Source organism: Haliotis asinina, chromosome 9 (assembly GCF_037392515.1).
Source record: "Haliotis asinina isolate JCU_RB_2024 chromosome 9, JCU_Hal_asi_v2, whole genome shotgun sequence".
NCBI classification, from domain to species: Eukaryota; Metazoa; Mollusca; class Gastropoda; order Lepetellida; family Haliotidae; genus Haliotis; species Haliotis asinina.
Window position 1 is genome coordinate 9,698,302 of NC_090288.1, and position 288,358 is coordinate 9,986,659.

Here is a 288,358-nt window from a genome sequence, read left to right on the forward strand (position 1 = left end):
GCATTTTATTGAACATTGAGTCACCTCCTTTACTCTCCTCATGCAATCATCCGCGTACTGACTTTCATTAGCTCGCTTTACCAGATCTAGTATTCTAATACTTTTCTACTGTGAGGAATTTCACGATTGTATACCATAACATTTATGACAAATTTTTATTAAAGAATATTCGAAAGAAAATCCCTGTGGATCCCTATAGCATGAATAAGATGTCGACCTGTTACTAGTCATGCAAACTGAACGAAGTGGACGTCAAATCATCTCACTGCATACAGTCACGCAAGTGGACATTGAACAAACAATTATCTTTACGTAGTTTACCATGACATGGAATAAACCACCAACTAGCTGGGGGTACTAAATGCTTTTTGCATGCATGTTTCTTGTGGGATGTGTGCGAGGGTTTGGGTGCCAGACACGAAGAGGATTAGATGGTGTAATATGAAGGGACCTGGACCTGTGCAGGAGATGAAACGTACGTAAAATAAAGAACAGGTGCGGGGTGACCGGTTGTGCCTTTACGAGAGAAGTCGAATTCCGGTGAATGTTATTTATTCACAAACACAACAAACGAATAGAAAGTACAGTTACTAAAAACATATATTTATGAAAACAAGCAAATTAAAACGCTTCGACAGTTTTGAGCATAATTATGTACAATACGTTTCTCATTCACTCTTTGTTTGTCCCGCATATAAACGCACGCACGCACGCACACCTACTTACCTACCTACCATACATACATACATACATACATACATGCATACATACATACATACATACATACATACATACGCACGGACGCACGCACGCACACACCCACCCACCCACACACACACACACACACCCATCCACCCACCCACCCACACACACACACACACACACACACACACACACACACACACACACACACACACACACACACACACACACACACACATACATACATACATACAGAGTCGGTCAGCAAACACAAGTTTTAAAACATGTTGATCCATCTGTTGTAGTTTTCAGACCTCCAGCCCATGTAATCACAGTCCTTAATTTACAGATAGCTTTTATGGGAGTGACTTCACTTTGTCCTCTAAAAAGTCTTTTCCATTCCTGAAACCGTTTCCAAGGTGAATTAATAGCCGCTGTTGATGAACCATTTCGTAGCTTGACTTGTTGCCATTCCAGCCATTTCGTGTTGAAGAGGACCATCATGTATGGTACATGTATATGACTGTTGGCAATCCACTGTATGAGATCGATATATGCTGTGTATAGTTCATATACATAAATATTAATAACACTAACTGAGTTTCCACGTGCGCAGCAAGGGCATCTTGACCTGTATTATGCAAAGCTATATTTGGACAATTGATTTTAGCTGTGTGTGGCTTTGCAGTTCGTCCCGTTACTTATGAAGGGAGTGACCTAAAGTCCGAACATGATTAGATATTAGGAATTACATGGTTCGTAAGTATCAAACATCAGTCAGCAACATCGAATGGAATAATATATTATCCATCAATGCAAATCAGTGTATAGAATTAATAAGGCTATCCAAATAAAACGTTTTATGAAAAACCTAACGTTGCCCATGTAACCGTTTTCAGTGCAAAAGCCGTCACTGTAATCACTATAAATATATATACTGTCAAGATAAAAGCTATCAATGTAAGGAAAACTATCAATAAAAGTCCTATATATATGGAAGATGTCAAGATATTAAATCTCCCTGTAAAAGTTATCAATATAAAATAATGTTTTAGTTCTAAATCATATTGGACGTTTAACAAATGTTGTCTGTTATTTCTTACAGATTAAGACAAAAATGCAGTAGAGAGGGTTCAGGTGATCCCGGAACAGTCAGGCTGGTAAGGCTCATCATCAGCTCAGGATGCTTGCCCTCTCTACACGCAGCTCAGACGGCGAATGGGACTACTTCCAGGAAACGCTGCCCAGTAGAACCATCTTGAATTTTCCGGCGAGTATGTAGACCTCCCAACACTGCAACACTTCTGCGTCAAGAGATCAGGAGGTACCAAACCAAGGGCACAGAGAACAATGGAGAGAAATTTCAAAGGTGACCTCCACTTGTTCAGCATCCTTGTCCTGAATATTGCCAATCACACTGCTGACAAAATGGACTGACAATTCAATGATAAAAATGTTAAGATGTATAATTTGAAGTTTATAGCACTGTATCACTATCAAACATAAGCCATGTGAAGTGTAATCTGTAATTTTCTGGAATGACGTTAGACTAATCCAGCCTGAAACAGAACGATCCAGAAGGTATTAAACTACATACAATAGCAACCACATGTCTCAATCACGTCCAGGTCAGCGGTTGTGTCAAGATCCTGGAAAAAGCTTGACCTGTCTTGTACGCTTCACAACTGTTGAAAGTTTACAAATGTACGCTTCACCAAGATAAATACTATCCCCATTGTCTATTAAAAGCACAACTACTGTAATTTATACTGCCATTGTAATTATGCTGTCACTCCACCGCTACTTCAACTGAACTTCCTTTACAGTGATTTGTATTGATTTGTAAACGTAGTTAAATGTATGTATTGCACTTTTTGTATGTTATTTCTCTGTCATTTGTTGGCAGTACTACGAATTCATTTGCATATTGATATCTTGGTTGATTTAAAGTTTTAATTTGAAATAAACACGTAACACTATCGATATATAACTTTTTAATATACAGGCTATCACTGTATATGACAATATAGGACTCTGGAATGTAACAGCTAGAAATCTCAAATGCATCAATTATATAAAATTGATCTGAACAAAATCTGTCGATGTGGAAGCTATCGTCGGTCACGCTTGGACAGATGCGGTCAAGTTACAAGCCACCATACACCGTTAGAAACTATATATACTGAGAGGACAGTCCATGACTACAATAAGTGTTCCCATGTTTATCCAGCTGAACACTAAACAATTTCTATACTCTTCAACACGGAGAAACGCAAATATGGTTTTCAGACGTGTACTTTATGTATGGTATTAAGAATCTACAGAACATAATACATGCTTCAAATTTGTCACAAATCATTGTCATTGAGCTGTGATGATATATGAAATATAATCAAAGTTAAAGTCATCAGATCTCAATATCTTGGTGCCACATGAAATTTCCAGACATGACTGGTATCGCCATTATACGGAACCTGTCAGATTTCGAACAGTTGGCTGGGAACTGTTGATCTACTCTTCATGCAGTGCCTGGCGTAATCTCAGGCGTTGATCAAGGTCATTCCATAAATGCTCAGTGGAGTGTTTAGATATCTAGACATGTGCCGGAGGAATGTTATATGTATAACATTAACTTGTCCGGGACGTGTATCCAGGTTGTTCAATCTGTATAAGCGATGACCGCCAACAACATTACACTACCTATGGAAACTGTCCACTTGATGAATGCAGTTTCTAGCATAACGTTCCCCTCGACGGTTATAAACACGACGTCTTCCTAAAATAAAAAAAACGTGAATAATCACTGAACCAAACACAACTATATCCCTGTTGAGGCCATACTGCTTAACATCACTAATGTCGCTTCTGACGATGCCGATCACTCAAAATGATCAAACTGGCCGTCTCGTGCGAGTAAATGACGGCCCGTCACTGTTCGGGCTGTAATCCTTCGCAACTCTAGTATTTTTGTGGATGTGGTGATGGCCGTGTTGAATCTATCACGTAAGTTGAATCTATCACATTAGTTACTAACTCGTATGAACCTGCAGTCGTGACACGTGGTCCACTGGATCTGATTATAAGTTTTGGTCCTTCCGTTTGAAAAAGCTTCCATAGTCTTGCAATGATGCTTGGCGATGTACGGAAAGAAATTGGTTGCGGCAGAAGGCGATTTCTCAGTTTGCAATCCTACAGTGACGTTGTTGCTTTGAGCTCCTGTTTTCATTGCTTTACTTGTGGTAACAGAAAAATGATAGCCCAACAATGCATGTTGCACGTTCATTCCATGTTGACCTGTTACATTTTGGCGTTTCCCATACTTTTCGGAATTCTCTCTGTATGAATATCAGATATTTCCAGTTTTTTCTACTTTTGCGTTTCTACTTTTGAAGAGTATATAATCTGAAAATGTATTGTCAGGTTTGGATACACAGTAGATGCCGACGAGAACGAGAAATGCCCTGAAAGTGAAAATATGTAGCTGTTTGTTTTATACAGATTCCATAGTGATATGAGTGGATCACGAGACAGTGGAGACCAAGTTTTCGAGGACAGGTAGTAGCAAGAATATTGTGAATAACACGACGTTCCTAATAGTGTGCTTCTGATGAAAGAGCATACGCTCAGAAGCATCGTGTTATTTATAATAAAGAGACTTTACATCAATAGTATTACTTTCCCTATGTATTCCCTATCTAAATGCAGTTAAAAGAGGTAATACATACCCGTCAGCTCTAAATTCTTTGGCTCGAGACTCAAGAGAGAGAGGGAAAAAAGAACACCCTCAGACTTTGTCAGCGAATCCATCAAACCAGTTCAAAGGTTAGTTTCGGAGGTAATGGCAGCAAAGAGCAGAAAGTAGGAATTGGGCATTGACCTCATAACCAGGCATTCGCTGCTTAAATTCGAAATACTGATAATATTCATAGTTTTCCGCTGTAAGAAGCTTTGAGAAATCCTCTTCAGATGGGAGGGTTACCAAAACGTGACATGTATTTAGGAAGGGCTATAAACCTTGACACTCTTCAGAGGAGGTAAATGCTGGTCAATCTGTTCAGGAATAGCCTGTTCAACTGTCCTCTCTTAAATTATCGTTCACTAAACCTGAGTATATTTACAGGAAGACCTCTTAGGGTTTATGGCTTCTCGCTGATATTCCCGCTTTTTGCCGTTTGAGGTCTTCTGTAAAATTACAAATCATTCTGCCAACGGTGATGCCTTGCAGTCACTCTGGGGAGATGTTCCAATAACTGAATTACTGGACGACGTATTTGCATTTGAGTGACAGGGAGAGAAATGCCGATATGTCGTAAATTAGTCCATAAGAGCATCACGGGTTCCATGTCCGATCCCTCATTGGCTCAACAGCTCGGTTGATTAATCTTGAAGTTGCCATTTGGTTCTTTTCACTGCTGAGATGACCTCAAATCTTCATGAATCACAGGAGACCAACGCTGTCCTGACGTTCTTGTAGTTTCGCTTTCAAATTCCTTTTGCTTAAAGAGCGTTGATGCACTGGACTCGGCGACAGCGGGGACCAGCACTTGCATACAGATGGACATGCTGTTGAAACAATGACGGTGGATTACTGTAAAGCAGTTCAAACATACAGAGTCTTCTTAGGCATTGGACATCCACAAAACGGTCACTCTGACAGTGGACTGCTTCACAATTCTCACGCAGCCAGTAGACGTCTTCACAATTGTCATACAAAAAGCAGACTGTTTCACATTACAGAAGACTGCTTCACAAATTCCACTTTCATTGGAGAATTACGGAAGCGCAGAAGGGTCACGGTGAAAAACGTTTTTGGTGTCACTATCTCCTAAGTAACCCTCGTTGTAACCTTGTATACATATACATAGTGTATACATAGTATAACATATTATGAGTGTTTAAAGTGAGTCTAGACTTTTGATGGGTAGTATAATCATGCATATTACTTTCATGTGTTTGTCCTATTGTTACAGCTGCAGTTAGTTCACTGTTACATGTTACACTTGTTGCATGCTACATTTCTCCATTATGCGCTGGATATTTCAGAGGTCGTTGCACGTTAGTCATACTCTGAGTGGAGTCTTTGTACATACTACCAGCAATGTCCACTCGACTTGTTACACGCCGCTTGTTACACTTTTACCACTCCCTGGCTTCCCTTGTCCATTACGCCCCACCCCATCTGACTTCCTATTGTTTATCTTACCAATCATACCTGGGTTAACACCCCCTGGCTTCCACTTCTGTCCATCCACCAATTTACTACTGGCTTCCTTTGTCATACTGTTGTTGTTTCTACATGTACATAAATGTTGTTGTACTCCATTGCTTCATTCGTCTGATGAAGAAGTAAGAATATACTTCGAAACGTCGTGACTCTTCACAATAAAGACGTTGCCATCCATAGAAAAACTCGTGCCTTTATACTCTGAGTGCCGCAGATGTGTCTTAGACTATTGGCTTTCAGTCTGTGCGTACTTATTCCCTTATACTTATACAAACGACTATAATGACAGTCTCCTGCCTTTTTAAATTTCGTATTGCTTTACGCCGCATTCAACACTTTTCCATCCAAGTCAGGTCAGTTTGTAAACAATCGGGAAAAAAAACAGCACACGAGCGTTATATCTGATCCAACCTAGCCTCATATGAAGACAAGCAAAACTTTCCGAGGACGTGTCAAAACGGGAATTTCATATCAAAAACTTCTCCCCCTCCTCTGTCTGTGTGTGTGCTTGCGTGAGTGCACGCGCGCGCACGTGTGTGTGTGAGAGAGAGAGAGAGAGAAAGAGAGAGAGAGAGAGAGAGAGAGAGAGAGAGAGAGAGAGAGAGAATATCCATAACTGCAGTTAGATCAAGGTAATGTAAGGTAAGGTCCAAATCACCAACACACACACACTAACACTAACACTAACACTAACACTGTGTAGTAATACTGCGTTAATGGCATGAATATTCACTGACTTGCATTGCTACTAACGTCCTGCATAACCAAACATTTCTCAATTTAATAACCACACTTCATAATACGGACCTTTAAAAGGATTTAAGGATTACGTCCTACGTAGGAGATAGTGACACCCAAAATATTTTAGGAGTACTTCACAATTCTCAGTCAAAACAACAGAAAACCTGATAACATTGAGTCAGTTGTCTGTCCGATAAAACAAAGTAGCATCTGATTAAGTGGACAACACAGAACTAGTTATTTGCACATTTCAACCATTACCAATATGCACACAGCATCCATCTGACTGACGATCACGAAAACGATCACCCGATCAGTCCTTCAACTTGACAGAAAAGTAACACATACATGTACATGCACATGTATTGCTGCAAGTTTTGTTTTGCGGACTTATATTCATTTGAAATATATCTAGAATCTGAAATCTGGCCCAGGTATTTCCTCTGCCGGGTACATATCCCACCCAAAACGATGCTACTTGCACCACCAAACAGTGCATTCACTTGAATACATACAACGAAATATTGTCCTTTCACCCACACGTCGGTGAGTAAAGTGAAACTAATGATGCCTAGTCAACGTCATTCCTCTGAATGAACGACAGTTGATGGTGTAGCAGGCAATACAAATACTGATGACGTCACAATGAGGAATTTGTTACGTAGGTGTCACGTGCAAAGACACCGTGGCAGTTATGTCACGGCTTTGTTGTAGGATCTTCTCTTCGTGACCTGTCTGCCATTGTCCCAGTTGGGCTGTTGGGTAGCCCAGTGGTTAAAGCGTTCGCACGTATCGCTGAAGGTCCAGGTTCGATTCGATACATCGGTACAATGTGTGAAGCCCATTAATGGTGTCCCCTGTCGAGATACTCACTCACCTAACCCTACTCACTTTGTCCAAGCCATGGCGTACATTATCCCTTCCCCTCTCTCTCTTTCTTTCTTTCTTTCATTCTTTCTTTCTCTCTCTCTCCTGCAAATAACAACTATGGTTTGGAAGCCGCAGCTGAACTAACTGTACGCTTCAGAAGACGTCAACTAACCGAGGTAAAGAAACGCTTTCTTTCAGTATGCAAGGCATAAATAGTAGCACCGCGTTGTCTGTGATCCTGAGTAAGTATGTTCCTAAAACACTCACACCAGTGTGTACCAGTGTCGCATTAGCTAGGGTAAATGGCTCTCTAAATATCCTGTTCTGACTAAACTCCGACAAGATGCATCTGCCTTGGTTCAGGTTACTGCTGGACAGACATCAACGACCATAAGCCAACCTGTATGGTTCTGTGTGTTACGAGTGTCTCGGTATCTCAATGTGGATGGTGAAGTGGTTAAGGCGTTGGCTGGACCAAAACTCCCGGTTTGGATTCCTTATAAATCTGTGGACAAATAAAATCAACACCAGAGACCAGTCTTCTGATTCTAAAATCTAAAACAGGTGGTAACAACATATCAATGAATTACTGAAAATTGGTGCTGACACCAGATGTTCACGACAAGGGTAAGTATGTCTTGCCCTGTTGGCAACGGCCATTGCAGCGGCAAAGCATCGCCCATTTTCAGCTGAGTGTATGCTTTTAAATAACAAATCTAAATAAGACTGCAAAAACTTTTTACGCGGTATCTCACTCATTATTAACTAAAATGTCATGGAATAATCACAGAATGAATGTTGGTGTGTTTGATATCGCTTCCTTTGCGTACGGAGCAGTGGGGCAGGTGGTTAAAAACCAGCTCGTCAAGCCGAAGACGAAGGTTCGATTCCCCATATGGGTACAATGTGTGAAGCCCATTTCTCATGTCTCCTGTTGTGATATTTCTGGAATATGGCTAAAAGCTGCTCACGCACTCATTTTCATAGCAACAAATCTGTCCATTGCTAGATTCAGAACAGATAACCTCCTGCTGAAGGCGTGCATTCTTTGGGCGAAACCAAAAAGTGAGTGCCTGGTGCCAAAGGATCAAAATCCGTCTTGAACGAATCCGTGAATCAAAACAACCACAGACTCTGACAGCCGAGGAATGCATCAGTGGAAAACAGCACCTGGGCCATGTGGCATGTTTTAATAAATATTAGTATTATCTATTTTCTTACGTTACCCAAAAACGTGCAGGATGTTCAAGGCCATTGATTAGAAGGAGGTAATCTAATCTTCAAACCACGACCACTAATATCCTTTAAGAGAATTTTACAAAAATCTATTCCCGTTCTTTTGAAGAGTCTCGCATTCTTTTAATTAAATCCTGCAGTAAACGGGCAAGCAAGCCGAAGACACGGGTGTTTTTCTTAATGTAATTATTTTCAGGATGTAACACACATACTCCTGTCAATTCTGACTACACATCAAACCAACTTAAACATGCGCCAACGTGTTTATTTTCAGTTAAACAACCTGTAGCTGAGAGAAGAGGCTTCGACTAACAGGGGGATCTCTTGCACTGACGATTCCTGTAAGACAGCAAGGCGGGGTGATGTGGGATGTTTACTTGTAAGACTCCAGGAACGGTATTGAGATATCTACGAACCAAACACACCCCTGGACACCACAGAAAACCTTCAGTGAACTCAGGGTGATCCTAAAATCACAGTGCCTGGATTACGTCAGCCGCTGAAGAACATGTCCAAGGACAAAGGGTCTACACTTGTGTTGATGGCAGTGGATAACAGTACCCACAGTGAATATGCATTTAATTGTAAGTATTAAACATGGATATATTTCCACACGGAAAATTTATGCAAAACAGGAACTGATCTTTGGCTTGTATGTTTTGAAGGCTTGGTGGTATTATCGCTGAACTTGCTCACAGCAATTTCGTCCCTATCCTGCGAAGGCAGAAATTAGGATGCCGATATTGATTTCGCCATCTCAATATTCTTAACATAAACCTGGCAAAAGCCGGAGCCCTGGCTCTCTGGACAAGGGCGTTGACAAGATTCCCAGGTTAGCCTGACACATACAGCTGGATCCTTATGTCAAGACCTGGCGGACTAGTTCTATCCTATGCTCACCCTCTCGGCGAATAAAGTGTCGGTACGGACCACTGATCCTTTGGTCTGATTGTAGTTTAACTGCGCATTCCACAATATTCCAGCTATATGGCGGTTATCTTTTAGAGAATATCTTAATTATTGACAGTGCTTCTCTTTTCAGTGTACATCTTGAGTAGCGTCATTCTTATCCGTTGCGAACTTTTTTGAGAATACCATTCTTATACTTCGGAGTATAGTTGGTGTGTTAATATCCTAATCCCTTTTCTCAAAAATATATGCTTACCATGATAGGTTTACCATTTAGGGTATCCTAATAATGAATATTTACCTGGCGGTTTTTTTTCTGCTGGCAAATACCTTATCCTACCCACATCTGTTGCTGTAAAGCTTATTTCCGGAGAACATGTTTTTCACAACATGTTTAGTGCAATTACATAAACATCACAGAACGCACCGTCAGTATCATTATAACGTGAGCACACACCATTTGTTACCGTTGCATAAAACCTTGCACGTGAAGACACTGCCGGCATTGTTCCCACCTACGTGGAGTTCTGAGGAACTTCATTTAGAGTTGTGTGCATAGCGTTTGTCTGTATCAATCCGATGAGACAAACATATAGAATACACAATGGCATTTATTTGATGATTTACATATCATTACAAACTTGAATTATATGTGTTGCATGCTTCAAATCCTGCATATAAATAGCTTTGTGGATTTTGTTTCTGGAAGGGATTTGTTTTCAAGCACATGTGTTTGTTTTAGGATGTGATAAGCTTAAGGCATTTCCTCAATGCAGGTCAATGAATGTCATCATTAGATAAATCACGAACGATTTATATAATTACTGATTTTGTATTGATACCTTGTGTTGATGGGTTGTTACGTATAGTCACCAAAGAGGAGTCGGATAAAATGTTGTATTGCTACAAATCTTACGCGTACTCAAAGTCACTTGTGTCATTGTTGTTAGCTAGAGGTATATAAGTAATTGTTGATAAAGTCAGATATATTATTCGGGTGTCTGAGTGAAAACGTAATAAACGTTTTTGCCTTCTTTTATCTTTTGACTTCTTTAAAAGTGACAAATGGCCGCTGTGACAGTAGTCATACAATTAGGCACCGTGTAAAGTACTTGGAAGCACTGTTGGATACCGGATACACACTGGGCATTAAAGTGCCTGTTGGCACGAAGGTATAATTTGATCAAATTGAGATATCCTACTTATTCACTAATGTAGCCTGTTATACAGACCCTGAAACAAATATATCCAGGAAATCCCATGCAAGTCTATAATTTGTGACAAGTCTAGATTTCCATTTACTGGCTCTCTTATATCATATTCTATGATTATTTCTGTATGTACGGTTTTCTGTTAATATGTTTATTTCTCACTCTAGTTGTTAGCTTATCACTAATGCAGCTTGTTTAATAGCCCCAAGGCACAAGAAAACTCGCCCACCGCCAGCTATTCATATATGTAAATAAACTCTAAATATACCCTCCCAGTTTATGCATTTAACAGCATTCTATGATTTCATTATAATCCATGGCGCCATCTGAGAACATCGGGCCTATCTTGCAATGATCTCATTAAGAACAGACATAAACCAGAGGGTATATTTTAGAGGCTGTTCCTGAAAAGCGATGTTCGTTTGTCAGGAGAGATTCACGGGAACCCTTGTATATTGCAGTTGTATGTGAAGTCATGTATTCTCTCTGGTGCCAGTCGTGCCAGATACAAAACATTCTTGGACATTGTAATGGAATAATATATGCCACGGTTCCTGAAAGTCGCTATTCCTCTGTGTGATTGGAATAATTGGCACACTTGTAAAGAGTTTTGTAGTGTTGGAGAAAGCAATTGTTGTTGACTGAAACATAGCATAAATCAAATAATCAGATGGTAATGACCGATTCACAAGGGCGTGTTTTTTTATGATTATAATCTGAAATCATTTTTCAAAATCTTCCACGTACTCAATCACAAAGATATTCAATCACTAAGACAGGCCGAGTACAATAATACTAACAATAAAGGGTTATGACCTTTCCAATGATGTCGAGTGGAGAGCTTTTTCACGTCATTGTCAAACCACGTGAGGATTATTAATATGAGGGAAATATGAACGGAAAAAATTCTATAAGTGTCACATTTCGGTGATTATCTACCTTAGGTTCGTAACGTATGGAGTTCATGTTGTTTTGTCCTGTGACCCACACTGTTGTTTCAAACATTTTCAACATTGTGGCTTCATTTCAGCCTGGTATAGGAGCCAAATACTCACGAATGTCGTTAGGTGTAACTTTTGGGAATCTCATGGTCTACTTTGTAGATTGTCTGATGTGTATCGTACACTGGGAGAGTGTGTTGTCGCTTTCTGTCGTTTGTCAGCTCAAGAGCGCAGCACCATCTCATCAACAACATGGGCAGCGATCTACGCAAATGCGATACGATGAAATGTGTAAACCAAGTCAATGAGTCTGACCACCCGATTAATCGACAAGCATTGGTTATTGAAGAGCACTTCTAAGCCTGGTCTTCACTGGTCAGTTCCGGATATGAAATGCACCCGAAACGTTACAGAAACCCAACAGATTCGCTCGATGACGATCATGGTCAGAATCCATCTTCATTGTCTTGATCGATATTCCACCAGTGCTGATAATCTACACATTGACCTGACCAGAAATACATTAACACCACAACACTTCTAGTTCTTTTTTTGGAGGATTAGATTTAATCAGGCTTAAATCTATCCAGTCAGCCATGATATTATGCTTGAATCTAGCATTATCATATCACATAGGTTCATGTCAGGGCGTCTTAGTACTTCCTGTATATAATACTAACATGACCATGACACTTGTTTACATGACTGCTCATTCCTTCCGTTCAGCAAGTGGTGTATTTATTTATGGAACGGGCCTTTTTGTTTTGGGGTTAATGTAAATTCTTTGCCGTTCACCGTATTCAGCGTGTATAGTTGTTGAGGTTATGAGGTTACCGCGAGGAGTCGAACCCGGTTCCATCAAACATAAATCTATTCAGAAAGAACAATAATACAGTTACATCAAATTATGTGTCCTTGACATGGAAACTCACGCATTACCTAGATGTTTGGTGAAACCTACGGGTACAGACAGGATTCTGAAGCAACAAAGGCCTCAACTCTGCACAGCAAATTGCAGGACCTTTGGCGACTGGCAAAATTGGGGACTGCAATTCAGGAGTTTATACAGTTGTCTTTGTTTTATAACGCTGCATTCAGTAATATTCTACCTATATGACGTCAGTAAATAATAGAGTCTTGATCAGACAATCCAGTGATCAACATCATGAGCATCGCCCTATTGGTGTACGATAACACTTGTCAACCAAATTAGCGAACCTGACCACCCGATCGCGTTGGTGGCATCTTAACCGGCCATTCACCAACTCCAAACCGGACCTTCACGGGTACGTTCATACAAAGCTTAACGCGTCTTACACTAAGGGTTCGAACCCACGATCATAGGATCCAGGTACAACTAAGAGCTGTAACTGTTTGGGTTTTTTTATTGGATCCCCAAATCAAATTAATACAGATATACAAGTAGGGCTGCAACTTATAACCTGTCGAGGGGTGTACACGTTGTTTAACATTTCTCACAACAGACCAACTCATGGCTCCTATGCTATATACCACCAACTGATGTGTATGAGGCTCAACGGTCGAAGCACTGGAGTTCAAAGCTTTTGTGGAGACTTACAGTAATCTCATCACTTAAGATGTTCAGCGGCACTGCTGGTTTTTATGAGGAAACCGCTCATTATTTCACAGGAGACTTTGGGTTCTAATGTGTATGCATGGGGTTTCATCTCTTGAGCATGTAAACAGGGATGTACGTTCTGCCCACGTCATCTCTTGTGTCACTGATATCATTGAAGTGTGTAAGTATGAAACATCAAAGCACGAGAATCACCACTCTTGATTTTCAGATTCCGTTCAGCATAATGGATTACGAAAGAGTAAAATATGACGTATATGGACCGCACAAAAAATCAGTAATGCTTGTCATAAGATTCTACTAACGGGATCGGGTGGTCTGGCTCACTGACTTGATTGACCCGTTTGTATAGATCGATGCTCCTGATGTTGATCACTGGAATATCTAGTCCAGACTGTCGCCATATAGCGGGAATATTATTCAATGTAGCGTCAAACAACAAACAAACAAAAGGTAATAACGCCCTGTGTTTGCAACTATGGTCAGTATGTACTGCCCTGTAGCAGTCGTCTCTCAAAGCTACAGTCTGTAGGAACGTCGAGTTCATGACGCCGTAATGATCCAGCCCACATGCCAAGAACAAAACTCATCGGATATCAAGAACGCTTTCGACTGCAAAGATTAAAACCTACAATTTACTTTTAATCCGACCCTATAAAGTGGATGGAATGTTTCGCTGGATATCGGTCAGATAAATGGAGCAATCGGTACTTAACTTCCTGGTTTGAATCACCGAGCGAGATCCAAACATGTGTTTCACTTACGTAATCACTTCCAGACTAGTTCGTTAGGCATGTTTACGATATCCGGTTCCATGGCTGAAACAAACCATACCATGTTTGTAGACCATTTTGTGGAGTGACAGTTCTGTACAACTAATTAGCACTTTATATGTGGAGACCATGGAGTAGATTTGATATTGCAGTTTTGTGTGCATTCGAAAATATTTTGATATTGATGTATATCTGGTGATCAAGTTGTTATAACGAAGATTTCAGAACTGGATTTCAGTGATAATGATGATTCTGTTGATAAATACGCTCTTAATGATGTTATTAACGGCTATATATGTGGACAGGACACGTCATGTGGTAGGACACGTCATGGGGTAGGACACGTCATGGGGTAGGACACGTCATGGGGTAGGACACGTCATGTGGTAGGACACGTCATGTGGTAGGACATGTCATGTGGATGAATGGATCTGCCAGTATTTAAGTCTGTGGTGTGAACAAGGCTATCTGATTATTGATGTTTGTTAGATCACAAAGCAATGATGTACAATGGACCTGGAAATACAGGTCATAGCTCAAGCCGCGTTCCTGACCTGGAGGAGGGAGCTGTCAGGTTGGGATCGACACATGTGCTTGATGTAGAATTTCGTTTCAAACCTACTTATTCAGACATGCTTATGATACTAAATCCAAGGCCAAAACACAGTCCACCATGTTCCTAAATACACTTCCTGGCACAAAATGTACGCAGGGTAATTAATACTATTAATTAGCATAAACTGGAATTAATTCAATAATACGCTTCCCATGCCCTCTAGTAAATCTCAATAATTCAATAGGTCTCCAGTTCATGAACATTCAAATTATGGTAATGAAGCCTGTACGAAGAGGATTTGGACTATAATTAAATTGATTATTTCGATGATAATGGTGATATTAACGGTGATTGTGATATTTATGAAACTAGTCATGCTTATTTTGAATGTTATGATTTTTGTGACATGGATTTAAGGAAAATAGTGGCGTAATCATGCGTTATGATGTCGAATGTGCTTTGTCTGTTTTGTAGTCCACCGCGCATGCGTCCTGACCTTTCTTTTCCATTTTTCATATATGTTTTTTCTCACAACCCATTCTTCTGCCTGAGTCTACTTAAATGTTTTATCTGATCTTTTACGGACAACATTGATAGGGAAAATGAAAAAGCTATGTGCCAGAGAACTGCCAACATAAGCTGGTTGATTGTACCGAATGATGGTTATTATCTGATCATTATGTATAGCACAGGACAAAGCCGCTATAATATCCGTAACGAGATTCCGGGTCTCATTTTGCGCTATTAGCCGAAGCCCTAATTTGGGAGATAAGGAGACAAAGATGACTATGACACAGGGGCCTCCAGTCCTGCTATGGACATGGGGTAGAGTGCTGGACAATGGCTCTCCAAGGCGTCCTGCTGTCACCTGCCTAGTCTGATCATTGCGGACATAGTAGAACGGAACTATACTTTATGGTCACTTAACGGAAAAGAGGGACCATTATATCAGCTGAAAGGCGAGATTATATTGATTGCATAGAGTGAGTGGAGTTTTACGCCGCATTCAGCAACGTTCCAGTGACGTCCCGGCCGTCTTTAGCAGTATTCGAGCAATGTCAAAATCGTTTCCAGCAACGTACCCATGGAGGGATTCGAACATGAGCCTTCGGCGTGGCGAACGCTTTAACCACTGGCTTACCCCCACCGCTCCCACAAGCAGTAGACCACACACAGTCCCCATATAAGGATTCGAACTACTGAATCCTTCAACTAAAAGCTTCAGACAACGTTCATCTGGGAAATAATAGGGAATATTTAGTAGGATTTCAACAAGCATAAATGAATATGGTGGAAGACTGGTCTATCGTGTCCAAAGGAAGAGATAGCTGAGAAGACACAATGGTATATAAACATACTTCACAGTAAACTTGAAAAGTGGATGATTTCAAAGATTCCTGATGAGTTGATACATGTTTGTAACAATTAACGGTACGGAACAGATTTGAACTGAGAACGTTGTTTTGTTTGAGGTAATGGCATGCTTCGTACTAATTTCTGTGAGATCTCATTCAAATCTTCAATTGTCAAATCAATACCACGCCGTGATAACGCTACATGACGCTGAAGGCGGCGTTACACAATATTCACTCACTCTCTATAGCTATTGATTTCATATCGTATTGATTTTATATAGTTCTGGTATTAGTGATGTAGAAGTTATATAATATCCACTCAGTTAATCGGATGAATCGGCAGTTAAGCATATTATGTAGCACTCTGTCTCTGTTACTAATGACGTTTTGGATCGCAGCACTCCTGGTGACCGCGAGGGCTGTTATTTGAGCCGTACAATTGGATGTTTTCCTTTGTAGACATCCTTCGTACACATGATGCTGTATACATTTGGGGAGACGAATTTTATTGAACAGATTTGTTTCCAACATATGTCATATTTGGGATTTCACTTTCTTAGTAAAGTACAAATTCTAGTACTTGTTTTCGGTTGAGTCCCATCCGCGATTGGAACCAGTTGTCCGACTTTCATTTTTGTGGAAGTCGCGGTGTGCTGGCGATTCGGTGCCTGACTCTGAGGGTGCGGGTTCGAATCCCGGATGGGACTCAACCGAAAAAAAGTACTAGAATTTGTACTTGAAATCCCAAATATGACATATGTTGCATTTGACCACTTTCTAAATGGCATCGTGTAATCATAGCTTTCGGCCGTGGGAGCCGTGCCAATTTACACTCATCAAAGGGGTACACAAAGTACGCAGTCTAGACTACCAGTTGTCCGACTTTCATTTTTGTGGAAGTCGCAGTGGCTGAGCGAGCTACTTTACTAAGAATGTGAAATCCCAAATATGACATATGTTGCATTTGACCACTTTCTAAATGGCATCGTGTAATCACAGATTTGTTTCCAGTCTGCACTAAATAGATGGTAGGGTGGGTGACATTCTTAGTTCTTCACGTCAGTTGGTTTCGTTCTCTAGCAGCTGGTGTCTAGAGGAATTCAGTCTCGTTACTGGAGCCTTAAAGTTAGGTTTTTTTATATTTAAAGCTTTTGATACGTTTTCCCAAGACCGTCAAGATGACGTATCCTTACAACTCGAGTTAATGGTTGAACGTAAACTGTGTTTGGCATTTCAGGGGAAATGGGTGTTTCTGTATTCGAACAGACTCTTTACTGAAGACATTGTTAGAGACGTCTTTAAAGGAGTTATTGCAGAAGTCAGGTCTTGTCAATAACTCTTTCACCAGATGCTTGGTTTCAGTCATTGGGAGATATTTGATATTGGTAATGCTAACTTAAAATGAATTGATCATTTTTACGGAGCACGTTCCAATTACCAACAGCTCAACTGCGCTTTTCGACCTCGTTTGATTTAGTTATGAATTCCTTTGAAGAGACAGGTCGTAAATGCTGTTTTCACGGTTTGTCAGAAGTTCTTTTACCCTTTTTCTGTGGGAGAATGTTCCGTTGTGATTTAAACGAATGTTCAAACTACCTGCCGCCACACATTCTGTTTGGATTCTTCTGTACCATGACCAGATGTCGATGGTTTGATTAAACGACTAGTTTACGGACTAGTTTAATACAATCGGTTCAGTATGCAGGAGCCAAAAGATGCATTGTTTTGTCAGACAGAGTGAGTGGAATAAATTGTACTCGTTGTTGAAATGACAGTCAATAGAACTCAGTCAATACTGGAGTAATCATATCTTGTTGGGTGTTCTTGACAGAAGTCTTCCATCTGTATTCTGAACACGCTAAACCCCCATGCTGCTTGACTGGCAGGCTGTAGAGGAGGGTATTACAATAAACCAGCCGGAGAGCTGAAAGATTTGGATAAACTTTTTAGTATCCTAAACGTTGCGATATCTTTTGATTTGTCTGATGTTGTCAGTGCTGGGTACAACTGCATATGACTGTGTGTGAACTGATGCTGATGTGAAAGAGAGGTCAGGTTGCAAGTCGGAACAGGTGACCAATACCTATTTTGACCTATTTTGCCTTTCGTTCAGGGAGGCGTGCCGATAGCCATGCCCTAATGCTATCTACGGAAGTCATTGTAGAGTCTGGGGTATTTCCTTTAGTATAGCCCTGTGGCATCTGCGTATAGATACCCTAGGCTTGGCAGGGCATCCACAGTAAAAAACATAGGCTCCAACACCGATTCGGGTGTTACTTCACCTTTTGACGTTCGCTGATCTCTTGATATCTTTGAGCACATGAACTATTTGAGGGCATTCCCTGTAGGGAATAAGCGAAAATTCTCGGTGCGTGTTGAACATGACATCATGAACTATGGTGATATATAGAATACTGCACAGTCAGTGTTTACAACATTGAGCAAAACGTTCTGAACTTTCACAAAGGAAGCTTCTCTTTTGGCTTGTTTTATAAGCTGATTACCTACTGTCACAGTGGTAAACCTATGTTCTCTGGATTGTTCCTAAAGGACGCTCAGAGAGGAAGGGTCGATACAACCCTGGTGTGTAGTTTTTGTGTTCATTTTAAGTTTGAGTTTTGAGTTTGTAATGTCGAAGTTTGGTCTTACTAGAATAAGATTGATGAATGCCTCAATCTTGTGCTGCAGAATGTTAGGGTTTGAAACAGAATATTTCTCGTATATTTGTGACTGTTGAGAGTAAGGTTTCTAGGCAGTAGTAATGCCGAGGGTACCCGTGGTGTTGCATCTATTATATATTCAGAGTTCTCAGAGTGTCTCCATGACACCTTGCTGGAGTGAAAATGGCATGACAATACCTGTGCTTTCAACGGAGTGTCTGTCACATTCACCATTTGAGGGTGAAACTAGTTATTTAGTATACTAACCTACTGGGCTTGTTTTCATAATTTCCTTTTAGGGCTATTTAGAATTTAGAAATATATTTTAGTGTTAAATAGACTTCTTACAATTCATTTGGAAGCGATGTCGCAAGCTTAAAATAATGTCCTCTTCGTCTCAGGTCAATAATGACGATATAATTCTTTCATAATGTTATGACATGTAAAACGTTGTGTTGCGGTGTCATTTATGCCGTATTGGTTTTATAGAACACCGGACGTATCTGAAAATTTGAAGTAGGCAAACTGATTTGACCGTGCACTGATCCATACTGACACATATGGTAATGACTTTAGTCCTGTTCCCACAATGAGGCGCGTGTGATGCATGCGGTCTCATATTAGGTTCAACACTGCATCTGTTGATCCAGATGAAAATGGGTACCCGGTGGGATAGGTCATGTGACTATTAACCTCTTAACGCCTTACAGGCATGTTGAACAAGGCATCATTGGGAATAAGCGCTATGCACATGATTAACTGAATAATGATGTCACATTGTACTGTTTTGCTAGAACAATGAGACGTATTTGAGACACAAGTGAAAGAAGATTGATTTTCTTTATGTTATATGGAATAGTACAGGTTAGTGCAACAGCTAAATCAATGACGTAAACAAACAATGCAGACTGGAGGGAAGAACAGCTTCGTGTGGACCATCTTGTCGGCGTCAACTGTCTAGGAGTTGTAACGTGATATGTATAGCTAACACGTCGTGCAACTCATGTTTCAACACAGCAAAAGACCACGATGTTGTAGCTGAGGAATGTTGTAGCAGACCACAGTGACCTAATCTAATTATGGTAAGTGGAACCCAGGAACTAATATCACCTTTGTGCAATATGAACCCCAGGGATCTCTTGTTGAAAACTGGATAGGAGTAAATATTCACCACGTACAGTAATTTCATATCCCAATAGGGCCAAATCTCAACTTCAACAAACAATTCTCTAGCACCTCTAGTACCGTATCTATAGATCTATGTGCTTTAGTCATCGATCAGCCTCAGACAAACATTCCTTAATTTGGTGTTGAAAGACTGGTTTCTGATGATCAATAGTTCTACCGTTATCCGTTAGGAATCCAAGCCGTTTTTGTGTTGCCACTTGTCGGACATCAATCCTGAAACTTTACTGTGATTACGAAGAATGGATTTCATTATCATGAAGTCAAAGAAACGGAATCCATATTGTCTGAATTAGATTTTTCAATGGCTACCAAGGAACAGTCATTCTGGCAGATATTTCTGAGAGCTGAACAGATGTAGATGTTTGAGTTAGATTACTGTAAGCAAACTTCATTCTCCTCACCCCCCACTCCACCGTCCTTTCATGCCGTAATGTGAATGTCTTGTCGCAATTCCAAAATGATTTAAACTGCATAGCAACAGCTGTAGTTGAAGCGCAGTAGTTGTTTTCATAGAAAACCTTCCGGCGATGTGTCTCAGAAGAAGCCGTGATCTGTTATCATGTTAATATCGGCGGTTTCTTATTACGAACCAGTGTAACGTTACGCGTATTTTTCTTCTCCAAATGGGATTGATGGGTTGTTGTGAAGTCTGTATCACATGCCAGGAATCAGGACAGTGTGTTGGTTTTGTTCTTACACTTTGTTGTTGCTGTTCGTATTACCGAATTATTTCAGAATAAATGGCTAAATTTAGCCACCAGTGGGAGAGGATACGTTCATTTCCACTCAAACATCTGGTATCATCGCTCACATGTTTTGTCATCGTATCGCATGGTGCCAATCATTGGATTGTCCGGTTGAGACCCGATTTGCTTACAAACAACATCATATAACTGTAATGCTGCTAAAACAAATACATGCATCTGCTTTTGAAATATTAACAATTGTTCAACCGAATCTGCTCTGGGCAGAGATTTGTTATGAATGTGAAAAGGGTTTTATCGTTTCTACTGTTTAGGATCATAATAAGTTTCATTTATTTTTCCCCCTTTCTTGTCTGTGTTGTACATGTAGTGATCCGTATCTGAGACTAAAACTTCTAGGAGACTAGGAGAAGCTTCGTTTATCACATACCTCACCACATGGAACGTTCCTGCATTACTGAGCATTTACATGAACAGAAAAAGCGAATGCTATCTCTTGAACTGATGGTTGTAAAGTTGGAATGTACTATAATATTTTTTACAACCAGTTATAATGTTAGACGCCGTGATTTTGATGGGATATTGGTGAAAGCGGCGTAAAACAAGCATCTTCGACATAATGACGATAACATCTGCCCATTATAATGAGATCTTTAAGTATACTAACACATACAGAAACTGTGCATTGTGAAAATATTATCCCAGTTGATAAGTACGGTAACAGTGTCAAAGGTAAACTTTAATGGAGAGATCATGAGACCATAACAAGTCGAGAGAATTTGAAATGAAATGTCAATCACAATGACGGGACAGGGGCCAAACGACCATGTCACAAGCTCACTAATGGGTGTGTCCACCATCAACATTGAGAACAGCAGTGCATCGACGACGCATAGAGCCTATCAAACGTGCAAGGAAGGGTTGTGGGATCTCACGCCAGATTATTCTAACTTCTGTTGCAAGGTTAAGGACGTTATCTGGCGGATGATAAAGGCGGTGTAGACGTCGATCCATCCTCTATCGGGGAGCGATCCAGTGAATTTGCAAGCCAAGGCAGTAAGACAACGTTATGATGTTGCAAGAAATCCATAGCAACCCTTGCCGTATGAGGGCGGGCATTGTCCTGTTGGAATGTTAACTCATGGCCATGACCTTGCAGAAAAGGAATTGCCACGGGTCGAAGAATCCGATCCCTGTTGCCCACACCAGTTAAGTTGCCCCTAACAAGGAGTTCTTTGACGTCCTGCTAATCCACCCTAAATCAACACGGAACCACCACCACCGAAGCGATTCCTCTCCAAGACACAGGCTTGTGCATAACGTTCTCACACGCGTTTATAGACACGTCAATCACTATGGAAAATGTTAAAATTGGACCTGTGTAAACAACATTTCTCCACCTAAACAAGGATCTGCGGACATGAGGTCATCACTACATTCGACGAGCCTGTCGATGACGTTTTGGCGAAACGTCGTGACGTAAACGTTACGATGACGTAAACGTTGTCGAACGTTGGGTGAATACGGCGACGTCATGGGATGATGAGGGCAGCCATCACTGCAGTCTGGTGGGTCACCCTATCCATCTGTCCTGTCTCTGCGTTGTTACACGTGCACGTTCAGAACGTGGTCGATCGATGGCGTCATTTGTGTTCAGGTAGCGTCTCACAAGTGTAGAAATGGTGTTCCGGTGGCAGTGGAAATGTGCAGCCACTTGTCGTTGAGACATTCCCCCCACAGACCATCCGAATGGCCTGTTGACGTTGTGCAGATTATAGCCTTGGCATGCTATGCGTTTTCATAGCCTTTTAATTTTTTGAACGATCGCAAGGGCAACTGCTGAGCTTTCCAAAGTGATCGTATTGTGTGGCATTCATTTGTTCTGTTTCTCTCTCCCGGAATGCACGTACAACAACGTATTGTCTCAAGGACGAAACCACTGACGTCGGAACGTGGCACGTGCATGCAGGTTTGATAAATTTAGATTTTAAATTTTTGTATGCGCACTTATGTGCCTAGTATATTAATTTTCAATCATTCGTCCAAACATTTCCAAACAGTTTGATTAGAGATGGATTATCTGATACACAATCTTTTAAATGTGTTTCATGTCTTGAGGGATGGATCTGCCTTTGATATACAATATCTGTGTTGTGTAAACAAATGCAACAAAACATTTCCGTGGCTGTCGGAGTTCTCAGATAAAAGGAGAGTCCATTCTGACTATATCATTTATTCGTGAACCGTTATCAAATCGAGATGACACCGTGTGTGAAGGAAAAAGTAGTTGTATCCTTGTCCGGTGGTTAACCTCTCTAAACACCCAAACAAACGGTACAGAACTAATATGCCTGGGGTAAACCTCCAGACTGTCTAGACCAGATTCCACAAGTTCAAAATAGATATGGACCCGTGAACAGGCCTTCAGCAACCCATGCTTGCCATGAAAGGCGACTATGCTTGTCGTAAGAGACGACTAACGGGATCGGGTGGTCAGGCTCGCTGACCTGGTTGACACATGTCATCGGTTCCTAATTGTGCAAATTGATGCTCATGTTGTTGGTCACTGGATTGTCTGGTCCAGACTGGATTATTTACAGACCGCCGCCATATAGCCTGAATATTGCTGAGTGCGGGGTAAAAGTAAACTCACTCACTCTCTCAAAATAGATATGGAAACCACGTATGCCAAGTACAGCAGTTTTGTCTGCAGAAAGCGATGTGTGCCCCATATCAGTTTTTGTTTTGTAAAAAATCCGAAAAGGTGCGAACTGCGTACCTCAGCGACATCAACCACCACAGTTATACAGGCACCCAACCTGATGCAGGATGATACAGAAGAGAGCCACCAATGCTCACTGTTGGAACGTCTTGTTGCTCCTGTGGTTATGTGTCATCACAAACAGACTCGGCATACATCAGACGGGTCAAGAACGGGAAGACCCAGTGAAACTGGAAGAAGATTGATACTTGCCTCTTTGGAATCTACCTGTGGCATTGACGTCATCAGCGACGCATGACTTGGACTGTATCATTAATCCACAGACAGCAGCCAAACAAGGAATATGGACTTGCAGGTCTTACTGAAGAACGTGGTCACAGATTAAAATTGGCCCGAACTGTATGTCGTCTTCAGTGACGTAAAAGGCAGAGGGTCTTCTTCCTGTTCTGTCACTTCAGGATGATGAACACCCAGTACTGCTGCTGAAATTTATACTCCAGATGACAACAGGTCACGGTGCCTATGTAGATTTCGTATTCATGTTACAACATTCGGATGCTGATTAACGATGATTGTGCCTGCTTACAATTGCATCTTTGGAGAACAATTGTCCATCAAACTATCATTGCAAACGACCACTCTTTGTTACTAATACAAGCATGTATATATACACCTGGAAATTAATCAAGCAACACCCCACTTTTTTCTATTGGAGCAACTTTGAAGTGTTCTGACAATCAAAATATGCCGGGTTGATATAGTTTGACACTTTTTTATTCAACAGACGATCTCTGACAAACAACTTAAAGGGAAAAAGTATCAAGACTTTGCTTTATTGCAACGAAATCCAAATTCTTAAAACTGTCTTAAATTCATGAAAAAATGGACACAATTTACTATTCATCCACAGACGTTGTTGTCAGGTGTATTAACACAAATGTCACATGGAAAGAAAGAACAGTCATCTGAGAGTCTGCACACCGACTTTCATCAATATCTAGTGTGTCCTCCCTGCGCACGCACCACCGATTCCAGACGCCTCCTCATTCCTTGGATGAGTCTCCGGATCTGATTCTGGGGGATCCTGTTCCACTCCTCATGCAGGGCAGCCGTCAATTCGTTGAGATTATGGACTGGTGGGTCTCTCTGCCTCACACGACGGCCAATAAAGTCCCACAAATGTTCAATGGGGTTGAGGTCAGGGCTCATGGCAGGCCATGGAATTCTGTCAATTGCATTTTGCCGCAAAAAATCATTTACAGCATGCGCCCTGTGAGGTCTAGCATTGTCGTCCATAAATATGGGTCTCGTTGCCAGAGGATGGTTCTCAAAATGAGGTACCACAGCCCTGTCAAGAACCTCCTGTTGGTAACGAACACCGTTAAGGTTGCCACGGATGGTAATGATATCCAACTTGCAGTTCATGGAAATGCACCCCCATACCATAACGGAACCTCCCCCAAAGGCCACAGTCTCCTGGATGTTCCGTGGAGCCATTGCTGTGTTCCTCTGCCTCCAGACCCGAGTACGACCGTCCACCATGTGCAGCAAGAACCGGCTCTCATCTGAGAAATGGACCTTCCTCCAAGAGGCAATGTTCCAGTGCAAACGGTCATTACACCAGGCCAGTCGGGCTGCCTTATGGGCTGGAGACAGTCTGGGTCGCTTGATTGGCCTCCTTGCCCGGTATCCTGCAGCTTTCAGACGATTCCGAACAGTCCTGTTCGAGATGGGTCTCCCTGGAAGCCACTCCTGTCTCAACCGAGAGCTCGAGTCGAAGGACCTGCGCCGTACAAGTCTCAGTAAAGCTCTGTCCTCCCGGACTGTGGTCTTCCTGGGTCTTCCTGGTCTAGGCAGGTCTTTAACTTCATTAGTGGCCCGGTATTTTTTCAAAAGTTTTGAAATTATGGAATGATGTCGTCCGATTTGAGTCCCGATTTGTCTTAGAGACATACCAGCATTCCTCATGCCGATTATTTGCCAACGAGTGGCCTCTGATAATTTCCTACGTGCCATGACATTGAAATGAATGAAAAACCGAATGCAATCGACAACCTGCGCTTGTAAACACCCCAGGGAAAAAGTGCATTTTTCGAAAGTTGAGGTTAAAGCAATGCACGTGCGCTGTGCAAGCTTCACGCGCGTCATATCAACCCATGAAAAGCTCATGCTGTATGTCAATACATCAAAATTGAATAATCAATCATCAAAATTACTTCGTTAAACTTTGTTAAGTTTTTATGTGTCTTTGAATTTGGTGTTGCTTAATTAATTTCCATATGTATATATAAGACAGAGAAGTGGAAAGCGATGAAATAAACGGAATTGATTGCACAAATAATAATAGTAATTATTGTACATGTTCGTTATGAAAAAGAGAGAGTGTGTATGTGTGTGTGTGTGTGTGTGTGTGTGTGTGTGTGCGAGCATGCGTCTGTGCTTACGCATGTGTGCACGTATGTAGGTGCAGATATACATGATGTATGATGTGTGTATACCCAGAAATGATGGATTATATGAATATATTGATCTTCAATATACCAGAGGTGTACCATGACACATTTACATTGAGATGGTTTTATGCATTACGTGTGCACGTGTAACACCATGGGACCAATCTATGAGGGCACCTGTCACGCAATAACCGAACACATTAATACTAAATGTTTAATAACACGTGCTGGAACCACTGGGAGAACGTGCGGCTGTGAACGTGTGTTGCCTGGAGTATGAACATCTGCTTCACTTGGTTCAGATAACCGCTTGGAGGTCACATCAGCCTAAAATGTAGTTATCGGTGTCTCAACCCATGAATATATGGGTTAGGGTCTGTCTGTAGTACACCATGCTTGTCGCAAGAGGTGACTAACGGGATCAGCTGCTCAGACTCGCTGACTTGGTTGATGTAACATAATGTGATCATTGCGTAGGTCGATATTCATGATGCCCGTGAAAATCCGAATAGGCCTTCAGTAACCCGTGGTTGTCGCAAGCTGCGACTAACGGGATTGGGTGGTCAGGCTCGCTGACTTAATTAACTAATGCCACCCATTGCATTGGTCGATGTTCATGCTGTTGATCACTGATTGTCTGGCTCATACTCGATTTTAGAAAACACCATCGCCAAAAAGCTTGAATATTGCTATGCTAATTTGTTGACAATTACAACAACTGGATCGTAGGGTAAAGATCTACCGATATTGCTGAGAACGGGGTTAACAATAAATACCCAAACAAATCGCTGACTGTCACAGCGACCTAGCGTTTTCGTTACCAGAAAGGCTACGACACCGGGAACCCCAACTTCCTTTACAGCTAGGGGGATCAATGCAATCCCAAACACGCCGATAGTCAGATCCAAAACCACCTTAAGTAACGGTAATATTCTTGGTCTAGACGCAGTTCGCTACAGAACGCCTACAACGGGCTGGCCGTCACTCTCCGATTGACCATCAATTAACTTACACTAAAGGGTTCTCCAGATGTCAGAACAATTCCAGACAACAGTCGCTGTAAACATTCACAGAATCTGAGAGCATTCTCGGGTTTATCCTTGCCATCCTCGATGTAAAGTATCATTCTCGCACTTTACACCAGTGTTAATGTCAATCACTTCCACGTGAAGATTACGCTGTGATAAAGCTGAAACACTGATGAAATCGAGTTAGAGTCGGACGTTCGACGCACACTTTAATGAGTATATAAAATTCGACACTCACACACTCACACACTCACACGCATTTAAACGTGTGTGTAATGTTATTCACCTCGTGTCACAAGAGCAAAATTCTCTTTGTACTTGACTATGCTCGAATATAATAAATAAATGATTGAATTGTGCCAGGGTACTGAAAGAAACACCCCAAAACAACGATATCGTTTGTATACGCCGTGAAGATGATGTCCTCTAGCATGTACCGATATAGTCTGTCATTGTACTCCAGCATGTATCGAAACAGACCGACATTGTTCTCTAGCCTGTACCGATATATTCCGTCATTGTACTCTAGCATGTATCGAAGCAGACTGACATTGTGCACTAGCATGTATCGAAGCAGACCGACATTGAACTCTAGCATGTATCGATGTCGACGTATAGAATCTATGACTCTTTAGGATCTTGTACTCTACCATGAATTCTTCTCTAATGTATTCCGACATCGTACACTTCAATGAACTAGTGTTGCACGACATTGTACTATCATGTCTTTTTATGTTGGACCCATGCTCTACCATGTATCAGAGTACTCTGGTATTGTACTCTACTAGACATTAATGTCGTACTCGACACTATATTGTATACGACGACACTGTACTGTACAATATATTGTATTGGACAGTATTGTACTGTATGTGTGTAAGACGGCATTGTATTGTGCAACATATTGTGTAGGACGGTATTGTAATGTACATTATATACGTGCAGGACGATATTGTATTGTACAGTATATGTGTGTAGGACGGTGTGTTATTGTACAGTTTATTGTGTTGGACGACATTGTATTGTAAGTACACGTTTATATGACGTCATTGTATTCTACAGTAAATATGTGCATGACGATATTGTATTGCACAGTATATGTGTGTAGGACGGTGTTGTACTGTACTGTATATTGTGTAGGGCGGTGTTGAACTGTATAGTATATTTCTGGAGAACTGTTCATAATACAGAATAAATTTATGCACTAAGACACTTCACTGAACCGCATTGCACTGCACTATGTATAAATAATTTATTCACAAGTGTAATTGCCTGTGGAACCTTCATCGGCCACTCTACACGGTCAATACACACATTACAGCAGCCATACATCTTTCTCTGCAACACTTGCTCCCCTAAAAAACGTCACCGTGACAACCTTGAGAAAAAAGCAGACTCTACGTTTATCCTGGCCTCAACGCAAACAGTTTGTCGTGTATCCCACAATAAAAATTCCCTATTCCCTGACAACCGAAATGTAATTCCCATCGTCACCGTACGCCACCCAGCAACCCCTCCTCATACTCTCATCCCCCTCCTCCACATCGTCGCCATCCGCCAACAGCGCGTTTCACTGTATCGATCAGGGCGATCACTCTAACCAGTGTTCGGCGCCTCGGCAAGATGGCTTCCTCTGAACCTCTCGTTCTCTTAGCCGTGGATGGAAGTGAATTCTCGGAATATGCCTTCAACTGTAAGTACAGCCTCACACATTCTACCTACATGTAATAACACCGTCTGCATTTCAAAGAACGTTGTGAAATGTCCGGCGAGGAAACACGCCTTCAGTGGTTGATGAGTCCCATGGATAGGTAATGGTGGTGGATGAATGAATCTGTACCTGCATTAGCTCTGTGTAATTTATGAAATGGAAGTGTGTTATACTTGCGTCACCTTTCCTCCTTGAAATACCGCCTAACTATTCCCATTCTGATTTGCACATTGATTAATATCCAGGATGTTTATTTGGATTGTAAACATTGTTTTACCTGTGTCACAGCTCTACCTTTATCAAGTAATTAAATGACATTTATTTACATACTCGGCATATTAAATGTACATGTATATCTGATTGGTTTAACTTAGATGACTGTATAATGTATTTCTAAAACCTTTGAAGACGGGATGTTATAACGATATGAATTAATATTATCGTACGTGCACTCGGGAACACACGCTGGTCGCCAGTTCATGTTCTACAGATAACGCAAGACCGTTATTAGTTATACTGATACCGTCTGACTTGCATGAGACGGACTAAACACTCCAGAATGACACTCCTCTGTCATTCGCCCGTCAGCCCCCTACTGTTACACGAAAGGTCTGTTGACAATAGCATGATGCAACATGTGCCGCATTTGTATACTGTACGGCAGTGAAATGTACAACGGTGAAATGCACAACGTGCATGATGACATGTACGCACAATAAGCACGGATGTTACCGGGAAGTGTAAATGTTCGTAGTGGTGAGGTTGAGGTGTAATCTCGTCAGTGGCTAAAGGTAGGCGTGTATAACATAAAATGGGTTGCCATCTATACTTATCTTGTATTGCTCTATCAAGAAATAAGATAATGCGATAAGTCTACAAAATCTCCCTCTCAACCAGTCATTGTGTGACTTTGTTTGACACAGGTATTCAGTGAGCTCGTATTTGTTTAGTGGACTAGTGGTCAATAATATGAGCACCGACCCTAGCTGGATTATTGATACAACGATAACCAATATTGCTAAAAGCGGCGTAAAATCATACTCACTGGCGACCTTGGTCCAGCAGATATCTCAAGTGCCCAGGAAATGCAAGGTTAAAGCCGTAAAAATGGGACATATTGTTACCCTACCTGACGCTCAGTATAATGGGGGTTTTCGTGTCGGATCGAGTCTGAGTGGGACATTCATTTTTAATTGCAGCATGGTATTTCACGGTTTTTCACAATATCAATCACTGGATTGTCTGGCCAAGATTGATTATTTACAGATCGTCGTCCCATTGTTACATAAACAGTAACACATATACATGATCATGCTGTATATTGCATGCGCTCATATCTGCTCGAAACACCCATAGCGGGGCTAGGAAGGAGTAGGTGTTCTCGCTAATGTGGTGAGATATATTTAGCTCAGCATGAAAATAGTACAAATTGATCGGAATATCGATGAGACCATGTTGCCCTTCAGCAAGATCCAACAAAACGCTACATTTCGTTATATTTACTCCTGGTGTTGGACGTACAGGTAATTGTAAAGTCAAAGCAGAATTTAAAACGGAATATGTACATGGATGTTGGAAGGTGCCTCTTGTCGTAAACTTACAATCCGATGAAATCAACCAGGTATCAAATGGGAGGTTAATAAATTGATGAAATCCTACACGGGGGGCTGGTTAGGCAAGATGCGAAAGATGCGAGATGCTTTCATGTTAGCACGTTGCAATAAATTGATAAAATCTTACAAGGAGTCTGGTTAGGCAAGGTGTATTAAGATGTGATAAGATTTTATGTTAGGAAGTTGCAATAAATTGGTTTAATCCTACAAGGAGGTTGCCTAGACTTGGAGCGAAAAGTGATTGTGAAGTGATTTCATATGAAAGTAAGAATGTACTGATTACATCCTCCAGAGAGGTGGGTTAGCCTGGCTGTAGACAGATGTGATCAGAGTTCATGATGGCAAGTAGCAATAAATTAATGAAATCCTACAGGGAGGCTGGTTGGCCTTGGTGTTGAAAGATGTGAAATAATTTTCATGTTAGCAAGAACCAAACTGACCATGTGTTAGTTTGGTGTCCTTGTTTTTATAAATATTCAGCCAAAGTTAACTGTCCCAATATCTGTAAACTGAGTGAAACTGGTGGGAGTGGCGGTGGTGTGCGGGTAAATGTGTGTACGTGTGCATGTGTCGGAGGAGCGGGTGAGGGGAGACAAGCAGGGGAGACACGCAGGGTGGAGGCCAGTCAACAGTACTGATTTGTAATTATCGCCATCTCACAAAATTTATGTAAATACACTTCTACATTCTTTGTAAGTTCCTTTTGAGAACTGCACTAAAATACACCCAGTTGGACCATTATTCAGATGAGCGCAAATCGAAACGTAATTGGGAATATCCAGGTTACTTTTTCTCTGACGATCCACAGACTTGGCATTGTCAAGAACTGTTAAGCTTGAGAGCAAGCAACGTTATCAGAATCATGTCTGCATGTCTTCATAATATAATTCGCAGATGAGAACCTGTTTTCAAGTCGGTTGGGTATTTTATGACAAGCTTTCAGACTGGTAATAAACTGACTGAATGCACATGTTTCAAACTCGGGGACAGTTCTTGACCAGTTCTTGACCAGTTCAAGCTGTTCCCGCCTACAAGTCCTTGGAATAATGCTAAAACGGCGTAAAGCCAAATGACCCTAGTCACGTTTAGTGTTATGCCTCTACGATGGACCATGGTGTTCCTGCTAAATCACTTAGATGTTACAATTTGCCTTAGAGGCCCTTTGGTCCTGTGCCTGACATCACGCAGAGAGATCCGATATTGTTCCATTAAAGGTGTCTCGTTGTCACTACATTTTTTGTTCCATTTGCCTCCTGTGCCGGGCAATTTAACGATTATGCTGCAAACCATATTAAATGTAATTTTCGGGCTGTATCTGAGGTTGCCTTGCAAGAAGCAATTCTGGTCTGGAAGCCTTGGCGCCTCTTTTATCTCGGCCATGTGTTTGATGGTGTTAACACACACGACATGCAATTTGGACTGCACCGTGTAAAGCCATTAACTGAAAGGATGTATATTTGTGACTGAAAACACGCACACATACACACACATGCGCACACATGCGCATCATTACTGCGCTTACACCAAAGCCTAAACAGATATGGATTCTTCGCTGCGCTGAAAATAGTCTTCTTCAAAGAATATCTAGACTGTGTGATTGAGATATTTTTTCGCCGCTTTTAGCAACATTCCAGTTATATCACGTCAGGGGGCACCAGAAATGGGCTTAACACATTATACCCATGTGGGAATTGAACCTGGGGTCGTGACAAGCGAACGCTTCAACCACCAGCCTACCCCACCGCTCCTAAATCAGTGTCCGTGTTCGGATGTAAGCTTCAGTTTCACGACTTTCAATCTTCAGAAACAAAAGACCCCAAATCTCTCGGTTGGCGTGAGATTGCTTCCTGACAGGCGTCTACACTAACCCTAATCAATACAAAACATGAAGCTGGAACCTAATTTGACCCGTGGGCCATCGATTGTCGATCATCGTTACTTATTTACGGCATCGTGATAACGTCGGATGAGGCATAAATAGCATCCACACATCTGTAGACTCACATTGCGACGATCTCGTAAAAATGGAGGTTCAGAGGCTGGTTAAACTGGGCTCCGACTTAGAAATCGAAATGCGCTCCGACTAAGTTCCTGTACAGTTCGTGTCGTGTAATCAATCATCGATGTCCTTCAAGGAATTTTAATCTCTATAAAAGTATCTCACTAAAACTGATTTCCTTTTAATCACCCAAAAGCACGTCATTCTGAATTGAAGCTGAATGCATCACATACAATTCTATTTCTAGATCAAAAGTTGACGTTGAGATTATATATTTCAACTGCGGTCGTGATATCATTCGATTTAATGTCAACTGGCTCGAGATGAATAAAAATATGCACTGCATATGTAAAGGATTGTATTTGTACACTCCCGTAAATTATTAGATTGAAATCTTTTGTCAAGGGTCATGTGTGGCCATAGCGTACGAAGCGAGCTGCATGCTATGCCTATGGGCCTGAGCACTTAAAAGGGGATTTGCGATCTCAGACGGAAGAAACGTGACCCTGGTCTGTAGTATAATAATGACACAGTCACGGTAAAACTGGATCCTATCAATCAAATCGGGCATTACGATGCCACATGGATCGAAACTCGACCAATATTATCTTTACGAGAACCTTTCCCTTATACTTAAATACACGCGGGTCTGCCACGACAAGAATGCTGATCCGAGGTTATCAAATCAGGGGGTATCTATGTGAATTGTACCAGAAGGAGAATGTGATTTTAAATATCAGACGTTGAACACTCTAACGAAGATTTCGCGTTCTCCGGATCCCTAGCTTTGGAAATCAGGTCGAAATGGAGGCTATTCCGATTCCAAATACGACCGGCAGATTCAAAGTAAAGGTTATTCGATAGTTGTTGTTGTCGATATATTTCTCAATGTCATTGGAGCATTACTCATCATTCTCGAGGCGGGCGCTCAATTGCCGAGTCTCTGCCATACAGTCAGTGGCTCTCCATTCCTGAAGGCTTTGTGATTGTCGGACAAGCGTTGGTGTCATTATTCGCATAGAATGGTGAAGAAACTGGAGATTTGTGCTGTTTATTTTCACATACAGTTTGTGGAACCATGTATACATAATTGATATTCGCTCTTTATTATTCGAACTCCGTAACGTGTTATGTTCACATAGAACTCCAACGAAGCTATTCGACTCATATTGATTATATTATGTTTAGTTTACTTTTCAAACAATGCAAACATTTGCGAACTCAATTTGTGAATGGGCGCAAATTAATCTGGACACAAAGACGTCAAATTGGAATGCAGGGTGGCCTTGTTGGTGGCAGGTTATCCTGACCAGAAAGTGTAGAGCGTCAGTCGTAATAAACTGAAGTACAAAAGAAAGTATATGCTTCAATACTGGATCTGACTGAAACATCATACATGTGTATGAAAGCGTATCTCATCAGAGGCCATTTGTTAAAAGATTGTAAATTCAAAACACAACTATGATTTATGTATACCATCCACTGCCATTTCATGTCCGTTTGATGTTAGCCAAACATCAAACATATACGTATAAAGGCGTTTTAGCCTGGACGTTAAGTCAAGCATTGGTGAGTCTCGATTTTGATAACGTACATCTCGGAATATAGATAGAGAATTTCGTTCAGCGTGATCCCAAACAATGAAGTTAAACTATACGGATTATCAGGTGACGCTTGTGGGAATTCCCCGAACATCTTTAGTAAACACTGAATGATTCTATTAACATGGGGAGAATCAACGAAGTTTAGAAATAATTTTTATGTTATAATTATGTAATTACTGGCCACTTTCCACTATCATAGACCTGCGAAGGGCCACACTGAAGGGCATCGGACATAATCCGAGACCAGTATCTCGTCTTGTACTGTTTCCTAAAGATAAGGTAATCTAATTAACAGTCAACGTCACTTATCAAAATGTTTATACAATACTTTCAAGATACAATAACTTAAGTTCGAAATAACAACTTATTGGCTTTATCTCGATTTCACTGCCTAACTGGACTGACAATAGGTTCTTCTGCTAAGTTCTGATATCAACGGTTCCATGGAATTGCCACTCAGCGTTCGGTAGACATGGTATGAAATATACAACACATGGGCACCATACCCCGCAAAGTAACATCACTGATAACAATCTACTTAACCATTCTGGGCGATGGTGGCACCAGTACTTCCCAGGCAAGCAAACAGCCTTGAGGAACTAGGAAATGGAAAATCACAGAATTGTCTGTGATGGCAACGACATGATAGAACGCTTCGAGGAAGATGAGAAATACTCATTTCGCGCGAAATTGACAACTGGGACCTTGAGTCCTTGACTATCGCCTTTGCTTGGAATGCAATCTCATATCTGAAATGGGTATATTCCTTGGTCATTCTTAATGTATGAGGCGAATTCTAAAGGTCGGGATCGGGAAAAACGGCTTAATGTCCATCAGTGCAGTTCGGATCAAACAGACCGGAAGAGTCCGCACAGCCAGCGAAGCAGTGATCTCATGATCTCATCCTTCTGTTCAGGCGCATGCATAAATAGGAACTGTCATCTCACGCTGGGATGTGTTTCCAGAAACACCACCATCTTCAGTAATACATTGACATCACGTGACAGTATCCGCTCAGCATCACAGAGGATGGTAGCTAGGGTAACGTTGCCAGTGTTACTTCTACTGGCTCCTGACTTTGTCTTGAGTCAAGTAATGTTTAGGTATATTTCCAGCTAGATACTAGACGATATATACGACATCAATAATCTTGAAATGCTAAAGTCCCTTTTCTGTATCATTGACAAGGCACGTGAAGATCCGAGTCCGAATTGATCTTCAGTGAACCACGGTTGTCGTTAGAGGTGACTAACGGGATCGGCTGGTCAGGCTCGATGGCGTAGTTGTCATCGTATCACAACTGCATAGCTCGATGCTCATGATGTTGATCACAGGATTGTCTGGTACAGACTCTAACATTTACAGCTTCCATATAGTTGGAATATTGCTGAGTGCGAATTAAAACTAAACTCACTCATTCACTCACTCACTACCATTAACTAACTCCAAGAAATAAGACTTGTAAGATTCTGACCAAAACATTTCGACACTGACGCTGTCAATAAAACTGCTGCATGTTGACTTGTGTGGGTTCTGTGTATAACTCTCGGTTAAGTCAAGTTGACTTGTGTGGGTTCGGTGTATAACTCTCGGTTAAGTCAAGTTGACTTGTGTGGGTTCGGTGTATAACTCTCGGTTAAGTCAAGTTGACTTGTGTGGGTTCGGTGTATAACTCTCGGTTAAGTCAAGTTGACTTGTGTGGGTTCGGTGTATAACTCTCGGTTAAGTCAAGTTGACTTGTGTGGGTTCGGTGTATAACTCTCGGTTAAGTCAAGTTGACTTGTGTGGGTTCGGTGTATAACTCTCGGTTAAGACAAGTTTGCATTATTAGAGGTTAAGATGTCTGTGTTATACAAGTAGGATCTTCATGGTCAGCGCGATATTAGTGGATACTGTGCTGCCCATGAGCACTCACCCACTCCAGCTGTACTTTATCCTCTCTTGAGTATCGTAACTTGAAGCAAGGTCAAGGTCATCTGCGATGGATTAGGTCATAGCTGCGTGCAACAGTACGTAATGAGTGTCAAACCTGGTGGACTGACAGTCAGTACAGTGGGGGTAACTGTTTACAAATAATTGCAGTTATGTGATGGAAACATACACGTGCCATAGCTCCATGGCAATTGGCATTTGGGACTAATGATAATTCAGAAAAGGTAATTCCTAATCACTCGCTATGATATGTTTATGAAGTAAAAACAGCAGGTGCTCTAGTAAATGTGAGCATATCCTGCCTCACAGGTATTCCTATCAAAGATCAAATTAATGAAAATTAAAGTCGGATATACATGCGATTATAAATTGCATATCAAAATAAGAAACTAGGTTGGTGGGTAGTCTAGTGGTTAAAGCGGTCGATGGTCACGCCGAAGGTCTGGGTTCGATTCCGCACATGGGCACAATTTGTGTAGCCCATTTCTCGAGTACCCGGCCGTGATATTGCTAGAATATAGCTGAGTGCAGCGTAAAACTAAACCCACTCACTTAGATGTCCTCCATGAAACACTGTAAAGCATGACGGAGGTCCCGGATGTAATAAGCCCCCAAAAAACTAGTTCTGAGCATGAGGCGTCAGTCTTCCGACGCTCTGAGAAATCTTCAGAAAGAAAATATTGAATAGCTTAAGTCAACAGTCTCGTTAGTATTTGCGAGTAGCTGTTTGCCACTCTGAATCTTCATGTATGTATGTATGTATGTATGTATGTATGTATGTATGTATGTATGTATGTATGTATGTATGTATGTATGTATGTATGTATGTATGTGTGTGTGTGTGTGTGTGTGTGTGTGTGTGTGTGTGTATGTATGTATGTATGTATGCATGCATGCATGCATGCATGCATGCATGCATGCATGTATGTATGTATGTATGTATGTATGTATGTACCTCACCGGTCCGGTTTCAAATATATATGTATATATATATATATACATATATATTTGAAACTGGTGAGGCGTTATTACTGCTCTTTTTAATAACCAGTGGAAGAAAAATTGGATGTATGGTTAGTTTTGAATGATATCAGAAAATGATCTGTATGAGTGGTGCTAAAAGATGTATATGGAGATGTCTTCTTGAATAATTGCCATTTTCACATTGACGTCCGTCATTGTAGATCTCAATGGTCACCGGCTGACATTCGCATTCAATTTTCATCTAAAGAAAACAGTGTCCTGTAGGTAGAAATATAGCTATATTTATTGTCCCCACGCTTACATGCAAATACTCCAGGAATCAAGGAACGAAATATTTGATCACGTTGAGGTGTGAGCCGCCTCTGGGGACGTTGCTGTCATCATGTAGCTTGAAATGTTTGGTAAGGTGTTACAAAAATAAACCAAGTTTGAAACTATTGTAATCGCATACCCATTGCATGCGCTGGAACAATAGGCTTTCCATTACAAGACTAATGGTATTTTGATTGGAATCTATTTGATAGAAGAATTCTGTGCAACAGCCGATGTTCGGTGTGCAAGCTACGGTTTAAAATTACGATCAGTGTAAACAGTCCCTTGTGTGCCAACACTGTGCATAATTATTCTGACAATGAGATGCTGGCACTGCCTGTGGTCCTCTATGAATTACGACAATAGTTGATGAGCTTCTGTTTTCACAGCATCAGTTTCGCCTAGGCTAAATTTCAGTTGGTTAGGAAACATTGGACTGAAAATCAATATTCATAACTTTGTTATTTAAATGTAGAAATTTCATAAGCGACAGTTTCAAATACGTCGATGATTGGATAACTTCATCATTTAACCCACGTCAACTGTAAACAGTATCAATATGTATTGTAGGGATATGAAACAGGCGTGAATAACAACTAAATGAAATAATTTGTTTAATGATTACAAAGAAAAGACATGTTTTACTGCGTTTTTTCTTTGGCGACAACGCGGACGTCGTGAACGTGGTTGCAACGTTGTTAGAGTCTCACATCTACTGAAGTAGCGGAAATATGTTACAAATGTTTGGAACAAATTGTTGAACAAGATCAAGTGTCACGCAAGTGCACTCTTTGGTTAATTCACTTGCAAGTTCAAATAAAGTGGTGACGCAAAATTGAGTGACAATTCACTTGAATCAACCCTGACTCTTTTGTTCCATGTTTGTTATTCACCTGTATTTCCCGTGCTTTGATAAGCGATTTGTGTATGCTCAGACATACAAAATAAGTCATAAGCCGTCATGACGGAACCAGAGCATTGCCTCAATTTCAAATCTAAAACATTAACTTTCCCCAGATGTCTGTCAAAAGAAGCCTCTGTGACACTAACAGACATAGAATGTCATACAAATAACAGTTTCGTTAGGAAGTGTTAGCTATATTTACAAACAATAGTTATTGCAAAACACCCATAATAGCAGAACATAACATAAAAGCAGTCACGTGTAGGTAGTAGGACAATTAGAAGGAAAATGTAACACAGAACAGTCATATCAGGTAATATCAATAATGTCGGTGAAAATATGATTCACCTTCGTCATGCTTTCAAAACAGCCTTAGGCAAGATATTCTGGATGAAACAATATCGTTAAATAGCTGCTGGTCTTGACATGTAATATGTAATGCGGAAGATTGGTTGAATCAGTTATGGAACGGTCAGATTTAACTAAGGAAAATGAGTACATACAGATTATTAAAATGCTATAGAAACCTATGTTTAATATCTCATCGACGTCGGCGTAGTATAATAGCAAAAGTGAGGTGGGGTACTCTCCCTCTAGAAATCGAATAATCAACCGTCCCCTATCCCTCTCCAGTAACGAATTTACAAACGTTGTGATCTTGGCGAGACTTAAGATGAATTTCGCTTTCTGATGAAATGTAACCTCAGATGTCCGTGCTGATATGATTACGAACTTTTACATTACGTCACTGTCACCATCATCAGTCTCAGACTTCTTCAGTGCTGTAATGCATGATAATATCAACTATAACGCCTTAGCCAAGGTTGTTTTCAATATGTGTGAACGACGTCTTAAACTCCCTGCGTAATATCATTGATTCAAGGTAATAACAGTAATAACAATATTTATATAATAGCAGTTTATCTATCCACAAGGTGCAATTCTTCCGTACAATTGTTTGCACTCCATGTATCATAATCTTGTGTTTTACCATTTTTAATGCAGTTTTAATGTACAATTGTGTCTCGTAGTCCTGAAAAACAGGATAGTTCCTTCAGCTGGTCGGCGAAATGAATACTTCAGGAAAATATGGTATACGCTAATAAACCCTTAATCTTCTTCCTCTAAGATGCCAATATGTTTGGACCAGCCATGATTGTAGTGTTACAGTCACTTTTATCAGCTAAGTGTCTTCTTCATAACGTTGGTTATTACTGAAAGCCAATTTTTAAACACCAAGTTCAGCTGTAAATGGCACCTAAGAAAGAATTTCTGAAGCAGGTTTTGGTGACGAATGCCTAGGACCGGATATAACGAAGCTCTCCGCGAACACCTGATCATCACTCTTTGATTCAGAAACACGTGCTCATGGTATTGTCGAAATCCTCCAATCGACTCTGCTCCTGAGAGAGATGTTTTTTTGGATGTCGAAAGGGCTTAGTCGCGTTTATTTGATTACCGAAAAGATTGTGAACTTATATTGTACTACTGTGATACATGGAATCGATACCGTTGGAGGAAGTACAACGGTTTATGTTTTGTAGGCAAGAATGCAAACAGGCTTTGAGGCAATTACATTCCCTGTATTACGGGCTCCACTGATCAATACCAATGTTTCAGTCAAGACACCTCTTAAGATGTTCTGTGAATATTCCAAGAAAGGTTTCGATTTTTTTGCGCAAATCGGCCAGAACACGTTGAAGCATGAAATGCTCTTGCGTTCGAGAGAACCAAATCTTCTCATTAGCGGCAGTCGTTTACTTGATCTTCCAGGGTTTAATGTTTGGGTTACAGAATGAACCGTTGTTATCCTTGTTCAGTATGATCGGCCAAAGTCCAGGATTTCATTAGAACAAATAACATGAACGCAAACGCTATTTGAAAGGCAGCTTTTGCTGTTGAAAGATCGAAATGGCCATAAGCTCTAAATGGAAATGTCATTTCCTGAATCAATTTAATTCTAATATGAGATTAGGCTGAGATATTTAAAATTCAATGTTTTTCACGTCACCAGTTGCCTATTAAGTCGACTATAGCACCATCTACTGTCTATTACTTTAAACATTCCTTTCATTCTCTTCCCGGTTTGTTGATTAAATGGAAACGGCAAATCCCTGGTCACCAGATTCATGTAGTATGCCAAAAGAAGAGTTCATCGTAGCTCCGACTATAGTATATCATATTCCTGTGTTTATTATCAGTTATAAAAAAAAGAGCGCATCCTGAACCATCGGTGTCGCCCGTCTTAAACACATGCAAGGGCACGTCAATTGTCATCGGAAAACGAAAACATATTTCTATGGGCTGAGTCAAATCATGAATGTGTAGCAAACACCTGTCGGGTAAACTTTGGAAATATCTAACACCTGTCTCGCGTATGTAATTTATTATTATTAGAATAATTGTCATCCGAATCCACATCCACCCAGCGCTGCAAATTGCAGTGAGGAATCGTCTCCCTTTACTATGCAAGAATTCGTAGCATTTCGAATCCAATATTCGCAGGGCTCGTGATGTTAATATGCCTCTGCTGACTAATGCCCCTAAACATCTGTACTATGATATGCCTCACACTGTCTCTCCCCACAGCACCAGCTGGTGGACGGTAATGTAACTTGCTGGCTGCTGAAAGCAACAATGACCAAACCCATAATTGAATCAACAGCGCTAAAGGTCTGGAATGTGACACTGTGATATATGTTAGAGAGTAATCTTTTTGGCTACTCGTACTGACAATTTAAGTTCTGGTGTACAGCGAACGATGTTTCCTGACATTGGTGATGTATGTTAAATATTCCTATCTACGGCAACATACGTATTCCGTATGTGTGCCATCGGTCGTTACAAATAGGATAGATAACAGAATCGCGTGAAACATTAAGGAGTGAAGATTGAATCAAACGTACGTTATTGACGGAGATTACAGTAATCAGTCTCAATACACTAGAGCCGAGCACATAAAACCTGTGGTAATCCCCTGTCAATAAGGTTGACCTCTGGAATCTCAACGTCTTTTACCATTTCAGAGGCGCCTCGTGGCGGCGGTTCTGGTACGTGTATTGTGGCACTGAGGCAGTCTTAAGATATGTTCTGTACAATATGAAATTTTACCTTACGATTTGTCAGTTCTGTATGCAACTGGCTGACATTTACGACCTTGTTCACAACCTTTCGTCTGTTAATTGTCTGTTTGTCAGACTTCCACTGATGGCATTTGATCTTTTCGTCTGCCTGTCGAACGGATATTGGCCAGAGTTGGGCAGAGGTTCTGATTTCGTCAGAGGCATCCGTATATGAGTGGCACGTTTGTTAAGAGCAGTTTGAGCAAGGATTTGGTGCTGGAATATGTAACCCGCTTAATACGCATGTGTTTATTTGGTGATTTGCGGATAGAAGCACTCACTCAGTATCACGGCGGTGAGTGGAAGTGTTGACAGAAATCTGGTCACTGTTGGGTGAAAGTTTGACATGCCTTAAGACATTTACCGTGAAATTGTTTGAACAGATTTGCTGATGCATTGTTAAGTTGTAGCCTTGGTTAAAAAAACTTATCCCGGACCTATACGCACACTTTCAAAGCATCATCAATTGTTTGGCCCAGCACTCCTCACAACTGCCCATACCCGGGTTCTCCGGTAGCTGTAACACTGGTAGTCTGACTGATATAGCATGTACGCACGCACGCACACATGCACACACACGCACACACGCACACACGTACACACACAATGAGAAGGTGCGAGCTGACAAATAAACCAAAATGCTACCTTATGCCCAAAATGGTACGATAATACTTGACTCAGTGATCTATATAGATGTGCGTTATGATCCCCGTGTATTGAATCCTCGTTCGCCCAAATAATGTTGTCACATTTGTCAACATTTGTCAACATTTGTCAACATATGTCAACATTTGTCAACACCACACCCATACTCTTGGATTTAAACTGTGTGACAAACATCTGAGATTTGCTAGGTGACACATTGTGGTACAGTTGAAATACTGTTGAAAACAGCGTTTGACCCAACTAACTCACCCATGAAATGTCTATATGCTGGTTCCTCTTTCCATACACTATTTCCAATTGAGTGAGTGAGTGAGTGAGTATAATCTAGTTTTACGCCACACTCAGCAATATTCCAGCTATATGTCGGCTGTCTTTAAATAATCAAATCTGAACCAGACAATGCAGTGATCAACAGCATGAGCATTGATCTTCGTAATTGGGAACCTACGACATGTGTCAACCATGTTATCGATTCTGACCACCCTATCCCGTTAGTCGCTGTATTCGCTTCCCCTTGGGTTATTGAAGATCAGCTGAAACCCAGATCATCACCGGTCAGGTCCATTACTAACGTGGTAATGGGTTTTTGGGGTTTTTTTTGTTGTTTCCCTCGCGCATCTGATTAATCTACCTACTGTGCAAGGTGAGCGACGAATACATCGTTCCCACTATATACTATCATGTTTTAACGTATTAATACACCGTTCAAGTTATCTTGATGCAACATTGTAAAAAAAAACAAAACGTAAAATTGAAAACGAATCTGTTTTTCATCCTGTACCATAAATGTGTTTTCAGTATAAATTGTAACTGATAAATCGCTAATGTCAAGTTTTCATAAAAAGTTTGACAGATGAAAGTAGTGAATGTCCGATATCCTCATTTCGTCATATTTCCTCCTAATTGCATGTTTCTGATGATGCTAAGCTATAACTCACAGGTATCACTCACTGTCTGTGTAAACTAGTCCATCTATCCAGAAACCTTTTGCTTTTCACAGCATATGAAATACTCGCGGGTCGAGAGGATTATTAAACACCTTTATTATTTATCAGTGTGGATGATCATGAATTTTCCTAAATCGATCCTCTGCCAGTCTTTCTAAAGGACCTCGTATCGAGCGGTTAGCGGAATGTTGGGCAGTTCTTGCTCAGATAGAGCTTTCAGCTTTAATAAAGTTATTCTGATGTTAACTTGAAAGGGAAAACACGTTACAATATTTTGAAATGGTTAAGATCCCGAGGAATGAATAAATAATAAAAAATAAATTTGATCACACCCAAAGTGGTCATAAAATATCACCCAGTGTTTTGTAGCTTCCATGCACAGTGAGGTTTGTCCTAAGATTGAGTGAAAACGGCCTCAACCAGTTCTTGAGATTTCCGTGCAACCAATAGATGAAAGACAGCGCGCCTCTCTGTCTCTGCGAATCCCGAATCTCATGGAATACCTTATCAATGAGGAATTCTTTTTCCAGGACTGCAAAATTCAAGCAACGCCAACGCGAATTCTGATCTGAAAATTGAGAAAAAAATAATTGAAGGTTTTATTTATGTTAATTCAGGATGTAAAGACTTAATGACTTTATCCCCCATGCCTGCATTTGATCCCGTTTATCCGCTGTTCGTTTCAAGGAATAACACGGAGTTGTTTTCAATGCCCGTTATCTGATACACATTTCATCATTCTCAGGTTTTTAACACAGTAATTATTATGGTTGAAAATTGCTTCGCTTCTGACACAGCTATCAGTCATCTCTCAATGTAGTTCAGCTCAACAATAGGTTGCTAGGGGAGCATTAGTTCCCTCATTCGTGTTAAGGCCGAACATAGAAACAATCAAACTCTATGACGGCGGTTTAGAAACAACCGAGTCAGGATAAGACAATCAAGTGATCGATATTCTGAGCAACGATCGACATCGAGATGTGACGATGGCATGCATTCAATCAGGTCATCAACCCTGATAAGTGATCGATTCGGTGTCCTCTTAACACCATTATTTGTGGGGACCTATTTTAACCAACAGCCTTCATGAGGCAAAATGCAATTCTCTGATTGATTCAACTTAAATACATAAATCATAAACTCAAGCCTCTAGTCACTGCACCAATGTATCAGTAGCCATGATATCATGAAAAAGTGATAAATCGCTTGGAATAAATCATTGCTGTCATCGCCGGAACGACGTAAATGACTTCGTCACGCACAGACGTACTCAATACTGACGTTGAACAATATATTTTTCTATCAGTTACCATGCATTTATGATTGCTGTATGCTTGGTCTCATAAAGAGATGATGGTCAATGTGGAATGCCAGAAAGTTTGAAGGAGAGAGACCCGTGATGGTCCGGGGTAGAATAGGCCTTCAGCAACCCATGCTTGCCATAAAAGGAGACTTTTCTTGTCGTAAGAGGCGACTAACGGAATCAGGTGGTCAGGCTTGCTGACTTGGTTGACACATGTCATTGGTTCCCACATTGGTTCCCAGATCGATGCTCATGCTGTTGGTCACTGGATTGTCTTGTCCAGACTCGATTATTTACAGACTGTCGCCATGTAACTGGAATATTGCTGAGTGTGGCGTAAAACTCGTTCGCTCGATTGAAGAAGGAGGGTTTTTTGGGGGGTTGTATCGTTATAGGGCAAACGATTTCAGCTCTGACTTATTTGAACCGGTTGACCAATTGAATAGTTTATAGTTTATAACAAGTTGAGAAAGGGATGCATTTGTGTAACATAACGTTCTCGTATCTGATAATGAAAGAAGATAAAACAAAGAATACCGTTTCAAGAATAGAAGTGCTCCAGTTTATTCTAATAACCATGAAACTCCAAATGTATGAATAATACACGGGCCCGTCCCCGACACATGGTACATATCTCCTCTCCTCAGAGAGCACGCGTCATCGCAACTAAAATGACCCTGGACGTCAGACTGGCAATTTGAAATGAGTCCTGCACTTCTCAACGGGAGACGTGATAACGTCTAGGAGGTTCTCAGGAACAGTGAGTGTTTGCAGTACTAATGTATGTACATGTAGTGCCGAGCCATCCTCTCTCCGCCTAATCGTCTAGACAGCCCACTTAGAGCATGTTCTGAACCACTTTATTTGACCATTCTAGAGTGATATTTGTTTGCTAGATTTGGGGAATTGCGGCCATCATAGGCAAACATCCATTGTCCAGGACATACAGAGGATGTATACATGGACAGGCTCAGTTTGATTGGAAAAATTCCAACACTCGTCGTTTGCCTATTCAAAAACTACAAGAAGTATTCCATCCTGGTTTGGTAAGGATGAAGGTATCAAAGTCTTTTAACTCATTTCTCCTAGATCAGGATAAACGTTGTTATTTTGTTAAGACAAGTGGTGTCATGAGTACATCCGATTCAACGGATGTATAAGACATCGGGGACTAGACAAGGTTGGTCCTTGTTGGCTTATTTCTTGATGAAACGCTAGCCTCACAAGTTTGTCTGGGATAGAACTTGTAACCCCATCCTCATCCGCATCACTCGACATTGGGGTACCGTTCCACCAATCTACCCTTTAACTGCAATATGGCAATGTTGTGTAAAGACTAGTTTATAATAATGACGAGATGAAATATCAAATATAAATATCCTGATTTGTGTAGTTGTAATTGGGATTTGTAAGACTTTAAAACAGAAATATCCGGGAAAGAAGGAAACTGCTCACACTTGATATATTTAATTGAAATTATAAGACAATGGAAATTTTCACACCGTCAGATTGCCTCTTTGAAGAGATCAAAGCAGCAAAAAGGTTGGTGAACATTTTATTGAAAAAAGCCATACCTTTGAATTTGAATTTATAAGATTGCTTTCCTTTCCCTCCGTTACAAAGGAAGCAAAGCACATAATGTCATGCCTTCCTTTATTCAAAGCCACATGGTCTACTTTCGAACACAATACAAATGAAGTTGTTTCATGTTGACACGATAATGACAGTTTCGGGATGTTGTGCACCGCCAGCTTCACATAAAAATCCAATTTTAAAACGTTTTCAGAGGAAACACATTTATTTTATTTCAAAGTGGTAAAATTGTATTGAATACAGAAGTTGAAGTCTGCTGGCTTATGTTTGAAGTTCTCCATGGCAACGTCTCCGTCTACTCGTCTACTTCATGTCTACTCCCCGTCTACTCTCTGCCTTCTCGTCTACATCTCGTCCTGTCTCCGTTTACTCAACTTCTACTCTGACATCTTCTTTGTTGGCGTCCACCTGCAACATATATTTTCGAAAAACCGGTAATCCAAAATTGCGTTTTGTTAATCTTTATATTATTGAATCATCAGTGACCTCATTTTGTTGTTGAAGAGGTCCATTTATTCTGAAAAATGGATAGGTAGATGTCAACTATTCATGTCAACGTTACCTCGAGATAGGTGTTACTTTCAATGAATGTTGTTTTGAGATAGGCAGAATTGGTTCATTATACATTTTGGATGAAAAAGTATTTTCTAAAGTAAGTTGTACGGTTTGGGGCCATGTAAACATTACACGACATTGAATCATTGGTTTTGATTTATTCCCAACACTTAGGAAGAAAATATTCACATTGATGAGCAACGTTATGTTATATTAATAATGTGGTGTCGCGTTCATAGGTTGCCAATATGTTTTTTTCGTTCCAATAGTCTCCTGTTCCGGGCAATTCAACGATTATACTGCAAATCACATTAAATCTAATTTTGGTGCTGTGCGTCTGATGCTTGCAAGAAGCAAATTGCATTGGAAGCTTTGGTGTCGCTTTCATCGTGGCCATTGAGAGAGAGAGGGGGGAGGGGGGAGGGAAGGAGGGAGAAGGGTACAGACACATGTACACACACACGGGCGCTTGAGGAGATTAGGAAGCGGTGGAGTAGGTTTGTGGTTAAAGCTCTGGCTCATTACGATGCAGACCCGGGTTCGATTTCCAATATGGTTACAACGCGTGAATCCCATTTCTGGAATCCCATGTCCTCCGCCGCGATGTTGCTGGAATATTATTATTTACAAGCGGCGTAAAATCCAACTCACTCGTAAGACACTTCATAGCATCACACAGCGATGATAGCGTCGACAGGTACAAAGGCTGCTGGTCATATCGACACAGACCGGTTATAACGCGATGGTTAACGTGCTGATAATGCTCAATGTTGATCTCATCTCCTCACGGGGTGTAGACATTCTACACGAGGCTGGTTCACATTGCACGATGTGTTTGACACAATGAGTAGATAATGCATGGTGTTGTTTGCTGAAGACACCCTAGGGAGTTGCACAATGATTTTCCGATGAGAGTGATACATCACGAGGGCACCTCTGTGCTCCGAGCTGATGTTTAATCTGAAAATACACTTGGGCGGTTGACTCGGACGCCATAGTTTATGTATGTTATAGGGATGGTGAAACATTGTATATTTAGTCAGGACTCGCGGGATAACAATGGACATGTGTTTGTGGCAACAAGTCTCAGGTCAGAGGTCAATCAATTCACCGAGTCAATATAATTACTTTACACAAAACACACAAACTCTTTCACACAAAAATATTGCATCAACAACGAACTACATAAGCGACAACAAACTGCATCAGCAACTACAAACTGCATCAGCAAGTACAAACTGCATCAGCAACAAAGAATTTCATCAACAACATACGGCATCAACAACAGCAAATTACATCAGCAACAACAAGCTGCATCACAACAGCAAACTATTTCAAGAACAACAAATCAGCAAGAACGAACTACATTCGCAGCATCAAAAACAAAAGAAAAAAAACGAAAAGAAAAAGAAAAAAACTAGCAAATTTCCATATCAGTGGAAGGCGTACATCAAAGCACCTGACATGTAAAAACTGCAAAATTATGCTTAAAACTGCTTGAGTTTACAATTTAGTAAAGAAATAAAATATTCGTTAGCAGGGGTTTAGCAGGAACACGTCAGTGTCCATGAATATGGTATCTGTCTCTATAAAGCGTTTGCCAACTCTTCAACTGAACTGTTAAGCCAAATCTGAATGTTACGAGGTGCCTTGACATGAAACTTGTGCTTTGATGACAGCAAATCTCGTAATGTCGTCAACTGACTTCTAATGCCGTCATGTATTACTGAATTAGTTGCCCCTGAGAGACGGACGCTTCCACAGCTGATGCCGGCTTTATCAGAAACGATCGCCTATGTGAGTACACATGGGAGAGGTTCGAGGGTTTGTTTTACTGGGCATTGTGCAGACGCTGTTTACCAACACGTCACAAGGACGTGATATTCTCTACATCTGAGATCAGGACAAATCTGACATTCATCCCAAATCCCGACACTTGGTCATTGGAGGATAAGTCTAATATTTGCAGGGTTGTATGCGTGCTGTATTGGTTGATATTCAGCCGTAGTTGATGCAAGGAAGCGTTGGCCATTGGAGGATAATTCTAATATTTGAAGGGTTGTGTGCATGATGTATTGGTTGATATTCAGCCATAGGTTGCTGCAAGGAAGCGTTGACCATTGGCAAGAACTGTAGCTTGGGTATGATCAACCTTGGGGATGAAGAATGAGGACCATGACACTATTTCTTTGACAACGACATTAGTATGTATGTCGAAACGTCGCACTCACTGAATAAAGAAGTTGTGTATCCATAAATCATAGTCGTCATTCTTAATCCAACCCAAATGGTAAGCGTAGGTACAGCAGAGTCCTGTCAGGGCGATACTGACTTTTGTCCGCACATAACTGCGTCTGTTTACTATGAGTTTTAAGAGTGTCCGGACGATCGCATCAACGAATTTTGCGATATATTTAAATACGTATTAATGAGTACCGAGTTCTCTCGGTTTCATGAACGAGACATATACACCCACAGAAATGAATAATGGAACCCATGAAAGTACAAGTGTTTCTTTATTTATTTCCAGAATTTCACTCCAAGTGCAAAACATACCTTTTGAAAAAAACTGGAAACGTATAAAGGTACTTTCATGTGTTCCTGTATTTATTTCCATGAATATAATTTCATTTTGATAAACACCAGGACGCCAGTACAATTACCACTGTTTCTCGGCGCTGGAAAGCTGTCTAAATCTTGCATCTGAAACAGCATTTTTAACCAGTCCAGGTTCTTGCTTATTTGGTATTGGGGACGAATAAATGCGTTAAGTAAGTTTATAGTGATATTAACCATGCAGATATTGGAACTTAACGTATACGATCGTCTAGACCTAATTTACAATACGTTGCAGTTTCTTCTGCGTAGAATTAGCATCTTGAGTGAAATCACTATTTGCGATCCGAAATAAAACCTTTGTAGTTCCAGAAAATGAACTCGCTTCATCACGGTCCCTGTCCGCTTACAAATTAAGGACTTCATTTCCTTTCGGTCGAGCAATCTGTTTGACATACGTGTTTACCTTTGTCGTATTAGGGCTACAGCACACAAGTTGGTGAGGGATCAATGAGGCCTGTTCCTCAACAAAGATGTGAAGAACGATAGGCCTGTCCCCACCACAGTATTGATCTCGACTACGATTCGATATTTATTGGTGAATTGAATTACGTCGGTGGGCGCATTACGTCGCCTTCAGCCTTGTGGGGGTTGTGAGTAGGACCAGGAGGTCGTAATGCTCTGAAAAGTGTCTATATATTAGTTAAGCTCTGAAAAGCGTTCATATTTCAGACCTGGACGTTATCGCTTTACTATCTTAATGAACTACAATACTTGTACTTGTACTTCACAGTGTGCTTAAATAGGAAAGCCATTGTAAAGCATTATCATTCCCCGGCTGAATACAGAGCGCCTATTAACCACTTCGCTCCCTTGAGATAGTACAAATAAAATAAAAATGACGGCCAATGTTATTAGATGTTTCTTAAAGATAAATGGAAATACAGAGATTAAAATAGTGCCAACAATTTCAAGCGGTATTTTTCCGGACCAAAATTCAGTTACGTTCGTAAAGTAAAGACGTGCCTATTTCAATGAATAATTTGTGCGCTCGCGCTGAAATTGATTGACATTGATTTGTTAATACGTGGTTTTGGCATGTAGGAATTTTTATAAAGTTATATTTGCACTTTAGAATCAATTCTACCAGAACACTGAACCTCCATGTCTTAATAATCATGTCATGAAGAAGAGTGACACAATACTAACTTCAATACTTAATAACCTCATGTTCTGTGCTTTCCATTTTCATAAAACATAACTCTAGATTACAATACTCTGAAGCAACCGATATTACTGGTGTTGCTCCGAGTCTGTTCTAGACATTGCCGATGTAATTAGACTCCGGGAATGTGGAAAAGTTACGCCTAGAATTTTTGTAAACACTGACAAACAAGTTTATAAATACAAAAATCACAAATGTGGTTCTTGTCAAAATAAATAAGTGGTACATTTTCAATAAGTCATAATTATTTGCTCAAATATCACTCAAGGCACTGGTTGATTGGTTCTTGTGTAATGCCGCACAATATTCCAGATTATATGGCTGCTTGAACGAATAGTGGACATAACTTTAGTGTGTTTCCTATAGGAGAAATCTTTACCAGATTTAATTCCCAACACTGTGGTGGTATAATTGGGTCGAATACTTGCATGGGAATGATGATGCCGATAATGTTGATGTTTGACCGCTGCCGTTGTCATGCATCGCTGAAGACGCTGCCCAAGAGACACAAGTGTGCCTGCATCTGACGTGAGATAACAGATCACATCATACTACATACATATGGAAAGATTAGGGGATTTGGGGAGCATATGGACGTGACACTTGTCGACCTGAGAAAATTGCAAACTCGAATTTCTTATTCATTCCCGTGTCATGACAGAAGAAAGATGACGTCTGGGACGTGTGTTTGGTATTCAACCGACGGTTGACTCATGGAACTCTCGTCTGTCAGACCCTTCACGAGGGAATTGTTCCTGGATGAAATATCAAACATATACTGTAGACGCAGAGGTGTCCTAGTGAAGGTGGGCGCATGATGATGAAGGTGGTTGGGTGATGAAGATAGGGGAGGCATTATGAAGGAAGCGGTGAGGGGGTGGGTGAAGGTGGGTGAGCCGTCACGAAAGTAATGTGGTGTGCTAGGTGTGGTGTGGGTAGATGTCGTTCGTGCTGAAGGTGGAAGGGGTTGATATCGGCTCCACGTAACAGCGTCAGCACCCGATAAAAGTCTTAAAGAAACAAAGTAGAGCATGAGCTCCCCCACATTCTACAGCCAACATACCTACAAATGTGGAAGTGAAAGGCACTAATAAGAACGTCCAGAAACCGAATGAACATGGGAGTCCTTTCTGACTTTGTTCCATGGGAGGCACTGTCACGGTAATTTGGATAACAAGAAGTGATAAAAGGACTACTCTTAAACTTCAAAGGGCTGCTAGATTGATAGAACTCTGACCCCCTTTAAGATACAGTAAGCTACATGTATTCCCTGAAGATGGCACCAGTATGCGTCCGCACAGCCTCAGCTCATCAGTGTCCAGCTCTCCAGTGATGACTGGTTTCAGATGTCAGGTGGTCTATTGACTCAAGACGTTTTTCCACTCTGAAGACGTTCACTTCATAGAAGACGTGCGTGATCCGCTGAACGAGCAGGCTGGGACTATTAGATGTAACTTGGCAGGTGATGGTAGGTTTCAGGTCCCTTGTACTTGAAATGATAGGTGGCTCGATTGCAGATGCAGTTGATTATTGGCTGAGCTGGAGAGCGAATAGTCAGTTGCGTCTTTGTAAAGATTTGTATGGAGGACTGTTACTTATGGGTGTATTTGGTAGTGCGGATGACTTTTGTTTGGGTCCATTCAGGTTTGAGCCTTGTGGATTAACGGGATGACCGCTATAGGGTTTGAATGGGCATGCAAACAAATTTAGTATCAGTCATCTGAGGTATGAAATAGGCATCATTACATTGATTAGCCTCCCGGCTAATTGAACAATTTGAAGTGTGTCTCATTTTTGATTCAACGGTATCCCCACGAACTGACGCGCTAACATAGACCCGTGAAGATCTGGGTTAGAATTGAACTTCAGCAACCCATGCTTGTCGTAAGAGGAGATTAACGTTATAAGATAGCCAGACTCGCTGACTTGGTTGACACATATCATCGGTTTCCATTGCTCCGATCGATGCTCATGCTGTTGTATGCATTATTGTATGATCCAGATTCGATTTATAGACCTCCCCTGTATAGATGGAATATTGCTCACTCGTTAACGTGGGGCCGCAATATTGATGTGACATTGTCACTCACTCACCCTGGTCCTGCTGACTCGGCTATTATCACAGTAGCCTTTGTAGATCTGTATATCAACATCTTCTGAAAGTGTGGTTCGATGTTCTTTCTATTGGCCACCATGCTGACTTCGAGGATTCATAACACTGTTGAGAGTGGTGTACCAGTTAATATAATGTGAATAGGTGGATAGAGATTTATACGTACACTACTCAATGCAAAGCAATAACCACATTTTTCTTTCTTATTGCCATTGTCAGTAGGCCATGTCATGATAGCTCACTGTCTCGATTATGTTCATTATGGCATAGCTCGGTATGTCTGGCGTAAAACAATATTTACTCATATACTCAGTCACCTAACCACCCACACCAACGTTCAGTCAACCGAAATGGGCATATACACAAATGAAGAGAATCCATAGTATCCGAAACTCCGATTAATCTGCTTACATTATAAAACCTTTAACCATCAAACAACCTTTTGTCTATTTTTATCATAATTTGCCGAAACCGACCATCAGTCATCTCAGGGAACTTAACTGAGATGTCCTACTCATGAACACATGTAGATCAAGATGCACTTTAGGTTACAGTGTACTCCAAGAAGCTGTGGAGATGCTGTCTCGCCTTGGGTTTACCATGACTTTTACATTAAAAAAATCAATGTTCTGGTCGCCTTTCTCCATCGATAAGACCCCCGACAGTTAATTGAATCTCCACTGGTTTATCGCCCTGTCCTGTCCATTACAAGCCTGTGTGAGCATTTGGCACATGGGTCATTGGATCGTGTCAAGAAGCTCGTCCACTGTAGAATAAGTGTTAGCGATGGGACATTTACTCTCAGTCATTACCCGAGAAATGAAAACAACCGATCTTAGGAGATTGAAAATTTGGGGAGTATATTAGGTCGTTCATTAGGCCGGGGTCCGTAGGGAATCTGCCTGATATGGAGATGGTGGATGGTGGAGTTTGTGAGACCCCTGCACACATTTGTGTGTATGGAAGCATATTCATTGAGTTTGTTTGTGTTTCAGGGTATGTTCAACACTTCCACAAGCCCGGGAACAGATTACTGCTGGTGCACTGCCCAGAGACCTTCGCTAATGTCACCATGATGAGTAAGTCCTTATTTGGAGAAATGTGCCCCTGGTAACACAATATGCATGTGACAGCCCCATGACAGTCTAATGTGCATATGGTAATACAGTACACATGAGAGCCCACTGACAGCGCAATATGACCATAATCCAAATGTTCATGATAATCCAGCAATCGGATAACCCAACATACTCATGATAAGCCAGTATCATCCTGATAACCAAACATACTCATGACAACCCAGTATCATCCTGATAACCCAACATGATAACCTTATACTCTCATGGTAACCCAATATGTTCATGATAACCCAACATGCTCATGATAACCCAGTACCATCAATATGTTCATGACAACCCAATATGACCATGGTAAGCCAGAGGCATCTCAGGGATAACACCAAACAATAACACCTCCATTATGCCAAGTGAAACCATCCTTGGAACAAATATGAAGGCATCCGTGGACTAAATGGGTAACCACTCTTTGAATAAATATGAAATCATCTTTGAACTAAATGTGAAACCATCCCGAGACACCAAATGCACTTAGGCCCATGGACAAAAGACGTAGGTCATCTTGCCCTAATTCAACAATGAGTGCATTCATTGTCAATTTTAGATGATAAACTCTAGGGAGCTATGGACGGGTACGTGCAGAGGTGTGTCCTTCAGGTAAACCAGACTGTAGGATAAGCATATCCTTGTCACTCTGTGGGTCATACCAAAGGCGTTTATCACTTTGATCTTGAATGTGTTATTTTTTCTTATCATTAAAGGTAACTTAGGCATGATATGACGCTTTATGTAACATGGCGGCAACTTCGAACATCATTTGTATTAAATATCATTTTCTTATTATTGAATCAACGTGCTGAAGCTGTTATTTACTATGATATCGTCTTTTTCTGAGTTGATAGCGATATTACATGACATTAATTACATCAAATAATGTTCTTCAATGTTTCTACAACATTCCCATGTAATTTTGCGTTCTGTTGCCATCACTAACCGTGTTGGGAGTCAAATGATGCATCGGCGAAAGGATTTCTCTCAAAGAAAGATCACAAGGAGTCCATTCATGAGATTGTTGTAACTACTTTGATATGCCGTTTTCAGGAGAATTTCATATTCTTCAGTAAATTGCTTTTACAATTTCTAAATGGCTCCGGGGGTGTACACCAGACAGGAGGTAAGAAAGCCATGCTTAGACATGTTGCTTCCAAGGAACGAGGAGCCTGGTTTCCTGAGTCTGATGTCGGAGCGTCAGCGCAGGCGCATTAGACCCAAGGAACCAGGCTGATGAACGAGATGCATGCATCAAGCGGCCGCAACTATTCCCCTCTAAGCAGTTCATTGAAAAATAGTGTGAGTTGCGGTATTTAGATGGACGGTATTGCCTCATGCTGGTAATCAATTATGGAGGCCATGCGAGACGATCGAATGAGACTTAATCAAAGAGAGACGTAGCATTGGTCGTTACATTTTAGTCACGGAAGATTCTGGCGCCTTTGATACGTACATCCACGCATACTTCCACGACCGGAGTTCCCAGCAAAAGGACCTTGTCACCCAAAGCAGGACTTCTACACTTTCGTTATAATTATTACATTTCGCAGACAACATTCTGGCGCTTGCATATGAATATTGAGTGAGTTTTACGCCGCACCCATCAACAGCCCAGCTACATGGCGGAGGTCTTAAAATAATCTGGACCAGACAACCCAGTGATCAACAACATGAACATCGACCAACGAAATTGGGATACAATGATGTATGTCAACTAAGTCGGCGAGCCTGATCATCTTTGTCGTCTTTTGCGACAAGAGTGGGCTAGTGACGATCAGTTCTATGGATGTTTACGGGTTTTTATACAAATAAGTCGGTGTTCCATATATATGCCGTACTTTGACTATAACATGATCATAATGTTTCTACGCTAGAAGTCCCGGGAAAACCAAACGGTAACAAATGAAATTGCTTCAAACGCAACCAGCATTCTATTTTTACTGTAATTCTTGAATATACTACTTTATAGCCCCTTGTTTTAATGATTTCAGATAAAAATTATTGCAACAACTGCATCCGTTTTTTTTTATGTATTATGTTATTTATCGCCGGTGGATTGGGAGGAAAATGAGATTACAGCTGATTACTGTTTCGAACTCATTTCGCGAGAAAATACACCCGGTGATGATTATCTCGGCAGGTCATAAAAAAGGTTTCTAGTAATGTTCTATCTAAAATTACACATTTGTATTACCACGTTTGTTACCTTTCTGCGCATATTACCAGAATATTCTTAAGTGAAGGGGAATGAATCTTTTCCTGCATCCGCAAAATCTGAGTAGGGGTGGTAACTGACAAGAAATTCAAACATCCGCTTTGGAAGTCAGGTACCATTGCGTGCGAGTATGTGTATGTGTACATACAACATACAGGTGAATAATCAATAAATATACAAAACAATAGGGTCCAAATATAGTGTTGGTCAAAGCTTCTCTATGCACACAAAATCGTTCGACTCATCTGTATAATTGAAACCAAAAGCACGCTAAACATGCTTTCACACCTGATGAACCGTTGAATGGAGAAAAATCATCTTCATTTTGACTAGCACAAATATGTGGTCACACATATATACAACATGAACATATATATTTTGAGATTCACTATATCTATATTCTGCCCCACAGGCCCCAGCAAGGTACAAGAGCTGATCACCCAGTGCGAGGAGAAGATGCAGACACTGGAGAAGAAGTACACGGACAAGATGAACGAGCACGGCGTGAGTGACACTCTCCATAGTGGGCCTACGTCTTGTACCTGCCCTGAATGTGTAGTGTTTGGTCATTGTACAGCCATGGTCACCAACCCGAGACTGAACATTCTGTACTTTGTTTTATGTTAGGGAACGACCGTGTGGTATTCTTGGATGCGAAAAAGGGTCCAAGAGCACTCAAGACATTTATTTGAAGAACATCATCCCCCAAACCCCCAACCCCAATAATATGTACCGCGGGTAATATTTCTTTCACCAACACCATTATCAACATCCCCGCCTGATACATTCTCGTACATTCTCGTACATTCTCGTACATTCTCTATCAGGAGTGGTGAGGAATCCCAGTAGTTACAGCCTTCGTTCGTCACGCCGAAGACCGGGATTCAATTCCAGACATGTGTAGACTATTTGTTGTGTCTCCCACCATACTACCGAATTACTACTATAGCGGCGTAAAATCATATTCATTCACTCCTCTCCACCAGCACTGAAATCAAATTCTATCTATACCCCTTGAGGAACTGTAGGGTGGCCGAATAGTTAATGCGTTGACTCGTGAAGCCGATGGTCCACGTTCAATCTCATGTAAGTCCTCGGTCTGTAAATCCAATGCTTGGTGTGAAATGGCTGCAAACTTGCTGACAGCGGAATTAATTAAATCCTACCCATCAAGTCACACATCCATCCATATCCATTGTCAACCCACTGTGTTGGCAATGAAGACTCGATCGCAGCGCTAGTCGTGGAAAAGTTAGATATGTCTGCCATTGTTTGTACCGAATGACGTTACTGTAGCTCGCCTCCATGTAATGATAGTGTGTCATCCCCACACATCCATGTCTTGGATCTGATGTGTCTAAAAGGATTCATATGGCAATACAGGACAGTGATTGCAGAGTCTGGGGAAGCGTTCGGTGAGCTATTTTCACATTTATCCGGGTTATTACGGAGAAATGGATATATCTAAGAGGCTGATTACGGCACATATCCCTACAAATCAAGCTCAGAGCCAGACATGTTGGCACGACGATGTCTTTGACTGCGGGAGTCCAGACATCTATTGGCCAGGGACAGTTTGTTTTACGGTAAAGTTCTTCCAGCAGTTAGCGAGCACTGCTCACATTACGAAACAATAGTGTACTGTACAATTTATACAGCCCTGATCTCCAGATAATGGCACGACTTCTATGACTTCAGATTTCAAACTGTTATGGATGATTATTACATGGCCTAGCCTTTACCCCCAGTACGTGACACAATGTCTGTGCTTGTATTCACAAAGTTCACAGAAGCCAGTTTTTACTTCCCAGGGGATTACGTTATCGTAAAATTATGCGACAGACAAAGCCAAATTCAACACCTGAATTTCTGAGGCTTTACAATATTCTGCACCGTACATATATGCATTTTAACGCCACCTTAATGAGGTGTATATTCCCAAGGGAGTTGAAAATGCAGCTCTTATGCACGCAACACTGTGGACGTGGGGAATAAATTGTCATGAGTGAGGCCATACAATGGGCATTTCTATTCTAGTTACACTATTTCATTGACATTGTGTCATAGAAATATGGTGCGAAATATGAAATCTGCAATTCACATTTCTATAAAACAATTCCCAACATTAAACCCAAGCTAATGGAATGGTGTTATTTGCAAGTATTAAACATATTTCTGGCGAAAGATCAACTTATACATACAAGAAAACACGAAGGACAAATATGGATATGTATCCCATACTATGCAGAGGCGTATTACTCTGTGAGACGTATCAGCGTCCGAATGCCTGACCATCTGACCATTACATCCTTCAAAACCAAATTGTTGTGAGAACGTAGGTGTATAGACGAGACATTAATGAGGAAGACAAATGAGATCGCACATGTGTTTCATGTTTAGAGCTCGGCAGTGTGACGCTACAAAGCTGTATGACAAAAGGAATGATTTCAGTTGTCCTACAGTCAACTTACCCTTTACCACGAAACGTTTGTGTACAGTCCGCCACTTTTGGAATGATTTCAGTTGTCCTACAGTCAACTTACCCTTTACCACGAAACGTTTGTGTACAGTTCGCCACTTTTGGAATGATTTCAGTTGTCCTACAGTCAACTTCCCCTTTACCACGAAACATTTGTGTGTACAGTTCGCCACTTTTGGAATGATTTCAGTTGTCCTACAGTCAACTTACCCTTAACCACGAAACGTTTGTGTACAGTTCGCCACTTTTGGAATGATATCAGTTGTCCTACGGTCAACTTCCCCTTTACCACGAAACCTTTGTGTACAGTTCCCCACTTTTGGAATGATTTCAGTTGTCCTACAGTCAACTTCCCCTTTACCACGAAACGTTTGTGTACAGTTCGCCACTTTTGAGAAAAAAATCGAATAGGCACTAATTTCCAAGATATCAAACAGCGTCTTACCACTCTTGCACAGCGGTTCGAGCAAGGTTACATCGTCAGAAGGTAGACATGAAGAGAACGTTTCAAACTTTGATGCGTCAGTCACAAAATGATATCCCATGCAATACCCTAATTTGACGTATACCATACGTTTCCGAAGCCTTTTTCATGTGAACAAGTTTTTGTATCTGTTTGTGACGGGCGTCATTGGTGGACCAGGTACCATCAGTATTTTGATCGTGATTCATAAGCACATGATAACGATAGTTGGAAGCGTCCCAAAGGCGGTCACCTTCAGTGGCCATGGCGACAGTACCCATAGTGCCAGAAAGTACCCAAAAGTCAATACAAGAGAATAACCACTCTTAAAGCAGAATACAGTTGTAACAATGGACGACTGACAATGTCTGATGTCCCTAAGTAATGGCCTGTCTTACCATCCTAGGGACAGTGGGATAGTTTTATGTTTTAAGTGACTGCTCGTCATGCCGATGACCAGGTTCGATTCCCCATATAACGACAAGATGTGAAGCCCATTTCTGCTGTCCTCCGGTTTATATTGCTTGAATATAGCTAAACGGTGCGAAAAACAAAACTCACCCTTACTCCAAGACCAGTGTACACGATCTTATCGTAAGAATACGCAACAATTACGCTGTGTATTGACATTCCAGTGATCTGTGATTTGGGGCAACAAAACGTTTCATGGGGGTACGATCTGAATGTTAATAGAGACAGGAGAAATTATATGTCACTTCTGACGCGTGAAATTAACTGTCGTTACTGGGCAAATACAGACGGATTGGCGTTATCCTACAAATCTGTAGTAGTCAGTTTGACTGTACTGTTTAGGCAGTGCAGATAGGGTTAACGAAGGGTTGAAGTTGGTGTAATTACATAGACTATACTATTGGAATCAATCTGCAACCACCAATATTAATCAGAACCCAGCAAATTCCGGATGAATTGATGGATTTTCATCCTATCAAGTGTTTCGAACATGCCTTGTGTGTAATTGGGTAGATTAAATGCAGACATGTGACTGTGGTTCCATTAAACATACCGCTGCTTCGTTGCTAGAGTGTCCTGATAATCACTGTTTCACACAATAGTCCGTCGCAAACGCGGACATGCAGGAGTATGGATCTGTGAATGTTCTACCATGACGGCATTAATCGAGTCCATGTACAAATACCGAGGCTCCTAATGTAAACTGTAAAGGCTTTTAACACATGGATCCCTCAGCACAATGAGAGTCTCGTCGCTTTTAGTCGTAGATTCGCTGCAACAAATTACAATTATGAACTCACATAAAATTTGCATCTACTTCTTTGATGTTAAGCAGTAACTAAATGCAATATTGTCCCACAGTGAACTCACAAAGGTGCTCAAGTTTGGAAAATGAAACATTCTCGCAGACACAATTGAAAACAATTATGTTAGTACCAGCGAGGTGCGTCAGTGTAAATGCCATTGTCCGCTGTAAAATAATACGATGCAACTCGCAAACTTGCCAAAGAACACGATCCACATCGATTTTCCTATTTCTAAAATATAATATACATTTGGTATGTAGAATTCCTGTAAATATATGGAAGAAGTGACAAAAACTCATAAAGAGTGAGTATTTTTAAGATGTGACTTCTTTGCAGTAATCCTCACAAAGTAAACTCTAACGTGTTAAAATCCTAATGTTAATCGTGAATGATTAACACCTGAACCTTTCAGGCAATTCTTTCCTAGGCTTGTGTCAGTGTCTCAGAGAAGGGGTTAAAATGAATCTAAATTAAACTGAGATTGAATTTACAAGTGAAGGTTTTCTCCGCTTTGAATTAGACATTCGTCTTGGCTCCAGACGGGTATAATGTGTATTTCGTAGATAAATGGTTTTAGATATGAGACGTTTGCTTTTGGTGTTAGTCTGTTTGGTTTATTTAATATTTGTTTTCAGATCAAGGGCGACTTTGCTCGCCTTGACGGCGAGAAGCCAGGCCCGTCCATTGTAGAATGTGCAGCAGCTCGCAATGTCTCCTTCATCGTCACCGGAACCCGGGGACTCGGGAAGTTCCGACGTGCATTGATGGGCAGCGTCAGTGATTACGTAATACACCACTCCCCCGTGCCGGTGTTGGTATGCAGACACAAAGACAAAGACTAACTTGGGCGCCATCATGTAGGACACTTCCAAAGTTCACGTGACCATAGCATCGAGGCTATTAGATGCAATCGATGGACAAGGCCCATGCAAAGTGATTTTGGGGGATAACATCCATGTTGTTTAGGTGTGTATATCATTTGTATATAAGTGTTTGAGAAGGTGTAGATGGTATGCAGAGCCACTCACGGGTACAGTCGTCAAGCTCAGTTTGGTCACCCTGTTAAGTTAGCAACTTTATAAAATATGTAACTGGATTCATTTGTAGATGTTATTCCAAACTGCTGAAATGACAACCTTGTTTTTCTGAATGACAAATCCCGTCGATATTTACAGTAAATGCCACATATAAGATAAAACAGGCCTGTCAGCTTACATTGGTCAATATTGTATTGTAACCCTGTGCACATGCGTGACGAACATATATATCTCCTGGATGCAGAAATAAATGCGATATCACTGCGAGTTGTTGAGTGCTTTCCTTTCTCTATGGAGTCACTCAGGGTTATTATACAAGGCATGCTGTGACTTGCACTTGATCAAAACGTGACTGGTTTTGATAATACACCAATGGTAAGGTGGTAGATTCTTCTTGTATTTAACGTCCCGAGGTTAATGCAATGTCGTAAGGTTTATATCATTTCAGATAAATGCAGAATTTTCAAAAAATCATTTTATGGGAAAAAACAAACATTTTATGGTTTCAAGTTCTCAAGTAAAATTGTGACGTCATATGCACTCGTCCCATTTCGATGCATTACTCAGTTCACGCCACATAATTATATATCCTCGCCAAATTTGATGATGATTTCCCGTGCTGGGTTATGTGTATCTCTGAGGCGCTTAAGGAGACCATTTAAACGGGAGAGATGTTCTTCTCAGCCTACTGCGTGTGTAAGGCGTATTTGTCAAGAGCAAAACCACGAGTTGGACTTAATGCGGTGCTTTCGTGATATCGGAAATGCTTCCCAAATGAAGCCGATTTTCATTCTATAAGTAAGCATATGCATATTATTTATTAGCGAAACTGTTTGTGCATATATTTTTTTAACGACAATCGTACATCTGTGATTTCCAAGACAATGGTGCCTCTGTGAATTGTGCACGAAGCCTGTTATCTGCCGGGGTGTATTTTCATATTGATCGCCCAAGTCGTTCCGTTAGATAATTAACGTCTGTGGTAAGCATCATCCTGTTACAATGCTCTGCACAATGGAAGCTTGAGACAGATATCGAAGATGGTTTTCGATGTAATCTTCCTTATGAGATACTACTCGAAGTTTGTGAAGGATTGCTTCTGTGGAAGACCATGTGTTACACAATGCCAACATACAAACAATATTTCACAAATAATCAGTCAACGTTCAGTCTCGGCTGCAGCTGACTCGTTCCACGGTTGTCTTTGGTTGGTTTGTTTGTTGCACCTCACACGAATAATCGCCAATAGCGACTGTTAGTAATAATCGAGTCTGCACCAAACAATCTAGAGATCAACAACATGAACATCGATCTACGTAATTTGGATTCGGTGAGACGTGTCAACCAGGTCAGCGAGCCTTACCACATGATCCGTTTTGATTCGAAATATGAGATACGATCATGGTGCAGGATAACAAGAACCAAAGCTGTCATTGTTTAATAGCATGGAAAAATAACCACAATCTTTGTTACACTGAGTGAACAAAACTGCCATTTCATGACTAGAAAGAAATTATGGTACGAAAACCGAAAATACGGTTTTTATGGCATTATGGTATACCGAACCGGAGGCAAAATACAGTGGTTTTACTAATACCGGGGTGTACCGTTTCATCGCTAGTTACGATTTGACCATTACCTCACATGGCTTTGGTCGCTGAGCATGTTACGATCTGACCGTTACCTCACATGGCTTTGATCGTTGAGGATGTTACGATCTGATCATTACCTCACATGGCTATGATCGTTGAGCATGTTACGATCTGACCGTTTCCTCACATGGCTATGATCGTTGAGCATGTTACGATCTGACCGTTTCCTCACATGGCTATGATCGTTGAGGATGTTACGATCTGACCGTTACCTCACATGGCTTTGATCGTTGAGGATGTTACGATCTGATCATTACCTCACATGACTTTGATCGTTGAGCATGTTACGATCTGACCATTACCTCACATGGCTTTGATCGTTGAGCATGTTACGATCTGATCGTTACCTCACATGGCTTTGGTCGCTGAGCATGTTACGACCTGACCATTACCTCATACGGCTTTGATCATTGAGCATGTTACGACCTGATCATTACCTCACATGGCTTTGATCGTTGACATGATCCCGTCAGTCGCCTCCAGTGACAAACACTGGTTGGTAAAGACCAGTTCTAATTCGCATCATCAAGAGTAAATTATCCAATCATTGTGTACCAGAATATGTTGATTTATGTATTTTTGGATGGGTTTTTATATCATCAAAAGTATATCCCTAGCAATTATTTAGTAGTGTATGCAGTAATCGAGGAACAAGTAGGACATTGATGTCAACTAAAGAAAACAAACTCCGGGCACCCAGTCTCTCTGGATAGACGTGTCACTGTTAAGTGTACGAACAGGTTGTTATGTTAAACTGTTATTGATTTTTTTCTGCTGTGAAAGTGATACGTTAAGTGGCTTTAACAACTTAGCTGAAGTACAAACCTCATCAAATATTCAAAATGTTTTTAAAATCAAATTGGACAATATTGCTATAGTTGCTTCTGGTCATACATGTCACGTGATCGCCGAGTCTTTTCGTCACTCTCGGGGCTGTTGTCGGCGCAGTTCCGCACGTTTCAGATTGATGAAATAGTCAACTTTTTGTCCAAATTGATACATGGACTTTTCTACGTGAACGTTACACGCGTGGGATTCGGCAGTGTACGAAACAGCGTCTGCCTGGCTATTTACACAGCGGGCTTTATTTTATAGCCAGCCCTGTGGGCCAGTCCATTTTCTATAGGTATATATTTTTACCGTGTAATTGACTAGGGGTTATATTTTGCAAACAGTTTACAATTGTGGTACCTAGACGACGTCTGTATGTATAGTTCATGATCATTCAAACCGTAATTTCCACAGACCACCCTACCCTTTTATCTGCCTACCCTTTTATCTAATACTAAACGTGATTGGTCTAAAGAATGCTTTCAGTGACCAAGTCGCTTTTGTTAAATTTGCAGTTGGGCATGTTTACTTTTCACAAGGAGAGTTACAAATCCCCTGTGCTAATTGCATGAAGAACATATAGAGACAATTCTTGCCAAAGATACTGACCATTCTCACTAAATGGATCAACAGGGGCCACCAAATTATGCTTTGTAAAATTTGCTTTTACATATGTTTAAGGTTACCTCAGTATAAGTAATTGTTTATAACAGTATTTTAACCCCTTAGCTCTGTTTCCTGTTTTAATACAGGGCGGTTACATGTTCATTGGACCAACGATATTTTTAGTTATCAGCTCGGTGGGCTTCCTAGTTTTTAGCATTTCATACACCGGAGTCGGGGAATATTCATGATACGACAAGAGTCATTTGGGTGATAAACAGAATATCTATAAATGAAAATAATTCAGAAATGTGTTTTACTTACTGCTATCCTGTCATTCTGGGCTTTTTTTTCACTTCTGATTACGCCTGAACGTCGGTGTGTTTGACCTATAGGCTCTCTGATCTAATCGACACATGTCAATTTATTCCAGTTACGTTGATCGATGCTCATGATGTCACTCACTGGATTGTCTGGTCCAGACTGGATTATCAAAATTACAGCCGACAGTGTGCTGAGTGCGGCGTTTAACAATAAACACAACAAAAATAGACAAATTAAGGGCATCATGGATAATCACCAGATGCTGAAGAGTAATCTGACGGGTTTGGACTACGGCATCATTAACTAATGGGTAAAATGACCCCTTCTGTTTCACTAAAGTTAGAAACTTGCATTAGTTAACAGTCACATAAAGTTAGGTTGTACAACGCAGTCAAAGAATTACCGTAAATTATTGATATTGTAAATATGCTTTCATTACTTTACGATATTCCCCTGTAGTTTTCCAACAATTCACTGTCTGAAAACTATCTATTTTTAATTTCGCTTAATGTAATCTCTACATTGATTTCGTTGCATGTAAATAACAATAAAATTTCTATGGACTCGAAAGTTCAGTCATTAAGTGATTTGTTTTTCATGTTTTTGATTTTTCAATGCAAAACAGATGGTTTTTCTATCGGATCCCTCATCCTGTTACTACATGTATCTAGGCATGTTTCATTTAAGGGCAGGTAAAAAGCGTCTCATTTCTCCATTAATTTATGGTCCAGTAATGTAAAGCGAGTGTCAAAAGATTGTCACAACCGACCTTCATGCCCCATTAACGAATGGAGGTGTGATGACTCATTATTTCATCTGGAAAAAAAGCGGGTCCAGATTTGAACGATGTGTGAAATTCAATGACGGTAAGCTGGATACAATATCCGTGTCATTCACCATCCAACGGTCCCAAAGCCAGTCATTAGACAGTCTTTGAACCACTTCCATTTGATTGGTGCCTGATATCCCAAAGAGCCAATACGAGCCATTCTTAAGATGATGTTTAGTGTTTTATGTGGGCGAACTTGCTAGTCGATACCATGATGTATGGCACGTATTAAATTATCTTACAACTGTTTAAAACTCAAATCGTTAAAACCAAAGATCTGTGCAGTGAGGGCTGATAAATCCGCAAAGAATTATCTCCCCTCCGGAATTCCAAAATGCAACGGACATCCGCTCAGCAGTCCAAAAATGGCGGCCAGCAAACAAAACGAAAAAGAAGATGATAACAGTGCAGATATGAACACTTACAGTGAAAGGCTTCAATGGACGGACAAAGACACAATTTCAATTCCTTGGACAATGGAATTATTGACGTGGTAACAGCGACGACGAACTGATGATCACACAAGGATATAAATGTCACAATATAGTCAAACGTAATTAATGAAAGCGACGGCGTGGCACGAAGCGGCCATGGTGATTAAGAATGGAGATTAGCACCATATGAATGACTGCAAATTCTTGATGCAAGTCTTGGCTTCAGGGTATTTGGTCTTTGGAAGTAAATGTGTATTCAAACAATACCTGTCCTGGATTCTGTGACCAAGTCTGCCAAATTAACAACCCCTCTCTTAGGAACAACAAAAATTGTTTTTAAAAGTACATACAAAACGAAACAAATTATCTCCTCAGCAAAAACCTATACAATAACACTATACGAGTCGTCTGTTGATTTGGTGAAACCTCTCTAGCCTTATAAACTGTGTGACGTTCGGACTCGTCAGATCAAATTTCCAGTTCAGCAATGCAGGACTGTACACCGCAGACCCGTGCCCAATTCCGCAAAACCAGATGAACGTATCAATTATTTTATCACTATTATAAGACAAAGATTTTACATCGGTCATGGCTATTGTTATTCTTTTTAAGCCTTTGAAAGTCATTTAGAAGAGAAACACAGAAAGTCAAGAATTTATGGATGTAGATGTCTTGGATGTGACGACGTTTTGGAGTATATTCTTACTAATTCATCAGGTGAATGAAGATGGTTACGTCCATTGTTTCTTGTCATTATACGATCACATTGCATATGTTTTTCCTGCAGCTGCCTGGAGGAATTACTCGGTAATAGAATTTTGTAATATACTGTACCGCAAGAAAAGCGCAAATCTCGTAAACGTAAGCATGCATGTTTATGTCTTCTATTTCGAAATTGGGCTCCCTTGCCTCTCAAAAGACAGAGTTGTCTTTCTTTTGCTGTTCAGTGCATGCCTTGCTGTTAATAAGTTCTGACCAATGAGGATCACTGGTTACACATAGGGTGAAACAGTGCGCTCTTACCAAGATACGGTACGTACTGAGGTAGAAGGCCGTCGGTTAGGTCCGTTTGGATTCGAAATATGAGATACGATCATGGTGCAGGATAACAAGAACCAAAGCTGTCATTGTTTAATAGCATGGAAAAATAACCACAATCTTTGTTACACTGAGTGAAGAAAACTGTCATTTCATGACTAGAAAGAAATTATGGTACGAAAACCGAAAATACGATTTTTATTGAATTACGGTATACCAAACCGAAGGAAAAATACAGTGGTTTTACTAATACCGGGGTGTACCGTTTCCTCGCTAGTTACGATTTGACATTACCTCACGTGGCTTTGGTCGTTGAGCATGTTACGATCTGAACGTTACCTCACATGGCTTTGATCGTTGAGGATGTTACGATCTGACCGTTACCTCACATGGCTATGATCGTTGAGCATGTTACGATCTGACCGTTTCCTCACATGGCTATGATCGTTGAGCATGTTACGATCTGACCGTTTCCTCACATGGCTATGATCGTTGAGGATGTTACGATCTGACCGTTTCCTCACATGGCTTTGATCGTTGAGGATGTTACGATCTGACCGTTTCCTCACATGGCTTTGATCGTTGAGGATGTTACGATCTGATCATTACCTCACATGACTTTGGTCGCTGAGCATGTTACGATCTGACCATTACCTCATACGGCTTTGATCATTGAGCATGTTACGACCTGATCATTACCTCACATGGCTTTGATCGTTGACATGATCCCGTCAGTCGCCTCCAGTGACAAACAATGGTTGGTAAAGACCAGTTCTAATTCGCATCATCAAGAGTAAATTATCCAATCATTGTGTACCAGAATATGTTGATCTGTATTTTTTGGATGGGTTTTTATATCATCAAAAGTATATCCCTAGCAATTATTTAGTAGTGTATTCACTAATCGAGGAACAAGTAGGACATTGATGTCAACTAAAGAAAACAAACTCCGGGCATACAGGCTCTCTGGATAGACGTGTCACTGTTAAGTGTACGAACAGGTTGTTATGTTAAACTGTTATTGATTTTTTTCTGCTGTGAAAGTGATACGTTAAGTGGCTTTAACAACTTAGCTGAAGTACAAACCTCATCAAATATTCAAAATGTTTTTAAAATCAAATTGGACAATATTGCTATAGTTGCTTCTGGTCATACATGTCACGTGATCGCCGAGTCTTTTCGTCACTCTCGGGGCTGTTGTCGGCGCAGTTCCGCACGTTTCAGATTGATGAAATAGTCAACTTTTTGCCCAAATTGATACATGGACTTTTCTACGTGAACGTTACACGCGTGGGATTCGGCAGTGTACGAAACAGCGTCTGCATGGCTATTTACACGGCGGGCTTTATTTTATAGCCAGCCCTGTGGGACAGTCAATTTTCTATAGGTATATATTTTTACCGTGTAATTGACTAGGGGTTATATTTTGCAAACAGTTTACAGTTGTGGTACCTAGACGACGTCTGTATGTATAGTTCATGATCATTCAAACCGTAATTTCCACAGATCAGCCTACCCTTTTATCTGCCTACCCTTTTATCTAATACTAAACGTGATTGGTCTAAAGAATGCTTTCAGTGACCAAGTCGCTTTTGTTAAATTTGCAGTTGGGCATGTTTACTTTTCACAAGGAGAGTTACAAATCGCCTGTGCTAATTGCATGAAGAACATATAGAGACAATTCTTGCCAAAGATACTGACCATTCTCACTAAATGGATCAACCAAATTATGCTTTGTAAAATTTGCTTTTACATATGTTTAAGTTTACCTCAGTATAAGTAATTGTTTATAACAGTATTTTAACCCCTTAGCTCTGTTTCCTGTTCTAATACAGAGCGGTTACATGTTCATTGGACCAACGATATTTTTAGTTATCAGCTCGGTGGGCTTCCTAGTTTTTAGCATTTCATACACCGGAGTCTGGGAATATTCATGATACGACAAGAGTCATTTGGGTGATAAACAGAATATCTATAAATGAAAATAATTCAGAAATGTGTTTTACTTACTGCTATCCTGTCATTCTGGGCTTTTTTTTCACTTCTGATTACGCCTGAACGTCGGTGTGTTTGACCTATAGGCTCTCTGATCTAATCGACACAAGTCAATTTATTCCAGTTACGTTGATCGATGCTCATGATGTCACTTACTGGATTGTCTGGTCCAGACTGGATTATCAAAATTACAGCCGACAGTGTACTGAGTGCGGCGTTTAACAATAAACACAACAAAAATAGCCAAATTAAGGGCATCATGGATAATCACCAGATGCTGAAGAGTAATCTGACGGGTTTGGACTACGGCATCATTAACTAATGGGTAAAATGACCCCTTCTGTTTCACTAAAGTTAGAAACTTGCATTAGTTAACAGTCACATAAAGTTAGGTTGTACAACGCAGTCAAAGAATTACCGTAAATTATTGATATTGTAAATATGCTTTCATTACTTTACGATATTCCCCTGTAGTTTTCCAACAATTCACTGTCTGAAAACTATCTATTTTTAATTTCGCTTAATGTAATCTCTACAATGATTTCGTTGCATGTAAATAACAATAAAAATTTCTATGGACTCGAAAGTTCAGTCATTAAGTGATTTGTTTTTCATGTTTTTGCTTTTTTCAATGCAAAACAGATGGTTTTTCTATCGGATCCCTCATCCTGTTACTACATGTATCTAGGCATGTTTCATTTAAGGGCAGGTTACAAGCGTCTCATTTCTCCATTAATTTATGGTCCAGTAATGTAAAGCGAGTGTCAAAAGATTGTCACAACCGACCTTCATGCCCCATTAACGAATGGAGGTGCAATGACTCATTATTTCATCTGGAAAAAAATCGAGTCCAGATTTGTCCGGTGTCTGGGCTTGAGAAGAACGATGTGTGAAATTCAATGACGGTAAGCTGGATACAATATCCGTGTCATTCACCATCCAACGGTCCCAAAGCCAGTCATTAGACAATCTTTGAACCACTTCCATTTCATTGGTGCCTGAAATCCCAAAGAGCCAATACGAGCCATTCTTAAGATGATGTTTAGTGTTTTATGTGATAAGTCCTTGGGCGAACTTGCTAGTCGATACCATGATGTATGGCACGTATTAAATAATCTTACAACTGCTTAAAACTCAAATCGTTAAAACCAAAGATCTGTGCAGTGAGGGTTGATAAATCCGCAAAGAATTATCTCCCCTCCGGAATTCCAAAATGCAGCGGACATCCGCTCAGCAGTCCAAAAATGGCGGCCAGCAAACAAAACGAAAAAGAAGATGATAACAGTGCAGATATGAACACTTACAGTGAAAGGCTTCAATGGACGGACAAAGACACAATTTCAATTCCTTGGACAATGGAATTATTGACGTGGTAACAGCGACGACGAACTGATGATCACACAAGGATATAAATGTCACAATATAGTCAAACGTAATTAATGAAAGCGACGGCGTGGCACGAAGCGGCCATGGTGATTAAGAATAGAGATTAGCACCATATGAATGACTGCAAATTCTTGATGCAAGTCTTGGCTTCAGGGTATTTGGTCTTTGGAAGTAAATGTGTATTCAAACAATACCTGTCCTGGATTCTGTGACCAAGTCTGCCAAATTAACAACCCCTCTCTTAGGAACAACAAAAATTGTTTTTAAAAGTATATACAAAACGAAACAAATTATCTCCTCAGCAAAAACCTATACAATAACACTATAGGAGTCGTCTGTTGATTTGGTGAAACCTCTCTAGCCTTATAAACTGTGTGACGTTCAGACTCGTCAGATCAAATTTCCAGTTCAGCAATGCAGGACTGTACACCGCAGACCCGTGCCCAATTCCGCAAAACCAGATGAACGTATCAATTATTTTATCACTATTATAAGACAAAGATTTTACATCGGTCATGGCAACTGTTATTCTTTTTAAGCCTCTGAAAGTCATTTAGAAGAGAAACACAGAAAGTCAAGAATTTATGGATGTAGATGTCTTGGATGTGACGACGTTTTGGAGTATATTCTTACTAATTCATCAGGTGAATGAAGATGGTTACGTCCATTGTTTCTTGTCATTATACGATCACACTGCATACGTTTTTCCTGCAGCTGCCTGGAGGAATTACTCGGTAATAGAATTTTGTAATATACTGTACCGCAAGAAAAGCGCAAATCTCGTAAACGTAAGCATGCATGTTTATGTCTTCTATTTCGAAATTGGGCTCCCTTGCCTCTCAAAAGACAGAGTTGTCTTTCTTTTGCTGTTCAGTACATGCCTTGCTGTTAATAAGTTCTGACCAATGAGGATCACTGGTTACACATAGGGTGAAACAGTGCGCTCTTACCAAGATACGGTACGTACTGAGGTAGAAGGCCGTCGGTTAGGTCCGTTTGGATTCGAAATATGAGATACGATCATGGTGCAGGATAACAAGAACCAAAGCTGTCATTGTTTAATAGCATGGAAAAATAACCACAATCTTTGTTACACTGAGTGAAGAAAACTGTCATTTCATGACTAGAAAGAAATTATGGTACGAAAACCGAAAATACGATTTTTATTGAATTACGGTATACCGAACCGAAGGAAAAATACAGTGGTTTTACTAATACCGGGGTGTACCGTTTCCTCGCTAGTTACGATTTGACATTACCTCACGTGGCTTTGGTCGTTGAGCATGTTACGATCTGACCGTTACCTCACATGGCTTTGATCGTTGAGGATGTTACGATCTGACCGTTACCTCACATGGCTATGATCGTTGAGCATGTTACGATCTGACCGTTTCCTCACATGGCTATGATCGTTGAGCATGTTACGATCTGACCGTTTCCTCACATGGCTATGATCGTTGAGGATGTTACGATCTGACCGTTACCTCACATGGCTTTGATCGTTGAGGATGTTACGATCTGACCGTTACCTCACATGGCTTTGATCGTTGGGCATGACATCGACCACCACTGCGAGTGCCCCAGATAGATTTCTTGCAGGTTGACGTCATGTTGCCGGAATACTGCATCGTATGACGGCATGTCATTTCAACCTAATTCTATATTTCATTTTACAAAATGTTGTTTTGATCATAAGAAACTTAATGCCTCAATAAAACCGAGGTTTCTCAAGCCGCATCTATACAGAGAGACGTTCAATAAAAGTTCCAATCCAATCCCGGAGGGTACGTGTTTATGTGTGGTATTCAATCTAGTATAGAACATGTTCCTGTTTCCTTCTCCGTCACTTAGTCAGATCGATAGTGTCTAAATGCTTATCTCGAGAAGGTCACAGCAACCGGTGCGAGTTGAAAGCTTGAACCAGACCAGTATAATGATTCTATTTTTGTTCGTCTGTCTTTAAGTTTCAGTACATTAACACCTCTATACCGACCGTTACGCTACGAGGCATGGGGGCTATTATTGAAGCGTTTAAAGCGCGTGGTGCGAATAGTGCAACAAGAGTAGTCTCCCTTTGTCCTAATATTGTACCGGACTTTACGGAGGAATGTTATATTTATTTTTATTGTTTCAGAAATATGTCATGGGAAAGGCAGGCTTATATCTTATAGACACTGAAGTGGGCACGCTGACCAAATCCTAATTAACAAAGTATACGAAGTATAGGTGCCACCGAAACAACTAACGTACAATTGTTTGGAGGCTATTTGAACACCGATTATGTTTTACATCGTAAGAACTACATTGGCAAAATAATGTCACAATCAAGATAATGAAAAAGTGGACAATTATTTCATACGGTAAATTTGAACGGGATCTTTTGGAATGACTGAGAATTAGATCACGCCAGTTACAGCTGTAATTCAGCAATGTCTCAGAGGAATACAGCATAAATATGCTTCCGGCGTTTACTCGTGGAGAATCGAGTCCGGTTCTGTCCGTGATATTGCTCTCGTTTATGCCTCGCTCACTTTTTCATCGAGCCGAATAATTTTACAGATACTTTTGGGTAGGAAATCACTTCATATTCTAGTGCATGCTTATTTGAAAATTCAATTCCGCGTATATCTCTCTATCACGATGAAAACAAAACTGCAGGTGAGATGTGGTAAAATTTTATTTGCAATCTGAGATGGATATATTATAACGTGAACCCACAGTGGTGACACTGATAATCTCACATACTGTCAACCATTAGCTTGCCTGGATCAGACTGGACCATTGCTAAAATGACGTACCCTCACGTACATTCGTGCTGATCCCCTAAAATATATATAATCCACTGTGATCATCTAATAATTTTAATGCAGAGATACCCAATATGCGTTAAAAATGGTGTGCCTAACGGTGTGTTGAGGCCATTCGTTGTCAGAAAGTGCGCAGTTACCTCTTCATAAAGAAAACATAGATATATGATATTGTGTTGCAGATCGCGTACAAAACCATTCACCAAAACGATACTCAGTTAACGTTAATAATAAAACAGTAAAGAAGTATTATTTCTACTATCGATCCTCTGGTGATTGCTTCGGAAACATTTTCAGATCAATTATTGCGTCAGCTTGGAAAGAAATGTCAAGATGACCATTTACACTCAATAACTGGCCAGCTGTCGATATGTCTGAATATTTCAAAGGCTTAGCTGTATAACCGACGCGGCATTGGGTACAATGGGTGATGGATAGCTCGTGTTTCCTGGAGCGGTTTAGTCGAGGTCTCTAGATGCTCATGGTGAGGATGGGTTGGACGCGTAGTTTGGTTGTGATTAATTTCATCTTTAACACAATTATCGATTACTCGGAGTAAAATCAGTTGCATATTTGACTGGTGTTGTGAAACTGTCTGCGTTCTTTGGGTTTGAATATAACCCGTCAGAAACGGAAACGGAGGGTAACCGGCGTCAAGTCGGACCAAAGCAGTTTCTAATGGTGTTTGCATTTGTGTACAAAATACAGTAGAAGACGGTTTACGGTGGCATATGGAGGATAAAACATATATTATATATGTGCGGGAATGCGTAGTGCGTAGTTGAGTCAATCTGCATCGTCATATTACTCGTGCAGAAACTGATTGAATGATGTTGGTCACGCCTGGGGTAATCTTGTGGCTAAAGCGTTCGTTCGTCACGCCAAAGACCCGGGTTCGATTCTCCATATGGGCACTACGTGTGAGGTCCATTTCTGATGTGCCTCGTCATGATATTTTGTAAAACACGGCGTAGAGCCACACTAGTTTACTTGGTAGAGTTACCCCAACCCCCACCCAACCCCCACCCCTCCTTAAGAAAATGCCCTGGCTCGAACCACAGACCTGAATGTTCGACATGTTGCGGGAATGTAATCTTCTGACTACAGCAATCCAGGGTGCGGTTGTACACAGTGATATTACCATCTTACGACTGGCGTAGCGAGAAAGGTGCAACGAAACCCTATTCACTGATGATGAGTAATTGTTTGTAACTTGGAGACGACATCAGTGTCTTCCTTGGAGACGAGGTCGGTGTCTTGCATGGAGACGACATTGGTGTCTTCCTTGGAGACGAGGTCGGTGTCTTGCATGGAGACGACATCGGTGTCTTCCTTGGAGACGAGGTCGGTGTCTTGCATGGAGACGACATCGGTGTCTTCCATGGAGACGAGGTCGGTGTCTTCCTCCTGTTTCTTGGGTTTCTGTCTCAGTTTCGATCTCATTCTCTTCTTTGGAAATACATACGTGGAGCCGATAAACATCCCCGTGATGTCAAACATCAGCACGCTGGCTATGAGAACAACGATGAAGAGCACACTGACAGACCCCATACCTTGCGCAGATGGCCGACTGTCTCTCGCACCCTGCTTCTTCCGGATAGACGCAGACAGGCGCAGTCGCTCTACAGTCAGATTCTGTCGGATCCCTTCGGTGAGATTGGCGATAAGCTCAGGGGTTATCGTACGGTTGACAGTATCCTCCTCAAAACACAGCGTGCTGCACGTGCAGGGAGGCGGCTAGAGATGCAAAGAGAGACAGAGCAATAGTATTGCGAATAGATAAGATAGTACTTTATGTGTAATCTTTAAATGGCCAATTTTTCGTATTTTAATAGTGGTCCAGAATTAGCATCTTCAAGTACTTATTGTAAATCATGCTTACTCGTTTTTATGCATTTGCTAACGCGGCAGCCAGCTATATCAGTACAGCCCATGATTATTTCAGCCTGGACCAGACAAAATAGTGAATAATTAGAGTAGTCACTGTACATTTTATGGAGTATAGAGCACTCATTATAAGTCAGGCAAACTGTACCGCAAATGGGTTTGCGCAGCATAGAGAGTATGACAAGTCTTCTTATATGCGACCGAAACGAGCAAAGGTTGGCAGCTTACTTTCCTCGCTTCGGATCGAAAAATATTTTTCATGTTAAAATGAAATATCGCCACCATCTAAGGTACACTTCTTTTCCTCGCTTGGCTGTGCTCTCACTTTTCTTACCCCATGTTTAGTCATTACTCATTACTCATTACTTATGTTTTATTCAACATTTTAAGCGCCACTCGGGTATTCAGATCGTTCTTCGCCTCCATTACCCCTCCCAGCTTCCGGTTGAACGGAGTGACGGAACTAGAATAAGCAGAAATTAGAAAGAAATATCACATTGCCTAATTTTATCATCAACCTGTTGGAGTTAATTTGTCTTATCTGTCGTCGCTATTGGTAGAAGACTGGCCAAACAAGGGACCATCCCAGATCAGGGAGACCACGAATCGCAACCGCACAGGAAGACCGGTATATCCGTATTCTTCATCTACGTAACCGCTTCCTGACGGCAACGTCAACAGCAGCGACAGCGTTAGGTCGTCGCCTCAATCGACAGACCGTGGCTAGACGTCTTCGTTCGTTTGACATCAGGAACTACCGACCCTACAGAGGAAAGTTGCTAACCTTTGCACATCGGCAGCAGAGACAACGTTGGGCACGTCAAGTACGACGTTGGCAGATTCGTGACTGGCGGAGGGCACTCTTCTCGGACGAGAGCAGGTTCAATCTGTTCCAGAACGATGGCAGGAGACGAGTTTACCGCAGAGCGGGTGAAAGAATGGCTCCTTGCTGCATTTAGGAAACTGAACCTTTCGGCGGAGAAAGTGTTGTGATCTGGGGAAGCATAATGAGAGATCAGACCACTAGACTCGTTGTCTTTGATCAGAACCTGACTGGACAACGCTACATTGACCAGGTTTTGAGGCCAGTAGGTCTTCCTATCCTCCGTCAAAAGCAGCGAGACACTCTACTTCAACATGACAACGTCAGGCCCCATGTTGCTCGAGTTGTTCAGGACTTCCTAAATCGCAATAACGTCAACGTTCTGCCTTGGCCTCCACGTTCTCCTGACACGTCTCCGATCGAGCACCTGTGGGACCACCTGGATCGTCGTATCAGGCAGCGTCAAGCACCTCCACAAACCCGTCAACAGCTGATTCAAGCGCTCAGATAGGAGTGGCAGAGAATCCCTAACAACGTCATCAGACGGCTGACGTCATCAATGCGCAGGCGTGTGTTTGCATCCAGGCACAGGGAGGACACACCCATTACTGACATTCACTTAAACCAGTCTGAGAGCTTTTGTGTGATTGAAGTCTGTGTACATTTTACCATGTACATTTCGATTTTCACCCTCTCTTTAACGATTACGTCACATCATCATTAACTGTCGTTGCAACGCCATAAGAGTTTGTAATTTTTGGGTCAATAGATGCCGGTTCATGATACATAAGGTTTCAGTGGCATTGTGCCAATAATGCGCACACGATCAATAGTTTAGCGGGTATCAAGGTTTTTGGGGGACGTGAGTATAGTTTTCGAACCGAAGCGAGGAAAGTACGTTGCTAAACCTTTGCTCGCTTGGCTCGCATGTAAGAAGACTGGTCATTTTCTCTTTGTTGCGCAACCCATTTGCGCTATAGTTTGCCTGTGCCTCGAAGTATAAAGATTGCGACGATGTTATGCCTACATCCACAATAACGTACATTGTTTAGACCGTTTTACAATGCTATGTCTTCATGTAGGATAACCGATGTGGATGTCTTTAAGACCCTTTATTATTCTAAGAAGAGATATCTCGGATAGTGGCGGTATCCAGTTTACGTGTCCACCTAGCAAAACACGATTCTCGGACATATTTGTTTTCGCCACAAACGAGGTCTTTAGTTTAACCTTACTACTATATCAGTCATATCACTGTTGATCCGAACCAGGATTTTAACCAAAGGAAACCTCGTATATACTGTTTTACCAACTTACCCATCTACTGACAGAAAGGGCGATTCCTAGCGGCATGCATACGGTTGCGTTTGTGTTGATACTGACACCGTGCAGGTAGGCAGCAAACTTGACCCCAGGGGCACCTGCAGCGAGGGTATGACTGCCGTTACCCACATGCAACACCCCCAGGGTCATCTCGCGATCGTCGCTCAGTGTCCAGTTGGTCATACCAGGAAGCGGAATCCCGTCCAGAAGAAGTTCGTCTTTGTGGGTGACGTTAATGACGATGGAGACATGGTTGTTGTAGTCACTGTGTGAAAAGAAGGACGTGCTAGAAATATACTGATTCCCTGAGAGTACGAGAGACATGCACTCGTCTTGTCCTTGAGTGACACTGGTGTTCCTCTTGACGATCTTCATCACCATCAGGGGCTGGTTGCTGGTGATTTTAAGAAAGGCATCGGTTGGCAGGGTGGCGGTGGCGAAAGATCCAGGGTAAGGTAGGACAGCCTCATGACTACCGACTGAAACGGTGGTGTTGCCCTCGGAAGTTATAACCTTATAAATGCCATATTTTGACCGTTGGTTCGGTGTTGGGATGGTGTAGAAGGTCCGACCGTAGTGATCAGATGACGGAAGCTGCTCTACAATAGTGTCATAGTGGTCTCCCCTTAATCCAGCACTTCCGGAAAATACTGCGACAGGTTTATCGGACCACACGCGCGTACCGGAAATATCAGACACGCTGCTAACCTTAAAGCTTTCGTGTTTGTCGAGCTGAAAGGTAAATGTCTGATTAAGTGACGTCATTCCTGGTACATGCTCCCAGTTTGTGGTTATGCCCCCTAGGGTGAGGTACACCGTCGTGTTGTCTTCCGTTGCAGCAAAGGCGATGTGACAGTTGCCTGAACAGTCATCTGGCGTTAGAATGAAACAGACTTGACCTAGACTCTCAACAGGTAGGCCAAGGTAAGCTCCATCCGAGTAGGTAAACCTGCTGATTACAGAAACGTCAAGTTGATCCTGTGTCTGAATATGAACAGTGTTCCCTCTGGACGAGCTGCCCTGAAGAACCCCGTCCATTCCATAAGAAAACAAGTGTCCCTGGGACGCACTCACGCTGATGTTCTTAGACAAGGTGAGATCCCACGTGGTTGTCACTGACGCTGACGTCGAGTTTACTGAACGCGTAGTCACAGATATATCGAATGGTTTGATCGCAACGCCGTGACTCCCAAGGGACACAAGGACATATTCTTCCCCACCACTTGTCCAGACGGCTGAAACAGAGTTTCAAGTAGCACATAATCTGACCACACGATTTTCGAAGTATAAATATGAAGAGACATCACTGTGAATATTCAATTGGTTACCAGGCGGTCTTTCGGCCATTTCTGTTTTTCCAGCACAGTGGGCAGACATAGATTTATCTTCTGAACCAAAGGAAAGGGAAACGTTATACAGCAGTGGCTTTCCGTAATATTTCAACAGTAAAGGCCCCTTTCTGTACATATTTAGCTTTTGGTTGTGAACGCTCTAAGTTCAGGGTTGTGACATGCAAAGATCCATCTGACAGGGTGCATCTCATGTACTCGCCATGGTGCTGCTTGAATATTGCTAAAAGCGACTTACTCACTCATTCACGAGGAACAATATAGTCTGTCAATTTCACATCGTGAACAATATGCTTATATTCATTTTGTTGCATGTCATAATCAAGTATCACCTGGTACATGTATTTTCATAATGGAGCACAAGGTTTCGAAACCACAAAATCACAAGAACATTCATTTTCAGCAAGATGACAAATCTGCTTTTCAGTTTCTATTTGAAGCGATATTCCTGTATTTTTTAGTGTCGTTTCAACCACCATAAACCTTTTTGCGGATCAAAGCAACAAAAATGCCTAGTCTAAACTTAACCCCGTGTATGTTATTACTTACACTCTCATAGAACAGAAGCAGGTTCAAAGCGTTTAACTAAGCTCGGTTATAAAAATCTAAACAAGGCTTTACTGTTCACAGACTGTTCACGAAAACATTACAACGTATCGTTAAAGTAAGTGGAAATAATTGACAGCATGTCGTCATGGCTTTTAAAATAATTGTAGGCACAGAGGATATCATGACCACTAGACCTCCAAGTATAAGGGTACAACTGCTGAACAACTGAATGCTTCGTCGTCAAATCTACAGAAAACGTTGTTATTGTGTTCTTATTCATGTCCATCTATTTACAAAAGAACATTATTCGGACTATTGTAATAATGTAAAGTGAAAAACAATCATCTAATAAAACATACATCCACCTTAAAACAAGGAGCAAATAATTTGCCTAGTAGTAAAGAAAATATTTGTTAGTGTATACACATCGTATATCACGTTTAATGCAGAGTTAGTGATAATTACTTACGGCCATTGGCTCCTAGTATAACCCCTATTGCAATCACCGTCTGGCACAGCTCCATGCTACTTCTTCACGACTAGCTCTGATGCTTCTTAAATGTTAATGGCACTTGTGTCTCATTAGTTACATTGGGCAATTTCGAAAGTCAACTAAACAGTGCGTCCTAAGTAATTCATATTACGATGTATTTAAGACAGGTGCAGCCGTGCGTAAAACTAATATCTTACTAGTTAAAGAATATCGATACGCAAACCAGTCTAGGCAGTGTTCTTCGAAACTGTATATTCAAACTTATTGATTTTTGGTACTTATCGTTCCTTATTCGAAAACAGTCCAGTGATTCTTGTTAAAGAGCTTATCGAATAATTCCTCAGGGAAAATCAGTTTAATTTGATATGCATATTGGTTTAATTAGTTCCTTACTATTGCACGCCTCTGCAAACCCAGCGCCAATACCGTGTTAAATATATATTGAGGCTCCTGTCAAGTCTTATAATACACGCATGGGCATTAGTTAAGCACCACATGAATTTAAGTGAAAATTATAATTGTGTGGGCGATCATACCCCAGCATACTGGAATAAACATGTAAAGCACGTTCTTCACACAATATATCAAAAGCCATGGGTTGAAAAGGTGTCAAACATATTGGGGCATATATTTCATAATTGAAGTATGTAAGTATGTGCACTACATATTTCTGAACTGATTTAAATAATGTCAGCACTAAACATTATCCTTCCTGGACATGACAACACGCAGACCTTCACAAACTACACGATAGCAAGTTGATGCATGGTTGTCGCAACATCGTTCATAACATTAATCATTAATTTTAAATGCCATCCTAAATCACCTGCCAAAGTATCCGGTGATGTGCCAGCATTCACGTAGGTTGATCATCTTCCTCTTTGTGTATCAATAACTCCCTTGTGTGTATCAATAACTCAAGTGTGGTTTTCGTTTTGAACGGCATATCGAGTTGATGTTTTACCTGGGCGTCTCTCGCTTCACGCTAGTCTGCCGTACAGACCCCGAAGTATAAATATCCAAGAAAGCCCACGCAAGTATAGAAAGTGTGGCAAGTCTATATTTCCATAGCTTCTGAAAATGAAGAAAGTCTCAGGGCTCCATTTCATTATATTATTTTTTCACTATGAACGTTTTTTTCAGTAAAGTATGTTCATTTCAGAGACTAGCTGTTAGTCAAGCTTCACGCTTTCTCAGCACAAAGCGTGATGTGATTATTTACCATTCCGTTCTAGTTGAGATTAAAGCTCCATAGTGGCAAATACATTGTGAATCTCACCCAAGTGTCTACTGATATCAAATATCAACACGAGTTGATAAAGTAACAAATATCCGGGGATTGCCGAGGATATGTTTGCCCTTATCAACGAGTGTGAGACACAGTAACGTACACAATGGCTCATCTCGCTCATAACGCTCCGACCGCATGCCAAAAAGTCAACCCTCTTTTCTTCGAAAACTGCATTCATAGATCGAATAGATCAATTTTCAAATACTTACTATGCTTTGCTTATTCTATACTCTTCAGTCTAGACTTAGATTATCGCCTAAAAATTGACAGTTATTCAATGTACGTAACGTCTGCTTCCCTTCAATGAGTCTGTAAATAACGCGCTAGGAACTCCTGCAACGGAAGGGAGCTCTGATTGGTCGTGTTCGAAACTGCGATACACCACGTGACTATGCTAGTGAACACCTGCACCGTGTTTGACATTTGTTTATGTAAGTATTCCTCAACGATAAAGACAAAATATAAAGCATGTATTAAAGTTCTACAAGTAATTAACTTCCTCTGCGTAGGCCGACATGACACTGGCTAAACCAACGAAACTTGGTGTTTTGCTACAGGTTTTAGGCGAGACTGTATACTTTATACATGTGACAGAAAAACTGCAGTAATTTCATTTCACACAGTACACATGGCCACATTCAACCAATGGGTTATTTCACCATCAGTTTAATACTGTTAAACCATATGAACTACGCTTAATGTTTATTATATTTTTCTGAATTTGGTTTTGAAATTAATACAATCCAAGTTGACAAAAATATTGTTGAAACCTGTTGCATCTGTGACTATAGAAGACGTTTGATTGAAACGATCAGTTGTGTGACCGACTGAAATATTCCAGTAATCATGATATTGTTTAATGCCGCCTTTAGTATTTGTCCAGCAATATCCTGACGAGAGTCAGGAGAACATGCTTTACAAATACCCCCAGTGTTGTGATTCTAACCGGAGAGGTAGCAGCGTTTCAACTACATGTACGTACATGACATCGTAATGCTGCAACCTATCAGAATACGTTAACATCTCGAGTTAACTCCCTTTGACCATATAAACGCTCAAACGCTCAAAATAAGGAGGAAATACACTTCGTATGTATTAACACAGCAACACTATTTTTGAATTTCGTCATCCAAATCTTCTCGAGCTGCTATTTCTCCTTGAAATATGCCCGGTGGGTTTTCTTTCAATTCGATCGTATGGATGTAAATAAAATTCGACAAATTACGGTAATGAGATCCGACGAAGTCTGGCTATTCTTAAAATCATACTCTAAATAGTTATAAATTAGGAATGTATAAATTGAAAGATTGAGTTAATATAGAATATTAATTATGACAGCTTCAGCACTAAGCAGCATGAATCATCTGACAAAAACTCGTTATTATTGTTAACTATTTTTATTGCCAGTAATATTTATCATTTTCATATAAATTAATATAGCCATGTGTTTTTATCCTGTATAAATACGTTTGTTATTGTTAACAAATAATCAATAGATATAGTTTCGAGAACATTTATCAATGGGAGGTGGGGTGGTGTGTGTGGGTGGTGGTGGTATGCAGAGCAGGTATTATAACGTTGAATAAAAGCTGCACACGACAGATCCTTACGCGTGGATTAAGTGCGCGACACAATAACAGCGAGCAGCCGTAACCCTTGAACCCCGTAACTATGTACACGTTGCTAAGCACCGAGGTCAGCTGCACGAGAATTAACGCGAGCCCGGAGGTGTTTACGACAAAATTGGTAACGAAAGATCATTGTCCTTCGACCACACGACACAATGGCAGAGGAAGGTGGGTTTATAATGTAGAAATATGACATCGGAACGTCCAAACATATTTACACCCAAGGATAGAGAATTTATTTTTGCAAGGTATTTTATACAGGTAGGCCTAACAGAAAAAAAATCGCTGCTGACGTGCATGGAAACGCTACTGGTCTCTTGTGATATACGAGTGAAATACGTGTTGTCAACGTTGAAGTGTTGAAGACTTGATTTGTCAAGTTACCGGGCTAGGCCATATTGTTCTACTCCACTGGGATCTCGCTGTCAATTAGTTCACGGCAGCCCTATGTGATAATCGATTGCACTCTCATATCGATCCGGGTTTCCTCGATATGTGCGTGGACATTTCGAAGACGGGTTACAATGGTGTGTGTGCATATCGCTTGAGCTTGAAACGTAAACAGTTGTGTGTGAATACATGTAGATGGTATTAGTCGAAAATATCAAGGCATGTGTGTGTGTGTGTGTGTGTGTGTGTGTGTGTGTGTGTGTGTGTGTGTGTGTAGACAGACAGACAGACAGGTAGATAGATAGATAGATAGATAGATAGATAGATGGATGGATGGATGGATCCGTCAATTTCGGATTGTTTTTCTGTTTATTCGTTATGCTCATATAGATAGATTGCCATGATTCAGTAACCCAACAGTATGATGAACGCTGTGTATTCATTTGAAGAAATAGGCTATGAATATTCATGGTTTGTTTTGAACTGAAATTGAATGCCCTCGAACAGACTATGGGCTACAGACAATAACTATTCCTTTATTCAGGTGGTTGTTTGTTTCTATTGTTGAAATTGTGTCTTAACACAGAACTGACCAGTGTTATCTTCACCGTCAAAGGGATAAGGACAGGATCGAGTGGACTGATGGTTTCACTCTTTTCATATCAGATGAATTCACACTAGTTGTAACTGCGGTTCGGTGTCCCCAACAACCGGTTGTTTTGATAAATAAAGAGGTCAGGTCGGTGGCGCAGTAAATTGGTGTCATGCCATGTCATGCCATGTCTTCCCCGATGCTGATGATGTCAGTCAGCAGATTATCTGGTTTGATATTTTACAGACCCTTGCTAAAGAAACGGTCTAGATAACTCTTGATCAGCAGTCTTATATTAAATGGCCCCTTTACTGCAATAGGTCTAAACCTAAATACGAGTTAAAGGTTTGATTTTTAATGAGACTGTAGACCTTCCCTATGTTCATGAAACTTAATTAAAATCAGAGTGCTGATAAGCCATTAACCACAATTAGGGTGAAAATGAGATTCGAACTGACAACCCACAGATTCCGGAAACCATATTTAATCAATCTGCAAAGAGTTGCGAGATGCGAGTGGGTGAATATGGTTCTACTATTAGCAATACCCCAGCAATATCAAGGAGGAAAACGGTTGCCCATGTGAGGTATCGAACTCTGCGACGTAATTGGTGATCGCTTTGGCCACTGTGCACGGTTATTTCAAAATTTACACTGTCACTTGATATCAAAACATACTTTTCTTAAGAAAATAATTTAAGTGAGCATATCGTGATGTGCATCGAATCTTATCGTATCGTTCCAAGATATAGCGATACGCATCGTTACTAATAATTATTATTGTACCCCATGTATGGGGGTGGGTGGGGTGGGGGTGATGCTGTTCCTAACATCAATCACTGGGTGGTCTAACCCAGTCTAGGTTATACAGGCCACTGTTCTGGAGCATTGTAAAGTACGGCGTTAAAACGTGTCTAAGTGATAGACGCCCATATCCTGCACAACAGGCTTTGTTAGCTAAAATAATTGTTTCTTCGGGGCAGCCATGCCAAAAATATTTGAAAACATGGTACTTGTTTGGGGGGTTTCTTTCTATTGTTCGGCATTAATGGAATAAAACAAAGGTTTGCCTGTTTGGAGCCGGTGCCACGTGTCTTTGAGGGTATCAACAACATGGTGTTTCAACCCTCCTGCACAATAAAACAGGAATTAGCCCACACTAGTAAAGTCAGCCTTACACACACAAGTGCAATAATCTTGAACGTATCGCCTATCCCTCTGTAGTAGAATCTCTGGCGTCCCAGGTTACTGGTGCACTGTTTGACATATGCTCCATGGTAAAACTAACGGATCAACAAGAAACTAATGACAATTACATGTATTTGGGATGAAGTTCATGTGATCGGAAATAACCATAGATGCAGTCAGCTCGATCACCCCACCATGATTGTGGACTCTATTACCAGGCGTCCTTCCCACCTGTAATCAAGCCTTCGCTCGCTTACCTGGCCCGAAACGCGACCCTCTCTACCTGACTAAAAGCGTCAAGAGATACCCAAACACAACAATAGATCTGTATGTGTGGAGCTGGGCACATGACACTGTGATTTACAAACACGTTATGTATCGTTGTCACCCAATCGGCGAAGCACTGATTTATTTACCTTGCATTTTTACCTTGTAATAACCGATAACAAAAGCGCCGATTATATCCACTCAACCTTTAGAACGCTGCCCACAAGTCAATAGAGTTTATGGCTGAGAGGCCAATTAATCAACAACTGGCAGCAATAATGCTGATAATTGCACTTCTCTGCTTTTATGTGCGTGGTGAGATTATGGCAGAGGTAATAAAGACTGGACGAGTCCATTGTGGCAGGTCAACCAGTAATTATTTGTGATTCCGCGTTCGACTTTCAATAAGCTCTTAAACAAAACGTGTGGCACTTTAGTTGAAGAAGGTGGTCGAGACTGTTTCGATATTCAGTAAGGAGTACTTATAAGCTTTCCCTCTGCATTAAGAGGACAGACGTGTTGGGACTTTTGGATTTTTAATAAGGCGCCGCTGTTTGAACAGTGTTGTGTTTGGGGCAGACACGGTCTTGGAGTTCATTTTTGCGTTTGGATCAACGTTTACTCGGATACAATGGAAGCAAGGACCAAACCTGGGAAGCGTTCAGTAAGATGTAAGGTGTTTTCTTGATTTTTGTGTAAAACTGTAGGTGACGTGAAACCAGCACTGTGAGTTATGTAAAGCTAGACCTCATGGCTCCAGGTGACGTGAAACCAGTACTATAGGTGACGCAAAGCTAGATCTCAGGGCTCCAGGTGACGTGAAACCAGCACTATCAGTAACGTAAAGCTAAACCATTGGACTTCAGGTGACGTGAAACCAGAACTATAGGTGACGTAAAGCTAGACCTCATGGCTCCAGGTGACGTGAAACCAGCACGATAGGTGACGTAAAGCTAGACCAATGGACTCCAGGTGGCATGAAACCAGCACTATAGGTGACGTGACAAGTGACACATAGGTGACCTGAATGCCCAAGTGTCGGCGTAGAAGACTGCATGTACTCTGCCTCATGTACTTCCTTAAATACAAAGCTTAAAGTCTACTTTCGATTTTTACGTCGCACTCAGAAATATACCAGCTACTTTCAGATTTCTCTCAGCTACCGATTCTGCTCCAGAGAGATCGGTGATTGGCATGAGTGATGTCCTGTCCCACTGGTTACCATGATAAACCACCGGGTCACCCACTGTTACTCTCTCACCTCGAAGGGCAAACCTAGGTTACTTAGAGCATACTCTAGCCGGAAATAAGCAGCGATTAAATCGCAAGACGTCACAATGGCGCATGGATTCATCAAATGTGCAATCAATACACGATACGATCACTGCAAGTCGCGGGAGTAGCGTAGTAATTGGACTTTGTGATCTTGTGTAAATGAGTGAATGAGTGAGTTTAGTTTTACGCCGCATTCTACAATATTCCAGCTATATGGGGGCAGTCTGTAAATAGTCGAGTCTGGACCAGACAGTCCAGTAAGCGACAGCATGAGCATCGATCTTTGCAAATGGGAACCGATGACATGTCAGCCACGTCAGCGAACCTGACCACCCGATCCCTTTAGTCGCCTCTTACCACAAGCATAGTCGCCTTTTATGGCAAGCATGGGTTGCTGAAGGCCTATTCTACCTCGAACCTTCATGGGTCTGATGTAAATGAGGTGTATCAAGATACTCTGATTTGCTGGTAGCATTGACACCCGAACTGTTAAAGCCATAATGCATTATTTGTACATTATCTATTAGATATTCTCCGCCGACTCACCAGAAACATATGATTATGGTTTCAAATCCCGATTCTGGTTCAAAGTTTCGTCGGCACAATACCCGTGCGTTTTTTTTTTCACCAAATCGGGAAATGTCTAAGACATTCCACGCTTATCAAACACGTCACATTACAGCTGCAATACTGTTCAAAGCCATGTTAAGCCAAACTTTTCTCCCATGCACTCGGAGGGGTAATGGGTCGCCTAACCACAAATTGCTGTGTAGAGCTGCCTAAATATTGGGCATGAAAGGGCACCTGTTGTTGTGCGTTCTAATCCTTGCTCTTCAGGGGTTTTTTTGTTACTCAACCCCTGTACGTTTCACCAAATGAAAGTCTGAACTGAACCTCACTTTCCCCGCCGTATGAAATATCTGGAGTTTAGTTGAAAGCATTGTTAAACTTACTGCGTTCACTTATCCTCTCACAAACGGTGGGGCGATGTGGCAACCCAGTGGTTTCAGCATTAGCTTGTCACGCCGAAGACCCTGATCGATTCTCCACGTGGGTACAATGTGGGAAGCTCATTTCTGGTGTCCCCCATCGTAATATTGCTAGAAGCGGCGTAAAAAATTACTCACTCACAAACTGAATCGCATTAACTCATAAAGTATTTCTTCTCCATGTTTCAGTCAATACAACCCCGCCTAAGAAGGACGTTGAGGTTCTCACCGACTCAAGTCTGGTGACGTTGGCCCGCCATATTGGACAGGAGAACCTCAACGGCATCGTTCTGGCTATGATGCTCAACATCCCCACAACAACCATCGTCAACTGCATCTACGCCATCACCGACGACGGCGTATCCGAAGAGAACGAGAAGCTTCGCATATCTGTTGCGGAGAAATGTCTTCTGTTATGGAAGGAGCTGACGGCAGACGTGAAGACGAGGGACCGGGTGAAGTACATGGAACGAGCACTGCGTGACATGGGAAAGAATGACATTGCCGATGTGTTTGTTGACAGACATGCCAACAACCAGGAAATCACACAAGATGCTTTCCTTTAGAAAACCGAATCAGCTGTATTGACTTCCGGAAACATCATCCTCGATTACCAAATGATTTTTCATTTGTTCATCACGAAGTCATAAATTGGAATGAAGATGATCTCTCAAAAGTCATAAGACTGGTTTCGTGCCCATCAGCGAGAGAATTTAGGCTCCAATATGATTATATGGTGGAGACGTCGCTTCCCAAGCAACGCTCTGGACGTGAATGACGTTCGTCACCTATCGCGCTCTCCGTAACTAGTAAAATGGGATATACACACGTATTTCACTCGAAAATCAGGGACGAGAGTGAGTCGTGGTATTCACAGGCCCGAGACTTGTCTTGCTTTTCTTAAATGACAATGGATTGTGATCATATACGTAAATGTCGAGTATATATTTATTACTTCCCTTTGTTATTCCCAGCCATGCCTTTGTCTTACAACCAGTGTCATGTATGTAATCCTCTCTATTAACGTCCGTGGACGTGTCAGCTCAAGTCATGAAGTTCGATCACAAGGGATCAGCATTTGGCAGCAATGAATATATTGTGAACTGAATATAATGCTAAAGTGTTGAATTTCTTCGCAACCTGCATTCCAAAACAGAATAGGACATACAAGATGTGTCGAATGAGCTTTACACAAGTGATGCTAGCATTTGATTGGTTACTATGATACAAGGAAGTCAAGTGCATATTTCCTGCCAAAATGATCATGCCATTGTTATTGGATATTAATTATTCATAGATGTTCATTACTGACATTAATACATTTTAACACTCTCTAAGGATTACTACATGTGTATATATGTGCCTTTGTAGAAGTTGATATTAAATGTATATGGATATTTTGTAAAAATATTAATTCTTCTTTGACACTTTGGTTGGTTGGTGTTCAGCAATGGTCCTGTAGGAGCTCCTAAAAGGCGCACCTCATCTCAGCACATTTCGGCGCCTTTATCCTCAGCAATGCACACTTTTACTTACGTACATATACAAACATGAGTGAGTGCATTTGCTAAGGTTCAAGGAAAGTATGATTGTTCCTAAAAAGAATTAGCTGCAATACAAATATTGTCACGTCACAGCTGAGATCAACCAATAAACGTCTATTGTCATGTCGTCATTCAGGACCGCCTCTTAACATGTAAGCATGAATCAGTCGGACGAAGTGAGGAAACGTTCTTCATATCAAAACTGAGTTTCTTTCGTTTTTTTTTGTTTTTTTTTTTTTTTTGAAGCTACAGATCATAAAATGTTTCGATGTATGTGAACATGCCTGTGCCAGCAATTGTGTAGACCTCCGTGGATTCGCTTCAGCCTGGTTCCCTGGGTCTGGTGCGACTGCGTTAACGCTCTGTGTTGGAGCGTTAGCGCAGACGCAACAGACCCAGGGAACCAGGTTGTATAGAGCTTCTGCCCGGAGAGCGAAAACCACGACTTACCCTGTCTTGCTCTGGACGTTCGGATTCAGTACAGGCTGTCAGAGTCAGGGTATCTCAAGTAGCTGGCACTGTAAAACCGAGTCTTAATCCGGGTGGCTGGGTTATTGTTTCACTCAGGATTATCTCGCTACATGGCGTCGGTCCGTAAATGAACAAGTGTAGAGCAGACCATAGGGGCTTTACTGTAGTACCAATACCCTGCCAGTGACAGTATATACCTTGATGGCAGTTTTCAGCCCCTGTGGAGCAGATAATTCAGTGATCAAAAGTATTAGCAATTGGACAAGGAGAGCTGACCATCCGACCCTGTTAGTTGCCTTCAACGACAGGGAAGCGTTGCTGAAGACTTGTCCTTACCCGGATTTTCACGGGTGTGTTAATCGGGCTAGTACAACACACACACCAGGGCAGGCACTCTCACACAAATGCTCAAATATAGAGGCATGTCAGCTGAGCCTGCAGCAATCACGAGTCCTTTGCTAGATGATTCCAACAAAACGACCATCAGTCTCTTCCCATCTTCCAGCCCAGGACGTAACACGTTACCTGTGTGGGAAGAGTGAGTATAGCTTTACGCCGCACTCAGTCTGTGGGAAGAGGAGACACGACCTTTGTACGCAAACAATAATCATAAAACACCTCTTTGAAAACTGGGGGCGAAGATCACAAATGAACAGAAAATAAATATTTTATACTAATCCTCACGTGTATTTTTACACAATAAGCCAAAGTAATTGCGTATATGTGTACATGCGAAGTCTGGTCCAACCGAGCCCGCCTGACATAGTAACCAACCTTGGTCAGTATCTCCAGTCAGAACCTTGGACCAGCGCGAAGACCGTCACAGACTCTGGCAAGTCTACTGAATTCTTAGGGCTGGCCCCAGCGGTCGAATTAACCGCCTCTCCTGAGACCAGGCGCCTATTGTATAAGGACCAGCGTCCTAAATAATAGCAGGCCCTTGTGACATTCAGTAAATTATCTGTCTTCTTTTTAACTGGAATACTGACATTTTTCTTTAATAACGTTCGGGAATCATCCATGATCCTTTATTTTATCATAACAGTTTCACTCCTTGTTATTTCAGCACCTTGCACATAGGAATGTCAACACCAGTCTTTGACAAATATAAAAGTCTCTATGCGCAGGGTTCATTAATTGTGAACGTGTACAATGGAGTCAATTTTGTTTTTATTGGTTTGAATCTATCGAAATAGGCCTGCAGATTTCCTTCAGGGCCTGCAGATTTTAAAGCCTGCAGGCCAATTGGCAAATTAAGGTATTGCAGACACTGCCTGGGACGTTATGAGACAGCCATCCACTTCAGAGGAACTGAATTCTGTGGCGGATGATTAGACTAACATTCAGTATGTCATAGACACAATTAGTGTTAACGCAAATGTGTACACTGGCAGGCTGTGTGCGTGGAACTGGTAATCAATCTGGCTGGTCACACCTGGAAATAATCAGGACATAATTGTCTGCACTTATTTAAGCCACATATAGATGTACATTTGGACACAATAGTCAAATAAGGATACCAACACTGAAATTTGACACATGGTAACAGATAAATACACCGAACAGCGGAAGAAAAACAACTCTGATTTATTGTCAAGTGTTTAAATGGAGGATATAAACATGAAAGTTTAACTCTCATGAGAATTCCTTTTTTCCTAAATTAACGTTTCTTTTGATATTCAGTATGTTTCATGCTATCCACCCTCCAGAACACCTCCCAACAGGGCATGCATTCAACACAAACACAGTTTCAACCACTGATACCTCTCACACATTGTAAATAAGACATCAACACTTCATTGCACTCTTTTTCTGTGGATGATTGCACCCAGTAGAGTATAAATACTCTCAAAGACAAATGAAACAATACATGTTTATGATGTCTGCTCTATTGAAGTGAAAAGGAAGCCCTCGGAATTCCGAACTCCCAACAATACACACTAGGTTTCCAAGGATATGAGGTACTTTGTTAACAGGTATAGGATGGTCATATTTTAAAAAGACAGGAGGTCAAGGACAGGTACAAGGTCAAACAGCTGTTTAAGACATTACAACAGCAACAATGTTGGTTTCTTGGTTTGCTGTTTAGGACAGTAAACAATAATATTCTGCTTCATGGCAACAGTCTGTAAATATTCAAATCTGGACAAGATAATCCCGTGATCAACAGCATGAGCATCAATCTACACGACTTGGATACAATGACCTGATAACCAAAGTCACCTGGCCTGACCTGTTATTCGCCTGTTACGACAAGCATGGGTTGCTGAAGACCAATTCTTACCCATATCTTTACGAATCTGGTAACAATGACTGTCAAGTTTTTTTGTGACACCAGAATGCAACTTCTGCTCTCTTTATAAAAAATGACAGTTTGTTTTACTTGTGCCTAGTGACAAAGAAAATGTATATCTGTTGTTATTAGTTCCTTGTTTAGCTGTCTTTCAACAATATTTCAGCTGCATGGGTATTCCTGTACTAAAGAGGTCTGGCCATGACAAATCAGTCAAGGGCAGCCTGTAAATAGAGTCTGGCAGAGGAAAATCAGCCAATAGCAGCTTATAAATGAATAAGACCCGTGAAGGTCACGGGGTAGAATAGGCCTTCAGCAACCCACGCTTGCCATAAAAGGCGAATCAGCTTGTCGTAAGAGGTGACTAACGGGATCGGGTGGTCAGGCTCGCTGACTTGGTTGACACATGTCATCGGTTCCCAATTGCGCAGATCGATGCTCATGTTGTTGATCACTGGATTGTCTGGTCCAGACTTGATTATTTACAGACCGCCGCCATATAGCTGGAATATTGCTGAGTGCGGCGTAAAACTCAACTCACTCACTCACTCACTTATAAATGAACAAACCTGACCAAGACAAATTAAGTCAAATCATATTCATATTATAATCAATGTCAAGGTAAATATTTCTCGTAATTTTACCGCATGGTCTGAACGCTAGGACATGATTGTTTTAAGGCTGCAAAATAAACTATGTATATCTGTGAGGGAGAACAAATCCTTCATACACCGAAGCATGAACCTTCCTGTTGTCCAGCAGTCAATGAAAGACACATAAGGGACTCTTCATTATGTATGGCTTGAGGGGTGTGATGATTTTTAAGGAGCATGTACTATGTGAGTGACACTACCTCTTTCCCTCTTCCCTGTCCTCCTATTTAAGTACAAAGTAAGTGACCACTCCCGCACCTCAACCCCTGTGCATGTCATGTACACAATCACTGACCTCCACCCCAAATCATCATCAGCTGCCCTAGCCATAAATTATGAATGGTCCCTAAACACAGTACAAGCAAATTTCAGATCAATAAAACAGTTCCTTTCTGTCAGTTTTCACACTGATATAATTATCTGTCAGAGGCTAACTGAAACACATCACTAAGATAAATTCGTTGTAGTAGTATCACTCGAGGTATATGCGGTAACCAGAACAGGTGGTAAGGTAATAGTTGTAAGAGTAATTGTCAGGGTGAGGTGACTTTTACGGCTGAAATGGTACACTGTGGTATTAGCAGAAACATGGACTTTAGTCTTCGGTTGTAATGCAACAAAAAATGATTTTCTGTTTTCATACCGTCACTTCAATCTAGCCATAAAATAACAGTTTTGTTTTTCCACAGATGGTCACTATGACTTTTTTCCCATGTTATTAAACAATGTACAGTTTGACTCAATTATCTGCATTACAATCATATCTTATTTATTGAACCGAAACAGACCAAACCAAAGGTCCTTCACCACAATACCTACCGTACCATTTCACACCTAGTTTCTTTAACACTGTTTTGATCAGTATTCTATTTAAACCTTGGGTCAGTTCGACACAGGTACAAACGCTGACAATCCTTGAAACATAGTCTATGAAAACAGGGATGTGGACACAGTCATAGGTACACTGAATCTGGCACGACCAAGGGACATAACTCCACACTGACATGTGAGCCCCTCCCCTTTAGAACAGTGGATACAGAACTCAATCACTATAGATATATAGACAGGTAAATCCTGTCTACTATCTCCTTGAATCTTTGGCTACTTGACCAAAATGCTCAGTGGTTAGATCACAGACTTTGTGAGCTAATGATGAGATGAGGTGCTTGACTCTTGAGAGAGTGGATTCCCATCCCAGATGGGACTCAAGTACCCAGAGTTCTAGATCATGGCTGTACTATCATCTCTAGATTACGGCTTGTGTTTAGGATAAAGTTGTCTTCAATATGTTAGTGACATGTTTTACAACTGTCCATGCGAAAATCATAAAATCAGATGATGTACTTTAGCGTCTAAAAACTCATATTTGAACATCATGATTCCTTTGGTTTCAAAATGCCAGCAGGATTTTGGAGGAGAGCGATGCAGAAGCAGGACATCTATGAACATTCAGTGATCTAGTCATGTTTATAGATTAATATCTTCAACATAGTTACATATGTAAACAGTGTACAGTTGTATAATCACACCACTGAAAACAGTCTCTCACTAACTCCTTCCTTAGAGCGTGACAACCAAAACAAACATCTTCAATGGCACAAGGGGGAAATCATCATCAAAAACAAAAACAAATGAAAATAGAACAAACATTTCGTTTGTTTAATCCTGGATTGCTATTTCTTGAGGTAAGGGAATGAACTGCCTTTCAGCTGGGTTTCCACACTTGTAAAATAATTGTTGGTCAATAGTAATGCCATCAGTATTTATCATGAGTTACGTCCCTACATTGTCTGTCAGAGTCAAAACAGCCAATCATATTCCTCCTTTCATATTGCTTACATTTGTTTCAGATAAATTCCAGCCACATTAGGACACTTTGTAAAGAGTCTGGAGCAGACAATCCAGTGACTGACATTGTGATAATGATCAGTGCCATCTACCAAGTCAGTAAAACTAACCACCCTTTCCACTCTGTGACATTTCACAACCTATTCATACTACAGAGGTTATACAAACACAGCAAAAGTGCCAGTTGGTCATTAGACATTACTTGGAATATTTCAAACACAAATATGGATTAATCAGGATGCCAATATGCATACACAATCTTCATGATCATGATAATAAAAAATGTAAAAATAAGGTCAATGTCTTCAAAACACACAACAAACATAACCAACAGCCATGATAAATGATAAAACACTTTCAGGAACACACTGCAAACTTTCGGCACACGTTTCAATACAACTCATTCAGAAAATCCAAAATAATGCTACAATGTTTCCAGCATCGGCACCAGAATTTTTGTCTGTCCATGCTTTCAAAGTCACAGCTTTATGAGTGAGTGAGTGAGTTTAGTTTTACGCCGCACTCAGCAATATTACAGCTATATGGCGGCGGTCTGTAAATAATCGAGTCTGGACCAGACAATCCAGTGATCAACAACATGAGCATCGATCTCGCAGCTTTATGGATTCAGAAGCAAAATAGTCACTGGTCTGCCTGCCCTGGCGAGTAAAAAAATAGTTGGACCAGTAAATCTCCACTGTCACTGGCTCGACTGGTTAGTGAATTTTCATGGGATAATTTTTAAAATATATCTTTCTCTCTGACTTGTTAAGTTATAATGCACTTTTAAATCATGCAAGACTATTACCTGATAAATGTTATTTATACGGTATTTTACCTATTCGTAACCTTTTGTTTAGTTTCTACATTCAAACTTTCATGCTACTGAACTATTTCTGGACTAGTAACTTTCATGCATAGCAAGTCTGATTGGCTAGCAAAACCTGGAAACTATTTCGCAAATGTTCAGAAGAGATATTGTAAAAGCAAACATTTTTGACAAGCAGCTGGTGGGTGAGTAACAAAATATAAATAACATTTTCAGATCAAGTGAGCTTAAAATATCACTGAACATTATACATACAGTGGTACAAAAGTTTCAAAATGCTTTCAACAAGTAGTGAATACTTTGAGGTAAGATATCAATCATGTATGATGAGCGTTCTTATGAGTGCGCATATGACGGTCGAGACTGAATGAAAAGGGAAAACCCTTTCCACAAATGTCACATTTAAATGGCTTCAAACCAGAATGAACACGAGAGTGGTACTCCAGATTATGTGCAGTTGAGAAGTCCTTCCCACAATCCTTACACTTAAAATTACGTTCCCCTGTGTGGGACAGCATGTGACGTCGAAGATTGTTTGCAGATCCGTGGAACTTGCCACACAAATCACACATGAAAGGTTTCTCACCTGTGTGAATTCTCAGGTGTATTTTCAGTAGGCTGGGCTTACTATAACACTGTCCACACAACTCACACATATGCAGTTTCTGTTTGAGCTCTGCATGGGAACTCCTGTGCTTACAAAGGCTTATAGCCTGTTTGTATCTCTTCAAACAAATTTCACATTGATGGGGCTTGTTTTTCGAATGATCTTCATCATGATCTTCTAGATCTTCCCGAGACAAGAACACCTTCCCGCACTCCTTACACTTCAGGTCTTCATCTGCCCCACCACACTTTGGTTTGTGAATAATCAGGTTACCAGAGTGGAGAAAGCACTTTCCACACTTGTCACATTTATGTGGGCGTTCCTTTTTGTGGATTTTCATGTGGCGTTCCAGTAACAGTTCATCCGTGAAGCTTTTCTTACACAACTGGCACTTATGGGACTTTTCTTGATGGATGAGTGCATGTGACGACAGCTGTCCGGGCTGTGTGAATGTCTTGCCACACTCTTTGCATGTGAACGGCTTCTCTCCGGAGTGGATTCTCATGTGGTACTTCAGGGTACCCGACTGGGCAAAACACTTCTGGCATGTGGGACATCTGAATGGTTTCTCTCCTGTGTGGACTCGGACGTGTTCATTTAGTTTTGATGGCTTAGCAAAGCATTTCCCACACACATCACATCGATACTTGGACTTATGGGAAGTAGTCTTTGGTCTCACCTCCACTTGCTCTTGTGCCTCTGCAGGTTTTTGTGCAGCTAAAATTGAAAGAAAACATTCTTAAGCATGGGATCTATGCCACCCTTTGAATTTTTTTTTCAGTTACCCGTACTTCTCATAAGTGGGGACTAATGGGACTAGGTGGTCTGGCTTGCTGACTTGGTCGACATGTTATGGTATCCCAGTTGTGCTCATACTGTTCATCACTGGATTGACTGAACCAGGCTCAATTATTTACAGAAAAATATTGCCGAGAACAGTGTAAAACTAAACTCATTGACCCATTTCATCCATGCTACCTTTTGCAAGGTGTGGGAAATCAAATCTGATTCATTAGACTATGGCGTCAATGCTTTCAGCATTAGTACTCATAATGGTATCACAGGTAAACATATGACTATCTATGTTATCATTAAGGTGATTGACAAGACTTGTGAGAGCCCAGAGCCCAGAGCCACAGTTTGCTGATTCTGAGCAGGGCTTGACTTAAGTGACATGAACCTACTTGCACCAGGTGCATCAGTCAAATTTCAACTGCAATGCGTTAGCACAATGGAGGTTTTGGTGTGCATAAACATGTTTCCATTATGTAGTAGCTATTAAACAATGGCAACACAGAGACACAGCTGATCCATATTTAATGAGCTGTCATAGTGGAACCGTGTCTATAAATAGTAATGTTTCGGTGCCATAGCCACTCAAAGTTTAGAAGAAACATGAGCTGACATACTTATGCTTATAATGTTAGGTGTATTGTTAATTTATTTTCTCAAGAACTGACTTGCACCTGGTTCAACTTTGACTAATAACTAGGTTGCACTTTGTAATATTGGGTTGCACAAGTGCAAGTAACAAAGCACTTAATCGAGCCTTGCTGAGTGATGAATGTATGTCACAGGTACATCTTATGAGGATGTCTTGGCCACAGCAGAAATTAAGGAAACTGATATCAAATTAGTTTGGTGAGTATGGAGGATAGGCGTGTTGTATGGATAAGCATGTGCATATCACATCTCTCCAACAACGATTGCTGATCCTAAGTGGTGATTAAATATATCAGGTGACGGATTGATTTGGATGATTGCAAGTCATCTTAATTGTTGTATCTCAATTGCTAGAATCTGTTCATGCAAGACCTGATTATCTACAGACAGCATCACGCAGCTGGAATATTGCTTGCTGTGGTGCTAATATGTTTAAACGAAAAAAAACCCGAAAAAATCCCCCAAAACACACCCTACCTGGTAAATGCTGCACAGTGTTGTCCGCCACCTGTATTGGAATTACCGGAGGCTGCAGGTTGAAGATCTCAGAGCTCGACTCTGCAGGGGAAACAGGCGAAAAAGGGACATTGTCCACAAAATTTTGATATGCTAAATCAGTCAAATTATTCAACAAGTTTCCTGTTTCCGAACTCTGCCGATTGATGAATCGATTACTGTGGTCTGTATCATTCTGTGCTGTAGCCTCAGGGTAGTGATTGTTTGTGCTGACATACCTTCCCCCTGATTCCGATACGGTGGTATGTGGTCTGTCCCCACCCTCTCCATGTACATGCTGGGGTGGATACTCCTCGTTTACTCCATTGATGCTGACTCTGTTGAAATGGTTGGACTCTGGAAGACTAATGATCCCTTGAGGAACGTATTGTGATCCTGGATCTGATATTTCAGACCCGTTGGCATAGCTGTGTTCTGATTCAATGTTGGGTCTATCAGCAAAGTTTTCTGTGACATCATGTGTAGTTTGAGTTGGGAATGACCTATTGTCTGATACGGAGATAAAATGTGTGTCATCTTGATCATTCCTGTGATATGCCTCGTTAGGTTGTTGGTGAAGTCTATCATCTTGTTTAGCTCCCAGTTCAGCAGACAATGCTGTGAGAGCGGTCACTTGAGCCCAAGGTACAGCACTGTTCACTGGAGGGTTGTTATGTACAGACACTATAGGGTATTTCTCGCCGGCACTCACATCTCCCTGCAATGTATTCATTTACATGAGAAAATTACAAATATAGACTTAGTATGGTTCTCGTTTCTAGGGACTAGGTGAACCTTATAAAAATCATGCATTCAGTCCAAATTTCAAATGAAACATCATTAACATGACTAACAAGAAAGAAGAATGTAAAAATGCAGTCTTACTTCATTCACTGAAAATTATACATGTACTTAGGGTGTAAGTATTTCAACAAAAGACAGTGAAATGAATTTAGACACAAAAAATGATAACTGGGTTTATATATTGTTGTACAGACCCTGAAGCAAATATATCCAAGAAAGCCCATGCAAGTCTAGAAAACGTGGCAAGTCTAGCTTTCCTTAGCTTCTAAAAATGAAGAAAATCTCAGAGTTCCATTTAATTATACTATTCTTTTTTATATGAACTTTTTCAGTAAAATATACTCATAGAGCTTAATGCATGTTGCATTCATGAAATGAAATTAATGTCACAATCTTACAATAGTCTTAAAAGGATAACATGGATAACATAGTCTAGGATTTATATAACAAAAAGACATTGCGGAACTTAACGAATGTTGCATTCATGAAATGAAATGAATGTCATAATCTTAAGATAGTCATAACTGAATAACTGAATAATGGTGAAGGAAAGTAGCAGGATCAACTTTGGATAACTGCCAGCAATGGAACTTGGCACTGGTCCTGTTGTCCTTGCTAAATTGCCAGTAGAGTAGTAAACAGTAGAGTTATTATAAGGAAAAGTAGAAATTAGCCACTTCTGTGGATATTGTTACATGTTATCACTGTTGCAACTATTGGACAAAAAGAGTTAGTTTCCATTGCTGAAGTTATTTTCAAAATCACAAAGGGACTATACTATTTAACCATAACTGAAGAGTTGAAGGAAAAGTTACCTGTAGACTAACTCGTGTTTGACTGTGTACAAAAGGGGACAGAAGCTGCAGGTATTCATTTTTCTCTAGGTCAGATTCAGTCAAACATAGTTCATCTAGCAGTGTTCCTGTGACAATACCACAACGACAGCCTCTCAGTACATTTCCAAGGCGCCGGATATACTTGTCCTGAAATATTATTGAAAATGACAAAGCCATGAATCACAATTATGACAACAAACAGAAGATAAACCATATCCACAAAATTTACTTACTCACCACTGCATAACATGGATGATTTTCCATTCCTGGGATACACTCATAAGAAATAGTCTCTGAGAATTTCTTATTAAAATAAACTGCCTTGAACTTTTCTGGGTGCCATTTTCTCTTCTCTTATGTACAGAGACATTTTCAGCAGCATGTGTTCCAAAAATAGTGTCTTAAGTATGTGGGCTGGTGGGTGAGCTTAGCTATTTTACAGTTTGCTGGAGACCAGGGATTGATTCAGTCACATAGGTACAGTGTGTGAAGCCTTTTTATGGTGTCCCCTGCTGTGAAATTTGTGAAATATTGCTAAAGGCAGCATACACCTATACTTACTCCCAGTCTCTCCTTTGCATATGATGCAAGTAAACAAGGTGAGTTCTATTATGTGCGTTTTTGTAATTAGCATACAAGTAAACACATGCACCCTTGCTGAGCTAGACAACATATTAAAATTTCTCTTTCCTGCAGGAACAGAACTTGACTATGCTGACACAAGTGAGAGAGTGAGTTTAGTTTATCACTGTATCAAGCTATATTCCAATATTCAGCAATATGCTGACATAAAACTGTTTGGAAATGCAAGTTGGTTTGGAGACAGGCTTTCATTCTTTTACAACAAGCTTAAAATGTTAAAGAGGAATACATGAAAGAAAATAAAAATGTTAAAAACTTTACCTTTTCAACACATTTTGCAATGAGTCGATCATATCTCTCCTCTAGGTCCATCCCTCACTAGATAAAGCAATTATAAGTTAGATGCATCGCTTCTCTGCTGTTGCATTTACGATACTATAAGTATGACTGCTTCTTTAAATGTGTTCAATTTTCATGGCCCTTTTTAAACACAGATAAATTGACTGTACATGACGTGTGAAATTGCATCGCTGTGTGATATGACAGTGACAACAGATTGACACGTTAGAATCAACACTTTTCTGTACCAACTTTGCCATATATGGATAACATGTGAACCAAGCAAGAAACCCACGACGTTTGTGTCGTCAAACAACAAAGATAATCCAATATGTAAGCGTGAATGTCACAACGTCTGACTTTTCTATTTAACTTTTAACAAACGATGAAGGTTCTAAAACCGGAAGATAGTATCCAAGTAGGCACGCACTAAATATTATTTTGGGATAAGAGCATAAATTTCCATGAACCATTTCTTAAAGTTTAGATATCTGTGGTATTATAAAGAGCCATCAAGTGCCCTTCTTACAAAGATAAAAGTTTAACAAGACCTGAAAAACCTCACTCGATGAATATTTATCGCGCACCTGCTCTGCTCCAAACGATAACTTCCGCTTACATTTCGGGCATTTGTGATGAAAGGCCCAATGCAGTTGTTCCAGCTACTGTAGAAGAGGTATGGCTATAAACCACTAGAAGCAACATGTTTAACATTAAAGCTTACAGTTTATATCTCGCACATATTTCTATGGTTTACCCTTTTGATATGACTATACGCGTATCTTGACTCATAGCAGGCGGTGTAGTTCAGAAATATAGATAGCAGGCGAGGTATATTATCTGCTCCGTTGGATCTTTTCACAAAGTATAGTTGTAGCGGAATATTGTATTATTTTTGTCCCAAGGAAAAACGTCAGGAAACGAGAGGTGAGGAAAGAGGAAAGCGGTGAGGCCTGCACGTTGTAGTATACTACATTGTACATAGTTTTCGTAGATAGTATTTTGTCACGTATTATGAACTAAGTGCTGAGCTGTGAATATGCTCTATGTTAATCACAGACTAGCGTGATAGTATTTTGCCTCAAAGTAATCCGCACAACTTGGAATGTATCGGCAAAAACTCTTAATTTTGTAGAGGGTTAGTAAGTAAATTCTTCTTTGTCATAGATGTTTTGAAAAATTAAGCATCACACAATGATATGAGAGAGAATTTGTTTAGGTATTGTTCATCTCTTACGTACCAAGAATACATGCATATATTGATAAAATTTAATGTACAAAATTACATAAACACGACAATACATGATATGTATTCACACCTGCTTTCTTTCAACATATATCTTTATGTCACAACTAAACAATCAGGACTTGTTTGTATGACTAGACAGTTTCCTGTCATCCCCAAAACCTACCAGGGAAATCAGGTATGATTAATGCTAATTAGTCTCGGCCCAGCGAGTCGGACAATCAGCGAGGGGTTCCAGGTGTGGACTAGTGAAGTGGCTCTCGGACTGAAAGAAATGTAACTGCATATTGGTACACCTTATGATCTGTTTGTATTCCAGTATTCAGATTACATCATTTTATGTTCCTAATATCTGCTAGCACTTCCAATAGTCCACATACTCCTTGGTACCTTGGTACTTGATTGTAAAGATGAGAAAGCCGCAATAATTTGGTGTGCCAAGTGGCTTCAAGAGTTGTATACTCCCTGGGGAGCTGAGATTAATAACACGATGTGCCACTGAGATTTACATTCAATGATCAAGGGGGGAAAAATACCAGTGCCTTGGGCATGCAGTAGTTGTGTGAATATACGTGCACTATGTAAGTATCCTATAATATACCTTTTAGACAAGTGGATGATGTTCCATTTGCCATTTTTCCCATAATTTCTCTTCATCATCTGTTTCCTTCTGCTTCCTTTTGAATGGCATATTGTAATGATGATGTTTGAATTACATAACATGTGATTTTCATAACAAAAGGTTATTAGTTTTTTCTTCATTTGTGCTGCAAGACTGAAATATACATATACATATTCTCAGTGTGATTGTTGCATGCTTGACAAGGTCTCCGTGGCATAGTGGACAGAGTGTCTGCTTACGTTGAGAAGTTGTTTTATACCATACCAGATGACATTAAAAACTAGTATTTGTTATCATGTATGGCATTTAGGATTGGACAGGTCAGAGTCTGTAAACTGTGTCTGAGGAGGGGCATTAGTGTTTAATGGTGGCATGGCATCCGTATTGGTTGATACTCTAAACCAGGCATGTCTACTTAAAGCATGTATCCTCACCCTTCTTTATGTAAGTGCACTGGTTTTTAATGCATATGAAACTATTTTTCACCACAAATAACGTGAGTGGTCTTAGGGTTTCTCTCTCCAAAGTTCACATGCCATTCATGTTGGACTTAGACGATAAATATTATGGTTTCTTCAATTTCAGGGATTTATTGGAATTCAACATAGGCAAATTTAGTTTAAAACCAACGGCGTCAACGCCAGCCGGAGGTTTCAAATGAAATATTCCTGGGCTTCAAATACTCAATAACACCCAGAAATTGGCCAACACATAATGTTTATCGACATTGTAAACAAAAAAGTAAACCAAGGGGTTTTACTGTCTGCACTCCTTTACCTTGAGTACGGGTACAGCGGTGTAGTGTCATCAGCTGGCTGTTTCATTCGGTTCCCATGGTAGTATCTGGAGCTGTTCATTTGTGACGTCATTCTGACTTTGCGTCACAATATGATTTGAATGATGTCACCACTGTGGATGACGCAACAAAACAATTGTTTGCGATGTTTCTACGTGTCAATACGCAGCGAATAGTTTTGCAATTTCCGGGAATCAAATCCCATTTGATCATGTTTTTCAACCAATCAGATTACAGAACACAGTGACTTTTGGTTTACAATTTCTATTTCAGCTTGAAATGAATAAGGTGAATTATTGATGACACCTGAAGCATGGATTCCCTGTCAGAGCTCCAGCTGATCAATGACTATCTAATCCGAAATTGTCAAGAGAAGGTAATCCTCACTGAAGTGAAATATGTCAGATTACCTGAAACCACAGCAGATTATGTGTACATTCCACAGGTACTGGGGTATCCTTCTGTTAAAGACATAAACTCCACTAAACCTCACTGAAGACCTGGGTTCATTTCCCCAGTTAGGTAAAATGGAAGATACCCATTTTCAGTGTGATTCAGTCATGATTTTCAATTAAGCAGTTATTGATACCGATGAAAAGTTTCCTTCCTGTCCTTCCCGAACTAATGATCACCATGAGAACAGTAATCATGCATTCTTAACCTATATATGTATGATATTGTTATTTAATGCCTGTTTGTCCCAGGACAAGTTCATCCGTAGATGTGGGCCAGTACTTCGACATTGTCAGTGTGGCATGGTGACACAGAAGATCCTGGAAGATCTGTCCTGTATTGAGACTAGAATCAATACAGAGGAATACAGGAACCTGTTCTCAAAGACTCTAGTGAGTTGGCATTGACCTTGAGTATATACTTTCACTGTATTTCTCAATGTCAAGTTCTATATGATTTGTGACCATTTTAATACTAACTGTAGTAACCTAATACTTTCTGGCATAAAATATGCAAATAGTGGTCATCAAAGTGCATAAGGTTGAACATTTGACTATTTCGCCAGATTTTGAACATCATCATTTCACAATGGTCCAAATTTTATTGTAAAAAAACGCCATAAATTGACTACTGCTTATAACTCTTTCCATTTGAAGGACAAGGCATCACATCTGAGGGGTCACAACCCTTCAATACAAGACTATTTTTAGCAGCATGACCCTTACATACAGAGACATGATATCACGTCTCCATGGTTACAGTGGTTGACATGGACAATACATGAGGAACAAAACATCAAGATCCAGAAGAACTTATTTTTTTCAAAGTGTCATTATTCACTCTTTTTGAAATTTTCCAGACTAAAAGAGAAAATATCAGGTCGTCTTTAGCCCAGAAACATTGGAAATGTAGGGTTTTTTTAAATCAGACAGCAGTGTGGTAATTGTGACAATTGTTTTCTATCGTGCGATTACACTTTGGTGGAAGAACAACCATAATTTAGTAGATTTAAGCCATCACTTAGGATTATACAGTCATGACATTCAAAGAATGAATGAAGCAAGTGTTACCTGTGGTAACAGTTATAAGAGCAGTTAACAGTCAAAGAACTTTGTTGACAATCAAATGGCAAACGTCTTAACAGCTACTCTCATCATCACAAATGGCAGATAGAACTTGGCTTGCAGTCCCATATGATATTTCACGACTAGCCATTTAACACTGTGTTGTCACTGAAAGTCAAAATCATATAGCGCGTGGTTTTGGCCAGGTGAGGTAATCTAGAAATCTCTTCATAACGCACTGTCACAAGGTACACTAATTGCCTTCAAAGGAAGAGGATACACAGCTAAAAAACTGAAATATGTTTAGTATGAGTAGACTGGTTTTCATTTGCCTCATTTGGAAACATTGCAAAATATCGAACGTAATATCTCATCCATCAAATACAGAGGCTATGGATGGAAAAATCTGGTCGTATGCAAGGGTTGTATATGCCTGGTCGTGATATCATGTCATTAGGATACATGTGCATCTGAAAAAAATTATTGAAAGAGTTAACTGCTTATTACAAAAGATGATCTCTGTTGCACTGTGTGAATCCTGAGTCAGATTGCCATTGATGTACGTAATGAGTAGTGATGGCCATCATTGACATTTAGCTCAGAAGATCAAAGTATAATAATGATAACAGCTTGAACTGGGAAATATTTGAATGATTTAATGCTGACATCTTTTGGAGATTTGGGCTATGTTCTGTCCTCAGAGGATGTTGAGATAAATCTTTGATATGCCTACTTATTAATTTTATGTTTCAGGCCTGTCAAGACTTCTCAATAGATCCACCTCTTGAACCAGATCCACCACTGGACCCAGCTGATGGACCTGTTGTATCAGAGGAAGTCCAATACGTATCTCAGGGGACCACAGAGGACACTCAAGTTGATATCATCGTCCATGACCTTCCCTCTACACCACAGGCAGGTGGAGACTACTCTTTCAGTATAAGCGGTGACATGACCCTCACAACCAATGAACCAACTGTGAGAAAAATTGCCCTGCCACCGTATCCTGGAACAACACAACATGCACTGTCTGACAACCAGGATGTGGCATCTGCTGAAACATCGTCAGCACTGGAAGCTCTACAGGCCATTGCTGGCGTTGCCGGGGAAACAGGTTCCCTGGTGGTATACGAGCAGTTGGTAGATGAGGAGCAGGTGATCGTGGTGACCACGGACCAGATGCTGCACTTGTCTGAGATTCAGCAAGAGGCAAATGAGATCACTGTGTTGGCTGAAACTGCGAGTCAACAACCACCCATTGGTGACAGTAATACAGGTAAAGATGTTCTCAACAGTCTTAATAAGATCTGACCCGCGAAGGTCCAGATTAGAATATTGACCTTCAGTAACCCACGCTTGTTGTAAGAGGCAAAAAGCTGGATCATGTGGTCAGGCTCGCTGACTTGGTTGACACGTCATCAGTTCCCAGTTGCGCAGATCGATGCTCATGCAGCTGATTTTCTGGTCCAGATTCAACCATTTACAGACCATCACCATATGGCTGGAATATTGCTGAGTGTGCCGTAAGACTAAACTCACTCACTTACCAAGATGTTTTTTATAGTTACTTAGGGAGTGCTGCAGTGGCCTGGTGGAGAGAGCATCTCCAGTAGAGTAAAGGGTCAGTAGTCCAAACTGACTGGCCATATGAAACCAATATATGTTTAAGATGGTAATTGTTGCTTCCCTGCTTATTACTATGCTTTAAGGAATTTATAAGAATGAAGCTGGAATGAAGATAAAAATAGTGTAACCAAACTGATATCCAGTTCATAAACTGCCCTGCAGATTTGGTTGAATTTGTAACATTTGCAAGACGTGTAACAATAACTGGGAGTTGACAGAAATTTTCCAAATTTTTTTCATGTTTTGATATAAACTACACCAGTAAACATTTGCAATATTGCTCTTGATTACTGATCAGGTGGTCTTCACCGGTCATATGTTATAAAGCAAATGTAAGTAGTATGATTTGAAATGGTGGGAGAAATAACAGGGACATGCCATAATATCCATAACAGCCACTGTGATACTATGATTGAACCAAAACATTCCAGACTAGTTTGGGCAAAAACAAAAACATGTTCCTTGTGGTATCTGTTTGGAAATGTAAAAGAAGGTTTTTGATTCAGTGTGAATGCACCTTATAGGACAAACTCTCAAATAAGGATGTGTATGCTCTATCTTGTAAACCAGCTATGTTGTCAAGTATGATGGTAGCTGATAGTTTTTTCAGATTTGAAATAAATCTCTGTTTCATGTTTACAGATGCTGAGAAATATTTGACTGAAATGAAAAAGGATTTTGTCTCCAAAGAGGAAGAAAAAGAATTATTAGAGAAAATCGCAGTAACACCAACACAAGGCAAGACTACTGTTATTTCTGATAAGGTGTACCAGTGCAATTTGTGTGAGAAATCCTACAACAAGATTCAGAGCTACAAGGAGCATTGCCTGAAGCATGACAAATCGAGACAGGAGAGATGTAAGTGTGACATCTGTGGCAAAGGATTCTCTAAGCCATTTCTGCTCAAGACTCACATGGAAACCCATAACTGCCTCAAGCCAGAGAAGTGCGGAACATGTGGCAAAAGATTTGCCCAAAGGAGTTCCCTCACACGACACATGAAAATACACACGAAGGAAAAGCCATATTCGTGTGTTGTGTGTGACAAGAAGTTTAACCAGTTTATTCATGCTAAACGACACATGGCATTGCACTCTGCGAACAGACAGAAGTGCCATTTATGCCCTCGGACATTTCCCCATAAAAAATTGCTTGATAAACACTTAGAAATTCATGAAAATTTGGCTGCACAGCAAAAGGTGCCTTTAGGTCCAAGTAATGTACCCATTGGTAGCAAAGGAATCATAAAAAAAAATCCAGATAAACGGAAATTCTCTTGTAGGTACTGTATGGACAAGTTTGATTTGAAAGCAGACCTGAAGGTTCATTATGAATCTCATGCACAGGACAGGCCATTTAAATGTGATGAATGTGGGTTTAGATGCGTGTCTGAGCGAGGGCTGACATTCCATAAAACCTCACATACAAACAGTGCAAGCAACATGTGCGAGATTTGTGGTCGGACATTTAAGTATAGAGCCGGCTTGACAAATCATCTCCGAGAACATGCTGGTACAAAACCTTTCTTGTGTGTGCAATGTGGGGAAGGTTTTGTGTTTCAGCGTTTCCTCACACGTCACTGTAAGATCAAGCATAATATGGTATATCAACACAGCTGTAAGACATGTGGTCATCAGTTTAAATCATTCAAAGCATTAAAGTATCACCGTGCAACAACTCACAGGAGAGAGCCCAGTGTGTTTACCTGCAGGAAGTGTGGAGAAAAGATTAAGGGCATGGCTAGTCTCATCAGTCATCGGAGGAAGCACCTTGAAGGTGAGGAACTGCCACAAATAAATACTTTGTGTTTGTTGTTTAATGGTATAAACCTAAGTTCACTCACTCACTTAAGTCGCTTTGTAAGACTAGTGCAGGTTGATAAGTCTGAATCCTTAGCTGAGACAGTGATCGTAAACCATGCTCAGGCCCCCTCTAAGTAACTTAGGGGGGCCTGAGGCTATCATAAACCATTTGATTGTGTGTGAGCCTGTGACAGTTTATCTCTCTATCCTGCTTTGTTGTCATTAGCTCAGTTTGTAGCAGTTGTAATTTGGACTAATAGTGACAGGTATATCATAAACAAGCTAAGGTTATTTGTATTTCACGCTGTATTCTATTCATGAACTTAGCAGATAAACATTAGTCCAAATCTAGCAACATCTATATTGTAGGAATCCAATGGTATGTGAAAATTCAGACATTTTGAGGAGTATTGCTGTATGTTGTTGCTATTTGGGCTAGAACACATTCTTTCAATCCCATGCACATGTTGCATTACAGATGTATTTGCAGAATTGCTTGCTGGATAAGTTCTGTTAGTGTTTAAAGTATCCTAAGAGCCAGTGGAATTAAAAACTTTTGGCAAACCAATCATACTCTGCCCTTCCTTCCTTTCCTGTTCCCTTCCTCTCACCAACCTTCACCTCATCTTGTTTCACCTCACATCACCTTTGCCACAAGGGTGCCTTGGCTAACTGTGTAACCTGATCGTGCTTACAGCAGCATCCTCTGAAGGAAGGCAAGCTACAGAGGCTGCTGATGAGACTGCAGAACAAACAGGTGATGTTCCAAGTTATACTATTCTGCTCTAGTGAAGAATATGTGGATCAATCAGTGTTGATCACTGTCAGAGTAGTATATACAATGGGGGTTTTAAAACACTTTCAAGAAAAGTCTCTACAAAGCCTTATTTACTAAATAAGGCTTTGGTTGGGTCCTTAGCTCTTGCTACTATTACCCCTACTACTTAACGTGTGTTGGAGGTAACACTGTGCCGTACGGTACGATCAATAATTCTTCTCTTACAAAACCCCTACCCGGCCCATCCCTCAAGTAGTATAAGTTAGGTTCGTCGGCTTTCATATCCACTTTATCTATGTTGTAAGTTTTGACTGACCATATAGGATCGGTGGCCCGCTTACGGCTATCACCCTCGTGTTCCCCCGGCTGGTATAGATACCTCACTAGGGCCCTATCTGGTATCTGTTTCTCCTTCCCACGCAATGGAGCGGCCGACTCTGCAACTATTGATTTTAGTTTGATAGCGTCTGCCGGTTTCTTACCGGTGAGACGGGTGACTTCATGGTTGATTGCCGACACCACCTTGGGTAACCTCGTGACCCATTCAGTCGATCGTTTTCCAGGGGTGGCCATCTCCCTAGCATACTGATGGCCGAACAAGCGCTCAGCCAAAGTTCTATTAAATCTCTCAACTATGGCTTGGCTGCGATGGGCTCTGGCCGTGCCACGCCTGACCTTTGTATCGTGTTTGGCTAGCAGTTGTGACACGGCACCCATGAACTCCCGTCCGGGGTCAACTTGCAGCTCTGTTGGCCACGTCAGCGGACTGCGTTTGTATATGCGTTCGAATCCTCTGGCTACCTGGGCCGAATCTTTCGTGGTCAAGGGCTCGGCTTCCTTGTAACGACTGGCTACGTCCACTACGGTTAAGGCATACTTGTACCTCTTGTCGTGGGGTAGGAACAGTAGGTCTGCCTGGTGAACGCTATTAGGTATGTTAATACCGAACCTCCTTCTAGGCACGTAGCGTGGTGCCGGCAAATAGATCTGCCACAGGGCTTGTTTTTCAAGCCACGCTTTGGCTTCCTCCGGGGGTACTCGCGCTATTTTAGCTAGCTTATCTACTGCGCTAGCTCCTTTCCAGTACCCACGCGGGCTGTAGTAAATAGCCTCAAATTTTCTCATGTCCATACGCGTATGTGTTTATCCCATCAATAGCTATCCAACGTTTAGTGTCCATAGGCGACAGGGACGTCTTGTTTATAGTCAGTCCGTATATCTTATGTCCATCACTTCTAAGTGTGTTCATTTTATGCCTAAAGGTACGGGTCTTGAACAGGGCTTCCTTGAATCTGGCGTGTTTGATGTGTTGTTTCACCACATACTTCTTAACCCCCTTAGCCTTCCGGATCTCACTATTGTCGGCTTTCAGTATGGAGTACATCTTAGGTCTCAAACCTATGTACTCGGCTATGGGCGTGCCAGCACACTCGTCCTTCATCTTACCTAGGACCTTTTTATTTACCGTACTGTGTATGGTATGGGTCTTAGGGTAGTCGCTGGTGTCGTATAAATCGAGGTGTTTTTTCATGTCCTCGTACACGTCCTCGGTTCGAATCTCCATCAGCAGGGAATCCGTGTCAGTGTACAGCACTTCACACCTGTCACCGTACTGTTTCTTGAGCTCGTTGTAGTAAAAGTCGTACATCAGGTGTTTGGATAAATCGAGGATGCTCATCCCCACGTAAACAGGCCGGTTGAATTTTATGTGGCTTTTCTTCATGTGTAGGGCAACCAGGTTGTCTGTGAATATCTTACTACGGTTGAATGCCGGACTGGCTATCAATCTCCTGAGCTTGTCTTCCTCACTCGACCGAACCAGCTTCACGGTCACACGTTTCCTCAGGTTCTCCATAGTCTTACCAAACACCGAGTTGTTCATGAGCTTGTAGAGATTTTTCTCAAAATCACTGGTGGCTTTTTTTCGTAGGTCTGTGTTCATTCTGATGTAGGGCTCCATCCATGGGCTCTGGTCGAACATGAGCACCCTGTGTATTTTGGTCAGCCTCATACCCAACGACAGGTACAGCTGTAGGTTGCGATAGTGAACGATGTACTTGGTCTTATTCATTAAGTTAGGAACGAGTTTTTCAACGTCTGTCACACGCCCACCTAACAAGTTATGTTGGTACTCAGACATCCAGTCTGGGTTAACCCTCATACGTTCGGGGGCCAGGGGGTAGCTGTTGTGCGATGTGTGTAATTCCTTGGTATACTCTAAGTCAACCTCGAGGATATAACCTTTGTTCGAATCTGGTGCAACCCCCATAACATCAACGTGGGGTACCCATTCGAATCCCCCTGTAGGTAGATACTGGCTCATGGCCCAGCCGTACAGGTTGTTTGCGTCGAGGTAGAGAATGTGATTGGTTGGCTTGTTAGGATCGTAACCTTTCACGTATTGATTATTTGCTTTTGCGTATCGTTTGGATGCCATGGAAATCCCACCTCGCAAGCCTTTCTCAATGAATAGGTGCATGTCGTAATCTGTGAGCAATTCCAAATTAACTCCGGTCTTTTTAAGCAAGGCGTCCCACGACAGACCTGGGCTGGTGTAATACCATGCGGGGTCGAGTTTATACTGCTTGAAACACGTTCGCCTAAACGTCTCAAACACGTCGGCTAACAGCAGTACATCTGTCCTCAAGTACAGGTCGTGATAATCACCCAGGTTCTTACAACCCAGTTTATTCCATACGTTAGTCGCGTGCGAGTAATCATCTCGTGAGACGGACGCCTCATTCAGCTTGCTATAAAAGCAGTCAATAGGGGGTAGTCTGGTCTCGGTGAACTTGACCCAACTATCCATGTACTCATAGGGGTACACACCCTTCCTCATAAGCAGGGGTCTAGTCTCGGCGTCTGTGTATCGATCGGTGATAGGGAAGGTATTGTTGGCCTTGACCAGACTGTCGAGTGACGACAGGAGGAACTGAAACGAGTCAATGAACCTAAGTCCGTTTAAGCTGAAGGAGATGTATCTCTCCATGTTGTTGGGGATGCACGTTATATTACCATCAATTTTCGCGATGGCCTGCATGATCAAGTGTGAGTCGTACCCTCTCAAGTTGTGAAAGACAACGGGGATGTTTATTGTCTTAGGGTTGATTTTAAGCTTGAGGTTGCACGCGCTGTGAGCGGCGCCTCTATACTTACCAGTTATGTGGCAGTGATCTCTCACCGAATCACCGTTAAGTGGTGAGTCACACACGTGACAGTTAGTGCTACTAGCGTGAGCTAGCCTGTCGACTCAGGTCATACGTATGGGAGCGATTCTATACAATGTATTCCTAATAATTTTTTCTTCCTCCTGCAAACATTTTAGAAACCTTTCAGCCGCGTCAGGGCCCCTATACACTACCGGAGCTTTCGTTTCCCCGTCACAACGGACGACAATGTATCCAAACCCACAGGCTTTATGCTCTTGTGTTTTGTGGGTGATGGGAGCCTCGCCGGCGGCACCACTGGGGGAATCCCCCACCACCAAGGCTTCGAAGTCGGCGTATATAATATAAGGCACAGACATTTGGTTCTTGTGGTTACCGAATTTTAGGATATTATCACCTTCCTTAGGCATGTCGACTCGTATGGCCGTCTGCCCCACACCTTGGCAATCCTCCCGGTGGGATTCTAATAAATCAGCTCGTGTGAAGCCATGTAGGCATCGTTCACAGAAGTGGGTCTTTTCTCTGTGTGCCGATTGGTCATACAACAGCCTGCTAAAGTGTTTTATCCATGTGTAGTGATACTTGTCACCTCGCTGGATCATGAATATATTGATAACGCAAGCGGGGGGTACCCCCACGGGTTCACCCAATCTGTGTACTATTGTTGTGTTACCTTCGTGTCCAAAGACATTTATAGCCAGATTATTCTGTTTTGCTACTTTAGTGATCTGGGATATGGGGGTGGGTTCATCTATACCATCCCAGTTGAGCCCATCATCCTGAGGATAATTAGAAGGCCTGTTCGGATTAGTGTCAGCTGGAAATAAGGCTGACCTGATAGCTAACCTCAGGCAATCGTTTCCTCTATTCTTAACGTTTACTATGGCATGTTTGTTCCTATAGTAGGGGGGCAAGGCTAGGTATGACCCGCCTCTGAATGGCACGTAGTTAGCTATGTCTAGATAGACATTATCGATTTTATCTACAGCCCACCCGGACCCCAAGTGTGTGTAGCGTTCTAGGTATTCTCGTATCTGCTGAAAACTGGTATCGATTGATGCGTCAATGGTCTCTGTATGTGTGACAACCTCTTGTTTACTTCGGAAGTAAGGCTGAACATACTCAGTGGCCCCTGTGGGGCCCCCAACCTGCTTATCGAGCGACATTTTCACTGTGATCTGAAACTTGATACTTCCTAGGTTATTTAGTTCCTGGTTGACCTTATCAGCTATCAGAGGTTTGATATCTGTAATGTCTATGTTTCTATCAACGTGCATGCTCCAACCTCTCAAATAGTTGCCTACAGCGCGCTCAGTGCGCACGAACTGTAGGTCAATAGCTCTATTCTGGCGTAATAATTCTAAAAGTTGGGGTTTCCTCATACGGGAATACCCGCCTAAACCCAAATCGTGTGCCTCGGCTTTCAGTTGTTTTACAGTGGGAGGTTTTGCTACGGGGTATGTGATAACAATGCGGTTAACCCGGCTCTCCCCAGGTTTGAATAACCCGTGTATCCAAGCTGTTTTGCTTGAGCTTTTAATTGTTTTACCGTAGGAGGGGCTTCTAAACCTAGTAATCTCAACAATGCTGACTTCCGCATTCGAGAATACCCGATCACACCTCTCTGTTTTGCGACCCGCTTAAGCTCGCGTACAGTAGTCATAGTGTTTACACCTAAGAGAACCAATGTCTAATTGGTTCACAGTAAAGGGAGGTAACCTTGATAAAAAATATGTGGCTGTTTCACGCACTGTTGGATATAGTGTTCCTTGTGCATGAGTAAAACATTTATTTGGAGTCTATCTTGAGCAGTCGCCTACGTTCTTTTATGTAGCCCTTTTTATTCTCGTAGATGAGTTGATGTCTGACTATGTTCGCTCCGTGAGCTTTACATAGACAGTAGTGCCCTTTAACCCCGATACCACACACAGAACACGTGTAGTTAGGACTTCCCATATGGAAACAACAGAACCCCTGATTCCTGCATTTCCTACCACAGGCCTCGGTCTTCCCCATAAGTATGTATTCGCATCGGTATGGAGCGGGTCTCATGTTTACTTATATGGGTATTTTAATTTAATTGCTTCGCAACCAACGCAGTAGCTGCTATACCCAACACTATGAAGCCCAGTTCACGATTCATTTGTCCCTTGGATGGTGTGTAGTACTGAGCGAGTGTGGGTTTATTGAGCGGTTTCAATCGTTTACCAGTTATTAGGTAGTATTCTTTCATTGCTTCATCGACATCGTTGAATGTTTGAACGGCATGGTTTTCACGCTGGAGTTGTTCGTTAATAAAATCTCTCATCTGGAGGCGTTTTTTAGCGTACTCGGCCTGTGCCTTTTGTAATTTCTCAGTAGCGAGATCGTGCCGCTTCCTTTCTTCCTGTATTTCAGCCGCGTGGTCATCTCGTAGTTTCAAGAAGAGGAAATTACTCCCGGAAAATGCCAGGGCATTCACTAACGCCCCACCGACCATCATAGCTATCGTGGCCATCCTATATTTATTTCATTATATTTTCAGGTATTATCCCTTGTTTTACTAGGATGTCTTTTGTGGGCATCGCCATACCAAGGTTCATTATGAGCATACCCATATCCTGCAGGTTGAAATCTAGCTTGATAGTTGGTTGTTTAAGCACCATTTTAGTCAACCGAGCGTACCCTACGGCTAGACTGGCGACCACTGTGGCGTGGTATGCGTCGTTGACGAACGTTTTCCCCTCAGACATTATGTATATATAAAAATATTTAAATTATAACATGATATGCGGGTCGACAGTGGGGGGTACCACCTCACTGTTGGGGGGTACCACCTCACTGTGGGAGGGTACTCCCACGTATAACCACGAGATAGCCAAGGCAGCAGTTACGCCTACAGCCAACAACAGTCGGGGGTTGATAATTTTATGTTGGTTACAGCACCGTTTTTTACCGGCAGCTACTCTCTTAGGATTCTTCTGCCTGGTTACTGTTGGGAGTTCCTGTGAAGGGGTCTCCTCCAGTGGAGTTTCCCTCACTACCCCCACTGGGGTCTCCTGTGCAGCATCCATCTATACTATTATTATTATTTTTTCTCTCAAATTGACAATGCTTTGCCGTGATAATCGCCGCCGTCACTGGAGCCAACAACATGCCATATTTGTGGTACAGCTCGCAGCTGATAGAGCTCACGGCGTGTTCGATAAAAGGGTCTTTCTCGAGGTCCTCCCACAGGTAAAGTCGGCGCTCTGGTGGAATGGGAAGGAAGTATGACACAATACCGGTGTATATCTGGGTCATAGCCGATCCTATTGTCTTTGTCATTTCTGCTCCGAGCCGGGACTCGTATCTAGCGCACAGCTTATCGATTTCTTCGGCTGACATTTTGTGAATTTTATCCGGAGTGTAGTCTCCAAAGTAATGTTTGGCTTTGCCGCCAACAGCCAACGCCACCAGTTTCTCTCGCTTGGGGGAATCCCCCACACCCCCCAGGTACCAACAATTGTTCAAGCAATTCCTCACACTCCATCTTATAATATAACAAGTAAGATTTAGTTTTAACTATATAATACCCGATGCAGACAAAACACAGAGAAATGAAGGTTAAGTTGCACACGACAAACACTTCAAATATCATAGCTATACTTAGCATTTGCTTAGCTTTGCTAAGCTTTGCTTAGCTTTAGCACACCCTATATGCTACTGGTTGGTCGGTCTTGAGCACGAGCTTAGCATGTTTAGTTTCAGCGAACTGTTTCTTCACCCGTTCCCGTTCTAATTTACTCATCACATCGTTCTCTCTCAAACACTCCTCGAACGAATCCCTGTCCTTGCAGTGAAATAAGGCCACCCATCGCGTCTGCTCCCTGAGGTCTTTCAACACCGAGTTGAACTTCTGCGTTAGCACCCAGACGCTGTGATTTGCATGCCGGCCGGAGAAGGCCAGGTACGATAGCATGTCTCTCTTTTTTGTTATCTCGCGATTAGCGCTGCAGTCGTCCAGTATAAACAGCGTCGGTTCCCCTTTAAATTTCTCGTGAAGAGCTTTCAACCAGTCCTGCAGGCGTGTTCCAGGGTCGATTTTGTGTACGTCCGGGTCCGTCATCACCCAAGGTCGCGCGTACGTTTTATTCATGCTCAGAGTAGGGCACATGATAACGATGTTATCGAACACATCCTTGTAGTAACCCTCCAACATATCCAACACAAAAACGGTCTTCCCACAGCCAGTCTGCCCGCACACTATGGCGCAGTGTGGGTCAGTGGGCAGTGTGGGGTACCCCCCATCAGTAGATGGCTTGCACGAATCTCCCATTGTCTATATTAAGTTGCGCGTCCATAATAACGTACAGATATAATTTCAACTTACCAGCGGGTTGAGCCTTCTTAGTAATCTGGATGGTTATCCCTTCGCTGCCGTTATCTATACGGCGCCCGCTACCATGCAGTTTATCATCATCCGTGGATCGCATGTCCAACCATAGGGCGTACTTGGTGGTCAGGTATTCACCGATCTGCACGGAGCCGAGGTCCAGGTCCTTTCTTATATAATGTGGGGTCCCCACTGGTAGCTTTTTTATCTCATCCCACTGCTGGTGTGGTCTCATACCATGACTGAACAGCTGGTTGGGCACGCCCTCGATGGTCACTTCCACCTTTTCAATCTCGGGGTTGAAAAACTTCTCGCTGTCCCTCCGGAATGGCTCGTAATCCTCCACGGGGACGACCAGGATACCTTTCATCGATCGCGCCGGCACGTTCAGGTTGATATTCCACACAGTGTCGCTCTTATCTCGCACGACTGATCTATGCCTCAGTACGCGATCGTACAGGATAGCCATCTTCCCAGAGTACTGGCTTCGAACCTGCCTGGCCAGCTCCGGGCTAGTGACCATGTCGAACTCCAGAGAGATGTTGTCTATGGCATAACTGGCCTCATCACCGTTCGGCGTACGCACTACTTTGCTATAGTCGTTAAACGTGAGCTCGTATTCGAGCCTATCACCCAGCGCGGCCTGGTAAAACGGCGCGTGTCCCGTGAGCAACTCGAAGTCGAGCGGCACGCAGAATCGATTCCCGTATGCTCGAGCGATGGCCTTTTCACCGTCCGATAGCTTGTCTAGCTGGTCTGGCGTGAAGGCATACCCTATACGCGACCGGGTTGATTTGCTGATACCCTGGTACACATCACTGACTCGTTCTCCCTCGCTTTTCCAGAGATCCCCGTAGCAGTGAAACACGTCGCTGTCGTCGATGCTCAGCACCTCGTTACTGCTGATCTTGACGGTCGTTTTCTTGATGATAGCTCGACCCACGTTCCGCACTAGCTCGCGTTTGTCGTTGTCGGAGGTCAACGTGATATTGAACGCCAGTCGAACAGTGCCTGGTACAATGAGGTCATTCTCACCAAGGTTTGGAAATCTAACCAGCAGAGTTTGATTCTGGTCTATCTTGCTGGGATTGTTGGTGATGGTCACCGACTGGCGCACGGCTCTGGCTCCTAATGGCTCTCTCAATCTTCTGAAAGGATCTAATTTTCTGCCGTACATTGTCATATAAAGGAAATATATTTTTAATACTAATGGATGAAGACATACCTATGGATGATATGTGGGACGATAGTGCCCAGGCATTCGATGATGACCAGGAGACCTCATTCTCGCACGGTGACGCACTCATGGAGGGCGCCGTCGACGATTATTACAACGCAGTTGAAAATAAATCCAAACTCAAGCCGTTGGGAAGGGAATATTCCAGGTTTACCCTCGATAGCAATGGCACGCTGCATTTGAAGGCTCACCCGGAGATCGATCTCGTGAATAAACGCACGATAGAACCGCTTGCCTTATCAACATTGGGCAGTAAACATGGGAGTAACTTTGTCCGCGATGAACTAGGCTTCATAGATTACGGTGGCGTGCGACCTAAGCAGTATCCTCCGAAGGTCCGTCAAGGTCTGGAAGACATCAGGGACGCCACATCGGTTCAAAACATGACTTATGATATTGAAAAGGTGTTGGCCGACTACAAGAACAAGCCCTTCCCGGGTTTCGAACTTACCTTTCGGGAACTGAAGGGGTTGGACCTGTTGATGCAAACCATTCGTGGACAGATCGCGAAAAGCACGGCCAAAATGAGTGAGATAGACGACCACATCGCCTATGAAAAGACCAAACTCGGTGAAACTGAGGACGAGTCTATGAAAGCCACCATCGAGGAACGAATACGTAATTTGGAAGATGAAAGGCAGACCTGGTTGGAGACAGCGTCCGGCCACAAAGAAAAGCTTCGATCCCAGGTCAACCGTGTGCGGGAAACCATCAATCAAGTCCTCTACCGAGACACCACGTTAGCAGACAGGATTCGGATATTGTTCCGGGAGCAAGGGATCACCATCGCCAGCATTCTGACTGCATTGGGTTTCATCATATCAACCTTGGTGGTGTCACTGACAGGGGGTACTGTGGGGCCTGCCGGCGGCGGAACCCCAAGTGGCGGTGGTGTTAAAGACTGGATAAAAAAACTCGGGGAAGGCCTAGCTAAACTGGCTGGTAAGGTCGCCGAAGCCCTTCCCGGCATCCTGGGTAGCATCGTCTCGTGGTTGTTGGGCGCTCTGGCTAAAACTGCCACGTGGCTCAGTCAAAACCTGTGGGCAGCCATCGTCGCCGTGGCGGGTCTGGTGTACGTAGCGGCTAAGAAATTTTTAACCAAATAAGTCCCAAAGCTACCCCACCAACCACCAGGGCCGTTTTACTATCAATATGCTGCTGATTGGAGGCCTGAATATGGGTGTGTGTGGGGGGTACCCCCACATGAACTTTAGACTCCGGGGGTGGCGCCACTATACCCGTTTCACGTGGTGGGATGTGTGGGATATAGGGGGTGTTAATATCGGGGTTGATACCCAACTTTTGATCCGCCGTGGCTATGACTATTTTGTTGTTATAACCCACCACTTTTTTTACTCTCAGTTGCATATCACTCGGAGCCATGTACAGCCCCACGCCGAACACGTAATTGACTTTCGATCTGGCGTATTCTAACACGTTTTGGTAGCGTTCGATGGCCCGCGGGAGATCAACTGGAGAATTGATAGCATCATCAACGTTGGCAACGAACTGTTTCTGAGCGTCGTAAGCAGTTCCCTTACCGAGGATGTTGGAACGCGCACCCAACAGCGCCCACACGTACGTTCGAATCGAGTCGTTCAAGCGTATTGTGCCAGCACGAGTGAATTCTTTCGATATTTTTTAGATCATTTTAGTCCAGGCTGTGGCTGCATCAGGATTGGTTTGCTTTATGCAGCTGACATGGATCTTTTCATTCGTTGTGGGGCCTGTAAATGTATGACGGTTTGGGTTGTATGTACCATCTGCAGAACCGGCCCTATATGTTCCGGACCTGTAGAAGTACACGAGAACTATACCGAGACCATGGTTCACACCAGGAAGGCGAAAGTCTTTATTCGTTGGAATCTCAAACTCCCCACAAACACGTTCATAAGCGCGTTTATCATAGGGGTTATTCGTCATACTCCACGCTTTATCTTGGGGAAGAGGAGCACTTATTTCCTTCAATATTCGTCTCGTTTGATAATAAATATGAAACAAAATGACTGCCTTACTCAGTTCGTCTATACCGTAGTCTAGTGTCACACCCGACCCTGTCGTCGCACACCACACAGCAAAGTTGAGTTGGTTCTGCCAAAACTGCATTGGGTTTTGATTCCAGTTTACCACCGCCTGCGCGTTATTAACGGTCACGATATAGTTTTCAAAGATATTAATAAAGGTTGTTTTAAACCCCGTACCATCTGCATTCACCATGATTTTCAAGTGTGCTAAGTCCATATTATAATATATAAATTATATATTATAATATGTACATAACACTTCCAGGAATAACGAGCGGTGAGGCCGTTCAGCTGACGCACGCGATCGATAACACGTCAGGCCAACTCGAAGTCGCACTCTGCGATATCACCTACCTACCGCAATGGACTAACATCAACGCCAGCAACAATAAGCTGTTCGTCAGTGGGGCTCGCAGTCAGATAACTGACGGCTACTACAGCGTGTGCTCTCTAAACGACGAGGTCTTCAAACCCCTGGGAGCCGAACTCAAGATGAACGACTCAAACGGCACAGTGGTGTTAATCAACAACGGAAGAACCTCCTTGAGGCTCGGCCGACCATTAGCGAGGATACTCGGTATGTCTCCTGACGAGATAAAACCAACAACAACCGTCACAGGCACGAAGTTACCCGACCTAGTACCGTACCGAGAGCTGTACATTCATCTCGGTCAGGTGAGCACAACGTACAACATTCAAGGAGGTCACCCTTCCACTATACTGAGAGCAGTGCCGGTGAAAACTGAGAAATACAACGACGGTAGAACCGAGTCGTTTTCACCACGGCAGTATAAGAGATTAACCCAGGGCAACATACCTGAGCTGATAATATCGGTGTTAGATATAAATCATAATCCTGTAAATATAGGATACCTCAGCTTAACGCTTCACGTAAAATGACCAGCGCACAAGGGCCCGGAGTGAAAAAATGTGTCAATATCGGGATCTCCGACCTCGGAGACACGCGCGGTTTCGACGCTCCCGGAGTAGATGGTAAATCGTACGCCTTGCAACTGAAAAACAACATTTACAAACGCGTTGAAGTCACCTCCGGTGGAACCCTAAGTGATATAGTAGATACCACAAGAGCAACAGTCAACACTAAGTACGCCCTTGTCAACACCGGTAATAACTGGATAATATACCCATCGTTCGGGGGTAAACTGTTCAACTTAGACGATGTTGAGAGCACTACCGTCGCCCGAAACAAGCCATATATGCTCGTCTTCACCGAAGATGACAAGTGGGTGTTGTTACCCGATAACGACTGGTTTCTCAATATTAGGCTCGGCTCCCCCTACGTGTTCACGGATAACAAAGACAACCACCTAAACAAAGTCGTGAACAATGGAACCCTGCTCGTGGCTTACGTCCCAACTCAGAGACGTAGCATAGTCGTCAGCCCACTCGACACTATGGCAGCCCACATGCTATCGAGTAAACCGGCCATACAAAACGTGACATTGCAGTTGGTGTCTGAATTCGAAGGCGTGGTCAGTATACTAGAGAGTCTACCGGCAAACTCAACACTGATCATCAAAGTCTACCTAGGGGAACCATCGGGGAATGATGTCGAGATCGTGAAGGGGATCAAACTCGGGTGGGGGAAACGACACCAGTATCAAGTTTGCAACGTTTACGTGCGGGTGGGTGTCGGCTCCAACACCAGTCTGCAGGGGGTCAACGTGATCGTGGAAAACAAGATATCACTAACCAAGATCTTCCTACCTGACAACATACACTTCATGGGTATGAAGTTCACCCCTGAATTATTATCAGAAAACCAGTTGGAAATTATATCGTAATAGTATAATAATGACCAGTCATCGTCCCAACACTACGCTTAACGACCTAGGAGATACGGAGGGATTCGATCAGCCTGGTGAGGAAGACACCTTATATATCCTGCACTTCAAAGACAACGTGTACAGACTGGTGTCGTTATCAGATTTAAAAGAGCCCAAATGGCTGATCAACTTAACACTCGCCTCACCTTATATCACAATAGACGCAGATACGGGGTATATCTCTAAGATTAGGAACAACGGTATCTGGGCCGGGGATTTCATTCCGGAGAGGGTACCCATTGCAACTACTGATACCGAAAAAAATAGGTTAAAGACTGTAGTAAAAAATAAATTAACATTTATCAATTATTCTTTTAACATAAGTCTTGATATATTCTCCCCTTTCACACTCATCATAGAAGTCTTCTTTCATTCAGACAATGAAAACACCTCAAGAGTACACCAAATTTTACCCGGGGTGTCAATACACTGGTTTGACGAACACCAAGGCCAATATTGTCGTATTGTTATACAACGGGATACCCACGGGGGTTCTATAAACCGCTTAATAAACCTCAGTGGGGTTTTTATTACAACAGGAAAGTCTATTAGCCTCTCACCTATTACCCTGACTGCTAGTATAGAACTTGTAGACTTAAAATTAATTTATAGAGTATTAACTGAAACCCAATTAAAATATCTTTCAAAATATATATTATAGGATGGGTCTGTACCCAGTCGTAGAGGAAGTAGCGAAGACGCTGGAAACCGTAGATGGGTTCCGCTTGAGGCAGTTATGTGATGTGAAACGTCAACTAGAACAAGACCGTGACACGCGGAAAGCACTATGTAAGAAGTACCATAGAGCTTTCAATATCGTGGACGGGGCTGACACTACCCTTATGGCAACCAGCATGGGACTAGGGGCGGCAGGTGTTGGGTTGTTAGCTACCATCGTGGCTGCACCTATAGTGCTAGGTATTGAAATAACGGCTGGGATGGCAGGGGTGTTAGGGTTGGCGCTTAAGTTAGTATCACGCAGACTGCATCGTAAGGCATTGAAACACGACGAGATCAGGGTTCTGGCCGAAGCAAAGCTCAACACAGTAAGTGGGCGTATTTCCACGGCACTCTCTGATAGTAAGATCTCAGAAGAGGAGTTTCGTTCAATCCTCTCTGAACTCACAAAATATAACGGAATGAAACAAGATATTCGGTCCAAATCTCGTAAGTCTGCTATCAGTGAGGACGAGAAAAAAAAGTACATAGAACAGGGGATACAAAAAGCCCAACAAGCCTTTATTATGAACACCAAAGAGATCATAGGCGGTTCACGTTAAACTGTTTCATTGATATAAACGTGACATAGGCACAGTGTTACCTCCAACACACGTTAAGTAGTAGGGGTAATAGTAGCAAGAGCTAAGGACCCAACCAAAGCCTTATTTAGTAAATAAGGCTTTGTAGAGACTTTTCTTGAAAGTGTTTTAAAACCCCCATTGTATATACTACTGTCAGCTTGATCTGTCAAAGGCTCAGTCAGCATATCAGTCTGTGTATCGGTCATTATGCGCTTGACCTTTCTACCATTGTATGGCCAGTCTCTTTCATATGTCTTATCCTCATCTTCAGACACAGAGAACAGAGATGTCGAAGGGGAAGCAGATGGGGATATCCAACATTTGCTGAAGAGATTCACAAGTAAGCAGCCCATCACCTACATGATGTACTGAGATTAGTGTCTTAAATTGTGGTGCTTTTTGCTTAACCACAAAGTTTTCAACTTTGGTTTATGACAAGGACACCCTGGCATCCAAAATACAATTTTATCACTTCATTCGACTTCCAGCTGTATGTTCCTTAAAGGTCACATGCAACCAAAAAATCAAACATAATTAAAACACATTTATCACTTATTCATGACATGTAATATACATTGCTGCTTTTAAAAAAACAAATAAACAAAATTATAAGCGTACAATCGCGATTCAAAAGTGCAATATTTTGTACTTCGGCTCACTTCTCCCGAAACGAAGCCCTCGGGAGACCGAACCCAGTCATAGCGGGTGGATATGCACTCAAGTCTAATGACGGCTTCCGATTGGCTGTTTCATTTGCTGACATGCTGAGGGTTCATTGTGTGTACAGAAAGATGATCTGTTTGATGGGCATTTTAGAAGTATAGCCAGTCACAAGAAAGTAAGATTCTTTATGGATAACAACTTCTTTTTGTGTACTTGATGCATCGTTTCAGTATAGATTCATATACTGTTGTCAAACAAAATCATATACACTAAAAGAAGTCTTTATCCATGAAGAATGTATATAGAGATGTTGGGTTTGGAAAATACATGTTCTCTGAATTTGCGCTCAATCCATTCAAATATCATGTCAGAAGGGGTGGGAAACTAGTGTGTGGCTGGAATCTGTCCAAGTACAAAGCAGGACTTAAAACTGACAAGAGTTTGCACCAGTTTCCGTCCGATCCAGTCATCCGAAAAAAATGAATGTAGTTTGTTTGCAACCCAGACATAAAAACATGTCATGTGTATCACAGTGCCTAATTACATAATGTGGCAGACACGGGACTCGGGTGCTCGAGTCATAAATCAACTTATTTTCTTTTTGTCGTATAGTCTGATAGGTGCTAAGTTCAAATTGCACGTGGTCAATGATTGAAGCTGTGTATGGCATGTTGTCATTAAGTAGACAGGCAGACAGACATATAGGTGTGAATAACCCAGACACTGAGCTTTGTCTGTGACAGAGACTGCTTACCACAATCAAGAAGTTTTTTTTACGTAACGAGTAGATTATTTACTTGTTTGTGTGCACAACCAAGATTAGACTACTGCTCACGACTTAAGACGCTGGGCATGCATACTGTTTCAAGCTCCACGAACCTATTCACTTTGCATGCGTTATGGACGCAGCGGAGCACAGCTGTTGAAACCAGTTTTCCCCCCCAGCGCTGGGGGGAATTTAGTGAAACGTTTGAACTCCGATTTCGCGGGCTTTTCTTTCATTGCGTTTTTTTTTCAACTTTATAGGTTGAATTGGCATTTTTTATGATTAGTCTCGGTAAGTGCATACCAAAAGGTACCAGAATCTGCAAAGTTGTGTTTTACGTTGCATGTGACCTTTAAGAATTTAATGAGCTTTTGAATTTGAATTTGACCTTGTTTAATGTAAACTGCATAAAATTGCAGAACTTACCCTCTGCAGGACAATTGTCACTATTAGAAAATTGCAGTATAATGGCACAAAGAATATGTGAAGAGTAGTGTCCCTTGGTGTTGACAGGATCAGTAGTGTGTGGATTCAAACCCAATCAAGCCCTGATTATGATGTTGATCATAACTATGTCATTACTGTTTAACATTTGGCCTGCATTATTCTAACATTAGGCAGACACATCATGTTATAACTGTGGCCTGTGGTATAACTCACATATCACGAGTCCTTTGTGCTGGTATTTCAGGGTCAAGAGGGGAGACTACTCCTGGGAAATACCAGAAGATGATCAAGAGTAACACTGCCAATGCTGGAGACACAACAGGTAAATCAACTAGTCAGGTATATTTATAATGAGTTTCATGCAATGAACACTTGTTACACAACCAGCCAAGCTGCTCATCGTATCAGTGTGCCAAACACCTAGAGCCACTGCCATTTTGCTATTTTGAGCCTGCTTGCTTACATGCTCTGTGGATACAGGTAGTTTTATTGTAATCATGAGGGTGTTAATTTCACATTTATTCAGTCAACTTCAAGCAAAATCCATCCAGACAGCAAACCACCAACTCACCCTCATTAAGTCACCCACTCATGAAACTATTCCAAACTTTCTTACTTACTCATCTCCATACAACTCAACCACACAGCACATTCACTCACTCACCCACACAACTCAGTTGATCACTCACTCCCTCAGTCACACAACTCATTGTTCATCCCCATTTTGATTTCCTGGAAATTGTCTGTGAACGTCATTGACAGGTATTACAACAACTATTAACTTTCAGATCATTCAGAAAAACCTGACACAGACACCCCAAGAGTCGAGGACACTTCACCTGTCATGAAGAATGACACCCTTGTCAAAGACATCAGTGGTGATATTGTGTTCAATGCACAAGGAAAACCCCGGAAAGCATGTCCGATCTGCAACAAAATGCTACACCCAACCAGCATCTACAAGCACATCCGGGACCACGACAAACCACAAAATGCCAACATGGCTTTCACAAAGAGCGGCCAGCCACGGAAGCCATGTTCTGTGTGCAATGTACTCATCTCTGAAACAAGTTTATACACACACATGCGGGTTCACAAGAAACATGGTGATATCCCAGAATTCCCTCCTCCGAAGCAGGATGATGGTAAGAAAAGAAAGCCGTGTAAAGTGTGTGGGAAGCTCTGCACGGATTCGTCAATGTCCAAACATATGGTGCTACACATGGCAGAACGACCTTTTAGCTGTGATATCTGTGGAAAGAAATTCACTCAGAAGTTCCATGTTACCCGTCATAAACACTCTCAACATGCTAAGAAGTGACTGGGTCTGATCTTGAAGCGTATTACCTTAAGTATTGAGACACTTGCTTAAGTGAAGGTTCTGATATTTGACGTAAGTACCTACAGACTAGCAAGTGAAATTAACAATTATCATTTTTTTTTAAATATTTTTTTTAAAAAATAATAACAATTATGCATATGTTTTAGCTTAAAGTATAGATATACTTTCTAGCTAAAGTGATGAGATCCTGATGGCTTACCTTGCAAATCAATATCATACTTCTTGGTGACAGTATTAGTGACTGAGAAACACTTCATTATTGGCTTTTGACTTGCTCCAGATGCAAGTCTGATTTAATATGTTTAGTATCATTGTACCAGATTTTCTGAAATTTACACCTTCAAGGTATCGTATAGTAATGCTAACATGAAATGCATAAATATCTGAGCAATAATGGATAATCAAGGGGAAACTACACAGGGCAATATCTAATGTCAAAGCCTCCAGTCTGTCATAGGTGAAAAATAAGAAAAGAAGCTGTTGCGATGTAAGACATTTCAAGAACCTGTAAATATTGTGCGATGTTTGATCATGGGAGCTAACAATGGATTATGCAAAGGTTTTGTCAACTGTGCTTAGCCTTTTTAATTTTACATGAGCTTTTGTTATCCCATTTTTGTCCATCAGCCTCTCTGAAATTGTTCATTAATCTGTGAACGTTTGTGCAGATCTGGGAATTTAGTTCAGTTTTTGTCATCAAAATTGAAATTGATGGCCCGACAGCCATCTTTGATTCTAAGCTGGAGACATCAAGTATTCATTGATATAATTGTTATCTTATAAGTATGAAATGCTCAGAAACAAATTTTTCTGAAGGCTTTTCTTGAACAATGTTCAACAAGAGTGCATTCATTTAGGAAATCTAGTTTCTTGATTTCTATTAGGTCCTTCGTATTTTTGCCCAAAATATTTTTTGAACAGCAACTTTGGTCTGTGGCTGACATTTTAAGCACTTAGTTTTTATCCAGATAAGCTGCTGTTCTGTGGTAGCAGTTATGGTAGCAACTCCAGCATATTGTTAGGTCCACCATAGGTCCACCATATGTCCTCGTGATATCATAGTATGCATGTGTCTAGTGTTCTGTGTTGTGTCAGTTCTTGATGCAGTTTTAGATTTAAATAGCTCAACAGTGCCTTCTTGTGCGAGTCAGTTGGATCAGGCTCCAGTGTTCGGTTATTGAATGAATAATGTGTTTGTTGAATGAATAGCATGGTTGTTTTGAAACTGTTTTTGTTTTTCCTATTTTTTCATCTTGAGCTGTAGCTCAACTTTGGTCTGCCAGAAACCATGGAATGTGGGTTAAATCTTTGATTTCAGCCACTGTTTATATGCAGCATATGTGCACTTGTGGGGCAGCCTAGTTGAGGTTAAAGCCTTTGTTTGTCACAGAAAGATCTGGGTTGATTCTGACATGGACACTGCGTGATGCCCATTTATGTTACTCTACTGCCAAAAATGGAGTCAGACCTTACTCATGAGGTGTGGAAGTCAACAAGCAGAATTGCTCCGGACATTCCTCCTCTATAACTTGACAAGAATTGGTCATCATTGACAACTAGGTTAGGCTTGCCAACATGGTTGCCACATGCCATCATATCGCAAATGCATTGAACAAAATGTGATGTTGATCATTGAATTTTCTTGTCAAGACTTGATTATTTCCAGACAGCCGAAGTATAGCTGGAATATTGCTGAGTGTAGCATGAAACAACAAACTGACAACACTTGACATACCACAATTTGTCTAATAACTGTTCCAAGTGCCATTAAACAAGACTAAAATTACTGAAAATGACAGAACTGTAAAATAGACAGCAAATTAAACTGTACGACTGTAAATTTTATTTACAATGATTTATTTTTACCTGACATGTGTCAGACTTTGGTTAATGAGATAACATCCAAACTCATAAAACAAAAGATATGTTTCACAAGACATATGTCAGATTAATACATAAATACGACCAGACTGTCACAAAGAATAGTCAAATTTCATTAGGATTTTCATTAATAAAGTGGCAGTGACTGTCAGCAATAACAATACTTCAAAATACTTACAAACAGTATGTATTTTAGAGAAAGAAAACAAAGGCACTATTTATTCGATCAGATACATAACTGGAACAATAACTAAGCTTTTAACCTGATATTTAGCAAAAAGATTCCTAAGCCATTTTGCAAACTACATGTATAATTGAAATTGGACCCACAGATAAAGTGGATGATTATAAAAATCAGTATGAAAGTCAATTCTTTTCTACCTGTTGCTGATGTAGAAAGAGGCAAGTTTTTGAAGCCTGTGCTCATGTGGCGCTTCACGACCCCACATGACCTTATACAGTCATTACTTCTGTCAATATCTTCATGTCAGATCTTGAAGTCGTTCACAAAAGTATTCCTGTTTCATGGAATTACATATACAGTTGTCTAGACATCCTCAACAGAAGTAACGTGTAGGTTACAATTGAAAACTAAGGCCATTTACAGGGCTTGCCCTATATGGAGACTGACCTTTCTCACTAATGCTTAGATTTGTGAGATCCCATACTGGTTTAAATTTGTAAAATTATGCAAAGCATTTATAAAAAGCCTTGATGGACCCCAAATGTCAAGGTTTGGAAGACGAGATCAGAATCTTGGACGCAGGGCAACGGGGTGTTTCTTCCACTCTGAAGATGTCAGTTGTTAGGACACCTGTCTGGGTTAACTTTACGTGAGATTGTCACACACTCTGCCGCACAATGTTATGGGGAAGGAGAAGATGAGATGGGGAAATGTCCTCTTGACGGACTTTGGTGTTGTTACTGCTAAGTGCTATAAAACCTAGGACAGTCTACTTTCTCACAAGCTCTCCCCTCCTCAAAATACAAACTTCACACAGAATGCATAAAACCACATACACCTCTTATGATATTGCTATAACGTATAGTATTTCCTGGGTGAGATTCCATAAGGGGTGTATTCACATCATGGCAAGATATGGGGGAAGGTTACGTAACAAGTCTGCTACTGAAAACACACAAGTTAAAATACTGATACTTTGTCTATGAGATAAAACTGACAATGACAATGATAATATTCATACTTTTGAATTGTCCATGATCGCTACAGAAATGATGGTCTGTTGAGAAATGCAGTATTATCTCAATGTCGGTATGTTTACAACCTAACTGCTAACACTAGCTGTATAAATCTTTGAAAACAAGACATGAGACAATTGTGTGAACACAAATATACTCACCATGAAACCTTGAGACTCATTAGTGTAAATATAGCCACTTGCTTCAGTCAACTGTTTTAAACTAGATTTTGCAAAATATTCCATATTGTTTAAAGGTGCTGTTTGCAAATGAAGTGATTCATTCAAACAAAGTCGAAATGTTCAAAAGATTATTGTCATAAGTTCAATAAATGATGAACCTTCACATGCACAATATCTGCGCATGCTTTTCAGCAATTTGATGCATTATCCTCAAGCAAATTATCTGCATAAGCTTTGTAGTTGGTTCCCCCTCAGTGGAGAAATTCATCTTCGATGTAACCATATATATATATATAAAAGATATTATGAATGCTTTAAGTGAGTCAAAATTTAAGTATATGTCATGGCGTATATATATACATGATAAATATATTTGTGAAAACTGCTGTTTCAGACATAGAAACAAATGTCAAGCTGAGGGACGAATTTTTCAATAGGAAGAGAACTCCAGATTTATGTTTGTTCAAATGGCCTAGACACTAGGAAAACTTATGATAACATGTTTGTTTAAAGCACATTCATATACTAACAGTACCCATTTATTGCTGGGACATATAAAAATACTCCATGATTAACACTAAGTATACCAGCAATGATTAACACTAAGTATACCAGCACTGAAAAAGCACACAAATAAAATGTAATGACACAATTACAATGCAATGACAGATGAATTTGTGTACATGTTTGAGACATCAATGAGGGCTTCATCTAGTTTTACCCAAACGATTATTCATTTACCTACAGAGCACAAGCAAATCAATTCAGCCTTTCAAAGAAAAGAAAGATCTGTTAAGTCTCTTTTCAACACCTACAGACATCATTCTGCAGGATTCATCCTCTTGGAAATCTGAAAGCTATTCCTGATTCTTCTGAGTTGCTAGAACTGCTATAACATAAAAATGTTTTTGGCAGGATGGAGAGAAGGTTTTCTAAGCACTTGATTCTGTTTACATTAAAATTAATTTGAAAAGAAACAGTAGAAAACATGAAATCTGAGAAAACTTTCATTCTTACATAAAGGAACACTCCTCTCGAGTAATCTAAGCACTACATGACACTACCTAAAAAGTTGAAAACTGATGTACAACAGCACCAAACGAAATCATTTCTCCAGCACACTATGGTGACATATGTATAAAGTGATAAAGGGGATTTAGTTTGACGCACTTTACTATACACTATACTATAATGGTAAAATTACACAAACAAAATAAAATGTTTGACAAGTTCATGACAATGACAGATAAAATCCCAGGTCTGGTGTTTGGCTGGTACAAATTAAGAATGGTATTGATAAAATCCAGGTTCTATCATTGTGAATACTATCATGGTACTGCCAATTCATGCTACTTAAACCCATATATTCAATTACAATATGTGTATCTGAACACTGAATAGAGTAGGTGTTAGTTTTATGCTTCTTCAGCAGTATCCCATCTATATCACAGCCAGGGACACCAGAAGTGGGCTTCGCACATACCCATGTGGGGATTCAAACCTGGGTCTTTGGCATGATGATCGAACACTTTAACCACTAGACTAGCTAACAGCCCCACAATGAATAAGAACGTGTAGAGATATTCAGCTTGAGGGGCATAAAATGAAGGACAAATAATTCCTACAATTGTTTGATATCGAAAGCTACATCTATTGCTGGACATGAGACTAAGTTACATTTTTACTCTTGAAAGACTGCCAAAGCAATCTGCAAATATCCTGAATCTATAGAACTGTTTATACAACAGTTACATTGAACACAGGTTCAGTGATGGTTGAAGTAAACAGGCTTCATGTTCTATCTATATACTGCAACTGTACATAATTAAGTATGGAACAGATCAACCAGTGACTGGAAACAGGTACTGGTTTTGTCAACATGGATGCCACAGGTTCAGCCACTGATAATGGCCTCTTTTAGATGAGTCTGGTGACAAGCATGAGGTACCAGAAATCTACCAGTATTTAGTCATCGACTAATCTTATCAACATGGGCACATGAGTGTACCCTTATTAAGAACACTGTATTACAACAGACAAGAGTTGGGTTGCAGAGAAGACAAAGATATCTGTAAAGCCAAGCATTTATGGCCCCTATCCCATCACTGTCACTATCACATCTACAGAATGTTATGTTATGAAATAATAATTCATAATTCCAGTATGACAAAAATCTACATGGACGTGTTGAGATTGAGGCAAACTAATGCATTAATTTGAACATGAATATTGTTTGTAATAAAAAGAACTCCACCTAGTGAAAATATTTGTCTCATAATACAATTAGTTCTTTCCCAAATTGGTTCTGTGTCTGTTCATCTTGTGGACATGGTTTTCTGTCAAACAGAACAGAGATAGCTGTCCTCTTTCAGTCAATATGGCTGCCATTGTGGCCATGTTTAAAAATTAGTTCACAATTTCTGTGATCTTGTACACCAGATGACCAATGAGGCAGTGAGTTTGGAGTTAAGGACACAGTCTAATGTTGACCACGTTATCCGAGCAGATAAGTGTATGTGCCAGGATGTCTGACCACAACACTGATGACTGATTTCATGCTGCTGGTTGGGATGTTGCTTGTCTCAGATGAAACACTGGATTGACAGCAGATTGATTCTTCTAGGAAAAGCTCATCTGGAAAATACAGCAGAACATTAACAATCATCATTCAGTTTTTTAGGATAAATGAAATATTTAGGGGTGTTAAATATTTATATATATATTTTTTTGATAATTTAACTCTTACAAGATTACGGTTACCACCATAAAACAAGTTCATGAGACATCATATTAATAAGAGTTTGAAAAGTGGTCAAAGAGTTGTGGTGACCTTGAAAACAAGGTCAAGGTCACCTAAATCGACTAGGGTCTGCTTAATCCCCCAAAGTAGGCTGGAACCAAATTTGAAAACCTTGGGTACAACAGTTCATGAGATATTGTGTTAACGAGAAAAGGGATGTACGTTGCAACAGGAGACAATTAGCAAATGAAAATCTGGGGTATGTATATGTGAGAATGTGAGAAACGTTCTTACTGTATTGGGATACTGAGCAAGAATGACCCCTGAATGTACACCATCTGTAGTCAGCATATTCGTCACAGACTGACCTGCAAACAGAAATTGTCATTGAACATTCTGTGATTGAAGGGACAACAGATTTGGTCCTGACTGTTTAGAAGTGTGCATAATACATAAGAGTTTGTAACTTATCAAAGAACTTGGTCAAAAGGTCTTGAAAGGTCAAATCCTGGCAACAATTCATCAAAAGCAAGTATTGTAACAAAAACACTGAAAGCATTTATATTCACACGCATGTTGCTTAAGGCCAGTGCTACAGTTGTCATTTCTCCAAACACTGCACTAAGCAATAATACAACTATGAAAAAACAAAAACAGATTCAGGGATTGACATCAGGAGCATCGATCCATGCCACTGAGCTACAATGACATGTTTATGACAACTAGGTATTGCAGAAGACTAATTCTAACAAAACAAGTCTGAAACAAAGTAGAACGTATGGTTTATTCAATTGGAAGACATTTACACCTTGATGTGCTCTGTATCCAATCCAAATGTAACACTCTCCTGACTGAATGTTATTATGTTAAACTATTCCTGTTATGCTGAACAGTTGAAAGAGTCAGTTACAATGAGAGTTGCTTACCAAAAGATTCTTCTCCAACCATTTCTTCCATGCTAGCATCTTGAGCAGCATTCACAGTAAGCACTTTGTCTCCCTTTGATGACTGAAACACAGGGGATACTAGTCATTTTGCAAAACCGGGGTGAATTCATGCATGCAGAAGTGCAACATGGTTATAAAGATGTATTTAAGATCGTAATTAAGATTATCTTTGGTTTACTTCAAAATATTTCAAGGTGTTTAGTATGAAAAAATTTATGTGTTGAATGAAAGTGTTACGAGTATTCTGTGTTCTTGGAAGTTCAATCAATATGCAATGCCAGTCTTGACCCCAGATGAAACAAAGCGATAAAAAACAAAGGATCTGACCAGATTACTGGCTATAGAAGAGTGCATGGCTATAGAAGAGTGCATGGCTATAGAAGAGTGCATGAGTGGAACTCAACATTACTACACACACAGGAATGAACTGGAATATGAAAATGAGATATTGTGAAAGACCAGTCTGAGTAAATTTATTCTCAGTACTTCTTGCTACACTCCACTACTGAGTCTTAACAAAACCTTATGGGAGGTCGTGTCAGGTAACCTTTGAGATTGACCAATCAGAACACAGTTTACAAAATCGCGAAAGTGCACATCTGAACCAACCTTTTGAACTTTTTATCTCGAAAAGGTTCATACTCGAATGATTCCGAATGCTTTATAGCGTACGCTCGCTTCCGGGTGATGACACGGCTTACGTACAACCATGACAACGGTGAGTGAACAGTTGCTGAAGGCAGTGTTTTTGGCAATATTCAAAGATGCTATCTAGCAGAAATATTAGCTAAAGGTAACCATGTCAACAGAAACCCCAAAGCGTGTATACTGCAGGTCAAATAATTGTGTTATATGTGGATTTCAGTTTGTGGAGAGATCTGTGTCAGTGACCTGAATATTTTGAAAGTCCCTCCGATACCTAAATAGTTGCCGTTGTCTGATTGGTTAATTCTACTTAACCGTTCCGCGACTGGACGCTCAAAGGTTACCTGATGCAAACTTCTACTAGGTTTTGTTAGACTCAGTGGTGGAGTGTAACAAAATACACTGAGACTAAGCTTACTTACACTGGTGAAAGACAAGTTTCTCTTACTTCTCTATATTTTTGCAGATATGCCTTAAGGGGTTCAACATAGTTGTCAAACCCTAGAGTTGACATGGCAAACAAAATGTCTTCTCCGTTAATGGTCTTCCGTTTCTCTTGATGACATCGCTCACTTGCTCTGAGCAGGGTCAAGGTCAACACACACATCCCAGAACCTACACTTGTTATTGTGCACGTCTACCAGCACACTAAACATTTCCCTTACAGCTATGGCAGATATGTTCATAAACCACATTCCCTCTGCAACGAATAGGAGACACATGATGTGGAACAACACAACATATCCTGAGTTCGAAACCTACTCAGAAAATGGAGAATGAGAGAGAGATTGCCAAAACGCTGATTTGACCAACATTATCGTTAAAATGAGATTGAGGGGGTTTGAACTAAGTGGCCTTTGCTACTACACTGGTGAAAACAATGAGCATGGTAACACTCAAACTACGGATTTTCATACATGGTGAATCAGGAACTGAAACCTACTACCAGATTCCAGCACAAGTGAGTGATGAATCTGTCAAAAGTGAAATCAAGATCACAGGATCACCATGGTGATTTAGGGTAAGAGGAGACAGCTATCCGCCAATGTTGGTTCAAATAAACAGACTGGACTGGACACTGTGGCCACTGATTTTCATAATGGGTAATGGGGTCATTCTGGCTACCTGTCAATTCTGTCAATGTGATGCTGCTCCAAATAAATGGGTGAGGACTAAGCTTCCAATTATTGACAGAAACATTTACAGGTATGAAAATAGTATTTTCCATTGAGACATCCTAAGATCTTCATGGAAACGTAAAAATCTGTTGATAACTAAAAATACTGAATGCTAACAGTGGAAGCATGAAGGATACTCGCTGGTGATGAAGCTGATGAACTCTGATACACACTCCTGAACACATTCCTTGGCATCTTTTGCAATCTGAATGAGATAATGTTAGCATTCTGTTAATTACAATCAGCATGGGCATTATATTTAATGTGGAAGAGTCCACAGAACCTCCCCTACAAAAATAGATTCAGTCTGCTGAAATTACGCAATTTCTGGGCATACTTAACCAGATATTACTTATCTCTAATGAACATATTAAATGGCTATTTACCAAAATTCTTCCAGAGATTCTAAATTTATTATCACATTTGTATTTTCTAAAAATCAGAGTTTTTTACAGACAAATCAGAGAGTAAATTTTGTGTTTGAAAATGGGAGTAACTCCTTCAAAATCAGAGTGGTTGGCATCTCTGCACTCAGCAATATTCCAGCTATATGGTAGTGGTCTATGAATAATCAAGTTGGGACCAGACAATCATGTGGTCAACAGCATGAGCATTGATCTATGCAAGTGATCTATACCTCTTACAACAAGTATGGGTCACTGGAGACCAATTGTAACCCTGATCTTCATGGATCTGATAGTAACAGATTATCCCCATGGAATGGCAACTGCAAATGACACAGCTGCTTTGCTAGCAGGTGGGACTCACATTTAGAAAAGTTCAGTTAAGTGAAAAACTTGAGAAATGAGTAATTAAAGTAAAGCTATTTAGAAAAATGATCTGGGAAATATTCAGCAATGAAAACTGTTAAACTACCTTTCCATTGGGTGGTATTGATTTCTTCATGATTCTTGCAACATTTGCAATAGGTAAAAATCGATCCTGCAAAGAAGAAAAACATCCATCATTTAATAAAAGAATGTGAAAATCACACAAAAGTTTGAAATGTTTTTTTAACTTAGTTAAACACAAACACGTTCATCAGGGCATCAGCTAATCTTGTCTTGTCATGAAATGCACAGTTTAACATTAATAACAAGTCCAAGGATACCACTGACATAAGACGTTGATATGTACACCATGGGATAACATCATGATCCAAGTCCCAACCTACCTGTTCTCTGAGTGGCTCATCTGTCTTCGTTTCCTCATCCCCTTCCCCTGATGCTATGACCTCATCACCATCACCTGAAATAGATGCTCTACGTAAAGAGAGCTACAGATCCACAGCTCATGGCTACAGTGCATTCAACTTTTATGTGGGCTTCCAGCTACTGCTGGAATGAGTATGTTTTTCAGGAGCTTTTAGGGATACTAAAATTTTTGTCATGAATGAGGTACATTAGAAACGGGCTTCATACACCATATCCTGGTCAGGAAATGGAACTTAGGTCTTCAGTCTGACAGTGAGTGCTTGAATCATTAGACTACCCCACTACCAAGACAAACACCAGCTACGGCTCTAAATCATCCTCGATATCTCCTGGAAATATGTTCTGATACGTCTCCACTTTACCCTGGATGCATCTACGGCTCGGTCCGAAAATTTCATTACCTCCCCATACTGGCTCGAATCCTCACAATCTGCCAATCAGCTAAGCCGCCGTTACAACTGAACTTGCCAGTGTCAATAACCATTGCGGTTGCAACTGCGTAGGTTTTTCCGCAATATGACTCAGATTTAGGAGAAATCATGCAGACACATTGATAGGTTTGGAAACTAAATAAACTATTGGCAAGAACTCTGTCTGCCTCTTTCAGAGAACCTCTGCATGGTTTGTTTTGCCATGTTTAATCGGTTAGATAATATAAAAAGCGAAAGTGTGTTGTGATTGGCTCACATAACTTCCAGCTGTATACACCTGATTGGATAAAAAGTCAGCCAAGGGAGGTAATAAAATTTTCAGACCGAGCCGTAGATGCATCCAGGGTATAGTGGAGACTTATCAGAATGTATACCCTGGAGAAATATAAATGACACTAAACAAAAGTGAATCATTAAATTGACAGGCTTCACACTCTGTATCTTTGAGTGAAATCAAACCCTGGTCTTTGATGTGATAAACAAACACTCACACAACCAGGCTACTCTACACCTTATCATTTGAAAATACACAACATACTATATATATGCCATCCAAAGTGCTGCCATGGGTTCCTGGTGTGTTGTCACCCAGTTTGGCATGAAACTGTAAATGTGCAATATTACCACGGAGACAGTATTTGTACGAACCTCCTTCCATCTGATACTGATTGCTGCCTGTCAGGAACGACTCACTTAGACTGTTGTCCCCGGAACCTTCAGCTGTCTCCATTCTGAAGTCAGGCAAAATCACAATATTCAATAAGCAGTGGTGGAATTAGAAAATATTGTTTTAAATCAGCTAAACAGCAGAACTAGGCTACAGCACACTGCCAAATTCTCATTTTTGGCAAACCTTAGTTCTTGGTTTTGCTAAACAATAACTGAAGACATCCAATTAAGTGTCCAGCTCTCATCTAACCAAGCAGACTGTCCATCTCATACTGCAACAAGATAACATTTACCCATGAAGGTCTCGGAGTAGGATAGGCCTTCAGTAACCCATGATTACCATAAAAGGCGACTATGCTTGTCGTATGAGGCGACTAACGGGATCAGGTGGTCAGGCTCACTGACTTGGTTAACATGTCATCGGTTCCCAATTGCGCAGATTGATAGTTATGTTGTTGATCACTGGATTGTCTGGTCCAGACTCGATTACTTACAGACCACCACCATTTAGCTGAAATATTGCTGAGTGTGGCGTAAAACTAAACTCACTCACTACAGTGAGAAGTTGTATCACAGACAGCAGGCTCTACTAAAATTCACCCACAGCAATTTATCTGACATCCCAATATTTTCTTTCACTCACTTTGTAAATTTTGAAAAATCCTTTTTAAAACATGTCTGGAATGGAACTTATCTGTTTGAAACTATTGCCACTACAGTGTTTACGAATGGTGGTTCAAAGTAACAGGACACTGGGTCTTGTAAGTTTCAGACGTCTGTCTGACCAACCACTGAAAATTCACAGGACCCACAGAACAAAATTAAACACACATTTCAGATTTAACAACTTCAGACAAAGTCATTGTAATATATTCAGTCAGGCACTGGGGCCAGCAGGTTGGGGACTACTGTCTGACCATTGGCAAATGTGCCAGATTTGTCAGACGGTCAGACACTATTCGTGAACACTGCCACTGAGCTAGAGTAAAGTTTCTCTCTTGGCCACAAAGAGCTGTTCTGATATGACCTGATAAGGGTTGTCCTCAGATCTTGAACAGTGGCCCTTAGAACTGAGACACTATTGTCATGAGATTGCCCATGGTCTTAACAAGAAAATATGACCTCTAAATATGGCTGTAGATATGCCAATCTCAAGTTTAGATGAGGCACTTACTACGTAGTACTATCATGGCCCTTGAAATCTTTAGCAAAATTAGGGTCAGGAACATGTGCCGAGTCAACAACCTACCTACATTTTCTCAGTGTCCTCATTGAGTGGGATTAGAATCAGTATTAAGTCGCACAAGTTATTCCACTTTCTGGTAACATAAAATGTTCACTGGACTTATGTTTGGTATCTTTTTAATTAATTAAACCTAAGATTTCATTCAGTATTGTTTCTATAAATTTATGCAAAATCATGTGTCCCTCAGATTCTGAAAACTTCTGTTCACTGATAATTTATGAAATAAGACTTCACCAACAACCTGTCAACAAGCACTACTCTGTCAGTGTCATATGACATATGTTCCAAACCTGCTATGAAATATAGCTTATTTACTTTCATATCAAACCACTGAAAAATAATAGTCAAATCAACATGTAGGTAAAATATATCAGTTCCAGAATTTCTTTAACATAATGAGCAACTGAGCATGATACAAGCAAAACTGAAGATAATCAACATAAACACCTGGATAGTAGAGCACTATCAACATGTTTGATTCATGCAGGTAATTTAGGCTGCTGGGTTTGTTGGCTTAGGTGCAATGGGCATCATGTTGTGACCAAGTGATGGGTCTTAGGTTAACCTACTATTCTAAACCATGTCTAGGGCTGTTCTTGGAATTGTTTGGTTTCTGTACTGGTGAATAAACAGGAAATGATTCTTGAACATGGAAAAAAAATCCGGTAGTGGTAACATTTTGGTTGGGATTGTGATTTTGTACCCCTGCAGTATCAGGATTCATTGTGTACCTGTGAATATCAGCACATAGTTCTACAAGCTACATGTCGACCTAGTGTGTCAAATTTACGAAGATTTGTCAGATCGCGTCGTTACTCGGCTTTGGCGAGGTCATCTTACAAAAGAAAATGGCGGAGAAACCTGAAAACATCCGAAACTGTTTATAAGAGTTAGGTAGGGTGATCACGACATCCATGTAGATGGAATATGGTTTGAAAGAGTTGCACGTGTAGTCTATTGGCCAAAGGATAATAACAACAAACCTGGGTGATTGAGACGAGCTTGAGAAATTGGTTGGTCAACGCACGAGCCAGTGAGATTGCAGCAGGGCCTAGCCACTCAGCGAAGAATGCAGTCAATGATTTAACAGGATACTAGTTTACTACAGACATATTGCAGCAGTTAAGGCAACAGTAAGATTTATACATGAAATACTTCCAAACTCGGTCTCCTTCTTTTCTGTCACATATTTCACTTCCTATGAAAGAGAGTATATGAATATTACTAGATAGCAGTCAAGAGTTTCCTACATTTCATTTGAGATAGGTAAAGCGTAATTAATATGTTGTGAGGAGTGCTGTATATGGGTAAGTTGTTTTCAAGGAAAGTAGTGCAAATGTGACGGGAAGGGGCGATGTAGATAGAATCGTCACTGGACGCTTGAAAAGAAAAATACTTGACATACAGAGATTGTAATGAATTCACAACTGGTTTCCCTCTGATGCTGAGTAGTTGAGGTTGAATTGTTCATTGATGTAAGCAAGTATTTTAAGCAAAATATGAAACATATGACTGGCCGGTTTGGGAGTACCTGCACGAACCTTTTATAACGTGATAAATAGTGCGATATTATTCAAACGTTTACGCTTTGTTCTATCATTAAAACACATGCTGTGGCATCCGTATCAGCAATTTGTTTCATGATAAAGTGATTGTTTGCTTTGTCAAGACATAAGTCATGGGCAATCAATTTTCCTTGGAAAATATTGTAGATTTCTACGCCAGTCGGAAGTGACGTTTGGGGAATTACCCGTCTGCAGAGGATTGACGAAACAAGACTTCTATCCTTCCGACGAAAAGGCATAATGCGACTCACTGTTAAAGTACTGAACGGAGACGAATGCACAATTGCCGTGAGTTTAATCACTGTAATCTTAGTCAGCATGAGCGATACTCCGGAGTATGTGTTGGTTCAGCATAGTGTATCTTGGCCATGTACGAATGATGTAGATTCTAAAACAAACCTACCTTTGGGTGGAAGTGTTAGCAGGTATTCATATGATACTTACCAGTAAAGCGCAATCGTGCAACCACACTTGACCAGACTTTTTAGACTTCAGTCTTTTTGCCTTTCAGTCCCATAAAGTGTTGTCAAATGTTTGAAGATAACTTAGATACCATGAGGCTGGTTACAACCTTCTTGTGGGTCTATCACGAAGTCAGTACCTTATGATGGATGGTGGGTAGGAGTACACCCCGTACACCTCACCACCATCAAAAACCAAAATTACAAACTGACATTCATACCTCATCCTAAATATACATTTATTAAACTAGAACAGGTATAAAAAAACAATCAGTAAACTATATGTTGATGATCAGTCTTGGCATATATGACAAGATAGTGTGATGTTTGTAAGTTTTAATTTAACAAGATGTTCCCAGTATTATGCATGAAAGACAATCCGCATTTGCTGAGGACTAACTCTTTCTTAGTTTCTTGGAAAATATTCTTTGATCACTGGCGAAATAATCACTTGAATTTGGTTTCTGGGTAGGAATGCATACAACCTATCCTTTAAGGGAGTAAAGGGTTTTGGTAGGCAGGTTGAGTGACTTAAAGGGGCACTGTTGCGGAGCAATTTCCGTGGACTGGTGGTTTCTTTTGTTTTTGTTTTTCTCCCGGGAGTACCCGGATGATATCCCAGAATTCATGACTGGTTCATGATCTCTGCTGCACCTCCCATATGCGCAGTTGATAGTTTATGTGTAGACTGATCAACAAAGATGAAGTCATTTTACTTCGTTATTATGAAAACAGATAAAAGACCTTGATGTTTACTCATCTGCCAGTGGTATATAAAATAACGAAGTCAATATACGTCTTTATATTTTGTCTTATAAACCTAATTAATTCCTTGTCACACTTGTTTGCATTTTGAAAGTTAGTAAAAAAAACCCACACAGTCTGCTTATACTTACAGTGAATTGCTAACTTGATTTTAATATCTAAACTGTGCATAGATTGCCAACGTGAATCATATTTCACACACACCCTATTCGCGACCTAGTGCATGTTTTCTATAATACAGATTCTGCTGAATGCTACAAAAAATAAATTAAAACAAAATGCAAATATTCAATTTTAGCCAGACGAAAGTTATAGCAACAATGTCAGGCTATTATGTACCTCGTTCAGGAATGTAGCCATCAATATCCACATAAAAGAACGATATTCCATTCATCTGCAGCTGGTAAATAATCCTGCTCTATGTCTTGTGTCTTTAACAGTCTAATATGCGAAAAAGTGATACATCATTTGAGAATTTTTCACAGTGGTCTCACTGGTCACCCAGGACAGGACACCTGGCAACTAACTGTATGATGTCCACCATTAGTTAGCCAATAATGAGCAACAATCAATCAATCAAGGCAGTGGCGGTTAAGTCTTTGTAGGAAGGATGTTGTTTTTATATTCGTACTTTACCACAGGGTGTATTCAGTATAGATTACGTAAATCTACACTCATTAACACTGCCTTTTTGACAAATCTGCTGTGGAAGTAATTAATCAATCAGTGTGTTGATCAATGTTTGTTTTTGTAACTCAGCTGATAAATTCTCTTGTATCACTTACATGCACATATTACATAACATTGTAAACCAAAAGTCACTGTGTTCTGTAATCTGATTCGTTGAAAAACATGATCAAATGGTATTAGATTCCTGGAAACTGCAAGACTATTCACTGCGTATTTACACGTAAACAATTGTTTTGTTGTGTCATCAACAGTGGTGACGTCATTCAAATCATATTGTGACGTAAAGTTAGAATGACGTCACAAATGAGCAACTCCAGATGCTACCATGGAAACCAGCTGAAACGGCCAGCTGATGACACTTTACTGCTGTACTCATACTTGATGTAAACGAGTGCAGACATTAAAACCCCTTTGGTATACTTTTGTGTTTACAATGTCGATAAACATCATGTGTTGGCCAATTGCCGGGTGTTATTGAGTATTTGAAGCACGGGAATATTTCATTTGAAACCTCCGGCTGACCTCGGTTCCAAATGCATTCCCATGCTTCAAATACTCAATAACACCCGAAAATTGGCCAACACATGATGTTTATCTCCTAATTCAATACATTTGCCACTACAGACCTTAATTTATAATGTTGAGTATTTACTCCAGACAGGAGAAATGCCAAATGGGAACCTATGTTGAGTAATTTTAGTGGTGTTGCCACTATTTATACCCGTTTTAAATTCATTAACTGACCATCAAGTGAATGATGACAAATAACACATGTAGGTTTATACCATCAAACGAGAGTTACAGCAAGGAAGATGTAATCTGTGTCGCATGTAGCATGAAAACACTTATAGGCCAAAACTATTTTGAGGATACCAACGGAGCTTCGTTGTTGCATAAGAAATGCATATAGGTAATTGCTGTGTACTTGGGTAAATGGGTAGAATCAGTTTTTTAACGTGAGAAAATTTTCAGATTTCTCTACCAATGGCAAAGTCTTTGTTATTAGTTTACAAATTCAGATAAATCAACTGTGTGTTTAACCAGAGTCGTAGCTACCAAAGTTTGCGTGTGATGTTTGTTATGACAGCTGGGCCAACCCTCAAAACTATCTAAATATTAAGCTTTGCAATCTTTCGGACTTATATGAAAAAATGGCTTGCTACGTGTATGTAGACATTATATTTTCACATTGCATGATTAAATATCGAGGTAAAAAACACAGAAATAGGATCAAATTGGATCAGTCACTATACCATCCAGGCATCAGAAAAAAACTACACTGCTGGCATATTTTGTCACAATCAGATAAGGAATACCATGGATATTTTTATATAACGGCATGTTGCATCCATCCTCCTCACTTTTTAGGGTGAAGAATTTCTGCTAATGTGGATAGGAGCCCAGTCCCTTTGTCCGTCACGGTCGAGGGATCGGGTGCTGACCGATTTGCTGCTTCGTTTCGTAATTAGACCGTTGGTGAGAAACATTATTCGCTCCGTGTCAGTGCCTCTTTAAAAGTATGTTTATTACACCACGTCATATCCCTTATTGCAACGATACAGCTTTGAGAATATTCTACACTTTCTTTAACATTAAGAACCCGTTTTCTGGTAGTTGAAGCTAGTAGGGGTGACTATAGCTTCTGAAATCTTGTTGGTCCTCATGGCAGTCTTTTGTTATGTATATTTTAAACACTCCATGATTGTATTTGTGCTAGTTTTAGTCTTAGGATCTACTGCATGGGTGTGTTTGCAGGCCTCACCCAGCAGCTATGTCACTGACATCAAGCAACAGGTGGCAGCCCTCATGTCAATTCCCATCGCTAACCAGAAGCTGCTGTACAAGGGAAAGCCAATGGCTGGTGAGGCTGAGATAGTTATTCCTATGTTTGAAATATTGTCTTCTAAAAAGTTTAAGTGAATGTCCAGTGGGGCAGGAATTGTGCTTAGAACTGTACTGTATTTTACATACTGTCACCAAATCCCCCACCCTCACTTTCATTTTACTACACTGCATGGTCTTAGAATCAGATGTTTCTTTTTATACTCGAAAAATGGAACTGTCTTTTTTTTATGCCACGCTATGCCCCCAGTAGTGATAAATTGTGTTGCTGCCTTATCATTCTGTCATTTTTGTCATACCCTTGCCCCAACTCCCAAGCCCTATCAATAAATAACCAGTCCGGTTACTCTGTGGGTCCTGTGAATTTTCAGTGGTTCAGACATCTGAAACTTACAGGACTCAATGTCCTGTTACTTTGAAACACCATTCGTGAACACTGCCCTAATTCATGTACTCTTTTTCTATATTTTAATTTCATTTTACAAGTCATTATGTGTGATGATTTGCATTTTATGTTGCTAGTTGATTATGGAGTGTGTTCATCATCATAACATCCTGTTTGTTTATGATTTGTTTGTTTCTTTGTGTAGACAGTAAACAACTGAGTGAGTACAATGTAGAAGATGGCAGCAAGTTGACAGTGGTTTCACGTCCTGGCTCAGCCACCTCAGCCTCCTCAGCTGACAGTGTTTCTAAAACAGTGTCTTCAGACACAGGTGCTAGTGCCCCTGTCTGGACCAAACTGCAGACATTCCTGCGAAGACATTATACAGAGAAGGATGCAGATTTAGTACTTGCAGAATTCAGAAAGGTATGTTGACAATTTGTTCGCAAGTCACATGACCTATATATTGGTCCCTCTATCCAGCTGTAGCCGTAGCTCCTAAGTAAAGCACATCTAGATTCTCCACCCGTCTCTGGTCTTACATGGGCTTCGTTTGAATTCGGACTGGACACATTCATGACTAAAATAGGTAGTCCAATCCAGTGTCTGAAATTATGTGTTTCCAAATTGTTCTCTCCATTGAGACTAGCCATGCATGAAGGTTACTAGAACACAAAATAATTTACAAGTCTGAAATTTGAATTTGAAGTTGCTAAAAATTATGATGGACATAATCGGGCCATAATCTTTGCATGATTTTGTTGTGTGTTGTACCATAGCATGAAAAGTTTCTACCTAGTCTGGCCGATGACTGAAGATTTGATGCCCTGACTTAATTTTTACTGGTCATACCAGATCTCTGGTGGAACAAGGGAGATAACTTGAGGAAAGTGTTTGCTATATGTTGTGTAAAAAGACCTTGCTTTTAGTCAGTATCTCCTGCAATGTATCCTGACAACATGGCTTTTGACTCTGGGCCAGCCTACAGTTCCAGTGCTTCCAAAGCAAACATGTTTTTGTCATGTTGTTTGTTTCATGCATTTATCGAACTGGATCCTAGAAACACTATTATACAATGATCCTAGAAACACTATTACACAATCAGTTTGAAATAGATGAGAGTTTGAACTTAGCATGATGGATAGTCTGATTCTTGAAATAATGTTATCTTCAGAATTAAATTAAATGTTCATTAAATTTCACTTGATTTAGTCTATTTGATTTAAAAAACATTTCCTCATATTTCAGTGTATTGGTGTCCATTCAAAATTGTAATGACTTACATTAGCCTGGTCTGATATTTTAGAAACATTCATAACTAAATCATTGATTTCTTTTTCATTTTGCCCTCTGCAGGATTTCAACAAAGGCCTCGCCAGCTTGAGTTTAGATGACATAGAGAGACTAGCTGCTTCTAAAATGAGAGCCACGGGAGAAAGATAGTACTTAGTGAATGTGTGAGAGGACGGCGAAAAGACTTGAAACTCAGTGATGGTGATGATGCCAATGAGTGATGATGTGGTTAGCTTGAAGCTATCATGTCTGTTACCAATAGTATGGTGTGAAATCCTTGTTTCACATTGAAGTCATTATGATTAAATGATTGGAGTTCAGAGATCTTTGTGTTTCATTTTGACATCGCATTGTTGATTGTACATGTGATACTGAAGTGTAATATTGGCACCATCTAGATCATCAGGATACTGATGATTATAAAGATCTGTTTCTTTAGCTGCTATGATGGACCATGAGGACTTCTAACACATGGCACCTGCAGTTAATGGAATTTGATGCAGTAGATACGAGTAGAATGATATGAGTGATACTTATGTACCTCAAAAGCATCATTATCTAACATTCATTCTGACTTGCTACCCTCAAAGTCTTTGGAAAAGGACAACATTAAAGTTTTACACTTGTGGAGATATGTATGTACTTTCTCTTTAAAGGAATATGTAAAGACGTAATGTGCAGACACACACATGTATCTTATTTTTACATCAAGAATGTAGAGTAGACAATAAACTATGAAGAATGTCAGTCCCGTGATTAAATGGTGCAAGTACTCTCTTGACGAGTCACTTCAGGCATTTCATTCCCAAGTCACAGATAATATTTAAATCCATGTTTTGAGGAAGGTATTCTAATTGTTACTTAGTCAGACAGCAAAGAGTAAATGAATAAAGGTGTGGATGGTCAGCCTTGTAGAGAAACACAACTGAAGGCAGCCTTTTGTTTAGACAACATGCAGTCTTTATCAACTTGTCATGTCATAAACAATTGATGTCGTATTCTTCAGTGATGTCATGAGGCTTCATTTGACCAATCAGCATTGAGGATGGCTAAATGCAAGTTATTAGACCCAATCATTTCACCCTTGTCTGTAATACTGATTATCTGCATCACATGCATATATATCCTTCATGTATATCTATGTATCCTATTTGTCTTTTTACTTTTAATCAGTGGAATAGATGTAGAAAGGTGTGACCGAATATGTCTTTATGGTAACAGTGAGGAAGTAGTTAACAATGGCAGCTGTAATCTTCTACAGAGCAACACTTTGTATCCCTCGTTTTGACAACCTATAATTCTTTCTATCAACATGTATAAAAGAGGCAGAAATTGTTGCGTACATGTATATAGAGAGAGAATGTCATATTTGAGTTCAATACAAAACATCCAAATGCACGAGCATGACATTCTGTATGTATCTTTTTAAATGAGCTTTATGTAAGGTAGAACTGGCAGAGGTTCAAAACAGAATCTGGGATGCAATGTGGAATTCGACCACTGACATGGTATGATTCAGCAACTTGAATAGCGTCAGCAATGGTTTGTGGATTTTCAAACATGTTCAATAATCCGGTAACTCCAGTTGATGGGTCATGAAACCTGTAGTCTGATCTCAGCCCTGTCCAGGGTTATACTTTTTTCTGCAGGTCAAGGTCAAAGTCAAAAAGAAAGTTTTGTCCTTACCTTGTACACACCTCAGGTGCAGAAGATGTGGAATTGGCTTTAAGGTTTGATGTTGTCCACAGTACTTTTATTTTTAACCAGTCGCAACCACTGATTTTTATCGATTGTAAAGCTGATTACTCATTGGTTGTTTATCTCAGTAACCGAGTGCAGAATCAATATTGTGATCAGCTGAAGTATATACCAGCTCTGCTTTCTTCCATAGAGGGCACTGCATCCAGTATATGACTATTCTACTGAGGTTCTTGAGGGGGTAAATAAGACTAATTTGCTTGGATGAGTTGTCATGAAAATAGTACCTTAATCTATCATTGAATTGGAGTATTTTCACTTAAATTCAAGTTAAAAGAGAGATAGGGTAGTCTAATGGTGAAAGCATCCACTTACCTCGCTGTAGGCTGGGGTTCAATTCCCCACATTGCTATAAACAGCTATTGCTATAAAACCATACTCACTGTATCATGTTAAAAGTTACAGACTAACGGGATCGGGTGGTCAGACTAGCTGACTTGGTTGACACATGTCATCGGTTCCCCATTGCGCAGATCGATGCTCATGTTGTTGATCACTGGATTGTCTGGTCCAGACTCGATTATTTACAGACCGTCGCCATATAGCTGGAATATTGCTAAGTGCGACGTAAAACTAAACTCACTCACTCACTCACTAAAAGTTACATGTTTGCTCGTCATGCTAAAGACCTTAGTTTGATTCTCCTCATGGACAGAATTGTGAAACCCATTCCTGGTGTCTCATGCCATGATATTGCTGAAATATTGCTAAAAACGGTTTAAGCCAGACTTCCTCAACACACTCTGATGTAACTGGCATGTTAAAGGCAGTGCCCAGCTAAACTAGCTCAACAAATGGGGTTAGTGATTTTGCCTAGCATTTAAGTGTTCGCTCATCATCACAAATTTTCTCCAATTCCCCACATTGGTACAATTTGTGATGCCATTTTAAGTTGTTCTGAAACTGCTTATGTTTTCCTAGACTAGCTAAAGGTTGCATAAGTATGTTCGTCTAATGGTTGATTTAATGAAGCGATTGTGTGGCATCAGTGTTCAAGATCTTTGAACCCAATGTATATGGTAATTCTTGACTCTTGTGAATGTTTGATGTTACTATGGTTACAGAGACAGCGTGGAATATGTATTACCTGTGCCAAGAAAGAAACACCTGCATCTGTCAATTTTAATGAGCACTGTTTCCTTTGTATGAAGTAAATGAAAGTGTCAATAAAAGATCAAACATATTTCCAATAATGTCCTTCTGGTCATTCCTGTAAACCTACAACCACTATAGGCCATAGTACTGTAGCTTTCTGATGTCATAACCTTGTAAGAAAGCTGTTTTCAAGCACAAGACACTTGAATTTTTATACCTGTTTTCAGTTCGAATACAAAGATTATCTTTACAATCAACTTGTAAGAATAGCCTTTTGATATGCATCTAAATTCTGACGTTTGACTGCGTAAAACTCGTTATTAGTTTGGACATGATATGAAGTGAATCTGCATCCTCACATTATATCTGGATATACTGAAGACCTGGGTTCGATTCCCACATGAGTACAATGTGTGAAGCCCATTTCTGGTGTCTTGAATACTGCCAAAAGCAGCATAAAACTCATTCATTCAGTCTTCTGTTTCATTATATACAGCTATGAAAGTATTGTTTCACTGCACATGCCAGTTGTGTCTTAAATTTTGTTTCTTGCATTTCAAAAGTAAATTTGTAAGTTAAAACGCCCTTCTTTGGTTTTGTCAGAAAAGGAAACATAAAGTTTGAGACTTAACGTTTTTAGTCATCAAATCAGTGTCAAACAGAATCGATGTTATGGATTCACCTCTTTATACACTGTGTGAGAATCTGGCTTTCAAGTGGTCTTGAGACTCCTAAACTTAAAATCTGAGGTAACTAACAGTATTTAGTGAACACTCTCGAAGACTTACTCGATGTATGTCATCACATCCAAAGTGCATAGATCAATGCTAATGAGGGATCACTGGATTGTCTTGTCCAGACTCGATTAAACCACTGTCATACTTCTAATCTTGTGAGTCAACTCAAACACTGGCTGTTATTCTGACTTCTATCATAGTTTCTGGATGGGTATGTTTGGAATCATGTTTAACATGGCATTACATGAAACAGCAAATACAAAAATGGCATTATGATAACGATTTATTGACATTTTTTATAATTTTTACAACAAGAATGTGCAGATTGTGTACCATGTACACTTTGTGTTCCTTGAATATTTTACAAACTCAACAAAACAAAGACATAACATTGCAGCACTTGATGATACGGCAACAGAAGCATTTGATGCTGGTGTACCTCTCACTGAAACTAGGGGTAAACTGTCAGCACTGGAATAACATACTTAGTCATGGGAGCATCGTATCAACAGGAACTTACACAATTTTGGTGTATCAATTTTTTAATTACATCTGAAAGGGGAGATCACTCTCCCAAGATCTGACCTTGCTGAAACAGTCTCCAGATCTGTTACTTTCCATGTGGTATATATACTGATTCAACTTACAAATGTCATGATTTATATCAAATATTTAGCATCTTAGACAAAACATTATTTGTCAATTGAAAATGTTGAAATAAGATACAAGTGCATCAATGCAACATCAAATATTTGAATAAGCTAAAAATGTTGGGGTGAAAAAGAGTCATGGATTAAGGATATGAACTGGTAATAAAGAAAAGATGAATTCAATGTCTGTTTGACCAGAAATATACTTCTTGTCAACAGTGACCAATGATACGCACTTCTTTAATGAGGGTGAGTGGAACGTTTACATTCTTGCTAAAATATTATCTTTTTCATACTGTTAATCTCATCTCTATTCACAAATCAGCCTGTTACAAAGCACCACTCACCTCATAATGAAGACAAGAAGTGGTCATGATTGTGCTATGTGCTATGTTCCATTATTAACTGATATGTGACAAGACTATCATGGACGGAAATATTGTTGTCGTAGAGAACAACTTGTACCCCGCTGCAATTGGAATTTGTTTTTTGTTTATTTGTGATGATACAAAGTTCTAACAATGGGACCCGTGAAGGTCCCGGGGTAGAATAGGCCTTCAGCAACCCATGCTTGCCATAAAAGGTGACTATGCTTGTCGTAAGAGGCGACTAACGGGATCGGGTGGTCAGGCTCACTGACTTGGTTGACACATGTCATCGGTTCCCCATTGCGCAGATCGATGCTCATGTTGTTGATCACTGGATTGTCTGGTCCAGACTCGATTATTTACAGACCGTCGCCATATAGCTGGAATATTGCTAAGTGCGACGTAAAACTAAACTCACTCACTCACTCTAACAATGGAGTAACTGGTTCAGGTTTATCTGGATTATGTCAATACTGCTGAACAGGACTTGAATCCCTTTACACAAGAAAACAAAAAAACATAAACATTAGGATATTATAAGATTATTAGGATTAATGACATAAATAATATTTGTAAACAAGTTTGGATCAGCTGAGACTGAACTTGGTCTGTGTAATGAGGTACTCAGTATGATCTGTATGAAGAGGGTATCATTAAAGAAGGCTGCTCTGCTCTCAACAGAATCTGTACCTGTTAAAAAGCCTTGTTTTATTTAACATTTGTATATTCAATAAGACATTAAACCAGGTCCATATGTTAGGGTATCTAACAGAATTTCTATTTGTAATATGGTCTGTATTTAACAGGTCTTATCCAACAGTCTATATATTTAGTAGGCTATATAAGGCTTAGAACAGGGTCAATATTTTCCAGTGTCTGTATTTGAAAGGGTCTGTATATAACAGGGTATATATGTAAATGGGTTATCAGATGTAAAACACCTGTGTATGAAATAAAAGTAAAGAAATTTTGTAAATCCCCTGAGTATAATGTATGCTTCCTCAGGAAATAATTGAGAGCTTGTGTTAAAAGTTTTAGCATACTTTCCAAACTAACAATGTAGCAATGTAAGGTTCAGTCATATTTTCAAAGGTAGAATGGGCATGCGAACCATTTCATAAATACTGTAGTGTATACTCTGTAACTAGTATTTCTTCTGAATGATATAACAGTGAAAGGTATGTAATTTCCACACAAAACTCTCCAAAATTTATCCTGCTGTATGCACAGCAAAATTACGCATTCTGAAGACTACATATTCTGGTATGAGCTGTATTTGACAATGTATCAATGCATACAGAGGTTGTCACACTTAAAACCAGAACAATCTGTCTACATGGAACTGGCATGAAAACCTCTGACACAGCCCCCAAGGTGGAACAGCAGTAAAATTGGATCGATGACTAACATGTTTTGCAATAATTATGTTGCTATGGAAACTTGGAAAAGGAAGTCAAATGTCCAATGTTTGGAGTGAGTAAGTGAGTTTAATTTTATGCCGCACTCAGCAATATTCCAGCCATATGGCGTCGGTCTGTAAATAATCGAGTCTGGACCAGACAATCCAGTGATCAACAGCATGAACATCGATCTGCGGAATTTGGAACCGATGACATGTGCTAACTAAGTCAGCGAGGCTAACCACCCAATCGCGTTTGTCACCTCTTACGACAAGCAGAGTCACCTTTTATGGCAATCAAATGTTTGGAATATATGGATACTGTTCAATGCTCTTTTTGAAGGATGCATGTGACATGAAGACACTGAACAGTGTCCATAAAGGACAATAACGTATGTAGGAGTCAGTTGTACAATATTGCAAAGTTATTATGCAAGAAGAATAACAAGCATGGTATTCCTAAATGAATCAAAGTTAAAAAACACAAATAATTATATTAATAATATAATAATTATATTATAAGGACAGCAACATTATCAACACAAATGAAGGCAGTTTCAAACTGGCTCACCACTTATGAACTATGAGGAACAATATACAGGTGACATCTTGTTTGGACCAAAAGCTTTGCTTTTAATGAAGAACACATTTAGCAAATATTCCAGCTAAACAGCAGTCTTGAAATCAGAAATGAAATAAACCAAGAACAGAGCCTAGTTTAAAGTTAGTACAGATTGTTTAAAGTTCATGGTCATCTGTAACCAAATTAAACGCATGACAGATACTTCAAAGGTCAAGGACACCTGCAACACCTGACTTAAACTGAACACAGATTGTTTAGGTGATCTCTAAAACATAACTAAAGACATCTGGTCTATTTGTTTCTTGAAAATGGCAATTATTCCATCAAATTGAGCAATTCAGTATATTGGTCCCATGTGCCCTTCATGCACTCACTTGTAATATGTACACAAATATTATTTGTTACAAGAAATAAATATCTTTACATCACATATATTATTTACATATAAATATTGAAAATTGTCATGTTCATAGCATTTGCATGTAAATTATTCGAAGATAAATAGAAATACATGTATAGACCATCATGCTTGTGAATTCTCTCATCGCACCAGATGACTCCTCAAAATATGCCTGAAATGGCAAATATGAAGTCACTTTTCTTCAGTTGGAACCAGACAGTTTCACATGTCAGAATCAACTAAACCACTGTCAGTGAAACAGGATGTTACAGAATGCAGTTCAGCCGCCATATCAGTCAACAAGAATACAACTTTATGGTTTTATATGGTCTGTTTGGCTCAAAAGAGGATTGATGAATTGCAGTCTAATAAACACAACATACTCAATGAAACTCTGATCATGATCAAAACATCATACCAACTCTGTAAGGTTTTGGAGAATTTTTTTCCTCATAACAAAAAAGTTGTTTAACAAACTATCATTGAAATATTGACACAGTTCCCTGTTTATTACGAGGGAGGAGTGCAGAGAAAGGTACAACTAGGTATGTTGACGTTAGTTGATACCTCTGAGCAAACCTATATCAGCTATTTTTATAGAATTCATGCTATGGAAAGGTGAGATATATGGTCACCTAACATGCCTTTGTTAAATATGAATGATTACTTGATTAGGATTCACTAATCAAATTATAAGTCATACTTCCTGTTTTGTTAAACTAGGAATGACTTAACAACATTTACTTACAGTCTTTGAATGGCATTTAGAAACGTTACACATAAAGGTAGGGATTGGTGAGTGTTGATATGCAGTCTATATGTGTATCATTTCTAAGTGTCATTCAAACACTCAAAGTAAATGTTGTCGAGTGATTCAAAACAGGAAGTCTGAGTTTGGCCTGAAACCTAATCATTCCTCAACTTTCTAGGATCTGATTGTGAAAGACTGTTTTTCTTTCCTCTTTCATTAAATTCTCCTCACAGTGCTAACAACTTAACACTAAATTAAATCACTTTGGCTACAAAATGCATTTTCATAATGAGACAAGTGAACTAAAGTGGCAGTGAAATAATGAACACAACAAGTTGTCTTGTAACTAGTATCTTTCACACACGTTGTACTATGACAAATTTCTATATCTGCAGTTTACTTGTTCATTCATAAGATCACATAACTAAGGAAAACATGATGAAAATGCAAAATAAATTTAAGCAGTGAATTCATGAAAGTTGTTATTTCAATAATACTTGGTATTGAAAACACAATAGTGGATACTAACAGCAATTATCAAAATCCCAACCTTGTCTTTCGTGGAGTGCTTCATTGTTTGGAAATGTTATCATTCACTCTTAGCAGGTTTTCATGACATATTATTTAAAGTGTATACTGAGAGATGGTGAGTGCTTGTGTTGTCCACATCAGTGACTGAACAAGGCTGGTTTGACTCCACCTTGAATAGTATTTTGTAACACATGTGTAGCACTGTGTCAAACTGACAACAACAAAAGGCAAGAGCACCACTATGGTCCTAACAAACCCAGAAGCATTATCAGTCTGGATTTGAATCCAGGAGTTCGGTCACAGCAAACTGCACCCCTCAGGCGTCTGAGTCCTCCATGCTCCCATCATTGTATTGTAGGAAGCAGACACTGCTCTGCCAGTATTTGTAGTTTCAAAATCCCACCTGACAAATCTTTTCTAGGAGTTTACTATTCAAGTCTAGACTGTTTAAGGAAATCATTTCAAACATTTTTGTGTTCAACAGACAGTTGAGGACAGGTTCACTCATCTGTCCACTTTCCATGTATGTCCAAAAGTCAAAGTTGGACAAATCATCTGTATTAATATTTCTCTTCAGGTGCAGATCAGGATTTGAAAATGATCATGGTTTGGACATGGTGACATGGCTGAGGGCTTAGTTGAAACATCACCCTCATCTGGATCTGCCATTTCTCCTTGGCTTGTGACATGATCTCTAAGCAAAATGCTTATTTATGCTAGGAACCTTAAAAGATTCTTGTTTGAAGAGTGTGTTGTTGAAAGTGTCTGTCTGTCTTGTGATGAAACATAATGCTGATGATCTTGATGTTGAACTGTCTCCTGCTATGAATGTCCACAGATCTGGCTGATCATTATCTCAGAGTATACAGCATTTATCTCCCCTTCAACATGATACACAGTCTGTGAGGACTCTGTGTTGGAGGATGAAAGGCTATGTTTAGATCCAATGGCACTGGACGGGTTATAACTGGTTTTTGTCATGGACACCTGAAAAGGAGACACACTTGGATCAGTAATGCATTATCACTCAGTAATGCATTATCATTGAGAGGAGAAGATGAACAGTAAACCAGCTAATAAGTGAATGACAAATGCAACTTTTTTAAAGCTTTTTAATTCTTGTCATTGATGTCTCCTTGCTAGTGCTGTAATAATGCATCAAACTATTGAAGGGTTGTAATTGTTGAGTCTCTGATAGCAATTAATTAATTGAGGACAGTAATGGTAGGAATGAAAAACTATCTATACATCGATGGTATGTGTGACAATCGCCAGTTATGTAACTGACGTCCGTTGATAGATGTGCAGTGCTAAATACAGGACGTACCAGACTCATTAGCTCATCATGCTCTAGCTCTAGGTTTTATTGTCGACATGGTACAATTTGTAAGTTGTGTGGTCTTGTGCATAGAACCCAAGTAACAAATTAGTAAAGTTGATCAATGCTGGTCACCAAGTGTCCTTTGATGGGTGACATGTTTGGCAGCTTGACTCCTGAGAGTTTTAAGGACTTCTGTCCTATCCCACTATGAAGCATACATGACACATGTGGTCTCACCCAAGGCGAAAAAGTGAATGGGTACCCGGTAGGATGAGTCATATATATATGGCTGTAAACCATCTAGCATTTCACAGGCAGCTTGGGTTGCCTTGCACAAGCAAATACAGGTGCTTCATAAATGACCATTACTACCATGATTATTATTATTTCCTCTTTTCAGGCTCTTGTTTACTTACTCTGTGGAAATGGCAAGCACATTTTCCTTGCAGGAAGTCTTTGTATCTGGCCATGGTCATGTTGAACGTGTCAACGATACTGAAGCCACTCTGTCTGGCATATTTCAGTGTGGCCTGGTTGTGAGACAGGAACCGCAGCTGTTCTTTCTGATAAAGAATTATTGAAACCTAAACAATGCCCCTTTCAGATGTTCGGATGATATATTTATTTCAAAATAATATCATAAGCATATAATGCTTTATAAAGATAGGAATAAGTATCAGTAAACACTATAAAATGGGCAAATAAATTCATAATCTTCTTTATAATGAATACATTTACACAATTTACTATTATTGTGACAGGCAATGGATCAGTATAAGTCTCAGCTAGTATAAATGTTTTCTGTAGTATAAAAGCTGCCTGCAAGGCTTTGGCGGCACAGTACCATCTGAAGCACTGCTGGGCAAACACTGACAAAAAACATGTTACCAGTCTAAGGAGACACTGCTTGTAAACATATGCCTCAGCACAGCATAGGGGAAAAAAACTTGAATCTCTCAGGCATTAATTTTCTATCTTCCCCCTGTGGCCGTTGTACAACTGTACAACCGTCGCATGCCACCATATAACATACATTTGAAACCTATCCTTTGTGATGAAAATTGTACAAGTTGTACGTGATTAGTAATATAAAAGTTGACAACATAATGTTCAATAACAGTGGACAGTATACCTGTGACAGACAGTGGATACCACTGACCGGCTGATGGAAGCCAGCTCCCAGACCTTTGACCACAAGCTGGATCCCAGTCAGGCCCTCCCTGGAACAGGAAGTGCTGTGTTACCACAAAAACTGTAGTAATACCATGGCAATGATTGCAGGATCATTTTGGGTACCAATCTTTAATCCATTACACTTGGATGAAAGAAAAGGACAATATCTCAATCTTCTTGGTTTTGTATGTTGGTCTGACCGCTGGGTTTTGGAAGGAATGTCAGTGGACAAAGCCATGGAAAAATGATGTTCAAATATGATCAAGTGTAAAATTACCCTCCTAGAAAAACACTACAATATACTTAACTGCAAAAGAAATGCCACTCTGTTTTTTTTGGGTCAAGTTCTTAAACAGAAGACATAAACATGAACGCTTACTATTATGAGATTTCATTTATTCAAAACTTGCATTACCTTTGCTGTTCTGTTTACCATACACAAATGTTTCCAATGCAACCATTTGTCACAGAAATTCACGAATATATTTTAACACTGCATCCTGTTTTGAAATCTAGATTTTCAAAGGGAGGGAACTGAGTTACCTCTGAAGTGCCTTGATGACCACATCTATATGGTGTTTGGCCAACCAGTGAACACCTCCAATTACCAGCACTGTCTTTGTGCTGTTCTCTAGGGGACTGTTTCTGCAACAAAAGAATCATTTCAACAAATATCATACTGGGCAACTAAAAACAGAAAATATGCCAGTGAAGGGCACAAGATAGATAGAATGAAAGAATGAATATAGATTGCAACGGATAATTATGGTTATAGGACAAATAAAGCTTTCATTAGAAGTGAATATTGTGTCTGTTTTTAGGTGATAGCACAACAAATGACTTCACATTTATTCTTGTCTTTGGTGTAACATGTAAAATAAAACGAAACATTAGGGTACCCCACTGGCCCTAATAATGAGAAAAACAACATTTGGTGGTTAATCTCCATGCCCTCCGGTATTATCATGGTGGGGACACCTGAAACTGGATTCACACATTGTATGCATGTGGGTAGCGAACACGGATCTTCAGTGTGACACGTAAAGTCCACTACTCTACCCCACTACCCATATCCTTTGTGATGCGAGTAAAACAATGTTTTATGCTGCAGGCAGTATTAATACAGCAAGTCATGAGCACAAGATAATCTAAACAGGACAACTAGTGACTAAAAGCATGAGCCCCAATCCGCACCATCAAAGAGCGAAAGCACCAAATCTATTCATTAAATCCACTTAATGAAGTGGTCGTCATAGGAGATCAGACGTACCTTAGATTTGCCACAACAATCTTATTTTGTGAAACTTAATATTCTAGTTGACCAAGGCAGAATGAGTGAACAATCAAACTTCCATGAAGGGAATCGAACCTGGACTTCATATGTAAAAAGCAAATGCCTTAACCACTGGATGACTACATCGCAATCAGTGTACACTGAGTGAGTTCAGTTTTATGCTGCACTCAGCAATATTCCAGCTATATTACTGCAGTCTGTACATGAATCAGACAATTCAGTGATCAAAAGCATGAGCATTGAACTATGCAACTGAGATACAATGGCATGTGAGAACGAAGTCAAAGAGTTTGTTTTCCCAATCCTGTAACTCACTTCTTACAACAAACATGGGTTACTGAAGATCAATTCTAACCTTGATCTTCATGGGTCAGGAGTATACTGAACTGCACCTACTTCTTAATAAGTCGCAAAAGAGCTTTGTCAAAAACTGGTCTGTGTTCAGTTGGCAGCCAGAACTGTGGGTAGTAGGCGAAGCTGAAGGTTGTTGTGTTGTTGTTGAGGTTGTTGTAGACCTTCAAGTGATGCGTCTTGTCCCACTCCAACAACGTGTTGTTCACTCTCTCCGAGATGTAGTGCATGATGCCACGGTTGGTGGAGTCACCGATGAATAAAACCTGGATAACATCACATAGGAACTTGTTATCCATCAATACACTATGCCTTTCAGAGAGTGAGCGGGCAAGGTTGGTCTTATGCTGAATTCAGCATTATTCCATCAATATCACAGCAGGGGACATGAGAAATGAGTCTCACACAGTTTTAACCATGTGGGGAATAAAACCCCCTTTCAGCATGATGAGCAAACTCTTTAACCACAAGGCTACCCCATCACTCATCAATGCCTTTCAGAGAGTCATCAGCTATGGCATGTTATATTTATGATTTAAATAAGCTTATTGAGTGGGTTAGATCACAGACTTGTATGCTGGCAATATGATGTCTCAATTTGAGAGTGTAGGTTTGAATCCTCTATGGGATCAAGCCAACAAAAGTACTCAAATTTGTAGAGATTCATCACTACATACCTGTTTTTAAATACTTTACATTCCCTCATCACCAGTCAATACAAAACGGACAAACTACATTGATGAAGAAACCTTTCATATACACAACAAACTGAAGTACAGACAATATACCCAGTGGATGAATTGGTCTTATCACAGTTTCTGACAGTTATTTCAGATATACCCGGAAAATGTAACACAGTCAGAAGTCAGGATTTTGTGTACTATTTTAAAAGTGCTGAGCAGCAACATCTCTGAAAATCTGGGATTTGAACCCCTAAATGACAGATCCTAGAAACCAAGGGAAATAACTCTGCATTGCTTGTACAACACCTTAGACCAATGAATTAAAGTGTATCAGGCCCTCTCCTGAGTAGTCAATACCTACATGCTTGTCTTAACTATGATATACTTTTAACAGTGGTCACAAATTATATATGAACAAAAGAATTGTATAAACGGTTTGTCCAAATTATTAATAACATTATTTTACAACATTTCATAATTTATTAACAAGTTACCTGCTTTCCAAAAGTATACATACCTTTTTACCAGAAAAACACTGCTGTACTTTCCCTCTTGGTAACCATTTATAAGAACAAGTATCTGGTTGCCATAGTGCCTGTTTCCAATAGCAACTGGGACTATCATTGCAGTCCGTGCAGGGTACATACCACTGACCTGCAAAATTGGAAATCACCAATTAGGGAAAACATATTCACAAGACATTAAAAGCCCAAACTGGATTTCTTAGAGTGTATATTGTATACTACTGACAGAAAATAAGGGAACCAAGAAATTGAATGTAGATGACTTTGACTGTGACAGGGTCCGTTATCGTGGCGTATCTCCCAAACGCAACATCCAATGACAATGGAATTTCGCATAATGCATGCCCAGCACGTGCTACACGTGCATACAGAAGTTAACTCCTGTAAATGTACTGGAGAAGTCGCAATCACTAATGCAATAGAGATTGACACTTACTGACAGAAATGCCTCCGAGGCAGTATCTTGGTGAAGCAACAAAATGGAGAATTGTGGGGATGATAGAGGGGGGGACATCATTATGTGAAGTTGCCCGGCAGATGGGTAAATCAAAAAGTGTAATTTCATGCCTGTGGGATAAGTACCGTCAAACGGGTGGGGTTACAACAAGACCTGGTCGTGGTAGACCAAAATCAACGACACCACGACAGGATCGTCTCATTACGTTAATTGCTCTACACGATAGGTTTAAATTGGCCCCTGCCATCAATAGAGAATTCCGCACACTCACTGGAAGACGCATTTCAACCTCAACCGTTAAAAACCGACTCTATCAAGCTTGTCTGAAAGCAAGACGGCCTTTTAAGGGTGTCACCCTTTCAGCTCACCATAAGCGCCAAAGATTGGCATGGGCTAGGCAGCATTAGGGACAGGCTATGCGTCACTGGCGTTACACCATGTTCTCTGATGAGTCAAGGTTTTGCCTACGATTCACAGATGGCAGAAAACATTGTTGGCGTCGGAGCGGGGAGCAATATGCCAGAGCAGCAATTCTTGACCATGATCGATATGTAGGTGGTATTGTCATGATGTGGGGTGGGATTACACATGACAGACGATCAGATTTGGTCATCATTAACGGAGCCATGACTGGTCAGCGATATGTTGACCAAATATTGCGTCCTGTTGTGGCTCCATTGGCTAGAGTTATTGGCCGAAATTTTGTATTCCAAGATGATAATGCCAGACCACATCGGACCCGAATTGTCTCCGCTTATCTCCGACAAGAAGGTATCCAGACATTGGACTGGCCCTCTAAGTCCCCAGACCTGTCCCCAATTGAACATCTCTGGGACGTTCTTGGTCGAAGGGTGTATGCCAGGGGCCCAGGACCCGCCAACCTGGCCCAGCTTGGTGCAGCTCTCCAAGAGGAATGGTGGGCAATACAACGGGCAACCATCCGGAAATTGAATACCAGCATGCCATCAAGGTGAAGTGAATGTGTTGCCCAACATGGTGGACACACCAGATATTGAACTTGATGCCTAGAATTGATTTAGTGAATATTTAAAGCAGTTTCAAATTTGCTATTATTTCATTAGTTCCCTTATTTCTTGTCGGTAGTATATAACAACACATTCAGGAAAGAACCTATTCGAAATAACCTAGTGGAGATTGATATTAATCTGTTATCAAATGCAGAGAAACATCTGGTAAGATTTTTCAACTAGAGTCAACAACATAAAATCTTCTGGAATCTATTCAAACAAATCTATTTATACCTTCTACAGCTGTTGAGTTTGCCTGTCTGACTGATTGTTGTTTAATGCCACACTTAACATAAGCATTGACCTATGTAAAATATTTAAGATATGATAATTAATTAATCAATCAAATTAGGCCTGACCACCCAGTCTGAAAACCCAGTCTGAAAACCAAAGGTGCGAAAGAAGGAAAGAGAATCACAGGTAAGAAACATGATGTTATATTTACCATGGTCCTCAGATAACAAAGATGCACAACAATATCACTATTCTATAGGTGTGTGTACCTTTCACGTCTCCTTCTTGGCACTGCGGCAGTGACATCATCTTCTCCACGAACCGGGCCCAGTTCCTTTCCTGGTACATTGGCTTCAGACCACAGGATGATGTCTTAAGGAATCGCAGAGAGCAATCCTGAAACAGATGAGAAAATAGTCAGTGTACAAACCCTGGATGGTAGTAGCTGGTGTGACAGTATCCTCATTCATGGGTGGTTTACAATAGAAAATGAAATCCAATTACTGATCTGTTAGTTATTCAATCATGTTTAGTAAATATTATCTTTATTCTCCTCATAAATTACCTGGGAATGTGTGTGTTTACATTTCTGCTGAATTCGTGTTGGAATAAAAGAATTGGTTTTGATGGAAAAACTGTCTGTATAGTATATTAGAATGCATACTTGATTGTGGTTGCAAAACTACCCACCTGAGTGAGACTACAGACTTGGTGAAAGTTGAACACCTACCTGTGTGAGACTACAGACTTGGTGGAGGTTGAACACCTACCTGTGTGAGACTACAGACTTGGTAGAGAGTGAACACCTACCTGTGTGAGACTGCAGACTTGGTGTGGCAGGCCAGGTAGGAATGAAGCCTGCTGGTAGTCTGGTCCCTGCCTCTCTATGATGAGGGTGTATGTGTTGAGCACCCAGGCGTCAGCATGACTCATGTCCACCACATAAATACTGATCCGGTTCTCCCCTATACCCAGTATGACGTTCGCCTCCCTGGTTGGAAGAAATCACAAACAGATCCGGTAAATGTTCACCGATCAAAACCTACAATTGTGGGAATGAATAATAGTTTCCTGCGGTTTCTAGATTTGATTTCACCATACCCATGAATGAAGGTTTTATCATTGTGGTAAACATCTGAGACTTAATTTGGGATCTTCTCCCATTCTGACATGACAAAACTGGAATACTGGAATAACCAAAACAGCATAAAACTCACTCACTCACTCACTCATTAACAACTAGTCTCTGAAATGAACATATTTTACAGCTAAAAAGTAAGTTCATAAGTGAAAAAAAACAAAATATAATTGACACTTTCTTCATTTTAGACTTACAAAAATGAAACATATAACCTTATGGATGACAACTTCTTATTTATTGCATAGAGCAATGTTTCAGTGCAGGTTCCTACATTGTTATCAAGCTAAGAGTGAATACAAAGTGAAAAACAGTGGATTAACATTAACAACTTATAACTGAATTACAACTGACACAGTATAGGGAGAGGCCAGTGGGAGACAAGGCACAACAAATGAGAATGGTGATTAAGCCAATAAACATATTGACTAAGTTGTAATAACAAGCATTTCTGAGTCACCAACTTCTAGAATGCCGATCAAACAATTCCATTTTAGACTTGCCACATTTTCTAGACTTGCATGGGCTTTCTTGGATATATTTGCTACTGGGTCTGTGTGATAGACTAGCTCACTTATTATAAAGGCTGTTAATCAAGATACAAATATTAAGTATGCTTATATGCAATAATTTTTACAAACTGGATGGTGCAGGCATAGTTATTGTCTCATGAAAGACAAATGTATTCTTGATCTTAAATAGTGTGCTCAAACTATACTTTGCAAAAGTAAATCAAAAATAAAAAGGTACTATTTTTTGTTCTAAAAAAAATATATTTTGACAGGAACTTTACTTTCATGAGCTGTTCCCTCAAAACTCTGAATGAATATTCTAGCCTTTTATGAAAAAGACCTAAAATTGGAACATCTTGACTTTTTCATACCTATCTCAATTAACTGAATGCATTTAACTCATCCAAACCGCCCTTGTTACTTTACATCTTGGAGTAAACCAAGTGAGATTTTCTGATATGTTCTGGAATATAAATCTTCTTTTGGGAGGAAACGTCTTCATAAGAAAACAAATGTTACAACTTACTGACCTTTAAAATGTGGAAGAAATCACCAAGAAATCAAGCAATTCCTACTTCACGTGCAGCCACAGCCATCACACTCACTCACCTGTTGTTTCCGTGCTTATCCTCCAGACGGGCCTGAGATGAGCAGCTCTTGGCAAATGCCCATACAGTGATGAGAAGCAAGTCGTACTCTACCACTGCCCTGTACTCCGAAGTCAAGGGAGAGAACTCTGGTGTAAGGTCTATCGAAGGCTTTGTTATGATGTTGATTAAGTACGGCATACTGGCAGGATCTACAAAATAGAGAAGTGAATAAGTGGTGTCCATTCTCATAAGAATAGCAATTACAATATTACTGACAGCAATGATAATAAGAGGTTTTTTGTTAGGATCATCTAACCCATGCTGACTCACTATAACTCATGCTGATTCTCTACTGCTTCATCTAATCCATGCTGATTCTCCACTGCTTCATCTAACCCATGCTGATTCTCCACTGCTTCATCTAACCCATGCTGATTCTCCACTGCTTCATCTAACCCATGCTGATTCTCCACTGCTTCATCTAACCCATGCTGATTCTCCACTGCTTCATCTAACCCATGCTGATTCTCTACTGCTTCATCTAACCCATGCTGATTCTCTACTGCTTCATCTAACCCATGCTGATTCTCCACTGCTTCATCTAACCCATGCTGATTCTCCACTGCTTCATCTAACCCATGCTGATTCTCCACTGCTTCATCTAACCCATGCTGATTCTCCACTGCTTCATCTAACCCATGCTGATTCTCTACTGCTTCATCTAACCCATGCTGATTCTCCACTGCTTCATCTAACCCATGCTGATTCTCCACTGCTTCATCTAACCCATGCTGATTCTCCACTGCTTCATCTAACCCATGCTGATTCTCCACTGCTTCATCTAACCCATGCTGATTCTCTACTGCTTCATCTAACCCATGCTGATTCTCCACTGCTTCATCTAACCCATGCTGATTCTCCACTGCTTCATCTAACCCATGCTGATTCTCCACTGCTTCATCTAACCCATGCTGATTCTCCACTGCTTCATCTAACCCATGCTGATTCTCCACTGCTTCATCTAACCCATGCTGATTCTCCACTGCTTCATCTAACCCATGCTGATTCTCTACTGCTTCATCTAACCCATGCTGATTCTCCACTGCTTCATCTAACCCATGCTGATTCTCTACTGCTTCATCTAACCCATGCTGATTCTCCACTGCTTCATCTAACCCATGCTGATTCTCCACTGCTTCATCTAACCCATGCTGATTCTCCACTGCTTCATCTAACCCATGCTGATTCTCCACTGCTTCATCTAACCCATGCTGATTCTCTACTGCTTCATCTAACCCATGCTGATTCTCCACTGCTTCATCTAACCCATGCTGATTCTCCACTGCTTCATCTAACCCATGCTGATTCTCTACTGCTTCATCTAACCCATGCTGATTCTCCACTGCTTCATCTAACCCATGCTGATTCTCCACTGCTTCATCTAACCCATGCTGATTCTCTACTGCTTCATCTAACCCATGCTGATTCTCCACTGCTTCATCTAACCCATGCTGATTCTCTACTGCTTCATCTAACCCATGCTGATTCTCTACTGCTTCATCTAACCCATGCTGATTCTCCACTGCTTCATCTAACCCATGCTGATTCTCTACTGCTTCATCTAAACCATGCTGATTCTCCACTGCTTCATCTAACCCATGCTGATTCTCTACTGCTTCATCTAACCCATGCTGATTCTCCACTGCTTCATCTAACCCATGCTGATTCTCCACTGCTTCATCTAACCCATGCTGATTCTCCACTGCTTCATCTAACCCATGCTGATTCTCCACTGCTTCATCTAACCCATGCTGATTCTCTACTGCTTCATCTAACCCATGCTGATTCTCCACTGCTTCATCTAACCCATGCTGATTCTCTACTGCTTCATCTAACCCATGCTGATTCTCCACTGCTTCATCTAACCCATGCTGATTCTCCACTGCTTCATCTAACCCATGCTGATTCTCCACTGCTTCATCTAACCCATGCTGATTCTCTACTGCTTCATCTAACCCATGCTGATTCTCCACTGCTTCATCTAACCCATGCTGATTCTCTACTGCTTCATCTAACCCATGCTGATTCTCCACTGCTTCATCTAACCCATGCTGATTCTCTACTGCTTCATCTAACCCATGCTGATTCTCCACTGCTTCATCTAACCCATGCTGATTCTCCACTGCTTCATCTAACCCATGCTGATTCTCCACTGCTTCATCTAACCCATGCTGATTCTCCACTGCTTCATCTAACCCATGCTGATTCTCCACTGCTTCATCTAACCCATGCTGATTCTCCACTGCTTCATCTAACCCATGCTGATTCTCAACTGCTTCATCTAACCCATGCTGATTCTCTACTGCTTCATCTAACCCATGCTGATTCTCTACTGCTTCATCTAACCCATGCTGATTCTCCACTGCTTCATCTAACCCATGCTGATTCTCCACTGCTTCATCTAACCCATGCTGATTCTCCACTGCTTCATCTAACCCATGCTGATTCTCTACTGCTTCATCTAACCCATGCTGATTCTCCACTGCTTCATCTAACCCATGCTGATTCTCCACTGCTTCATCTAATCCATGCTGATTCTCCACTGCTTCATCTAACCCATGCTGATTCTCTACTGCTTCATCTAACCCATGCTGATTCTCCACTGCTTCATCTAACCCATGCTGATTCTCCACTGCTTCATCTAACCCATGCTGATTCTCCACTGCTTCATCTAACCCATGCTGATTCTCTACTGCTTCATCTAACCATTCTGATTCTCTACTGCTTCATCTAATCCATGCTGATTCTCCACTGCTTCATCTAACCCATGCTGATTCTCCACTGCTTCATCTAACCCATGCTGATTCTCTACTGCTTCATCTAACCATTCTGATTCTCTACTGCTTCATCTAACCCATGCTGATTCTCCACTGCTTCATCTAACCCATGCTGATTCTCCACTGCTTCATCTAACCATTCTGATTCTCTACTGCTTCATCTAACCCATGCTGATTCTCTACTGCTTCATCTAACCCATGCTGATTCTCCACTGCTTCATCTAACCCATGCTGATTCTCCACTGCTTCATCTAACCCATGCTGATTCTCCACTGCTTCATCTAACCCATGCTGATTCTCCACTGCTTCATCTAACCCATGCTGATTCTCCACTGCTTCATCTAACCCATGCTGATTCTCTACTGCTTCATCTAACCCATGCTGATTCTCTACTGCTTCATCTAATCCATGCTGATTCTCCACTGCTTCATCTAACCCATGCTGATTCTCTACTGCTTCATCTAACCCATGCTGATTCTCCACTGCTTCATCTAACCCATGCTGATTCTCCACTGCTTCATCTAACCCATGCTGATTCTCCACTGCTTCATCTAACCCATGCTGATTCTCCACTGCTTCATCTAACCCATGCTGATTCTCTACTGCTTCATCTAACCCATGCTGATTCTCTACTGCTTCATCTAATCAATGCTGATTCTCTACTGCTTCATCTAACCCATGCTGCTTCTCCACTGCTTCATCTAACCCATGCTGATTCTCCACTGCTTCATCTAACCCATGCTGATTCTCCACTGCTTCATCTAACCCATGCTGATTCTCCACTGCTTCATCTAACCCATGCTGCTTCTCTACTGCTTCATCTAACCCATGCTGATTCTCCACTGCTTCATCTAACCCATGCTGATTCTCTACTGCTAGATGTTTTTGTAGTCCCATTAATATCTCAGTGAACTGGACTAAATTTTGTTTTGCATGTAATAAATATCAGCGCCTTGTGTACAGCTGTGACTGATACATGTGTCTGTGTGTCTCTGTCTGTGCATGTCTCTCTCTCTCTCTCTCTCTCTCTGTCAGTCTGTGTCTTTGTGTGTGCCTGTGTGTCTGTCTGTGTGTCTGTATTTGTGGGTGTGGGTGTGTCTGTTTGTACATGTGTGTGTCTGTGTCTGAGTGAATACCATGCACATACTCTAAAACTAACAATATTGAGAACCCCCTGTATCTCATCAGAGTTATGAACAAATCAGTGAGTGATTGAGTGATTGAATGATTGAGTGATTGAGTGAGTAAATGGGTGAGTAAATGGGTGAGTAAGATGGTGAGTGTGTGAGGTTTATTGCTACCTTGTCATTTCAGCAATATCCCTGTATGTCACGTGGAAGGAAAGCCCCAACTGATGCAAGCGTTATATGTTTATCACACAGACATCATTGGTATGGCGCTAACAAGTCTTGAAGCATAATTGGATCCAAATCCAGTTCCTTGATACTGAATAGCCTGCATTTTGAAAAATCAATTAAATTTTGGGTGTGATGCAAAGAGAATGAATGGTTGGTACTTACCATCATCACAGGCAATTCGGGCCTGCATCTCTGTAACATAGACATGTTTATCAGTCAGAGAATGAATTATACTCAATAATGAATTGAATTAAATCATGCCTTTATCAACTTTGAACAGATAACAGTGATACGAACATGACCGGTATAATTTCTGCAACACCCAATTTCTTCATTACATGAGGCAGTCTATTTGTACCATCATGTACCATCTGTAGAGGCAGATGTGGGATTTTGAAAATAAGTGTCGTGAGGTGAAACTGGCCTGCACTTACACAGCGATGTGTTTGCACATGTGTGAGTGGCTACATGTACTTGTCTTGCCTAATGCCGATTTTGTGGAGTTGGGACATTTATTTTTGAAACATTTAAACCATTTGGTAAAAAACAATTATTCTCCTTTTTTTCATCCCTTTTTTAATTTTTTCAAATATTTCATACATAGAATAAAGACAGCTAAATTTGGGGCACTTTTCAGCAGTTTATTATAGTATTTCCAAAACATTAATTTCACTCATAAGGTGACAGAAAAAGATGTGCATATTTTTCCAGTTATCTTATTTCTGTTCAAAGGATTAAATCTGGATTCTTTACTTTCTGTTTTTTCACATTTCAATTCAAGATTTAAAAAAGCTCAATCCTTAGTATACATACTACATGTTAAATATTCTGTTTATGGTATGCACCACAATAGTGGGATACACCTCCCTGTTCTGATTGTAAGGATTTGGATAGGATCTTGTGATGATGTGTGATTCTTCTTACCTGTGATGTTTGGACCATTAGGAGAGGATTTAGAACTGTTGATACCATCAAAGTCTCTGCAAGAGACATTGTTGACATATGAAACACCTATCACGTACATGGTATTCAAACAAATGCTACAAAATCCTAAACCACATAGAACAAGCAGTATGAACACTAAGAGAATTTTTTTAAATGTTTCTTTACAAAATAACAATTACAATACATTTTTACATAATTTAACCATAACTGTGAACAACTTATGATGTTTCTTACATGGGGACATTCATGTCGTCGTAAGCTTCAACGGAGTCTTCTTCCTCCATACTAGCGAAGTAACTCTCCAGGCTGAGAAGGTAGGAATGTAACTCCACTGTGGATGAATGCTGATTAGTGGCGCCCTCTATGTCGTCTGCCTGGTCCCCATCTTGATTGACAGCTTGTAATAAATGTGTGTATTTCACAGCAGCAGTGGATGGATAAAGCTGGAATTTAAAAGTACAATGAGTGAGTGAGTTAAGTTTTACGCTGCATCCAGCAATATTCCAGCTACATGTCTGTAAATGACCCAGTCTGGACCAGACAATCCAGTGATCCGTCTTATGAACATTGATCTATGCAAATAGGATACGATGATGTATCAACGTAGTCAGCAAGTCTGACCAGATCCCATTGTCACCTCTTGTGACAAAAATGGATTACTGACGATCAATTCTAACCTGGATCTTCATGGGTCAAACACCACATATAACAATAAGGCCTTTACCTGAAGCATTGTCTGAGTTCCTACATTGCTCTGTAGTGATATGGGTTAGATTTATCTGATGCAAGGCATTGTACCTATTTGCAATTTCTGATGATGACACGTGATATTGATTACTTGTATGTATGGTACAGACTTGATTATTTACAGGCCAATGTCATATAGTTGGAAAGCTGTATGTGGCAACATCAAACAAATAAATATTTACCATTTTTAAAAAAATATGAATTTTGGTAAAGAACAGTCAAATATTTTTAGCTTAATTCTTTCTGTCTTCTTGCTTTCATTTATTTACACAGAAATATAAACATTCAGGGTTGAAGACGTATATTCCCATCTATGTTTATTCACTTATGGAGTCATTCACTTTAAATGAAATCTCTGTTAATTATAAAGTTATGTTCCATTAAATTTTCTTAGTATTTGATGAAACTAAAAATTATAGAACCTTCTGTACCTCATCAGTTTTATGAACAAATCATGGCTGTCATGTTTAAATCTGGACTGGAATTATCACATCACTGTTGAAGTACTTATTCTCAGTTTAAAGTGCTCTGGTTAATGAATAAAAACTACAGTACAGCATCACAACTTGTATTCTCAACCCAAAGTACATTCTGAGAGTTTTTTATCATGTTTATGCCAGAACACACCTCTTGAAGTGAGCATGGAAATACACAAAATGCAACAGACACGTAAAAATTCAGATCTATGAAGCTGAGGCAATGATCCTGACCTTGATGAAGCTGCCGTGACGAAGCTGCTCACGTCTGTTGTTGAGGGAAAATATGAGGTCTCCTTTACTGAGGCAGAAGCTCTGGTCCGAATTGCACACACCCTCCTGTAGAGGATGGAGAAACAGGTAAACTGTCTTTATAGTTTTAAATACAGATTAAGAAAATCATTAGAGCAAATGTGCAAGTCATTCATATTACCAATGTTCATTGCTTCTTTACTTGTCCTAATTATTCCAACATCAGATATCATATGTATATTTCTGTTCATGTTCATCCAACGTAAATATACAAGCTACACTGAAAACAGTTTATTGTTTGATGCTTGTTCATTTTTGGGTCTTGAGCCAGAATCCATGGTGAGATGACATAGCAAATTTTGATTTTAAAGTCATGCAAGACCTTCCATTTTTCATTACTTGGTTTGTAAAAACTATTAGGCCAAAAATTCAGTGAAGCAATATTTAATAAAATAACAAATACAGAGTATTCATGAAGTGATAATAACTTTACATTAAATATAGCAATGGTCTAACAGAATGAAATTTACTTATACAAGAAGGATGAAACTTACAATATATTTGTTATGGGAAAATACAAGGAGCCAAGTCAGTTTAAACAAGATAAACTATTTTGTGTCCTTCAGTGTATGATTACACAATGTCATTTAGAAAGTGGTCAAGGCACAGAGTCTAGTATACTTTTGTTTGGTCTTGTCCTGTCTAGGATTTGAACTCAGAGTCAGGCCTCTAATCAACATCACAATCAGATGCCTTAAGCCTGCTTAGCAACTGTGGAGTGTAAAATAGGAACAAAATGCATGGATAGATGGAACCATAAGATACCATGAGAGTAAGTGATATGTGAGTACGTAAAAAAGACACATTTATGTACATACATTGTATAAATTTGTTAGTCCAAGTTCGCCCAGCCCCTTGGCAACATCCATGACAACAGTATCCTTAGCAACCAACATGGCTGCCAAATCTTCCAGTATTCTCTGTCTCACAAGGTATTCATTCAGAGAAGCCATTTTGCCTGTGTGAGTGTATGGCTTGATCTGAAATCAAATCACAAGTTGTACCTCTGCATCATGTCTCACAATCTTATTTACACTTGCAACAAACTTGTCATTAATATGGCACATTTCAGAAGGAGTACCCAAAACATGCAGGCAGTATGGTACCCTTGTGGTTCAATCATCTGCCTGTCAAATTTAAAACCCAGGTCTGAATGTGTGAAGCCAGTTTCTGGTGCCCTCCCTCCCTGCCATTATTATTGCTGGAATATTGCTAAAAGCGTGTAAAATCACACTTGCTCGTTCACTCCCCCAAACTGCTACTGCCTTCCAGATCCTGCTGACAGAGTGATGTAATTGAAATTCTGTTTCACAGAGTTTTTACAAACTCACTTACTTTTGGGAGACAATAATAATAGTGTATACCTGGAGTATGAACGGATGGAAAGAAGTGTTGAACACGGTCGCCATCTGAAGCAGTTGGAAACAGGAATGACATCTGTAAACAAACAACAAATAAACATTACCTATCATTGAGGACTGTGGCTCAACACATACTCCTAACAGTATATCATATAAGTATATAGCTGAAAAAGGAATGGTTCAGTCAGAGTGCATGTGTTTGCTGTATAATGCCATACTCAGTAATAACCAACCTTAGAAACTGTGTAAATAATCAAGTCAAGACCAGACAATCAAGTGATTGTATATCCTAAACTTCCAAACATAGAGTGGTAAAGTTATGGAATGATGACAAATTATGGAAATGTTACAAACATGCAGAAAAAAATTACCTCTTGTGAGTCAGATGCTGTGATATATATATGTTTTTTATTCTCAACAAACAAACAATATGATGCTAGCTAATGGAGCCATGACAGCTTTAGAATCACTAATACATACAAACACATGAAACACTGATGATACTGATCAATGAAACTAAACAAAGAGGACATTCCATAATGTGTCATGTCAGGATGACCTTAACCCAGTGGATTGCACACAATACTGTAAAAAAGAATCGTCTGAAAGTCTTTTCTAATCATGCTACCTTGAAAAGGATAAGGAAAGACATTGTGAATCACTTTTATATGATGTCTGACTCTGTTGATTTTGTCATAGTCTGTCTCTGAAATCAGTGGAATAAACATTCGAAATGGAAGGGACGTTCAGTTTTCAAACTTTAAATTGAGAACTTTGTCAACAGTTACAAAGAATATTCCGAAATGAAGTCATCTTGTTCAAAGAATCTGACACACCCACTTCCTGACTGGCTAATATTAATTTCCTGTGAGTCATTTCATAAATCACAGCTCATGAACTGTCATTCTCACATGACTTCAAATGAGGAGGTCTCATGTCTATGAACCTGGAGTTAGCAGTAAGATCTAATTTTAGTGATATCTGTAAAATATACTGAAATACTGTATGGCTTTGCACCATCATAAGAAAACTGACCTTGCATGTGTACTATCTAGCAGGTGCTTGTCAGCAGACTCCAGAAGGAGCAGAGCATCTACTACAGCTTCTTCCAGCTGGTCCAGAGATACTTGGTGTCCTCGGATGTCTCTCAATAACTGCTGCAGTTCCACCAGGGTGAGGCTACGGTGGGGCTGGATCATGGGTTATAAGGGTGACCATTTAGGGGTCAGTGAACCACAGCAAGTATTATGATAAGTAGAAACACAACTAAAATACTAATCTAATAGCTTCTGTTAAGAGCATGAAAACTACTTTAGGGATAAAAACAAAACTACATATCATAACAGTTGTAGCACTGTTCATGTTCATAAATACAGTTTTGTAATTGTTGAAAAACACTTTTTTTTAGAACTAATAAGATGATAAGAAGATTTGTTTTCATAAAGTATCCCTGCTTTAAGTTTGAAATAAACAAGTTAAGAATTCGTTCATCAAAACTGACAAAATCAAAAATGACTTTTCTTCTCACCTGTAAAACAGGATTTTTTCTGTGTGGCACATGAAAGCAAAGAGCTACTATTTATAGAAGTAACAGGATATGTATATGATTCAATCACACAGAGAGTTTATCTCCAATGAAACCAGTGTTACCTTCTTGTTGAGGTAGGAGCTGATGCCCATCCAGGTGAGGGCTTCCGAGTGTAGGTAAAGTCGGAGAGGGGAAAAGGACATCACCAGCACATGGAACTGGACAACCAGTGGTTGAGTGCCCACGTGGAACAAGTAGGGAGGGAGCTTCACCGCCACGCCAGCTTGCCAGTCAGGGCTGTATACAGGAATAAAACATGAGGCCAGTCATATACACAAGGCCAGTCATGTACATTAGGACTTGATTATTTAAAGACTGCCACCATGATTATTAGGACTTGATTATTTACAGACTGTCACCATGAAATATTGCTGAGTGTGACGTGTGACATTAAACAACCAAACATTAGGTCAGTCATATGCACAAGGCCAATCATATACACAAGGCCAATCATTAATTCACAAGGTCAATCATATGCACAAGGTCAATCTGCTCTTTGATCAAATTGGCACAATACCAAAAGCAGAAAATATCACCTTACATCATTACACACTCACCCTTTCATTAGTTGTTTCAACTCCTCACACTCCTGGATGGATGGTTGTCCCCCATGTATTCCTGTGTGTAGGACCCACATTGTGTGCTGCCCACATCCACCTCGACTCTTGTCACCTGACTGGCTAGGGGGCAAGGCACGGACATCCTCAAGAAGCTTGTAACACGGGAGTGGTCCCCCTTGCCACTGACCTGTCAGGGGACATAACTCTAAATGAAGCATAGCTGAGACTGTATGGCCTATCCCCATATGCTACTTTGTGGCCATCATATGATTTGTCCATAACAGTATTTTGGTGTATTTTGTGAGCACCCAGTTTTCACTTTTACTCAAATTTATTCCCTTCACTTGAAGACAAGTTTATTATTTTCATTTCTTCAACAATTTGAACTCCTGAACAGATAAATGAAAAATGCTCATCTCAAACCAAAATAGTCCCCATTACACAAACACAAATAAAAAATCATAAACTTATGCCCTCAGATAGTGGTCTCCTCTTGTTTCTGACATTAAGAAATAGTTTCCTTTGATCATGTGACTTTTGATTAAATGAAATGACAAAGGTTTGCCAGTACTATAAATAGTGTTACCAATTACATTCATCCACAGATACTTCATTCATACGTTATTCTGTTGCCATGCTATATATCGTTAATACCTCATATGTATACAACAGATATTTAGTCACAAGCAAATACCACCAGACAATCATAAAATAACTTCCTCTGTGGCTCATATTAGTATGTAAATTAGGTAGGTTGATAGGGATTTCTCTTACATACTTTCTGTACAGACATTTGAATGACTTAATAAATATGACAGAAATTGTGATGGGGGCATGCTCTGCAGTTGAGATTTAATCATAGTTCTATGTGGACAGACATTGTTTTCCTATATATACTGAAATGCAAAAGATACATTGTAATATTGAAAATGACATTTACGTATCAATGGAGTATTTGAACCTATTTTTTTCAGTAAACACCAGAAGTTAAGTAAGAGAAAAACATAATCGTGGTCGTATAGCCTGTTTTGGCCAATGTAGTGTTGTTTGAGAGGTCAGAAATGGTTTTGTTTGTAGAAAGGGAAGAGTTCGCACTGACACGACATTGAAATCAAGGCATAAATTCAGGCATAAATTGCCAGCTTGAATGGCAATAATTCACTTTCTTTTCTGAACACAGCAGCTATAGCAAGGGAAGGGAGAGATCAATGACAGCAACCCATTGCACATCTACACGATCTCCTTCGACATTTCTTTTGCCTTTCATTATGCAATGATATGGGAGTTACAGAAACTTAGGTCTAAATGAATTCTTCTTACCTGTATTGCCAACACCCTGACACATGACCTGAGGGTCAAACAACAGGGCATGGAGGGCTGGGATGACGTTTACCTGGAAGCAAAGTAACACAACAATGCTATAAGTTGTACAACTGGTGTCATTCAGTAACACATGTTCATTATATATGGACATTTCAATCTGTGATATTGTTCTGTTTAACCGAAAATGAATAACGAAATGTAAGACTGATGTGTGAATAACAAAAAGGTAATTAATGTGGATGGTCCTGGCAGGACCAGAGGGAGATGTTTGGTATTATTACTGCTTGGCTTGATCAGCGTCTTACAGACTTAAGAGATATTTTGTATCAAACTATTCTCAGCAAATGTTTGTGCTTGCAAGTGTTTTAACAATGGACTTTAATCACAAACTGGGTTGTGTTAACATGGTATTACTGAAAGTGTAAACTCATCCACACTATCATTCATTGACCAACTCACACTTGATCCCTCACTCATCCACTACACACCATTACCTTGGTCACTTGGTCACACCAGTACCTTGGTCACTTGGTCACACCATTACCTTGGTCACTTGGTCACATCATTACCTTGGTCACTTGGTCACACCATTACCTTGGTCACTTGATCACACCATTACCTTGGTCACTTACTCCATGCATCATCTCACTCATTCACTCAAAACTCACTTAAACACTCCCTCATTAACTCAAACATCTACTCATTCACTCACTCACTCAAACACTCACACGAACATGCACTCTTTCACTCAAGCACTCAAACATGCACTCATTAACTCACTCAAAGCTGCACTCACTCACTCAAACACTCACTTAAACGCTCACTCATTCTCTCAAACACTTACTTGATCATTTACTCAAACACTCACTCACCCTCTGGAAGTCTCTTTGTTCCAGGTGTTCCCCTGTGTCTCGACATGTGTTGGGTCTCGATGTGTTCAGACACATCAGTACACGCCATGTTGGCTTATTGGTGGCGTAGGTGTCTTCATCAAAATGGTCTTCCTGGCTATCAGAATCTGCAATCACATATTACCAAGTCTAAGTGCCAGTACTATGATACATCTGACTCTAAATCAATGATCAGTGACTGTTTTGGAAACTTAAAGTTGATGACAACAGAAACGGAAACAAATGATGGTAGAAATAAGTGGTGCAAACTGTGGTGCACCCTTTGCCTTTCTGGAAAATAAATCATGTTTAAAATATGAGGAATCCATAGTTATGCTCCATGTATATGTTGTCTCCATGACAGAGAATCAGAAAATGAACCTAATTACATCTGCAATAATTTGACACTTCCACACTGATACTGGAATTATGTTGAATTTTGTGGAAATATTTTCAGTTATTATATAATTATTCCATAAGATGCTTGTTTGTTGTTTTGCTCTGCACTGAACAATATTGCAGCTATATACTGAGGCTGTGTTTTAATAATCAAGGCTAGACAACCAGACAATCCGGTGATCCATTACATGCTGGTTTGGTTGGGCTTTTAACACCACACTCATCAATGTTCCCGCTATATGACAGCTCCATCACATCTAATGATGGAAATGATTTCACAAAAAATTTATATAAAGACAAAATGAGACAAAATACTTAGACATCTTTATAAACAAGAAGAAAAATATATTGTTTTTAGAAAATTCAAACCATTAATGATGACTACCGTCAACAACTTTGAACTTGACTTTGGCTCCTAGTTGCGAGAAAGCAGACTCCAAGAGTGGAACCTCATGTTTGACAGCAGATAGGGAACCCTCAGCTACGATTACAATAGGGGACTTCTTCTGGGGCAGCGACTGTTCTTCCAGCTGTGAAAGAAAAGCATGAAAGATGATTTATCTATATTCCACAACACCAAAATGGTATGTCCATCAGATCAGTGTGTTTTCTTGTTTAAGAATGAGCCTAGCCCATGAATTTGCATCTGGGAACAAAAAATACAAAACAAATATTGTTTGAGATTCTTACTGTTTGGAATATGTAGTATTTTTCAAGGAGTCAGTGAGGAAAAAAAAACATAATAAAAAAAAAAAAATTTTTGTTCCTTTTGATTTATGAGCTTGAAAAAATTGATACCACAAACCCTAGAAGCACCAGTCCGGATTTAGAAGCATTGATAACCATATGTGCTATAAAAAAATGATGAGTGTTCCTTTACGGGTACCTTGATGCAGATGGTTACTTATTTTGGATAATCTCGATGTTTGATTTTCTAAATGCTTGATTTGTACATGTTGTAATGTCTCAATTTGAACATATTTCAAAGGCTTTGATGCTTACAAATACACACTTTTTTGTCAAAAATATTATCATTTCTGGTTTTTCCACTTTTTGTTGTTGCTATTGCACATTTTCATGGGACTTACAGTTGTGTTTTTCTTAATTAAGAAATTAAGACAAAAATATTGGTTATTGCATCATAACTTTTTTCGACTGTATGACAGATTTTAAGTATAACTTATTCCCCTCATCCTTACATGAGAATCAATATATATCTTGTTTCCATGGAAACAAACACTTAACATGCAGGTAAGTATACAGCAATATTTCATTGTGGCTAAACTTGAAAGAAAATGTCCCCTGCCGCTAAAGAAGAATGAAATATTTATATCATATTCACTCATTTTTACTTTTTGCTCACACACACGATGCATGAAATGACTGGTGTCTGGATAATCACCCAGTGTAGGCTGTGAACAAAATGGAGGACATTGGTTGCAATATGTTATGGAATATTGTCTTAAGTTCAAAAAGTGGACAAAGTGTCCTGGTCATATTGAAAATACGATCAAGATCACCCATATTGACTGTTGTCTGTCTAATTCCCCAGTGCAGGCTGTCACCAAATGTGAAGACATTGGGTACAACAGTTCATGAGATATTGCGGTATCAAGAGTTTTGAGAGTGGTCAAAGGGTCACGGTGACCATGAAAATGAGGTCAAGGTCACATAAGGGACTACTGTCTGCGTAATCCCCCAATGTAGGCTGTCACCAAATTTTAAGTCACTGCGTATAACTGTGATATCGTGTTAACAAGAAAAATTACGTATGTATGGACATATGGACGTGCAAACGCTGCTAAATACATTGTCCCCCATTCTGTCTTGTGGCACGAGACAAAAAAGGTTATTTGGCTTTTATAACTTGAGTTTGGTCCTGATGTTTGCAGTGTCTGAGATAATACTGACACTCTGATATTGTAGTCAAACACTATTATACTTTCTGTAATGAAGTAATTTTGATGAATAATGTCAGCATATGACATTTTTTGTTCAAAGAAAAAGCCAATTTCATTGTAAGAATATCTGATCATGATACCTTGAAATAAATCAATTAACAAAATTGCAAAACACTGGACAATATTTTGAATATAATGTCTGCAGTGGCCTCATAAAGCAATATCAGATCATGTTATGTTTTTCTATAATGATAATAATAAAACATTGTTGTTTAAAATGTCGCTATGATCAATGATAGCTAAAAATATAATTATTATTTTATAGCAGCAATATCCATACTAAGAATCAGCAATAACAAGGAATAATATAGTTAATAGTTTGACTGAACAATGAAGTTGCAATGCCTTGAGGTAGAAGGTTATATTCACAAGCAAGTTAGCCTTGATTACTCAAGTGCATGATTTTAGAATGAAAAACAAAGGAGAGATGTTTGTGACTGACTAAATGACCTTTCGGAGGGGCAGCGCATAGACTGGGAAGAGAGTATTTTTAAGAGATAAGATATGTTCTTCAGAACCTGTTTTAAGACAAACAAAGTTTTTTCTATAAAACAAAGCTCAAAATCATTCTACTTTCAGAAACAAGACAGAAACAAATGCTGCTGAACTGTAAAACATATTGAATACAATTGAATACTGTGATAATTTATACAAAAATATAACTTACACATGTCAGAGCTATAGTTTGCTATCAAATGCACCAGCATGATTTGAAACTCTGAAACTTGTTATATTGATAAATCTTGAGTTGATGAGTTGATGAGCTGATGAGTTGATATATATCTGACTGCAAACACATGAAGGTATGACACTATAGTGAGTGAGTCAGTTTGGTTTTACGCCGCTTTTAGCAATATTCCAGCAATATCACGGCGGGGGACACCAAAAAATGGGCCTCACACATTGTACCCATGTGGGGAATCGAACCCAGGTCTTCGGCGTGATGAGCAAACGCTTTAACCACTAGGTTACCCCACCAGCCTATGACACTATAAGTTGTTCACTTGTCGCGAGGGGGCTATGAGCTCATGTATTCTTGAGGTGTGTTTATGTTTCCCGAGCCCGCAAGGCTGAACACCTGACTTTTAATTTTGAACTGTTTGAAGCACTTCTGTAGAATGAGAGGCGAATCGCCATTTTACAGACGACACAAGGCAAACAGTTATTCCCCTTCCATCGATTTTCGATCGCAAAACATCAGTAATTTCTGTGCTGGATGTGTGATTCAATGTTATTTGGGACAAAGAAGTTTTACCATGAAGCACCAGAAGAGTTCAGAATTCTCAGCGGTGTACACTGAAAATGATACACCGCCTGTAAGCGGGGTACATTGAAAATAATAGAATAGCGCTCAGCCAATCAGAACGCGACATTCATGTGTGAGGTAAGAAAATATGTATTGTTAAGTCTTGGGGGCTGTGGGGTAGCCTAGTGGTTAAAGCATTGGCTTGTCATGGTGAAGACTCTGGTTTGATTTCCCCAATTTAATGCCTTAGGAAATGCAGCTCTCTTGAACTTCATTTTGCAAGAAGATAGATGTGGGAAATCAGTGTCTGAAGAATTTACAGTTGTGTTTGTTGTTCTTTTGAAGTAGATAAAACATTTTACAATTCTTGAATATTGTGTTATTGTGTTAATTAGTCAGTCCATTTTACAATATCTTTCTGCCCATGCTCTTTGGAGTTCAGAATGGTTGGCTCACATTTAAGACACTTTGAATCTAGACCTTGCTTGATTAGACTCAGCTTACCATGGGTGATTGGGTAGCCTAATGGTTAAAGCACCTGCTTGTCACCCTGAAGATCCAGGTTCAGATCTCAATAGAGGCCATTTCTGGTGTTCCATGCCTTGTACTTGTCGTCAAGCATTCTGATGGTACTGCTTGTTGGGGAATAAAATTAGTCAGGATGGGATTTCCAACTCACTCGCTCACTCACAAACTTACACACTCCTCCCATCCATCACACACTCCAATTTCCCTGGCTTGGTCACTCATTCACTCACTTGTTCACTCACCCACTCACTTGTTCACTCACTTGTTTACTCACTCACTCACTTGCTCGATAACATAAGATTATAAACTACAAATACAAACACAGCATCTAGTTGTAAACAGCGATGAGCAGGACTCCTGAATCTTCTGTAGTGTACAGACAGAGAGATTAGTTAAGTCATATGTTTGTACAGATGATGTCCATCTGGTCGATGAAGCAGTATGCTGCAACTGGTTGCAGTATGCTGCAATATCACCACAGTATCTCCTGTCCATATGTCTTGACCTCATGACATGCAGTTATGAAAAACTGAACCTGATTGACTTACTCAAGAACAATAACCCATTAACACTGACTGTTTTTGTTCAAACGTGACACTATATGTACGTGATAAGTCACAGATATCCCTGTATTCTGGCAACACTGATGCAAGTCACACAGTACCAGGAAATCTGGTTCACTTGACTCAATTACAGGAAACCAGCACTGTAGGCTATCTGGGTTATTATTTACACATACTGATTTCTCACTATAAATGTAGCCTGCTTTATCTATTCTTGATGGGTCTGTTTTTAGACTTCTGGGTAATATCATGAACTAACATATGTTTTACTACGATGATTTGCAAAAAAGTCTTGGAGACTGAAGTCATCAGAAAGCTAACAATAGTATACTACTTAAGATGATGTATCATGTTTGAGTGAGTGAGTGGGATAAATGCCATGTTCAGCAGTTTTTCTACATCACAATGGGTTTGTACAACATTGGAAGGATGCAAGTCTTACAGTTGTTTATCACTTCACCGGAAACTAACTTGTATGGTAAAGCTGGCATGCTACAGTATAAATGCAACAAATTAAATGATGCAAAGTTAGATCCCTTTGGTCTTGAACTCACCTCAGACCAAATGAAGAAGAGTGAGTAACATCAGCTTGAAAGGGACAAACATTTGATGTATTGACCCTCAAGTGACCATACAGAGTTACAACAAGATTCTAGTTGCCATTTTACATTTTTATTCATATTTCTACATGCATCAATGAAATTTAAATTTAACGTTTTATAAAGTAAAACTTTTCTTCAAAATCTGCTTAAGCTTCCCAATTAACAGAGACCAGACCATGAGAATTGCCCCAGTGATTGCAAGTAGTTCTGTAGAGTTATATCCCTTCAAGCACCATGGATCCTATTATCACATGTTAAGTTGTCAACATTACTCTAACCATGTTCAGGGTTTGTCACTAACATTTCTAACTCAAAGGGTTCACTGAAGATCCAGGGTAAAATTGGTCTTCAATGACCCATGCTTGCCACAAAAGTTGACTATGCTTGTCGTAAGAGGCAAATTACAGGGGAGTCAGACTCACTGACTCGGTTGACACATTTCATCAGTTCCCAGTTGCATGGATCGATTGTCATGCTATTGATCACTGGATTGTCTGTTCCAGACTCGATTATTTACAGACTGCCGCCATATAGCTGAAATATTGCTGAGTGTGACATAAAACTCACAAAGTCACTCACAAAAATGGCAAATGACCTGTGTTGCTTTAACATGAAGCAAAGATGCTGTGACATATTGGCAACACTGTTTAATGCAGTGTTAAACTAACTCTTCCACAAAAAACAAAATGGTAAATTGCTCTCTGGAAAGCCTTCCCAGAAAGTCTGCATGTTTCATAATCAAACCTTTTGAACTTTTTCTTGACTACCATTAACATTTGTCAAACTCAGGAATCTTATGGAATTATACGCCATCTCTGCTATGTTCAGTCCCCAAGCTTCACAACAGATTAACAAATGCAAAAACAAAATTTTACAAAATTGTTTTGAAATAACCCTGATTTTTATCTGTGTCTGACACAATGACTACACCAAATGCCCCATCATGAAAACTATGAACAGGGACACTGGAACAGTTCCTTTTGCATTACTGATGAGAAATTTAATTAAATCCAATCCCTGAAGAAATCATTAGCTTTCCAATCCATTCCATTATCCAAAATGCCATGTTGGAACACGTGCCTGAGAATAATTCAGACTTGAATTTTAATCCCGGGATTATACAGTGGAGGGCTTGAGTGTCAACCAGACAAGCTCAGGGATAATGGACGACAGTATGGACAGCTGGTCAGTCTAATCTTCTTGGTGGACAAGCCTGTCTGGCACAGCCTCTCTGCTTGTAGATCAGAAGATTAAATCAAAACCACAGTAAGTGAGTGGTTCTGGTGCTACTTTGAATGGGAATTTTGCCATTTAATGGTGATCATTACAAAATAAAAATAAAGCAGATTTGTAGGTATTTAATTCTTAGTTAAGGATAGTGAAAATGTTAATGCTATTAAAAGCATTTCTTCACTCCACTATCCGCCTTCTAAATAATGATTCAAATGCATAAGTTTTAGTTAAATTCTGCCAGATGCATCAGCTTTGAAAGGTGACTTTGGTGATGAAGCCACAAATCCTGCTGGATAGAAGGGCTGTTCGGCCCCTCCCTGAACAATGTTTCTGTGCGTACTCTTATAATATTACAGATTGTAACATACATCAGACATAAAATTCTGATGGATAAGGCAAAACCATTTGTGGTGAATGAGAGTGAGTGAGCATAATTTTACGCTGCTTTTAGCAATATTCCAACAATATCACAAGGGACACTGGAAATAGGCTCCACTCATTGTATCCATGTGGGGAATTGAACAGGGGTCTCACTTGTGCTGAGTGAATACTTTAAACTCTAGATTATCCCCATCACATCAACCCCTATCAAAATGTAACAATACTTTCTGACATTATGCTCAAACAAGGAAACATTTACAGATAGTATCACTGAGTATTACAGACAGTATTACTGAGTATCAAACCCTGATATATAACATCAAGTATCAAAGCACTCATCAACTGCCATTTTTTTTAAAAATACATTTTCTACATACAAGTTGACTAAATGAGACTGTTAATAATTAATAAGCAATTACTGCCATCTCCATTAAGAAAAACACATTTGTAATACCGATCCTTCATAAGCTAAGTGAGACAGGTGAACCTTAAAGGGGAATCTCATCTGATGCCCATACAAAATGGTCATTTCAACCTGAGTTTTCATTTCACAGTCAGTGAGTTTGGTCTTTAATTCATGAATCTATCCATCCTAGGCAGAGATAATTTCAAGTCATATTAAATATTAATACATCCATAATGGCATCAGACTTATTAGTACAGACTATACTGGGGATAGGAGCACTCACACCAAGTTGTATCTCCAGCAGACGGACAATAATCTGTCCTAGACTATGACCCATTAGTGATGGTAGAATTATCAGTCTGCCATATAAAGCGACATGCCTGGAAAGAACATCAGAAAATCACTCCTGATAATAGTAAATCTTTAAAAGGGTATTCCCTTTCATTATGAATGGAGATAATTCTACCATTACACTGAGTTGACAGGTATCTAAATCCTATCTAAATTTTTCACTTGTTGTACAGGGCTGGTTCTGTTAAAACCAGGGGTGGTTGGGTAGTCTGGTGGTTACAGCATTCGCTTGTCACACAAAACACCCGGGTTCAATTCCCCACATAGGTACAATGTGTATAGGCCATTTCTGGTGTCGCCCGCCATAATATTGCTGGAATATTGCTAGACTACTGTTAAAACAAAACACTATCTGTTAGAAGCTGTCAGTGTGGATTATCACACCTTGAATTAAGTTTCTATGATATTACCAAAAATATCCAACTACTGTCAACTTTAGTCTGACATGTGAATCATTCTTAACATGGTAGGCCTTGCTAGAATGCTTGCTGATATGATTGAGAATATCAACTCAACATGGGTCATAAGTTAGAAGACATTTGAAGGTGAACAGATATGAGACAACTGAGACATTCTAGACTTCAGTAAATACAGGATTGTGATTGGCTAAACAATGTCCTTCAGCTGTATATAATCACATTATATATCTCTGTTTTCAAACACAGTATGATTTCTTTTTTTGTAAAATCTTAATAACCCATTCAGTTTTAAATGAAATTCAGTGCTACTATAATTTCATTATATATCTCTGTTGTTCCAACACAGTATGTTTATCTCCTATGTAGTATTCTGTTTGAGTTGGCAATTCAAAGTTGGGTATATGAAATCTGTACCTCATCAGATGACTTAACAAGAGGTTTGATGTTCAGTAAACAGTGGGATTCTGAGTACATTGTATCTTAATGTAAAACGTTGCTCTGATGTTATCTGAGCATCAACCTTCAGAAACAAAATATTTGTCTTTAAAATATTTCATGCATTTATGAATTTTTGTTGTTTAGTTATGTATTCAGCAATGTATACCCTATGTACGGCTGTCAGTAAAAGAAATGGCTCAGTTTTAAGGGTCATAAATGTCCAAGATTCATAATCCATCACACAAGCAACAAAGTCACAAATTTTTCATTTGTTTCCCATGTTGTTTTCGCTATTTAACACCATGCTCTGTCATATTCCAAACAATGGTCTGGACTAGACATTCCAGTGATTGATATCATGAGCACCGGCCATGTACATCTGGGATACATCACCCAATTCCACTTGTGTTTCTGACGACCCCTTACAGGGTATCATGAACCTTCAAGGGAGGAGGGGAAGTGGGGTAGTCTTGTGGTAAAAGCCTTCACTCATCACACCGAAGTCCTGGGTTCAATTCCCCACATGGGTACAACATGTGAAGCCTATTTCTGGTGTTTCCCATTGTGATCTTGCTGGAATAATGCTCAAAGTGGAGCAAAACTTAAGTCACTCATTCACTCATGCAAGGTCGGATCTCCTTAGTTGTTTCTAACAATAAATAAAGGCCGATGGATTCAACTATTCCAGTATATTGTCCCCCTCGGGTTTGTGTGATTTATGAATGCATGACACATATGTTCCAAAGTATTTTTTTCATATTCAGATGCTTTTCATTTTGTTTGATTTCAAAACAATTAGTTTAATGTACTGTAGGCTTTGAAGTGCTTTTAATGCATCGAATACAATATCCATTTGAATTTTCTTCAGATGTCTTAATGCAACTGATCTTTGAAACCTTCAAAACAGCATGGAATCGATGAGCTGTCATGTGCTTCTGATATACTGAAAACAAGATTCATAATCTGACCACAGGATGTCTAACAAGAACTTTCATCCCCAGCTCTTTGTTTTCAGTGATGGTGAGCGTGGAGGTATCACAATTCTCCATCCTTGTTTACAGTGATAATAGGAGGTGTTGGACCACCGTGCCTGTCGGTGAGTCAGTCTGACAGCTGGCAATGTCCAGCACTTGACCAGAAGTAGTGCTCATGTGACATACCCTTGGGCAAGCTGGATCATGTATCTGAGGGATGGGGGGATTATACTGATGGAGAAAAATAATGGAACAGCAACACGGCCAATAATGTATAAATTATTTGATCTTCATTCAAATTTCTTGAAAATATTAATATTAATAATCTTTATGTTATTTGGGGATACAAACTGAGGGAAAGATACAAAAAATGACAATAAAACCAAAATCAATTAACTGTTTGATTTTCAACTTTAACAAAATATTAGGCATGAGGCATATTTTTCACAATTAACTTTTTAAAAAGCCTACACTAACATCTAGGTTATGAAATGAAATATTTTTCAGAAAATATAGTTTGAAAATCATCTTCATAACATATGATGAAAAAAAAGCCCATAGACTTTCTTCATTTTCAGAAACTGAGACTATCTCGATTTTCATCTCACCCAGCACTTGACCAGAGTATGGCTCACGTGACCAAGCAATCGATCAGAGGCCCAGATGAGCAGTGTCTCTGGGTAAGATGTGCACAGAAAATTTCCAATTATGCATTGAAAAATAATTGGTGCATACCAATTACACAGTTAAAAATGTTAGATACACAAACAGTTTAAAACATATGCATGAGGAATATATTAATAAAATCACTTGTGCAATGAAAAAGACATCAACTGCTATCAAGTTGTACTGTCAGTATAGGACTAGTGTTGCACTGTAGTATAGGACTAATGTTGTACTGTCAGTATAAGACTAGTGCTGTACTGTCAGTATAGGACTAGCATTGTACTGTCAGTATAGGACTAGTGTTGTACTGGTAGTATAGGACTAGTGTTGTATTGTCAGTATAGAACTAGAGTTGGACTGTCAGTATAGGACTAGTGTTGTACTGTCAGTATAGGACTAGTATTGTACTGTAGTATAGGACTAGTGTTGTACTGTCAGTGTCGGACTAGTGTTGTACTGTCAGTATAGGACTAGTGTTGTACTGTAGTATAGGACTAATGTTGGACTGTCAGTATAGGACTAGTGTTGTACTGTAGTATAGGAATAATGTTGGACTGTCAGTATAGGACTAGTATTGTACTATAGTATAGGACTAATGTTGTACTGTCAGTTTTGGACTAGTGTTGTACTGTCAGTATAAGACTAGTGTTGTACTGTCAGTATAGGACTAGTGTTGTACTGTCAGTATAGGACTAGTGTTGTACTGTTAGTATAGGACTAGTATTGTACTGTAGTATAGGACTAGTGTTGTACTGTCAGTTTTGGACTAGTGTTGTACTGTCAGTATAGGACTAGTGTTGTACTGTAGTATTGGACTAATGTTGGACTGTCAGTATAGGACTAGTGTTGTACTGTAGTATAGGAATAATGTTGTGCTGTTAGTACGGGACTAGTGTTGTACTGTTAGTATAGGACTAGTGTTGTACTGTTAGTATAGGACTAGTGTTGTACTGTCAGCATAGGGTGAGTTATTTTTTATGAAATCATTCCCATGATATTTAAGTTGGTTCGATTAAGAATGACCTAACTACACACCTGTCTAGTAAACTTACTCAATGACATATGCTTAGGTGAGAAAAAACATTGAAATACCCACACATTTGAAAGCAGTGGGTAACCACTGTTTTAGTGTTTGTAACAACTGACGATGAACCATATCATAGGAGCAGTCAGGGCCTGAAAGCATGATTAAGTTTTAGAAAATTCACTTCACTTACTGAAAAGTCATGACTGAATATTTCTTGAAGACTCCAGGAAGTTTATGTTCATGATGCATTAGAGCTAGCAAGATGCATCTTTCGACAATGAAACATCCGAATGCAACTGACATATTTTCTAAATAAAACAAAATACACCAGAGACCCACTTGCAATAACAACCTGGGTATACTCCCATTTGTCAGACATCCCAATAGTCAGACTGGTTAAAACAACACACCAGCAGGTTGAGGGCACAGTTAATCCCCTGCCTGATACCTCTTAATGAAAATCTGAAAAATAACACTAACCAAGCTTTTTCGGTGATTGCTCACTGCTAATGCATGAATCACCAATTGTAAGATTTTACACCAACACTAATAATCATGGCCAAGCTGAGATTTGAACCCATTGTTATAGGTTTCTGGCCCACCTGGGACACATAACTAACTCATGGTTTAAGCATATTAAAGTTTTCAGGCATGTAGATGCCCAGATAGCCATCTAGAGCTCCCTGCAGGTAAAATGACAGCTAACAGTGTGGTAGAGCTTGTTTACAGTGACAGCCAACAAATGAGGTCAGATTTAATCTTGGATTAATCCCCACCAGGATTTGGACCCATCAAATACCTTATGATGGAATACCAGTTTTAGCAGTACGAGCACTCTAATGCTTTAACTGACATTATCTGATGTGTACATGCTAATTCCTCTTCTTCTACTGTATTGCTGGTCACTCATGTCCAGTCAAGGTCCAGAGTAGAGTGTTCTGCCTGAAAGTGGTTCTATTAGATGATGACAGTCATCAACTGAGGAAAAGATCAACATCATATGTTTTGAAGTAGTAGAAAAACAAAGTTGTATTCTTGAACCATAGATCTGTATCGTTTCAAAATGAAAGATTCTCCCTCATATTACTGTGACAATGCTTGTGAAAATGTTCATCACTTCCTATTGGAGTGTAAATTGTACAATATTCAAAGAGAGATATTAATGTTAAATCTAAAAAGTATTGTAAAACAAGACTCTCCAACCACACTGCCATTGATGTTATATGGAAGTCCTGATATGACCACTAAAAAGAATGAATACGTTTTTAAATGAGTGGAAACTTACATTCAACAATCAAAACATTTTGTGTGATTATATAAATTGCATTCCTTCCTCTCTTTCATTTCCTATCTCTTCTCTATTCTTTTCTAAGATGTATACAATCAAAATGTATGTATGTAGATATTTGGGAGCGGGTATTTTAAGTTGGATAACTTGTCCCCAATCCCAATCACATTTGTGAATGAAATAATTTGTGTATATCAACCATGGATCAAGCTATATTGTACTCATACACCTTGTCTTCAGTAACAAATTAACATGTTCTTGACATCCTCGGACCTAGTATTTCTTGTGAGTGATGTAAATATGGTTGTTTTTAATTCAATTTAGTTCAAAATATTTAAAACTTCCAGAGATATCAGCACTTTGAATCTACCAATATGATGGCTGTCATGTTCCTGGAATGTTGCAAGTGCTGTGTTCAACAAAAACAAACATATTGAAGATGACCTTGACCCTTCACTACAACTTCTAGACACTGGCTAAGATGGTGACAGTATTTTTCAAGTGAAGCTAATTATGACTGACATGATAGTGAAGCCCCCTAGTTCATCAGAGCCCTTAGGGCCCTAGAGGTGGACAAAGGCTTGACCTTTCTAGCCCCTGTAGCTGAGGGAACAGGTTTTCAGGAAATAGATCCAGGGTGGGTGCAAGACAGGGGTGGGTAATTGGCCAGATGGTAGTGTTCAAAGGTTTTGGCTGTGAAATGTACAATTGTGTTCCTCCTTTTTTTTACTGTTCCTTTATATTATTGGGTCGAGAAGAAGGAGGTGGGTTGATCATTTACCAATTGTCTATCATACAAATGCTGTATGATTTGATAGTAAGATGGAGCAAATTTGAAAACATTTGAAGAATTTCTTTCTAAATACAATCTATTTACAGCCTCACCAAATTATTAATTGTTTCACAGAATCTACTGTTTATGGCTCTATTCCAAAGTGAAAATAAATAACCTTGCATTCATGCATGAAAAACTGAAAACACAATTTGCCCTGGTATTGTATTTCAAGTAAGGGTTGCTATTTAAGGCTAATCTGAATTCAGTTAAACTTTTCTGGAAGTCTTAAATTGACTACTTTTTAATCAACAGCCAGACAGATTATTTCTAGAAGTCAATGCTGACACCTCTGCAGTGGTGCCGTCTCAACACCGTCAGTCAAACATATTGAGAGCAATAATTTTCATAATTTGAGGGTTCTTTCTGTCATATTTTCTTTGAATATAGCATTTGTGAAAGGTCTTTCAACCTGGTCAAAGACAATAACATAACTGCACTGAAGATGACCTGCTACACTTACTGTTGGTGGGGTAGCCTAATGGTTAAAGTGTTCGCTCATCATGCCAAAGATCCCGGTTCAATTCCCCATATGAGAATAAGGTGTGAAACCCATTTCTGATGTCCCCAGACGTGATATTGCAGGATATTGTTAAAAGACATAACCTTATACTCACTCACACTCATCAAAGTGAAAATTTGCAAATGTTTTTTATAGAAACATGTCATGCATCTGCTTAAGTGCATAAACTGTTTCTCTGAAACTTTAACATGTGATAGGAATTGATTCTGCCCCTAACTTCATTTGTTTTTAAATTCTGTTCCTTCTTAGCACTTGAACAATCACCTTTTTAGTCATTAAATAAATCCTTCAATAAAAAAATAACTAATGGTCCAAAATGCTGTTAAGAAGGTGTATCAATCTGAGTACATTTTAGATGCAAGTGTTGTATTCATTGACAAGCATCAGACGTCAGAATATTGACAAGTTCTGATACTTAATTCAACCACTTTGTTTCCCAACACAGGATGTTTTGTTCGATCATGTCACATCAATGCCACATCTCCATTACAACAGGCACACGCTGTAGGAGATGTGAGATTTTCTATTGGTGTTTTTGAGAGCTTTGACAGATTTCTGTCTTTGAATTTTCAAATTGGGACAGATTCTGACAAAGAGAGTTTTCAAATGGGACTCAAAGATTTTTATGCATTTGCAAGAGTTACAAGCAGGTCATTCAGTGCAACAACCCATTTTTCGTATAGCTGAAACAGTTCACTTAGTGAAAAAATATGGAGTGCTTAACTATGGTTAGAATTGCATGTATTGCAGTCTCAGACAGGGGAGATAACTCCTGAAAGTGAGTGAGTGAATGAGTGAGTTTAGTTTTACACTTTACACAACCACACTCAGCAATATTCCAGCTTTATGGCGTCAGTCTTTAAATAATTGAGTCTGGACCAGACAATCCAGTGACCAACAGCATGAGCATCAATATGCACAATTAGGAACTGATGACACGTGTTAACCAAGTCAGCAAGCCTGACCACCCGATCCCGTCAGTCGCCACTCACGACAAGCAATTTAGTCGCCTTTTGTGGTAAGAATGGTTTGTTGAAGGCCTATTCTACCCTGGATCTTCACGGATCAACTCATGAAAGAGTATTGGTATTCCTTCTTGTATGATGTGGGATATAATGTGTATTGTGTGGTATAATAACATGAATATAAGATAATTGAGTCGTGGCTGTGTTTAAATGGAAAGGGGAGACAACACACATCTTGACATCTTGACATAATGTAACAGACATCAAAGATTTTGTTTGGTTTGTTGTGTTTAATGCAGCACATTCCTGAATGTATCAAATTCTAAACACCGTTTCTCACTCATCAGGCAATTCACAAAATGGGACCTGTCATATCTTCAGGACCTCATGACAGTGTACATTTCCTCCAGAACTCTCCGCTCCTTATAATATGATCAGTTTCTCCTGTCCATGCCTACTTAAAATCGTTTGATGCCAAGTCCTTTCAGTATGCAGCTGCTCCCCTTTGGAACTCTCTGCCTTTTGATCTAAAACTAGTACCAGCGCTGCCATGCTTCAAAAAAAGACTCAAAACACACCTCTTCCAACAGTACGTTTCATAAATCCATGTATTATCTTGTGCATATGAACTGTGACTTGCCAGCGCTTTGAGAATTCCCTTAGTGTGGTGGAAGTCAGCAAATACTCTTATTACAATATTATTATTCCAGCTATATGAAAGCACTGATCTACAAAACTGGGGTAAATATGTTGCTTCATAGAAAACAGACAGCTATATCAGCAGATAACTCAATGGCAACCCACCTGTGGTTCTCTGTTGAAGGAGTCCACAAAGTACGATCTATCACTTTTCTTCATCCTGATTTCACTTACATAATTATCTCATTTCATAAACACACCATCAATTCAAAATCCAGAACCTATCAAATTTAATGAAGTGTCAGTATCAAATACATGAAATTTTCTCCAAATCATTTTAAACATGCCACAGAAAATATCCCTTTCCATCAAATCAATATCTGTTTGACGTCACTTAGTGCAAAGTGTTAACAGTATTTGCAGAACGATGTGAAAAAAACATCTGTGCAATTCTTTCAAATGGAATATCTGCAAATTAATTTGTTTTACAAAAATAATTGACATATATACTCCCTGTTGACTACCGAAATTCACATAAACAGACAGATTAAGTAACAGATAAGAGGTATAATCTTTCAAGCATGTGCACACACTACACTATTTTCAATTAACCCTACACCATACAATTAGCCGAGATTAATCTTATCTGGAAGCATCAGAGGAACTCTGAAACCAGCCATGGAAAAACTGTTATGTCAGCATTTGAAAGCTTGTCAACAATGTGCCAGATAATCTTGGCTCAAAGACATATTAAATAATAGCTGAGGTTAAATTAGCATGCCTCAGAAGACTCACATACACCTCACAGGTCACAAATCTGATAAAGTTGAGCAACATTGATTGCTGAGAGTAACTGGATGAGCAGCTTGGCAGACCAACTCCTGAGAGTCCTTCCCCAAACTTGAGCACATGTGGTGTCCTTATGCAAGCAACTTTGTGTGAAACATGTCTTTGTTTGTCCATCAGTGTGTGGATACCCGGTGGGATGAGAGTGCCTGATAACCAGTTAAGCTTCTCAGTCATCTATTTAGATAGCTCTGTAGATTTGTTTGCCTACAGTTGTTTCCAAAACAGGCTTTGGGAACTGGGGATGAAAGTGTAAAGGTCTCATTTCACATGAATAGATAACACATTCGTAAGTCAGAAAATACATACAATTCCTCAGGCAGGCCCTAGAGAAGGAATACTACAGGTCAAGTAACTTGACATAGAACCTGAACTTATCAAAGCCCTTTTAAGAATCTGCTTGAATTTACAAAAACCTAATTCAGAAAGTATTACCAGTATCTTCTCAATAACCTTGTTAATCCTGGATAGGATAAAAATGCGAGTGTAACTGAATATGAGTTGAAAGTTATACAAACAAGTGTTCCCATCTGTTTCTGACTAGCTGACACTCACCCCCTGACCAGTTGACCTAGGAATGCTTAGTGCTGTGCCACAAAAACATTTGTCCAGCACTGACCAACTCAACCTGTCAGATTCACAAGTTTGGAATGCTAATGTAGCCTGTATTTTAACTGTAATCAGACGGATGATTCTGCTTGAGCACCATCTAAGGAGAACCATCTAGGAAGCTCCAAGAAACGTGGCAGGATTCATCTTACATGAGTTACCACAATCACACATTCACAGTGGTCAGTGTGAGCAGTGTCAGTCAAGTTTCTATCTCAGCTCCCTGGGGAATATACAATTCATGCTGCTTAACAACCACATTGCTCTTTTGTCCCACTTGGTACCCATTCATCGCTGAGTGGGAAAAGGCATATTTCTCAGTCACTTGCTTAAGGTGACAACACATGTGTACAAGTTCTTCAGCTTCAAAAAGAACCAGAATTCTAGAGGTCAAAACCAAGCATAGTGATAGTGTACCAAGGATAGTTATGGTGTACCAAACATAGTGATATTGTACCAAGAATAAGATTGCACCAAGGATAGTGATTTACCAAGGATAGTTATGTTGACATACCACGGATAGATATGCTGTACCAAGAATAGTGGTGATGTACCAAGCATAGTGATGTTGTACCAATGATAGTGATTTACCAAGGATAGTTATGCTGTATCAAGGCTAGTGATGTTGTACCAAGGATCATAATTAAAGTTGTACTAAGCATAGTAATGTTGTATCAAGAATAGTTATGCTGTACAAACGATAGTGATACTGTAGCAAGGATAGTACTGTTGTACCAACGATAGTGATTTACCAAGGATAGTTATGCTGTACCAAGGATAGTTATGCTATACCAAGGATAGTTATGGTATTCCAGGGATAGTGATGTGATTTATATCTGGAGTTATATGATGACCTGTTACTGACCTGAACTGAAATGTGACTGTCAGACTGAGCCAACTGCCAAACTCAGGCTATTCAAGAACTCTAAGGAATTTCAACCAGTATCCACCATCCAATTTTCAACTTCTCTGTCACATCAAACTTTTTTTCCAGTCAGATCTAACTGCTGTAAGTGGACAGAGAAAACATGCTCTCCTAGCCAATCAGCTGATATCTTGTCTCTGAAGATAAGACACTGAAGCTAACTCACATCACTATCATGGCAGATGCCCGTACCATTTTCTCCTCAACATCTGCAGAATCGGTGGCATCTTTCACACACTTACTAATAAAGCAGATCATGGCATGTTATTAACTTATAATGAATACTTAACGCACAAATAACAAAACTGTTTTTGTTCACAGAACTGATGCTACATACCCAGTCATTAACCTTGAACAAGATATAGTGGTTGGACATTAATGTACAGACTGATATGAAAAGGGGGAAATCCATCTTAAAAGAGAGCCCAGACTTTGTCTGTTCCATAAATGTTCCATATTTCCCCTACCAGAGCACAGATAACCAATGCCAGTACATAGGAATATAGTCTCATGCTAGCAGAATCTGCACAATGTTATTCAGCCTGAAAATACATTTAATCAAGGGAGAATACTGTTGCCAGGTACAAGCTTGATATATTAAATATGGGGCTGTATAACAATATATTCACAGAATGCATTTCTGATATTAAGGAAAATTATAAATTTCAGAAGCATATATTTCTCAAAAGTTTATTTGAAATGATGCTTACAACATTGTACTGCTATTCACTGAAATGGTGCCAGTGACATCACACAGCAACAGACTGAAATGGGACCTTATACAGTGAAAGACTGAAATGATACTATGTTTACATCAGGAGACAACACAGGGCTGAGGTTGGCCATCATGACTGATACAGATTGTAGTTGATGCTAAGGCCACATCAATTTCATTTTTTGTTTTACATATTTTTGTCTCCAGAAACCGTAAAGGCAGGAAAGAAATAAAATTAAAATCACAAGTCAAAGTAACATGCCTTCTAAATGTTAAAAGTATTTTCCTTGGCAGTTTGTGGTGTCTGTGTGGGGGTCAAAATACAATCTAAAAATAATTTTCTTGTAAGTTTATGTTTCGACCGATAAAAACATTCCAATTTATTTGTTGAGCATGGAAATTTAACTTTCATTTTTTTCTTTTTCCTGAAAAAATATGATCTATAAAACAAAAAATAAAATTGATCTGGCCTAAACATGAGTTTTGCCTCCAAACAGAGGCAGTGAATGGGACATAGCTTACTCGTGATTCCTTGGATGTTCAGGCGTCATTAGTTAAAGGTACAGTATACAGTTTATCTGCTCACACCAGGGAGACTTGCTTAAAGAGCAGCAGAGGCCACGCTGTGGGACCGCGCTGCATGGTGGTAATACTTGATAAGTGGTGAGAAAAAAAGATGATGGATGTGTTGTTTTTGTAATTTTCCACTCCATGACAAACAGAAAATGTGAACAATGTATGGTATTATACTTGCCTCTGCTCGGAGGATGATTGAGTAAATGTTGTGTGCACATCATCCACAAACCTGTACACATTCATCAGTAATACTGTACTCATTCACTCACAAACCTGTACACATTCATCCACAAAACTGTACATATTCATCCACAGAACTGTGCACATTTATCAGCAAAACTGTAGACTTTCATCAACGAAACTGTGCACATTCATCCGCAAAACTGTAGACATTCATCCACGAAACTGTGCACATTCATCTGCAAAACTGCACATTCATCCACAAACCTGAACACATTCATCTGCAAAACTGTACCCATTTATCCAGAAAACTATACATTCATCAACAATCCTGTACACAAGACCGTAACGGCCCTTGACTATGGCATCACTTGTGGTAGTGCACTGCAATTAATTTTCAACAATTCTCTGGCACCTACCATTATAATCCTTGGACCCTTATTATATCTTATACCTGTTTAATTTAATGCTTCTTAGCCCCACAAAATCCCTAGTTAGCAGTTCCTGTAAACCATACAACATAACCCTTGCTGCTCCCAATTACTTAGACCTTCCTGAAGATCACTCACAAAGCAGGTGAGCCATATGGATATTGCATACTCAGTAGAATATACTTCTACAGCAAACATTTCCCAGAAGACCACTTGAAGGAATTAGGAAGATTGGGATACTATCATCTCAAGATAACCTGCTGCTTGTTGCAGTGTCCCTAGTTAGACTCAACCTACATCTGTACAAGTTCACAGGATCCGCTTATCAGCTGCCGAAACAAGACATCAAGTAATCCGAGTCTTGCAGGCCTACACTGCTAAGCTTTGTTATGTAAGAAAGGGTTCCAGTAAGCTCTGGGAGCCATGGATTTACATACATCCTTGTTACAGTTTTTAAAGGTGGTTAGCAAGTGTTGAAGCAATGATTGAAGAGAGCAATTCTGTTTCCGTGTAGCATGCACCAGCAAATTGCCGTTTGTTCTCAACTTTTTAGCAACTCCTGCATGATGCACAAGGGGCAGCAATCAATTACAAACAGCCTGTACTGCTTATAACTGATCCATCAAACATGTCCCAACACCACCTGTGTCAGGAGCAAAGCTCTACTCACGTGATGCTGCAAGGTGTATACATAGAGATTAATACACGAGCGAGTGTGTTAATTTCTTTATTATCCATTTGTATCTAACTTTTTTATTATAAAAAACAATTTCTAAACAACTCCACATAAACCGAAATCAGTTGTTGTCGTTTGACGTAAAGGTCAAGGCCGCGTAAGAATACAATGATACAGCACTATAGACGTACACTCCCTGTGTAATGTTACTAAGAAACGAGCGTGACATATTGACTAGTTACTCTTGCACGAAGACACAAAATGCAAACATATTTTGAAATGAAATTTAATCTTTGTGTAAGAATTGTATGACTGGAAACATTGTTAATGGGAAAGTTATTCGTCGTCAGAAGAGTCACTGAGAGGAGAGCGAGCAACACTGCGACGGTTTGTAACGTCTCGGTCTCATTCACTGCTATAGACGACTTGTCAATTTTGATGTGGAATGTCCCCCCCTCCCCCCGTATACTGGACCTCCGAAGATAGTGTGAACAACATCACTAGACAAGGCTTTGCTTGTGTATGTGTTCGACATGCATTGGGATGTTAGATTTATTTCGGACAAACTGCCGATGACGGAACGATTGAGGACGCGCGACGTGAGCATGGAAACATGGCAGTCTGATTTCCAGTCGAAGACAACAGATTTCCCACTTCCCCAGTGTTGTGCATCAGAAAGACGTGAATAATTGTTCACACTCTGCACATTTGTAAGTGCAGACACTTGTATGATTTACGTTGGAGCTACGTTATTGTCTTGGAACTTCTGAATCAAATGTTTGTGGGCATTGTAACCGTTTGTCGCCAGTGACTTGTGCTCCACTTGTCGTTATCGAGCCGAATTTACTTTTACCATTTCATGAAATCTCATATCAATAAACATGGTGTGTGAAAATGTTTTTGTTTGTAGCATTTTGTATTTGATAGCATTTCATTGGTTTGTTCTCGTAGTAGCGACACTGAACATTTGTAGAAAATTTGTAGTGAAAAGTTATGAATGAAAAAAGTAGTTCCACATTCCAATGGGGTCATGGAGATCATGGTCGGATAACTGACCAATGAAATTCATTTTAGGGTTTATTACACGTGTGCAACATATGATTTTTATGTACTCGGTTATGTTTCACTGTATGGATAATAAAATGTTGTACTACCTGTCCATGTAGGATACAGCAGTGTAGGATTTTTAGGTCAATACATTGTATTACACAGGTGCAATACCGCTAGATGTATAACATCAAAGTCTATATTTATGACATCACAATGCTAATACCTCTGTCAATGGTTTAAGACCTTGCTTGCCTCCCAGAAAGCTGACAGTCATCACACTATAGGCAATTCCGCTACAGTTCTATCAGTTTATGTTGGAGAGTAATAACCAGAAAATTAACTCGTCTCCATGCAACGCCATTTTTGTTAAACTTGTGAAAGTTTTAGTATCCAACTCACTTTTGCTCGTTTGACACCAAATTATTAACTTGTCTAATAAAAATAGTATTCCACAGAAGGTCATTTAGTATCATCAATGGATCTTGTGATACCTATGTGATGGTGAGGACAAGCTGCTTGATTCACAAATCAGTGCCACAAATATGATATTGATTGATGGAATGATCAATCACGTGATCTGTGAGCTGTTTCAGAAATTTCCTGTATTGTGAGCTCAATCGGCTAGTCCACTGCAAGTCCTCCTGAGATCACCTACCTGCAACAGTCTTGCAACCAGAGCCCGGTGCTTCTCAGACATCTTCTTCATCCCATGGACCAGGATCTTCTTCCTCGTCACATCCTCCCTCTTCTCACTGAGCTGAAGGCTTCGGTAGATGTTCAGGTGTCCATCCAGGTGGTCCTTAAACTCAGATTGGGACTGAAGCCAAGGGAGGTAACTGCTCATCATGGAGGAGATGACCGCGATGAAGATGAGCAGGAGAAAGATGTCGCGCAGCGAGCGGAAGCTCAACTTGCAGAGGCGAGGGCCCATACTTCATCCCTGATACTGAAAGGACAAGTTACATCAGTTTAGTGAGTGAGTGAGTGAGTGAGTGAGTGAGTGAGTGAGTGAGTGAGTGAGTGAGTGAGTGAGTGAGTGAGTGAGTGAGTGAGAAACCCCATTCCTCACTCAGCTGACCAGTTGTTTTTTCCCCCATCGAGCAGCATCAGACTTGGCAACAAGTCACAAACTTCATTACTACAAGTTATTTTGACAAAATGGTCTGGATGCCATTATTCTTTGGTGACTGATTGTGTGATGACAGGTCTTGAAAAGCTTAAATAAGTTCCACTTAAATCTGGAAAATAATAATTGGTAACAAATTATATTAATGGTGGGTCTCTTTGTTGTGACATCAGAGAACAGTATCAGTTGTGGTTATGGTGGTCAGTGTATTTGTCAGTGTGAGTGCCAGTATCAGTTGTGAAATAGTTTCCAAAGTTTACTAGCCAGTCGTTCATGATATGCCTGAAAGTTAGAAGCTCACAAAATAATTCACTAGTCTGAAATTTTGAATGTAGTGACAGATTTCATCATTAGGCTGCTAATATGATGGACACTTGTCACAAAGAAAGATATACTCTCAAAATGACCCCATGAAAATTCACTAGTTAGTCAAGCCAGTGACCATCAATATTTACCAACCTGACTGTATTTTTACTAGCCACGGGCTTGTGGGCCAGTGCCTGTTTTGCACACTAGTGAGAATTTTCTTCCAGTTTGTGAAATGTTTGTGAAATGTTGTTTTTGTCACCTGGCTACAAGCATTGGTCATCATACGCTAAAGAGAACTGTCAGGAGTTGCATTCCTTAGATATGACAGGATCCTAGGAATAATTTCCCTGACTATGACCATTTGCTCATGACTTTCACAAAAGAGGCAAACATGTAAAATCTGCTTTACCATTAAAAGAACAAGTATTCCTTTTACTTTCCATACAAAACATGTCAGCATGATCTTTCACTATTGTTACCCTCCCACTTGAGACTCTGCAAAGCCAGATAACAGTAAGCTTGTATTGGCGATACTAATGTCATTAAACAAATTTAGAAACATTTGGTCAGAAAAACAATAGAAAAAACAAAATGACATGTACATGATTGATCAAACAAATGGTTTGTTTTCTTCAGCAGGAGATAATCTGTTTTTAAACCATGGCTTGCAACTTGGATACATATAAATACTTTGGAATCAAAGTAATGAAGATTTATTGTTGTAAAATGTCATGTTTTTGTCAATAATACATATCATGGATGTAGTTTAGTGATCTTTGTCATAACAGGAATAAATCAACCTCTGTTTTCTTATTGTATTTCTTCGGAGTTTTCCATTTTAAAACTCTGAAATCTGTAAATCAAGCAAAAGAAACTAATTACTTGTACACAAGAATTCACAATAACTGGTACTTAAAGGTGATCCTTGAAACTTGATATCAGCTGACATTCTCTTCAAACCTGAAATACAGGCCTTATTTCTTGATTACAAACCTTTACATCAATATGCATGAAGTTTTTTCCTTCATTTAAAATTTATCTCAGATTTAAGTTAAAAAAAAGTAACTATTTGATATTTTCAGTGCAGATAGTGTTTTTTATATCATGTGAAAAATGTTCACAATATTTTATCTCTGCCATTTAGATTAAGCTAATCCATTAAACAAGAACCGCAAAAAACATTATTCTTTATCATCCACACTACTTTAGAAGAATAAAATGTGACGTTAACAGTTTGCTGGACTGTGAATTAGTTGTGTGGGGGCTCACATATCATGTGAAACATGTGATACAACATTTATGGAGACATAAATAAATACTATTTCCACAAAGCTTGAGAACTAATTGTGTTAATGACACAAAATTGAAACAATGCTGATAATAAGTAATTAATGACATCAGCTGACCATTACACCAACAGCTGACATTAAGTGAGATTAGCGATAATGAGAATGAAATTGATTCTCTCATATGTGATTGTTTTGCACTGTGCCCTCCGTCTGTATGTAGTGCGATTGGATGGCAGAATCACTTCCATTACTTCATGTATAACGCTAGTAGCCTTGAAAGTACTATCAGTTGGCTGGCTATTGATGTTTTTGCTGGAACAATTAGCAATACTTTATTGTTTGAAAGCAAGATGAATCATTTGTAACTGGTGCCATACTTTATTGTATCAAAAGAACTTGCCTAACAACATTTTATATGATTAAATGTACATGATTGTTTTCATTTTTGTTTTGTTAATTAGTTTTCTTCAAATTTTTATTACACAGAACATATTTTCACACACATACCATGACATATTTGATGCAGAAGCCAACATATGCTCTGAAACATCATGTTATTTTACGCAATAAAGAAGTCGACAACATCATGCAGAACATCATAACAGAGGCACATGTCAATAATTGTCCGAGACCCTATTATGTTAAATGCTTCGACATTATGGACAGGTCGTCTAGTGATGAAAAATTAATAGGAAATAACTGGGTGGGTGTGGTGTTGGCAATATTCCAGCCGTAAGACAATAATTGATGTCAGTAGTGAGCTTCACATTTGTACCCATGTGGGAATCAAACTAAGGTGTTCAGCATTATAAACAAATGCTATAACCACTCGGCCACCCAAATGCTCTAACAGTAAACAAAGAAGAGTACATGGAGTTTTTTCATATTTTGCAGTCATGTTTCAGTCTGCTTTCAAGTTTCAGATATAAACCTTACAATGCATTTTGCTTGGTTTATGTAGCCTTCAGTTCTAGGCATGGTACACACCCCAAAACCTGATGATGACAATGTTTGTTATTCTACCAATGGTAAAGCTTGTTTTGACAATAAAGATAAAGCAAGGGGCAAAAACAGAAAATTTCAAAGAAATGATAACTTTTATAAGGACCAAATCAGGCTCATATGTATTTTTATGTGAAAAGAAAGCCCACTGTAGAAGTTGTTGGAGGATTGTAATCATTGAGAGTTGTGGATCATTTGAGACAGCTACCACTTTCTGGAATCAGGACTTATCAATAGTACTGCTACAACAAGAATATAACTACATCAATCCTGGAATCAAACCCACAACCACAAGATCCTGAATTGTGTAAGGGACACAACTCTTCAGGGCAGTTTTAGGTCCTATGACTTCCTGATCCCCAATTATCACTAATTTTCACTGAATGCTCCAAATAAATAGGCAATTTGCCATGTGAAAGGTGCATTAAGTTAACAATACATTTTATCTCTATAAAAAATGACTTTCAATGCCATTAAGCTGATCCTGATGTGACTTCCTAGCTTCTCTAGATAGAAATAATGAGGACAAACTAAAAATAAGGTTACAAAACCTTAGAATGCAGCCCTGTTGTTTTTGTGTAAACACACCTGTAATTAACCTGTCAGGTGTTCTCAGGAATAGCCTTTGAGGGAAATAACTTCTTTCCAACCTGTCAATATGAGTCACAACTGGCTATGTGAGTGTCAGTTGTGTCGCCTTTATCCAGTCTTCCTCGCCTTCATCTAAAGCCTCTCTGATCTCAGAGAAGATAGAAACATAGCTGGGGGGAATGGGGATACATGAGGAACAACATTGTTGTCCAACTACCGTGATTACTCTAGTAATAGCAACACACAGAAGTTTATGTCTAAGGTGTTGATTTAATGTGTAACGTTTAGAAGAAATCTGGAGTACTGGTTTTCTGAAAGGAAGCAAGAAATTTGAAATGGTGTTTTCAGATTATGTGCTATCACAGTATCAAGTGGTGAGTCACCAGTAAGATGCTTGGTTGATTAACGCCTCACTCAACAATATTCCAGTTATATGGAGTCATTTTGTAAATAACTGAGTCTGGATCAAACAGTGATCAACATCATGAGCATCAAACATACGTATCTAGGGTAAGATGACATGTGTCTTCCAAGTCATTTGATCCTGTTTGTCGCTTCTTATGATTAGCACTGTTTGCTGAAGACCAATTCTAACCTTGATCTTCAAGATTATTTCAAGACAGTTACATAAATCAATGCTCATCACATCGGCCACTGGATAATTTGTCTCATACACACAATAATTCGAAAATGACATTCTCACATCTGTAAAATTGTGTGATAAAACTCACAAACGTCAAGGAATGCAAAAAGCCATTCCAGGCTGATTCTTGGGTAAATGAAATAGTCACAGATAATAAAGGACAAATCCCAAGAATCCTAAGAATGTGAGTCTAACATATTGGCTGGTGTTGACACAAAGGTTACATGTAGGCTGAGACAGAATGACACAAATGTGTCCAGCCAGGGACAGTGGTCAGTGATAACTAGATCCTGCTTGACCACTATAAATGTCACTACACCTGTAACGAGTTCTGTGACATGACACCTCACTTATAGATATGGAAGAGAAGGGAAGGGAACAGAAATTATGAGCTGTTTTGAAATGAAAAATAGTATGTTCTTAACAATGCTGAACAAAAAAGAGAGCAATAGATTTTTACTGAAAAATAATAGTTGTTGACAGGATGTTCTAAAAATCAGAAGCACATCTAAAATTTTGACAAAAAAGTGGCGCAAACAAAATTAACATACCTCAAGGTGTAGTCAAGATGTAAAATGTTTAAAAAGGTTTACTATTACACAGAGTCCCAAAACATATGTTTGGCTTCCCCTTTTTGAGTTGCACTGATTGTTGTTTCGCACCGTACTCAGCAACATTCCAGCTACATGACAGTGGTCTGTAACTAATCCAGTCTAGACGAGGCAATCCAATGATCAACAGCATGAACACTGATCTACTCAAATGGATATGTGTACATGTGTCAAACAAGTCAGAAAGCCTGACCACTTGATCCCATTAGTAGCCTCGTACAACAAGCATGGGTTACTGTAGACCAATTCTAACCTGAATCATCTCAAGTTTCCAAAAGCACATAATAGTCTTTTAGTAGACATAATTAACAATCTTCTATTCCCTATCTCTTCTCATGCTGGTATTAGGTGCATCTCCCCTTTCAAACTCTTGGACCCTTTTCTGTTATCGTACATGGAGGAAAAGCAATGTCTGATCAGGTGAGCTACAGCTTACTAACTGACATTCATTATCCCTTGAAGACATAACGTAAATGAAAGATAAGTTTTGTAAGACAATCACATGAACAGACTCCACATCATAGACAGGAGGTCACACAGTATTGCTACGTACTGAACTATGAGAGACAGACAGACAGAGAAAGATAGAAAGAGGGAGTGAGTGAGTTTAGTTTTACGCCGCTTTTAGCACTATTCCAGCAATATCACGGCGGGGAAAACCAGAAAATGGGCTTCACACATTGTATCCATGTGGGGAATCGACGCCGTGTCTTCAGCATGATGAGCGAATGCTTTAACCTCTAGGCTATCCAACATGACACCACATTGATGGACACCAGAAATGGGTATCATGAACCACTGATTGAGATTAAACCAAATAAATTCATGCAGCCAAAGGTAAGTCCATCAGATACATGAATGTCTTCTCCGACATTGCCTTTTCGTACAGACAAGTGAGATTAGTCATTCGATAGTCCATGGTTTAGTTACACCAACAGCTGTTTGGGAGGACCAATTCCCATCCTGCTGAACACAATTGTCCTCGAGGTCAGGTATACGGCATTCATCTCACATTCTCTACTGTCAGTGCAGGGGCTCTCAGCTGCTGTTTCATGGGCCATTAACAGTAACCAGTTGAAATGGTCATTTTTCAATACAGCTCATATTCCTTGCCAGTTGTTAAAGAGATATATGTATACCAACAATAACCCAATTAGCGCACCTGGAATATAGATCACAATGATGTGCTCCACTTGGTCTCCAAACATGTGACAGGCTCGTATTTCATGTCAGACATTCTTGACACTACCCTGTTAATTATACAGACATTGACACGGAAACTTACTCCCGTGATAAAACAACATTACAGCCTGTGTAGATGTCACTTCACGTTCCTTGGATGATCAACAAGGTAGACTCAATGAGATTTAGTTTAGAAAGTCAGCGTCATACTTGAGCAAAGTTTTATATTTTCTATTCCAGTATTTTAGAGTGAGTGAGTGAGAGAGCGAGCGAGTGAGTGAGTGAGCTAGCTTAATGTCACTTAAACAGTATTCTAGTTGTGCAATGACATGTAAACTTCTTGTTTCTGGAAAATATTGGTTTCAGACATTTACAACACATGCACAATAAAGGTAAACTGTGATTCGAACCAGCAGGCAGTGGCTCCTGGCATGCCCAAGGGAAACAACTGTGCAAGGTCAACTGCAGCACCTTAGACAATCTAGCCACCAGTTCAGTTTGAATAAGACATAGACAAATAAACTGATTCAAGTAGAAACTTAATATGCACGTCAGACAATATTGAAATGTAAAAACCATTTGTAATTTTGTCTTTTAGAGTGGGCATAAACACACACTTATTTTCAAAATTTTATCTTAATTGATAATGAATTACAGCTTTTGGGTTAAATGAGAAACCAATCACATGATGGCACAACTAATGCTCATTAATGTATGATTGCATGCATGGGTCAGTGAAAACTGTTTCTGGTGTATTCAGCCGTTTTCCAGCCTGAACAACATTCGACACCATCAATGACACAAAATCAGCTGATTCAACTACTCTGTCCTGTTTATCCTGGTGCGCCAAAGAGACAATGCTGAATTCTTTCAGTAAACGATAAATGTCATTTTCAAATAACAATAAACACTTGTGAACACATCCTGATGATACCCTTAGATATCCTTTTTAGGAAACTAAGTTTACAGATCCACTCACTGCAAGTGGGGAAAAGATGTAGAGCACCATTTTCCTTTTCACCCATGTGTTGATCAAAAAGAAATACAAACTGAGCATGTAAGAAATAAGAGAGGAAGTCTTCAAAAGAAGGTATCCACTTGAAAACTGGATTTTATCAAAAAGTTACTTTCTAACATCATGAGGCTATAAGGGAGACCTGTGAAGATCCCAGGGTAGATAAGGGAGACCTGTGAAGATCCCAAGGTAGATAAGGGAGACCTGTGAAGATCCCAGGGTAGATAAGGGAGACCTGTGAAGATCCCAGGGTAGAAAAGGCCTTCAGCAACCCATGCTTGCCATAAAGGCGACTATGCCTGTCGTAAGAGGCTCGCTGACTTGGTTGACACACGTCATCTGTTCCCAATTGTGTAGATCAATGCTCATGTTGTTGATCACTGGATTGTCTGGTCCAGACTAAATTATTTACAGACCGCTGCCATATAGCTGGAATATTGCTGAGTGCGGCGTAAAACTAACCTCACTCACTCACTACAGTTCAGGGACACTAAGGCCCAAAGAAACATCAAATACCAAGTTACTAGGGGTGCAATGGTATCCATGCCACGGTATACAGATCTTGGTACAATTCAATGTTTTTGTTGGTTTGGCTTGGGACCCAAATATCCAATCGAATTAGCATGAGTTGTTGACAATATAGCAGTACAGATATGTCAGTAACTAGCAGCTACATGAAGATGTCATTTGAAATATTTGTGATGACATTATGAAAGGAATGTAATGTGATATTTTTCGTATAAAAACCAAACACAGTGTATTTTCAAAGTAAACTTTGGTGTACTGAATCAAAAATAAAATACCTCAGTAAACCATTTCAGACCCCAAAGTTACTGAATAACCATTCCTTGTTTGTTTTACTTAATACCACCTACATTCATGTATGTAAACTTTCTTTTAACCAGCAAGGAACTTAATTTCAAAACTAACTATCTACAGAAATATGGCAATATATAAAAACTAGAAGGAATTAAGCTATTTAAATATCTGATACTTTTTTTCTCCATTTATTCAGTAGAACATTGCAAATTATCTTTGATCACTTTTAACACTAATGTAATGTTTACGGCATTTGTTTCTGCAGTCATATTCCATTACAGACAAAAATGACACCGCATCATGAAATATGAAAATGTGTCTCCAATAAATGTCTAGTTCTTATCTTCCAAAAGTTAAAAGCATTTAATCACTGATATGTGCTTACCACAGGCAAATGTCAATTGTCTGTGTTGACTGATAAACAATTACATCTCTTAAACACCGATTATCATGCATCATGAGACGAGAGTGGAATTACACAAAACCAAAACCATTTCAGAACATAAATAACCAATTTTGCTATTCCATCAGAGCAGATAGGTAAATGGATGCTTGATAGATGTTGCAAGAGATGTTTGTCTATACTTCTGAAATTTCCTGTACAGAGTAGCATCCCCTTGGAGTGGCAGGATCCAGTGATCATAGCTTTGTATCCTGGAGTCACCAAGATAAGATTCATGTTGGGGATCTTCCAATCTCTGGTCAGTTTACCAAAAGAGGTAAATATCTCAGTCATCACTTTGGGCATACAACCATGTCCTACAAGTAAAATACTGTGAAAACCATAAACTGTATTTCAGAAGGAACAAGCAATCACATTTCTACCAAATTTCAAATCCATGTGACCTATCTAACTGGTCTGATCTTTATCTGCTTGCAATCCATCTAAAGCTTCACCTGCTTACAACCTCATCCAATCTGTTTTGCTTGTAAACATCTATATGCACACTGTAAATCCATGGATCATTGTAAGCAATGTATTTTCATATTTCTACCAATATAGATAAAAACCCAGTCAAATTCTATGAATAAATAACTGAAAAAGATAACGACTTATCACCAACAAAAAATGAAATCAGAGACATCTCTGTTCAATAATGCAACACAGGGTTCGATATTCCTCATGTCAGTGAATCAGAATACATAAGGTCACTATAGTTAACGAAGCATAATTTATTTTTTCATTTATGGAAAGTTTAACTAAAAACATGCTTGGTTAGCCAATGAAATTCCAAGGCATCCAAGAAATCAAGCGATGCTTCAGTACCCCACGTATCAAACATATACCATTATATATAACCAGTTAATTCCACAGAATGACTTTATTCAGGTTAAACTTATGTTCCGAGAAGGCTCGGTGGGACAGCCCAAGTTTAGAACATCCACTTGTCGTGCTGAAGATGTAAGGTTGATTCCCAGAAAGGTACAATGCGCAAAACCCATTTTTGGTGTCCCTCACTGTCATTTTGCAGGAATATTCCTGAAAGTGGTGTAAAAGACTCACTAACTCACTGCTTGTAGAAACACACCTGGGTACATATCTGTAGAACTCCTATGGATAGTAGCCCCTTCAGAGGTGGGACAATGGTAGTCCATCTCACAGTCCCTCAACCACTTTATTTTCCCTTCAGCTCTGCCTTTTATGCAATGCTAAAGCCCTTAATAGAGCAAGTGTTGATTTCCTCAGGTAATCTCTCGTCTCACAGGAGCTCTTAGTCTTTTAAAATAATATTATTGGTATACTGATTAGGTCAGCACTCAATAATCCTCACCTTCCTTGTTTCCCTCCCTCCCTCACTTGCACTGCACCTAGTAACACAATTCTCAAAACAATCTGGGGAAGCACAGTTGTTAAAGCGTTGGCTTGTCACACTGAAGACCTGGGTTTGATTCACTGTGTGGGTAGAAAGTGTGAAACCCAATTATGGTGTCCCTAGTCTTGTTCCAAGCTAGAACTGAATGTTCATTCCACAAATATATCATAATTCTAGCATTTAAAGACACAAGTCAAGACAGACAGACAAGGAGCTACAGTGTGATATTTAGAGGTACAGTGTGTTATTTCTATTTTGTTTTAAAAAATTGTAATCTAAACTATTAATTATTACCTGAGGGACATGTGCAAGTCTCAGGTGTTCCCTGCCTGGATATTGCTGGAATATTGCTGGAAGCTGTGTAAAAACCACTTGCTTGCTCACTCACTCACTCACTCACTCACTCACTCACTCACTCACTCACTCACTCACTCACTCACTCTGAAAACATCTGAAAACATTCTGAATACATTGGGAACATAAACCCCTTGCAACTTCTTTCACTGATATTTTGGCTTGGTTTAAGGGTTAAATCATCATCAGACCATGTACATATCTCCCTCAACTCATCTCTCATTCACAAACTTACACACTCCTCCCATCCCTCACTCACACACTCCCAATTTCACTGGCTTGCTTGCTCACTCACTCACTCTCTCGCTCACTTGTTCACTCACACACTCACTCACTCACTCACTCACTCACTCACTCACTCACTCCTCCAAAGTGTGTCACTATAGCATCTAGAATAAAGTGCAAGTAACATTTGAGTTTTCTGCAGTATGTCAGGATTATCCCACACTTAAGGGAGCTTGCAGCAAGGATAGATGACACTGACATATCGTGAAGTGCAACACTCTGACATAAAGCAGCTTAACAATGGAGCTTTTCTCCCACACTCTAGAATAAGTTGACAAGTCAACACATGGGATTCCATCCCTTCTGTGCTTTACCAACAGCTAATGATAAGTCTACTTCTTTGACGATAAGTCTACTTCTGGGTGACTTGTTAACCTTAGCTGTTTTCACATTAACACTGTATACCTCTGTCATTCTGAATTGCCACAGATCACATGATGAGATCGAGTAGCCCACTGGTTAAGGTGTTCCCCTGTGTTATCAAGTTCAATTCCCTACATTTTTTAAATGACAAAGTACCTACCAAGATTCCAATATTTTTGTTTTGAGGCTTGCAGACTTGTTTTGAGCCTTGGACTTTTAAAATATACTTATGGTTACATTCCTTTCAGGTTCGTATAAACTGTTTTCCAAAAATATTCCAACAATAATTAACACCTTTTTCTCATTTCATCAACATTAAGTTCAAAACTGTTTTCCACCAGCTGTCATATGCAGTTACAACATGACTGACAGGCATCAATTCTACCACAACTGAGAACTTTCCAACAGTCTTCCATAACTACAAATGTTTCATCTATCCATCATGACTGAGGGCTTTCAAATGGTTTCATAACTTCATTAAATCTTTCAAACCCATTTGATTAAAACATTGATACCTGACCTCTAGTCTCACAGACCCTGAACCACATTATTTTCCATACAGCCTAACCCTCTCAGCAATGCTAAAGCCCTCAATGAAGCAAGTCTTGATTCCCCCAGTTTCAATTTCCCACATGACTGAGGCTAAATGGTTTCAATGGGTTCATTTGTTTCTGTCAAAATCACATATATTCAAAGACTAAGCACTAGTCAACCTGACCCCATACATACAAGTTTTTCCTCCAGATTCCAGCCATATTAGCAGGTTGACATAAAAAAATCAGTTTTCATCAGCATTTTGAAAGGATTCACTGGTAAACTGGTTTGAATCAAAATGAAACTGAGGTTTCCCAATTCATATTCTCAATTCTGTGTGAACCGTAAACTTAAAATCCCTCACTGAAACCATAAAATGGGGATATAATACTGACTCAGCTGAGTGGCAAACTTTCTCTTCGTATTCTATATCATTTATAAATACATGTGAAGTTCACCTAATAATCAGTTCGTCACGGTCACAGTGTGTCATGAGTACTGTATGTATCTCTATTCTGTACAGACCATTATATATCACTGATGATGAAAGGAAGCTTTGTTCTGTCCAACACTTGAATAGGATGCTACGCTGGGTGAGCTTTGTAACAGTAGTATTGACCCAGCTGAACATGGATAGAGATCACAAATGGAACAGTGGTTATGCTGACTGCATGTTTATTTAATTTGAAACAATACTTTTCTTCCCCTAACAAGACAAAGAATAAGTTCATACAGTACACAACCATTTCATTTCACACAATTGAAATGTTTGCCATGAAAATCATCTTCAGACTAACAGGTACCAGATGGGCCAAATCCCAAAATAAATATACAGCTATTCGTTTCGAGGCCATTTCCTGGTGTGTGAGTGTGTACAGGTTTCGGGGCAGCTTGTAATTGTGATCATGCCTTATACACTGTGGTCAGGTGTGGTTTGGGTGTAACTTACATCATCAGATACCCCCATCTGTACAACTTCACAATTGTGTATTTGTACAATAGTATGTTGTATTGCTTCATCAATACAATGTTAGGTGATGTCTTAAGCCAATGCACAAATAACTAAGATAACTCACCTGTCTAATCAACTATCACCATGAGATGAGTGTAAATCCACAGCGCACACAGGTGCCTAAACCTCCTCTGAGAATATCTCGGATTCTCTCAGCAAACAGGTGAATGAAAGTGTGTACTCCTCACATCAACATGTACAGGTTGCTGGTAAAATACCTCTAATCTGGCTCCTCACAGGGTATCGAGGTACTGAGGACCTGCACAGTTGGCAACCTGGTTTCAAATCCGATTAGTGTTCAGCTCTGTCAGTCATCTGCAGGAATTATTCTCCAGCGAAAATATAAACATCCCTGGTTTGTTAAGTGAGTGTGGGCAGGGCAGGGAACGCCAACTGCTCGCTGTGCTGGTGATCAGCTGACTGAAGCTGAGTCCCTCTAGTGTGGGTAGTGCCTCTGTTACAGCCTGGCTCATTCAGTGGGCTTTCAGGGCCAGTTGGAGGAGCAGAGGTGTACTGATGGTCAGATGAAGCTATGATTTGTATTTAGTCTTGCTTCTTGGAGGAACTTGAAGTGGGCAAGGCCACTGCTCCTTAATAGCGTTATAATAGACTGTGCATTGAAAGGGGGAACAGAGGTTGTTTAACAGGGCGTATTTGTAATGGACTTTTTCTGAATAGTGATAATTTTCTACACGATAACAGAGCAGAAGACAGGCAACAAAAGGAGCTACAAAAGGACCAACCAAGTCTCTGTGTTGTATTGTTGGAGACTTTGATTGGGTCCGAGATTGTGTTTGTGTCGGAGTTGGTGTTTGTATGGTTCTATGTGTTTTGACAAGGGGATATCATACATGTTATTTCAATGAGTCCATGTCAAACATACCAAATAAAGGCCAAACTGACTTCTGTTTAAAATAAACACTGATCATGTTGAGAGTTTGGGGATTAAGGGTTGTCATAATTGGATGGTAGAGACTAGAGAAAAGCTTCGTTGTGAACATGTGATTGACTTTCATTGTTGTAAATAATGAGCTTTATTCTTTGCCTTTACTCTCTCAACTAGCTTTGCATGTTGAAATTCTGTTCAAAACTAACTTATGAACAGATCAGTTAGAGAATGTAAATAATCAATTTTAGTTTTGTTGAAAATAGAAATTTACCCATAAAATACTTTTTTTTATTGATCCAAACACTCTGAAGATGATTTTAAAAATCCTGCACAGTGCACATTGTACTTTAATTGACCAAACAATACCCAAAAATGTCTTGTAGAAAGAATAGGTTAAACATGATATCAGCATATTGATACTAATGTCACTCTGAACATTTACCAATCTACAGGACAATGCAATGCACACTATATGGGAATCTTTCACCTTGATACAGATTAACTTATCTTGTGTTATAATCAAGCAGATCTGTGCACGTGTAGTTTAAATCCACTTTTAACAATAATTCCACAATATTATGGTCGGGAACACCAGAATGTGCAGCACACCTTGTACACATGTAGGGAATCAAACCTTAGTCTTTGGTATGACAAGCAAATGGCTTAACCTCTAAGCTACGCAACAGTCCCCACACTGTGATATCATTTAGTGAAAAATACAGGTATGTATTCACAACCCTAGAATCATAATCAGGTCGATTCTGGTTTCAACCAGTAATCACTGGATTCTGTTACAAGTAAGGGACATAACTCTGTGAACAAACTGTGTTAACTTAGATCACTGGGCTACTTAAACAGAACTTCAGGGCACAGTTTAAATGAATACACAAAAGCTGACTCTAATTAGGGATGTTGATGCCTGAACACATTTCAGTGCAGGTCAAAATACACATTGTGTAAAAATCATATTTATGTTAATGAATTTTACCCATTTTGATTAGAAAGGAAGCACCCCTTGTGTTAGACATGGACATCAGCATCGACCTCTTATCACTCACTCCTAAAAGAATTAAATATTTCAAACTGATTCCTGTCACAGTTTGCCTACTGATTATCTGATGACATGGCGACACAGACAAATGATTTAGTACCTTCCGACACTGGAAACACGTCTGATGACCTTTAGGCTTCTGTGGAAGTAAACTTTTCCATCATATATAGATGATCCATCTTGATACATAATGCAAAATATATTGATAACAAAAGGCTTTCTTCCAAATCTCATCTATGAAAATGTCAGAAGCTATCATTTTGACAACTACTATATGTCGAGACATTTTTAATGAATTTTAATGATCTTGTCCAAAACTAGAGAGATCTTGATATATGTCTTTATTACCTATGAGGGCGAACAGATCAGGGTTCATAGTTTTCATACCATGCCTTAGGGCAAAATATCACTTTGTCATGGCGACATGACATCATGAACAGTGCCATGACGTCATGTTTCTTTTGTGACATTCCGTTCTACATACAGTGACGACAGGTAGCCAGCTCGTGTTTGAAAGAAGATTTGGGTTCATTTTCCTCAACTTGATGACTTTGGCAATACATGTAAACAGAATATTATATTTGTGCCCATATACTAAGTTTACAACACTCATGCCTAGTTAATAACCCTCCTTCAGTTTCACATTCTGTTGAACTTTACCGTTTCCAAAAATATCAGAAATTGCTCAGAAACTAAAATGGATTAGTATAAAGGAATTGTTGTAATTAACATTATCAGCCGGTCAGTGAGTAAGTTTAGTTTTAACTACTTTTAGAAATATTTCAGCAACATCACAGCAGGTGACACAGTAATGTGCTTTACACATTAAACCCATGAGGAGAATTGAACCTAGGTCTTTGTTGTGGCAAATGCTTTAATCACTTAACAAGTGGCATAACAAGTGAACACTTTGACCACTAGGCCACCTCACTGCCAGTAAACATCATCTGTTGTTAAAGATGGCCATTCTGATAATGTAAAGTGTCATAGAATAGACTTTCCAAATTATCCCATTAAACAAATTCAAAATGGCACAGAGGACAAAATGAATGGATGACTGAAAATAATGAAGACACCTGGTGTCAAGAAGGTTGAGGGGTCAGAAGTAATCAGGAAGGGTCACTAGAAAATAAGACCCTTTGGGGAGGGTCATACACAATAGTGAGTGAGTGAGTATGGTTTTATGTCGCTTTTGGCAATATTCCAGGTCTTTGGTGTGATGAGTGAATGCTGTAACCACTAGGCTACATTGCCCCTCATACAAAATAATGCCACATATTTGATGGCCATGGAAAAATGGACATTTCAAGCAAGTGCTTCACATTTTGTCTTTTTAAGGAGAGAAATGTAAAAGAAATGTTGAAGTTCAGGGTCAGGGTCAAGGTCAGAGTCGGGTCATCTAAATAATGTCAAACATTAGGAGTAGCTGCTCATAGTCAATATTTGCAGTGTACAAGAGCATTAAAAACCTCTGACAAGTTAAATTACAACACCAAGAATGCACGGTACTGACAGTTGATCCCAACAATACTACACCTGATTGTATCACTGAAAAAGAACTGGAATGAAACATGACTATTCACAGCCTTATCAGCAAAAGTCTTGTACAAAATAAAGGTTACAGCAATAAACTGTGATATATCTTTGTCAGTTGTTGGGTAACATAATACAAAAAAAGCTCACATTATTCTATTTTCTTCTTGAAAACATTATCTGAAGCAGTTGCATATAAAATGAGTTCAATAAAGGTCTTTAGCTCATATACCATATCTTTAAAGGTTATATTGTGAAAAGGAATGAAACTGTTTTTCATAATTTTCTGCTCTCTATTTCATGTAATATTGACTACTGTGAGCTCACTTGTATCTAATGGGTTTGTCAGTCTGTACAACCAGACTCATTAAGGCCCCGGGGTAGAATAGGCCTTCAGCAGCCTGTGCTAGGCATAAAAGGCGACTATGCTTGTCGTAAGAGGCAACTAACGGGATCGGGTGGTCAGGCTCGCTGACTTGGTTGACACAAGTCATTGGTTCCCAGTTGTGCAGATCAATGCTCATGGATTGTGTGGTCCAGACTCAATTATTTACAGACCGCCGCCATATAGCTGGAATATTGTTGAGTGCAGCGTAAAACTAATCTCACTCACTCACTCACTGTACAACTAACTATCAATTACTGAGTACTGTATTTCAAAATGCTTAACTATCACTCGAATCATAATGAAGATGATCATATATAGAAAAGAAGACGCATACAAACTACAGAATAAAAATCTGGAATCAGATGTCAGCTTGGCAGATTTTTTACCTTACTCATCACCACTTTGATAAGACTTTATATAGGTGAGCTCCAGTAACTCTGGTACATACTCTGGTTTAGGTTTTCAGCTAATCGGTTTTCTTGAAATGCAGCCGTCTTCTAAAAAATTAATATGGACAGTCTTTGGTACTTATTCCGCCAGATGATAAAACATGAAAAATGGAAGTATTTACATCTCTTAGTAAGTGCAATAGATGTCAAGGCATGAAAAAATGTCTATAATTTGTTGAACAAGTCAATTAGTGGAAGGAATCAATACCTGTTTTAGTCCTATTCATATCAAGTTCATCACAGAAAACCATAAATGACATAATAACAGATGCAAAATGTACATTAAAGTTTGTGAAAAGGACAAAAAGACTCCTGACAATTAGTTTGACATTTTGAGACAAATCAAAATGACAGCAATTATGAAAAAACATGACAAATATGGACTGTTACAAGACGTTAATGTAAAGACGTCCTACAACAATATTTCCCAAGTAAATAAATTCATCATAATATACTGTAGACAGGAACTAAATACTATGTAAATGAATAATACAACACATGCAGGAGTAATATACTACAAAAAGGAATAATATCATCTAAAGGAACCAAATGCTGCATAAACGAATAATATACTACATGCAGGAATAATATACTACATAAGGAATTCTACACTACCTGAAGGAATACTAACTATTGAGGAGTCAAATGTAAAGGAATGAAGTACCACATAAAGGAATAACATACTATGTAAACTTATACTATACTATATAAAGGAATGATATACTATAAAGGAATCAAATGTTATGTAAAGGAACAATATATCACATAAATGAATAATTTACTATGTAAACGAATAATGTGCCACATAAAGGAATACTTTAAGAGGCATTTTGGAAGTTGGTGAGGATGAAGATTGTTATGGAATACTATGTGAAGGAATAGTATACTATGTACAGAAATAATATACTTCATTGAGGAATAATATACCATATAAAGGAATAATGTATTATACAAAGGAACCATTGTCTTCAGTGCCAAGTTTGCCATGGAGAAGTCTAGGGATGACTAAGTCCAAAAATGAATTGAAACACCTTTGGTCCGTTCTTGGACAGAAGGGAAATCAAAATATTATTTTAAATTAGCTTGAGAAAATCTGACTTTGATAAGAATGAGAGGTGTAGACAAAATATGTCTTCATCAGGTGAAATGCACACCCAGCCTGAGACAAAATCTTTAACTGTTGAAATGATGATCTCTCACTTACAGTTCCCGCACTATTGGATGTAAACAAACTGGCACAAGGTTCAGCGACCTGCCAGTGTCAAGGAAAAATTAATAGTTGTTGTGTTACACATAGTATTTCCTGATTAGTCTTCTCCAATGCTTCGAATATTGAGATACTACCCAGAAAAAGTGGCACACACTCGTTAACCTCCTGAAAGTTCCAGTGACATAAACAAAACTAAATTTCTGAAAACAATCTGCCTTAAAATAGAACATGGTGCTGAGAAATGTAAGAAAAATGGCACGGGAGATGTGACAGCATTTCATGGCCCACAAATCATTAACAAGATGTACTAAAGTTATTAGAATTTGGGACTTGTGAAATAAAGGATAATTCCCTGTTGGGAACACCATTTGTCTGAGGATAACACAAGTGTTATGGTCAGGAGGGCTGTACCTGCATCAGGTCGTACAGAAGGAGAGATGGTGATGTGGATTAATGGATTGGGATGACAGAGGATGGGATGAAGCATAGAAAAACAAACAAAAAAGACAGATTGTGTATTTAGTGTATGGTGGCTTGAGATGGTGAGACAGTGAGATGGTGAGACGAGGCCAGCAGGGCTGATGCTGTGATGAGCTTGATGTCAGTGTACTGTCGCTGAGTGGGGAAGTCATGTATGGTGTTATACCATCTCTGGTCCTCACTCATAGTCACCTGGAAGTCTGCCTCTGTCTGGTACAACGTCAGAAACCCGATGGAATGAACCCTGTACATGTCATGCCATGACGATTTCAAAAGTGGTAGTTGATGCCTGGTGTGATGTGTGATTGTGAGGTGAGATAGTGTGCAATGAGGTGGTGTGAGGTGAGGTGGTGTGAGGTGAAGTGAGGTGAGCTGAGCTGAGCTGAGCTGAGCTGAGCTGAGCTGAGCTGAGCTGAGCTGAGCTGGTGTAAGGTGGTGTGAGGTGGTATAAGGTGGTGAGGTGGAGGTGAGGTGTGAGGTGCTATAAGGTGGTGTGGTGGAGGTTGTGTAAGGTGGTGTGGTGGAGGTGAGGTGAGGTGGTGTGAGGTGAGGTGAGGTGAGGTGAGGGAAGGTGAGATGAGCACATAATACAGCAGAGGCATATCTGTAAACACTTTCAGTCTGAGATGATGTGAGGAGGTTAGACTGATCTGCTTCAGTTAGTCAAGACTACAACGCTAAACTCCACTGAGATATCACACCAAAGTTTAACATAGACACCCCACTGAGACATGATCGTGACTGATCATGAAGAGTTTCAGGCAGAGTAACAACAAGCATCATCTTTTGACATCTGTTGGTATATCACAACCAGGAACTGAAACCACAAACCTTTCTCTTCCTAAGCAAACAATCTACCCATTAGCCTGAATCTTGAGAGATCATCATAAAACAAGTTATCACTTATGTGGCAGTAGAGTACTATTATGACAAGCTACAACTACATCTGTGAGCCATACTCAAGACTAGACCATTCTTGTAGAAACTGAAAGTTGAAAGATTAACCCTGTCCCCTTTTTAAACCCCTTGACATGTTTCTGCAGTACCCCTCTGTTCAGTTATAGGAAGACTACACATTTTGAGTACCAAACCTGCTCCATGTCAATCACAGAGGTTGTACATATCCCATACCTGTCTATTCAGTATGTGGTTAGTGGTGTTTATACAGTGTATCCCATGCATAGTGAGGACATATACACACGTCAATAGCTGCCATTCAAGTGTCAATACAGGGTGAGGCCATGCGGTTGGTGACAAGTAGGTGTGTTATTAGCTTAATACTTTATATATACATCTGTCAGCTGGTGACTTGTGGCAGCTACAGTAATGACCTGGACTGCATGACTGCAACATTGTCTTCAACAGCATGTTACACTGCACCAGACTTTACAGCATCAATGTAATCATAAAGGGTCTTCGATCAGCATATGCTTGGAGAAAGTGTTACTTAACTCTTAAATATCTAGTAATAGCAACATATCCAACTTTATTTGGCTATATACAACGATATGCAGCATAACAGAACTATATGCTGCTTAGTGCATAAACACGGAACTATATATAACCATATTTCTGTTATATACAGCTATATTGAATCATATTAAACCACATGCAACTAAACATGTCAAACACAACCATACATGACTATACACAACCACATACTGCAACTTATAACCATATGCATAGATATAGCTATATATAACAACATGAACATCGATCTGCGCAATTGGGAACCGATGACATGCGTCAACCAAGTCAGCGAACCTGACCATCCAATCCCGTTAGTCGCCTCTTACGACAAGCATAGTCGCCTTTTATGGCAAGGGTTACTGAGGGCCTATTCTACCCCGGGACCTTCACGGGTCATACAAAATTAGACAAAAATATATAACATAAAGCATTATGTACAGTATTGTACAACCCAGACGCAATTATTTACAATTATATACATGTACTCGAATATACAATTATATACAGCCATGAACAACTGTACAACCATGAACAACTGTACAACCATGATCTACTGTACAACCATGAACAACTGTATGCACTGACTTAGTTTAGTCTTACACAAGCAACATCGCAGCAGGGGATACCAGAAATGGGCTTCACATATTGTACCCATGTGGAGATTCGAACCCAGATCTTAGCTGTGACAAGCAAATGCTTAAACCACTAGGCTACCCCACCATCTCCAGGTGTAGGTGACCATGAGCAACTGTATACAAACATGAATAACTGCCTACAACCATGAACACCTATTTACAAACATGAACAGTTACATACAATCATGAACAACCATATACAACCATGAACAGCTTTGTACAACCATGAACAACTATATGCAACCATATGCAACCGTATATATCCAAAAGACATGAGAGAATGTTTAAGGAGTTATGCAACTACACATCTTCCTTTTTCACCCAGGTAAACCAACCCTTTCTCCCAGAGAGAGGTTGTGCAGCTATAAAGACAGACACTATTTAATCAACAGCTACAAACTTAATATATTTACAGAAACAGAGGCAATGATCAGTAATTGGCTTGTTCAGAGGGCGTGCTTACACTGGCTTTACCTCCAGTTTCTGTTTTCACCATCTCATTGTTTAAGACAGTTATTCCACACCCAGTGAGACACACAGGGGCAAACAAGGGCAGTTTCCAACACCTCTGGTATGGCGGTTAATTCACAGTGACCTTGATTCATTATTCAGCTGCCTTGGCAATAACAGTCCCTACACTGGCATGTTTCTTGTATGTTTCTGTAGTTGAATCACACACACAGCTGCATATTTGATGCTATAATATTTCTTTAAACCAAGGTTAGTTCATTGGTTTCTTGTTCAACACTGGACTCAGCGATAGTCAGCCTATATCTTGGCAGTCGAGTCAACAATTAAGTCTAGACCACACAATCCAGTGATCATTAGCACGAGCATATTCTATACCTATTAAATTATCAATTAAACACGTCAGCAAGCCTGACCACCAGACCCCATTAGTCACCTTTAATGAGTATTCGTTACTGAAGCCCAATTAAACCTGGGTTCTTTTTGACTGGTCCAGCACTGGGATTGTCCTCATCCATTGAACTATATATCATACATGCTTTTCTTACCATGGCCAAGTGCCTTCTTCATCATCAAATCATTAATTCAATGCTCTGTTTGTACAATCTATTACTTATTTTCATCTAATTTTTGTATATTTTGTAAACTGCCACAAAATTTTCTCTATTGTTTATGTTCTTTGTATGACTATCTAACACTATACATAACCTCTTTTCTCCACCTACACCCATTCAATTTAAGTATGAATTTCATACTCCCATTTTGAAAATGTCACAAAGTACACAAAGAAAAATTCAGCAATTATGACCATCTGTGAAACCATTCATTACTCTTCAATGCACATTATTGACTGTTCATGGCTGAAAGGACTTATTTTTACATTTACACTATTCACACTATTAAAAGGTATTCTTGACTGAATTGATTTTTTAAGATTTGTTCAAATAGAAATTCAAATATTAACAACAAAGGTTTATTGTATGAATTACTGCCATAGACTGCATCAGGACAAGGAGTTTTACCAAGTACACGGGAAAAAATACTAATATAATCTGATATCTGCGACAAAAGAATATCATGGAGTACTTAACAGCCACGTGACGAGGGACGAAAACAAATGTCATCTGTTTGAAAGAGTAATCCACACTACATTATTTGTCAAGCTATAAAAATCTCACCTCAAACAAACTTGTGAATACTTGTGAGTAAGGTTGATTCATAAACCGTGGTGACTGTTGGCTTTACAATAATCCATGTATTTGTCCCCGCGTCTTTTTTGTTGGCTACTGTATCACGGCCACCTGTCAACTCTGTCTCTATGTGACCTCATGCAGGCTGACCTCCTAAAACCTCCAACTAACCAATACTTTTTAACAAGGCATTTCTGGTCTGGTTAGCACACTGCTGCGGCTGTCTTGTATTTTGTGTGTGCCAGCTGCACAATGAGCTCTGATATAACTGGACCGACACAGGGTATTCAGGTGTTTAGATATTCTAGACGATGTTAGTCCAGGTATAACATCTTGAGCTGAAGTTACTGATGATGGTAGCATGTGTGTGCTGTATTATACAACCCTGCAGTGTGTATAGATTATCACTGAACGTTCAAACAGCTTGTGAATGGTTCTCATTCATTAGGTCTTGTATCTGAGTAGAGCTCGTATTTCAACAGAATCTACCACAGTTCAAAAATAATGAATGACTTCACATTTGGCTTTTACAACACATCTTAATCTTAGGATTGCAGTTAAATGACATAGTTTTTTTCTGTTTGAGATTGATTTCTCCAAATAAAACATATTACATCATGATATCCCTTTGAAGATGTGTGTTGAATCCCAATAGGTTATCAGTTAAGATTAAAATTAAAAATATAATAATTTGAATTTGTGCACACATGAAAGTGACTCAGTGTAAAGACTGCAATAACCAGTCATTTCATGACAGTATTAATCAATGTATTAATAATGTCCACTCACTCACTCTCACACATTCAACCATTCATTCATCACCCACTCAATCCTTCATTCAACCATTCAACCAGTCATTCAATTGATGCAATGGGTTCAATTCCACACATGAGTACAATGTATGAAGTCCATTTCTAGTGTCCCCTGCTGTGGTATTATTGAAATATTGCTAAAGCTGGCACAAAACCATTATGAGTGAGTGAGTGAGTGAGTGAGTGAGTGAGTGAGTGAGTGAGTGAGTGAGTGTGTCATTCCAAACTAATACCTGTTACTGACATACCATACCATCATAGAACACAGATAACTTACCAGGCATAGCAACATAGGTTCAAACCACTGACCCTCTACTCTCTGTACAGCCACCTGAGCTACTACACCACAGAGACTGTTACTATGAACAAGACAAAAGTACTCTCGCTCTATTATTCAACGATTCAAGCACTTGTCTGGTTGTAATACATTTTTTAATTTAATTCAGTTACTGACCAGCATCAGTAGGATTAACTGCATGAATATGTTATTGAGAACTTACACTATTTACAATCAAACAGGTACATATCAGCTGCCAGTGCAGTTTCTTTAGCACTTCAGTATATACATATTGGGGTGATAATACTGTTACCAGCTATATTGTTTTCTGTCAGAACAGCATTCTGCTCCTTCAGGTCTTTTCATGGCCACACCAGTCTTATTGAGAGTCCTTTACTACACCCCTCTTAAATATTTTACTGTTATTTTCTTGGCCTGTTGCTATCATGTTAACACCTTGATCAGTGGACATGGCTCCAGTCAGGGCAGGGGTGCTCCATCAAAAGAGCTTCATGGACCAGTTGGGGGAGAGAGTAGGGGAGGAAAGTTGCCAGGGGACCAGGGGGTCCCACAATACTTGTCACCCAGGTCAGCCGTAATTTACTCATGAGATTAAGGTGTTGGTTTGTGGGCAAGACCATTTAGCAGAAAGTCTCTCTCTCTCCACCTGACAGAGTGCATCTCAGTATTACGTAAGCATTCCTTCAGGGCAAATACCCTGGACTGACACAGCTTTGATTTGGAAGCAAGGCATGAATACATCTCATTCACAACTAACTAAGCAGAAGTTTCACTCATTCAACAGGGAAAATTGATTTGGCAGCTTGTACTTAGTATTTAGTTTACCGATGGTCAAAATAATATGTGGGCATAGAATATGTGTAACAGTACATATACTGAACAGTAAAACAAATGCAAATTTCAGAAAAAAGAATTCTCATGAAGTAAGCTTTCATGTTTATGTCTTCTATTCTAAAACTTGACATAAAAAAGAGTTGCAATTCTTTTGCAGTATGGAATATCTGAGGATGAGGGTGCTTGAATTAGAGTTTTTATTCTGGACAGATCATTTAAATCCCTTGACAGATCTACAGTGGCAGTGTTTTGACAGTGATATGCTTGTTTTTCAGTCTGTAACACAATGCCTTGACGGATATTCTGGTTTGTCATTTGGCTGACAGACTGCTTTTGGGGACATTCTATTTCGTCAGAGTGCCTTGATAGAGATATTCTGTTCTGTCAGTTTCAAACAGAGAGGCTTAATAGAGATGTCCTGTTCTGTCAGACTCTAACAGAGTGCCCTGACAGAGACATCTTGCCCTGTATTAGTCTCTAACAGAGTGCCCTGACAGAGATATCCTGCTCTGTTAGTCTCTGAGTGCCTTGACAGAGGTATCCTGCTGTTAGTCTCTAACTGAGTGCCTTGACTGAGATATTCTGCTCTGTTAGTCTAAAAACTGAGTGCCCTGACAAAGATATCCTGCTCTGTTAGTCTAAGCTTGTTCTGTTAGTCTGTACCTTGATAGATATACAGTGTAATCTGTCTAAACCGGCACTCATTGGGAATGAAGAAATAATCCGTTTAAGGCAAGGTGCCGGATTGTAGAGATGATGTTAAATGTACATGTCATGAATAGGACTGAGATTTTATGCCAGTGTTGACAACTTGCCGCAGTGGACAGATGCCGGTTTTGACAGCTTCCACTGTATACTGTTTGACACAAAGACTTTACTTTTGACTTGTCTTAACTGATCTATTAAATATATTTGAATTTATACATATTTACATTTGATAACTTGGGGTTTTTTTAGTCAGGAATTTGATATTGATGCAGAAAGATCAGTATCTTCATGAAACTTTCATGAATGCCTTTAATGAATACATGCATACGTTCTTGTCAATAAGTCACCATGGACAACGATACTGAATGAGATTTTTTATGAAATCAATGAAATTGATTAGATACTTAAACCCAGATTGCACTGTAAAAAACCTATAGTATTGAGAATAATAACAGGATAATCACAGACAATTAGAGGACCGATTAGCTTACTTATGGATTTGTTGACTCCTTTTCCGGTATTCCATGCAAACAGTAATGTTTCTGGCTTGCAAAAACTTAGTATGATTTGAAGGGAGCATAATACAGCTCATGAAACAATGCTCAGGCCTAATTGTACAACACTACATGTCGGTACAAAATTTGTACAACACTACATGTCAGTATAAAATTTGTACAACACTACATGTCAGTACAACATGTCAAGGCCTAAATGTATAACACTACATGTCAGTACAAAATGAAAGGACATAATTGTATGATACTGCAGATAGGTATAGAATTTCCAGAATGAAAGTATGTATTGTATTAACTTGCTTGAATCCTAAACTCAATAGGATGGAGTTTTATTTTGAAGATTACATGCTGGTTTGACTGACATCTAAGCCTGAGGCTTTCATTAAAGCAGCAATCACTACCAAACCAACAAATTGCTATTCTGATAAAATAATAACTAAATTAAACAGATATAAAAACAGTAATCTTTATTCATATAACACTTAACAGACACTGATGTTTTCAGCAAAATTCAATCTTAAGGACTGAACACATATTTTTACACTTTCTTCAGAAACATGAACCAAACGATTCTCTGGTGAGTTGAAAGATTGCAGAAAACTGGTGTTAGGCTGTACATCAATGTCCTTTGATTATAAAGTACTGTCACAAGAAAAGCTATCCCAACGTATAGCCCGTCCCCTGAGGCGTATCATTACCAAGTCCGTTAAGTCTGAGACAGCAACTATATAATTAGCGTTGAGGTGGTTTATCCCAACAAAGTTAAAAATATAATCAATTGTTAGAAAGGAATTCAGAAAGCATCATGCAATTCAAGCTGTGAGGAGGCTGTGTTTTTCATCAACATACATCTTATGTTTTGTTTTTGGCGATAAATCATGAAGAATCTGAGGTCAGGATGACTCAAATTGATCTTGTTTTCATAGTTTTATTTAACCTGGTATAAATGGAAGTGATGTATTTTGGTGAGAACTTAATCTAAATTTGAAGACAAGATTTACAATGAATTGAGTCCCTACTGCTTTGTGAAAGCAGTGGGAATTAATGCTTGTTTATTGTGAAATGCACTGTGACTGCAGTACTTACAAGACAGTTTTACTACCAGTTATGTACTGAGACAGTGAGAATGGTGAAAATTGAATTTCTGTTGTATGAAAGCCATTTAACTCTCACAAATGTTTGATGGTTTATACGTTTGTTGTATTTCAAACCACTAGTCAGTCATGGTTTGTGACAGTTACAGGGCCCAATTCTGTCCCTAAATCCCGAAACAGACACAACCATGAGCTGTTACTAAAGGACCCATGAGCTGTAAAGACATATACTGGTCCAGAATTGCCAGAGAATGACAATCACAGTAGCCTGTAATATCAAGTATCAGTGTGTTTAATCGACTTATTTTATTTGATCATTCTGATCTTCAGACAAACATCAGCCAGCCTTGAAGGAAGACATACTGTCTTGTCTGTTAGCAGCTTGAATCAAATTTCCTCCGGAAATCAGGTACAAAACTTGTATTTTTTCTCACAACATCCCCACAGTGGAGCTGTTTACGGTTCCGATTCTAAACAAACAGGCTTTTCTTTCTGTGTCTTGGTCCAGGAGGTTAATGACTCCTCGGGGACACAGACATAATTGCAGGTTTGTTAGGAGCACAGCTAGAACATTGCAGTCAGTCATTCTGGCATCCATGAAAGACTGGAGACTGACTGAATAAATAGTCAGACAGGTGGCATGTTCTATTGACAATAAAGTGCATTTAGGTATGATGCATATTCCAGGGTACAGAATTCATAAAAATATGTTATATTTTCCCAATAAACAAACAACATTGCATCAGTAACTGCAAATTCTAAATTTTCAATGATTTTGAATATTTTCATCTTTCTTCATCCATTGGAAATTCTAAATCTACGATAACAAATATGGAGCCATGATGACTTACAACGGTCTATACCTACATTTGCGTGAGAATCACACTTTGACTTATGCTGCAAAGTGTTTTTTTGTTGCATTAAATATTCCACATGACATTTCTCCAGATATGTGTCGCTGTGTGTTTGGTTGGAAATGTTTCCGAATATTGAAATTCTCCTTTGGTACTGAAATAGTTGTTATGACAGTAGGATTGAAAGACAAAACATAAGAAAAAGAGAAGACTGATCCTCGAATGTTAACAGTTTATGTCAGTATAGTCAAGAGATATTTAGACTACAAGGTCATGATTAATTTGGGTACTCATCAAAGCTTTGACTTTTATAACCTTAACAAAATTTCAGGTTATAAAATGGACTTGAATAAAACTTTTATGTACCGGCAACAAGACTGATCTCATGGCACCAATTCATTATTACCAGTGTTTGAGATTATGGTGTCTTTTCAAATCCAAGGTAATTTCAATATCTTAAACATGCGTTAAAAGAATTTCTGAAACGTAGAGAATTATGTTCTTTCAGTCATTGAAAAGAGATTGTTTCAGCTTTCTTGCCGAACTTTTGTAACCTCTGTTCCCCCGCCCCCTTGATGATTGGGGTGGTCATGGATTATCAAGGGAGAGAATTACAAGACCCAAGGGTAGTAGGGTCATGAATGCATGGTTACTTCATGCATGACATTCTTGGGGGAAATAACAAGGCAGTCAACCCAGGGGACAGAGCTTTGTCTTTCAACTGAAACTTGGACCTCAATTTAATGTAACTTTTTTACGGTTATTTTTCATTTCTCCATCCCTCCCCAATACAATAAATGATCCTTAACAATTTTCAATTTCATTTAATTCACAGAGGTAGAATTGAGATTTATTTCATGGCATCCACGTTAAAGATAGTTTTATTGCTTACTTTATGAATGAGACACCTAACAATGAAAAATCAAATCCAGGGACTGATTTTCAATATGCATTCAGGGCAACGAATTTGTTTTCATCATTTTGCTTCATGGACAAGGGTACCTAACTCTGCAGTATAAAAATACCTAAAACAAATTTGGGTTCACAGTAGACAGAAATCTTATTTTGTTGAATAGCTGTTTCATTGAAAAAGTTCATCATAGGGGTTTGCTTGTTTGCAATTATGCATTGACCCAATGCATTAACTCAGAGATTTTGACCTAAATATCATATTCAGACGCAAAGATGGACCCCCTGTTGCTTGTTGTCCTGGATGCTTATCCTTGACATAAAAGTTTCTTCCAGATCCTGTTTCTTCAAATTACCATAGATTCATTAGCCCCAAATGAACAAATCGGAAAAGGTTCTGCACATGGTTATGAAGAATTTTGATTGAGGAAACATGCTTGTAAGATTTCATCCCCAGTCTTTTCCCAAAAAACGGGAGAAAAATATTTTCTTTGTAATGGAAACATCTCATATCAAATTTCTATCAACTTGTCTCCAACTTCATGTGACATTAAAGGACAGTGTCGTAAGACTGTTGATATAGCAACACTGGCACTGTGGGTAGTATTATCCTGGAAACTTATCCAAACAGCCATTGCATAAAACATACCACTTCTCCGGAAATGCGTCAGAAAAAAATGGGGAAAACAGGGTATAAAGTGTAGAAATAAACACTTGCACATTGACTGGCTGTGGAGGTACTTTATCAGATGCAGGCCAGGGGGATGGAGTTTACAGGCGCACAAGGAAATAGTTGTCATTTTAACACTGTATGATTATATTAACATGGGACATGTCAATAAATGTACACATTGAAAAGTAATCTTGAAGACCAATGACATCCTGTGGAGGCAGACATTATGTTGCATGTTATACATTGTGTCTATGGTATTTACAAAAACTAGTAATTAAATTTTGTTTTGAAAACAGAAATTTGAATATTGTAATTCTCTTTATATGTATTTTAAGACAAAATATATTTCCTTTTCAGAAAAACTGAAAGAGTCAATATAAACTGATTATCACCCCAGTGCGTACTTCATTTGTATCAACATGAGCTAATTTTTCATTACATCCCTCAATGGGAGTCTTCGTCCATGCATACAGCCACCAATTTAATACTCAATTGTCTAATGGTCTGATAGATCAGGAGGGATTCCAGCAGAAACCAAATGTAAAATTCCTGGCAAAGAAACATGTGTTATAAAGACACAACTCTTTTAGTAATGTACATGGTCATGAGATAAAGCAGAGTGCTTTCCATTACTATTTTTATGGTTAAGAATTTTGTCATTTGAAAATAGATTTGCATTTTGCTACCTATATGATCAGTTAGTGAGAGATAACCTGGTTTCTGGGTGTAATAAGTGACAGTGCAGAGTTGTGTCCCTTTGGCTTCCTAGGATCCTAAGGCCATGGATTCATCAGGAGTAGAAATGGTTTGACCAAAGTGTTAGACCTTTAAGCCATTTGTCTCTTGTGATTTATTAATCCCTTAAAACTTGAAACTGACATCCCATGCAGCACTCACTCACTCACTTTCTCTGTGACTCATCAGTCAGTCTGTCAGTCAGTCAGTCAGTCAGTCAGTCAGTCACTTGCTCACTTATCAACTTGCTCACTCACTCACTCAAAGAGAAAAAACTCAACTTGAAACACTAATTTAACTCATTTAATTTGACTTGTCACATAAACATATATTAACACAATATCCTGCACTAAATCTCAGCTCAGGAAAACATTGAATTGGTTCTAATTGAGTGGGTGGGTTCGGTGAGTGAGTGAGTGAGTGAGTGGGTTGAGTGAGTGAGTGAGTGGGTTGATTGAGTGAGTGAGTGAGTGAGTGAGTGAGTGAGTGAGTGAGTGAGTGAGTGAGGTCACCACTCTTATCACTATTTCAGTTAATCAGTTAAAGCCTTACTCAGTTAGACCCATATTATACAAACTTCCATGAGCATGGATATAAACCATATTTTGGGATTCAGACCCATTAGCAGAGGATTCTGACATATCTAAGGGACATAACTCTGCATGTACATTGTTAAGTCTTCACGCCTTATACGCCTTGAAGGGATCTAAGTGAGGGGGAAATATCCCCATCCTCCCTGAGAGGATCAAGGCTTTAATGGTTGTTGATTTAAATTCCCCTGATTATATCTTTAACATGTCAACATCCATCCTGGCGCCAGACATCACTTTGAAACTCAGCTTCTGCATATGCTGACAAGATGATATAAATAATATACTCAGCAATATTAAACCCTATACACTTCCCTACATTAATTACATTCTTGAATGGAACACTATACAGTTCATATAGCATTGCATATAGTTTCTTAATGAGGTATCAATGAAAGGATAAATAAAAACAAACATAAAATTTATATATCTGATTTAGTGGATCAGAAAAATCCAAAATAAAATGTACAATTGAAACCAAAGTTGACATTTAAGACAATCGCTGATGAAATGGAATGTAGAAAATTCAACATCATATTCCTTGAAGCTCATATCAAGAGAGTAATAATAGGTCTTATATACATTAACGATAAGTCTTGCTGCAAGAATATTCTAAATGATAAGTCAATGGATGTATAGCAATAACCGACACATTTTGATAGGTGGACTTTTATGATGCTATATATTTACAGTGACAACATATTCTAATTATCTATAATAGCCATAATGGTTGGTTGGCTATATTCTATATGGTGTCAGTCTGTAAATGCTAGTATTCAAGCCTGGCCCAAATATTCCAGTGATCAACAGCATGAGTATAGATCTACACAACTGGGATACGATGACATGTGTAAACCACGTCAACGAGTCTGACCAGTGATCCTGTTAGTCGCCTCTTACAACAAACCTGAGGTACTAAAGACCAGTTCTAACCTGAGGATCTTCACAGATAGAGCAATTATCACTAGATGCTTGATTTAGAGACCTGTGCAAGTCTACACCTTGATCTACTTTGTCAAATACATTACCTAGAGAACACCAACTAAACACATTCTACATGTCCAAATGGTTCGCTCGTCTCAACAATTAAGCAAAACTTTCCTTTAAGCTGCATTCTTCGATGTGCAATCAAAATAAAAAAACAAAACTCAAACAAGTCATGTTTATAGGATTTTCCAAAACCAGACTAATGAAACCCATTCTGTGAAACAGATGAAGGCCTCACCTGACCACATGTCTGTGAAATGTACAATCAGATACACAGTGTGTTTACATGGCCAGTCTGTGGAGCATCTGCAATGTATCACAGACCCAGCTTGTCTATATCACACATGGCATGTAATATACATCTGCAGGTGGGTAATACAATGGATATCGACAATGTGTTGATGTAAAGACGATGAGATAGGACCAAGAATAGAGTGGTATGATCTGTCTGATGAATTGTTTAACATCTGAAGTTAGTTATGACAGTTTGTCATTAACCATCTACATTATGGGTCATCCCAATTACAGAAAGTTAACAACACTAGCTTCAATGTATTGCTGATAAATTATAAGATGCATTTGTAAATAATAAGCTGTATTAACAAAATCATCTAGGGCCAGACCAATTTTATTTCTTGTTTTACAGATCTGCTGGTTGTATTTTTTCCAAAAAAGAAAAATAAGATCCTGTTAAAAAAAAAACAGTCCTTATGGTTTTATTGGCTAAAAATATAAACTTAGAAGAAAGTATTTCTTTGTTACTTTTAGTCCAATATACCCTTCATATATTGCCAGAAGTGAAATACTTTTAATAATTAGATAAAATATTACTCTGTTGATTTTACTTTTGTTTTTTTTTTCATCTTGCCTTCAGGTTTTCTTAGGACAAATATCCATCAAACAAGAAACAGAATTGGTCTGGCCTAAAAGAAACAACTGACATTGTTTTTTATAGTGTTGTGTCTGCTGTGTCCACACTAACAAAACATAAAAAAGTATGCATATCTAGTGTATCAACAGTAACTGCCCTTCTCTTCCACTGACTAAACATGTTTTTCCCCTCCGACTAAAACTCCTCTGTGCCAGTTGGAATAATGATACTGAGCAAGATCTAAATATATATATATATATATTTTTTTCAGTTTTCACCAATCCAGGACAGTATATCATTTAAAAAAGTTTAAAAAGATAACACTGGAAAACATAATTATCCAGATATTATACAGTAATTGGTTCTATTAACATTCTGACAAACAATTGGTGCCGCACTTAACATGGTCGCTGTAACACATCTGTAATTCAGTGAAAACCATATTGAGTGCTTATGACAGTCTAACGAGTGAGTGAGTGAGTGAGTGAGTGAGTGAGTGAGTGAGTGAGTGAGTGAGTGAGTGAGTGAGTGAGTGAGTGAGTGAGTGATGCTGGATCAGCAAATTTGCAACTATTTATGACAATGCAACAATCTAGTAGATCTTTCATAATCAATATTATGTCGAAAATTTTTCGAAGGCAAAGAACCAAAATATTTATGGATGCTACAATTGACATATTCATTAGAGCCTTAAACACTGGTATGGAGCTGATAGTCCCAAGAGGTGCTCTCATCAGCAAGTCAGTATGGTTTTACACTGCTTTTTATAACATTCCAGCAATATGAGGGCTGGAAACACCAGAAATGTTCTTCACGCATTGTACCCATGTGGGGAATCAAACCCAGGTCTTCCAAGTGATCAGTGGACACTTGAACCACTAGACTACTCCACAACCCCTGATGCAAAGATGAAAGAGATGCACCTCACACAAGAAATGTAGTGTCTATGATGACTGGGTCACCTGATCCATGCCCACAGAACCATGAGCACCCTACAGATTCATGGGACCAAACCCTCCCATGAAATCCTTTGCACTTGTACCCCTTAAAAGGCAGTTATTAAAATGCAAAACCTTGTGAAGATCTGGATTAGAAATGTTTTTCAGCAACTCATGTCAAATAACAATTAGACTTATTGTCTTGGTCAGTGCGTATAAATGCAGCTCAGATGCTTATGCTTTTAATGACTGTATGGTTTAGACTTGACCTATCACACGCTAGCTAGAATAATCCTGAGGGCAGTAGTAAACAAAAGAAAACCCAAACAAACAAACACATGAGAAGATCTTACATAATTATGGGACCATTTGAAGCACCTGTCTTTATAAGTCACATGAATCTTTAGTTGAAGGAAAATAGCATATGAATGAATGAGTGAGTATGGTTTTATGTCACTTTTAGCAATTTCATGACAGGGGACATCAAAAATGGGCTTCACACATTGTACCCATGTGGGGAATTGAACCCAGGGCATGACAGCAAAAGCTTTAACCACAGGGCTACCCCAGTGCCCAAGAACAAGCATAGGTCCATGCTTTTAACACAAATACAGTCAATCTTACTGTAACATAGTGTAACATATGTGTTGTTTTTGCCCCCAACAGATCACCCGACACCTGGGCGTGGCACTAAACACCATGGCATGGCACCAAATTCCTGGGCATGGCACATTGTTGACATTGTGTATACAACACAATCATGATGTACTCCACACAGGGAGGGAGGCTGATGTAGGCACTGCTGCTGATTGCAGGACATACATCCTCTGATATAGGCCTCATTTTCATGTACATAAATATTTACCTTAAAGTACATCAGGAATAACATGTGAAACATGTCAGCATATCAACCTTTGTTATATTTGGTGAAGTTTGTATAATATGGTTTATATTATGGGCCCACACTATGGCAATCTTATAATTAGTTTATTTAATAAACATTGCTAATGCTTCATTATGGAACAAGTGGAACTGCGATCCATGTGTATTTAAGATATTTCTATGAATATGCCACTGAACTTTAAAAACAAAATCCCTTTGCTTTGTAATCCGCTTGCACTCTCTCTGACTTTATTTAATCTGTGCACAAATATCCAAACATAATCAGAACAGGTTCTCAGCATCTTCCGTTTGAGTAATGAGTGAAACATGGTGAAACAAAATTTCATACAACGCATACATCGGTTATTGAATACCTGTTGGTTCAACATAAACCAGCTTACTTACAATGTACATTCACACCAACTTAAATTCCAAACAGATCTTCATTAAATGGATTAGTAACATCAGAAGTAATCACAATGTTATTAGTCACCGTCTATTGTTTAAAGCAGCTGGAGTTGATGACCTTTGGTTTTCGCAATCCACGAGCCTACTGTTTACATTACAACACCTGCAATATCCCTCATAACAAACCAGGACTGTTTAGTGCAGTTACACCCAACTTTCCCTCCCCAGCATGCAGATAAGTGCTGCACGAGTTGCAAATGTCAGAATTACAGTTGAGACACAGAGAAACAAACTTTATCACATATCACTCTAGACGCTCACAGAGGGACGGTAGAGTTTACGAGCCTGACTGAGGTTATCCAACATGTCGCCTTACCACGCCCACAGCAGTCCCGTCCTTTAGCCACTGCTTCCGATAGCTCCGGATAATTCCCAGCACTCCGAGTGCATTAGTTTGATATCCCACTTGAAGTGGTTATCCGAGGAACAGAACCATATGGCACCGTGGTCACGTGACACACTGAGGAATCACTCAGCTGGCGGAGAGCCACGCCCTGAACACTTTGATCTTTGCCGACAATTATTCGCTGTTCTGTTGCATGTTTAGCGTCACAACTTCTGTGCTGATGGATATTCAATGACCTTTTCCAGCTTGACGTCGTATTGCCACGGATTTCTCAACTTTCACCCTCTCTGGACGTACGTTTATTGACTTCATTAAGCTCGTTATCCAGCTAATGTAAAGGAAAAACGTACTGAATGTTCTTACAAAACATGAAAGGAATTTAATCCGTTTTGTCGCTTACATTTCCGAGCTTGTATTTTTAAATTTAAGTTTTCATTTAAACCATAAATTATTACCGTATATATTTGTTGAAAGTCTAACCAACGATGTATTCTGGTCGGACAAGGCGACAATATGGACGCATCACATAACCCCGGCAGCGCTTATCGTGGTTCAGAATATCAACCACTGGGTCAGACACAATCTAAATGCAGCCGTCATGTAGGAGGTAGACTGGCGAGGGCGGCCTCAAACAATAAATGAAGAAACCTTTCCTGTCTTGCTTAGGACATGGCTTCATGCTGCCTGCAAATCTCTTCAGTTCCATCAACGTCAATATGATACTATTTCCCCGTGTAACATATGGCGCTGATCTCGACACGCCAGACACCCATCATTGTGTTTTCGAGTCTCTCATCACGTTTCTTGTTTGTTAGCGGTATACCCGGGGATCCACCAGAGAGGTAAAATTCTGAAACTATTCCCTGAATAATATAACAGTGATAGTAACAAACACACCATTTAAACTGAAAGGAAGCCCCAGTGAGTTGGGAGATTTAGGGGGAAATCTAGACTTGCTTCAATTAAAGTTTTTGCATTGCAGGGAGGGCAAGGCCGTAGAGAAATTAATGTGGTTCAGGGGCTGCGATATAGACTAGTCTGAGATCTGCATCACTTCACGCTTTCCTTCCACATTAAGCTGACACACCGTGTATAATAACTGTCTGTACACATCTTTACCCTTTGTCTACCGCTTGTTGAACTTTGTTGTAGTATAACGTTGAAACTATGTGGAGAGGGCTATTTAAGTTGGATAACTTGTGCCCAGTCCATTTCTTAATTGAATAAAATATCTTTCAATCAATCAATAACGACTATAAAAATTATGATAGGTATAATAACATTTCAAAGAGACGCCAAACATCACTCATGTCCACCAATGTCTTTGTTGCCACCGATGTTTGGCGAAATTGTTATAAGCTGACTGTATGCCCACAGACTGTTGTAAGACCTGTGGAGATCCAGGTCAGATCTTCAGTAGACTCAATGACTCATTCCATCGTATCCCAATTGCACGGATCGATGCTCATGCTGTTGATCACTGGATTTTCTGAATCTAGATGCGATTACTTACACACCGCCGCCATATAGCGGGAATATTGCTGAGTTCGTAAAATTAAACTCACTCACTCACAGACTGTTGAAGACTGGTAGATGGATATGTTCTAATATACGTTTTCATTTACATATAAAGACATACTTAAATTTGAGCACCATGACATTGAATACTTTTCGCTTTTTTCTAATACAGGTGTGCAGGTTTTGACCGATAAACATTCTGCTTCAACATCGTTAAAACTTCAAACCCGTTACTATAAACTGTTTTAGTTTAGGCACGGTGCAAGATACCGGTAAAGTGGACCGTGCAATGGAACTTGACATTTACCTTCTAAGAGGGAAATAAAACAGACACTTTCATTCAAGAGTATGTTGTTCTGGTGCCATCCTCAACAGCAGGGAGCGGGGCAACTTAACAGCAAAATAGGGCTAGAGGACTAAGGTGACTAGGGTAGAGAGCTCTGCACGAATGGCTCCAATCCATCAGGCTCTTTAAAATGATTGCAAAGTCGAAAATAGATCCTTGCTATTCCGTTCTTACTGACATGTAATCTCATGGTTGACTGAAGACTCACCAGTCACGTACATAGTTGTGCATATTATTCTGTCCCGAATCTCTGATATTATAAACTGGGAACAAAATTTCAAGTTCTAAAATTCTTCTGTACACACTGATTGTAGGTTATGTACCAAGTCACACCGTATGGTACCAGGTAACTGAAGAGGTCAACAGGTAATGCTCGCATCACTTTGTTAATTGCTGTGTTCATTGCTGTGTTCATGGCAGCTACAATCTTCAAGTTCCGCTAGCCGTAAACAACCGTGATTCTTTGTGAAATACCCTTAATGTGATGAGTGTAACATTAATTTTTCTTTAACCGTATCAAATGCATCCCCATCTAATACCCGTGTCTTGTCTTTTTCATTTGAGGAACTATCACGCATAAACAGGGGTGTATTCTTTTATTTAGCCTGTCAGGTTTGTTGTACCTATATGAACGTATATTCCAGCATATCCAACGGAACCATACAGTTCGCTCCAGTGCCAACGTTTTATCGATTTCGGCAATAAGTGCTTCGGCGACAAAAATATCATGTAAATAATAGTAACATATATATGTATATATCAAGGCATCACAGTGACAGCCGTTCAAGGGTTCAAGCAAGGAAGTGACGTTATAGACGTTTGCGTAGCAAATACCAGCTGAACTTAACATAACATACAATCACGTTTAACGTATTGTTTAAATGTTACACTGTACAGTATTACAACAGCTGATATTACAATGTAACTTACCATCACGAAATAGGTTTATAGAACCAGCTAAAGTAGCCACGTCACCATTACACGTCTTCAGGTTGTCTTATCAAGGTAGTTTCTGATCTGACAACACGCAGCATAAACAAGCACCGACAGAAACGACCTCCCTGTCAATCAACGTCAGGATGCTTGCAACGTTTCAATAGTACTGTTTAGTATGAAAGTGAAAGAAGTGTGAGAAGTGTGTTTTAAAATGTACATAATATTAGTTGCAATTGTGTTACCCAAAGTATTGAAAGGTATGTGGAGCGTGACGATGCTGTTTAGTAACATCTGCTACAGAGATAAAGAACTGTCAGAATAGATCTCCATATGTCAGCCAGTGCGTTTCATAAGATCATCATACAAAGTGGACAAAGACTGTCAGTTTGGTATTACCGACGACATTGTGATGCATGGTTCAACACCTGGTGTCTTGCCGACTTGCGGCTCAAACAAACCTTTCGGTGCGTTATGGTGTTTTTGAGAGAAGGAACTGAGATCTGCGTATTGAGATGTAATGCTCGGTGCTGGAAAAGTATCATCAAACACTCGTCTCAAAGATAAATGATGATTCTAAAATCTAAATTCAATCAAAGAATAAATTTCTTAATATTGACAGAAAGTGCTTTATACAAATGATCAAATACACTCCGAGACAAGACCCTGGCTTAGGTAAACGAATCACAGTATTGGAATGACGTAAATGTTGCTCCATTTCATCCAAGAAATCGGTGGGTGACACAGTTAGGGGATCCAGTGGGCCAAGGTAACACATTAGCATTGCTATGATACTACTGTGCAACTCCGGCAACGTCTTGTCTGCTCACCTGGATCGTCGACGTCGATGTTTAGGCGACATAAGCCGCCATCAGTCTTGTGTGGATGCCGTAGGCGTGAAGACGTCGTCCCAGATGCACCTTGCTACGGTAGATACGGTACGGGTTCATAGCCTTGCTGGCTGGAAACTGTGGAGGAGGTGCAGGGTGAGGATCTCCATCCGGTATGACAGTGTATATATACTATCCAACGATAAGAAACGCATAGACGCGAAATCTATTGCAAACATGCTGTATTTTCAAACACGTATAACTCACCAATAAATAGACTTTAGTGCATGAAATTTTACAACAGTTTTGAAGAAGATAATGCCTCTACAACAAAGTGGATGCATTTAGATGACGGAGACGCTGAGCGCGTTGGTGACGATGTAGCAGGACCCCTACTCCGGTTTCCTGGCTGTCTCACCCATCTCTTTCAATCTGTTCCGTACAGTTTGACCGGACAGCCTCTGAAGTCCAAGCACCCTGGCTGCTGTGCTCTCACCCGTGGCAGTACGAACAGGCAACAGTAGTACCCGGATGTACCGATCTTGGGCTGCAGTGGTAACGCGAGGTCTGCCTGTGCGGAGACGGTCATTTGTTAGACCTGTTTGGTTACAGCGAGCTGCAAGACATGACATCTTGCTCAGACTAACATTCAGACGCCTAGTCACAGAAGATTGCAATGGCGATGTTCCGTTTAGCAGAGTCAAGACGTGACGTAGTGATTTGACCTTGAAACCTCTTCAAAACGAATGCCAATTTCTGAAAGTAATCTGGATTTTTATTGCGACAGTGAACGCTCTTTGCTGCACACTTTCGACTGGAAGGTGATTTTTGTTGCGTTGTGGCGATTCCTTTCTAATCCCAGCAAGAAATCTTCGTTTTCAGGTAAATTCATGTGCAGTTGTGTAAAATCATGATATCAACACTTTAGTTACATATTTTGACGATTGTTTGAACACAACAGGTAATTAAAAGATGTTTTCAGAAATACAAGTCACCTATGCGTTTCTTTTTGGGGATAGTATATATGTTTTTCTTCTGAAATCGTCGCTACAACAACAACAACAACTGCAGCAGCAGCTTTGTTGCGTTTCACCGATTCTCTTAACATCCCATTTTGCTGGTTTAAAACCACAAATTTATTCAAAAGATTACCAAACACCGAAAAATGCCACGTCAAAATAACTTTTTGTAGTTTTTCAGAAACAGAATTGGCTTAACTTTTTCCAAACTCAGTTTGTCTATAGAAGATTCTGTAAAAATCGTAGTTTCTCAAATATGATACAACATTATTCCATTTTACAAAATAGAGGGACAACGTCATTATTGACCACTTGTTACCAAACGTAGTAACAATATATACATTCGCATGTACATCTTCAGACCCGTGAAGTTCCTGATTTGAACTGATCCACGGTAACACATACTTTGTAAGAGGCGACTAATGGGATCGGGTGGTCAGGCTCGCTGACTTGGTCGACACATGTCATCTTGTCCCATTTGTGTAGACTGATGCTCATGCTGTTGATCATTGGATTGTCTGGTCAGACTTGATTATTTACAGGCCACCAACACATAGCTGGAATATCGACGAGTGTGGCATCAACAACCAACCGAACACCAGAGGTTGAGGACAGTTTCAGAAAAACATAAGCAGCTGACTCATTAATTACATTAATATGTTCTTGCGGTAAGACATTAAACAAGTTTCCATCATAATGAGCACCGGGTGTCCATTCTGTGGCTTTCTGCATATGAATATGACCTTCGGATTCAATACTGATAGGGCTTTTGTCGCTTTAACAAAATTGTTTAAATATCTGAGGCATATATTCAATGGTATATTCTAAAGATATATATCCCAAAACAGTTAAGTGTCTTGACTTCCGGTTACGTCTTTCCTTGCATGAGAAGTTGGTTCACATCTCACGAAGTATACGAGAAACGTTAAGAGTAACATTACCCTTCTACCTTTATAAATTATTTCAAAACTATCAAAGATATGTTAGAAGATATTAGTTAAAAAGAAAGCTTAACAACACAGCTTTATGTAAATCACGAAAAAAGATTTCTCAAGAGTGTTCATGTTTCGATGAAATGCATCGTTTTCAGAAGAGTTAAACTGTCCTATTTTCGTCCATGCCGAAACAAACCAATAACAGTGATTTCGATGCCCCCAAAAAGGGCTGAAATAAAATCCTGCTTTGGGACAAAGATAAACCATTTAAAGTCATCAGTTTTCAACCATCAATACAAGAAACAGCTGTTATAGAGTGTATAAAATTATATAAGCATATATAAGAATCATTCCTATGATTTCAGTCTTGTAAAACACTTTCTGCTAAATTGCAGTAGTGAAACAAGTAAAACATGTCTCTGATATTGTGAAAGGGCGTTTAGGAACATCTAAAATATCTTTGTTCACATTTTTGCTAGCAAAGCAACATTTTTTCCATTTTCTGTTTACACATAGCAATGTCAGTCACCAAAACATAGCAGTATTCAAGCAGAACTTGCATCCATCTTAGGTGTAAAATGATTCTACAGAATATGAAGAGAGTCGAGGATACATGATGTGATACACAAGCTCGAGAAATATGCCACGATTAATACAGAGCGGTAGAGCAACTGGCATGATGCGGATGAGGTCGACATGCAATGCTGTGGCCAACGTCTTCGGAAGCCACCGCATGACGGTTATAAGACTTATTCAGCGCTACCACGAAGTGAACGTCCAGGCATAGCAAACGCCAGCCAAAGATAGTGCCTCCGTCATTAAGGAAGGCGGGTAAGTTTCTTTTGCGTTTAGTGTATAATAAATTCATGACCGATATTGTGTGAACAGTGCGGATATTTGCTATATGAGGTATCTCGGAATGTTTCTTTCTGGCATATCTCACTGGGTAGGTATTTGGATTTTCTCGTTTAAATATTGATGTCAGTCACTTGGATTGAGTTAGTCTTGAGATGCGGCTTTGAACGATTTTGATACTGCTAATGGTGCTATATAGCCAATCTAGTAGTGAGTGGGTGAGTTTAGCAATAGTCCACCTATATGGTGGCGGTCTGTAAATACTCGAGTGTGGACCAGACAATCCAGTGATCAATAACATGAGCATCGATGTGCGCAACTGGGAAGCGATGACATGTGTCAACCAAGTCAGTGAGCTTGACCACCCGATCCCGTTAGTCGCCTCCTACGACAGGCATAGCCGCCTTTTATGGCAAGCATGGGTTGCTGAAGGTCTATTCTACCGGGACCTTCACGGGTCCCCAAGCTGTAAGCACATCCTGAGTGAGTGAGGCATGTTCTAATGAATAATATATGAATGAATTTCAGTTTCTGAAAGCGGGAGAAGTGGTAAATAATTGACTTCACTTTCTGAATGACAGTGATTCGGTGAGTGAGTGAATGAGTTTCACCCTGTGAAGGATAATGAGCGGGTGAGTGTGTTTCAGTTTCTGATTGACAGACATCCATTGAAATGTTGGAGATGTTTGCAAATTTTCATAAACCATCCATCACAGATTTAGTGTCAAAATCATAACAAATCATAACAAACCAAATCCTGGATCCGGACAGATTTCGCTCCACTATCTAGACGAAGACACGGGTAAAATACTGCTCCAACAAAACATTTGCGTCATTGCACCAAATGAAAGTGTACTCAAGATTATATTTTCAGAATTACATGGCCTGAAATTCATTTCCCGCGAAATCAAAGCAAAATGTCCAACGTAATAAAATACAGAGAAACTTATTTTCTAAATTGCAATGTTTTAACTCCTCTATAAAATCAGAAAATTCATTAGATGATCAAAAAACACACAGTACATTAAACTCGTGTCTGATAGAGCGGAAGCCAAAGTCAATACAATTCCCGTTCAAGACTCAGTCAACCTTTTAATGACAGCGATGACAATGCAGTTCAGTCTCCATTGGGAGCCATAAACATGAAATAACAAACCACCACCGCAATAAACGTTGTTTTCTCCAGTGTTTTAGACTGAATGATAAACCCGAGCTGACATTCACGCTCCGCGAACAGAAACATATTTCTTGGAAACACATCGCCGTAAGCCTGGTTAATATTTGGATTCGAAAAAACAACAGCAATTTAACCACAGTGTCGCGTGATAATAGCTAAACGAATAATGCCAGTACCTTAAATTAATTCAGTGGTCATTTAAGATAGAGCTTAAAGTCAAGACAAATGCAAAACTGTGATGATACCTCTCTTTATCAGGTAGGGGGATAGGGTAGCCTAATGGTTAAGCGTTGGCTCGTCACGCCGAATACACGGGTTCGATCCGCACAGAGGTACAATGTGTGCGGCCCGTTTCTGGTGTCCACTGCTGTCATAATTGCTGGAATATTGTTAAATGGGGCAAAACTAAACTAATTCATTCACTTGCATCGTTTCGTACCGATGAACAAATTACAGCCTGCATATTTGTAATGCGAACCCATGATCTCAACGGGGAAGGGAAGCAACTGTTCTCCGACTTGAGACGCATTGATTACCCTCTCATTCTTGGGTCGTGTATTTGAACTTCATTGTGTGTTTACCGATATAGCTATTAGCCATAAACAAGCTGAGTACTCTGAAAACACACTGGTTAAAGTTCGATTCGTTTCATTTGTAGTTTTATGGGTATCCCAGCGGCGGGGTGGATGCAAAATTGGGAATGGTAATAGGATTAAGTGTACTTCCTCAGCTCTTGCTCGCATTACCTTGTACATGGTAAAACAATCGGTGCTCGGGTCGGCTAGTCCGCGGTACGAGTGAAAGTGTATTTAGCGGGTTCCTTTGATGTTTTCGCCGGGTTGTAATATTGCGGAGAGCACTTTGTAGATATTTGTGTAAGTTACCTGATATAGGCATAAACACTCCCGTAATATACTAAACGGAGGTTGAAGAGACCGGTTGATGGGTCATGCCTTTGGAAATGGCTCGTGTACCGAACATACGTATAATTCATCTCCGTTGCACGTAATATAAATATAAAGTCTCTCTCTCTCTCTCTCTCTCTCTCTCTCTGCTTCTATTTCACTTCATGAATCTCTATCCGTTTTCCTTTGTCTCCATTGCTTCTCTCCTCGATCACCATGTCTCTTTCCCCTGTATATGTCCTTCTATCTCTTTGTGTCAGCCTTTCCCTCCTGGTTCTCACTCGATGTCCTTATCGCTGTATCTTCGTGCCCTTCCACTTTTCGTTATGTCACCCTCTGAGTCTCTCCATCCGTGAATCAGTGGCGGTAAGGTAGCCCAGAGGTGAAAACGTTCGCTCGTCATGCCGAAGACCAGGGTTCGAGTCCCCACATGGGTACAAAGTGTGAAACCCATTTCGGGAGTCCATCGCTGTCCATACCGCTGTGATAATGCTAAAGCGGGGGAAAACTACACTCACTCACAATATCGAGGACGGGGCCTTCGCACAACGGCAGTTCCACACAACTAGGACCACACTCCAATTAAAGTTCTCAGAAGAATTTTATACACAAACATTCTGGTGTATCATTAACCGAATCTTCGATTTCCCGTTGGAGCCCAACAGTTTTATGTTTTGGATTGTGATTTCCCAAAACATTCGCATGAATCACAAATACTTGATACCCTAACATTTGAACAATGGTCTTGTGTCCCGTGCTTCTATATCTAGAGGGTACAGTGTTATTGATGCAAGTTATTATTAAGCTAACATAAAGTTGGCACTGTTCACAGACTATTTCCTTCATATCAGCCAGGGAACATACTATATTTAACGAGGCTCATTTCCCAACGCAGTCTTTTTGCTTATCACCTACTCTCAATGGACCTCTCGAAGCCTTTCTCTCTTGTATAACCCCACACGACTTCCTTCGATTAGGCAACGGCTCATTCACAACCGAGCCAGCTGTGCAGTAAGGATAAAGTTATTACACCCCGTCGTTTATTGGTTCCTTTGAGACCATCTACTCCTAAAAAACGTTCAAAGGACGTGAGTTATCCTTCATCGACTTGTTCAATAGCGCGAAAACTACCTAGCCGAAATATTTCGGACGTAAAGCTACGGTAACGTGGTCCTATTACTTGATGTTTATTTGACAGGTGATTATATCACATCCAGTGAAGAGACCAGAGCAGTTCATTAAAACCGTCTGACTTCTGTGATGTATGACGCGTTTGTTTTTGAGGTACAGTTTGTTGTGAAATGAATAGATCCTTAGTTTGGATAATGGTCTTAGATATTAGAAAAAGGGCACGGAACTGATTGAAATGTAAAGAAGGACCCATCACAAACACTGTGTATTCTTCTTCAACGCATATCATGGCCGCGCTGCCAAACATGTCGCCTTTAATGATACTCGAAAGAGGAATCAGATTCTTAGGCTACGTTCTTCAGAGAATCGGCGCTGATTGAGACTTGTTTGATCTGGAATCTGTTTAAAGAGTTTCATACGAGTTGTTGCATCAAAATAATATGAAACACATTTCTATAACGCTGACGGTTTAACTATGAATGCAGCCAAACCCGGCTGTATCAAAGGTAAATGCACAAGTACTTCTTGTTATCCGAGGTTGAACACAACCAGAAGTTATGACTCAATATGAAACACGCAGGGTCGATATTGTACTTTGAGATAGCCATAGGTTTGACATGGAAGCTCGACACATCGGCATTTGGCTGTATATATCAAATATTTGAAATTCTCATTTTGGCTGGTTGAGCTGTATGGGTTATAGAGCGGACAGTAGACCCGGTTCGATTCCACACAGTCGTAGGGAGTAACCCACAGTCATGGAATTCCCTTTGTAGAGCCCGCATTATTGCTTACTACAGCGTTCATCCAGTTTTAAGTTAGCATACTAACTCTGAGCGACCATGGCTACTCCACTGCAACCAAGCATACTGACTTCCAGACAACTAGTGGTTGTTTTATTCCTTTAACCCGGACATTCTGCTAATTACAGTTCAGGGCCCCCTTTCACAAAGCTCTATGGTAGAAGTAAGTCACTAAGGTAAACTTTGTGTAATGTTAAAGTATACGAGTTCAGATTAAACGTAGTAAAGGTTTCTTCGTGAAAGTAGTCCCTGGACAATCTTCCAAGCATCTTCCATGCCGGGGATCCAAACACAGACCATCCAGATGATCTATTCACTGGACCACAGGTTGTACGTAAGCCATACAATCTAGTGTTTTTAACAGTGGAGCCCACTTCGACGTTGCATGGCTGCAAACAATCATCAAGGCCACACACTCTAGTTACGTAATGTTACTGGGATCTGATTAAAATATGAGGTACATGGGAACTATCTTGTACACAATCTCCATGTAGCTCTCCTTCACTGAAGATAGCATTGAGTACCCGGTACTCGAACATGGCGTAGAGTTTATTTAGATGGGTTTCGTGCCACAAGAACATAAACATTGACCTGAACAACAACGACATCAAGAGCACGAATTTCATTAACATCTCATCTCAGTCCTCCTGCCGCCAATCAAAGATGTCAGGTCATACTATTTAAAGGTCACGCTAATTCGACCTTTGATCAGACCAATCAGCAGATGACAATCATCCGTGTTTTTTCTCATCATGCAATATTAAAGATTACCACGGAATGTTCCGAATGTATGTTATGAGCTCGATGACCGATTTCGTCAAAATCACATCTACCTCTCGCTTAAACGATATTAACATTAAAACAGTGAATGAGTGAATGAATTTAGTTTTTCGCCGCTTCTAACACTATTCTAGTAATATCCTGGCGAAGGACACCTGAAATGGTCATCCACACACTGTACTGATGTGCTGTACTGATGTGCTATACTGATGTGCTGTACTGATGTGGGGACCCGGGTCTTCCACCTGACGGACGAACGCTTTAAACACTAGGCTACTCAAACGCCCTGTATTAACATTTGAAACGGAAGAGACTTTCTATAGCCCACTGAAGTTCTGCCCTTTAATTTCGACCATCCATTACACAGCTTGCAAAATATTCTTGGTTTAGTGTAAGCCATACACACGGACATACATGTGCGTACAAAATTTACCATGTCTTTGATACGTAAAGGACGCATAACACAGTACATTGTAATTTCAATCTTCAATCTATATATAATTATACCGACAGTGAACGAGGTGTGTCTGTAACTTTTCGATTTCTCTGGTTGTGGAACATAGTCTTATTTGGACGAATATGAGGTCGAGAAACTGATACGTAGGTAGTACCAAGTTCACAAATCGCGGCCTTTATACCACTGAGTAACAGCAGTGACATGGTAAATGTAAGTTTTAACGACTGGAAGGGAAGATAACCACTGACTTGTATCACGTAAGTTCTTTACTGTACATAGATATACAGTCACTGCTGATGTGGGCATTGGTTAGATGGTCAGCGATGACACATACGTCTTGCGCCACATACCCACGACTCCCGACAAGGGGTACCCCATAACTGGGGAATGAAGTGAGCGAACCTTTATGTAGCGTTTAGCAATATTCCCGCAATACCACGGCCGGGGACACCAGATATGGACTTCACAGTTTGTACTAATGTAGGGATTCGAACCCGGGTTTTCGGCGTGACGAGCGAACACTTTAACCCATTGACTACTCCACCGCTCCAGCAAAGGAGCTCCGGCTTGTGATATCATGATATCGGGAGTGACAGCTTCAGATGTAATAATATGATGCAACGAACCTTTGCCCACAATGAGAAAGATGCTTCCACAATCAGGAAGACCTCTCCCCAGCATTAGAACAATGATTCAAAGGAATGGGATATTCCAATCTACTGGACCCCACACGGGACGTGTGCGCTAGCAACCAGTTAAGCTCGATCAGAAAGTTCAGTTTTTGATGACGAAACTATTGCTCTAATCAGAAAGCACCCAGTCATAAAGTTACCTATCAAACGAGGAAACCACTGCTCAGTCAGAAAGTACTCAGTTTGACAGCTGCGTCTCTTTTCAAGTTTCTTCCCAAAACATAGAGATGTTGTCCAAAGCAGATAGCTGCACCGAGTGAGAGAGAAGCACCAGTAGTCAAAACCATGTGCCACAAATGAACAAATAGCGCCCCAAATGAAAATGCTAAATTTTGAATGTGAGGGTCATGCCTCGATAACAACCATGAGCTAGCCTTAATCGAACTAGATGTATGTTTACACCATCAGGTGGACACAGGTTGGATCATACGGTAGACGTATGTTTGCACCTTCGGGTGGACACAGGTTGGATCATACGGTAGACGTATGTTTGCACCTTCGGGTGGACACAGGTTGGATCATACGGTAGACGTATGTTTGCACCATCGGGTGGACACAGGCTGGATCATACGGTAGACGTATGTTTGCACCATCAGGTGGACACAGGTTGGATCATACGGTAGACGTATGTTTGCACCATCGGGTGGACACAGGTTGGATCATACGGTAGACGTATGTTTGCACCATCAGGTGGACACAGGTTGGATCATACGGTAGACGTATGTTTGCACCATCAGGTGGACACAGGCTGGATCATACGGTAGACGTATGTTTGCATCATCAGGTGGACACAGGTTGGATCATACGGTAGACGTATGTTTGCACCATCAGGTGGACACAGGCTGGATCATACGGTAGACGTATGTTTGCACCATGAGGTGGACACAGGTTGGATCATACGGTAGACGTATGTTTGCACCATCGGGTGGACACAGGTTGGATCATACGGTAGACGTATGTTTGCACCATCGGGTGGACACAGGTTGGATCATACGGTAGACGTATGTTTGCACCATCGGGTGGACACAGGCTGGATCATACGGTAGACGTATGTTTGCACCATCAGGTGGACACAGGTTGGATCATACGGTAGACGTATGTTTGCACCATCAGGTGGACACAGGTTGGATCATACGGTAGACGTATGTTTGCACCATCAGGTGGACACAGGCTGGATCATACGGTAGACGTATGTTTGCACCATGAGGTGGACACAGGTTGGATCATACGGTAGACGTATGTTTGCACCATCGGGTGGACACAGGTTGGATCATACGGTAGACCTATGTTTGCATCATCAGGTGGACACAGGTTGGATCATACGGTAGACGTAAGGCTAGATGATTCGACAACGTTTGTTCACATCATAGTGCAGACGTTTGTTCACATTTTAGAGCGTTGGTCATCATCAGCTCAGTTAACTACCATCAAGTAATGAGCATTATTACTGGGCGTCGCTGATTTAATGTAATGACGGAGTTGGACAGCCAGTCTGTCGCCCAGTCCCTGCACCAATAAATTTAACCCTTTTGCCCAGCCCTTCCTGTAACACAAAGGAGGCCGGTTTAGACATTCCTGAGGTTCTGAACATCCCAGCTGACATGAGCTCATTTTCCTTTTAACTGGACGTTGCTTCAACAAAAATATATTTTTAGAGACTAAACGTTTATTAGGTCAGATGTCCAAATCGGTGTTTTGAGAAGTTAATTGAGCTGTTGGAGGTAGCAAAAACTTGGATATCCAGAGAGGCTACAATTTATTAACGTCTCCATACTGCTGGAACTCCTCGCGTTGTGTTACAAAGGTCGCCACTACTACAATTTCAAGCCAAAATAAAAACAATCGAAAGTCAAGAAATGCCTGATGTGGCCACACGCAGATGAGGAGTATGTTTACTACAGCTGGTGTTTATTTGAATGGTCGCAAGGGGCCAATGTCAGGCAAGTGCCACCATTTCCATGTTGTCATGGCATTCACTGAGAAGCTGACAGGGGCCACTAGATTGGCTGATGTACAGAAAATAGTTATGTCTCAGATTGATTGTGCGTCTCAGGTTAATGACTGTGCCTCAGGGTGAAGGTGTGTTTCGGGGTGGTGGTGTGTCACAGGGTTATAGTGTGTCTCAGGCAGATGGTTTGTCTCACGTTGATGACTATGTCTCAGGGTGATGGTTCTGTCTCAGGGTGATATGGTACTATGTCTCAGGGTGATGGTGCGTCAGGTTGATGGTGTGTCTCAGGGTGATAGCTATGTCCTAGGTGATGGTTGTGTTTCAGGGTCATGGTGTGTCTCAAGGTGATGGGGTGTCTCTGGTTGATAGTTGTGTCTCGGGTTGACGTGTATTCCTGTCTGACAGCACATACAGCGTGAAGGTGCTTTCACCTTCTCTTCTTTAGCCGATATCTAACCTGGTGAAGTTAGGTTACAACTGATCTTCAGTGACCTCAGGTGACTGACGGGATATGGTGGTCAAACTCGCTGACCTGCTCGACACTTTCCATCGAATCCCATTTGCGTAGTTCGATGCCCATGTTGTTGATCACTGGATTATCAGGTCCACACCGTATTGTTTAGAGATCGCCGCCATATAGCTAGACTATTACTGAGTGCGGCATAAAAGTACAACACTGGACCATCTATTTTATGGATTGTGAACAATCACAATTTTCATATGACATTGTCTGAGTTTTGTGGACCTACAAGTGAATATGCTTTTACGCTGCTTGTAACAGCACCACGGTGCCCTAACTACCAGGCTACCCCACCTCTCCCCTAGAGCTTCGTACAGAGGAATGTTGAACATAACAGTGCTACAAACGTATGCGTGTCTTTGTGTTTCGCTATAGGTGTATATATATATATATACCACTTAACCTACTAGGCCTTCAGCAACCCATGCTTGCCATAAAAGGCGACTATGCTTGTAGTAGGAGGCGACTAACGCGATCGGGTGGTCAAGCTCGCTGACTTGGTTGACACATGTCATTGGTTCCCAGTTGCGCAGATCAATGCTCATACTGTTGATCACTGGGTTGTCTGGTCCAGACTCGATTATTTACAGACCGCCACCATATAGCTGGAACGTTGTATAGATGTAGAACAGTGCGTCATTTCTAACTCTTATTCTGATGGTTAACAAACCCAGACCTGCTAAAAAATAAACGATGGGCGGTTTTTCTAGACTGTGTGATTTACAATAGCATATGTCCAGGTGCAGAAAGAGAGAATCACAAACAATCGGAATCTATCGGAATGAGAAGAGCATTAACGACTGCAAGTGTTTCAGCATTGCTTCCAACGTCCAACAAGGTTTAAATCCAAAGGGCTACCCCGTTCCCATCACGCTAATCAGCTTTCCCTAACCTTTCGGACAAGGTAAACGTCTGGTCTGTTTGTTTTCTCATCTGTAAGCAATGGCTGTCGCCATCAAGATGGCATCTGGATCAGCCAGCCATGCGGACAGAATCCTCGACTAAGTCAATATGTCCAGGCTCCCAAATACAAACTAACCACGCAACATGGCGGCGCTGGCGTGGGGAAAGCATTTACATTGTTTACTGGATGTATTAGCATGTGGTCATCATTATGTGATGTCTAAATGATACTTCATCTGTGTGTGATGGAGCTGTCGGCCTCTAAGGAGAGAATGCCGAAGCACGTTTCCAGTTGGTCAGTCCAGTTAGACTGTTGAGAGTTGATGTGTTAATGGCTACCTGTCGGATTATAAAGTGTGGGAACGATTAGCCACGCTCTGAAGGTCAAAGGAGAAGGGTCATGGGACATTTCAGTGTGTCAGTATACATCAAAGCAAGAGGCCGAAGTGGACATAATCTGTTTTCCAACCGACTGTTGTCGTAATTTGTCGCCAAGTGATGAGCGAGCCTTATCAAGAGGCTGATTACATATTTGGTGATGATATTCCAGTTCTAATTTATTCTCAGTTTAATCCTCGCTTCGATATGACGAAGACTTCGGAAAACACATCTGTAGACTTTGGCTTTTGCCTGTGAAAACATTTTATTTGGGTAGAAGCAAAAAACGACTCTTCATTGTGGAAGAGCTCAAATGAATTGAGATTCAGAACTTTGGGGGTAAATCTACACTTGCTTCTTTTCGGGTGTTTGAATATCAAAACGACGGAGGGAGAGACACTTATATAGTTCAGAAACTGTGAGAGAGACTCACGCATCTTATTGCCGGACCGTTGATAGAGGTTGTTGAGGTTGTTGTGGGGGTTAAGATTGAAGTGTCCAAACGTTCAGATTCAGACGTGAGGCAGCAGTGACGAAATCGATGTCTCATGCAATTCTGTATTTCCAAATGAACTCCCTAGCCGTTCATGTTTTGTGACATCAGTTTCGTTGTGTTAAAACCTACTTTATTGGGCGAGTGAGTGAGTGAATGAGTGAACAAGTCTATTTTTCCAGTTGGGTCCACCTATTCTGTGAGGAATGACACATTTGGTTGCTACCATGATTGATCAAGAGTGTTTTGCTGACAGACGACACGAATCTGGGATTTGAACCCTTGATCAGCGGACCCTGGTGCAAGTACATAGCAGGAAATGGCTTTGCGTCTCTGATCTCGATAATAAAATTAATGCGCGAAGGGAGTGAACATGTTTTCGTGTCTCGAGAGACAGACATTTAAACATGATTCAGGAGCTAAACTGACATAAACATTTTCCGGTTTCATAAACATATTTTACGGGGTGTATGTTTCGTATTTATGCCAGACGATATGATTTTAACCCAGTTTTGCGATGAATCATTTTCGACACACTGCACCAAATTTACGGTCAAACCGTACAGTGCATGAATGTACAACGTGCATGAACGAGCTTGTTTATCGGGACCATCTTAAAATTTGAACAAGACAAGTGTATAAATTGGAGTTACGTTCGTTGTAATCCTCAGCAACAGCAACAGCGCGCGGCACATCCCTGATCACTATACACTCTTGTTTACACATCGCTTCCTGGAGTCGAGTGGAACAGGTGGTTGTCATTACGGCGTCTTGCCGTTCGAGATTCGACCAATCAGGTGCAGGCTGGAGCCATTGTGCAAGCGTTAGGTGTTACATGTGACCATGCTTATTGTGAAAATATTACAAATAGTTCACGTTAAAATAGGTATATAGGATGCTGAGGACACCCAAACACGGCGTGAACAGGCCCGACCAGTTTACGAAAAGTCGGAAAAATACTCGGTACAAATGCATCGTTGTTGGGTTTCAGGAAAATAGCACCACTGTCACAGAGCAGCTTGGAGGCAGGTTAAAGCCGTCTTCTGAAATGTTTTTAACGCCACTCTTTATTTCAATTATGTGACTACGGTCTGTAAATATCCAGCCTGGATCAAACAATCCAGTGATTGACATCATCAGCATTGGTCTACGTATCTGAGATAGCGTGTGTCAACCAAATCAGCGAAACGATCCTGATCACTCGATCTTGTCAGCTACCTCTTAAGACGAAATGTAGGTAACGATCCGAGTCTTTGAATTGTTCTTTCCTAACCTTTTAGAATTTTAATTGCGTCTTTAGCATCCACGAGCTTTTTAAGAATGAACAATAGTCATTGTATTAGTTTTTGTCTCTCTATGGAATGCATACGAACCTGTCATTAACAGAAGGGCTCTCCCTCAACTGTAACGCTTTATTACTGATTGTGTTGGAAACAAATACTTTTGTTCGGAATGAAAATAGATCGCAGATTGTTCAAAGATTCGGGATCTGAATATAAAGTCTAGACTTGCTTTGTTCAGATCTCCAGCATTACAAACACGGGTGGGAGGGAAAATGACACGGTACAGGGAGTATGACGCAGACATCAAACTCCAAGCTGCTTGCTTTAACATGGAATATGGACCATGGTACCTGGTGTACTATGGAATATGGACAATGGTACCTGGTGTGCCCTGGAATATGGACAATGGCACCTGGTGTACCATGGAATATGGACAATGGTACCTGGTGTACCATGGAATATGGATAATGGCACCTGGTGTACCCTGGAATATGGACAATGGCACCAGGTGTACCATGGAATATGGATAATGGCACCTGGTGTACAATGTAAAATGGACAATGGGACCATCGTTCGGTTATAGAGTTGTGTCATACTCTGTGCCAGGATCCTCTGTCTGACATTCGAAATCCCAAATACATACATATGTCTATAAACACCCTATTATTCATATTCGTGCTCATGTTGTAATAATATGATGTTTCTTGTTTGTAATCTTCGGTAAATACGAGAGGAAATATACAAGAGTTGACGGTAGACTGATACATACAAGACCACTCAAACTTCATATGGGTACATCAGTGCTTCTTTGGCGTGAAAACTACACCAAGAGCTTTCATCAGGTCATTGTCATTCGAGGCAACATAATGTAAATCTCCCAGAGCGTGTTAATGTAATAACAATGTATTTAATATGTATGAGTTCTACGGCGCCCTGAACTTCTTACCGCCTTCTTGAACGATGCGCGATTTTATAAAAGGCAGGCAATTCACACGACACACTAATTGTCCAATCGATATATAGCCACTTTTCAAATTCCAGATCTGAATTGAAAGCATCACCATACGTGAATATTGTTATTTGACAAACCAGTAGTGTTTGTGAGTTGTCTAAGCAAACCTGATGCAGCAAATATAAAACACAGTTTCCATCGGCAAAATTAAGCATGTTGGTATATGATAGTTTTGGAGGTGCTGCATTTGTGTGTGTGTGTGTGTGTGTGTGTGTGTGTGTGTGTTGGTGCGTGCGTGCGTTCGTGCGTGTGTGTGTTCGTGCGGGTGTGCGTTTGATTGTGAGCATGTGTTGGAAAGGGGATGTTGGCCATCGTTGGCTCTGACAGGCGAAAGCATTTAACTGTTCCAAAGGCGGCGTTTTAGCCGAGTAGGTAAAGCTGTCGCTGATCATAAAGAAAGCACGTGGTCGATTCATCGATGTCTTTTGATTTATGAGACATTCATTACAAATGCCGTTGATATATTGATCCTCGTCATACCCATGAACTGATGCAGTGCACATTCGGGCAGTCTGGTAGCTTCACACCCTTATTGCACGAAAATATTGAAAAGACATTGATAACCGAATGAACATAGCACTAGGTTTGTGGACTTCTAAAAATGTCGACAAGTGAACTTGGCAATTCCAGTATGGCTGGACAGTCACGGTCTGCATTTACACATCACTTATAATTAATGTACAGAGCATCACCGTATCTCTCATTCCATTCCCGCCCATTCAGTCGCATCAATTCACCCTATGATCGTCCAAGGAGTGGTAGGGTAAGTGAGGGAGTTTAGCAATATTCAAGCTATATGGCAGCGGTCCGTAAAGAATCGAGTCTGGACCAGACAATCCAGTGACCAGCAACATGAGCATCGATCTGCACAACTGGGAACCTTGACATGTGTCAACCAAGTCAGGGAGCCTGACCATCCGATCCTATTAGTCGCCTCTTACGACAAACACAGTCGCCTTTATGGCAAGCATGGGTTGCTGAAGGCCTATTCTACCCCGGGGCCTTCATGGGTCCAAGAAGTGGCAGACAATGAGAACGTAAGACCTTTAGGTCCGTCAGCAACATGCTACTGTCGCCGCACATAACTGTAGGACATACACTCTGGTTTCAGGTATGGCCAAGCAATCCTCCCAACATCTGAGATCAGCATGGACCCAAAGATCCACATTTATCCCCATGCTGAGACGTCTACTTCGACCGGAACGCACCAGACGGAGCAACGCCGTACATACATGAACTGATAGTTTGTCTCACAGTCCCGTGCCCACGTTGTTTTCACTACAGCCTTGTCCCTGTTCCAATGCCAACACCCTACATGAAGCAAGTTCTCACTCAGGTTCAGGAATTTCATCTGATTGTCTCCTTTCGAGTTATTTTTCACTATGAATTTTTTTGTATTCAGAGACTACAATGTTGACCTGGCGGAGAGTCATGTTCATCGATGTATCATGAGTTTTTTTCTCCAGCAGCGAGATTGACGTCGACGTCTACCAACGTCGAAATAAACGTTTTACCCCGTACTGAGTTCGACAGGTTGACAAATTGAGTGGCGGAGGTGTCATAGTGAGGGGAACCATATTCTTCGCAATGGGATGTGTCTTGGTGATGATTCAGTGGAATCTCTCAAGAAATCTCAGCAGAGATCGGATTCCTCAACGTCACATTGTTCCTTTTTATCAGCAGACCGAAGACTTGTTTCCTACATGACACGTTTTTATTATCTAAGAAACTAAGAACCACGTCTCTGCTACCAACAGTTGCAACTTGTAATTTCAAATAAGTGGTGTCTGCAATGCACAATGGCCACTATGTGTGCAGCCGAGTTCTGCTGTCCCCCGCCATGATGTTTCTGGAATTTTGCTGAAACAAGCTCAAAACTAAATTCACTTACTCCTAACAATATTTCCCATGAAGGCTAGTCCAGCAGGAAAGAGGGAAATACTGATCAATAAGTTGGTATTCTGATAGAATTTAACAGTAGGTACTCTAGTGACGATGTATTGTCTCTGTAAATATACGTATGTGAAATGCCGATCTCATATTGTAAGAGATCTACGGTGCGCTAAAGAGGATAGAATGTACAGAATGTGTACACTCCCGAGAGCCAGGCTGTACAACAGAAGGGAAATATGTACACAGTGTGGCAACACATGGCCGCCACTTGTTCTCGTATCAGGGCAGAAGAATTAAGACAAGTGCACTGTTTTCTGATAGACACGTGGTTTAATGTAAACAGCGCCATCTACACTCTACAGACAGTCGTGTAGTGAGGATGTTAAGGACAAATATTATTGGTTGAAGATATTCCAGATATTGAGGTATGCCGCTGAAACACAGCCTCGTTTCTACGTGTGTTACTAAAACAGCTTTGAGAAGCTGGACTTCTCTCAGAAATGATTCACTGTACGACCATGTTAAACATTTTATCTACTTCGATTAAACGGCCCCAGAGTCTTCTTACCGCCAGACACTTATACAACAGTAGCTCTCAGAACGCTGTGTGTAATTGTTTTATTTCACAAAATGATCATAACGCTGGCTTCTTTAATGGGGCATTGCTGACTCATTGGTCTAAGTCACTTACAAGAGTTGCGTCCCTTGTGGAGGACAGGAACATATGACTGTTGTTTCGAATCCCGGCCGAAGCGGCATATATCTAGGTCCTGAGAACCATGCCAGAACAGATGGGATACATCAAAGTGGAATGTGTGGGAACTGCATCACCCCGACATCACCTACCACATCAACTGACAGCCTATGATATAACTCTAATACAGCTCAAAGAGGCGTTAAACCAAACAGTCACTGGAATCTGTTACAGTAACAGAATGTCTGATGTGGTGTCTGGCGCAGTTTCTCACCTTGACTCGCAATACCGCCTTTCCATGGGTGGGTGATTGAGTTTAGCAATATTCCAGCTATATGGCTGCGGTATGTAAATAATCGAATCCAGTGATCAACAGTACGGGCATCGATCTACTCTACGGAATTGTGATACGGTCACATGTGCATGTCAACGAAATCACCGAGCCTGACTAACCGATCAGTTCTAATCCGGATCTGTATGATTTATGCGTTAGTAAGGGATGTCCCTCCACTGTTATGATAATGATTTATAAATGTCGAGGAAAGAGCCCTACGCGTAGCATAAATTTCCTAGGATTTTGGACCGTCGAAGATCCGGGTTAGATAGAGAAGCTCAAACAAGTGTCTACTGATATCAGTTATATCAACACGATCTGATAAAGTTACAAACATCCGTGTCAAAAAATCTTTATTAGTTTTTAATTAAAAATGTACATCTCTCAACACTGTACAACCGTTAGACTTGCAGTGCCGCGATGTCATAGCATTGTGACATCATCAAGTTCATGACATCATAGCATTGTCATGGAATTGTGCAAAATCTGCTGTCGAAACGATATCTCCTAGGAGATATCATATGCTCCCACACAAGCGATATCTCCTGTGGAATGTTGTTTAGGATGATAAGGTCAATGAAGCCTACACTTTTATCAGGGACTCAGCATGATACAGACGCATGTGAACATTTATTTCACAGTAACCCAGAGATAAGTTTAATGTTCGTATTATCAACTGTTTTTTGAAAGATCCAAACTTCAGCTTTGACATAGCTGACGATGGCGTTGAAGGAATTCCCCTCGGTCCGCATATTGTCTCTCTCCCCTCTTCTGCGCCCCCCCACCCCTTCCTCAACTTTCTGATGCATTTTGCGACGCAACCCCATTCTTACTCTGTTATATTTATATACCCCCACATACCCTCTACCTCCAACCAAGTCTACCCTCAAATCCAAACCTTCCCCCTGCGCTATCATATACTGTGTATATGACCACTCCCTCAAGAACCCTCCATATAACAAGCAAAATAAAGAATTTTCACGTCAAACAATTACAATACAACTTGACACATGGTGGAACTGTACAGCCGTTATGATTACAGAATGCAATTTCGAAAGTGGTCAAATGAGACATATGTTATATTTGGGAGAACACTTTCTTGGTAAAGTATACATTCTGGTACCTGTTTTGTTGAGTTCCATCCGGGATTCGAACCGACACCCTCAGAGTCAGGCACGTAATCGCTAGCACACTAAGTCAGTCGCCTAACCCGTTCAGCCACAAAAATGAAAGTCGGACAACTGGTAGTTTAGACTGCGTACCTTGTGTACCCCTTTGATCAGGTGTCAACTGACACGGCTCCCACGGCAGAAAGCTATGATTACACAAATTCTAGTATTTTTTTGAGTTGACTTTTTTTTCACTCAGGAAAAAACTAGAACTTTTACGTTTCTGAGGAAGTGTAATCCCAAATATAACATATGATATATTTGATTTGACCAGTTTCTAAATGGCATTGTGAAATCAGACATCAATGTCTTATGCCTTCCCATTACTAGCGGTGCCTGGGTTCTATTAACACGTATTTTACAGGTTGTTAAGTAAACGTCTCAGCAACAGACATGCTGGATGGATTATACACTGACATGTCTAATCACACGATAACGCACCAGGAAATCTCAAGAGACATGTAGCTGTATGCTTGCTGTTGTTTCAACCGTGTACTTCCAGGCTAACGATGAAAGAAATAAGGACTACATGTCGTTCTGTGTTACGACGCTGGAGAATATCGATCATGAAAACAAACTGAACTTGTCCTTGAATAATTAACATTGAATCGAATATGCACTCTAATGTTAGAGAACGGTTTGCATGTTGAGGAATTGCAATTAAAATAACATGACATCGTCAGCAATATGGCACTTCCAGTATTCCCCCTCTCCTACTAAGAAAAAGAAATATCTCCTGTTTGTGGACGATGTAGTTTCCATTGATTTAGTGTGAACTCGTGCTTTTATTTCTTTGTTGTTTCATTTTTGAAATAGTAACGTTTCTTTTATCCGTCACTTTATATGCATGAGCTGTTAGATTAAGTACACATGTTGTCATGATACATGCATCGGTTCACACACAAAGTGTCTCGGTGTTTACAGGTACATAATAAACTGGTCTCACTATGCACATGTACTGAACAGCAAAAAGATGCGTAAGTTTCGAAAAAAATCTCAGGAAAGCAGGTGTTCATGTCTATGTTTTCTATTTAAAAACTTTTTCTGTTCAGTATGTGTCTCAGTTAGTGCGTTCGTAGTTTACGTTACGTTACGTTACGTTACGTTACATAAGAATGCAAGGCTGTCCCCAGTGGAGAACTAAGCAAGCCTAATTCCAGTTGAATCTCCGTATATATGAGGTTGTTCAACCTGAGTCGACATTTACACACAACGATATCTTAGTTTATTATGATGACAGTTTACGAAATGAATTAAGAAACACTAAATATAACCGGTAATAGGATGCATGTCGGCCGTAATGTCTACAGTTTGATATTAGAGAAGTCCCAAGACGTTATTACATCGAGATAACATATAAAGTTCACATTGATTCATGTGTATTAAGGTAACGGTATATTTATTTTCAAAGAGTACTTACTCATGTAACAAAATAACGTAGCTGTTTGGGAAGGATCTCATTCTTTGTAGTCTTTTGATAAATCATCGTATGTCTAATAAGATGACAATACAGGGAAAAAAAACCCAAAGGTCAGCGGCATATCATCTCTAATCTAGAATGTCGATCATTAAACGAGTGCAACCTGACAATTGTTGTCCATGGGCGACATAAGATTACGGATCTCATATCGGTGGATATTACGTCCTAGTACGATAGTACGTTTTGTATGATGTTATACTATCTATGCTGTTGGCAGTCCATGAATGACCTACCGGGTTCAAATCTGGCGAATTGGGTGTCTGAAGACCAGTATGCTGTGGTGCTGCGGGGATGGTGCTGCATTTAGTCATGCATTGTCGAAGTCATCGAGGATGTAAATATGACTCTTGAAGGTAAGTTACCTACTTCTGTAGTGTGGGACATCTCCACCCACATCATTACTCTGTCGCTTCGAAATTTGTCAGTTGGGCCATACACTGCTGCTGCACAACACTGACGATGTTGCATCAATACAACACCTGTCACAGGTATCTAAAGGTGTCCGGCTGTGATTCAGTCAGATGAGGTATTAGCCTGCGATCTGCAAACGAAAAATGCCCATATTCCAAAGCAATTCCTAATGATATTCCATGAGCAGATCGTGGAAACTCCTCGATACATCGAGGTATTGGCCCTCATATTGTGTTACACTTCAGCATTTTTACGTTCTTCTTCTGGATCATGTCTTTGCTGCGTTTCCATGAACAATGACATTGTTAATTAGGTGCCAAATGACAATGCAGTCATTCTTCACAGTTCGTGTGTACGCGTAATGCTTCCCATACACATATCTTAACTCATACTTAAAATGTACTTCTTATAACGTTCGTTCCCACTCAACCAAATGCATACATAACGGGGAAAACCCTTTTCATAACTACAAGCAACATCTCCTTTCAATAGAGTCTACTGCATTGAATTTCGCCTACACCGACTAAATCGTGAGTTTGTGTTTATGAAACTGTAGTAGCAACTAAACTAGTAATACTAAGTACCATGACCCTGGTTACTCATATAGCGAGCGTCTCCCGACAGGCCGCTGCTTCACGTCACAAACACATGCAAAGGCACGTCAATCGTACACACCAAAATCACCTCAACACATTGCATGATTCACAACAGGAAAATCTGGAAATTTGGAAAGACAATTTGACACTAATGATTCAAACTCTGAAACACTGAGATCTTGGGTGGGAAGACATCAAATGTAACAAGGAGGTATATGTAGTTTCTTAGTAAGGTACAAAGTCAAGTACTATTAATCTTGGAAACCCATCAAGGAATCGAGCCTTTCAGAACGCTTCATAAAACTGATAGCACGCAGAGTCAACAATCTAACCCACTCAGCCACTGAAATTTCAACAATAAATGAAAGACCACCACGAACTGGGTATATCTGCGCTGTTCTTTGACAGGAGGTATTAGGTACGGCTCCCATGGCCGAAAGATATGAATAAACAATGCCCACACGATGCCAGAATGTTATTACCCTGCTCAAAAACACTACGAGCAGGAGCCGATGGTACCCAGCTTCTTCGTTCCTTAGATTTCGTGTTCGGGCATGGTAACATGTTTCTTGATGTAAAGCGAAAGTAGACTAAGTGCATGCAAGAAGACCAGTATAAACATTCATAAATCACGTTCAGGCGTGCGAACACACCACAGTATACTTTGCAGTATCCTTTTCGTGAAATACATAATTATACATTCTCATGGGCAATCTGGATTACAACATGTCTCCCACAACTTATGTTTTAGTGTCAGAAAACACGTCATTGCCAGATTAGACTGACCTCGACGTTAACGAGACAACATCGTCGGAAAGACAAATTGTGACACTGGGTCCTCAGATGAAAGTACCGCCATATATCTCTAGCCGAACATGCTTAATCATGGCAAGATATACACTTGGATATATGGCATATCTGAAACATTGGCACTATCTACTCGTTCCAGATTCTCCACTCTGTTATCGGGCCTTTGTGCAGCGATGCTGGTTCTTTAATTCACCATCAACACGTTGCGACATTATTTTACGTGTGTTTTTGCAGTCTCGATCTGCACTTCGTTTTCTCACGCCATGATGTAATGTAATTTGACTCCAGCTTTGAATTCAATTGAAGTTGAGTTTTTGTATACATTTTGTAGATGTTTCATCAAATGTGAGCGTGATTTCAGGTCGAAAGGCCTAGTAGCCTGGTTATATTCAGATTGAGTGCCAAGGATAACATGACATCAGAGAAACAGGTGTCGACAGTGTGTTTTCTAGTACATGAAGTCATGGTAAGATATGTCATGAGGGATGAAGAACAGATCAAATCTAAATGTGGTAAAACTGTAGTTTAATGATTGACTTAAAACTAAACATCCCCCTGTCGGCGACACACCCATCCCTCTCTACTCTCACACAGTAAGTTTACTGATAGTACAGTAGATGAATTTATGTTTGCATTATTGTTCTACAAATACATACTGCTAAATATAAAACGTCAAAGACTGATAGTTATCTATCTTGTCAGTGCCATGAATGGATCATTATGACATCGGTAATGACGACATAAGGACGCCTCCAGAGGGTACGCATGTCCTGTCACCGCTCTTTACAGTATATTTATTAACCGCTGTTTATGAGATTAACATACAGAAGCTTGCTTTGACAAGCCGCCCAAAACTGCACAGCAGCGATAGGTGACTAGATAATCTAGGAATAGTTGACCAGACAATCTAGTGATTGTAGAATGGACAAACCAGAATTATTTGACCAGACAATTTAGTGATTGTAGAATGGACAAACCAGAATTATTTGACCAGACAATTCAGTGATAGTGAACCTGAACAAATCCAATGATAGTGGAGCAAATGATCAAATGATTTGGACCAAATAATCCGGTTTTATTTGAGCAGACAATTTAGTGATAGTTGACCAAACAATTCAGTGATAGTGGACGTGATAATCCAGTCATCGTGGACCAGACAAATCTGTTATAGTGGACCAGACAAATCAAGTGGTAGTTGACAGAAAATTCAATAACTGTGGACCAGAACAAATCCAGTGATTTTGGACCATACAATTCAATGATAGTGAAAACGCCAGTCCAGTGACAGTGGACCAGACAATCCTGCGACATGACAACATGCCCCATGAATGAATACTAGTGCTAAGATATTACTGAATAGTATCAGCGTTTACATATTACTTATGTTTATAACTGTCCTCCTTCTGACGTTTAACAGTGGTGGATTATATCAGGACACCTGTTACCGTTAGTTACTGTTTCACAATACAGGTAGATAATTACCAACATATCATGCAGCCAACACAAGTTAACACAATCTGCTGAGTCTTTCGGAGAAGACAGCGGGAAAGCTGTTCGTTACTGTCAGCTAAACACAAGGCCCGTCCTCACTAAAATACAATGAAATGAACATACATCTCCATGCCATATCAATAGAATATTTGGTCGTACCATAGTAAGGATCGCTTTCTTGAATAAGCCGACTGTTTATAATGGTAACGTGAGGAAATAGGTTGAGCCTTCATGTCATCGACCATTGGTGTGTCTGGTCGTCATGACAACTGGAATATTAGCGCCTCACAATATTCCCTCACTCACACATGGAGATACATTCATTACTAAATCCATCATGATTGATAGCAGTCTAATATTGACTTATTTCTCTTAAATTTGTTTTTTGCCTCCGCTCTTTTCGCCTATCCACAATAATACTCGAATGGAACATTCACACAGCCACAAACTGGGTGTTTTAAATTGTCCACTTCTTAACTATTCTACCAGTTTGCTACACCATGTCCCATTTAATCACATGCAGTATTCGACGCATGTCATTCCCTATACAATTTCGAATGTTCGCCTAAACGGGAAATGCATCTGACATGCAAGACTGTTGATATCTCTATACTTTAGTCATGCGTGTCATTCAACCCTTCCTATCGTACAAAACCACGTTTTCCATTTCAACAGGAAAAAAACCCAGGAAATGTCTTTTAGAGCCTATAGCGATAGCTCATAAACATCCGCCTTAAACAAGAATCTGTATTGATACAAAAAATCCACCTGTTTGTTTATGCCACGTTGGTACATATTTTCGTTTCTAGTATCCATCTTTATTATTTCCCTTTTTGGATTAACTCTCAATGATATCAATTATCTCACATCAGTAGAGGCACACCAATTACCCAACAGCTGGTTCGTGATAATCGTTCATAAAAAGTATGTTACAATTGCACAAACGAAAAATAGATGAATGTTTGTTTTCTATTAACAATCCGTCACTACATGTATCACGCATGACACCCATATGACCAAGTTTTTATTGGATAAGATCCCAGCTTATTCCTGAAATAATCCTCTGTAAGCTAAATGAGAGTTTTAACAGAAATGTGATTGACATATTAAAGATCTCTACAAAAACAAATCATAAATGTATTTACTAAATTTGCGTTATTGAAAACGTATACTAAGACGTTCGTCATCGAAAAACACTGAAGTAAATACAGTATACAATTCTAATCAAAATTTCGAAAGTCAGAATTCACACAGGAATTACGGCGTCAATGACTGGAGCCATTGGAGCCAAGAGTTATTAATTAGTCCCTAGATGCAACCTGAAAAGAGGGTATTGTTAGTTTGTAGGCATCACTAACATGGATCTGTGATGGGTTTGAGGAAGAGAAGGATAATATTCATGATTATGAGTCGTTGAAATCAAGGGCGTATCTTGTGATTCCGTAATAAAGCACTTAAAGTGTCAAATGTAAAATTGGAAACGTTAGAATGAATGAAGCATATAATCGAAACACTCACTTCTATTTATCAGCTGGCATTGTTAATGGTTGAGATGCCAGCAAGTTTTCAATTCTATGACACCGAGGTAATAGATTGTTGAAAGAGTGATACACAGAAAGGTGTTGACACTCTGTACATCTCAGCTGATCTCTCATTGTGATCTGACTTGATCTGAATCACCATATCATCATCTTTATTCCGTAATTTAGGCCACATGGCCCATTGTACAATTGTATTATAAGGTATACAGTTATGTTCACGTGACCAACGTTGTATTAAGAAGATCTTAAGCTAAATATTTTCACAGATATATAGATGTTAGACGTAATACATTTACATCAGGTATGTTGAATATTTGTTGCAATGTTAATCATGCTTTGCAATACTTTTTGATGGACAAAAAGTATTCATTACGGAGCAGAACATATCTATCACAGATAACGAAAACGTGGTATTCGTTTTCCACAACGTTCATATCATAGTGCAAGCAAATTGATTCTGTGTTTGATCTGAATCACCTCATTATACCGTACGGACCTTATTCTTCTGGAATTTCTGTTTGGATTGGTTCCCAAGCTATCTGTGTTTGTCTCTGTGTGCGGAGATTCGGGTTTCTAATGGGTCCGTAACAAGTAATATTTGTCTCCACACAGGAACTCCTGGTACAAATAGGTTCCCTGTAATCTATATTTCTTTCTTCGTGAGTACATAGTTGCTGTCATAGATCACCAGACTTGATGGGTGGTCAGGTTCCGTGATCACTGGTTTGTCTGGTCCAGACATGATTATTCATTTAAGCTATGTCAGCAGATACATACCGGGAAAACTCTAATAGGTGCCGCACAGGCAAACTGCAGCGCAAATGAGTTTGCACAACAAAGAGAAAATGACTACTCTTCTTAAATGCGAGCGAAGCGAGCAAAGGTTGGCAACGTACTTCTTCGCTTCGTTTCGAAAAATATTTTTCATGTCAAAATAAAATATCGCCACCATCAAAGGTATACACCCATTTCTTTACTGCGTTGTGCTCTCACATTTGCATCCCCATGTTGAACAATTACTCACCTGAAATATTTTTCATTCAACATTTTAAGCGCAACTCGTGGTATATCAGACCGTTCTTCGCCTCCATTCCTCCCTTCCAACTTCCGGTTCAGGGGAGTGAGAGCACTATATGGAATATTTACAGTTAAATCGAATCTGCCTGGCGAGTACATTCTTCAAACCGCTTGAATTTAGGCAAGAGGTTAGAATTCCTTTTAACATTTAAAAATAGACACAGACCAGGTATTTGTGGCCAATTTATAGTTGAGATAAGAAATGAGACACGTCGTCAATAATGGTTGACAGTTTCTAAAACGCTAATAGCCGCTGCGTCCTTCATCGGATACAACGTTCTTCTGACATGTCGATATAGATGGCAGAAGCCACGAGTTCACAGATAGAAACACGGATTGACAAATTATTTGAATCTGTTATAGCTACCCAAGAGTTGCTAAATCAATGCCTGTCTACGGACTTATACATGATAATTGATAAGGAGATACCAGTATACCCAAAACTAACAGTGTACCGCACCTGCATGTTGAATGAGTGAGTGAGTTTAGTTTTAAACAGCACACAGCAACATTTCAGCTAGATGGCGGAGATCATTAAATAATCAAGTCAGACAATCCAGTGATCAACAGTATGGCCATCGATCTACGCAAGTAGGATACGATGACGTGTCAACGGAGTCAGTAAGTCTGACCACCCGATTCTGTTAGTCGCCTCTTACAAACGAAGACCTTTTCCAACCTGGATCTTCACGGATCTCCTGTTTGTTGAGACCTCAACGAGACAGACGTTCCATATTATTCAACGTGAAAATCAATCTGTAGTTGACTATGAACATAATCCAATCGTAAAGATCATCAAAAAGATTGGAAACCTTTCAAGCCAAATGACTGTGTGAGCGTTGTAGTGTTAGCTATAAAAACTGAAGTTTCCTAATTACTTTCATATCTCTTCATAGTTGATCTTCTTCCACTGTTTCTATTACTTGCTTCTCTGATTGCCGAGTTGATGAAAATGATTTTAATAGAAATGCAGTTTTCGTTACTACAACACTGTGCTGGTGCTTAATGTTTCTTTAAGCACAAGTCATCTCTTGAGGCTATAATCCTAGAGGAATTTCCGCTCCTGCAGGACAATCTGATCTTTTCGATTTCAATCGCTCTCAAATTTTCTCCCCTAAAAGCGCTTTCCACGAAGTATTCAAATAATTATTCAAGTTGAAAAAAGGACTAAAATATTTGTAGTTTAAGTCCGAAGATGAAACGACGCGAAAGAAATGCATTTGCTTATTACGACTGTGTGGTGAGTCAAAAAAATGATTAATCCTGGGCATGTCAAATATGCCTCATTTTGAAGAGTAAAAACGTCCGTAGCGTTTTTGTCTAATAACTCAATTTTGCTAGTTCAATTCCAACGTGAGTAAAATGTCGTCAGCTTCATTTAATAGTTTCAGACAAAGTTTTTGTATGATTTGTGTGCCTACGCAATGATAATCTGCGGTAAACACGCCTTCACCGTAACTGTGGTAGTTTTGAGATTAATGATCCTAGTTCAACAGGGCTGATGTTACCTACGTTTTGTGACAAAACGTCAAGTTTCCATCGTAAACATCGACATTGTTCTTGGAAACACATACAACTATACAAGTTCCGGACGCAACGCAAACGTGGGTTAATCACATTGTCAAGCTAGTGTGGCAGCTATCTAATGTAACATAGTCGATTTGCATACTAACAGATTACTTCTATCTGTTTGCATTTAAAGCCAGGCAAAACATACACATCCTATAACGTAACCGATATTGACAAAAGGCGGTGCCAAATGTAATTACTGTGTATTGGAATCGTGGAACCATCGTTAAATATATCATACTGAATATAAGAAAAAAAATGTTATGCGTAAAAGTACTTAAATATTCAACGAGAAATGACACTGAATCTTTATCTTACACGCCGAACTTCGCAGAACTGCAACGACACCTTTCAACATCTGTGAGGCTGTCTATAGACTAAAGGAGCGGTGTGGTGGCCTAGTGGTTAAAGCGTTGACTCGTCACGCCGAAGACACGGATTCCATTCCCCACATGGGTTCAATCTGTGAAATCCAATTCTGGCGTCCCACACCATGTTATTGCTGGAATATTGCTAAAAGCGTCGTTAAACCATGCTCACTCACTGTATAGAGTAATAACTGAGATCTTAAAACTACCTACCAGTTACCTATAAGAATGTGTTATTCTCAAATTCGGCTATTCCTGTTCACATAAAACAAACTTAGACCTGATAAAGAAAAATGTCACGTAACGTTCAAGGGCCGTACAGATACTCAGGTGTGCAATTCTTTGGGTGTAAATTCCAGATGTTTTAGTGGCCTTTGGTCTTTGGACCAATTGTGACTGGGTTTAAATGTCAGAATGGCATTTACAACTGTTCAGCACACACACGCTGTTTTAAGGTGCAGATGGTATTACCCCTACTACTATTACTGACGTTGTAACCAGTTGATACGTGTAACCCGTTACCAGGGATAGGAGACACAGGGTGAATTAAATACGTTACCAAGCAACCCATTATGTTGGAAATCATGTCCTGCAAGCGCTTACGCTGTGACCAACAGATTGGTGTTTGACAGACACGGGGAGATTGCTGTCTCACAACATTTCCTCACTTATCTATGACGGATGGGTAATTAGAAAAAAATATTTTCAATAATTGTGTACTGATACCGATGTATCATATTTCCCAGATACCGTGATAGTGGCATATCGGCAAGAGATACCGACCCCTGTCTTCTATGGGATGAAACGCAATTTAAGAGTGAAACATGCAGATGAAAACTTGGTATGTTAAAAGAGTTTTATCACAGTTTTAAATTATTTGGTCCGTTTGCAATAGGACAGTTTAGCATTTATTCTGAGACAACAATCAAGAATATTTCATTTCCCATCCGATTTCAAGTCTCCACATAAACAGGAAATGCACTGGACCTCAACGCACACATCTCATACAAGACAGGATATATCTAAACCATAAAGCGTGTCATTCAGGCCACTCCTATCATACAAAACCACGTTTCATTTAAACAAGAGAAAAAATTACAAGAGAAAAACAGGAACTCTTTTCAGCCCTCCGCAAATGTCTGCATGCGTCCGCCTTGAAATATGACTCGAAATCGAATCTGTAATGATATAGAAAAACACACGCTGTTTATTTATACACCATTGGGGAATATTATTGTTGTGCGTATCTAATGAATGCTATTATTTCACTGTTGTATGTAAAATAAATGTCCAGAAAACCGACATCGATGAAAGAGATGATTACCATGAATGATTTAACAAATTCATCACCAGCTGTGTTCTGAATGTAATCGTTCATAAAAGTATAATACAGAGAGGAAATGGTGAATAAATCATGTTTGCATACCCTGAACAATCCTTCACTATGTGTATCACGTATGCCATCATCCACCTGACGATGTGTTTGATTGGACAAACTGAAATAACATTCTGTAACCTAAATAAGAGTTATCACAGAAATAGGGTTGAAATATTATAAATCCACAAAACACAAAATGTCGCAAATGGATTGGATTGACTTAAGTCATTTAAGGGAAAACGTGAAAAAACGCCTTACTGGAAACTCCAAGTCAATCAGAATCCCATTAATTCTTAATCAAATATTTGAAAGAGAGAACGTACACATACGCATTGCCCAGCTTAAGTTTGACATACTTACAAAAAAGGCAGGAATTACGGCGTCGGTGATCACCATTTCAGTGAAAGGTTACTCATTAGCCCCCAGGAATCTAGCCATCATGAATACACCTATGTAACCTAAGAGAGAGCTATCACAGAAATTGAAATATCAAATGTCTGTAGAAAATGTATCAAATGGATTTGATTGATCTACGTCATTTAATTGAAAAAGAAGTATTTTTAACATTTATTCATAGCTATTTCAAAAACATCAACATACATCCCGTCACATTAAATCCTAATTACATATTTGAAACAGAGTAGTCACACAGTTTATGTTTGACACACTCACAAGCAAGGCTGGGTTTATAGCATCAGTGATCTCCATCGGAGCCAAGAGTTACTAATTAATCTCCAAATATAACCTGACAAGACGGTTACTGAGATGGATAATGTCTTGTCTTTAAAATACTGGGTATATATTGTGTTTCCGTAATGAATTACTTAAAGCGCTAAATGTGAAAATAGAAATATTATAAGTGTCAAGTGTATAATCTGAACACTCACTCCTGTGTATCAGCTGACAGGGTAAATTGTTGCAATGCCCGCCATTTTTTTTTTAAAAAAACATCTATGACACCGAAGTAATAAATTGCTGAAAGTACGATACACACAAGAGTGTAGACCGTCGAAACATTTTAACGGAACATACCTAGTGTGACCTCGCATGACCTCAATCTCCTTTCTATACCCTATACACGCCTCAACCAAGTGGGATTCTAGATCCCAAGCCATCTCTGTTTGTCTCCGTGCGCAGATTCTGGGTTCTTGTGGGTGCCTACCAACCGGTATTTGTATGTGAGCAACCTTTTCCGATTGGAATCGGCCCACTGTTGTCTGTGTGTGTTTCAACGTACGTATTCTGATTGATAACACCCTAGACATGGTCAGATGATAACATACCATGGGCGGTCTGGTTGGTCGATGCCCTGGTTTGATGGTCATAACATCAATCACTGGTTTGCTTTTTTCACACAGGCTTATTCATTCAAACCATATCAGATCAACTGTTGATGATACAAACAGGGAAAACACCAACAGGTGCCGTCACATAATTAACTATATCCTCGGTGTAATTGAAAGTAATTTGACACTTGTTTGTATACACCGAGCATCCTGATTGTCGACATCCACGCCAACAGACGCAATTACCTTCATTTACCTCACTGGACATCCTGACCAGGTTACCAAACATTGATACAACGTGGCTAGGACCCCCTCATTATAATACATAAATTCAAACAGACAGTTTTCCAGCTTTTGATCCTCATGTGATAACAAACATTTGCACCCATCGTTCTATGGACGGGACGCGGAAACTCTACATATGGTGCCCATTTTCGCTGTTCATGCTTTCGAGAATTCTACGAATAAGGGGGTAACATATATATATATATATATATATATATATATATATATATATATATATATATATATATATATATATATATATATATATATATATATATATATGATCAGCATGACCGTTCTTGGGGATTATGTGACCTCTTATTTTGTGAGCCTAACTCTCCACTCAGTACATATAACCGAGCTATATACTCGCGGTTTATAAATAATCGGGTCTTGGCAAAATTGACAAAAAATCCAGTGATTGACATCATGAAGACTTGAGGGGGTAATGTGATGCGTGAACACTGCCTGTAGTCTGACCACCTTATCCCGTTTGTCGCCTATGAAAACAAGCATGGGTGTGCACCATTCTGCTCCAAGAAAGTGTTCTTTTTGCCGTGTCCCGCTATAAATAGCAAGGGAATAGTATTTTTCATGCTTTGAATAATTTCTCCATCATGTAGTTAGTATACTGTAAATATCAATGTTCTGTCAAATGTTACGGTTTATACATTGTTGTAGTAAAATAATTAAAAGACCCCTTTAAACCAACAAAATAGAACTTACACATATTCAGTTGTATTGAGGGTTACAATGACAGCAAAAAAACAGATTTTAATACAAAACGATTGAATCACCAATCTTAAATATTGGCTTACAGTTGAAACATACTGTCACCAAAGTATTTATATATAGTCCATGAAAAACCAAATGTACAGATTGAAGATTGTTGACAGCTGTTGTCAGTACACATGGCCTGTATCACAAGATCACAGAGAGGAACAGATATTGACCAATTCTTTGAAGTTGGTGGAGTTATCGTGTCCGTCGCTGAGATGTGTGCCAACCTTGTCCCTTAAGGTCCTTATACATCGTAACGGATGCATACAAAACTCACTTCCTCGTCTTCTTCATCTCGATCAAGACCAACAACCATATTACCAATAACAGATGTACAATATTATTCAACGTGACAGACAATCTTCAGCAAAAATGAACCCAATAACCAATATCATTAAACGGCTTGGAAACTTTTCAAGTCCAACTATGTGACTGTTGTAATGTTTGCGTAAAACTGGAGGTTCTTGATTACTTTCATTTGTGTTGACAGTTGCTCGTCTGCTGTTTCTATTACATGCTTCTCTGATTGCCGAGTTGAGGAAATATTTTTAACAGAAATGCAGTTTTCATTACTCCATCGCTTTACAGTGCTGCACTGGTGTTTAATGGTCTTTAAACAAAAGTCATTTCTGGAAACTACAATCCTTCAGGGCTTTCCATTTCCATGTTTTCGATTTCAGTCGCTTACCGATTTTCGTGAAAACATGAAAATCAATGTGCAGTATAAATAAACGCCATCATTAATATCACGAAAAGGATTGGAATCTTTTCAAGTCAAACGAAGTGACTGTTTCAGCGCTATAGTGTTTGTGTAAAAACTGGATTTTCCTAATTACATATATTTCTCTTTACAGTAACTCTTTGTCTCATTCCACTGTTACTCTTACTTGCTTCAAAATGCCGTGTTTCAGTTAAATGTTTCTTTAAGCAAAAGTCATCTCCTAAAATTATGCCCCCAAAAGACTTTCATGCCTCAGGTGCAATCTGATCTTTTCGATTTCAATCGCTCTTATATTTTTTCCTCTAAAAGCTCTTTCTATGAAGTATTAAAACAATTATACACGTCGAAAAATACTAAAATCTTTGAATTTATGTATAAAATTGAAACAGCGGAAAAAGAAACACATTTGCTTTAAAGAAATTGTTTGCCACGAACATTATAATGTTTTTAATCCTGAATATGCCACATATGCTTCAGTTTGAAGAGTAAAAAACTCCTTAATAGCATTTGTGTCTAATAACTCAATTTTCCATTTCCCTGCCAAAATTCTTCCAGGGAGGCAGCATCATTTTACCGTTGCAGACAGTGTTTTGTATAATTTGCGTGGCAATGCATTAGGATCTATACAGAACAGTTCTTAGACTTGATAGTTAGAGGATGATCGATCCATGTTCACATGTTCGGATATTACCTACATTTTAGAACAAACAGAAGAAACTTGTCACAGCCTACATCCATTCCAGATAGGACCCGAGAAACAGTTGTCCGTGATAAAACTGCAATGCTGCCTTAAACGGTTAGTACACCTTGAACGCTTCGAAGGCGTCTATTTCCTCTGTTTCATATGACAAATGTAACATCGAGCAAGGGGTCCATCGGTGATAGTACACCCCGACAACAGTGTACCCTAAGGTCATTTACAAAATGGAGCCCTTGAAAATAGCAACGCAGATTGTGCATCTGCAGTATCAATTAAAAATGTTTAGCGTTAAATCATACTCGGTGTCACGTGAAGAGATGTTCTGGTCGGTATTCTGGGGTAGAACAGTGGACATGCACACTACTTGGTGCCGTCCCACAAACAGTGAAGTTAAACTAATTGAGGAATGGCGCTGCTACCAACTAGAAGTAATCGACAAAAGTGGACTTGTTGCTCTCAACGTAAGCTCACTCGTGCCATGGTGCGGCCACGACACCTAATCATATCCAGAGTCACTGTTTGTCTCGTTCAAGAATCGAAAAATCACATCTACCATGTAAAAGTCAACTAGGTCAATCGTTCGCGGAACGTTAATGAAACCTTGATCAAACAAGCCGATGAAAGGTTTGAGTGCATTAGGTCGAAGGGCCATGTAATTTTAACACCAGCCTGCTTAACGACAATGTGACCTTAACATCAGATGGGCCTAACGTACATGTAATATTCTCATCAACTCGGATTAACGTTCAGTAAATACGCTGACACCAGATTGGCCTTACGTTTACCTGATATTAACGTCAGCTGGGACTAGGGTGAGTAAGTGAGTATGGTTCTACTCCGCTTTTAGCAATATTCCAGCAATGGCACGGCGGGGCACATCAGACATGTGCTTGACACATTGCACCCTTGTGAGGAACCGAACCCGGGTGGATAAGCCAACGCTTTAACCACAAGGCTACCCCATCGTCCCACTGGGACTCGTGTCCATGTCTTCTTCATTCTTTAAACTGCCACTGCTGTTCCTCCTGGAAATTTGACACATGATCAGTGTGAAGAGTCACCCTTACATGGGACCATTCTCATATCAGTAAACGGTAACATGGCAACGGTTCCACGACTGGTTATTACGTCATATTTTCCAATTATACCTTGATGGCATTTTAGGAGAGTGGTTTAGAGATACCGTAACAGATCCAGATCAAAGGTGTTGCCAGTTAATGGTACTGTGTCGGATTCGGTGATCATCGCATTTTAAATTTAATATGGTCTTCAAAGTGTGTGCTGAAGGAATATTCTTTGGTCTTTCGTCTTTACACGGGAAGACTTCGATCAGCTTGGACAACTAGCACTGAGGTGGTACTCGGTAGGACTGAGGCGGAACAGATTTCCCTTCTCCTGATGACAGGAAATATACATACCGTTTATATATCCACCATAATTGCATATCATCGTATTTGTGTATCCAAGGAAGACTACTTGATGTTTAGATGTAATATTTAACGTCAATGATATTCACTTTTGTGAAGGCAATGATAAAGATGGCTTGAATTAAATTGTATTTCATGTTGATATTCATCTGACGAAAGTTTTCATTGGACAGGAATCTACCGAATGACTCAAAATAATAAAATATCTCTACAAATTATTACAAATGGATTTTACTAATTTTCGTCATTTCATTGAAAACGTAACCAGATCTTTTCAACATTGATTATTGCCAAGTCGCAATACGTGACAAGAAAATTCGTTTGTCAAAACATCAAAATCCATGCAGTGTCATATTACATTAAATCCTAATTACAGAGAAAGAGAGAACTGACACGGCTTATGTTTGACACACTCACCTCAATCAAGGCAGGATTTACGGGGTCAGTGATCTCCAACGGAGCCAAGAGCTCCTAATTTGTCTCCAGATGTAACCTGACAAGAGGTAGCTGTTTTATAAGCATCACTAACATGCATTCGTGATGCTGGGATGAAGAGAAAGATAATCTTTATGGCCACTGGTCTTTAAACGGAGGGATGTATTCAAGGGCGTATCTTGTGATTCCGTAATGAAACACTGTAAGTGTCACTTGTGAAACATATAATGATCTAAACACTCACGTCTGTGTATCAGTTGGCAGGGGTAATGGTTGAAGTACACGCTAAAGTTTTAAATCTCTGACACAAACGTAATAAATTGTTGAAAGCGTGATACACAAGTGAACCTGATCGCATTTCAACTGAACTAACCCAGTATGACTTCACCTGACCTTACAGACCTCAATCACCTCTTCATCACCCAAGAGCCCTACGGGATTCCGTTTTGGAATGGATTCCCAGCAACATGTTCTTGTATCTATGAGGAGGACCCTTGTTTGAATGAATCCCTAGCAACTAATATTTGTCTCCGAGCAGGTCTTCCGTGTTAAAATCTGTAAATTGTTTCTAAATGGATACATATTTGATGTCACCAGTCACCGGAAATTTAAGTTTGTCGCCGAGAGAAGACTTATTGTTTTGTCAGGTTTGGTGATGATCCGGATAGTCGCCCATAATATTAATCACTGGTTTGTCTGGTTCACACAGGTTCATTCATTCAACCTGTATGAACAGTCACTGGTGATGCCAACCGGGTAAACTCCAGTAGCTTCCATTATGTAATTAGCTTTATTGTCAGTATAACTGAATGTAATTTGACTCATGTTTGTACGAACCGAGCACCCCACTGGGATGAGATACACGGTGACAGGCTCAGTTACCTTGATTTCATTCACCTGGTCAACAAACATTTACACCACACACGATACAACGGCTGTCTCATTATATACATAAATCCAAGTAAACAAATTTCCAGGATAACCAATTTGCAAGAAACAAATGTTCAATGCTGTTCAACGAGAAAATCAATCAGTGGTTGACTATGAAAATAATCCAATCGTAAAGATCATCAAAAGGATGGGAAACCTTTCATGTCAAATTATGTGACTGAGCGTTGTAGTGTTTGCCGAGAAACTGGAGTTTCATAATTACTTTCATTTCTCTTCACAGTTGATCTTCTTCTTTGGCTTCTATTACTTGCTTCTGTGATTGTCGAGTTGATGAAAATATTTTTAACAGAAGTGTAGTTTTCATTACTCCACAATGCTGTGCTGGTGTTTAATGTTTCTTCAGGTGAAAGTCATCTCCTGGAACTCTAACCGTAATGGTTTTTCTATGCCTCCAGGGCAATATGATCTTTTCGATTTCAATTGCTCTCAGATTTTCGGTGATAACGCTCGTTCCATTAAGTACCTAAATAATTATCCAAGTTGAAAAAGGACTACTATATTTGCTATGTTCGAAGATGAAACAACGCGAAAAAAATACATTTGCTTAATACGAGATTGTGTGTGCATGACACGTCAGAAAAATATGAAATGTCGATCTTGTCAAATATGCTTGAATTTGAAGAGTGAAAACGTCCTATCACTTCATTTTCCCTATTCAATTTCTTCGCGAAGCAGCTTCGCTTGAGAGTTTCAAACAATCTGTATTAAAACACAGCACATTAATTGTGACAGTTTTGAAATTATCGAACTATTTCACATGAGCTGATATTGCCGATCCATCAGGTGTCTGTAGAAAACACCGACTTTGTTCTTGGAAACACACAGCGCAGAGGCAGTGCAACCATGGGCCAATCGCAGTGTCATGCTAGTCCAGTGTCTATATATTTAACCTCTAGTCTGTCTGTGTGTATAGAAAATCAAGAGACAGACAATGTAGAACCCAAGAAAACGTACACATCCTACCGGAAAAGGCAACTGTTTTAAGGCAACTGTTTATAAGCAACTATTCTATACCGAAGGTTTTTGAAACAACAGACAATAATTTGATCATTTGACTGATCTATGACGATCAATATAACAAATTCACCGAGGAGCTGCACAGATGAAATTATCAAAAACCCAGTAACGTGTGGTTTTAAATCCCAAATACTACACGAGTTGCGAGTGACGAAACAACTAAATGTGCAATGTCCATATCGGGTGTGACTATCGTTTGTATTGTATTACATATGGATGCTAACCCAAAGTGCAGATCGTATTCCGGGCTCCGTCCAACCTGTTCCAGAGTGGTCCACTCAGAAACAGATGTTCGAGGCAGAACTGAAACATTTCGCTGCCTCTAAACCCTCTAAACCATTCCACTGAGACACAGTGCCATTTTTATAACCCGAGGAAGGAAGATAGAAATACTTTCAGCCAGTGTACCATATGTACAAGTATCCGGGTCTGTATGGACTTGGTTGTGAGAAGTGATACTGACAACTCTGGACAAATACTGGTGACTTAAAACTAATTACCAGTAATCTTTAATGAACATGCTATTCACAAATCGTCTGCACTTGCGGCAGTGAGAGACTGACGCTTGATCGTTGTATCATCGTCAGAAGTCTCAAGTTCGCATACAACACTTTTGTATCTGATAACAAGACATGACACAAGTTCAACGGTCGTACAGAAAGACATTCAGGTGCCCAAATCTTTGCCTCTGAATTCTTGTTGCTATTTTGGATGGTCTTTGGATTTTGATAACCAACCTTGACTGTATCAGTGTCAGAATGGTATTTAGTGCTGCTTTAAAACACATACATTAATTCTTAGTTAAGGTGATGGGTATTGCTGATTCCTTGACCAGGTGCTAGGTGTAACCTGTCACCAGGTAGGAGATAGACATTTAAGAGTTGATGCCTCACAACTTTCCCGCTCACCAGGAAGATGAAGAGATTCCGAAAAAGTATGATCATTAATTATGAACTGATACATGGATGCTATGTTTCCGTCACGAAATACCGCTCATGCTCACCGTCTTTTTGTTTGAATAAAACATAATTCAAAATGAAACATGACATGAACTAGATATCAAATTTTAAAAAATAACGTTGTTGTAAATTATTCGGAGTGTTTGCCACACTGCACTGCACCATTTCATCAGATACAATAGGTGCGGTGTGGGTAGCCCAGTGGTTAAAGCGTTTGCTTGTCATGCCGAAGGCACGGGTTCCATTTCCTACGTGGGTAAATGTGTGAAGTCCATTTCTGGTGTTCCCTGACTTGATACAGCTGGACTATTGCTAAAAGCGGCATAAAACTAAACTCACTCACATACAACAAGAACACGTATATCATTTCCCATGAAATTTTAATGATCACATAAGCATGATGTGAACTTGACCTGAACGTACCCATATCTGACTTAAAACAACACATATCAGTAGAGAGTTCGATAATGCGTGTCATTCAGGCTCTTACTAACATACAAAACCACGCAGTTCATGTAAAGAAGAGAAAAAAAAATGTTTTCAGCCTTCAGCGATTGTCACAGAAAGCACATGTTGTTTATACGCCATACAGGAATATTATTGCTTTGCGTACCCAATAAATGCCATTATTTCGCTATTTAGATGTAACAATAATAATATTCAGTATCTCAGAGCTATGAAAGCGGTAAACATGAATTAAATTATCTTTTGATCACAAGGCAGGCATAACAACCCAACAGCCTTTTCATGCAAAAAACATTATAGTTTATAAACAGCAACATTTAGTTCAGCAAACGATGAATATATCGTGAATGATGAATTTCCCATGACCAATCTCACGAAATGTATACATGTGTAAGCCTGACTAAGGATTTAACTGATTTGAACCGGTTTGGCTCAAATATCTTCTGTATCCAGGGTTACAGTAATATGTTCCAATATTAAAAATCTGTGAAAAAATAACCAACTACAAACGGATTGATTTTGATTACTTACACGTTATTGAAAACGTAGACAATGCGTTCTAACATCGTTCCCCCATAGCCATAATCACTATGTGACATGGAAACAAGTTTCGTGCAACATTTAATTACATATAATCCTAATTAAATATGTATTCATTTAGGAGATAAATCACACAAGTTTGACATACTCACAAACAAGACAGGATTTACGGGGTCAGAGATCTCCGCCGGAGCAAAAAGTTATTAACAGGTCTCCAGATGTAAGGTATCAAGAAGGCTGCTGCTGTTTTAAATGTACCATTAACAAGCATCTGTGATGTTGGGATGAAGAGAAGGATAATGTCTATGGCAGTTGACCTTTGAAATCAAGGGCGTATCTTGTGATTCCGTAATGAATCACTCAAAGTGCCATATGGGAAAATGGAAACTGATGTTATAAAGTTTGAAGTATATTATATAAACTCTCACTTATGCTTATCAGCAGACTGAGATTCCAGCCAATTCTGGAATCTGTGACACATAAGTAATAATTTGTTGAAAGTGTAACACATATAGAGGGGTAAACCCTCACCACATTAGAACTGACCTCAATCACCTCTTCTTCACCTAGGAGCTTCAGCCCTATGGCGTTCATGTTTGAGTGGATCTCAAGCAATCTGTGTTTGTCTCTGTGTGGGAGTTCGAGTAGGTCCCTAGAAACCAATACTTGTTTCCCCTATGACAAAGATATTTCCTCGTGGGTATTCTGGATCAGGAATAACACAATATTTATCGTCAGATGAAACCTAATGAATTCGGTGTTCAGACTTGCTGAATGCCCAGATCGTTGCTCAAGTACTGGTTTGTGTGGAGCATATACGAGAACCATTGAATTACTGATGATACATGAACCGAAAAACTCCAATGGTAGCCGTTATGTAATTACCTCCATATTCATTGAGTGTAAGATGACCACATGTTTAGATCCTCTGAGCTTCGCTAGTGGACGGGATAGAGAACGTCAGACGCTATTCACCTGATATCAGGAGGGGATCAGTAAATTGGGTTGCCATGAAGAGAGGATAACCATGGCCGTCTCACTGGAAATTTATGAAACCCGATGAACAATTTTCCAGACTTTCATCCTGTTTCCACCGGGTTCTTTTAATAATCAGGTTGGTTCAATTAACAGTTTGTCTTAATGAACAGATGGGACATCATTGGCACATATCTTTCCCAGGATAAGATGGCATATGATATTTGAGTTACCGTTTATGCTCTTCAGAAAAAAAATGAATATGGGAACTTAGGGATTTGGGGAACTGTGTGAACATTCTGGATCCATTTATATTGTGTGTGCGGAACTTGTATTTTTTGGGGTTGTTTTACATCCGCAATGCAATATTCCAGCTTGATAATCCAGTATTATTAGAGGCTATCCAGTAATGGATATCAGCATCGTCTCTCTGCAATTGGGATGCAACTGATGACACACTTCAACCAAATTATCGAGTCTAATGTCCTGATCCCGGTAGTAGCCTCGTATGACAAGCAAAGGTTGCCAAAGACCAATTCAATACTTCAGAAGTCCGGTATGTTATCATTTGTCTCAAACTTGCACGGATTGGTCAAAGATGACTGTCAGTTTTGAACAGGAATCGTATTTTTGTCTTCTTATTCATGTTTCAGTTTTTCAAAGGCGATTTTACATAACAATTTAGTGAGTGGGTGATTGAATATGGTTTATCGTAGCTTTAAACAATATTCCAGCAGCATCAGGACGGGGTATACCGGGAATAGGCTTCACGTACTGTATCCATGCGGTGAATCGAACCCAGATTTTCAGCGTGACGAGCGAACGCTTTAACCACTAGGCTACCCTACAGACCCTCATAACATTTTAAGGACATACTGTCTGATCCATTATAGTTTCCGCTGGGGAACTGTAGGTAATTACAGTATATGCGTAAAAAATGTTTCCTGTAAAACTCTAAAATTGCTTCATTCCGATTGTTTAAGAAATTAGCCATGCCTGTTGAGCTCTGATTCAAACTTACAAAACATAGTCAAGTACTTGTTTTACATATTCTATTCATGACGAAAAAAAACCGGGGAATGTGCAGGTTTCTGCATGATGATGAAAAGATTTCCTGAAGAATTTATCATTGAACAAAATCGACGCAGATCAAGGTATGGACAATTTAGTTACTGAAACATTTCGTTAATCATAACGGACTCTTCCCGTATTGGCAATTGCTATTTCGCCCGTTATCTGGTACACTAAGACCTGCGTTCATTTTACGTGTCAGTCGTCCAAATGGTTTATGTGACATTTCCTTCAAGAGAGTAACAAAGACTGACCAATTCTTTGAACCTGACGTGGTAACAGTCACTGGTTTGTCTGATCCACGTTCAGTTTGTTTACAGCATGTTATCGCTTCTACTTTTTGCATCGTAACTGGACACATACAACACTAACAGTGTATGAGACATTATCACAAGCAAAACCTGATACCATACTGAAAAGATGACATGTTCAATATTGTTCAACGTGGAAATAAATATGTTGTTCGCTATGAAGGAAAAGAATCATGAAGATCATCAATAGGATTGGAAACCTTTCAAGTCAAATTAAGTGAGACTTTGAATGGTGTGGTGTTTGCGTAAAACAGGAGTTTCCTAATTACTGTCATTTCTTGTTACTGTCGCTCTTCTTCTACTGATTCTATTACTTTCTTCTCTGATAGTCGAGTTGATTAAATGATTTTTTGAAAAAACCTTGAGTTTTCATAACTCCATCGCTTCACAATGCTATGCTGGTGTTGACTGTTTCTTTAAGCAAACTTGGGCCATACTCATAAAGGACTTCCCATATCTCCAGGGCAATCTGATCTTTCAGAGTTCAATCATTTGCAGTTTTTATCCAAGAGATCTTTCCACGATGTATTGAAATAATTATCGAAGTCTAAAATTACTGAAATATTTGAATTTTAGGTCTCTTGATGAAACAACGAGAAAGAACTACATCTTTAATATGGAATTACGTTTGCCTAGGGCTTTATCGGAACGTTTGCTTCAGACCTGCCGCTCCAAAGAGGTTTTAGGTTTAGAACTGAAAATCTCATAATGGAAGTTTTTATTAATAACTCAGTTTTCCAATTTCAACTTCAATGCGAGCAAACTGGAGGCAGCTTCATTCTATAAGTCCGATAACGTTTTGTAATGTGTGCATATCAAACACTAATCTACACAGAACCAATATTCTTAGTCATAGTGAGAGAATTTTGAATTTATCGATCTGTTTATATGTCGTTGATATATTCGAAACCTACAGATTAGGGTACTGATACACTTGATAAAATCACGCCTGGAACAGAGCCCCAAGGGAAAGGTATTCAAGTGTCAAAATCGTTGGGTCTCAATACCCATTGGGTGTTTGAAGCATGATAAATAAAGGTACTTGACAGTTTTAAAATGTCAGAATAGTAAGTATCAAGTACTGTTTCCAGAATATTAAATATTTTTGTTGCAGTTTGCATGACATTGCATTGTATTTGGAGATATGTCCGGTTTTACTCTTATCATGTTGAAGTGTTTTTGTGTGTCTATTTGATTCTACAAATAGCAAGTTTATAATAACAAATAATAACAGCTAAGCTCCCTCTATCTCGTTATTTGTGCTTCCCACACGGGCAATACAACATCTGGGTTTACGAAAGGGGACCGTGATTCTTATTATGAGGCATTGGAGTTAGCACAGTGGTTAAAGCGTTCATTCGTCTTGCTGACGAACCGGGTTTCATTTCCGAAATGGTTTCAACCCATATATGGTGTTCCCCGTAGCATTATTGCTGAAAAATGACTAACAGGGTTTGCAAACTACACTCATCACCTCACTGTAATCGCAGCGAGCATTGGAGTTGGACTCACGATCACAGGATTCTGACTTCGTTCATTAAGAATACTGATTTAATCCCAGGGGAACGAACATAGTTTGATGTTCGGAACTAAAATTATTGCACTGCCCCAACACGTTCGGATATATCAGTTAAGTACCAACAGAAAAAACTCTGTCTAGCCGTGAATCGTTGTATTCAATATACTACACGTGTTCCTTGCCGTAAACCTACAAAACAACCCACTGCAGACATACCGTCGTCAAGTAAAGCACATGTTTAGCAGCATTCATAATCAAGCCCGGTCTCTAATTGGATCAGCATCTCGTTATGGGAATCCTGGTGAAGAATCAGTGCAGGTAACCACCATCTATCAGCATCCTGAACCAGTTTGGGACGAGGCTATCAGATCTGCAGTGATTCAATTTGATAATGTACTCTTTGAAAAAATATAATCCAATAAAGATGAATGTATATTTGCTGTACCAACACGCATTGCACTTATATCCTGGGATTCTGTGGTGAAGCCCTTCAAGTTCTTATATGAAGATGGAGACGTAACACTTTATGTGGATAATCTTACTTCCGTTTGTCAGTAGGCAGAGTTAAAAGTTGAAATGCCTGCGAAATGTTCACTAAGGTAGTAAATTATTGGGTCTGTGATACACATTAAGTTGTGAACGCAGGTTTGAATTTTAACACCTAGTGTGACCACAACTGACCTCAACCTCTTCGTACGCTACGAGTGAGTGAGTGTAGTTTTACGCCGCACTCTGCAATATTTCACTCTGGTGGCGTTTTGTAAATAATCGAGTCTGGACCAGACAATCCAGTGATCAACAACATGAGCATCGATCTGCGCAATTGGGAACCGATAACATGTATCAACCAAGTCAGCGAGCCTGACCACCCGATCCCGTTAGTCGCCTCTTACGACAAGCATAGTCGCCTTTTATGGCAAGCATGGGTTGCTGAAGGCCTGTTCTACCCCGGGACCTTCACGAGTCTCATACGCTAGCGTATGACCATACGCTACGTGGGCCACTGTCTTAGTGTGGGACACCTATCAACCTATATATGACTGTCTTAGTGTGGGACACCTATCAACCTATATACGATTGCCTTAGTGTGGGAATTCAGATCTGGAATTAGTCAACAACAACCTGGATGCCCAACCACCTATTCGTGTTTCCACGTAGGTTAGAATATGCCACTACTCTTGTTGTCAGAAGGAGCGCGTGATAGATGGTGTGGATTGTTGCTCAGAGATATAATCACCGGTTTGTCCGGTCTATACTTAGTCACATACTCAAGATGTCTCATTGGCAATTACTATTGGTCCTTGTAGAAACAAATCCACCAGTTGCAGGGGTGTCAGTGTCTGACGCGAACACGTGTTGTCCAATGGAGTTGAACATATGTTTGTATACACGGGGCATCCCTCCCCACATACTAACAACTAATCTCTAAAATGAACATGCTTTACAGATAAAACAGTTGATAGTGAAAAAGAACAAGGAATAGGATTCCCGAGACTTTTTTATTTTCAGAACTGTGGAATTCTATGCTTGCCACATGTTCTAGATTTGCATGGGCTTTCTTGAATATAATTGTTTCAGGGTCTGTATGACAGACTGTGGATATCAGTATGGATGAGACCCACGTCATCAAGCCCTATTTTCTAGATTCACCCCGGAGGACTTCTGGACCAGAACAACAAACTGGGTTAAAATGAGGCGCGTATAACCATGACACGCACGTAATAAATACATAAAACCCGAAACAATTTCCCAGCCTTTCTTTCTGACGTTTTCACCGATTGCTCTAATAAACAGTCTGATTATAAACGGACGGGTCATAATTTTAACAAATCGTCCCCCATGCGGTGGACGGTGAAGCTCTGCATATGTTACTTGTTTATTCGTTTAAGACATGCAGATATATCACACACAGGGTGAAAATAATAAATCAGACCATTTTGGTGTATCACTTGACCATACGTATTATATATGCAATGGGCTTTGTTGATGAACGTAACATTCGGCAATATTTCAGATATATCACGGCGGTTTGTAGAGATATTCAGTTTTGACCAAAGAATTCAGTAATTGAAAGAATGAGCACCGACGTACACAATTAAGGATGGGCTGCATTGTTGAATCAATCTGACCATCTAATCCCGTTAGTTGCCTGTTATGAAAAGCATGGGTTTGTCGCCGTATCATTTTGCCATAATCACCTCTGACATCATTCCGTAACCATGTATAGACCAATGGATGGTTCAAGTGTCTCAGAAATAGTACATTTCTTTAGCAGCGATTTTACCTACAAGCGTTTTGACAAGAAACAGTATGTGCCAACCTGATTATTCCAGGTCTTGCTGCGAGTATGAACACACTTTGAAGTTCTTTCGGGGGTCAAATTCTTGCTGATAGTTAGTCTAGCTCTAAAGTTAATATCAACTCTCTGGACTCTTGATTTGGTTCAGCCGACAACGTTATGAAGTTAAGTTCACATTGTAAATATTCATTCGATTAATGTGCGACGTGGTGTGATTGGAATCAGATTCTCACAGAATTACACAAGAAGACCTTCGAACAGCATACAAACGAGGCAGACCAATTATTTATATCCAACTTTATATCCAAGCATCGGTCAAAGGAGTGAGACAGATCCTTAATAATATCTGACATTTTCGTCTGATGCAATATATCCAAAGTTCATTTGACTTAACTGTCAATATAGAAGGCTTATATCACAAGTTTACAGAGAGTAATAAGAACTGACAATTCTTTGAAGATGGTGTCCCTTAAGGTGTTTATACATCAGGATGAGATGCATACAAGCCTAACAGTGTATTCGACCTGTTCGTCGACACCTCATGGCGAGGAAGACCAACTGCCATATTGGAAATAACAGATGTTCAATATAGTTTAACGTGGAAATCAATCTGTAGTTGGCTATAAAAATAATCCAATCGTGAAGATCATCAAAAGGACTGGAAACCTTTCAAGTCAAATTAAGTGAGTGTGTGAGCGTTGTAGTGTTTGCTTAAAAACTGGAGTTTCCTAAGCACATTCATTTCTCTTTACTGTTGATGTTCTTCTACTGTTTCTATTGCTCGTCTGATTGCCAAATTGATGAAATTACTTTTTAACAGAAATCGTTACTCCATCACTTTACAGTGCCGTGACGGTGTTTAATGTTTCTTTTAGCACAAGACATCGCTTGAAAAATATAATCCTAAAGGACTTTCCATGTGGCCAGTGCAATCCGATATTTTCGATTTCAATCAGACTCCGATTTTCTCCTCTGAAAGCTCTTTCCACGAAGTATTGAAATAATTACCTAAGTTGAAAAGGTTTTTCTTTGAACTATTGAAACTTGAGAAAACGTACTGAAATATTTGTAATCCATGTCCAAGATGAAAGAAATACGTGTACTTATTACAAAATTATGTGCGATTAGTGCGTCAGAAAACTGATTAATCCTAACCACAAACCCATTACAATTCTGAGTACGGAAACGCAGCTTCGTGGGAGATATAATAACCAGGTTTTCAGTAATAACCATATAATATTCATAGACATTTCATATAATAACCAATATCAGTGTCAGTTAAATGGGCTTATTTGACAGTTCCGAGGGTGTTTGTATATACTTGTGATCAAAAATGCACTTCTCCGTCGCGACCTCAACGGACACGGCAATGGCTAATAATGCTTGTATATGAACGCACAAACCTTTGCATTAGCCAGAGGGGAAATGTGCTTTATACCAAATAGTGTCAACATTCTGTTATTGCAAAATCATTGTTTTATCATAAGAATTGGGTTGATAAACCACATACCTGGTTTCAGAAGACAGCGCGACAGGCTTGTATTGCTGAAAATAAAACATCCTGGGTCCAGCAAGCGTACACTGATATCCATATATATGTAAAGAAGGAAAGGGATGTAACGCGCACAAAGTTGCCAAACACCCCACTCTCGATTATGGCCGAATTCTGGGTGGGAAATTTTGGAATACGCAGCCGCAATTCTTACTGAAACAAAGCCAGATAAATTCCCTTTCGAATAAATCCAATATTATCAAAATCGGTGCAATATGTAGCGAGTAACTTCGCTTGGAACTCGGGAAAAGATAACTTTTTCATTTGTACGCTAATAACCTCCCTACGAAAATCATCGCCTCTCGAAGAAATACTCCGTATTTCACTTAAAACACCCGAAAAAACATAACCTTCCCGTACTCGCTAGATATTCCGCTTTCGTCCTACGACCTCTCGAATGGAACAGGGTATTCCTTTACCTGCAATACAAGAATTTATTGTGAAATTAGCGGTATCGAGTGATCCGAGTCCAGCATGTTTGTTCTTCACCCTCACTAGGTTTGCTTTGTTTGGATTTATTTCGGTAAGAATTGCGGCTGTGTATTCCAAAATGGCCCACCCAGAATTCGGCCATAATCGAGAGTGGGGTGTTTGACAACTTTGTGCGCGTTACATCCCTTTCCTTCTTTATATATATATGGACATCAGTGTAGGCTTGTTGGACCCACTATGTTTTATTTTCAGCAATTCAAGCCCCTGTGTTGTCAAAGACTCTTGGTACACTACATTCACTCTTTCTATGCCGTGTGTGATACATACGACGCATTTGAGACACCAGGCAGGTGATTAAAACTGCCTACAGGATGCTGTTGCATATATTAAAGAAAGATAAAAGAAAATATGGTTTGTTTGAAGTGTTACCATCCCCTGAGATTATACTTCTGTTGAAGGATTCCTGGTAAGTAATGGCGTCCGATGTCGAAAATATAGCCTGATGGCATTTCACGACAAATCCTTTGGGCATGACGTGCTGAATCTTAATTAAAGCCGATGCCTGGTGTAAGCGTAGTGTGTTGGAAACACAGCGTTATCAGGTAACAATCTCACTATACTTGACATATACTAACGTACATGACATGTGATATATGGACATATTACCGAGCCTTTGAAGGTTATGTACAATCATAATTGGAAACGGAGGAATCTGGTATTTCAACTACACCTGATCTGGAGAGACAGCGGTGAAGTGAAGGACTGAGACAGAATGTTGTAAGTGTTAGATGTGTCCTACGTAGAACATGCAGTGATGTATTTTAAAGTCGAACCTTACAATCAGTGAAGACAAATGTGTGTAATTGTGGATCCTTCATCGAAGGCCATATCTTTGATTTCGTGAGTGATTTCGAAATTGTAAAAGACTATTTACATGAAGAACGTAACCACGTGAATGGTAGCAAATCAGGCCAGATTCAACGCCCTTCAAGAAAAAAATCTTTGGGTCTAAATTCCTGAAACTCTTTTGGGTGGTCTTCAGACTTCGATAATCAAGCGTGATTGGTGTCAGATGTGAGAATGGTATTTACTGCTGTTTTAAGAGAGATAAAACATCTTTAACTGTGTGTTGGCTATAGGTGATGCAGTGACATACATATAAGAGCGACCGGATGAAATACCATCGATGTTAGCATGCAACCTGCTGCAGACCTTAAGCATATGTTTACCAGCATTTACAACCAACCCCGTTCTCTAATTGCATCATCTCGCTGTGGGAATCCTACGGAAGACAGTGATGTCCGGAGTACGGGGTGCTGTATGGAGCACTTTGACTGCAGATGAGCTTGGTTGTCATGCGGCTCTCACAAAGTTGATGTAGTTAGCTGAAATCCGAATATTTCCTGAATGGATTCCCTAATGAAGGGGTACGGTGTACTGTCACTTCACCGGCATGTCAAATGCTTGGTTCTGTTAAAACCTACACCAGAAAAAACACAATAAAACACACACACACAAAGACAAAACAGAAACTGTTTGTGTCTGGAGGTTTAGCTGATTCATGACTGTAAGCTAGGTTACTTCAGTCTGAGAATGTATTCTTTCACAAAATGACATCCACGGGAATGTTTATTGAAGATGAACGCACATTTTCTTCATTCTTAATCCCGAATTGCTTTTGAATGCATACCTTCATACGTCAAGTAATAAATCACTGAAAAATCGTCCATCTCACATCGTTGTTAGGCTTTATGTCACCCTCCACTCACACTTTCAGACATAGCAAAACAAACCCAACTGACCAAAGAATACAACGGTACCTCCGCGGCCAGAGCAATACAACCTTTTATCACACCCAACAATCAAATGTGTTTCTTTTTACATGCAAACACACAATTCCACATAAACAGGAGATACATTGGACCTGCAGGACATCCGATGCAAAGCAGTAGATATCTAAATACGTTATGTTTGTCAATCAGTGTGTTCCTATTTAACAAAGTTACACGTTTGATTCGGTCTGATGACAATCTGCTTTCACACAGAAAACATGCTGTTCGGAAACGCACCATAACTGAATGTTCCAGTGAGAGTTCTTATTTCACTGAATAGGAGGACCCGGTGTTGCAATTTTGATAAACGGAGAATGTAAAGCCGAGTGATTTCAATTAATGATGAAATAGTAAGCAGTTTCATCAACCTTGATATATGAACACCTGTTTCAGTCCAATAATAATACGTTTATAAATAATGAACACATCATGAATGATGAACACATCATGAATGATGAATGTCGGCTTCATCACCCAACTGCGTTTGTCATTGGAGCCTCGATTTCAGAGCCGAGATCGATTCACGTCATAACGTGACGTGATATTGTTATAACGCTCTCAAGCCGTAGCGCTATACTTATGGACAAAAACACAAACTGAATATTTTACAATACATTATACCTGCATAGGCGTGCAGTTCTCACAACCACGGAGGATGTACCGAGGTAGTGATCTCCATTAAAGCCAAGAGTTATTAATTTGTCCCCACGTCCAACCTGAAAAAGGGATTACTGCGTGATGGGCGCGATTAACATGCATTTGTGACTGGTAAGAAGAAATGAGTGAGTGAGTTTAGTTTTACGCCGCACTCAGCAATATTCCAGCCATATGGCGGCGGTCTGTAAATAATCGAGTCTGGACCAGATATTCCAGTGATCAACAACATGAGCATGGTAAGAAGAAGAGAAGGCTAAAGTATCCATGTCCACTGGTCTTTGGAATCAGGGGTGTATCTCCTGATTCTGTAATGAAACCTTTGTAATTCCTAATTTGCGGATGGTCACATTATCAAGACTTAAGATGATTATTTTAACACGTGCTTTCATATATCAACATTATGTAAACGCTGATATTAATGCTCAAAATTCCGTTATACTCTCCAGCATATGGCGTAAAGGAATTATATTATTTCAGCTGCAATAAACAAAAAGGGTTCTGGGTCAGAATAAGTCACCCTGTGTTTTCGTCAGATGATAGATTTTCGACAGCGTGAATCGTTGCTTACGATGTCATTTCCTGTTTTGTTTGGTACATGCTTCGTTATTTTGTGACGATATTTTACACCAAAACGCCTACAGCTCCATGGTGGTGATTGTCTTTGAATCAATCCGAAGTAATCTAATATGTAACTGAACATTATGTTTGTATGCCCAGATCATTCATCGTGTCTCCATCAACTCTGATCTTCCTCCGAAAGGAGCTGATGGTATCGATTTTCCGTATCATGTTTTTGAGAAATGAATAAAATATGATGAAAGGATCCCCTGTAGTCTTGCGTATCATTGAGACCATTTATGTTTGTGTGTTTGTGTTTCAAAACTGGACTCAGAAACATTTCGGCTACATGACATCGATCTGTAAACAATCTGGACTAAACAATACAGTGACAGAAATCATGATCATCGATCTGTGCAAGAGAGATACAATAACATGAATAAACCACGTTGTCTTGCCTGATACCCTGATCATTCATTCGCCTCTTATAACATGCACTGGGTTCTTATCTCCGGTATTGTCTCATCACAGCATCCGTCATAATCATCACATTCCGTAACCAAGAAGGTCTCCGTTGCGCTTGCCTCGGAATATCTCCCATTGGTCATGAAGAGCTACTAGAGTCGGCCATTATGTCATGAATTGATTTGTACCAAATGCTGAACAAAGTTTGTCTGCTCTGTCTGTTATCTTTAACCCTTAACAAACATAGTCAGAGGCAATGTTGAATATTCCTATTTGACCTAAATTCGATGTATTTCCGGCGAGGCAATATTTTAAGCAAATTCTTCCAAGCTCACAGAATGGCACAAAAGGTTAGAAATTCCTTTGAACATCACAGACAGGACGCAGAACAATTACTTATAACCAATCTATCGTTGGTCTGCGGGCTGAGACATATCGTTAATCATAACTGACGCTTCCTGCATTGCCAATAGCCGGTCCGCCGGTCCCCTGATACAATAAGACCAACGTTCATTTGACATGTCAATATGGACAGCTTATATTACATGTTTACAGAGAGTAACAATAATTGACGAATTCTTTGAAGCTGGTGGAATTTTCTTGAAATGCTTACGAACCGTGTGACCAAAGGGGCTCACACATCGTAATTAGATATCTACAAAGGTGGCGGTTTTTGAGACATTATCGCGAGCAAGGCCTATGGCCACATTGGCAATAACAGATGTTCAATATTGTTTGAAAATCAGTCTGTAGTTGGCTATAAAAATAATCCGATCATAAAGGTCATCAAAAGGATTGAAACCTTTCAAGTCAAATTAAGTAACTGTTTGAGCGTTGTAGTGTTTGCTGAAAAATGATGGTCCCTAATTACTTTCATTACTCTTCCCTGTTGATCTCATACAGTTTGTATTACTTGTTTCTCTGGTTGTCGGGATAATGAAATTATTTTTTAAGGAATCGTGTTTTCATTGTTCCATCACTATACCATGCCTTGCTGGTGTCTGTTGTTGCTTTAGCAAAATACACCACTTCAACCTGTAATTCAAAAGGTTTCCACGCCTGCGGGGAAATCCGAAAGCTCCTTACATTGAAATAATTCTCCACGTCGAAAACAAATTCTAAAATATTTGTATTTCAAGTCTAAAAATCAAACGACTTGAAAGAAATACATACACTTATTACGAAAGTACATGTATGTACGTTTGCCTCGAGCGGTAGAAGAATATCATATCCAATGTAAATACAGTCTCCAAATTAGTTCTTTTCCGTTAACTCAGTTGTGCCTTTTTGATGTCAACGAGAGTAAAATGGAAGCAGGCTCTCCGACAGTGCTTTGTATGAAATGTGTGAATATGAAACATTTATCTATTCTATACAGACCATGCTTTCTGAGATGGGAAAACCAGTGTTTTGAGATTATCCATCTTAGTTCACGTGTACTGAAAGCAGCATTCTTGTCTGATGAGGTCAGTGTGTCAGATTTAACAATAACGGATTCATTGTAGGTGAGCATTGTTCGTGGAAACGGACAAAACATACCAAACAAAATTTGTTTAGGAAAAGTACCATCCCTTGATCAGTTAAACTTGTTGGGTAATAAATACATTTTCAGTCCATGTGTTTTAATAGTGTAAGGACGCAAGGAACACAAAATAAGATGTTACACAACATCTGTTCAATATAAAGTCATGTGAAATGCCATATTTTTTTATAACACAATACGATGTTATATGATTTAATTTACTGTTCTGATCAGTGTTTTATTACATCGAAGTTAATGCAAGACTTACATCTGATAACATGAGACAATGGGACGTGTTTTCAAAGTGTGTTGGTGAGACAACTCAGATGATAACGTTAACGGTCACTGCAGTACGACGGGACATGCTGACTGTAAAGTCCGGCTACATTCTCAACACATGGGCTTGTATTACCTCTCTGCGAGCTGACGTCACGTCCGGTATTTGTACATAGAGTAAAACAGTATCTCGTAGTGTTGCAGCGGAACTCAATCAGTTTGTCATTTAGAATGATGCTTTGTGTTCTCCTATGAGATGTGATGCCATTCAATGCGAGGCTGGACATGTCTGACCGTGAAGTGGACGCAGAATTGGCAGCTAGGTAATCATCCCGTACATGCACCAACCGAACGTGGCTGTGTTGCTGTCGTGACGTCACACATGGAGGATGGGACCGTGGCAAGTCTTGGAGGTTGACTTGTAATAGATAAAGTTTCCAAAAGTTGATATCCTATTCAAATGTCTGGCAACTTGGTTTCTTTAGTCAAGACTTACAGCTAAACAATAGAAACACAAGTCAGTGAATATTGTGTTCTCAACGAACACGAAAGCAATGTTTGGTTAACTTCAGGTGGATCTAAAATCTGAGAAATTTACATGAACATCAATTTTGTATGAACGTCACCCAGGCCGAACTTTAACATCAAGTAGGCCTAATGACTGTACACTCTTTACATCTGAAATGCCTTATGGTCACGCAATATCGACATTAAACAGACTTAATGTTCATCAAAGGTTAACGTCTTTTACATTACATGACATTACGTTACTGCTTCTCG

At 39.9% G+C, this 288,358-nt stretch overlaps 8 protein-coding genes across 12 annotated transcripts; 4 read left to right on the forward strand and 4 right to left on the reverse strand.

Annotated features, from left to right (window-relative positions):
• The first annotated feature begins 8,893 nt into the window (after positions 1-8,893).
• LOC137296617 (universal stress protein in QAH/OAS sulfhydrylase 3'region-like) lies at positions 8,894-60,871 on the forward strand. Of its 2 annotated transcripts, XM_067828425.1 has the most exons (5): positions 8,894-8,955; positions 9,048-9,357; positions 53,005-53,088; positions 55,764-55,855; positions 60,206-60,871. In XM_067828425.1, the coding sequence occupies exons 2-5, from the start codon at positions 9,282-9,284 to the stop codon at positions 60,410-60,412; spliced, it is 459 nt and encodes a 152-aa protein (XP_067684526.1). In that variant the 5' UTR covers positions 8,894-8,955; positions 9,048-9,281; the 3' UTR covers positions 60,413-60,871. The 2 variants fall into 2 exon arrangements, with proteins under 2 accessions (XP_067684526.1, XP_067684527.1); XM_067828426.1 differs by lacking the exons at positions 8,894-8,955; positions 9,048-9,357 and adding an exon at positions 28,265-28,563.
• An 11,487-nt stretch (positions 60,872-72,358) lies between these two features.
• Positions 72,359-79,007, reverse strand: LOC137296495 (uncharacterized). The gene is made up of 3 exons (XM_067828283.1): positions 78,907-79,007; positions 76,534-77,774; positions 72,359-74,243 (listed from the first exon to the last, which is right to left on the reverse strand). The coding sequence occupies exons 1-3, from the start codon at positions 78,959-78,961 to the stop codon at positions 73,692-73,694; spliced, it is 1,848 nt and encodes a 615-aa protein (XP_067684384.1). The 5' UTR covers positions 78,962-79,007; the 3' UTR covers positions 72,359-73,691.
• A 2,889-nt stretch (positions 79,008-81,896) lies between these two features.
• On the forward strand, positions 81,897-87,957 carry LOC137296124 (uncharacterized). Of its 2 annotated transcripts, none has more exons than XM_067827821.1 (2): positions 81,897-82,017; positions 86,739-87,957. In XM_067827821.1, exons 1-2 carry the CDS (start codon positions 82,005-82,007, stop codon positions 87,113-87,115), a joined length of 390 nt encoding a protein of 129 aa, XP_067683922.1. In that variant the 5' UTR covers positions 81,897-82,004; the 3' UTR covers positions 87,116-87,957. The 2 variants fall into 2 exon arrangements, with proteins under 2 accessions (XP_067683922.1, XP_067683921.1); XM_067827820.1 differs by lacking the exon at positions 81,897-82,017 and adding an exon at positions 84,640-84,956.
• Positions 87,958-94,192: 6,235 nt separating this feature from the next.
• On the reverse strand, positions 94,193-99,582 carry LOC137295931 (zinc finger protein 79-like). Its single transcript, XM_067827512.1, has 4 exons — positions 99,276-99,582; positions 98,352-98,519; positions 96,715-97,450; positions 94,193-95,511 (listed from the first exon to the last, which is right to left on the reverse strand). The coding sequence occupies exons 1-4, from the start codon at positions 99,324-99,326 to the stop codon at positions 94,505-94,507; spliced, it is 1,962 nt and encodes a 653-aa protein (XP_067683613.1). The 5' UTR covers positions 99,327-99,582; the 3' UTR covers positions 94,193-94,504.
• A 300-nt stretch (positions 99,583-99,882) lies between these two features.
• Positions 99,883-126,053, forward strand: LOC137295786 (zinc finger protein 665-like). Of its 2 annotated transcripts, XR_010957603.1 has the most exons (10): positions 99,888-99,969; positions 102,231-102,333; positions 102,662-102,802; positions 104,228-104,750; positions 105,743-106,876; positions 107,600-107,659; positions 121,882-121,950; positions 123,731-123,808; positions 124,275-125,660; positions 125,713-126,053. XR_010957603.1 is itself a non-coding variant. In XM_067827329.1 (9 exons), exons 2-9 carry the CDS (start codon positions 102,271-102,273, stop codon positions 124,805-124,807), a joined length of 2,601 nt encoding a protein of 866 aa, XP_067683430.1. In that variant the 5' UTR covers positions 99,883-99,969; positions 102,231-102,270; the 3' UTR covers positions 124,808-126,053. The 2 variants fall into 2 exon arrangements, 1 of the variants encoding a protein (XP_067683430.1); XM_067827329.1 differs by having other exon boundaries at positions 99,883-99,969; positions 124,275-126,053.
• Positions 126,054-126,654: 601 nt separating this feature from the next.
• Positions 126,655-138,701, reverse strand: LOC137295939 (nuclear transcription factor Y subunit beta-like). The gene is made up of 9 exons (XM_067827532.1): positions 138,145-138,701; positions 135,895-135,977; positions 134,776-134,849; positions 134,478-134,543; positions 133,739-133,806; positions 132,872-133,001; positions 131,758-131,839; positions 131,126-131,199; positions 126,655-130,725 (listed from the first exon to the last, which is right to left on the reverse strand). Exons 2-9 carry the CDS (start codon positions 135,974-135,976, stop codon positions 130,711-130,713), a joined length of 591 nt encoding a protein of 196 aa, XP_067683633.1. The 5' UTR covers position 135,977; positions 138,145-138,701; the 3' UTR covers positions 126,655-130,710.
• LOC137295940 (ubiquitin-like protein 4A) lies at positions 138,471-147,110 on the forward strand. 2 transcript variants are annotated; one of them, XM_067827534.1, is made up of 5 exons: positions 138,471-138,636; positions 138,874-139,014; positions 142,398-142,503; positions 143,075-143,295; positions 144,226-147,110. In XM_067827534.1, exons 2-5 carry the CDS (start codon positions 138,967-138,969, stop codon positions 144,310-144,312), a joined length of 462 nt encoding a protein of 153 aa, XP_067683635.1. In that variant the 5' UTR covers positions 138,471-138,636; positions 138,874-138,966; the 3' UTR covers positions 144,313-147,110. The 2 variants fall into 2 exon arrangements, with proteins under 2 accessions (XP_067683635.1, XP_067683634.1); XM_067827533.1 differs by lacking the exons at positions 138,471-138,636; positions 138,874-139,014 and adding an exon at positions 142,014-142,118.
• A 4,923-nt stretch (positions 147,111-152,033) lies between these two features.
• On the reverse strand, positions 152,034-217,201 carry LOC137296831 (cadherin-like and PC-esterase domain-containing protein 1). Its single transcript, XM_067828697.1, has 23 exons — positions 217,114-217,201; positions 196,241-196,531; positions 174,921-175,065; positions 174,119-174,264; positions 173,244-173,316; positions 171,921-172,110; positions 171,426-171,600; positions 170,811-170,965; positions 169,779-169,851; positions 169,233-169,394; positions 168,337-168,441; positions 167,114-167,322; positions 166,859-166,914; positions 166,097-166,126; positions 161,759-161,948; positions 160,310-160,490; positions 159,769-159,895; positions 157,774-157,910; positions 156,619-156,839; positions 155,472-155,573; positions 154,888-154,975; positions 154,172-154,318; positions 152,034-153,421 (listed from the first exon to the last, which is right to left on the reverse strand). The coding sequence occupies exons 2-23, from the start codon at positions 196,514-196,516 to the stop codon at positions 153,257-153,259; spliced, it is 3,153 nt and encodes a 1,050-aa protein (XP_067684798.1). The 5' UTR covers positions 196,517-196,531; positions 217,114-217,201; the 3' UTR covers positions 152,034-153,256.
• Between the last annotated feature and the right edge of the window lie 71,157 nt (positions 217,202-288,358).

Coding starts and splice junctions, on each gene's coding strand:
- LOC137295786 (XM_067827329.1), top strand. CDS start 102,271: ATGGATTCCCTGTCAGAGCTCCAGCTGATCAATGACTATCTAATCCGA. Junction 102,334..102,661: donor TCCGAAATTGTCAAGAGAAG/GTAATCCTCACT, acceptor TGTTTGTCCCAG/GACAAGTTCATCCGTAGATG. Junction 104,751..105,742: donor CATTGGTGACAGTAATACAG/GTAAAGATGTTC, acceptor TCATGTTTACAG/ATGCTGAGAAATATTTGACT.
- LOC137295939 (XM_067827532.1), bottom strand. CDS start 135,976: ATGGAGACAGCTGAAGGTTCCGGGGACAACAGTCTAAGTGAGTCGTTC. Junction 134,850..135,894: donor TCAGTATCAGATGGAAGGAG/GTTCGTACAAAT, acceptor CATCTATTTCAG/GTGATGGTGATGAGGTCATA. Junction 133,807..134,477: donor CAATACCACCCAATGGAAAG/GTAGTTTAACAG, acceptor TATCTCATTCAG/ATTGCAAAAGATGCCAAGGA.
- LOC137295940 (XM_067827533.1), top strand. CDS start 142,029: ATGTGGATAGGAGCCCAGTCCCTTTGTCCGTCACGGTCGAGGGATCGG. Junction 142,119..142,397: donor GTTTCGTAATTAGACCGTTG/GTGAGAAACATT, acceptor GTGTGTTTGCAG/GCCTCACCCAGCAGCTATGT. Junction 142,504..143,074: donor CAAGGGAAAGCCAATGGCTG/GTGAGGCTGAGA, acceptor TTCTTTGTGTAG/ACAGTAAACAACTGAGTGAG.
- LOC137296831 (XM_067828697.1), bottom strand. CDS start 196,516: ATGGGCCCTCGCCTCTGCAAGTTGAGCTTCCGCTCGCTGCGCGACATC. Junction 174,265..174,920: donor CAAGTTCAAAGTTGTTGACG/GTAGTCATCATT, acceptor ATGTGATTGCAG/ATTCTGATAGCCAGGAAGAC. Junction 161,949..166,096: donor CCGAATTGCCTGTGATGATG/GTAAGTACCAAC, acceptor TCTATTTTGTAG/ATCCTGCCAGTATGCCGTAC.
- LOC137295931 (XM_067827512.1), bottom strand. CDS start 99,326: ATGGACCTAGAGGAGAGATATGATCGACTCATTGCAAAATGTGTTGAA. Junction 98,520..99,275: donor TTGCAAAATGTGTTGAAAAG/GTAAAGTTTTTA, acceptor ATAATATTTCAG/GACAAGTATATCCGGCGCCT. Junction 95,512..96,714: donor CACTGTGCAGCATTTACCAG/GTAGGGTGTGTT, acceptor TTTCAATTTTAG/CTGCACAAAAACCTGCAGAG.
- LOC137296495 (XM_067828283.1), bottom strand. CDS start 78,961: ATGGAGCTGTGCCAGACGGTGATTGCAATAGGGGTTATACTAGGAGCC. Junction 77,775..78,906: donor TATACTAGGAGCCAATGGCC/GTAAGTAATTAT, acceptor ACTCTGTTTCAG/CCGTCTGGACAAGTGGTGGG. Junction 74,244..76,533: donor CCCTTTCTGTCAGTAGATGG/GTAAGTTGGTAA, acceptor TTGCATCTCTAG/CCGCCTCCCTGCACGTGCAG.
- LOC137296124 (XM_067827820.1), top strand. CDS start 84,917: ATGGAAGCAAGGACCAAACCTGGGAAGCGTTCAGTAAGAT. Junction 84,957..86,738: donor TGGGAAGCGTTCAGTAAGAT/GTAAGGTGTTTT, acceptor TCCATGTTTCAG/TCAATACAACCCCGCCTAAG.
- LOC137296617 (XM_067828425.1), top strand. CDS start 9,282: ATGTCCAAGGACAAAGGGTCTACACTTGTGTTGATGGCAGTGGATAAC. Junction 53,089..55,763: donor CGCTAATGTCACCATGATGA/GTAAGTCCTTAT, acceptor TCTGCCCCACAG/GCCCCAGCAAGGTACAAGAG. Junction 55,856..60,205: donor ACAAGATGAACGAGCACGGC/GTGAGTGACACT, acceptor ATTTGTTTTCAG/ATCAAGGGCGACTTTGCTCG.